General features: G+C 43.9%; 9 protein-coding genes across 9 annotated transcripts; 4 read left to right on the top strand and 5 right to left on the bottom strand.

Moving 5' to 3' along the window:
- Positions 1 to 8,365: 8,365 nt before the first annotated feature.
- On the bottom strand, positions 8,366 to 87,556 carry LOC149276456 (diacylglycerol kinase iota-like). The gene is made up of 35 exons (XM_089503641.1): positions 87,395 to 87,556; positions 84,208 to 84,407; positions 51,085 to 51,193; positions 50,317 to 50,412; positions 47,860 to 47,934; positions 46,805 to 46,861; positions 45,986 to 46,051; positions 45,096 to 45,167; positions 42,790 to 42,906; positions 40,939 to 41,013; positions 40,553 to 40,648; positions 40,357 to 40,439; positions 39,399 to 39,459; positions 39,093 to 39,206; positions 38,514 to 38,651; positions 38,041 to 38,119; positions 35,664 to 35,719; positions 34,706 to 34,768; positions 34,405 to 34,478; positions 33,724 to 33,835; positions 32,883 to 33,082; positions 32,032 to 32,094; positions 29,091 to 29,191; positions 26,207 to 26,286; positions 25,846 to 25,881; positions 25,256 to 25,325; positions 24,500 to 24,540; positions 23,868 to 23,995; positions 22,583 to 22,711; positions 19,326 to 19,351; positions 18,077 to 18,114; positions 12,090 to 12,210; positions 10,278 to 10,314; positions 9,150 to 9,249; positions 8,366 to 8,482 (listed from the first exon to the last, which is right to left on the bottom strand). The coding sequence occupies exons 1-35, from the start codon at positions 87,554 to 87,556 to the stop codon at positions 8,366 to 8,368; spliced, it is 3,192 nt and encodes a 1,063-aa protein (XP_089359767.1).
- Positions 87,557 to 90,713: 3,157 nt separating this feature from the next.
- On the bottom strand, positions 90,714 to 118,039 carry LOC149276455 (cyclic AMP-responsive element-binding protein 3-like protein 2). The gene is made up of 12 exons (XM_089503635.1): positions 117,944 to 118,039; positions 96,025 to 96,244; positions 95,105 to 95,280; positions 94,839 to 94,926; positions 93,727 to 93,914; positions 93,429 to 93,575; positions 93,111 to 93,169; positions 92,857 to 92,925; positions 92,660 to 92,759; positions 91,428 to 91,557; positions 91,107 to 91,320; positions 90,714 to 90,783 (listed from the first exon to the last, which is right to left on the bottom strand). The coding sequence occupies exons 1-12, from the start codon at positions 118,037 to 118,039 to the stop codon at positions 90,714 to 90,716; spliced, it is 1,557 nt and encodes a 518-aa protein (XP_089359761.1).
- Positions 118,040 to 125,318: 7,279 nt separating this feature from the next.
- On the bottom strand, positions 125,319 to 128,130 carry LOC149276454 (single-stranded DNA-binding protein 1-A, mitochondrial). Its single transcript, XM_089503630.1, has 6 exons — positions 128,107 to 128,130; positions 127,691 to 127,751; positions 126,563 to 126,703; positions 125,939 to 126,029; positions 125,517 to 125,605; positions 125,319 to 125,359 (listed from the first exon to the last, which is right to left on the bottom strand). The coding sequence occupies exons 1-6, from the start codon at positions 128,128 to 128,130 to the stop codon at positions 125,319 to 125,321; spliced, it is 447 nt and encodes a 148-aa protein (XP_089359756.1).
- A 2,565-nt stretch (positions 128,131 to 130,695) lies between these two features.
- Positions 130,696 to 135,557, bottom strand: LOC149276453 (wee1-like protein kinase 2). The gene is made up of 11 exons (XM_089503627.1): positions 135,210 to 135,557; positions 134,824 to 135,023; positions 133,794 to 133,845; positions 133,391 to 133,563; positions 133,140 to 133,261; positions 132,714 to 132,860; positions 132,236 to 132,331; positions 131,932 to 132,017; positions 131,558 to 131,728; positions 131,003 to 131,145; positions 130,696 to 130,846 (listed from the first exon to the last, which is right to left on the bottom strand). Exons 1-11 carry the CDS (start codon positions 135,555 to 135,557, stop codon positions 130,696 to 130,698), a joined length of 1,689 nt encoding a protein of 562 aa, XP_089359753.1.
- Positions 135,558 to 139,987: 4,430 nt separating this feature from the next.
- LOC149276452 (DENN domain-containing protein 11) lies at positions 139,988 to 144,752 on the top strand. Its single transcript, XM_089503652.1, has 9 exons — positions 139,988 to 140,195; positions 141,698 to 141,797; positions 142,061 to 142,219; positions 142,368 to 142,521; positions 142,976 to 143,114; positions 143,472 to 143,603; positions 143,734 to 143,884; positions 144,058 to 144,126; positions 144,557 to 144,752. The coding sequence occupies exons 1-9, from the start codon at positions 139,988 to 139,990 to the stop codon at positions 144,750 to 144,752; spliced, it is 1,308 nt and encodes a 435-aa protein (XP_089359778.1).
- A 3,863-nt stretch (positions 144,753 to 148,615) lies between these two features.
- LOC149276451 (acylglycerol kinase, mitochondrial-like) lies at positions 148,616 to 158,863 on the bottom strand. Its single transcript, XM_089503640.1, has 15 exons — positions 158,754 to 158,863; positions 157,098 to 157,137; positions 155,499 to 155,578; positions 154,575 to 154,650; positions 152,692 to 152,784; positions 152,266 to 152,298; positions 151,786 to 151,880; positions 150,905 to 150,974; positions 150,613 to 150,692; positions 150,291 to 150,348; positions 149,857 to 150,004; positions 149,570 to 149,667; positions 149,238 to 149,308; positions 148,852 to 148,936; positions 148,616 to 148,765 (listed from the first exon to the last, which is right to left on the bottom strand). Exons 1-15 carry the CDS (start codon positions 158,861 to 158,863, stop codon positions 148,616 to 148,618), a joined length of 1,287 nt encoding a protein of 428 aa, XP_089359766.1.
- An 11,918-nt stretch (positions 158,864 to 170,781) lies between these two features.
- Positions 170,782 to 238,846, top strand: LOC149276450 (transmembrane protein 178B-like). The gene is made up of 4 exons (XM_089503633.1): positions 170,782 to 171,154; positions 193,203 to 193,316; positions 238,115 to 238,252; positions 238,596 to 238,846. Exons 1-4 carry the CDS (start codon positions 170,782 to 170,784, stop codon positions 238,844 to 238,846), a joined length of 876 nt encoding a protein of 291 aa, XP_089359759.1.
- An 8,852-nt stretch (positions 238,847 to 247,698) lies between these two features.
- Positions 247,699 to 248,482, top strand: LOC149276449 (small ribosomal subunit protein mS33-like). The gene is made up of 2 exons (XM_089503653.1): positions 247,699 to 247,913; positions 248,377 to 248,482. Exons 1-2 carry the CDS (start codon positions 247,699 to 247,701, stop codon positions 248,480 to 248,482), a joined length of 321 nt encoding a protein of 106 aa, XP_089359779.1.
- Positions 248,483 to 251,028: 2,546 nt separating this feature from the next.
- LOC149276448 (serine/threonine-protein kinase B-raf-like) lies at positions 251,029 to 269,705 on the top strand. The gene is made up of 19 exons (XM_089503606.1): positions 251,029 to 251,151; positions 259,862 to 259,963; positions 260,846 to 261,076; positions 261,313 to 261,416; positions 261,725 to 261,827; positions 262,705 to 262,853; positions 263,338 to 263,457; positions 264,009 to 264,168; positions 264,571 to 264,610; positions 265,301 to 265,420; positions 266,196 to 266,335; positions 266,423 to 266,540; positions 267,273 to 267,357; positions 267,809 to 267,985; positions 268,115 to 268,161; positions 268,315 to 268,433; positions 268,663 to 268,794; positions 269,048 to 269,182; positions 269,526 to 269,705. The coding sequence occupies exons 1-19, from the start codon at positions 251,029 to 251,031 to the stop codon at positions 269,703 to 269,705; spliced, it is 2,385 nt and encodes a 794-aa protein (XP_089359732.1).
- The last annotated feature ends 18,653 nt before the right edge of the window (positions 269,706 to 288,358 follow it).

Below are 288,358 nucleotides of genomic sequence, written 5' to 3'. Positions count from 1 at the left end.
CTCTGAGCCGGAATGTTCCAGGGAGATGTTTTTTGGCCTTTCTTTCTGGTCTCCCGGGACACGTGAAGCAGAGCTTTAAAAATGGGAGAAGGCGAACTCTAAACCTATTCCCCGGCCTCCGACAGCGAGGCTCAATGAACCCCATTCATCGCCAAATCCAATGGGGAGAGAAGGGAAAAGCGAGCAGAGGCGCGGAATCCTCCGTGTGGCACGTCCAACGGGACAGAGAATACAACTCCCATCATCCTCATGTTAAATCTTTTGGGATTAGTTCAGCCCATGGCTCAGATGGTTTTTTTCCCCTAAATATTCTTTTCCTTTACATATGCAGCCGGCCAGGAGGAGAAGGCAGAAGCCTGCCACATCCTGCCATATAATAGAACTAGAACCTGCCGGCAGATCGGCCCCATTCAGCCCCCCGTCTAATTGCCCGTTCTTCCTGCTGGTCTCGTCTTAGATTCAGGAGCCGTATGCCGTATCTGTATATGTCGGAGATTCTAAAATGCCACCATAGTGACCATAGTTCACTTTAAGTGACCGTCTCCCGCCAGGGAGGGATAAAGTTTCTTAACCTGGATATCCTGCTAAGTACAGTGCTGGCCCAAGCTGGCTATTAATATCAGCCCAATCCTATTAAAGCAAGCTCGATATGACCAGTGTGACCCCTCGCGTTGCTGTTTGGCGGTGACGGAGTTAAAACAATATTAGCAGATTGAGTGAAGGTATTGACTCTAATATCCCGAGAATACTGGAAATATCCGTCCAATTTCAGGTCCTGCGGGGGCTTCCACTTATAGAGCCGTGCCGGGTAATCACTATGTAATTGATTTCAGGTCTGGCCGGTTGTCTTCTCTGATAACGAGGCTCGGCTGCATTACTCTGAGGCTTATGGAAGCCAACAGGTCTCTCTGCAGCCCTCGTGAAACTGCAATTCCCATGATACTCAGCCAGGCTGAAGCCTACTACATTTTCATTAGTATTAAACGTTTTGGGACCGTGATGATGTAAATGCAAAAGGATTTAAAATGTAAGACCTTCCACCATGTTTTTTTTTGCCCCATAATATAATATTTTCAGGCAGCTGCATATCAGCCATTTGTATGATTCTCACTCTGTTATCTGATCCCCAATCTACTAGACAAACCCTTGACTTCTTATCATACTGACTGCGGGAAACAAAAGAATGGCTCAGTCTTAATCACCCAGTGTGGTGTTTGAGCCGGGAAAGTCACCCAAAATATCACATGACTGACAGCAACGGCTGCTCCAGGTCTGCAGATAAAGGGAGTTTATTGGGGCAAAATGAGATAAAACCAGGTTCAACCCCCTCCCCAGTATACAATGCTGGGGGGTTATATTACCGTATACAGAGCTGGGGGGTTATATTACTGTATACAGCGCTGGGGGTTATATTACTGTATACAGTGCTGGGGGTTATATTACTGTATACAATGCTGGGGGGTTATATTACCGTATACAGAGCTGGGGGGTTATATTACTGTATACAGAGCTGGGGGTTATATTACTGTATACAATGCTGGGGGGGGTTATATTACTGTATACAGCGCTGGGGGTTATATTACTGTATACAGTGCTGGGGGGTTATATTACTGTATACAGAGCTGGGGGTTATTACTGTATACAGCGCTGGGGGGTTATATTACTGGATACAGCGCTGGGGGTTATATTACTGTATACAGCGCTGGGGGTTATATTACTGTATACAGCGCTGGGGGGGTTATATTACTGTATACAGCGCTGGGGGTTATATTACTGTATACAGCGCTGGGGGTTATATTACTGTATACAGCGCTGGGGGTTATATTACTGTATACAGCCCTGGGGGTTATATTACTGTATACAGCGCTGGGGGTTATATTACTGTATACAGCGCTGGGGATTATATTACTGTATACAGCGCTGGGGGGTTATATTACTGTATACAGCGCTGGGGGTTATATTACTGTATACAGCACTGGGGGTTTTTTTCATGGGACTTTTCCATTTTCTATAAGGCCTATTAAGCAGATGCTTAGGATGCTGTCTTTAGGGGCATCAGAGCATCCAGTGGGCGTGGTAAAACAAAAGCACCGCCCAATCCCTTCTATTCCAACCATGCCCCACCCACAATGGCTTTAATGTCCACGTTCTGTTTTGTCGGAGTGTTAAGAGGTATTTGGGGATAATGGGTGGGAATCCAAAAGTAAATGTCCGGTGCTATGGCTGGAGTTCGGTTCAGATGCAAATTTCCCCTCCGGCCATTACTCTGCATATCCACAAATCTGGGGGTCTTTGGGCCCTGAGACACTCACTGAAACCTAATCCAGGAAAAAGATGTCCAAGGAATATTTTGGAAAGGTCTACCTCAGCATGCATGACATTTTTTATGATGATGTAACTACGTAGAATATAAGATGACCCCGGCCACAAAATACTGTCCCGGGCATCACATAAGGAACCGGCCAAACTGCATGTGGGCCCTACTTAAGGAGGCTTTAATGAACTTGCTAAGAGCCACATTTCCAATGTCTGTGCTATACCCCACCCAGACAAAGCCCATCATCCATCAATTTGATGAGAGGTATTGGAGACCTCATCTGCCTGCGGCCGAGTCCTCATTCTTCATCCAAGAGCTACACATCCCGATAATAGAGCCTGGTCCCCCCGCAGAACTGAAAGGGTTACACAGTGAATCGAGCAAATCAGGGAAAACAAGAAAACTGAAATGCACCATTGTGTCCGTGCTGTTAGCTGGATACAAAGTTACAGAGCAAAGGGTTAAAAAGGTGCGCCACGTTTCCCACGAGAGAAGAAACCACTAGGCGCGTTTGTCTTTATTTACCAGACTGGCTTTCTAGATGCGACTTAATGAGCGTTAAAAACACATATTCAGATCTCATTCCAGTCTAAATCCACGCGGGACCCATCTTTCACGCAAACCGTTACTAATGACATCATTTTTATCTCTATGAAGCACCTCCTGTGGTCCCTCAGCCACCAAAACACCAGAAAACGCCAAAGTTTCAGTAAAACGGTTCATGGGAAAGCCAAAGGAAGCGACCTCCGGAACGTAATGTCCACAAACTACAAAAGTAACTAAATCGCATTCGAATACGGTGTATATTTTCAGTGTCATGTGATGTCATGTCCCACACTCTTCTAGGGCTAAAGGCACAAATCCCATAATAAAGAAATAATTACATTTAAAAATAACACAAAAATAATAAATAATAATTAAAAAAAAAACATTCAAACTTAGAGAAACCCAATTAAATCATTTCTAAAGTGAGGGTAATAACACCATAAATCCAGTTCCCTTATAAACTGTGACAATTACTAAAAAAAGTTTCTTCATTTATTCAATTATTATTAAATAAAACGCAAGGAAAATGAGCAGTCACCATGGAAACAAATATAATATCACAGCTGATCTCTCCAAAAGTACTGGAATTGCTCTGGATGATAAATAGAGCCTCGTGTGTATTAAAAATATTTTTGTAAATATTGAAATTTTTTGCTTAATATCATACAATAATTTCCGACATAATATAAAAAAATATTATAGTTGACAGGGAGAATGTTGGGTTGTCTCCAGCGGTCACCGAAGACTAGAATGTAGAATTTGACGTTAAACTTTCTATAGGCGATGGATCTAAACCGGAACCCTGAGGTTAATTCCGGGTGTCAAGTATTGTTGGGATCCACTTACTTTAAGCCGCCTGTCGATCCAGCTCCGTGTCTCTCGATCTCTCTCCGTTCTCCTTTGCGATGATCCCCGTCTGATCTCAGAGAATACAGCTCATGTGAAGCCAACGCTCTCTCCCACTTCTACTTGCGCGAACTTAGCCTTTCTGGTGGTGCGGCTGATAACGTCGGTCCAAAGGGTTGGTTGCAAACTTCCCCCGGGATGCTGGAGTTCCTCTCCGTGCGCACTGATCTGTGTGTGTGTGTGTGTGTGTGTGCGTGTATTGATGTGTGAGCTGATGCGTGTGCGCTCACTAAGCACCACAAAGAAGGCTCAGAGCTTTCTCTGAACAGAATAGCCACTTTGAATGTGTGTCATTTAAAGAGAGAGAGAGAGAGACAGAGACAGAAAGAGAGAGAGGAAAGAGAGGAGAAATCCAAGCCTGGAGAAGGAACCTTCATTTAATAAAAAGATTCTAATCCCTTCATCTCTCTAACACAACATTCTAAAGTGTTTTTACCATTTTCCTAGAAACTCACCTTAACTTTATTAACCCAATTGTAATTAAAACTCATATCCAGCAAAGGAAATTGAAAGCTAAATATTTATTCTGTAATTTAGGGTAAATATTTTTGAGTTTTTTAATTCTAGATAGTTTTAGAATTTGACATAAAGGGGCTGCATTAAAATTTTAAAAAGTTACAATATTTCAAACCAATATATATTTTTAAATAAAACAATATTTTACACTAATTAGGTTGGTTTTAGGTAAAAATGAACTCTTTTTAAATCTTTTTGTCCAGGAGAGACAAAATATTTAGCGCAAACGTAAAACGTTATTCTCCCTTTGAGGACGGCGGATGAAGTTGGCTTCTCCGTTGAGTGAGAACCGAAAAATGCTGCCCATTTACTTAGCGTCCTGACGCCGTCTCCTGAACCCGGTCCATGAAACGCGTCGGGTATCTGCTCTCGCTCCCAGTGCAGTTTGATCTTACAGCGGGAAAGGGCTGAAGGAAGCTTAGGGGCGAATAGTTGGCCTCTGATCGAGCCCCGATACCCCTTCAGTGTCCATGAAATAAATAATTTTTTCGCTTTCCCCACTCTAAAGATATAAAGAATGGATTTAAAACAAAACACATTTAAAAATGTTCTTTACAAGTTTACCCACTAGTTAATGTGCCGCTTATCCGTCTCCTTAAGAGAGCGGAACGCTGATGAGTTTAACAAAGGAAATTAAAAAAATCTAATGAAATAAAAGTTATATATAAGTCATTTTACAATTATTACATTTTAGGCTTTTGGAAAATCAAGACAATTGCCCCAAAAGCCTCATTCATTGGCTTGGATACATTTATTAAATATTCATATAATATATATGTATCTAGAGACCCCTCAGTAGAATATCTATGCTTTTATATATATATATGTGTATCCAAAAAGAATATAATTTAGCTGTGTCCAGCCCACACGACTGAATGTTATTCTGTAACCTGAGAGGACCCGCGGGGCATTTCCATCTTCCCCGATTCCCCGGGCTATCCATTCGCTCTATTATACCAAATGTCCCTTCTGTCCCAAATTGTCACTAATGCATAAAAAAAATGGCCAGACGCAGATCAATTACCACCGCGCTATGTTACTCGGTTTCAACTCCCAGCACCCTCAGCAGGGCCACGAGAGATTCAGCTAAACAACAGCTGGGCTGCTTTTGCGAATGTGGCTTTTCTTGCAGGTGTCTGCGGCAAATAAACGGAATGCATTCTGCTCCATACATTAAACATCAGGGAAAACATTATCGCGATCCCCCCATGGAAGATCCTCTCAACATTAAAAATAAAAGGGGCCGCAGGGACCATTCAGCTGCAGGAATACAGTCCATCTTTCCATGTCGCATGTCAAGCATGGCGCCCTGGGACGTCTCGCAGCAACCGTGCTTTTAACCCTTCCACAGCCGCAAACGGGAAGATGTAAAACCTACACCGATAGCAGGTGCTACAAGTGATCCTAGCATAATGCTTACCAAGTGTCCCCATTTAGCTTGCCCAGTCCCTGTCTTCGGCCCCAAATCCCTGATGCCCCTCTCTCTTCCCCCAATGCCCCTCTCCCCTCCCCTGATGCCCCTCTTTTCTAGGCGCTCGGAATGTTTGCTGGGTATGAGGGTATCTCAGGGTTCTACAGCCCTAAAAACCCAATTATTTGTGCCCAATAAAGTCACATAAAAAGTCTTGGTAAAGCCCCTCCCCAGCCACGCCTCTAACCACACCCTCTAAAATAAAAGTGCCCCTCTTTAGGTATTTCATTTATTAGGGGGGTATGTATATCGATTTGATATGTTTAATAAATCTTGGCTTGTTTCCTACAGCTTGATAAATAGATCCCATTGTCTTTCGCCGGAGTAGCTTCCGCGTCCCGCAGGGACCCTTTTGTCCGTTGGATACTTTCCTCGTCTTAGTACATTACTGTAATGGATTTAGTCACTCGGCGGGCCCTTTGCCTGCCTGTATCTGTGACGCTATCCCCCGTCGGATTCGAGATGACAGACCCATATGTCATTCTAGCGGCGAGGGCTTTTTAGAGGATGGGAGTTGTGCATCTTCCAAATTATTGATTTATTTATTCATGAGATTTTAAAAGGATGCTAACCGCGCAGGATCTCGCAGTAGGATACGGGATATGTTCCAAAAAGCCGATGCATAACGGGTACAGAGAAAACAAATCTGTCATCTGGTGCTGGTCGAGCAACGGACGTTACTTAAAGGGTTCGAGAAGCCATGAAACTACAGACGAAAGAACCTCTCTATTGCTATGCTCAGGTTTACAAACTCCTTACTTGTTTTCCATTTCTTGGACAACACCTTTACCACCCAGGTGCCCCTGTTTACGTTTGCCAGTCCTGTTATGGAACCAAAATGATATCTATATATTAGCAAGGAACGCTTATGGCTTTAATGAATATAAGCTGGCTTTGACCAGTATAAAGGGTCAAACCTCACGCAGATATGCGAGAGACGCAAGTAGCAGTACATCGGTACATTCAATATCAGTTAACAGATAATTACTCAATGTTTTACTAACCGCAAAGATATCCGGCTAGCATCTTGCATCTAGTTAAAGGAAATTTCATAATATTGCCTAATGTTTGCTTGTAACGGGTTTCTGCCTATATCCGCATAGTTTTAAAGATTAACCAATTAATGTGATTTTGGACCTGACCCAGACTGTGTCGTGTGTCTTATTTCTCTCTCCGTGCGCGTACATTTATATTCATATAATTTGGAGCAGTTCAACAATTGAAGAAAGGCTTTCTTGGAAAGCATCCAAAACAGTCCCCCTTTGAGCCGTAAACCCCGGTGCCCCTCTTTCCTCCACTGATGCCTCTCTTTTCTAGTAGGTCGGAATGTTTGCTGGGTATAAGGGTATCACAAGGTTCTACAGCCCTAAAAGTAACACTTACATGTCGAGAAGATCTTCAATTTAAAGCAGCCCAGGGGGCAAGTGTCCCTAGTACCCCTTCCCCGTCCTCTCCTGTGTCTTGCTATTATTGCCGTGCCTCGGGTCGGATGGTAGGTTTCGTAAATTATTCTGTAGGAAATCACTCAATGTAGGTTTTAGACTCCATGTTGCTTTGGTAAGGACCACATTAGAAGCTTAAGTTCTGGTAATTCTTCTGGCTGGCTCTAGACAAGAGGCTCTAGAGCAGGGGTTCTCAAACTGCGGCCCTCCAGCTGCTGCAGGACTACATCTCCCATACTCCTCAGCCAGCCCCTTAGCTGAAGGAGCATTATGGGAGATGTAGTCCTGCAGCAGCTGGAGGGCCGCAGTTTGAGAACCCCTGCTCTAGAGTTATAAAACTCAGTAATTAAAGACCCAAAAAACAAATAAATACTTGAAAACCCTGAGGAACGCTGGGTCTCCTAGATAAATCTGAGCAATTATTGTCAGCAATTAAGTAATAACATCCCAGCTACTTCTCGCCGAGTTCCTTCAAGCTCCTTCCCAAGTCCTACCTAACCGGGCCAAGATGGATTAATTCCTGCACTTATTTATGCCCTGGCCTTCTTGTGCGCCCCTTAAGTTTCTTTAATGTATATTCGAGGAGTAGGTATGACGGGACGGCAGCATTTTGGGCGGAAAGTGCCATTTTTTTTTTATATGGTTAAACTTTTCACTCAGCTCCGTCCCCAAAACCTTTCCCGAGATTTTAACCACACACAGAAAATTACGAGACAAGAATCCAGTCTATTCCATTTTAATAACTCGGCTCTGCGGATACCGAAACAGATGTAAGGTTTATAACACTGCGCAGGCCTTCGAGTTCTTCCTTCCAACCGGGCTGTGTGAGTTGTGACCAAAGTGAGGAGATAGACACTGGACAGGATCATGCTTTTGGTTGGAAAACAGAGAGGGTTCCACATGGGGCAAGGGGTCAGCCCCAACTTTGACCTTCAACACCCCACTTCCTCCTCCGTCAACGCATCAAGAGTGCGGCAGTTCCTTGGCAAGTCTCGTTAGCCCTTAGAAACTGGTCAGCACACTTTCCGCCGGTTGCTTTGCACGAGGGTTTGGTGCCACCAGCGCCCAGCTTGGTCCTCAAGGGGTGACACTCTCCAGGAAACCTTGTGGAAACACTTGTGGGTCTCTCATCCCTTCCTGGAATTGTTCCTTCATCCGCTGCCCACCTCAGACCGCCGTCTCCAGGTCTTCGTTAGAAAGGAGTTGCTTGGCTTGGCAATCCTCCAGGTAGGATGCCAGGTCCGAGTACCCTGCCTCCTGGGCTTTGTCGTAAGGAGTCTTTCCCTGTTTTGGGATGAGATGGAAGAGAAGAAAAAGGTGATTTAAAACAGAGAAGAAGAACAGACAGGCTCAGCAATAAAGAGAAGAAGTGAATTAAACTAAAAGAAGAATAAAACAATGTTACAAGACGTGAGCGGGATCTGAATGTATAACCCAGGATGGGCATTAAAAGGCATCAGGTGGTCCGAAAACCAGGATAAACCTCTGTCAAGACAGCTTAGGTCTGATAGATGTTTATTGAAGATGAAGTCTAAGACTTTAAGGTCCGGACTGTGTTGGGGAATTATGGTGAACGTGGAGGTTAACTACAGACAGATCATTAGAAAAATGTATGTATAGATTTACTAAAATTGGAGAAAAAAAAGGCTGTTCTGGCAGTGAATGGGGTCCTCGGACAGGAATTTTCACTCTCCGACTGAACATGGGGCAGAAGGGGTTAAAAATAATTAAAGCCCGTCGTAGACTTAATGGCACCTGCGGCAAGACGCATCATTCAGTGTCATCACATGACCAGATATGATGTTGAGTACACTAACAGACTGTCGGGCCGGCGGCCCCATAGCAATAAATAATAAATAAGCACAATAGTCATTAAATCATACAGAAAAGAGCTGGAGAACCCGCGTCCCCATCACTGCGAGCCGTCCCCTAACCCGTCAGGTTACGTTACCGTGGCGTCTTTCTTTACGACGCACGATCCTGCCTCCACCAGGAGTTGGCAAATCCGCCTGTGGCCCCGGAGGGCGGCTTTGTGCAGCGCCGTCTCCCCGCTACCGAGCCAGGGAACCCGAAAAAAAAACAATTAATTGTTATAAACAATAACATACAGCAAACATCTCTCAATATCTTCCCATTATCCAATCACGACATGCCGTGGGAATAAATTAGACAACAAATGAATCATTGGTTGGTTCAATAAACTCCGGTTCTAGGCACTATCTTTAAGTTTGGAGGATTTAGCAAATACAATATTATGATTTACAATTCTTTTTGCTACATTTTTGCTTATAGACGGATGTAATGTAAGGAAGTTTTGCTTTACTGAGAGGGTGGTAGATAAGCGGAACAGCCTCCCAGCAGAGGTGGTAGAGGGTAATGCAGTGAGGGGATTTAAACATGTGCGGGATAGACATACGGCTCCTGAATCTAAGACAAGACCAACGACTGATTAAGGTTTGAGTCATTACAGCAGGAGAAACGGGCAACTAGACGGGGGCCGGATGGGGCCGATCTGCCGGCAGGTTCTAAGCTTTGAACATGTCGTGCGCAGGTTAGTAGATGCAGGACGGTGAGCTTTGTTGTCTCGGTTACTGGCTCACGTTCTGAGCGGATTATAATATGATAATGTGATGTTATCCGTCAATAAGCGAGGTAGTAGTAGAGCTAAGTATCAGGATCCCGTTCATAATCCACGCTATGGTATCTGCTGGCGCTATACAAATAAAGGTAATGTGATCTAAGGTTTAAAGACATGTCAGGTACGCTTCCCTTTGATAGAAATGTTTTTAATAATCCTGGTTTAATCTCATTTTTTTATATACTTCACTGCGTTTCACTTCATTGGCCGGGATTATTATTCAGATCTTTCCCGTTCGCCGTCACATGATGTGGATCTGTTAATTCTTTTAATATCCTGTAAAAGCGACCGTTTTTGGATGCGTCTGACAGTGTAACGAAGGGTTTATTACTCTTTTAAAATTAATCTGACAGTTTTAATCCAGTGAAACGCGTCGTCCTGGAATAATTTTTTTTTTTTTGCACTAAACGGACTAAATCAGGGATTTTTAGTATCACTTACGTGGATCGGTCTGTCAGTTCCAGCAAATCTTCAGGCCCTGCCAAGACACAGAACGAGAGGATCAGAACCTGATGTGCAGCGCTACGGAATATGATGGCGCCATATAAACCAATACATTATAATAATGTAGATTAGAGTAAAAATGATGGATTATACCAAGTATTACGATCCTACGGCAAACCCCGGCGAGATAACCAAAACATATTTCTGAAGAGTGTCATGTCATTTTTTAAGGAAAATAGATTTGATGATGTCATGGACAGGGATCGTCAGCTCAGTGCAACCCTGCAAATGCCACGAAAGACATCGGAGCCGGATTTATTGGTTTGGGTGCCCAGTTTTCTGGGGGCATGAAATCCGGTCCCCATCGTAGAACCCAAAGCTGGGACCTGTTCGGTTCTTATGTTGAGTCTCGGAAAGGGCAAACTTTCAAATACCTGACTACCTTGAGAGCAAAAATGGTCGCCTTGGGTCCATTCATAGCCCTTTATTAACCATGTAATTCCCAGAGCGGGGACCCGTTATTCTAAATGAGGTCTCATCTGTGAACTTGCCCCATTTGGAGGCATTTCCACCACAACCTAGAAGCCTCCGGAGGCTGGGGATTCAAAGCTTAACCATGGACTTATGAACAAGATGCCAAGCGCCCCTGCCCAAAAAGCCTGGTGAACAGTTTAACCCGTTGTATGCCAGAAAGATAGCCTTTACCCCAGCCACATGACCTTCCTGTAGATCAGCTTGAGTTTCCATTACAATTTGATACAACTTATCCATCAGATCTCTCAGATAACCGACCAAAGCCTTATTTGTTTGCCAAACATCCCCCTTTTTATTGATATTGAGGGGGAAGAATCAATAACTCAATGCAATTCATTCTTGAATATGGAAAGATGATTAATCGTAAGCTCTGCAGGTTACAAATGTTTGTGTGGCAAGCTACCCAGATCCGTGTCCTTCTGCAAACTTTCCAAGAAGGCAGAGCAGCGCATGCTAATAATTTTGGCTCCCATCTTATGAAGAGCTGTCACCCGCATCCCGAGTATTGTTACCCTGGCATCTCCAATCAACCGTCCCAAATCCCCATCCATGGCATAGACAAAAAGGAGACGCTTTAAAAGAAGATCCCATTGCGAGACTGTCACTCAGTGCCCAGCGGGTGCCGAGCCGAGAGAGGAAAGCCGGGGAGAGCAGAAAAGGAGAACAAAACCAGAATGAGCATGGAGAGGGGGGAGGGAACAGCAGGGAGGGAAGCCATACACGGGGAGGGAGCGGAGGACAGCGGGGACAATTCTGGGTAAAAGAAAAAAGGAGGAACTGTGAAAAGATGGCAGCTCTAGGAACGAGGGAGCTGAGGTCATGCTTTAACCCTGCGCCTTCCAGAAGAGCTGGCGTAGACACTCATGGGACCCCGGTCTATGCTTTTGCTGTGGCCCCTGGCAAGCTGTGCTAAGGGGGTCCCCTTGCTGGTATCTATCCTATTGTGGGTACAAAAGCCGCAGCGGACGTCATTATCGCCGGCGTCAAAGAAGCCACTTGTGCACCAAGAAGCCTTTGGGAGCCCCTCTGGGACTCGAAGACACAGGAGCTACAAGGGTTAATGGGTATTACACCTTCATTTAGTGAAAGATACTCTTAAATAAAGTGCAACTTTTTTTACATTAGGATAAACCCTATTTTTTCACCCCACAGAGACCCTGAAAAAATAAAACGGTGGAGTTGATTATTTTTGACTGGAGCCGCTTCAGGCGGAAACTGGCTGAGTTGCGATGTTACGGCATGGAGGAGATATTATTATTATTCCATGCCCCTCACCTTGCTGTAAGATGTATATTACTATATCTGTGTGTCCAGCCGCGGCTACGACGTGAAGCAGCGAGCGTTTCTCCGGCCCCTGGATCCTGAGGCTCGCCCCCTTGTTACAGCATTCTGTGACCTGGAAACAAAGAAGCAAGAAACGTAGAAAGAGCCGGATATACATTTAGCGCCATGTGCCCAAAAATATGAGGACGCCTCTTTTAATAAAAAGGGTTTCAGCAATGCCCTTGCTGGTCGGCAGATCGACCCCATCCGGCCCCCGTCTAGTCGCCAGTTTCTCCTGCTGTAAAGACTTAAACCTTAATCAGTCGTTGGTCTCATCTTAGATTCAGGAGCCGTGTGTCTATCCCATGCATGTTTAATACCCTCACTGTATTACCCTCTACCACTTCTGCTGGGAGCCTGCACCATTTATCTATGCAGTCACTAACTGGCTCCAGCGGCACAAAAACTGTTTGTGGTGATCTTGATGACCTTGGAAATTATAAGTCAAGAGCAGCTGGAGAGACAGATAGTGAATACCCCTGTGATAGTACTTGGTATGGTCCACAGGACAAAGAAAATACGCAGGTTGGCAGCTCCACGTTGGGAGGTCCCATTCAAATCACTTATCGGTACCCAAAAGCATTCTGGGCACACAAGCCGCTGACATTTTATGCATTCTGTCCATTTCTAGATGGTTTCTACATCAGCGAGGGGCCAACAATGCAATCACCCGGGAAACGCTGCCATATTGCATCCCAGTGGTCACTCATGGAATTGCAAGAAAGGACAAAAAATGTGTGCACCAATCCTGGCATTCCTTCCCTTTTTTTCTCAATTTTTTTCTCTCTTATGACAAACGAATCAGCTCAGTGGCCAAGCAAACGTTGGTCTAAATCCAATATTCGGCGTAGAATGCGTGAAGTCAAGCTATTATTTGATTGGTTGCCGCAATCGTATCCGGCCATCGCTAATCGCTATTCTCTTGGACTCCGGCCGCCCTGAAGGCTCTCCGACCGTCTCCCGTAATCGCGGCTTCATTTCGATTTCCACTTCTTGTTATTATTGTAACGATTGTCCCCGTCATCTTCCCCCTTTATCTTCCTTGGTGAAGATTTGTGCTTCTCTCTTAATATTCTGTGATTTCGTGTTATCCATTTTCTCTTTCCACCCGTCCGCTCGTTCTTTCTTGGATCAGCTGAGCATTTCGACAGGAAAATGTAAAATACATTTCCTTAATTTAATATCTCGCTCCTTACCCCCCGAATCGTAGAGGTGAAACCGAGGACACAAAACGATAGCTTTAAACAGACCGGATTCTTGAACCCAGAGTAATTATGTGACGAAGAGTCGCCTATAGTATCTGCCCCCCCCATAAGAGGGGCTCTAACCAGCCCATGATCCTCAATGACCGCAAATGTGGTGCCTGAGAATTGCACACCATATGCAATGGTGTGCAATATGGTGTGCAATTGCATATGGTGTGCAATCAATGATTGCTGCGACACTAATACTAAACGACAGAGGCAGTTATGCCCCGAAGAGGGACTGGCCAGACTGAACAGGCACACTTGGCAGGTGTACCCCTGTATCTGCAACAACAGCCAGGCAGACACATTCCTACTGGCTCACTGTGGGTCCCATCCGGCCCCCGTCTAGTCGCCCGTTTCTCCCATGCATGTTTAATACCCTCGCTGTATTACCCTCTACCACTTCTGCTGGGAGGTAGTTCCACTTTCCTACCACCCTCTTAGTAAAGTAAAACTCCTTCACGTTCATCTAAACCAATACAGCGCGGCCGTGTGAGATAAGGGGCATTATCTCCGTTTGCATAAACACTCCCCCTGTGCTAAACCCGTGGTCTCCGGGCTGGGCGGAATTTATACTTTCTGTTTCCAAAAAAAATATTTACTAGAGAAGTGAGAGTCGGGGAAACGGCGCGTCGTGTTTTTGGGTTGATTTGACGAAGATTCCCGAGTAACTTTCCTGCAGAGTCTCGCAGTCGCTTGTAAGTGGACATTTTTGTTTTTAGGGAGGATGGACGAAAAATGTGGGTTCCGGGGAGGCTGCCTTTTGGGGGGAAAATGGTAAGAATATAGAGAGGAGGAGGGAACCCTAATGGGAGACGGTAGAAGTGTTGGGGAGAGAAAGGGCACTTGCATGGGGTTTGGGGGTGAAACATATGGAAAGAGGCCGGAGGGGGGAGGTAGAGGAAGGCCATGTGGGGGATGGGTGGTAGAGGCCAATCTTGCAGAAATAAATTGGGAATTTGGTGCTGAGCAGGACATGCTGACATGCATGAATCCCAAGTGTCTCGGTTTTCACAGGACAGTCCTGATTTTCAGCCACTGTCCCTCATATTTGCCCCTTGGTCCAGCTTTTTTGGGAAGCGAGGCTCAGGGGCTGGTTGAGGAGATCCGGCCCAGGCAGCTGTAAAGTTAATGGAAGTCTGCCAAACATTGCGGCTCCGATGTGTGACAGCTCAGGGTGTTTATTTACTAAAGTGGGAGTCTGCAGTGAAGCTGCAGTTTCATCTACCCAACCACACCTTGCTTTGTGAGTGACTGTAGCTCAAGAGCGGATCCAAAGCCTGACCTCGGGATGGGCACTCACACTAACACAGGCACTCACACCAACACAACAGGACACTCAGCACTAACAGACACTTGACACTAACACACATGGTCACACAAACTAACATACACACCCAGACACGCACACAAATATACCCGGATACTAAAGACTAACACAGCCAGACACACACTTTCACTAACATACCCAGACCCACACACTAACACACCTACCCAGACACACACTAACACACAGACACACACTTTCACTAACATACCTACCCAGACACACACTAACACAGAGACACACACACACTAACATACACACTCAGACACGCACACAAATATACCCGGATACTAAAAAGTAACACAGCCAGACACACACTTTCACTAACATACCCACTCACACTTACATACACTAACATTCCTACCCAGACACATACTAACACAAACACACAAACCCAGACACACACAACCAGATGGCTGATTTCGTAAGATCCCATTTTTTACACAAAGGGTTTTTTTGGCAAATATTTATACGCACTGTTTGTGACAACAAAGTTTTTGGCGCATATACCTTGCTTTTTTTTTCTCAGCCACAAGTTGCAACCAAAACTTTGTCACAGACGGTTGCACATTTACAATATCAATTCAATTTTCCCCAGCCTCAACCAATCAGCAACTTAACAACAGGGGAGGGATAACTCAGTGGGGAGGAATAATCATGCAGATCCTGAGAACAGGAAACTTAAGATGGCCGCTCTCACGGTCTACACATAAGGTGGGATTGTAACATATCGCCACAAAGGTCTATTTAGTGTAAGGAAGAGAGAGATATCATATCGGGTGAAAGTTACTTTCATTTTGCTCCTTGTGTCGCCGTAGACTGCTAAAGGAAAAACGGTATAAAAAATTATTTTCTTCCTTTAGCCGGGTAGCGTCTACCTGAAGTATCGTCTCTAAATCGGTACCATATATCACGTGGCGAAGGATTCAGCTTTCGGGTGGTCTGACCGTCTGCGGAAGCCGAACAGGTGAGCAGTGAACAGACAACATTCCGATTGAGAACGTTTTGTATCTCATTATTACTCGACCTGCGGTGGATACAAGATTCTTTCTTCTTCTTTTCAGCCGAATTACCGATATGGAGACCTTACGAGGCTTAGTTTCCCATAAGAATAAAAACAAAACCAAGAAAGAAGACCAATGGGAGGAGGTGCAGACGGCCTGGTATACGTTATGTTTTTCCGAGTTAGAATTTTGGAGGGTTGAAAATTTCTTAGAAAAGAATCCATGGTCCGACTGGTGTGAGGCTTTGGATAAATGGGAGCGTTCTGGAAAGAAGCCACCTAAATCAGGAAAGCAGTTTTCCAGGATCTGGTCAGCACTATCGTATGTGGCAGGCGTGACCTCCACAGCTTTAAAAGAAGCAAAGAAAACCTCAAAAGAATTGGGTACAACCAAAACGGAGTTGATGGAGTATAAGATCCAGGTCTACAAGGAACAAAACAAGGTAAAAACTTTAGAGGAGCAGATACTCAACTTGACCCGTCAGGTTTCCTGTTCAGAAGAAAACCTAAAAGAAATGTCAGAGAACATAGTGGATTTCCAAAGTCAATTGCGGGAGAAAGAACAGGCATTCCGGGTGGCATTCAACGACCGGCGCAGTAAGGTTCTAGATCTGGAAAATCAGCTGCGGAAGAAAGAACAGGCATTCCGGGTGGCATTCAACGACCTGCACGGTAAGGTTCTAGATCTGGAAAATCAGCTGCGGAAGAAAGAACAGGCATTCTGGGTGGCATTCAACGACCTGCACGGTAAGGTTCTAGATCTGGAAAATCAGCTGAAGGAACAAAAGAAACGCGTCAGGCTATACAAAGACGAAAGAGAAGTCCTGGAGAGAAAAGTGGCCGAAATGAAGAGCAACTACGATGAGGACAGCAAAACGGTGGTCATCTTCCGCGATGTTTCATTCAAGCAGGAAGGTCCGAGTAGAAAGTGTTGGCTACCTTTGCCTGAGATTGACCAAGAAATCAGCTTAACTGTGTGCGAGGTCATGGAGGTGGCCGACAGAATGGGCCCCGTTATGGCCGGGAATGTTATCGAGTGGCTGTACAGGTGCTACTTGGAAAAGAAAGTGGAAGGTTGGACCAACAGAGATGTAACGAGAGTGTTGCATAAGTGCTTGGCTGTTAACTTGTTCTCTGTGCTGCCCGAGGAAGTGCAGACGGGAAGGGCTCAGTGGCTGGTCATCTGCCAGCACGTTGTGAATGTCCTCAATCCAACGGAAAGTGTGAATGAGATGCTCAGATACGAGAAAAAAAGAATAACGGAGCCGGTCGGCCAGTATTTTGATCGCATGTGGATGATGTATCTCATCGTAAAGCAAAGTGAGAACGTCTCCAGAGATGACCATGAGTACAGACAATGTATCTGGAGAGGCTTGGACTCTCGTCTGATGATCTTCGCACCAGACTATCGCTTATCCAACTACGCAGAGTTTGAAAAAAGGTTGCGCCCCTTCGATAATTCAATGGAGGAAGAGGAGGCGGATTGGCGTATTAAGGCGAGGAAGGCAGGGGTGGGATGTCCACCCCGCTGGAGTATCTGGAGAAGGTTGGAGGCTTATGAGGACCCCCGTCAGACAGTCAATAACGCCCCTTATTGGAAACTGGTGGTTCGCCTAAGTAAATTTGAAGATCTTGAAACAAAGATGCCCCTTGCAAATAAACCAATCCCATTCCCGGGATCAAAAAATACCCTTATTATAACCCCACCCTAAAACATGACTTTTATTAGTATGTTTATTAAACGGTATAACCAAAAAAAAAGATTTTTAAAAAGATGCCCCTTTAACCAACTACAACCGCTGATGCAGGGGAAAGTTACTGCAATCATTTAAAAGGGGAACCCGTAAAGGATCTCTCTACCACTGGTATGCTGGGGCATATGTAACCCCTCTGGATATGGTCCGGCCACCAATCCCACCGCCCTTTAGCAAACTGGAGAAGTCTTGTAGATTAATGTGTCCTCTAGAAACGTGCCTTTGGTTTTCCCTCCTTTCGCTCTCGGCTTGTGTTCGCTGGAATAGAAGACTCCGATTGAACGTACGTTGCCTGTACATACAGCCCGATCCCTGTTGTGGTTAGAAGACACATCTGAAGGTACCGGCGACCCGACTGGGGCAACTTTAAGAGCCGTGAGATATTCGGGTGGGATGATAGTGGAACAGCATGTGATGTTGTGGGTCTTCTGGTCTTCTAATGTGTCTTTACAATCATTGTTACTTTGTGTTTCGCACATTCCTAATAAAGCTACAGCCTCGTATGGCCGTATGTCTCGTCTCTTCGGCTTCGGCCCCCAGAACGCCGGCTTGTTTTCTCAGCGCGATTTTATGAAACGTTAAATAAAACACGGAGGTGAAACTCTTACCTTCGCCAGATTTCCAGCTATCACCGCTTCCACGAGATCTGAAAGACAGAGAAGACGACCGCCAGAGGTCAATGGAGATACCTGCGGTACACGGAGCTACGCTTCATAACCTAGGACGGTTTTATCACCGGGGTCTATTCACTAAAAAGGTGTAAACATACAAAGGGTATCACCACAAACATCACAAGGGGCTATTCTCTGAATATAAGTTGCCCCGAGTGTCGGGGGTGGGGAAGGCATGGATGAGCCCAAATGGCATCATTATGATTCCCTGCAGGATGGATAGGCATGATGAGCATTGTAGTTCAGTGGCAGTTTTGCCCATTATTTGGTATTTTTTCTCCCCGTCACATACTTTTACAGTCTTTTACAGCGTACAGTAACGTATACATCGCTGCTTTAAGGGTATGACTATTGCTTTATGACCCAGGGCCGGTCCGCGCCAGGTTAGAACTCATCCCTGCAATGCAGAACCGGAATCAGTTACCGGCCCTCCTGGAAGCGGCCAGATCCGGGCCAAGATTTCCACTGCAGTGATTTCTACGAGCTGGATCTCCTTGAGAGGGATTTCTGAGTGTGTGGGGGGGGATACACCAAATCTACGGCAAACGCCTTTCTACAGAAATTCCTTTAACCCTTGGAGCGCCGGACTCTCCAAACTTCTTACTAAAGGGCTGGTTTTACGTAGAGTAATCTGTAAAATAAACATATTTTTTTCTTTATAGGGTAACAACGACTGAAGCGATCACTTTTAAGGCCTCTGGTCATTAAATGGTCTAAAAGGGGCACTTTTGGTTCAGGGGTGCGGTTAGTGGGGCAGTGGGGGGCATAGCAGGTAACGAATATTGGACGTTTCCAGGTAACAGAAGAGGGAATCCCGCTGAATATTTATAATTTCTGGATGTTTTCCTGTCTCCGGCGGCTTTAACCATTTCCTACCCGGAGAGAAGAAAAACGTAGCTTAAGAAATTAGGGTATTTGCCCCCCCCCCCCAGCTATTTGCTGTTCGGGAGATGAGTTCGGCTGATTGCTATGGGAGTGCTTTCTTGCCACTGCTTCAAGTCACGAAGGAGGTGTTCTGCTGCAGCCCTGAAGCTGCAGCTTCTCCTAAATTTAAGTCATTCATTTTAAGGCTGCCTTTAAGCCTTGCTAATGTTGCATGTTACCAATAAGTATGTCACAGTGCACACCGATGGACTATAGACCCAACCACTGTGTCAATGACTGTACCGTCTGAACACCATCTCACCTTGTTCCTCTGCTGAAACCGGAGATCTGAAATAAAAGAACAAAAAAACAACCAAATCAGAAAAAAACTCCACTTGCATACTTGCAAACTATCAGTTTCCAGGTGCATGTGATTGGCTGCTGCCGCTCTCACTGACTAGAATAGAAGTTCTACTGAGCATGTGCAGGAAGTGTACTGACGAATGCTTCCTGGTTTCAGTAGAGGGAGCTGGGGGCGGAGTTAAACGAGACGGACGTCTTAATTTTCAAACTCCAATAATTTAAGAACGCCTGCATCGTTTGGAATGCGGTAAAATGAACTGTACTTCGTGCAAAACGGACCCCAAATTTGACCATACAAATAGGGCTGGAGAGCTCCTTTAATAGAAGCAGTAATAATATTAATACCGTAATTATAATAATTAATAATAACTATTTATTTAACCTTTATACGCAGCGAGTGCTCAGACATTTATATTTTTAAGCGGAAAGGCTTATAAACCTTATCTTGCCCTGACTTCCTCTTCAGGAAGCAGCTGTTGAGTCCGTCTGCAAAATAAACTGCCAAAAAATTGCCACATGTTGCTTAAAGTGTTCCAAATTCCCTCAATGTTAATGATTCGGGTTAACGTGCTTTTTTTTTTTTTATCTTGTTTTTATGTCCTTGGAATTTTTGAAGCTCTTTGTGAAGCCAAAATCTCACAAATTAAAAAAATCTGCTGGCATTTGGCCCAAGTTTCTCTCCGATTTACAGCGAAACAGAAGAAAGAGCAGATTTTTTTGTTTTTGTGTAATTGCAGCTCGATGTATAAACCGCAGCGAGAGAGAAACTCAGACTGAGCTGTTCGCGGATTGTTGATGAGCTGCTGATGTGACCTGGATGAAGACCAAGAGTTTTGTGATTGTTGGCGCATAGGTGGCGGAGACAGAGGCCGCCGTCCTTCTTTCCTCTCAACTTCACATATACTGCAGATCGGCCCCCATCCGGCCCACCTCTAGTCGCCCATTTCTCCTGCTGCAAAGACTCAAACCCTAATCAGTCATTGGTCTCGTCTTAGATTCAGGAGCCGTATGCCTACCCCATGTTTGTTTAATACCCTCACTGTATTACCCTCTACCACTTCTGCCGGGAGGCTGCCCCACTTATCTACCATCTTCTCAGAAAAGAGACGCTTTTTAATCATTTTATGAACGATGCAGGTTTCCCCTATTCATTTTTTGTTATTTTACATGCTTTTTCCACCCGACATTGTAAAACATTTAAAACAATAACTACGCAGAGGATATAGAACCACGAGAAGCCGCTCCGCCGGAGAGAAGAGCATTCTGATAAAAGTATAGCGCCATCTAGTGGTTTAATCATCAGTGTCATTTATTCCTCGATTATCAGAACGCAAATATTCTCATAAATGAATATATTCCGGCCCAAAAACGGATCCTGGGCAAAAATGTAGCTTAATGATTAAATGCAGAGAAAATAAAGAAAAAAAGTGTTTTTTTAAATTCTTTACACAACTCCCGTTGGTTGAAATTATATATATATATATATATACTGTATATATACATTATATCTCCAGCAGGCGCCGTAGGGCTGTTGATGTGCTTCCTAAAAGCAACATTGCAGAATAGCAAGCGGTGTCCCAGAAATTCCATTTCTATTTAAAAATACCCGGTTTTAGGTTTCTGATGCCCCAGATTTGTGGTGTTTACCGGTTCTCGTCTTCATTGCTGGCAACAATTTCAAGGTTTGGAGACTTTGTATCTAAGAGCATCTCCTGTATCCACCGTGTTGCATCACGTCCTCAGGAGGACACATACCCAGCGGCTGGGGGGTGGCGTCAAAGCGGGGGGCCGATGACCCCCGAGCCGACGGACCCGTCACACATTGAGGGATATCTTTCTCGCTCAGCCGTGAGCGGCTTGTAATCCCGGCCCTGTCACCGTTCATCTCGTCTCGGAGCGTGCAGAGAATTCTCAGACCGTCTGAAGAACCTCATTAACTTTTCGACGGTTTATCTGCTTCTGACGTCCGTAACGCAGCCTTTCGCCCAATCGGTGTCAGCGATACTTAGACCACAGCCAGCGGTGGCTCCTCTTGAGCGCGAGCAACAATGTATCTAAACGCCGAGTACGGAGGGCACTTACATACAGGGCTTTTTCAGCAACTGATATAAAATATGCAATAAATTGTAGCATTTCCTGGTTCATCGTCCACTTCCTATATATATATATACGATAAAACATGAACCCAACTTCAGAGCGCGTGGAGAATATCAGCTCTCTAACAGATTATATTATAGGGAAGCCAAATGGTTCTAATACTGATCCTTATTGGAGATATTGTGAATGAAGTCACCTGTATTCAAGCAGGGAGTCCAGCTGTGACATAGCAGGGAGAAAAGCAACCAATCAGGACGCTCAGATATCATTAAATCATTGACTCCAGACTCAAACCTTAATCAGTCGTTGGTCTCGTCTTAGATTCAGGAGCCGTATGTCTATCCCATGCATGTTTAATACCCTCACTGTATTACCCTCTACCACTTCTGCTGGGAGGCTGTTCCACTTACCCACCACCCTCTCAGTAAACGAAACTTCCTTACATTCCGTCCACGTCTCTGGCCCTCTAGTTTTAGATTATGACCTAAAACTCTTATCTGTAAACCAAGAGTTAATAGGGCTGGGGCAGCTAAACATGCAAAATACCATATTCTAAACTACTAATATTTACTAAGCCGTCCTTTGATGTTATTGCTCTCTATCCGGGTGTGGGCTGCGCATGTCCCCCCCCTCCACGTACAGCGGCACTCCCCATCGCCTATCTACATCGCGAACACGAATAATCAGATCCCACCTGAAATAAAAGAGAATTAGCGCGGTCCTCGCTTGATTAAAAAGCAGAACTTATAATTAATTTCCTCCCGCAATTACAATCTCATTCTCTCCGGGCCCTGAGGACGAGCTTGAAAGCAGATCAAAGTCCCCCCAAAATAAAAAAATCATTAACCTCTTCACTGCCACGTTTTTGCCGTTACAACTAGCTGCATGGGGATACAGGAAAATACCTAAGGTGTCTAATAGCTGCCAACAGTCCCGATTTTATTGTGACCAATAACTACATTGTTTTACTATAATTTTTCTGTCATTTATTTGTGCCTTTTTTCTGATTGGCTGATTTGATTTGGGTTTTCGAATGGATTTACAGGGAGACGTATGGCAAATGTTGCCCCCTGGGGGAGCACAGCTGCCCCCCTTAGTGTTAAGACTAAAAAGACTTACGGCAGAGCGCGGTGCGGCGGGGAGTCCGGCACGTCGTCTGAGGTCTTATCGTCCAGAGACGCCTTTCCGAGCACACAGCTGTCGCTCACAATACGTTTCCGGCTCGTCGGGGTCCACCAACCTGAGGGCCTACGGTGAAGGGAGAAGAAATAATGGCTTCAGGCAGGGGCCCCAAACACTGAGACATCCAGATGGGGCCCCAAACACAGAGACATCCAGACGGGGGCCCCAAACACCCCAAGAGTCTATCTTTTTCATGACGCAGGCAGGCTTTATCACCAGTTAACCCCAGTACACAGAACACTAATCCAGTATGCAGGGGAAGTGTGAGGGTGTCCTGCCCCAAAAACGTCTTGTGCTCCACTTGAGGCCACAGCTCCGTCCTCTAGAGGGTCAGAGGCTTAGATGTACTGACTTAGTGGAGCAGCAAACATGTTACTTTACTTGTCTCATTCAATATCAGGCTTTTATTAACAAAAAAAACACAACATTTTGTTACTTTAGAGGATGGTAGATAAGTAGAGCAGTCTCCCAGCAGAGGTGGTAGAGGGTAATAGAGTGAATTAAACATGCATGGGAGAGACATACGGCTCCTGAATCTAAGAAGAGACCAACGACTGATTAAAGTTTGAGTCTTTACAGCTGGAGTCCCCTAGACCCGTATCTTCTCCACCCTGATATTTAATATATTGAGCTGAGGTCACATGATTCACCGTTCGGCTACTGTTCAGGCGGCTACAAAACACCTGACAATCACCTTTAAAGCTCCTCTGGGAGGTAGAAGATACCATTTAATTTACCGGTAAATTAACAACCCCGATGTATATTCATCCAGGATAATTAACGACTATTTAAATGCCACAACCCTGAGACAATGCCGCCTGTAAACATACTGTAGTGGAGGATTAATAGCACCCGAGAGACCCCACGTCTACTTACACAGTCACAGCACACGCCGCGCCACCATGCGAATGCTCTTAATGTATTGCTCCGCAACTTGGAACACGGACCCCACATTTAAAATGGCCAAAGAGGGACACTTTTATTCTAGGACGTGTGTTTAGAGGTGTGACCGGGGGCGGGGCTATAGCCAGACTTTTTATGTGACTTTGTGCCCTATCGCTGGGTATTTGTGTAACTGGGGGGGGCATTTAAAAGAAGAATAATGTTTTTTTTACCCTTGTTTAACTTGTTTAAGAGGGACTGGACAAATGATTCAGGGACACATGGCAGGTGCGTCTAGTGTCTGTGCCTGGCTGCTGAATCTCAAAATATGCCGACTAACCCAGACGGTTGCTCCACCACGAGGTCCGGCATCCCGGTGCTCGCGCCTCCCGGGGGACTCCCGGCTGTCTTGGGATCCAGGATAAAGATCTCGTCTTGTGAAATCTCCGTCACAAAGTGCAGATGTTCCTGGGAGACGAAGGCAGACGGGGGCCGAATGAGTCTAAATAGTGCACTATAGCTGGTTAATCTAGGGTTCGGATGCAAGCGACGGCGACGCGCGGATTATTATTGTACATCCAGCGCTTAGGGATGTTATTTCGAATATTTTTGATTTGATGCACTAATTACAAAGGTCTAAAAGTATAAATTTATTATTATTATTATCAAAGTCTCTCTCATAATGTAGCCAATATTGGTGATTAAACATGAATCACGGTTAGTGTATAAAATGTTAATTAGTGAAATGCTTACAGTTTCGCCAATTTATTTTCCTATAATTAAATCCAATTTGCGATCCCGCAGCCGCCCCCATCCCTGTTTATCTGTCTATTTCTCATATTTAATGTTTATTTGGAAAAAGTAAATAATAAAAATATATGATTAATTAGACGTAGAGATGCGGGGGTGGAACTGCGCAAATTCTGAGCTTCGGAATGAAACATCCGATGAGACGTGGACCGCTCAACCTACCTGAGATCTGTCGATCCGATAGAACCGGTCTGCAGAGGTAGCTGAAAGAAGACAGAAAAAGCTCAGACTGGTTTATGGAGAGTAGGTGTTCCTACTTGGTCTTCCTCTAAAGTCTGAGGACCAAACAGTAGATCTGGGACCAAGTTCTAAAAGTTGGGCTGGACCGGCACTTTAAGGCCAGCGACCACCTGATGGCGTAAGTGCGACCGGCGGCTGGATATGGACAGTCGCACATTACGTTTTCATGCTCACGTTGGAGCGGTGGATCAGGTAAGTGCGCGTCGCTGGCGGCCGGCAGCCCACCGGGCAATTAATTGCCCGCTGTGCTACTTGGCCAGTCTGGGCCTGGTGACTGTTGACTTCTCCATATAGCAGTTTGGTTGATATTATGGAGCTTTTGAGGAACATGGACCTGCGTGTTCTCTGTGTTTTTTTTGATGGTGTTAGAATCAGGGTCAGTCAGGGTCAGGTTTGAAGCTGGCGGTCAAAATTCAGAACAGTCCAAGGTCAGGGAGGGAAGCAAACAAGAACCTCTTATAATTCTATGTTTTCGTCCCCAAATTTTCTGGTTGCCAAAAAACCCAACCCTGTTTTTAATGCACCTGTTGGAACCTCGGGTGAAGCCTGCAAGCCCACCAATATCATTTAAGTATCTGGAGTGGTGCCCGTGGCCAGGATCATGTAAATCCCAGAAAAGGCCACTGAGTTCTCGGTATCAGAGCCCATTGACCGGCAAAGGAACCCAAAAATATTCACCATCTAGGAAGCACCATCGGGGGTTGAGTCGCTGAGCCGTGAGCAACCTCGGGAAGGAGCTATCATTATCCTGCAGGAAAAATTGAATAAAAAGGAGTTCAATCATAAAAATGCATTCTTTCATTATTTATATAATTTCCCGCATGATTGATTGGATCTCTTTTTCCTTCTTTGGCATTTCTCGGCTTCTGTCTATAACCCACAGTATGCTCAGCAACTAGCGAAGTGAGTTCGTATTACTACTAAAAAGCAGGCTATAAGCAAAACCTCTTCCTTCACAACATCTCAAATTAAGTCGTTAGTTGTGTTAATGGTCTAAAGAATTCATTAGTTTGGGGATATTTGTACTAATGTTACCCTTCCTAGATCACTTAGTAGTAACAAGGCTTGGCTGGAACGCTCATCTTATTCAGAGCCTCTTAGAACTTGATTACTTTTTTCCTGGTTTGATGATGGCATCGTTTAGTTAATCTGCCACTTTAACGCCCGTTCTATTAATGAACATGAAATTAAATTCTACGTTGGGTTAGAATGAAAGTTAGAATGAATGAATGAGTGCATGAATGATGGACAGACGGTCTTGTGCTTACCTGACAGTGATCTCTGTGTGTCACGGAATGGAGATCCTGCGGGAAGAAGAGAAGTAAGATGAAAAGTGTTACAGACCCAATGTGTTAAGGATTTAATGGAAAGAAACAAAAAAGTAGATGTGTTGAGTGCTGCGACTCCAAGGCTGAGCTCAGCTGGTGAGTTGGGCTCCGTTGCAAATATTGAAGTCAAGATAAGAGTCCCTACATCACTAAGAGATCGAACTAACAGTCCCTTTAAATGAAATACCCATTGCTGCCATGAGCTTTCTGACTTCCCAAAATCATAAATACTTTAACCCTTTAAGAGCCAAAAAAGTAATGGTGATCATCCGAGCCTTAATCTCTAGCTCTCAGAACTCACCTCTTGGAGACGATCGATGTACATCCGGCACGTCTCCAGGTCACAGTCTCCTCGTACCACGATTATACCTAACGGGATGGCTGTAGGCAGGAACACAAAGATACCGTTAGTTCCAGGAGTCCCCTGCAGGGGATGCGCTACAGACACTCAGTTCCAGCTCTGGCCTGGAGAGTGTCCCAGGGGGAGTCTAACCCTGAAAATGCCCCAGTAGGATTTGGAACAGCCCAAGGTCAGGGAGAGACGTAAATCAGACTGGGACGAAAGTGCGAAAGAATGAAGGGCAAAGAAAAAAAATCTTAGCTCCGAACAATGACAACGCAGGACATCAACTCTGCTGTTACGATTTAATACTTTATCTGCCCATCCGCGATACGGTGCTGCGGCGCGTTTAATTGCCTGTGTCGAACCTGGCGCCGCAGGTGTGCAGCGTGTGCTGTGGTTACGGCGGCATGTTTATTAATAAGCACAGCATATTATAATTATTTCGGTGACCCAGTTCTATTAATGCCCTTCGCTTCTGAATATATTTTAGTTGATTTTTTTTTTTCTCGGGAACTTGGTCCTCACAATCGGTGCCACGTAAATCATTGGGAAAAATGAGGATCTGCATGATTATTCCTCCCTATTGAGTCCTCTCTCTCCTATTGTTAAGTTGCTGATTGGATATAGACTATAGGATACAATTCTGCCATCCTTGAGCTATGGCAGGGAAGACAATGGGTTCCAAAAGAAAGGACAAGCTGAGAAGGCCATTGGTACCATCAGGACCACCAAGAGGTCTACTCGATAGCAGCTCAGCCGACAAGGCACCAACTTCACAGTTTACTTATTTAAACTTGAGATGGATCCATGAGACATCAGATTAATGTTCAAACTTCCAAACTACTTTCCTACTGTTAATGTTCCCAACGTCTGGGACAGACATGAACATCTTGAAGATCCCGTAGAAAGAGCAGCCAGAATGTCCCATCTCCATGGGCTTCTATGGACATTTGTGAAAGATCTCACTTTCTCCTCATTCGCCAGTATGCCAGTACGGACAAAGCTTATGGGCCCTTTAGGACTCCCAACAACCCCAGTGGTTCCCATTCTGGTAAAACTTTTTCTAAACACCTAGAGATAAGCCAGAGAACGAGCCTCTACCGAAACGACCGGAACATCAACCGCCTCGCCTTATCCTGGTTTTGTCCCCTTTTTTAGGCTCTGGGATATAAAGCATTTTTCATAATACTACTTTTCTCAAATATGGGTGAAATTAGAAACAAAATGAGCCTATTATTAAATAGCGTAGCCCTCCATGCTTTACAGGATTAAGGCCGCTCACTGCAGGTTCCATGCTTTTCAGATGATTAGCTATAAAGTCTTGGTGAAGTCTGGACTCGGCAAACTTTCAATTTTAATCATCAGGAAGCCGAGAGCCACTTGCCGGGGGGCGACGGGAAAGAGTTACACGGATTCCCTTGTAATTGGACCATGTTGCGCCCCGCCGCATCTCCTCTGCTTTAAAACAGACTCTCCTGTAACTCTCAACTTGCCGTGAATAATGAGTCCGGGGGACGAGCGCGACTCCATTAAACCGGTATCAGCAGCGTTGATTAATGACTTCGACTGTCACACAGAGAGGGACTTCATTATGCGCGTTGCACCAACAACCAGAGACAGCAATGCCCTAGCTGGGTTTTGTACATGCTACAAAGCAATTAAGTTGTGTATTACGGGGGGGGGGGGGAGTGGTGGGGGTGGAAGCGCAACTTTCCTGCGGGTTTTCATCATGCGATCAGAGCCGCTAGGTACGCTCCCCCGCCGCTGTGTCCGTCTCATTTTGCGCTGACTGTGCAAGGCGCATTATTCACTACTTCCAGGTACCTGCGATCCATGGAGCTGCTAATGTGAGGCCAAACGGCACGGAACGCATCATATGTGCCTCGGAGCAGCAACGCACCCGGCGATATGTTACAGAGGGACCATTACAAGCCCATGAAAGCAACAACATATATTAAAGGGCCATATGCGTCTGCCACATACGTGTAATGGCATATATTGAGGCCACGACGATTTAACTCTTATTGGCACCGGGGGCTTTCTAGGTATTCTGGACTTCCAAAGGCGGTGGGAATTGTAAGTCATGTTCAGGAACTCCTGGTATAACCTAGAATGTCTTCACAAGACGTCTTCAGGAACTTGTAACAAATGTATCAAGAATTCTGCCCCAAAGTTAGCGACATATTAGCCGGTTGGGATTTCTGCAGCATGTTATAGCTGCTGATTAGTTGTGGAACACAGTGGATCTCGGAGATGCCCTAGCGAGAGGTGACTCAGGGTTTATGGCTTTATCGGGGGATAAAGATCTTCTGGGATTTTCTTTGGAATATCTAGACATCTTGTGTCTCCTTGCGAGCGGTGATTACCGGCTAATTTTTTAAAGAAAATATGAGGGGGAAAAAGTAAGAATAATTTAATGTCTCATCGGTCAAAAATTGACGTCTTGTCCGTTTACTCACATGCTAATCATGGCCGAAAGTTCTGTACGTGGGGGTCAGGAGACAAGACAATGAGGAACATCAAAGACCGCCTGGGGCGTCAGGTACCCCATGCACTGTATATTTCTTACTTCGGTGATTAAATAAGTTCTAATATGGAACCGTTAAGCCGACATATGGAATTATCTCTGTGTCTTGGAGATATAGAGTGGTGATTGTGGGGTTATGGTGCGGCGCAAGTCTGAGCCCAGGATGCCCCCACGAAACAAGGAAAGGACCAAACCCCCCGTAATCACGGACTCATGAGGACAGGAGATTGTAGAAGCCAGAGAAGAACCAGACTTTGGGCTCGAGTAAGCCTCAGGGCAACGCCGGACCCCCCTCAGCTATACAGATAGACTCACAGGCTTCTCTGAGCTTGTCCTTGTCGTAATGCAGACCCTCGTACTCGTGAAAGCGGATTCTGTTGACTCGAATGCGCAGCCGGTCTGGCACAGAATGAGGGCTGCAGAAAGAAGGGGAAAAAACAAGAAAACAGTAAATCCTTTCATTAATAACCGTTTGGATGTTACCTACCATGGGGCGATGTCGGGGCCCCTGAGCATGTATCCCACACTGGCAAACAGCATGCAGCAAGATTCAGGAGACAGGACAGTTAAGTGTTCTTTGGTCTGGGTTGGGGATTAATTGGATTCCAATTAATTTCATTAAATCAGAATTGGTCCATATACCTAGGAAATTCCTGAATTCTCTGACTCTGAAACGGTCCTTACTTGTTAGGGGGCAAAGGTATTCTGAATGAAGTCACCTGTATTCAAGCAGGGATTCCAGATGTTATATAGAATTGGGAAGAGTGCAAATCAGAATGCTCAGATATCATTAAATCAGAATATGAAGGAGTCGGCTCCAGACTGTGTGACCCTGAGAATCTGCCCATTCACCCCGAAACTGGGGTAAAAACCCTGATAATCTGTTTATTCACCCAGTGACTCTTAGATTGGGATGAAAAGCCTGATATTTAGAGGCCAATTTAGAGGTCTAGCTGGACCACCTTTAAACAATAATTTCAATCAAACTTTTTTTTTTATTTATAAAAAGAGACACTTACTAGAATTCTTAATAGTACTATTGCCCCCTAGTGGCCACTATGCATATTTCTTTTAAAATTTCCTCTACCGTTTAGAAAAAAAATAACCTTCCGCTAATGATCTGGCTTTTCACATAATACCCCTTTTATTGTTCTGCCCACTGGTAAAATGCTGGGAAAGTAAGAAAGTAAATTCTATTAGTACATTTCCCTATGCGATGTGACTAGGCAGGTAAAGAACATTAGAACACCGGCTGCGCTCAGGCAGAGACCCGGAGAAATGAGCTTGCGTGGGCAGAGATCCCAACATTATCACTTTGTTTCAATGATGAAGTCCTAGATAGCCACACACAGGCCAGGAACAGCCTCCCAGCAGAGGTGGTGGAGGCTAACACAGTGAGAGAGTTTAACCCCTTAAGGACAATGGGCGGACCCAAAACCCATTGAAAACAATGCATTTTGAGCCCGTACATGTACGGGCTTTGTCATTAACGGGTTAAACATTCATGGGATAGGCATACGGCTCCTGAATCTAAAATGAGACCAACGACTGATTAAGGTTTGAGTCTTTACAGCGGGAGAAAAGGACGACTAGACAGGGGCCGAATGGGGCCAGGAAATTATAGGTTTCTGTGTATTGCCTGAAAAGTTGTTTAATGAATATTTAATTAGGATTCATGTGCCTAAGCTAGGATAATGTGGCCCTTGAGGGCCAGGGTTTTGTACCCCCTGATATAAACCAATTTTTGCATTACCTTTTCTTCTACTTGGGCTACAAATGCACTAATAATAATAATAATACAATAAAAAATATCTAATTACATATTTTAATGCAACTCCATATTACGGTGAGATGAAAATGCAGAATAAGCTGGAGAGGCAGATCTCCTCCGGGGAAATGTGTTGTATGTTTTTTTTTTCTTATAGGAAAATAGAGAAGAAGCCGTGGAGAAAACAAACATGCCGACTAATTAAATGTTCTCTGGCTCTCAAACAATCAGGGGGAAGCTGAATGATCTGATCAGGTTCAGAATGAAAATGAGGTTTTAATGAAGCTTCTGTTCTGATTCCATCCTGAATGATACAAACTCTCAGACCATGGAAGAAGTGTGCCGGGATACAGAACGCGTCATATGCGGATATAAAGAATGACGCACATGCCCTGATCTATACAGACGCACGGCCCGAGTTACTTTTGCTAAAAGACGTGCAAGTTGTCCGCCTGTCACGATACACGCTACCGTGTTTGGGGTCACGAAGAAATGTTGTCCATTACAACATGAATTGGATCAGAAACCCAGCGCAGACGGGGTTAATGTTGTAAATGACTATTGTAGCTGGAAACGGATGATTTTTAATGGAATCTCTTCATAGGCGTACAGAGACCCTTTATCACTCCCATCACTCCTGTGTTCCATGGCCCTTTATCACTCCCATCACTCCTGTGTTCCATGGCCCTTTATCACTCCCATCACTCCTGTGTTCCAATGGCCCTTTATCACTCCCATCACTCCTGTGTCCCAATGGCCCTTTATCACTCCCATCACTCCTGTGTCCCAATGGCCCTTTATCACTCCCATTACGGGTTATAAGGACTGGATTAGTTATACGGGGGGAGAGTATATAATATATATAATATGAGGAATATACAGGGATATAACGGGTTATAAGGACGGGATTAGTTATAGTTTATCGATCCTGTGAGAAATTATAGACCATTTTGGAGCCAATAAGGAATCTTCCCGTCTGAGGCACAATTTGAAATCTTTTCCATGTGGGGATTGTTTTGTCTTCTTCTGGATCAACTGCGAGGATGAACTTGATAGAATTGAGTCTTTTTTTCACCCTAAATTACGTTATTATGGAGGAACCTAGCGGCAAAGAGAAATCTGTGTGTGCCCGACGCGTTTCACCAGTACAGACTATTAGTATAAACTAGTTTGTTGGAGTGCAGTGTATCAGCGTACCCCTACGGCTCCAATATCAAAGTGTACTGCGGGACCAATGACTCGGATTATGTAGCGCGCCAGCTACAAAGTATAATCACTGTCATGGTTTCGTGCACAGGGACGTCTTTCACTAGACAGACAATAACAGCGCGGGAAGATGGAGCGGTCCTGGCGGGAGCATCAGAGGGATGAGTCTTGTGTGTGATGATAAACAAGCGATGGAAGTGGGCAGCCGTACACAGAATGAGACGGGCGCTGCGCTGCCGGGGATCCGGAGGGGAACATCGACAAGCCGCGTGGGGTACTTACACGGTGAAGGAGTCCGGGGGAGCGGAGACGCGTCTGTGGTCGGCGGAGGGCACTTTATGGATACTGTGGCAGATAGCACAAAGCCAGTACAACAACACAGGGCAGAAGCCAGAGGAGAAAGCGCATGAGGATAGGGAGAGAAAGAGACAGACACACAAACAGTTTAACAGAAACAAGAGGAGTGAGTTAGACATCTGATGAAGTGAGACGCATGCACAATGAGACCAGAACCCCACAGAAATGGGGGTGCGGTGGGGTTCTGTATACTGGGGGGGGGGTTGTGATACCAGGAGAAGCTTCTTAAATATGTGTTTGGATCAAGGAAGAGCAGTTTGTCTTTTGGTCCACGTGGCTTCTTACTTCACCCAAACATGTCTATCAAAAAACGTAACGTTCTATATCTACAGCGTGACGGATAAAGCGCATTTAGATCTCCAGCTCGGAACCTTTTTCCAGGTTGGCCATAGAAGGTTTGAACCCCTGAATCTTCAGCACATGATATACTGCATTTTGCTTTGTATTAAAGGGAACCGGTCACAAATACATATATAAAACAACTTTTATTATTTATTATTTTTTATTATATTATTATTATTTTTATTATTATTAAATATAATATAATAATAACAATAATAAGGATACATGTTATTCTAGACCTACCACCCCCAAATGTGTAAAAGACAAGGTCCATACGAAGTCATTGGCAAACGTGTATGGAGGAATTACATAACAAATGGTCTGGTCTGGCTTCTGTATGGGCAGTGTGTGCACGCGCGATCACCTACTACCAAGTGGCCCAGAGGTCTGTGGCCAGTTGTACGCGCAAAGAAGCACGTGGCTGCGTGACTTACTCGTTTAATAAGGGCATCGACGTTCTCCTCTTGCTCTTTTGTACCATGTTAGCCTGGTTCCTTAGAGATATCCGGATGAGGGAGGGAGCGAGCCGGCAAGGCTCCCCATCTACCTGCATGGGGATGGCCTTGTACGTTAGCAGAGTCACTTCCCTGCATTGGTGAAGCCTCTCGCCGTGGCCACCTACCTGGAGGGCAGCCTGAAAGGAAAGAGAAAAATTACTGCGGGCATTCTTTAATATCAGTCTAATTTAACTCCTCCCCCCAGCCGCTTCGATTGAAAGCAAGGAGCATACTCCAGTACACTTCTTGCACATGCTCACTGGAACTCCCATTCTGAGCACATTCAGAGGGTCTCCAAATGAAAACGAAGCGGGGAGCTTAAAATTTTCTTTTGAATTTTGTTTTACGCACTCTCTATCACCCCTCACACACTCTCAATGTCTCCCTGACTTCTTCTTCTCCCTGTTCTCCTCTTCTTCATTATTCCTTTTTTTCCGGCAATCTGCTTCTCCCAGTGATCCGCTGCATTACCCTCGCCTCCCGGAGCTCTTCCGTATCAGGGTGGAGCCTCTGCGTGCACCACAGTGACAGCCTCTGCCCTGATTGGAGGAATGAGGGAGGGGCTGTCCCTGTGAAGCGTGCCAAGGATCCGCCCTGAAGCGCTCCCATGTGGCCAGAATAATGGAGTCGGGACTATGGAGAAAGAGAACGGATCACCGGGAGCAGAAAGAAGAATGAAGAAGCGGAAGAAGACGAGTGCGAGAAGCAGAGCGGTGGGGTCACCGAAGTGGTTGGTGGAGAAGATATATATATATATCGAAGTGTATAACGGACTCACCAGCGAGGCCATTGTGAAACCGATGACCTCAATATAACCGTCATCGTGGCGTTGAGGTTCGAAGTCTCTGTGGTCACTTGGATTGCCCCAGGGGATTGTGCCAGCACAGTACCTGCGGTCAAGAACGGATACAAGTCATTACAGACCGAGGGGGCAGCAAATGGGATCAAGCGGTGGCAGCAACCGAAATCCCCAAAAGTATGAGGGGGGTGGGAAATTGCCAAATATTAGAATTTTGGTCACGGCCACTCGCCTCTCACAGAGCCCGCGGAAGAAGCTTCGTTACAAGCCATTCTCCGTAGCCGTGATATAAAAATACTCTTGGTTATGTATTATTTATTGTTTTATATAGCGCCATCCTTTTCCACAGCGCTGTACAATGCAATAAAGCCTCCTTCATCTTACAAAATGCTGCAGCCCTGGACACCGAGCTCCAGAGAACGCGGGGAGCGAGAAAAAGAATCAGGTTACAATTTTCTTGCTTCGTAGCTGGAGACGCGACGCACAAAAATCCCCAATCTGAGCTTTCCTTACAAAAAATATTACGCGCAGTATCAATATATATATATATTTTTGGCAAAACAAAAAGATGCCCGAGGGACGCAATACAGAGGCAGCCAATAAATCCGCCGGCCCGTTTCTCCACATGGAAATCGTTATCTCCGCCGCGCAGCCACCTACCTGGGGATGTTTAAGAAGACAATGCACTGAAATTTGAGTTCCTGGATCTTGGGAGTCAGGTCGGTGCCGTCACACTGCGAGATAAAAAGCCATTTACAAGGAGGGGTAGCGGAGACGTTGAAATAGTATAATTAACCCGACAATATGCAAAAACAACTACTTCCGCTAGCCACAACCCTCAACAAAGGTGCCCTGATTTGCACACCTTTATGTAATGCAATGGGGATGTAAGATAAGACCGCGTGCAGCCCCTGTATACGAATAAAAGGAAAGACCCCCAAGAATGTTGTCCGATACTCACCACGACCTTCACGTGTTTGGATAAATCTCTGGAGCTTCTTTGCAAAAAGTCAGAGAAAGCAGCCTGCAAAATATATCACATATCGGTGAGAAGGGGGCTTCGCGCCGCGCCGATGTATCAAGTATCTCCGAGCGCCGCAAGGGTTAACAGGCGGAATACCCGAAACGCCTTCTATCGGCCTTGTTGTTGGGGAAAGCGGTCTGTTTTAATAACCTTGTTTCGGTTCGACTGGAAGGTTTGTGATGTTCCCGAGGACAGAAAGCACGTCGGGGACTTCTGTGCCGTCCCGGAATGTTTATGGTCATGTTTACCGCACCGGCAATAAAGATCATACAGCAAATCCCCCTCTGCTAATTTACTATAAATCACCTATCCAGTGCCAAGTAACCGGCAATAAATCAGGGAGCCGCTTCCTCCACCGCAGTCTGCCAAAAGGGATTTACTCGGAAAGGATGGACAGTCGGAAGCCCCCCAGGGAATTTACCCCACTCACTACTAGATCAGTAGTTATGGAGGCAATTTAAAGGGACGCTCCACCGCTCCACCAATAGCTGAGAGATCCCTTTAAATGTATTTGGTGTCCCCCTTGCAGATACATGGGGTCATTCTACGTAACCCCCCCAGACCGTCCAAACACAGGCTGGTGGGGATTTTTATTGTGCTTTAATTTTTTTATTTTAGACTTAAGGTGCTTTCACGGGACGATGTGGCGAGAAATATACGAAGGGACAGAAGCTTCAATCTGATCAACCTGTGAAGGAAGGACAGATCCACCTTTATCTTTCCTCCTCAATGCCCCTCTTTCCTCCGCCCATGCCCCTCTTTCCTCCGCCTATGCCCCTCTTAACTCACCCCATGCCCCTCTTTCCTCTCCCTATGTCCCTCTTTCCTCTTTTGTGCCCCTCTTTCCTCCGGGTTGGCCGGGTATGAGGGTCTCGCAGGGTTGCGTAGCACTTACCCCTGCATAGAACATCTTATTACGAAACCGACTGTTGAATTTCTCTGGATTTGCTTCTGCAATCAGAAAGAGAACATTTTACTGAAATTGATCCAAGTCTCTGCCAAAGCGGGAGATATAATGGAATTTATCTTACGGAATAAATATTGGATTAATTACACCGCGGTGCATGACTCACGGAGCTCACACCTGTACCTAGGAACTTTCAAAGTAGTTTAAACTGGAGACTAAAATACCGTATTGTCCCAATTATACCCCCCCCTTTAGTTTGGTGCCTTTTAAAAGAAATTAATTTGTTTACACTTTTTTTTTCACTCACTCTTTCACAATCTCTCTCTCTCACACTCTCTCTCAATGTCTTGCTACCTTCTCCATGTCCGGTCTCCTTTTCCACTTCTTCTCTTGCCTCTTCTTGTTCTTCTGTCTTCTTTCTTTGTCCGCTTCTTCCTGGTATCAGCTCCATTGACCAGGCCTCCCAAAGTGCTTCTTCAAAGGGGCGGGGCCTCCGCAGTGGCTCCACCCTTTTACAGAAGTACTCCAACAAGCCAGAATAACGCAGAAGGATTCACAGAGAAACAGAAGCTTTTCTGGACCTCTCTCCGCGAATCCATCTGCATTATTATGGCTTCTCTGAGACCTTCCGCAAAAGGGCGGAGCTACAGCGCAGACCGCAGGGACAGCCTCTCCCCCCCCCGTCAGTCCAATCAGGGGGAGGAGAGTGTTTGCGCGGAGACTCCGCCCTTTTGCGGAAGTGCTCCGGGAGGCCTGGTCAACGGAGCTGATTCCAGGGGAGAAGCGGATGAACAAAGAAGACAGAAGAACAAGAAGAAGCGGAGACAGCGCAGGAGAGGCAAAAACAAACCACTCGCCATCCTGAATATCTAAACCCTGATTATAGGCATCCTATCATCAGGACAATACGGTATTACCCTTTTAATAGCCCATTACGGTATAAATATATATATATATATATATTATATATATACCTCCACTACAAACCAGACTGGAAAGCAAAGTGTTGATGCGACATAAGAGTGAGCTGAGGACAGTATTATAATGGAACAGACCGGCTCCTCTGCGTTTCAGGGATTTCCAATCTCCCCTCGTTTATTGTCCCGTTGCGTCGGTTATTTTTTCCTTTCACTCATTGTAAGTGCCGCTTAAATCCGTCTTTTTTGCTTGCAAAGTAATTATGAGGCCATCAGCATATAAATAAGCAGATGATAGATTGAATACGGTGTTTTCGAAAAAATAATGTATTTGTAACCCTCGAGAGGGATGCAAGTCTGACGGCTAATATAAGGGAGGGGCTCGAGGTCTGCAAGGAACAATAAATCACGCCGGAAACGCGTTACATTCAAAGAAATACTTCTAAAGAAAACTTCTAAGCAAATTAGGGGTAACCAACCCGTGTTTTATATTGATTTCGATGAAATAAACCTATTTTTTGTTTGCAGGTAAAAGAGCCATCATCTAGGAGGATTCGGCAGAAGCTGGATTTAAAGGGAGCAACGCTAGAGATAACCTAATGGGGAGGAATAACCATGCAGACTTTGTGAACAGGAAGGTAAGGTGACTGCTAGAGGTCTGCTTCTAATATATCTACACACTACCATTCCAAAGTTTGGGGTCACCCAATAGTTTTCATGGAAAACAAGGAGATTTCTAGCTGTAACATAATTACAAAAGGGTTTTCTAACCATCAATTAGCCTTTTAAACTTAAACTTGGATCAATGAACAGGAGTGATGGGAGTGATAAAGGGCCATTGGAACGCAGTAGTGATGGGAGTGATAAAGGGCCACTGGAACACAGGAGTGATGGGAGTGATAAAGGGCCACTGGAACACAGGAGTGATGGGAGTGATAAAGGGCCATTGGAACACAGGAGTGATGGGAGTGATAAAGGGCCATTGGAACACAGGAGTGATGGGAGTGATAAAGGGCCATTGGAACACAGGAGTGATGGGAGTGATAAAGGGCCATTGGAACACAGGAGTGATGGGAGTGATAAAGGGCCATTGGAACACAGGAGTGATGGGAGTGATAAAGGGCCGTTGGAACACAGGAGTGATGGGAGTGATAAAGGGCCGTTGGAACCCAGGAGTTTAATGGGGAAATGTGCTTTTCTTTTACATTTCGCAGTGACCCCAAACCTTTGAGCGGTAGTGTTAATGTGTTCATATAAATGCTATTTGCACAATTTGTTTCCCCTACCAGAGCGTCAGGATTTCTTTACATGAAATATAATTACCCCGGTGCCTCTGCGTGTCACCCTGTGAGGAACCCAACTTGGATCTGCCCCAAGACTATATGCTACTATATACTATAGAGCTATATGTGGACAGGTCTGACACGTATTCGTTGGCCTTTGCTTACCTCTGGATTCATGGAACTCCAGCGTTACGTGTGCATCGAACCCCAAACTGAAGTAGTTATTAAACACATTTAGTGGAAGCTGCAAGAAAGGGTAATTTTCAGTAATTGGTGATTAAAGCCGGGGGGGGGGGGGATAACAATTTAAATTCCAGAAGGCGCAAGAAAAACATTTCACTTCTTAGGTTTCAAATCTCGGTCCTCACAACTTTAAGAATCAGTTTCAAATATTAATATACATATAGTTTCAAATACATACTATATTTTACATAGAAAAAATACATTCCATAAGCAATAAATTCTGGTTTGCAATTATTTTGGTTATTTATAAATAAATATAATAAAAATAAATAAAATAATAAATATATATACTAAAAAATACACAATATATATCTGCATGTCTCAGAACTAGGCACACATCATTATTGGTGCATCTTAAACCCCTAGATTCACGGGCAGAGCATCTGACCTCTGACCTTATGTGTTCCATCATCTATCTCTTCGTGCAGCACGTCCGGATTCCGTTCCACGTGAAGGTTCCACCGGTCTAACTGCACGATGGTGCCGTCTTCGACGTGACACAGGATCTTTGAGACGGGTTCGTCCGTGTATCCCTGCCCGGGAAAAAGTTATAAGCATGTCAGTCAAGGTCCAGCCAACTCCGTGCCCCGTTAATGGTTTAACAATAAGATACTTAATACGTATAGTTTGGGCAACTAGACCCTCCGGAGCCTCGGACTCGATATGAGATCCTACGGCGACATCTAGTGTTCTTTTAGGGTATTACAACTAATTGTAACCAGAGTATACAGTGTTGCCATACCTAAAATAATAGTTTTCTGAATTGATTTACATTAAAAGTTCTATCTATACCTGCAAGCAGGACCAGCAAGCCAACCCATTCCACCAAAAGTTAAAGGTTTGATGGGATGGGGGGTTGAGGTACAATTTTTGACTATATATGGATGTCAAGGTTTCGGGGGCATTATTAGAATTGTTGGGGCTCTGGCAAAGGGATGCTGTTGTAAATATTTTTGGCTAGAAGAGACACCTACCCCTCCCCAGTTAAGGGTGCGAGCAAGGTCGTTCCCGGTCCCAAGCGGTAATACAGCTACTGGTGGCTGAGGGCTGAGTTGTAACTCATCCAAGACAGAGAGGATCCAGCCTACCTGCGAATGGGAAGAAGAGAAGAACTTAAATTGAGACAAAGCAGAAGGTGAGGAGGACAGAGGCGGCTTCTGTAATCAGCGTAGGGCAGATTAACAGAGAGAGAGGGAGCATCAAAGCACAGTGATTGGTTTACTGTTTGCAACATGTTATTGATTGTGTGAAAGGCTTAAAAGTCGAAAGGCTGATCATACCGTCCCATCACCACCACAGGCAAGAATACGTAGATTTGGCACTTTTCTATACAATTCCAATCTGAAATACAAAATAAATATTTTAAAAAAATAATAATCATAATAATAACTGTTTAAGCTATTTTTATTTATTCACTTATAAAGTGCCTACTTATGAATCTGCTCCGTCCAAAACATGTGGGATGGCAAAAGAAGGGCTAAAAACAGATTTTTACTGTTTTCTGCTTTTTTAACAAATTTTACAAGTTTTCCTCCTAGCAGAAGCCAGGAGTTTCTTCTGCCTGAGCAGGTTGCATGGCATTTGGCTTCATTTCCTGTTGCATGTGATGATGTCATAGGGACTTACGCAGCCAACAGATTTTCCCAAGTATACTTGAAAATGCAATTGGCATTTTTTACTCAAAAAGTAAAAAAAAAAACATGCAGCATGCGAATTCTTTAACCTACAAGTTGGTTGTACTTTCTCCCCCCCCACACACCTTGCACATGGGACTGGGGTAAATCAGATAAATCTGGGGAGATTTAGTGCCTAAATATAACCCCTTGCCTCATTCCCGGCTCAGGAGGACAAAAAATATTTTCCAAATACCCTATGGGAGCCCAAATTCCTAGGGTGGGGAAAAGAGGAGGGCAGTCACCTCCTTGGTTGATATGGGGTTCTGGGGACCCCTGTTTGTTTTTTATTATTAATTTTATTGTTATTATTTGCTTATTGAGGGGGTGTCATTTTAATAAACAAAGACATAAAAGGTCTCATTGAACGTGCATGCCCTCGCCTGAAACATGTAAAATGTAAAGTCGCATGCCCTCGCATGCAACCTCAGTTGAGTTTGATCAGTAGAGTTAACCCAATTTCTTTAGTGAATAGAACCTATTGTTTTTGGCAGCAGTTTATGGTCAAATCAGTAGGCTGTGTATTTCGCTAACGTCACCTCTCAGTGGATCCTGGGAAACTTACGCTTCTTTTGGCCCCTCCTGGGAAAGGTCGAAGACCTGTCGTGGATTCAGGAACCACATAAATGTCTGAAGGACCTTTGTACCCTGTGCATGGACAGACGCGCTGTTAGACGCAGAAAGTTCTCACACTTGATACACTGTATTTATTGAGAACACTTTATGAAACAATTTGTTATCTTGTATCGCTCGGCCCTCACCTGATTCCCTCCACTTTTTGGGTTCACAAAGACCAGCAGAGGCTTCATGAGCGGGGAAGAAATAGGTTTTATGATAAAGGCTCTGCCTTTAATGTCCTGAAGAAGATGAAAAGAAACATCAGTCCTTGTGATCTGCCGTGCGCCCTGTTCCAAACACACAGCGCTGTTGCTTCGTGCAGTTATGCTGTTCTGCCACAAGGTGGGGCTGTTATATGAATGCACTTCAATTGTTTCCTAATCCCATGGAATCCTATTATATTAAAATACTAGAGAGCATGCGCAACATGGGATCCTGCACACTCAGAAACGTATAGATTTTACATATAACCACATCCATGTTAAGCAAGCAGACAAACAATTTAAAATCGTGAATGTCAGAGTCCTACCTCAAAGCCTTTTTTGCTGGCTTTTCTTTTAAATGATGTTCTTTTTTTCCTTTTACTGGAATTTTTTGCATTAACCTGTGAAGTAAAAAAAAAGAGAGAAATCTTCTGTTTAAAAGGACATTTTCACCTGTTCGAAACCACGCATGGAGTGTGTTCACAATGCTACAGCAGTAAACTTAACACTTTATAACCCGCATCGCGTGTGTGTCTGCCGGGGCTCACCTCCGGCACCGAGTATACTTACTGCGTTTTCCATAAGAGAAAAAAACTACTTTTTCCAGAATCTACAGGAAAAAAATATATACTTTTTCCATGGGACTTCCCGATCAAGAGACATAAAAACACTGTAGATTGTATATATATATATATATATATACATACATATACATACAATGCAACTTCCCCCAAAGGGTTAAAGCAGAAGAAAAATTACAGAGGTTTCCTGTTTAATACTTTAAAACCATTTTAGCAAAAAAAAACCAAACAAACAATATTCCCCTTCCTCGGCCCTGAAAGGGTTAATGCTGGCCATGTTGTAAAAGTTCACAATGCCCCCTATACGAGTTTATCAATAAAAGGACAGCAAGCAAGAGGGGGTCCGCGAGACACAGGCATGCGGAACGGCGCAAGCACGTTGTTGCATCAATCCATATGAATCCTTGTTGTCATTCTCGTAAAGTGGTCGCCCTCATCTACATAAAAGCATTAAATTATAAAAAAAAAATTTGTTCACCGACCCAGGAGGAGACTTTTGTGTTGCTGCTGACTTTTCCCATAAGTGGCCAGCAGTCATTCGGGAATTCTGACACTGATTCCCTGGAAATTTTAGGATTAAACTGGTTAATTTATTAGTTAAATTGTCACTTCTGTTTCTATGGTGATAGAATGTCCCCTGCCAATTGAGAGAAAGTATAAAGAATTAACCCTTTGGTTTCCAGCACTCGGGTGGGGTGGGCTGTTAATGGATCTATCCCCAGAATCCTTCATTTATTAACATGCTAAATGTCTTTCTGGAGTGTTCCAGAGCGTCAATCAAGGTAATTAAAGGGTTTCCCACCGTGATCACCGCTGAGAGCTGACCTTGGCATTATAACGTCTCTCTGTCTCCGCTGTAACTGTCCGTCACGTTGATGTCCGTGTGTCTCTTCTCTGTTGCGACTCCCTCCTTCTACTCTCCAATTGTCCGCAACTCTTTCTTCCATTCCAATGCCAATGTCTAAACCCAGTCCAACAAACTCTCACTCTCTCTCCTCCACTCCTCAACTCTCCTACTTACCAGCCTTTCCTCCAATCCTCCATTCTAAACCTCCCCTACTTTCTACACCACAATAATCACCTTTCTTTACCTCTCTCTTCCCCTCCTCAAACCTTAATCAGTCGTTGGTCTCGTCTTAGATTCAGGAGCCGTATGTCTATCTCATGTATGTTTGAATCCCCTTACTGTATTAGCCTCTACCATTTCTGCTAGGAGGCTGTTCCACTTATCTACCACTCTCTCAATCAGGTAAAACCTCCTTGCACTACATCTTAGCCTCTGATCCTCTCTTTTAGATGATGACCACTTGTTTTAACTCTCTTCTTCCTAATGATTTGGGGCTAAATTAGGATTGTGTCTACGGAACAGAACAGCCGAGATCAAGGAACGTTTGGGCACCGGGTTACTACAGACAAGCTGTGGGCGTTAGGAAGGGGTTTCCTACAATGCAACATTTATAGGACCACAGCAGCCCGAGGAATCAGTCCCAGTGGGGGGATCATGCGATACGGACACACCAAGGCCATACGTACGCTGCCGTGGCGGGTGGACGCAGGTGATCAGACCCTCGCAGACAGAGAGTAGCATGCAGTTACCTGAGGTTTCTTCACCTTAATGATCCAGCTTGGAGGGACTATGACAGCAGCGTGAGCCCCCAGCGAGCACGGCTCCTCTATGTGATGCAACAGGAAACAGGTCACCTTGTTGTGGAACTGAAAAGAGGAAGCCGGCGGTCAGGACGTACCCACCGAGATGAGACCCACGCGACCTCTCAAAAGTATGGGGTCACTCAGCTGTTTTCATGGAAAACAAGGACATTTCTGGCCGTAACATAATTACAAAAGGGTTTCTAACCATCAATTAGTCTTTTAAACTTAAATCATCGAACACAACGTGCCATTGGAACACAGGAGTGATGGGAGTGATAAAGGGCCATTGGAACACAGGAGTGATGGGAGTGATAAAGGGCCATTGGAAAACAGGAGTGATGGGAGTGATAAAGGGCCATTGGAAAACAGGAGTGATAGGAGTGATAAAGGGCCATTGGAACACAGGAGTGATGGGAGTGATAAAGGGCCATTGGAAAACAGGAGTGATGGGAGTGATAAAGGGCCATTGGAAAACAGGAGTGATGGGAGTGATAAAGGGCCATTGGAAAACAGGAGTGATGGGAGTGATATGAAGAGATTCCATTAAAAATCAGCCGTTTCCAGCTACAATAGTCATTTACGTCATTAACCCCGTCTGCGCTGGATTTCTGATCCATTTCATGTTATTTTAATGGGGAAAAAATCTGTTTTTCTTTCAAAACCAAGTGACCCCACACTTTTGAACCTTAGCGTTTAACAAAACGTGGAATGAAATACGAAACGGAATAAGCAGAATACTTCCCACCCAGTGATCCCTCTAAGGTGGAAAGTCCAGAGCTGCTAAGACAACAGGAAAAGATAATACATTCCCTCACTGTATTAGCCACTACCACTTTGACTGGGAAGCTGTTCCACTTATCTACCACCCTCTCACTACAGTAAAACATAAAAAATAATACGGACGCAGACCATTCCAAATTTTTTCATAACAAAGCAACACAAATCAGAAATGCTCAGTAAGGTTGCATTTGGCAAATGAGTAACTATCCCCGGCGCTGCGTAGAGATTAAAGAATGGCTTTAAGAAGCAGGATTTCTGTAGCGTGCGGGAACCTACAATAAACCCTATAATTATAGCGAACGAGGACTGTGTGGGAATGTATATACGGTGCGTGTTCATGTTTATATGACTAATGGCCCATACGAGTAAGCGCTGACACTATCATTACCCGGCACAGCTCGGAGTAATTCCTGGTTGCAGCGTTGCCCCTCCTGTGCGCTGTCTGTACGGCCCGCCGATCTCCAGAAACCTGATACTAATAATCCTGCTTTAATACCAAATATTTCACAGCTTTGGTATCTCTTGTCTTTAAAAGACACTTTAAGGTACGAAGGGCTTAACGCACCTTAGCGCAAAGGTATTTTGTTAACATTAAAGCCGCTAGATGCAGGTGATACCTGCAGTAAGCGTCACGGAGAGTGCAGAGATCATCTGACTAGATCATTTAATTCTGAACATAGCACAGAGGAGGAGAGACACACAAATCCTGCAGTGGTGTGGGCAGGGGCACAAGCAGGCTGTTTGGGGGCACTGGCAAGCTGTTTGGGGACAAATATGGCACAGGCAGATCGTTTGGGGGCAAAGAAGGCACAGGGAATCTGCGTGGGGGACACAATTGACACAGACAAGCTGTTTGTGGCACTGGCAAGCTGTTGGGATAAAAGGTGGCACAGGCAGGCTGTTTGGGGGCCACTGACAATTTGTTTGCGGTCAAATATGGCACAGGCAGGCTGTTTTGGGAACAAAGATGGCACAGGCAGGTTGTTTGAGGACTAAGATTTCACTGATAAGATGTTCAGGGGCAAATGTGGCACATGTTGCTTGGTGAAGTTGGGGGCCTGGGGCAATTTACATACTGGGGCCCTGTGGTTTCTAGTTATGCCCCTGCATCTATATATATATATATATATATATATATATATATATATATATATTAGTTATATATCCAATGGTGTTCCAATGCCAGACATTGAAAGCGCTCTCTGCCTCTGCATAAACCTCCTATTCTTCAAAACTGAAATGAATAGTAAATGAATTAATGTTACAAGGGTTTTTACCCAGTTTCCCCACTAATTCCACAGGCATTTTGGGGGGGGGGGGGGAATCAGTTCTTGACAACCTCTATTGGAGATAATCTGCCGAGCAGCACCTGAATAATCTTAGGTTTTTTTGTGTGTGTCCCAAGTTACTATGGAAATACGGCGGTGTTACTATGGATAGCTATCTCTGTATTAAAAATCCCTCTTCCTTACCGCCTGCTTGCACCAGGAACAGCTAATGGCCACGATCTCCTTACTGTGGAATGAAAACTTTTGCTGGAAACCCTGAAAAGTAAAGAGAGAGCAGAAACGGGAGGCGGAAAAAAATCAACAGCTAAACGAGGGACGCTAAAGGCAACATTCTGCTGTAATGAAAGACGCTGTTTAATATCTATTACAGGGGCGTCCAACCTGCGGCCCTCCAGCTGCTGCAGGACCACATCTCCCATAATGCTCTTTCAGCTAAGGGGCTGGCTGAGGAGGATGGGAGATGTAGTCCTCCAGAAGCTGGAGGGCCGCAGGTTGGACGTCCCTGATCTATTAGTTTCTATAATTTAAGAAAAAATGCAGGGAAATGTATCAGTGAGCAGTAGCACGTTTTCACCACTAGATGGCAGTAAGAAATCTATGCAGGGCACGGGGCATTTAAACAAAAGACCGAGTCAGGTTAAAGCCCTTACCCAGGCAGACCCGGAGGCCACCATTGTCATCAGTCATGTGATATTTTGGGTGACTTTCCTGACTCAATCACCACACTCAGCTGATGCTTTATGGGAATGCTAATGAAGTCCGTCCTTCCATAGATTTTCATTAACCAATCAGTCTGGGTGGGTGATTAAGGCTGAGCCATTCTATTGTTCCCCACAGGCAGTATGATAAGGGGTCAGGGGGTTTGTCTAGAAGATTGGGGGTCAGATAACAGAGCGAGAACTCATACCAATGGCTAATATGCAGCTGCCTGAAAGCATTATATTATGGGGCCAAAACTACAACTGGAGCAAAAAAGAAAACAAAAAGCAAAACAATATTTTTAATCTGGGGCTAGTAAAAAATGGTAGGAGTTCTGTTTAATATAACAGTAATTGAAATAGAATTCGTCTTACCTTCCCACACTGTTTACACTTCCCCTCCTGCCGTCTGCGGTGCACCCAGTGATGTCTCACCAGATTCTGCTGGTTAGAACAACAAGAAAAATGTCTGACCTGAAGAAAAACCATCAGAGCTGGGGTCAGGGGTGAAATGCGTCGTCAGCAGCTTTGGTTACACACAAAAGTGATCTGAGGGGTAGGCCAGTGATTATCGAGACCAGAAAAGCCCATCGCAACTTAAATATATATATATATCAAATTCTGGCTCCTGATATTGCTACATAAATTCATATTAATCGTCTGTTTGTGGCAGCCGCGTTATAATGCGTCCCTGGTGCGTTTCACAACGGATCATCCGAAAATAAAGAAGTTGTGCAATCATATAGATCGGTAATACCCGATCATGGATTAAATACATACAGCACATGTATATTGTATATATATATATATATTACTTATAATATAAAACATGATATAACTATATATTATATAAATATAATATATATAATAAATGAAGATGAATTACTTTTATACTGAAGAAAACGAAGCTCATGATGCGGAAAAAAAAGATTTTTTTCCATGGGGCGGTAAATATTTCGTTTTTCTGTCATCTCATGGAAATAGACTTCACCCACTTCTAAGTTAATACGTGGGCTCATTTTATGATTTTTTTTGGGGGGGGGGGTATCAAAAGCTAGAAATGTTCATTTGTGTTTTCCGCTCGATTTAGTATATATATATATATATCACTGCATTTTGTAAAATATGTAGGTTCGCCCCAGTCTGGCACCGCATTCCCCACCCCGGCAGACAACGCTGTCGGCGTACACTTACCTCTCTTGGGGCCCTGGAAGTTCCGTCGCGAAATGTGGGCTTGCATCTAAAATTAATCTGGAGTTTAAACAGAGAAATGGAAATTAGGACATCTAATTATAACTGGTTTCTTATTAAACTTTTCTAATTGTAAAAACATAAAGGCGAAGAACCCGTTTTTGTTTTCCATGTTTAGGTTACGTTTTCCTGCACTGCCTATCCTAGTCAGAGCAGCCGTTCTACTGTGTTTCCAAATGCATAAAGGAGTGTTTTACAATGTGTAACAAGTTAACTATAAAATAAAATATGCTATGAAATGGGTGTTTGTGAACATAAACTAGGGTTCAAAAGTTTGGGGTCACTCAGCAGTTTTCATGGAAAACAAGGACATTTCTGGCTGTGACATAATTGCAAAAAGGGTTTTCTAACCATCAATCAGCCTTTTAAACTTAAACTTGGATCAGCGAACACAGGAGTGATGGGAGTGATAAAGGGCCATTGGAACACAGGAGTGATGGGAGTGATAAAGGGCCATTGGAACACAGGAGTGATGGGAGTGATAAAGGGCCATTGGAACACAGGAGTGATGGGAGTGATAAAGGGCCATTGGAACACAGGAGTGATGGGAGTGATAAAGGGCCATTGGGACACAGGAGTGATGGGAGTGATAAAGGGCCATTGGAACACAGGAGTGATGGGAGTGATAAAGGGCCATTGGGACACAGGAGTGATGGGAGTGATAAAGGGCCATTGGAACACAGGAGTGATGGGAGTGATAAAGGGCCATTGGGACACAGGAGCTGTCATTTACAGCATTAACCCTGTCTGCGCTGGATTTCATATCCATTTCATCTTATATGAATGTGCCAAATTTGTGTTTCTGTCAAAAATAAGGACATTTCTAAATGACCCCAAACGGTGGTGTAGATTTTGAAAAAGAACACTGTCTTGATTAACGCTGGTGGGGGATTTATCTCAGGTTACGTGCTGATTAAGAGAAAGTTTATCATGGAAATAGATCAAAAGGGACACCGAGTGAAATTCCCCCCTCTGGCCAGCAGGTGGCAGCCTCCTACCTTTTCTAGTTGCTCCATGCAGGCTACGTGAACCAGTATTTTGCAGGCGGCGCACTTTCTCCGCACGGCAGATTTCTGGAAAAGTTTGAAAATAAATTGTTAAGAGTATGAAATGTACGGCATTTTGTGCTATAACTTACTTATTTGTTGACATTTACTTAAAATGAAACATTGGGCTCTGCAGAGCTGTTAAAACTTCTTGTATTTCCGACGTGTAGCTACCAAGCTAGCATGTTTTTGGCATGATGGGGTGTGCATAGAAAAACATACCAAGTGTTAATAGCCCTGGAGACTCTTAGAACCTGCCGGCAGGTCGGCCTCATTCGGCCCCCGTCTAGTCGCCCGTTTCCCTTGCTGTAAAGACTAAAACCTTAATCAGTCATTGGCCTCGTCTTAGATTCAGGAGCCGTATGTCTATCCCATTAGTATTCAAAATATTGTTAAGTATACTGTCACTTTAAGCTCATTCATGTGATATTTTGGATAACTTTCCCGGCTCAAACACCACACTGAGCTGATGCTTTATGGCGATGCTAATGAAGTCCGTTCCTCCATAGACTTTCATTAGTTAGAGAGTCTGTCTGAGTGGTTAAGACTGAGCCAATCTATGCTCCCCACAGGCAGTATGATAAGGAGTCGAGGTGTTTAGTAGATCGGGGCTCAGATAACAGAGCGAGAATCATACAAATGGCTGATATGCAGCTGCCTGAAAACTTTATATTATGGGGCAAAAACTACAACTGGTTTAAAAAAGAAAACACAATATTTTTTAAAACTTTTATTTAATCTGATATTAGTTCCCCTTTAAGAGTTTGGTGTGAAGAGGCAGACATGAGGCTTATTGGTACTATATTAGAATGATTAAAGAACACGGACCAGAAATACTAATAAATATAAAAAAGTTTTTTCCCCTTGCAGATGACTTTGTTGCTGTCAGGAGACAGCTTGCGTGGCTTAACATGTAGTCGCAGTCTCCCTGTGGTCAGCTGGTGACACAGGACACGTTGACACGGCGCCCCAGCCTTTCTGCTCCTGTCCACTAACATGATACGGAATGGCAGGCCGTATCCCTAGAGGGAGAGGACCGAACTCACGCACACTAATTCTTCTCCATGGCAACTCACGTTACCGTGGCAACAGCCTAAAAAAACCTGTGCCGCTCTGTACCGGGGGGCTAATCATTCCATACACTTAATAAAGGGCATGAGAAGAGAAGGGGGACGCTTAATGGGGACAGTGGACAGGACAGCTGGGTTCAGGATTCATCCAAAAATACATCTGATATGATACTCAGGAGACCGGTGAGCTTAGGGTTAAATTAGCCAGGGGTCTTTTTAGTATTAGCGGGATTCTGTTTGCTAAATAGCGAGTAACCGTGTCTCCGAAATTCTAGAACGTAATAATATCATGTTTGGTTACTTAAAGGGACACTCAATATATATATTCATCTATATCCCCTTTAATGCATTTGATTGCTGCACGGTCCCTTTAAATGTTCGTGCGATCCCTTTTGCAGATTTATCTCACCTCCCAACCTTCTATTAAAACTTATTCAAGGAAGTTTATTTCCTATTAAGAATCTTTATTTAGAGATCAGGGTGGATGTGAGTCTCTATAGCATGGCCTCTGTGTAAAAGCTCTGCGGAAGCAAAGTCATAAAGCGGGATCTACGGTGTTATGTTTAGCAGAATGTACGCATTCATCGCAAGATTAGCTAAAAGCAAAGTATCTCCTCCATGCCAGACAGCATTTACACTACCGTTTAAAAGATTGGGGTCACAAATTTCCTTGTTTTTGAAAGAAAAGCAGATTTTGTCCATTAAAATAACATGAAATGGATCAGAAATCCAGCGCAGACGGGGTTAATGACGTAAATGACTATTGTAGCTGGAAACGGCTGATTTTTAATGGAATCTCTTCAGGCTTACAGAGGCCCTTTATCACTCCCATCACTCCTGTGTTCCAATGGCCCTTTATCACTCCCATCACTCCTGTGTTCCAATGGGCCTTTATCACTCCCATCACTCCTGTGTTCCAATGGGCCTTTATCACTCCCATCACTCCTGTGTTCCAATGGCCCTTTATCACTCCCATCACTCCTGTGTTCCAATGGCCCTTTATCACTCCCATCACTCCTGTCTTCCAACGGCCCTTTATCACTCCCATTACTCCTGTGTTCCAATGGCCCTTTATCACTCCCATCACTCCTGTGTTCCAATAGCCCTTTATCACTCCCATCACTCCTGTGTTCCAATGGCACGTTGTGTTCGCCGATCGAAGTTTAAGTTTAAAAGGCTAATTGACGTTTAGAAACCCTTCTGCGATTATAAATGTTACAGCCACAAATTTCACTGTTTTCGAAGAAAACAGCCGAGTGACCCCAAACTTTTGAACAACAGAGTATATGGAACATTTTTATTTTCTTAATTAAATGACTTTTTTGGCGCGGGTACCCACCGAGAATTTGACTTGGCAGTTTTCCTCTCCAAGGTAACATAGATCTCCAGACACATTTGTTTCTTGCCAAAGGTGTTCTCCGTTGACAGCGTTCTCCTGCACAGAAGACAGAGTCGGGCGGTTATCTGATGTCATTTGTCACAACGTAACACGGAGATTCGCCGTATTCTACACGGAATCAGACAGCGCAATCACACCTGAACAGCAAATTCCTGCATCCTTCAGAACTTTTACTTGGCCCAAAGGGATGCGCTCTAACACATATGATAGCTGAGAACCCACCCCCCCTTTGCAAACCCCCCCTTATTCTTACTGTCAATCAGCTCCAGCACTGGCTCGGCAAATGGTGCAAGGGGGTTTCTAACAAGACCCCCACCCCCAATGCGTTGAAAGTGCTCCCATTGATTTGAAAGGGAGCTCTTTCCCATCACTGATTGGCTGCTTCTAACGTCGGACGGCGGAATGCCGTTAATGAATGAAGGCAAGCAATGAATGAATATGGAGCCACTTATACTTTTATACTCATAAACAATGTTTCAATGTAGTTATTGTGTTTTAAAATTGTTTCCATTTAGTTGGATCCGATACAATATAACCTAAGCCTGTTCCTTAAACACACTTTTGTTCGGATTCTGACATGTGAACGCTGGCGTTAACCGTGTCGTGACGTAAGGCTAGTCGTACAAAGCTGCTTTTAGTCCCGGGATTATTCCCAAGGCTTTTGCTCCCGCTTTAAGCTGCGCATGCAGAGGTAAGGGAGACACGTACACTCCAGTCCAGGGTGGTGCGAGGTTCTTTGAGAGGTCCGTTGGAGATGGTCAGGCTGGGGCAGTGCACAGGAGCCAGATGCTGAAGGCCAGAGCGGGAGATTGCCTTCCTAAAAAGAGAGAGGGAAAGACAGTAAGAACAATGGAGATCAAGATCTAGAGCACGAGTATTGTATCCAGGGCCATTCACAACCCCCGTCCCCCTGCCCCGTCTGATGCCCCCTCCGTGTCACCAATGCCACCCAAGTCAAGTTGTATCTATGACCATTGACCAAGTTGGGCTTTGGTGTCTTCTGATGCGATCGAATTATCCGGAGTTCCCTGTGTAATGTGACTGCTTTATCTTTCGGGGGAATCCCGTGATTACAAACCTGATTAAAATTCACAGAAATATGTAAAGGAGGTGAATCAGATAACGAGCGTTTCTCCTGGCTGTCACCACCGCTGTCACCATACGTGACGCATCTGTATCAGCGATGTGTCCTCCATCTCCAGAATGTCCCATATCTTCTGCTAGCTACTTACCCCCCATGTGTGTTTGGACCTAGCTCCCCTTCTCCCAACTTACCCCTGGACATTAACCCTTGGTGATCCAGTTAGTTACCCCCCAATTGGTATCTCTTATGACCTTTGGAAGTAGCTGCTTCCAGCACTCTTCCACCGAAGTCCCTTCTAGCTCGTTACCTCTGAGTGTTCTTCATGATATCACTCATGCTCATAAACAAGACTTCTCAAGGATTGCCCCAATAATTTGGAATGCCCCACCTTGGGTTATCAGTCTCCCTCCTTGCCCCAAGTCCTTAAAATTTTCCGTAAGGCCCACTTCTTCAGAGAAACTGATCAACCAAACTACCACCTGCCTCTGCTTTATCTTCCCGAGCCTCACTCCTGCTATCAGGTGCCCCCCACCATAGCTTCTTAATCTATAAGTATTTAATGATATGAAAGGTTTTTTACGCCGGGATACAGGTCTGTGGTTGGTTCACCTCTTGTGTTATATACCCCGACCTGCATCTAGATTGTAAGCTCCTTTGAACAGGGCCCTCCTCACCTTTTGCTTCTGTAAGTCAAAATTGTTTTGTGATGCGCTACTTGTTATGTCCTGTTTACATGTTGTACAGAGCCGTGGAATATGACAGCGCTATAGAGATCACTAAATAATAATAACATTATAATACTGCCCTAGATAGTTACCCCTGAGTGTTAGCTCCTATGCCTAAATTACACCATCGTCAATCTACAGGTTAGACATTTTTTATCTATAAAGTTCTAGGTTATTGGTACAATGATATCATTTTTAAAAATATATATATATAGTTTCACTTGGCATTCGAAAACAGAATTATATACTTATTTGATGTTTCCATGGAAACAAAAGGACTTTTTAACTCATGAATATCTATGAGAAGATAAAAGTATTAGCAGAAATATCAACAAATATCAATTTCAATATCTCAAGTGATGCTAATGGACAGTTATGGATTGAAGGGGAAGGAGGTTCTGCCACGTAAGAGATCTCTGGCCAGAGAGGGTGGTAGATAAATGGAACAGCCTCCCAGAAGAAGTGGTAGATGGTAATACAGTGAGGGGATTAAACATGCATGGGATAGACATACGGCTCCTGAATCTAAGATGAGACCAACGACTGAGTAAGGTTTGAGTCTTTACAGCAGGAGAAACAGGCGACTAGACGGGGCCGAATAGGGCCGATCTGCCGGCAGGTTCTAGGTTTCTCTGTCTCCAGGGCTATTAACACTTGGTGTGTTTTTCTATGCAGACCCCATCATGCCAACAACATGCTAAGCTTGGTATATACGTGTCGGTAACATAAGGAGTTTAACTGCTAAGCGGAGAGATCCCAAAAATCAAATTTTTTTATTTTAAGTAAAATGTCAACTAATAAATAAAATAAATAACCTCCGTGAACTTCATTTACTTTTAACAAGCAAATCCTTTGACATAAGATTTCAGTGATGACATCATTACAAGTGAGAATCTGTAAATACACATTTTTCTCATTCCTTCAAACAGCCGGATTAACAGAAATGACTCATCTCAGTTTTCTCATGAGGTTTCCTCTGGTGGGATACGAGGTTTAACGATTGTGAAGAAGCAGACATATGGACGGATGTTTGGGGGGGGTAAACAGAATCCGTGCTTTTAGGTACATTTTGGGAATTTAGTTTTCTAAAGCGTCCGATGGGTTTAATTGGGTCAGAAATCAAAATCTCCTGGGTTAGTAAACACAACCATTTGCACACTCGCTTACATCTACTCACTAGATCGTCCTCTGAGGTCCCACTAGGCATGGACTGGGGATGACGAGGTAGTCCTGGCACTTTAAGGTCAGCGTCCCATGGACCACGCTACTCAAAAGGTAGCACCACCATCAACGGTGTTGTATACACAAACCTTCCGCACATGGTACATAGTATCAGTTCCTGGATACAGTGTAACAGGAACATTAACATTACTGCAGCTTGTACCGAATGTACGTCAGGGGCCGGCCCCATCGAGTAATGCACGGACGCATGCCAACGCGCGCAGGTTACTCAACCAGAGCTCTACGCACCTTGATAATCCGGACGTGTCTATTTCGCTGCCCGAACTGCAGCTGCTGGATGACCCTCGTCGGGAACGAAAGCGGTCGCCTCCACCGCCGTCAGAAGATGACGGTCCAGCCCGGTTTAGAAACTTATAATCCATCCATACCTCCCAGAGCAGATCTTCCAGGATGTGAACCTTTCCGGATCTCAGTGTCTGCCTCTTAATACTCTGGACGGCAAAACGCGGGTTTACTTTAACGGGAGCCGTGCTGGACTTCCTGCGTTTCTCCTCTTTTTTCTTGTTTGGGCATAACTGAGTGGACTCCCTAAGCTGCGTCAGTAACCCCAGCGATGGCGCCCCGACACCTGACTTGCGCCTGACCTTTGAAACCACCAGGCTTGGTCTTCTATCTTCATTAGGGAGCCTCGATTTCCTAAAATGACGTTGGAAAAAGTTCTCCATGGTGGCCAACAATCCCCTGCGCCGGAGCCACGCCGAAATCCTCCAGATTGCCTTTAAATCCTAAAGATTTCTAAAAAAAGCACATTTCATTTCCCCAAATCCCATCTACCGAGAAGAATAAGTAAAGTCCTACAAGCCCTTCTGGCCTCCAGAATCTAAACCTGTTCACTTTGGATTTCCTACCAGAAAGAAACGTCCGATGAAAGAGTCTTTACATTTTGTGTAATGTACGAAATAATTGGTAGTCGGGGTGGCCGCGTTCCAAAAGTACGTAAACTCCGATCAAATAAACAAAATGTCACTGGAGATTAAAACCATGCGGACGCCGAGCGGTTCCTAACAGAGCCGGCTGTGAAGAAGACAGATCCCGGCCTTGTCAATGAGAAATGTTATTACTCCGGCTAACACTTTAAACCTCTGCTACAGTATATGGAAATCCTTGGCTGACCCCGTGTTTACACAGAGAGGGGTAAGACTGCCCTTTCTAGCTTTTCTCTCAGGGGTGTGGGGGGCAAAAGCTAGGGATGAAATACGAAGGTCCCAAAGAAGTGGCAGAAAAGACATGCGCCAGTTGCTCAATAAGCTCTCGTGGTCTCCTGTGCCTTAGGAGTGAAATGTCATTGTATTTATTTATTTTTTTCATGCGAAACGCGTTTACCAAGTAGATAAAATAAGGTGGGGAAAAAACTGCCACTGTTTGCTAAATGGCGCGCAGTATTCTATGCCAATCAAAATATTGGAACGTTAAAAGATTAAGCAGAAGAGAAGAGTGAAACCTGCCTAAACCGCCATCCACCTCTGCTCGTTCCTTTGCGTCTGCTCTCCCCACTCCCTCCTAATTCTCGCGCTTCTTGCTCCTGTCCCGTTTTTAAGCTGAAAACTGAGCTGATTAAAAGGAAATATTCGGTAGCTTTTTCTATACGGGTTACAATGATAATCCGTTGGTGGTTTTTGGCAGCAGCCCAAAATTCATTAACCCTAACTGTACCAGGGCTCCGAATTATCGAAAGTCGCTCTAATAACAGAGAACTGTTTGCCAAAAATGACTATTACTTCCTGTTTTCTCTGAACGATAGAAAACGTTCACTTTTCTCCAAATTCTCGGCTTCCCGTCGGTATGCAAAATGTTTTACGTCTCCCTTAGCTTTTTATTTAAATGCACCTTTTTTTGTCCAGGTTTTTCCCAAAATTTTCCTAATTTCACTTATTCGTCAAAAATGTTAATTCTCAAGGAAAAATGGAAACATTCGAGATAAAAAATATTAATAAATAAGGATTTATATTACATGGCGGCTATACGTTATACTAAGAATAACTCCACTCTCGATTGTACGTTAAAATAAAGAATTAAAGGGGTTAAAGATGGCAAAGATTTAAGATTTTAGGGCCTAATACACAATATGGAGTAGATACACGGAGTGAAATCTGTGAATAAAGATTACTAGTAAATAAGGATTGTTTCGGAATGGAGGCAATAGTATTGAGAAGATAGAGGAGAACTTTGCAAGATCAGAGGACGAGCGAATGTATCCAGCTGGGGGTTTCTGCAGAAATCCAGAAACTGTCGCTAAAAAGTATCCAGGTTCCTGACCAGTGAGGCTTCCAGTACAGCCCAGTTAGAGGTTTCAAAGCAGCAGCTGGTTTCCAGTACACACCAGGAGAGCCCAGGACACTCCGGAACGTTGGCTCACCAAGAGATCCGGAATCCTTCGGTAACAGATGGCTTTGCTGCCTGGATCCAGAAGCCGTTCCTTCCTCTTCAACCCACAAGAAACCACGAAACCCAACCGACAGATTAGTGAAGTCTCATCGCTGAACCTGCCATGTTGAAGAAAAAAAAAAACCCCATAATCCAAGCGCCTTGGTTGGTAGTTTGGGGTTTTTAGGAGAATACAAGCAGAAATCCGAAGTCCTTGGAAGAGTTTGGCGTCACGGTTCTTCATGTGCTGCTTAAAAGGATGTGGGGTTGGGGGGGGGTCCTTATTCGAGTAGCTGGAAGTTCATCAAGAATGCTAAACCCTGGGACAAAGTATTTAAGAAGGAGGCTGCATGGGAAACCGTGTTCCTCCTGTGGATTTTATTCCTCCGAGTGGTTTCAGCTCCCCCCGTGACCCCTCGGAAGTTTTCTCAGGGTTTTAGCCGCAGCACATGTGAGCTCCCGAATGCTTCATTTTGTTTGTTTGTTTTCTCGCTGGAGAAAGAGGATTCTGGTATCCAACGGGGTCTAGAAACGGACCGTATATCGCGAAAAAAACGCTTCGGTTTCTGGAGGGGCGGTAATTTATGGGTTAAATAAGCCGATAAGAAGAAGTTTGTTTTTATCCTACGATCTCGACGTGAGGATGCCGGCAGTTCTGCTTTTATGAAATATCTTTGCCGTTTCCTCAAAATCCGTTGCGACGTTTAGTATGGTTTTTGAATAAAACCCAATTTTTGTTTTGTGGGGTTTTGTCCCCAATATAAAACTTGCGCGGCACAAGCGGATTAGGCAACCAAGATGAACCAGCCGGTCCCAAATTCTTCCAAAAGGCCTGGCCCGGCTTGGATTGGGAAAGCGGAGGGGTAATAGTATGGCTGTATAGTTGTGTGCGAGCGGCTAGAAAGAAGGCTCTGGTAAAGGTGAGGGCGTGATGATTGGATACAAGTTTGTGAGTGTGAGCTAACATGAGTGTGTATGTGTGTGTAAAAGAGAGAGAGAGTGTGTATGTGTGTGTGTGTAAGAGAGGTGGAGTGTGTATATGTGTGTGTAAGAGAGGTGGAATGTGTATGTGTGTGTATAAGCGAGGTGGAGTGTGTGTGTGTAAACGAGGTGGAGTGTGTATGTGTGTGTATAAGAGAGGTGGAGTGAGTGTGTGTGTAAGAAAGAGAGTGAGTATGTATGTGTGTAAGTGGGAGAGTGAGTGTGTATGTGTGTGAGGGAGGGGAGCGAGTGTGTGTGTAAGAGGGAGAGTGTGTAAGTGTGTGTGTGGAAAACAATCATCTATTCACAGGGTTACTGGTTTAAGTCCTGAGGCTCGTGACAGTGGGTAGTTATGGGAATGGGGGATAAGAGATACTGCACACAGTTTTCTGATCTTTCCCGGTCATTGAAAAAACATGGCTGAATTGCGTAAATATATGTGTGTGTGTGAGCTAGTGTTAGTGGGAGAGTGGATGTATATCTTAGTGTGCGTGAAAGCGTGTGTTAAGGTGAGTCATGTGTAAGTGAGTGGAGGGTACGGGGGCCACTTCACTTTAACACCCCCTCCGGGCCAGAAGGTGCCAGCCTTCCCCTGTCCACATCGCCACCAGCTGGTGCGGCCTTCTGTGCCGCGTGCCGGGTAGATAATCATTACCAGACTCCTCGCATCTCATACATCTGCTAAACTTCAGCCATCAGCTTCATTCACCCTTTCAGTGCCGAGGACAGAATGCCTGTAAGCTGAGCAGTCGGGGCGAAATAACTCATTATTAATAGAGCTTCATTTTTAAACCTCCAGACATAGCCCTCCGGGGGTTAAATTCCTGAGCCTATTTATATATATATACATACAGAAAGGAGGGCACAGCCCAAATAGCATTAAAGGCATACACATTCAGATTCCTGGGCTGCTGTTAAAATAATAATGACCGATAATTGCACAAAACAGAGCAAGAATTCATCTCATTCCCAGCAAATATCATTCATTCGTTATAACAAACATTTGGTTGCCGCCATTAGCGAGTCCCTGCGATAGAATCTTTGCGATGGGCTATTCAATTATTAACGCTTGGAAGAGTTTCGGGGTCAGATCATTCAGAGACCCCCCAGGCACGTTCATGATTTACACCCCGGGTGGTTCATCGTGTAAATTGCTACCGTTTGTAGAAATAATAGCTCCTTGAGGCAGTGATACAAAGTATCCGTGTCACCCGTTCACGGCTCACTACCTGCCGCTGACATCATCGAGGTAACAGAAGAAATGACCTAGATACTTGTAATCCATCTCATAGGTCATCGGCGATCGGGCTTTTTTTTTCTGCGAGATTACCAATATTCCTCCAAATTTTTGGCAAATGAAGTCAGTGGCTTTGTGGCGCGTGGAATCCCGGCCATGTTATTTGCCTCTCTGGGCAGCATAATTTAAGTTTTTTTTTTGTGTAGATCATTTAAGAAGAGCTTTTCATCGCTGCTCTCATTGGTCCGCATACTTTAGCCGTAAATTAGGGGCTGAACACTTAAAAGAAGCCCCTAAACTCTCTATTCCCCTCCTCCCGTCCTTTTGCCTGATGGAACTACACCTCTCAATGAAAGTAGGCAGAGAACCCAGTAAAGTGACCTTTAGCCATCCCCAAAAACTTATTCTAAACCCAAAACTTGTATTTTTTTATGTCCCATTTAACTCCTCCCCCCGGCCGTCTCTACTGACACCAGGAAGTGTTCATATGTACACTTCCTGTACATGCTCAGCAGCCCTCCTATTGAAGTAAGTGATTAAGAGGCCAATCACATGTATGCTAGCAAAGCATCAGTGTTCAGATAGAATACATGTGATTGGCAGATGCTTTTCCCATTCATATCAAAAGGAACTCAGCTCCCATTGACTAGAATGGGATTTTTACTGAGCATGTGCAAGAAGTGTACTGACGAATGCTTCCTGCTTCCAGTAGAGGGAGCTGGGGGCGGAGTTAAATAAGACAAGCATCCCATTTACTAATTGCAATGAAAATAGGTCTGGAGAGCAGAACACCCAGAGCATATAAAAATAAATTTAAAAATAATAAAATAAATATTTTCAGTTTTTCCCATTCCTCGGCTGCCAGTTGCACGAAAATAATTTTAAAATAATGTATTTTCACAACCTTTCCAAATCCTTCAAAAAACATGGAAACAGAGAGTGACGCATCAGACACGGTGCGGCCGAGAGTCCGGCGGCTGGGACTGCAGCATGAATAAGGACCGACACAACGGCGCGCTGTGCTCACAGAATCATTACAAGTAACGGAAATGTAAACATGGCCAGCGGAGCGAGAAGCTGCCCCGCCATACCGAGCAAACAACAAAGGCCTCTTTATATGTATAACTGACCCGATACATTCATTAGTGTGATAGAAACAGTTAAATATATAAAGGGATTTAACAAAGTACAGTGTATTTATGTAAAGATGTTTTTTTACTAACGGAGAGGGTTGTGGATTAGTAGAACAGCTTCCCAGTAGAAGTGGTAAAGCATAATACAGTAAGGGATTTAAACATGCATGGGATAGACATACGGCTCTTGAATCTAAGACGAGACCAACGACTGATTAAGGTTTGAGTCGTTACAGCAGGAGAAACGGGCGACTAGACGGGGGCCGAATGGGGCTGATCTGCCGAAAAACTCCATGTTATAAGTAAAGGGACCCTACGCTATAAAAGACACATCGCACGCCAACCCCAATCCCAGCTGCCGACACTCACCTACCTGACCGTCGGCTAGGGAAACACAGGGTGGAAACTACACTGACCCCCACTGATTATACATTGGGACAGTCCATACATATTATTATTATTATTATTATTATTATTGGTAATATTATTATTGTTGTAATTATTATTGTTATTATTGTTAGTATTATTATATTTGTTATTATTGCCACCGAAACACCCAGTCTGGAGGTAGAAGCCAAGAAACCCCCATCCTATGAAACCATGTATTTTGGCTGATGGGTAAAGCGGGTGTCCTTATGTCGCTGCTCGTCCAATCACAGGCTCACAAACCGCAGCTAGACCCAGCACCGAAGCCTTTGTTGGCTCTTCAGGGCGAGACCGCGGAACGCGTCAGCTTTTTTTGATCTAAACAGATGCTTCGAGCTATCTCTGTGATTGTGGCGAGCCGAGCTCCCGGTCATGTCCTGTCCTCTGTGATGATCTCAAAGTCCTAGAGGTTTTTTTTGACAATTCAAGTTTTATATATATATATTAACTCTTTCCCTTCTGGGTAGCCAGTCATAGGTCACTTATGCCGGTTATTAATGGGTGTTAATGCCGTTTGGGTGCCGGCTTTTAAATGGTTATTTTGAAGTCTACTGCGACGTACGAGGATCACAAACCTCAAAAGAAAGTTAACTGATAAAAGGAGGAAGAGGAATGGCAAGTACATACACTTTTATCCCCATTTCGCCCATTTTGCAGCGTTTCCATGGAAACAGGGTCTATCTCCTTTAACGTGCATGACATTAATAATCGGGTGCCGGAATTCGTACAAAAAAAAAAAAAAGGTCTGAATTGAAATTACATGCTAGGCTCCGTGTGCCGGGAATGGACAGGCCCCCTCGTTGAACACACTGGGATGGGGGGGCTGATAACCCTTTAATTGACAGAAAGTTGTTAGGTTATAAGGGCAAGGAATCAAGGCCCAAGGGGACTAATGCAGGGATACTAAGGGGCAATAAGCCTGGGTATTTAAATATGGAATTTTAGTTCCAGTATAAGTAGATTTAATTAGAGAAGAAAAAGCTCTCCTTATGGTCCACAAGCGCCTTTCCTGGGGAGGAAAAATCTGGTTTTAGTCCCTGGCGACTGGAAACCCATAACCCCCCCCCCCCCCGAAAATGACAACGCAAACAGAAGATCCGATAATACTATACATATTATTATTATATATTGTATTTGAGGTTTATTCACCTGTATTGATTGCTTACAAACCTTCTCAGTCTCTTTGTCATTACTGTTACGACACACCCGCAGCTCGCATGGCATAACTACCGAGGGCAACTTTTCCATCTCCCTTGCCAAATACTCCACAATACACAGTGTTCCCTTATTGAGTATCATCTCACTCCATATCTACCATTGGCGAGCATGTCAATTCCGAATGTCCTTACGAGGCAACAATGTACTGTGCCCTGACCAAGCCCCAAGCCCCCCAGCCTCTTCTGCCCCGACCAAGCCCCCCAGCCTCTTCTGCCCCAACCAAGTCCCCCAGCCTTTCCTGCCCCGACTAAGCCCCCCAGCTTCTTCTGTCCCGACTAAGCCCCCCAGCTTCTTCTGTACTTTTCTCACTGCTAAATCACAGCTGGAATCCCTGCTTGAATACGGGTGACTTATTAGAGCCATTAAGTTGCCAGTCGATATTATAAAATGTCTGTGATGGGCTATGAAAGTGTTAATATTCTAAGCGTCTCATGGATGTGTTCTGAAAACACCTGTCGAGAGAGATAAGAGGAGGTGCGAGATCTAAGCTAAAAAGAGCAAAAAAAATTAAAATTGATACATTTTTAGTATCCCCAACAATTGCAGTTCAGGTGTCACAAAAGCATCTAAACAGAAAAACCATTGAGAATGTAGAGTTTAATGCACCGTAGCAGGCTGCTCAGTGGGCTACCACACCCACGCGGAACTAATCCACAGAAACGGCTAATGTGTTACGTATAGTCTCAGCGTTTGTATGAGGCTAAATCAACGCCCCCGAGGAGCCCTTTTTTTCTTGAACAAGCTCTTCCCATAAACATATTTAGAAATTTGCCTAGAAATCACTTTTTGTGGTTAATCCTGGTCTAACATGGCAGAAAAGACTAGTTTCAGGCACTTGTTACTCAAAAATGCCATCTGGATGGTGGCTAACCTTTCGCTCCCCATCTGTATCGTAACAGTCATCAGGGGTCTATTGATTAGCCTCCCAACTGTCCTGATTTTGCCACGCTATCCCGCTGTCCCAATTTCATTCCCAGGCCCAGGGAATGTATACTGGGCACGTGCAAAATTGTGCACGTGTGCGGTAAAGCCGCCAGTTTGAGTGACGCTCTACCTGCCGGGCTCTGATTCCTGGGGGGGGGGGTATAGAAGTTGGGAGGTATGGATTAGACAGATGATAGCTCAATACATAAATAGATCCATAATGATATCATGTTCTTATGTCTGACTTGTTATTGGCACACAAGGCCAAAGCTACGCGAGGGGCGAGCGCCAGAGAGGGCAGACAGTGACTGACGGGTTCTAATCTGGCTTCAAAGCGGTGACATCACACTAACGGGAAGCTCAGCTGTCCTTGCGGTCGGTCCGTTTCCGGCAGCTGTGACATTCTCGTCATTCTCGAGGGTCATGAATAGTGACAGGTGCAGGATGGGGATAGCGGCAGGGAGCTGGGGGGGGGGCATGTTTCTGCGAAGCTGGCTGCATGGGGGGCAGAGACAGTCATGGCCGTACTCTTATACCCCCCAGGCTGTATAGCATGTATCAGCTTCGAGCGACACATTGTAACAAGCCTGTATACATCGGTGGGACAAGCAATGCTCCTGTATCAAATGGGGAGAAATTAGAGGAAAACTGGCATGAAGGTCCTTGGCAAACACAACCACCATCCAGTTATTGCCTCCGAGGGCGACTGTGGGTTTTTAGAGCACTAAACAAAAAACCAATACTTATTCACCAGAAATCTGTTCTAAATATAGTTAGCAGGGGGTCCTTAGACCAATGGGGTCCCTAAGCATCTGCTTAATCTGCAGGTTTCCACTCCCATCACTCTCAGCCAGCCAATGTACTTAGGCCGATGTCTCGTTTCCATTAGAAATCCTTGTTATCTAAGCCTGGTATGGTTAACCCTTACAGTGCTAGAAGTCTTACAATGCCTACACTTCATGGGTTACAGAAAGTTGCCAGCATTCAGTTAGATCCACTGGGTCTTTTTCTTCTGAGACGATGACATCAAATTCTTGATAAACCCTTTTCATTATTTTAATAATTTAAAATAATAATCTGAAGGGACATTCCGTAATTTGTACACACACACTGGGGTCACCTTTTAAAAGAAAAGCGCATTTTTCCCTATAAAAAAAACATGAAATGGATCAGAAATCCAGCACACACGGGGTTAATGTCGTAAATGACTATTGTAGCTGGAAATGGCTATTTTTTAACTGAATCTCTTCATAGGCGTACAGAGGCCCTTTATCACTCCCATCACTCCTGTGTCCCAATGGCCCTTTATCACTCCCATCACTCCTGTGTTCCAATGGCCCTTTATCACTCCCATCACTCCTGTGTTCCAATGGCCCTTTATCACTCCCATCACTCCTGTGTTCCAATGGCCCTTTATCACTCCCATCACTCCTGTGTTCCAATGGCCCTTTATCACTCCCATCACTCCTGTGTTCCAATGGCCAGAAATTTCCTTGTTACCCATGAACACAGCTGAGTGACCCCAAACTTCTGAGCAGTAGTGTATACAGGGTCTCCCTGGGAAATGTTTTATTTAAAGGTCTGAAAGGAAAGGAGGTCGTTTACTTACCAATCAGTCCAGGATTCTCTCCCCGAAAAACTCTTACTCCACTTTAACGGCTTCTCCCTCCAGTCCTTCCTGGAACCGGGTTCCATTCTTTTCTCAACGAAATCAAACTCCCAAAAATCGGCCAGCATCCCCCCGGGTTAGGAGCGGGAGACAAGCCTTATTTAAAGTGCTTTCTTGGCAGACAAGTTTATGAATCAGTTTACTCGCTCCCCCCGACACAAAGGAGCCTGAGCGATGGCAGCAGTGCTGAAACTATTATGGCAGAGCGTCCAGTGACAGCTGATCAGAGGAGAAAGCAGGAGAAAGGCTTGAACACAGAAACACAGAACCTGCGGGCAGATCGGCTCCATTCGGCCCCCGTTTCTCCTGCTGTAAAGACTCAAACCTTAATCAGTCGTTGGTCTCGTCTTAGATTCAGGAGCCGTATGTCTATCCCATGCATGTTTAATACCCTCACTGTATTACCCTCTACCACTTCTGCTGGGCGGCTGTCCCACTTATCTAGCACCTCCTCGGTAAAGTAAAATGTTCTTCCATTCCATAGAAGCTTCTGACCCTCTAGAGATTCTGCTCTCCTCCTTTAAATTAAACGTCCCTCTTGCTCTTCATGCTTATAAATGTAGAAAAGACCTGCTCACTTATGATAAATTTAATTTTAGCTTTAGTTATTTATTAACCCATCATGATATAATATAATGGATGTGGGCGTGGTTTTGGTGGGGGTGGCACCCTTTCCATCCTTGGACCCAGGAAAGCACAGTGTTTTGGGACAGCCCTGGGTGTGGCTTATACAGTGAGGACACGCCCATACCACCATGGACACAGGTGGGCACTTTGCTTTAAAATGTGTGGTTAAACGTGGTGAAGAAGGGGGGCTGACAAAGGGTTAATGGAGCTTCAGAGATGGACCCCACAGTGGGGGTTGTGTATAAAGAAGAACTGGTGCAAAAAAGGCAGTTGCCATAACAACCAACAGACCCTGAAATGTTCTTCGGACTTAACCTCCACATGCCTAGGATAGCAGAGCGGTGATAGGGTTAAGCTCAATATCCCCCCTCCATCTCCTATTTTTCTTGTCCATATTTGTTAGTTTTTTCCCCTTCCTCCCCTGTCGGAGCGTGTCCCCTGGGCCCCCGGTTGACATACTATTCCTTTCAGCAGTATTAGCATCATGGATAATTGATAGAGCGGCCAAGCGATACTAAGAAAAGCATTACAAGCTTCTGTGGCTATAAATAGCCCGTTACACTGCCGGTGTTTGCCAGTGTTTGATGAAGCAAAGAAACAAGGTGATCCCAGTTCTGCCCCTCCACCCCCCTCCGTCACTGTGCCTTCCTGCCCCTCCACCCCCCTCCATCACTGTGCCTTTCCTACCTCTCCACCCCCTCTGTCACTGTGCCTTCCTGCCCCTCCACCCCCCTCCGTCACTGTGCCTTCCTGCCCCTCCACCCCCTCCATCACTGTGCCTTTCCTACCTCTCCACCCCCTCTGTCACTGTGCCTTCCTGCCCCTCCACCCCCCTCCATCACTGTGCCTTCCTGCCCCTCCACCCCCTCTATCACTGTGCCTTCCTGCCTCTCCACCCCCCTCCGTCACTGTGCCTTCCTGCCCCTCCACCCCCCTCCATCACTGTGCCTTCCTGACCCTCCACCCCCTCCGTCACTGTGCCTTCCTGCCCTCTATCGCCTCACCTGTATCTTTATGCCTTCTAGCCCCCTTCCTCTCTCTCCCTATGTGCCTTTCTGCCCCCCTCTGCCTGCATATTCGTGCCTTCCTGCCCCAGCTATCCTCCCCTGAACCTCAGTACCTTTCTCCCGCACGCCTCCTTGTATTTCCATACCTTCGCATCCTGCCTCCCTCCACCAGCATTCTCTTACCTTCCTTACCATTAAATGATATGCCCTTCTGCCCCTGCCTCCTGTCTTCTATCCCCTCTCATCCTTCTCCACTCATCCTTCTCCATGCCTTCCTGCCCCCTCCGTCTCTCTACACCCCCCACCCCACATCCCTCTCCATGCCTCCAGACCTCTATGCATCTATTTGCCTTTCTCTTGCTTCGGGATAGTTGGGTAGTATAACCTCTACAATAAATATAAAATCTCAAGTTAAAAGGTCCTGTTTTACCCAAAACACTTTCCTGAAAGCATTACTGATTAATACCCTGAGGGACCTATCTGCCACCTGGGGTATTATCAGATCCCCAAATACAGCAGCAGGTGAATGGCGTCCATGTTTTGTCATCAGAAGGTTCCTTTGTCGATTGCTGATTTTAACAAACAGCACAGTTTGGATCTAAAACACTCCTGTTCACTAAATACATTAATACCGAGTATCACACAGCTCTACAGATCTGATTACATACAAACATAGAATCTAACGGCAGATCGGCCCCATTCGGCCCCCGTCTAGTCGCCCGTTTCTCCTGCTGTAAAGACTGAAACCTTAATCAGTCGTTGGTCTCGTCTTAGATTCAGGAGCCGTATGTCTATCCCATGCATGTTTAATCCCCTCACTGTATTACCGTCTACCACTTCTGCTGGGAGCCTGTTCTTTAACTACCAAATGATCACATGCGGCCAGCTTTTAATGCCCCGAGCTATCGAGGCGCGTGATGTATATGTGGGCAAAAACCCAACGGCGGAGACAAAGTTTTCCGAGATGAGTACATTGGTTTTTTTTTCTTCATGGGGTTAAATTTTTTGCAATACAGCTAATTACGTCACTTTTAAAGAACGGGAGATTTGGGCAAATCTATTTTTTTTCTGTGTGCTACTTTTACCATTGCGTAGAAATCATTACAGGGAAATCTCTTTAGCTTCGAGGGGTTTTCAGTGGGCAATTATCCCAGCGATACCCAAACGGCACCGGAGAAAAAAAAGAAGAAGAAAAGCTTTATCGGATGGAGAGCGAGGGGGCAGAGCGGTTGGCACGGGATAGGTATGTTTAAGTAGATTTCTCCATCACGATACTTGAAGGTTCTCTGTTCTTTTTTTCTTTTTTTTCCTCCCCTTAAAGCGTCTCAGGAGGAGCGGCAACGATATCACTTCCATAAAACCTTCCAATAATGGCGTTCGTTTTGGGCTGGGCGCGATAAATGGTTTCCCACCTCCGTCCTTCCTGCCAGGTTACGGGGAAGATAACAATCACAATCCTTTATTTCCTTTGGAACTGGAGAAAGGCTCTCGGGAAAAAAAAAAAAAAGGAACAGATTGAGGCGCCCTGCGGTACTCGGAGGCATCTGGCTCCGACCCCAGGGATGTCAGGAAAAAAAAATGGCCATCCCCAGACGCCGCGAGGCTCGCCAATAAGAGACACGGCCAACGCATCAACGATGACAATAACAATCCATTTTATATTCAGAGCGCCTCCACTCGTGCCGAGAGCTAACTCGCTTTATTCTTCCATGTGTTGGAAGACATCAAAGTGTCCAGGGCCGTCCACGGGCAGCAGGCAACATATTAGGGTTGAGGGTGATGACCCTCGTTCCCCACCTGCTGTTGAGGAAGGGACATCCCTGAGATGCGGACTGTATCGTTCAAGCGCCGCTGAAAAAAAAAGAGGTGCGGAACCTGAACCCATCGTCATCCCGCCGATCATTTAGGGGCTTTGTTGACTAAATAAAGTAGGGTGGTGAGAAGATGAAATCTCTCATATAATCATGAAGGTTCTGATGAGAGCCAACCCTGGCCGGTTTCTACTGTAAGAGGGGCTGAGCTGGCCCTAAAAAATGTATTATTCATCTGCAGAAATTCCTAGCAGAATATTCATTATGGAGGGCTTGTTTGGCTTAGGGTCTTCAAATTAAGGGCACTTTGCTTAGGGTGGTAACCCACCGGGCAGTATGTATTTCGGGGGGGGGCAGGGTGACCACTTGGGCCAATGTTCAGCCGAACACGTCTCGTGGCATGTAATGCTAGCTGCCAGTCGGCTCCAGCACTGGCTCGGTGAAAGCTCCGGATGGTGGGGCCTATGGAGACCTCCTTGATTCCATTAGAAGCCCTTTCCTACCACTGATTGGTTGCTTGAACCAACCACTCAGTGGCGAGAATTAATGGAGCAGACGGCTGCAGCTTCTCCCTAAGGTAAGTCATAAAGCCCTTTAATGTGCTTTTTTTTGGTGAGGCTGTTAGGGACATTATTCCGTCCGTTTAACTCGGCGGAAATGTATATTTAACTCATCATAAGCTATCTTAAATGGATGAAAGCATGGAGCGGAGTTACATTTAGTGGTCAAGTTTCATAATAATAAGGCGGCGATATAATGGAAGCTTCAGTCTGTCACGATGTCCCTTGAGATCAGGTCTAAAAGGGAGCCGATGTAAGATGAGGACTTTCTGTGTTCTTTTGTACAGGATCTCAAACGCTGCCACAATTATTAAAATATACAAATGTAGGACATACCCCCCCATAGACTGCCCACGGTTACCCCCCCCAATCTAATTAAATGGGAAGCTGGCACGTTCTTTGCCCCATGGTTAGTTTACAAGCGAAGGATCCAGGAGAAGGAGCGTGAGGGTCGGGGGGGGGGGTTGAAGACAGCGGCGGGATCATTGGGGAAACAGATCCTGCGCCCAGCGGGGCTTTGGGGTGGGCGCTGGGAATATTTACAGCCACTTAAACCCACGGAGTGCAAACACAGAATCATACAAATACAAATGCCATTACCGTCATGGGCGCTGCGGCTTATTTCTTAAGAGCGGAGATTAGATTCGGGGGGGGGGATAACAGACGGATCCGTAATAAACCCAAATGATCTTATTCTGGCAATAAACATAATAAAGCGTAATAACAGAGACGCTAAAAAGCCTGGGACCTTGAGATTGCCGTCTAAATATATGCACGGCTATATATATATAGAACGTAAGTGATATAAAACACGATGCGCGCCTATTTATAGAAGGAAACCTGGAAAACCGGTTATGCCTGCGGTCACGTGACCAAACAGACAAAAATATGCATGAAAAAGTAATCCTATTTAACCGTTTTGAAGAACATCACCCCCCCCACCTTGTCTCAGGTTCCCAAAAAAGGTTAAAATATATTTCTTCCCAGACCAAATTCCCAAATTTTTGGTTTATCTGTAATTGCGAAGTTCCCCATAAAATGTTTTAGACGCTTTAACAATTGAACATACTTTTATATGCCTTTTCCTACTTCTTTCTGACAGTCTTCTCCCCCTTGCTAATTATTAATGCACTGATTACTAAAGGGGCACTCCAGCTATTATATTCTTAATCTTAATGCGTAGGATTGCCGAGCGTCCTTTTGAATTAACATTTTATTCCCCCCTTGAAAATGCTTTGAGGGGAGCTGCAGCTTCTCCTAAAAGTAAGTGGGGGGGTTCCAGTATTTTCATACGCATTTTGCATTGGTGGGGCTGCATGACGGCACTTGAGTGTCTCTTTAAAAGTGTCGTCTTGGCTGAATTTTTGATGAATTTTTTTCTTGTGGTGACATTGAGACAGCATTGTATGACATCATGGTCTTGAGTCATAACCTGTCTGGATGAAGCACTGCTATCCGGGGTCTCTGGATCACTCTGGTCTGTTTCTGGCAGCGTTGTTTAGCCCTGCCCACGCCCCACCCAATTCTCCTCTCGCTCCCATACAATTTGATGATATACGGGGCTAGCCCCGCCTTCATCAGTCACTGGCCCCACCCATTCCACAGCTAACCCCGCCTGTGTGCATTAGTAGCCCAGGCACTCAAGTAGCCCAAATGACATCATCACCAGATTCGATTCCCTACGGAACATAACGTTACCGTTGACCATAAATGGTTTCCATGGCAACCGATGGAATGCCCAAACATAAAAATTTGCAAAAATCTTGTTGTTTTTTTTTACTAAAGTTTGCAGCAAACAACATGCGCAGCCCACTGGCTTATACTCTGTGCAATCATCTCTACATCCAATATGTATGAAAAAAAGACAATGAACCCTATACGATTTTTTTTATATAAACTGCATTTAAAAGTAAACATATTTGAATCGATTCCTTTTAAATAATGCAGGCGCACTCTGTGCGGCGCGAGCCGCGAGAGAAGCACTTAGCCCCGTTTATCTGATACCGCGCATGTTTTTAACAGCTCCGAGCATTTCATCTGGTAATTTCTAATGAGTTTGGGATAGGGAACAGTGTCAAAAACATTCAATAATTCAGAGCACTTCCACTCAAAACCCCTAACTGTCCCCAAAAAAAGAATTAAAAACTCCTCATTCTTGGCTCTTTACATAAAGCGATTCTTTGTGTTTCAAAATATATTCATTTATATATTTTTGTTACAGATTATAAATGAATATTGTGTGAAATTATATATTTTTATCAATGTTACTAAAATAATAACAAGGAAATTCTTGTTTATATATTTTCTGGGTACTTAATGTTCTAACACGGTGGTGATACATTGTAACATTATGTGGTGGGGAGGTTAAGGGTTATTTACTAAACTGTGAGTTGTATTCAAGTTGTAAAAATGTGATTGTTGTCTTGTAAAGTAACACAGAACCCGCTGGCAGATCGGCCCCCATTCGGCCCCCGTCTCATGCTGTAAAGACTCAAACGTTAATCAGTCATTGGTCTTGTCTTAGATTCATAAGCCACGTGGTATCTCACTGGGGCAGATCTCAGGAGGGGCATTTACACTAACACAACCAGTCACTCGCACACACACTCACGCTAACACAACCAGTCACTCGCACACACACTCACGCTAACACAACCAGTCACTCGCACACACACTCACGCTAACACAACCAGTCACTCGCACACACACTCACGCTAACACAACCAGACACTCGCACTAATACACTCATCCACACACACTCACGCTAACACAACCAGACACACTAACACACATGTTCCACTTACCTCCCACCCTCTCAGCAGTAAAACTGTCTTACATTCCATCTCAGCCTCGGACCCTCTAGTGTTTGATTAGATTAACATTTCTGCTTCTTTGAAATAAAATTCCCTCCTGTACTTTATTAAATCCCTTGATGTATTTAAACGTCTCTCTCCCGTCCCCGCGCTCTCTTCTCTCCCCCAAGGCTGGGTGCCCCATTTCGTTCTATATACATATATATATAAGGGGCCCCGCATACACACGGGTAATCCCGGCACACACGCTCGCCTACGTGCCGCAGTTACCTGACACGTACACAGGCAAGCGGCCGCAGACGCTCCCAGAATTCTCATGTTGAATCCCATCGTAACTTAGCTCACGCCACGAAACCGTTGCTATGGAAACGCTAATCTTTATCCTCTGTGCCTGCTAAGTATTCTGGCACGTGGGTCGCGCTGACCCCCACAGCCCCGCAAGTCCATGGCGGTGAGAGGGTTAAAGGGGGGGGTTGTGATCAAATTAGGCAGGGCCTTTTAGGCTCCTGTCTGCCCTAATTAGAGGTGAGATGGTGCTGGGAGCAGTTGGCGCATGAGCTGTGCCGCGAGGAGCCTCCCGTGGCTTCTCGGTGTGGGGGGGGGGTAGATAAGAGTTCTCGGCGGCTGGATTTACCGGCTTTATTCCGGGGCTGTGTTTAATATTTGCATTGTATTGCTCTAAGCCTCTTTGCTGCTGCGATTGGCCGGCTTGGGGATTTTCGTCACCTAAAATCTGCAATCCTATCTCTCTCTATCCTTCTCGTCAGATCTGTTTCAAAACCGATATTCTTTTACCACCATAGAAACATCGGCCCCACTCGGCCCCCGTCTAGTCGCCCGTTTCTCGTGCTCAAACCTTAATCAGTCGTTGGTCTCGTCTTAGATTCAGGAGCCGTATGCCTATCCCATGCATGTTTAATCCCCTCGCATGCATCAACTTTTGGCTTTGGAGGGTGTGGTTAGAGGCGTGGCTAGGGTGTGATTTGACTTTTTATGTGATTTATTGATTGGCCTTTTATGTAACCGAGATATTTAAATACACATATTTTCTTTTTAAATAATATATCCGGAAAAAATACAGGCCGATAAGTCGGGTTTGTTCTTGGAACGGGTTTCACATCAATCAAATAAGTGAAAACACGAGGCACGCCATTTAAAGGAAGGGGTTAATTGCGTGCTGGGGGCAGGCACTGATGGGATACAATATCCAGCATCCCATTAACGAGATCCTATTAGCGGAATCCGTATCCTCTTAACCACGTAGCGATCTGCATCCAGGAGAAAAGATATTCTGCGTAGGGCCGATCTGGGCTTTAGTCTCATATTGATTTCTAATTTGTCAGGAAATAGTTAATTCAAAGAGGACATGCAGACGGTTTCTGTGGTCTGCTGCTTAATCTCCCAAATGTCCCTTGCCAGTCCCTCTTAGAGCCCAAAATCCCTGATGTCCCTCTTTCCTCCCCTGATGTCCCTCTTTCCTCGCTGATGTTGGTGGGCGGTCCCGATGCCAGTTGGCGTTCTTGCTGACATTGTGGGACACACCCCCATTAAAGGGGGAAATGGGCGGTGAGTGGGGCGTGTCAGGGAGTCACTCCCACGCCCCGGAGGATTCGGGTGTCAACCCAGAGAACTGGAGAAGCGGCCCCGGGGAGTTCCCATGGTGACCCACTAATCATTTGCCAGGTGGCCAGTTTGCGCCTTTTGCGCCTTTTGTCTTGAAATGTTTGGGGGTGGGGTATGTAGCATGACTCTTTCCATCACTTTTTAACCCGCAGTCAGGCCTGGACTGGAATACAGGGCAGATGCCCAGTGGGCCACTGGCCAACAGAGCTCCATACTGCCCCTCCAACGGGCAGAAGATTCTCTTAATGCATCTACTTTATGGTCACAAAGCGTTAAGTGCGACTTGCGTTACGGAAGCCACATCTGATGCCAACACATCATCTCCCCCCGCTCATTATCTCCCAGCGGCTAAATTATACTTCCAGGGAGCCAACATTGTATGACCATCAATTTGAAAGTAAAATATACAGTCTGGTCTGAATGCACACACACAGACGAGCACCCTCAGCCACGCGGAGCGACGTGGCGCTGGCAGGCCTGTAATTAGCGCTACGTACAGTAGGTCATTACGGAACAGTAAGCGATCGCTTGTGTACGAGCTGCAGGCGGGAAGCTCTCGTTATCCCTGGAATAGCTTCAAGAAACGAGGTGGTTGAAACCACGCGGATAACCCAAACCTCCGTCACCAAACACAGCACTGCCGTCCCCAAGATGAGACCGGAATGACAACGTGGATGTGATCATGTGATCCTTCCCTCGCTGGGTATTTCATACCTCCCGAGTGTCCTGGTTTTCATGAGGCAGTCCCCATTTTCAGGCACCGCCCCACAGTCCTGCTTTAGCTGGCCGTGAGGATCGTGGACCAAGTGAAGAGGTCCTCCGATCTCCGCCGGCCCGCCCAGAGAGCTTTACAATCAATGGAGACCTCCGCTGCTGCCCCTGCGGGGTCACCTTGCGACACTCCAGAGATGTGCATTGCAAGGACGCTCTTTTTATAAGGTGGGCGGGTGGCCACACCTCCAGCCCAACCCACTCCTGCAACTGCCCCACCCAAAATGTGGAAATTAAGTTCCCACATGCCTGCTGTTTTCCTCCCCTGATGTTCCCCTTTCCTAGGTGCTCAGAGTGTTTTACCTGATTAAAAAATGCAGAAATTATGTTTTTTAATGATGCTCTAAAAAGTGTTAAATTCAGCAGAAAGCACCATTTGTCCAGGAAAGAGATGCCTCGGCCCCGCGATGAGAAAGACGACCGTTAACACCTCCAAAACCAGCAGCCGGATTCCCCCAAATAGCTGGCTCACCCTTAATCCGGATCATCGCCGGCTGAATCTGGACCACATTGTCTTCGATCCACTTCCCTTTCGGCTGCATAAACCGAGCAAAAATAACTAAAACTGGAAATCCAGATTGTGGGAGTTCCCCCTCCAATAATACCAAAGAAGCCCCTGGCAGTGCCCCCCCCTCTCCAAACCAGGATTGAGCCCCTAGGCAACCACCTAGTTTCCTTATATGATGGATCCGGCCCTTCCCTGCGAAAAAAGACAGCCGGAAATGTGACATCTGGGTGTCCGTAGCATTCACAGCATGTCACCGAGACAGACTATTTCCAGGCTGCTAAAGCAGGTATAAGCCAAGCAATTGCTAAAAGAATTGTGTGTTATGATGTCACCGCATAATCTCCCTGAGGTTACTTCAGGCAAACGTGTCATCAGAGGACTGCAGGAGCTGTGGAGTAAGACTCGTGTTCCGGAGGGGGTTTAAATGGACTTTAAATTAAATAAATAATGAGACCCATTCAGAGACGGTTCAGTCCTCTGTGGCCCACGCCAGCAAACGCTTAGCCCTCATTGGCTACCTGTTAACGAAGCCCACCAATAAGGAAGCGAGGCTGATCAACTAAAAACAGCTAATGCTCTAAGGGTTAATAGAATTAGGATTTTCAGAGGTCTGAGGGGACTGGAGAGAGGATAAGGATAGGTGGCCAAGGGTAGCAAAACTGCATAAGGGTATTAGAGGGTGTGTGTTAGGGCATTAGGGTAAGAGGGCTAGGGGCAGGGGCTTCAAACTAAAATCTCCGTCATTCTCAGCAAAATGCCCCCTACGGATAATGAGAATTGTAGTTTATTGCCAAGTTAGATGCCCCATACGGATAATGAGAATTGTAGTTTATTGCCAAGTGGGGAGCTTCCTGTGTTAGAAGATTACGTTATTATCCCTCCCCATTAGGGTATATCTCGACTGTTAAGTTGCTGATTGTTGCTGATTGGTTCAGGCAGCCTTAGTAGCGGGGTAGGAAGGGAGTGAACTTCCGGGCACGGAGTTGATTAGATATTCAAGTCTTGCCGTGTTGGGGCACAGGTGACAATTTAACCCCTAAATAACCCCTAATTACAGACTTAATATTAATTACAACTGACCGAGGAGCAAAGAACACGGGCTACAGGTAGTCGTAGTGAATGACGTTATCGCTGAACGCCGTGAGGTTGGCAGGTGGCCTTTCATTTGTGTTTGGATCAGCTGACTGCGAGCTCGCCCCTCCCCCCCATACTCCGCTCTCTTGGTCCTAGCACTCCTCCCTCATGCTGTCACCTCTCTCCTTGTCAGCGAGATGGGGGGGAGGGAAGCTTAGATCACGTCTTCCAACGATCTTACTCCCTTGTTTGCAACAACAGATATATACGATTTGGCAGCAGCACTAAGTCGATGGAGCCCCAGTTTGCCCATCCTCGGTTTATTAATGGTTTTTAAATCTAGATTAACCACTTGAGTGCCGGAGGTTAATTCTCCTATAAATGTTGAATATATATAAGAAGGGAATTATAAGAGAATTATCCACGGGCAGAATAACAGCGTTCCTCGTTCCATGTTACAGAGGAGGGCAGGTGTTACTGTATTCTTGGTCTCACCAGCAGTGAAGGGGTGGATTTATTTCCCGCTTTTCTGTACATTAGAATGATCTGTGCTCTTTTTTTTTCGATGTCCCTGATGGTACCGAGAGGTTATTTGCTAAAAGGGCCTTATCTCAGGCTATTTACGGCAATGGTTCACTGCTTCATTTACTCAAGAAGGCAGGATCTTACCCTTTCTACTTACCCCAAGGCGCCGATCGCCAGAGCAGAAAGGCCGCAGCGCGTGGACTCGTTTCAGAATAGCATTCCAGAGCCGATACCCAAGCCGCCCAACAGTCCTGGTTTCTGCGGGACAGTCCCTTTCTTAAGTCTCAAGTAGCTGCCCTACCGTCCCACTTTTGCCGGCACTGCGGATGGAGAGATGCTCTGATCAGCCCTGTTTGGCCCGGGCAAAAAAAACAATGGAGGAAAAGGGTCTTCCCCAAAACTGTTCCCATGAAGTTGGAAGCAGAGCATTGTCCAAAATGTCTTCGTATGTCTCCATCAGACATATTAATGTCTATGTATTTAGAATGTGATGTCATCAAAGTCCCTGTTGGTGTAATGGTCACGTGTCCCAATACTTTTGTCCATATAGTGTATGTCTTCTTTAACTGTTTCCGTGCTGGGATGCACAAACCTTGGCCATGTCTTCCAGTTTGGCTGTAGACACACGCTGCTGGCCGTCACATGTAAAGTGCTGTAACATCTATGTAATCATGTGAATCCACATACAATTAAGCCAGGACTTTAGACCGGGACCACCATGATTGATGAAGAGGCTCCCTTCTGTGTGTATTTTTAGCCTGCATACTAGAGCAGGGGTTCTTAACCGGGGGTATCCATACATCTTGGGGTAAGGGAACCAAATGATGGCGGTATGACCTAGATCTCTAGATCATTAATAATTTGAAAACATTTTTGTTAGATTATATTATTAACTATCACTGTTATCAATAAAGGGGCCATGGGGACATACTGGGGGTCTGTAATGTAAATATTTAGTGGGAAAAAGTGACAGATTTGGCAATTAAAGATCCACAAGGTCGTTAAACAGGATCGCGAGGGGAATTTGTCAAACAGTGACCAGAAATAACCACAATGTATCAGAGGTCTTACATCTAAATTGTTCTATGGATTTTTCCAGGATGGTCATTGGATAATAATTATAACTACATTGTGGTCTTCTTCAGGTCTGCCGTGGTTTGGTTGAAGTTTTTTTAAGTGCTCATTAAACGGCTGTCATTCCTAAAAAATAATTTCGCATCTGGATCCGGTTTTTCCATATGAGCACGTCGGTGTCGAGAGAAAAGGTTTTTATGCACCCTGAACACCAGGACGATGCCCATGCCGGTGGCATAGAACCCTCATGGACAGGCCAAGGTGAGGGTATCACCAAGAGAAGAGGGTCCACAGGTGGGAGAAAGCTGAAAAAATGCCCCAGAAGGAGTTAACAATGGTAGCGCCGACAAACACAAGAGCAAGTAGAAGCCAAACGATGGTGAAACCGCTGGAGTCTCCCCAGATCAAATGATGGGGGGACCTCTGGAGTCTCCCCATGGCAAATGATGGGGGGACCTCTGGAGTCTCCCCAGGGCAAATGATGGGTGGAACCTCTGGAGTTTTCCTGGGGCAGAATGCCCTACTTTCCCCCCTCATTTACTCTACCAGGAACTATATTGCGTTAATCTCAAAAACTCCATAAAACACGCTGGTTTTAATGGAAAACACATTAAAATCTAGAATTTATTGATCCTTTTAAGTGTTCTGTAATATCACAGTGACATCAGAAAGACTCATTTTCCAGCCATTTCCATAAAGAAACTGAACAGCTACAAGAAAAAAAACAGTTTAATGGCCAACGGCCATCAGTGTGTACCATCAGACAGATGCTGTATCCCGTTTCGCAGATCCCCAAGCGTAGCCGGGACTGCAGCTGACACAAGGATTTGCATGAACACAACAATAACCGGAATACATAAACAGGGAACAATGGTTCGCTGCGTTACAAGAAAAGAACGGGAGCGAAAAGGGAACGGGGGAAACAAGTAGAAATAAAAAGTCATATGAAATATCGATACCGACCAAAACAAACCGGCATTGTTTTTGGATAAATACACCGTTTTTCAGTAATTCGGTATATTGCGTCTTTATAAATGCCAGGACTGGCCATGGGTGCCATGGACTGGCCATATGTCCGGTGGGCCAGTGCCCAATGGCGCCGTCCATGTATCTTTACCTTTAATTTGAATTGATATGATGCCCATGTTTGCCGGCAGTTTTGGCTGCCTCAATCACCGCTAGAAGGAAAGCATGGCCACTGGAGTCAATGGGAGGGCTTTGGCATTGGCTGAACATTCAACCGAACACATTTCCGGAAAGCCAAGATCTTGTGGTGAGGGGAACAGTTTAATGTCCCGACACCCCTATTATTGAAGCAGACAACCAAAGGCAGCAAACGACTGCCACCTGAGCCGCGCCTGTCCACAGCGTTCTTGTAGCGGCCGCTGGACACGATGACTGCGGGATGATACGTATTTCATGCGAAGAGAGATGTTTTCAGCCAAATGCATTTAGAGGGGATTCTGCAAACCCCCGCTTAGGCATTTGCAAAAGAAACACCATGAAAATGTAAGAAAAACCCTACATTTTCACAGTTTGCTTATGTATAGAGTCCATTCATCTCGGCGATGACAAATAAGACTACTACATATTCAGAGCTGTCGTGGAATTGTCTCGGCTAAGGAAATATCGGGTCAACGACAACATCGTCTCGTAGGCTTGAATGTGATCTCCTGCAAACTGTGATTTAGGAAAGCCCTCCGCTCCTTCTACGGAGACAACGTATCGAGTTGCAGGGGAAGAATGCAGGAGAGAAACAGAGTTGTAGCGATTAATACTTAATGAACGCCGAGAATAATCTTCAATCAACGTCACACTTAATACCCAGTAAAGCACGCAGTTACAATCACCGAGCGGAGCTCGCTAGCAATCATATCTAATTAGTTCCTAACGACAGCAACAGCGGGCTGCTTTGTGACCCTGCGGTGACCGCACTGTTTGTCACGGTGGTCTTTGAGTGGTCTTCTCAAAGGAAATTAACGTTCTTTCACAAAGCAAAAGGCAAAACATATTTAAAGATTAAAAAAACTTTTTTTAAGTGTTTCCACTCACGCTGCCTGCTTTTGTGTCGAATATTGAATATTATTGGTAAATAGACACTCCAACCATCATATGCTCTTCAGATAAATGTATGTGGAGCCTCCTTGCAAAATCCCCCCATATGCATTTGCCCCTTTCCCCACCGCCATCTACTTGCCATGTAGAATACTAGCCACGACTCAGCTCTATCGCTGGCGCAGTGGCTCTAATGAGACACCCCCGGGAGTGCATTCCAGCCACTGATTGGCTGCTTCAAGCTGTCAATCACTGGGGAGAATCGTTGCGTCACAGAAGAGGCGGGGGGCTGTAGCTTCTACCTAAAATAAGTATTTTTAATTTTTTTTTTACATTTTAAAGAACGCATTTTAAAGTACTTGCAAAGTCTTTGACCAGGTTGTTAGGGACATCAATGTGTCGCTTCTTCCTATCTGGCTTCATTTTTATTTTAAATATTTGTGAATCAGGGCAAGAGTCATACCAGAGAGAGGGCTGGTTACCATACACTGAGGGTAATTCTAAAAAACCCCAAAAATATAGGAATTATAATATATTTTATGTTATACGTTAATTAATTTGCAGGTTCATGGGCCCTTCATAGGAAAGCGGCTTGATAATAGCATATTTGACCTTTTGCCATTTAGCATATTTGACCTTTTGCCATTAAGCATATTTAACAACACATAACGGATAATAACGGATATACACTGAGGTTCCATTGTCAGACACGTTTTAAGACATTTGGAATTCTGTAACGTCTTTCACTCCAAAAAAAGCCCGGCAAAGCAATGTATCTGTGAGCGAAAGCGTTAACGTTCTTGGATAATTCCTGTTTACCCCCCCCCCGCATTGAATGAATTAGAAAATAAACGTAAGACCCGTATGAGATTTTTGACTACAAGGTTGTATAAGTGAGAATGTATTCACTTTTATGTCTGGATAAAGTACAGACTCATCACGCGCACAAACAGAAGACAGGCACTTCAAAGCGATGGATTGGCTTAGCTGCCCTACCGTGAAAATGAGTTAGAGATAGCGCAGAGCCGGGAGCCGCGGATACTTCCCGGCGGGGGAGATTATATTTAAAAATCTAGGATAAAAGAACGCAGCTTAAATCAGTTTGGACATAGAGGTCAGCCTCATACCCTTAGTGAGTAGAAGGAAAGAAACAGAGCAGGAAAAGAGATTTGGTAAATAGAGCTAAAGGAGGAAGGAAAGGAGGAAAGGGAGGAGGGAAGAGTCAGGGAAGGTAGGGAGAGGCAGTGAATGGGGAAAAAGGAGGACAGAAGATGGTGGTTGGGAGAAGGAAAGGAGAAAGGGAGGGTAATTTGGATGAAAAGGAGGCAGCAAGGTAGGGATACGAGGAGCAACAGGGCAAAAAAGAAGGAATGGTGACAGAGGCATGGAGAAGAGGGTGCCTAGGAAAAGTAAACAGAATGGAGGAGAGGAGGGGAGATACAACAAAGACACAGAGAGAGAGAGAGAGAGAAGATGTAAGATGTAACAGTTAAATTGTATATAATTGGTAGCCTTCAGTGTTTTAGCGGCTGGTAACAAAGTGAGGACCAAGGTGCAAGCCACACACAGCACAGTCAAGCTCAGAGGGGGAATGAAATGCCCCCCGTGGACAAGTTTACCCTCACAGGTAATCGAGGGCATCTGTTAATGATATATTTGCTTCATTTTAAAGTCGGGGAAAGCACTGTCCAGGGTCCTGAACTAGAACTCCCATCCAACCAAACTCAACGCATTCTCCCTTGAAGAGCTCTCCAAGGTCCTAAAGTATCAGATTTCTTTAGGATGTATTAGCTTATCAGAGACACCCCCCCCCCCCAATAAAAAAGTAACAGCACACTTTTGGGGCTGTTACATCTCAGAAACACTGTTCAATCAGAATTCTCTTCAAAGCGCTCTCATATCAAAGTGCTCTCTGAGGCAGTGTGCTATCAGAGACCACCCCAGGGAGATGTCCTACTAATGCACAGCTAACTTCCCATAAGGCAACATAAATACAACCCTAGGGGGTTTTAGATTTCGCAGGAAGGAGGGAGTCTGGGCTCTCAGAAGCCACAACATGTAAACATGGATATCCAAGACACTCTGCCAACAGAGGAGGAGCTGTCTCATTAGAATGCTACCCAAGTTTTTGTGCCAACAGACTATCTTCCAGGGTACTGTCTGATCGGAACACTATGTATAGTGTCTTATCAGGATGCTTTCATTGCTACATTGTTACTACTTGTGTGTAGTATAGTCCAACGGACTATACTACAGTACTATATAGTACTATAGTACAGGACTATATAGTAGAATAGTCCAACGGACTGTTTCATGGCACCGTGTTCTTTGTAGGTTCTCCAAGGTATTGCGCCAATGTTGTATCTGATAAGACATTTCTCCAAGGTATTCTCTTCCAAGCTAACCATACTATCGTCTTGGCACACACTCCATCCTCAGGACCCCGTCCAGGGTCCTATATTAGCAAAGCACCCAAGCCCAAGTCATCTCTAAGACACCAAGTGTACTCTGCGCTCTATCCCTGTCCCTTGTGTTGTGATCTAGCAGAGTTTCCACCCGTATCGCAAATTATTATGGTCGTCTCGTGTTTACTTAACCAGAATAGTTTGCATTTTATGCAAAGAAATGCATCAGTTTTCTCTGATACGCGGGCATCTCGAAAACCAGATCGCATCAGATAATTATCCAGGGTGCCGGAGGGATTCGTGTTGTTCTCTTGGGTTAAAATTAAAGTATCCCCTTTGGGTCACAAAGACATTCGAGTGCTGTTGAAGCCTAAGAAAATTAGATGTCTCAGGTGTGTCTCGAGAGGACTGCAGGTAAATATACCTCTCTAATGTTCCTTTGTCTGCAAGCAAGAGACGCAAGACATGAGATGGCTCGTGGCTACAACACACGTTAGAAACAAGGGGTTAATAATGATAGCATCCAATGAACCCACCACCCCCCATTGCATAAAGAAAACAACCAATCACAATCCACAATCGGTTACTCCAGGCATAAGGATGGTTTCTGGGGGGTAAGAAGGAGTAATGTGATTTTTTTTTATGATTTTTTTAATGAGATGTTTCTTTAAAATACAGTGTTCTATTTATAGAATGCTGACGTGCTATTTATAGCAACACTTCCATATTTGGTAAAATGACCTCCTATTGGTTCGTTACGTGCTTTCAATTCACTGCACAGTGAGGGGGGGCTGCTGGATTTACTGAAAAAAAATTAAAAAGAGGGGGGTTATCTGACCCGATCTGACCATCCAAGGGCCCCATCAAACGCGAATTACATGTACACTGATCGGATAATAGTAGGGTGTGAGTATCTGGGACGTGGGATGCACACAGAGAACAAGAGGGGGGGTAATAAAAACATGCCACGTCAAGGCAAATTCTCACCCCACTAATAATAACGCTGTGTTCACTATCCCAAAGAGGCGCGCAGCTGCTTGGTACCGAGTATCAGTAAGGTCTGCAAGCAACTAACCCGGCACAGAGAATTAGTCATATAGATTAACCCTTCTGAGATCAAGAAGACCTCTAAAACCTTAGGCTTGTTGCTCTATAGCCCTAGGGGGTTTAGCCATAGAGCTAGGTGGCCTAAGATTAGTGAAAACCCACTACAATTGGGGTAGAGGTCAATTAATGCCCTAATTGCCCCCAAAAACTGGCTGAGAGGAACCTGAACTGACTTGAACAGTTCGCGGGTGGACTCAGTAACATCAAATTCATTTTTAATCCTGGCAACTCTTGAAAACTCTTTAAATCCCCCCAAAAAAATATCTTAAAAAAAGCAACATGGCGGCTTTGGTAAGAGGCACCATCCATGTCTGGGGGGCTCATGACTTGGTGAACGCACTAAGGTTCTCCAGGTGAGTTCAGCCCAAATTCACCCAAGAAAAATAGGTTTGGCTACTGCTTTTGGCAACTTGTTTATCTAAATACGTAGTTTAGATAAACCTGAAGTAATTGCAGCATTTCACTGCGAAATAGAGATTCTGTTAGTAATCAACCCGCGACAACAATTCCCATCATCCTTATCAAGTGGTTAGACGCTGTAAAGATAAGACATTATAAAAGCAACCCCCCTACATATCGAGCGAATATTAAAAAAACTACCTTATCAGCTTTCTGTAAAATTGTACAATTTTTATGAATTTTAAAATGTAATCATGAAAATCTGTTGAATTTGATGTAATACTAAAACACGTCAGGGATGCCTAAAAAATATCCTCTAGATTGTAAGCGCGTTTGAGCAGGACCCTCCTCGCCTGTTGGTTCTATATATCAAATTATTATGTTACATACTACCTGTTATGTCCTGCCTACCCGTTGTACAGCGCGACGGCATATGACAGCGATATATAAAACAATAAATAAGAATGATATCACGGTAATCTTTCATCTCAGCTATTACTTAAAAAGGCTGGGAATTCCGCAGAACCGATTAATAATTCAATTATAAAAAGGCATACTGCCAGCGTCATCGTGGTCCAACTGTCTTAGAATCCAAGGTAACCAAGGTAGTAAGAAGTATCCAGATCTTGGAAAAAACAGTAAACCAAAATAGGACAAAAGTAAATAAAAAATAGTCATAACTACATTAAAGGATAATAATAATAATAAAAAAAATATAAAAATAAATATTAATATATATATATATATGAATACAGTATATATATATAGATATAATATTATAGATAGAATTAACATTTTAAATGTTTATCTGCCACATAGAATTTGATAAAACCTCGTCACAGATGAAAACGGTTCGGAATGTTTAGCGACAATGTAATGGATTCCTTTCGTGCCGTCAGATTTATCCTGCGAGAGGAAGAACGTCCCCGGGAATCGGTGAAGGGGACGTTTGGACACCTTTGCATCATCAGCCAGCAGGAGAGGTCTTAGCCTCATCCATTCCGAGGAATAATTATCCACCGTCAGGTGCCAGCGGGACACAGCGCCGCGCCGACAATTATATTAATACGTCTGAAATCGCAGAGCGCCAGATAAAAATCACCCCAAATCGCCAGCCTGTTACTATTCTCTTAGTAGCCGCTATATAAATATATATATGATGGAACCAAACGCGGTCTATAAGCCGTCTGTACGTCAAACTCAAATGGACCCCAGTCTGTGGCATCACCAGAAGCGCTGATACATGCGCCGCACCAGAGCCTTCCTGCTGACAATAAAACATAGAACCTGCCGGCAGATCGGCCCCATTCGGCCCCCGTCTGGTCGCCCGTTTCTCCTGCTGTAAAGACTCAAACCTTAATCGGTCGTTGGTCTCGTCTTAGATTCAGGAGCCGTATGTCTATCCCATGCATGTTTAATACCCTCGCTGCATCACCCTCTACCACTTCTGCTGGAGCCTTCTTTATATCCGAGACGTCTCCTTCACCTGATGGAACCTTCTTTATATCCGAGACGTCTCCTTCACCTGATGGAACCTTCTTTATATCCGAGACGTCTCCTTCACCTGATGGAACCTTCTTTATATCCGAGACGTCTCCTTCACCTGATGGAACCTTCTTTATATCCGAGACGTCTCCTTCACCTGATGGAACCTTCTTTATATCCGAGACGTCTCCTTTACCTAATGGAACCTTTCATAGACGTTTTCATCTGTAATAAACATCTTGTACAGCCGTCTGTCTCATTCATTAACTATGTATGAACCGCTGCCTCCGACCTCTAATAACCCTGCCTGTCTCTTTCGATGGTACCGAACCATTATGATTCCCAGTCTGTCTGCCGTGATAACCAGTACGATCTGCCCATTATATTAGGCGGGCGGTATTACCCCTGCTTTTATGCCACCACGGCATTCTGTCATTACTTTCTCCCCCAACTACCGTCTCCTGCCTGTCTCCCCCGACCCCCGGGTATTTAAGTGTCTCCTGAATCATCACACAGCGGGCCTCTCGTCACCCTCTACTAAGTGACCGGTCCCACTCGTACATGTCAGATGTGACACCCTGCCCCCTGCCTGTATGATGCCTGTGACATTGTGCCCCCTTACGGAATACCCCCTCTCGTGACTCTACCCCCCTGTATGCCTGTGAACCCCCACCCCCTCATTTATTGCCCCTCTAGATAGCCTGCTCCCCTCATTTGTAGGACACCTGTGACACCTCACCTCTTATCTTGCCACCATGTGACTTACTGCCCCTCATTGCTCCTTAGGTATATCTGCCCCCTTCATGCCCCCCTGTCCTCCTTAATACCCCTGTTACACACCGTCTTCTCTCATGCTCTCCAGTGATACCCTGCTCCGTCTATCCCACCCTGTTACACCCGGTCCTCGCCAATACCCCGGCCCCCCATACACTCCCTGTTACACCCGTACCCATACAGCCCCCCGTTACCCCCCGCCCCCCTCACCTGTAGGACACCTGCTTGCGGAAGGTCAGGCTCCGGAGCGTCTCCTCCACACTCTCCTCCCGGTGCGGGGCTCCCGGCTGGGTCTGGGCGCTCTCCCCGGCCGCCTCTTGTCCTCCCTCGGCCCCCCGGCATGCCGTGTCCCGGCTCTGGGCTCCGGCGGGCGGCGGGTTCATGTCCGGCCCGGGCTCACTCAGCCTCCGCTGCAAATGGAGGAGGCGCAGCATCCACGGGGGAGCGGCACCGGGGCATTGTGGGAAACTCCTCCCCAGCCAATCACAGGAGAGAGGCCCTCCCCCAGAACCCACACCTTCCCCTGCCTTACTGCTACATGCACCCGTGTGAGAGCACCACTCCCAGCACTCCCAGCCTCCCATTACCTTACAACCATATATATATATATATATATATACTGTATATACACCCCATGTAATACCACCACTCCTAGCACTCTCAGACTCCCTTTACCTTACAATCATATATATATACTGTATATATACACCTCCTGTAATACCACAACTCCCATCACTCATCCTAGAATACTCTCAATGCTCTCCCTCATCACTCCGCGCGCCTGCCAGTTACCCCCCATGCCTGGTGCTATGTTTGGTTTGTTGTTTCCTCCCCCACTTTAATTTCACATCAACTCTCAGCTCCCTGATCGCTCTCATTAGTGACTCCCACTCGCCGTCTCTTTGCGAAGCGTCGGCTGTCACGTCGATGCGGCCCCTTGCTCCGCAAACAGTCTTTACTGACAAGCCCCCTGCCGGCGCCCACTCTTTCCACGGACACCCCACTACCTCCCGTTACTGACCTCGTAACCTAATGCCCACTTACCCCACTGCCCAAATACTGGCCAACTTTTTAACCCCATCAGAAGAGACATAGAAACAGAGAACTCGCCGGCAGATCGGCCCCATCCGGCCCCCATCTAGTCGCCCGTTTCTCCTGCTGTAAAGACTCAAACCTTAATCAGTCGTTGGTCTCGTCTTAGATTCAGGAGCCGTATGTCTATCCCATGCATGTTTAATACACTCACTGTATAACCATCTACCACTTCTGCTGGGAGGCTGTTCTGCTTATCTACCACCCTGTCTTTATATACCACATAAGCCTCTGAACCTCTAGTGTTAGATGATGGCCTCTTCCCTCCTGTACTTTGTGGCATATCGCGGATCTATTCCCCTCTAAGCTTCAACATTGATTCCATCGCAAGTAACCGGGGCTTATTACGGCTGAGTATATTCAGAATTGCCCCGGAGAGGGTATTTCACCTTTTTTGTGGAAAAAAACATTAAAATCAATAAAATATACAATTTTAACAAGGGCCGCATTAAATCGGTGGTGAAAAGGGCAATTAAAGGCGTAACGTGATGCCCTGAATGTACTGACCCCGACGGGTCACCACAGATAGCTGCCCTGAGATACCCACCAGGGCAGAACTATTCATAATTGCCCCAGAGGGCAAGTGAGAAGTCAGATATCTCTGTGTAATGGAAAGGAGACCACGGAGACCTATAAATACTTCAGTGCCCCTTCAGTGCCCCTCGTGTCACGTCCGCCCAAATATCTTTCATTACGGCAACAAAAATACCCCGTCCAGGCGGCAGGATGGGGGAATTTATGTACAAAAAAAAATGGATTTTACAAAATTTCCTGGAAGAAAATTTGCACCTGTAAGGAGTATGAAAGGGTTAACCCTATAAAAAACCAAGATCAATCAAAGAACCCAGAATAAAGGAAGACTGGCACGTGGGGTCAGATATTAGACTCCTAGGCACTCAACAAGTTAAAATCATGTATCCATAGGGTTAATTCTACTGTCCGTTCAGAACCTCGGGCAGACATTTTTGATTGTCAGCCTTTAAACTCAAATTAATAAAAATATGCTTAATAATAACAAATGTATTATTATTTTTATTATTATTGTTTGGCTGCTTTTATTTGGTTGGTGCTGCCACCTAGTGTTGCAATTCTGACCTGCACGTGACTTGTTAGAGTTTTCCTTACTGTATACAGTGCTCGGGGGTTATTAGTACTGTATACAGTGCTGGGGGGGTTATATTACTGTATACAGCGCTGGGGGTTATATTAATGTATACAGTGCTCGGGGGTTATTACTGTATACAGTGCTGGGGGTTATATTACTGTATACAGCGCTGGGGGTTATATTAATGTATACAGCGCTGGGGGGTATATTACTGTATATAGCGCTGGGGGTTATATTAATGTATACAGCGCTGGGGGTTATATTACTGTATACAGCGCTGGGGGTTATATTAATGTATACAGTGCTCGGGGGTTATTACTGTATACAGTGCTGGGGGTTATTACTGTATACAGCGCTGGGGGTTATATTACTGTATACAGTGGTGGGGGGTTATATTACTGTATACAGCGCTGGGGGGTTATATTACTGTATACAGCGCTGGGGGTTATATTACTGTATACAGCACTGGGGGTTATATTACTGTATACAGCGCTGGGGGTTATATTACTGTATACAGCCCTGGGGGTTATTATTGTATACAGCGCTGGGGGGTATATTACTGCATACAGTGCTGGGGGGTTATATTACTGTATACAGCGCTGGGGGATATATTACTGTATACAGCGCTGGGGGGTTATATTACTGTATACAGCGCTGGGGGGTTATATTACTGTATACAGCGCTGGGGGGGTTATATTACTATATACAGCACTGGGGGTTATATTACTGTATACAGTGCTGGGGGTTTATATTACTGTATACAGCGCTGGGGGTTATATTACTGTATATAGCGCTGGGGGTTATATTACTGTATACAGCGCTGGGGGTTATATTACTGTATACAGCGCTGGGGGTTATATTACTGTATAAAGCGCTGGGGGTTATATTACTGTATACAGCGCTGGGGGTTATATTACTGTATACAGCGCTGGGGGTTATATTACTGTATACAGCGCTGGGGGATTATATTACTGTATACAGCGCTGGGGGTTATATTACTGTATACAGCGCTGGGGGTTATATTACTGTATATAGCGCTGGGGGTTATATTACTGTATACAGTGATGGGGGTTATATTACTGTATACGGCGCTGGGGGTTATTACTGTATACAGCGCTGGGGGTTATTACTGTATACAGCGCTGGGGGTTATTACTGTATACAGAGAGAAATATTTTCTTCTACGGGTCGTCTCCTTTACGTGTGAAATATCGCTATTAATCCCCAGTTGTAGCCGTAATGAGTGCCGCGGCTCCTGCTTGAGGCGAGGTGTCAGTGATGTATCTGAAACCTTTACCGTTGGATCACAGCGCAGTATCGTACTCTGGCGCTCATCGCCTTCCTGCACCCACGGGAAACGCATTCGTCATTCACAGTAGTAAATCTCTTACCGGGGCGTGAGGTTTACCCATTAATAGAAACTTCTAGCGCTTTGCTAAATAGCTGCAGCTAATTAATTGCGATAATGAGAGCTCTAACGAGCTGCCGGCTCGCTGCTGCGTCGGGCTAAACCTTTTGCTTTTCAATGTGTTACAAAGTAGCAGAAAGGGGGTTAACGCCGTTCTAATTTACAAATCCCTCGTCTTTTTTGATTCCCTCTGGCAAAAAACACCATTATTTTTACATTATTCAGACCAGTATATTTGGGGAAAACGTCGCATTTCACAGGTCTGATTGCGAAACGCGTTCAGCACAAAGGGTGGAATTCTATGTATTATGCATCATATGTAATAAATTTGTGTATATATAAATATATAGATATAGATATATATTCCCTCCTGACCTGATGTTTCTGTAAGTCTAATTGTTACGTTATATGCTACTTGTCCTGTTTACCCACTGGACAGCGCTATGGAATATGATGGCGCTATATAAAACAATGATAATATATATATATATATACATATAATACTCTGCAACTCCATGCCGTTGCAAGGGGATAAATGTTAATTAAAGGGACCGGTGATTATTTGTATTAAGGTGTAAATGTAACATTTTAGGTACAATGTAGCACAATCACTAGAAATAACAATCAGAATTAGGAGTTGCTCTCGTGCGCCGCCTGCTGGCCGGATTAACCAAATCAAGCCTTTCCTTTCCGGGTTTTCTATATTTCTTATAGTACAACCAGACATATACCTTATAATAGCTTATTAAAATAATAACGTCTCTCGTACATTACAAAGAAGTGCGCAGAGCTTTTCTTCCATATCTAGTGCGAGCCTGGCATTAGGTGGTAATTAAGTGGAACAGCCTCCCAGCAGAAGTGGTAGAGGGTAATACAGTGAGGGTATTTAAACATGCATGGGATAGACATACGGCTCCTGAATCTAAGACGAGACCAACGACTGATTAAGGTTTGAGTCTTTACAGCAGGAGAAACGGCCGACTAGACGGGGGCCGAATGGGGCCGATCTGCAGGCAAATTCTATGTATCTGTATTGAACAGCAAAATAAAAATTAAAAAAAAAACAGTCCTAAGAGCTTGCAATCTACTCAAGCACATTGTTCAGTTTTAAAAAGATAATATTTTTGTTTAAATCTTTTAAGAAAATATTTTGTTTTCAATTTTTTTTCAACAAATAATTCCACGTACAGACAGCCCGTTTAAAATGCAGATATTTTTATTGAGTTTTTTACATTTTCATTTTTATAAAAAATATTATACCAAAAATAATATACAGAAGCAAAAACAGGGGAAAAAATGAAAAATTGAATATTTTTCATGACTGGAGAGAGGGGAGGGCGAGAGAGAGGGGAGGGCGAGAGAGAGGGGAGGGCGAGAGAGAGGGGAGGGCGAGAGGCGTGTGTTTTGTCATAAGCAAAGGAATCACTATGGGAGAATAGGGACCGGGAAAGGATAGATAAAGCAGGAATTTCATCTTTAACCCCTTCAGTGCCAGGAAATTAAGGCCGTACATGGAAAAAAAATTGAAACTCGTTTATAAGCCGGATCTCATCATCATCATCATCATCAGTACAAAGTGTTCTAGAATCAAACCTACATGCGTGTTCTGCGCGTGTCGGCAAGAAAAATGTTGGAGGGTTCTCCCCTCACCAGTAATAAATAATTTAATTAATATTTTGCCTTCCTAGTGACTTGGTAGAAAGAAAAAAAAAAAACATGATCAGTGGTCGGCGACTAACCCCCAGAATCTTTAAAAACTCGGATTTGAGCCATTTGTTAAAAATAATAATAATAATAACTGAATATGACAGCGTCTGTGACTCAGAATGAATTAACCCCGTAAATGTTTAAATGTTTTTCACTGGTGATAAAAAAAGCAGGTTAACTAATTATCCTAATCCGGTTCTCCTCGCTTCTATCTGAGGGTGTAGTTTATGTTTAAAGGGTCGGGTGATTTTGTTAAAGAATGTGATCTTGGCAAACCAAGAATGGTGGGAATGTTAAAGGGTTTAGGCGTCACAAGGGTTAACAGCCAGGCGGTTAAGATTAATGATCTCAGAGAGCATAATAACCCCTATGCCAAAAATGTGGGTACTGATGCCCTGCTGGACGTTAATGATCCAGATATATATATATACAGTATATATATATATATAGAGAGAGAGAGAGGGTCTATAAGTGAAGAGTGGGGTGTATAAGGGTCTCGCTATGCCTGTCCCGGCTTCGCTCCCACGGGGGTCTCAGAAACAACTAATAAATACTATTTACAACAGGTAAGAGACGTAGCAAAGAGAAAGCGGCGCATGGGTAGCGGACTGCGTCATTCAAACCAGCCAATAGGATGCAAAGATGGGGAATCGGGTCTAAAGGATGGTTAACCCTCTGTCTTCCAGACAAGACTGGTGCCTCATACACCAGCACCGGGCCGCGTCCGCTTCATGTTAGAAGAAATGTCCTAGGACTTTAAGGCACTCAAAAAAACAGGAATATTGGGCAGTTTTGGGGGTTTAAATCCCTTTTTTTCATCACCCCGAGTCTCAGTCGTTAGTATTTCCATTTACCCCCCCCTAATTTTTTCCCCTATGAGGGTATACCAGAAGCATTAAGAATTGAAAGGGTTAAAACACCATCAGATAACACTTTCCAAATATAAAGCTGTTTTGGGGGGGGTGGACAATTTAAAGATGATTTACATAATATTTTGTAGCAACCCCCCCATTGTTAACTCTTTGAGAGACAGAGGAATAAAGAGTTTATCTCCCGTACCCAAAAGGGGTTCTAATGGAATAACGGTGGAATTGTACATTGTTGTTGCCCCTCCCAGCGGGGCTAATTGAAAACACGCCAGATTCCACCGGTGCTACCGGTCGACCGAAACGGGGTAAGAGTCCAAACTTGCCCACTGGATAGAACCCCAGAAAAAAAGGGGGGCCAATTAACAACATCCATCCGCCCCAAACGTCAGGTCAAAGTCTCTGGCCCTTCACTAGCCGTGATGACACCAAGTCCGAGGGGCCGGCTTACGTCTGGGGCAATTCGATGGGTGACTACGTCAGCTGGGGGTGGTATCAGAGGAGCTGGGGGTTCTGGGGACGCGGGAGCTGACCCTCTATTAGGAAGTGGCGTTAACTCTTCTGTCCAGTTCTATGACTTTCGTCGGTTCATTCAACTCGGAACTGATCCTGGCAAAAAAAAGAGACAAAGAGGGTGATAAGTAAGGGAAGCCCCCTTTACCAGTTTAATCTGCCCCCCCCCAACATGCTACATTGTCTCAATACACTTTAGAACATTCTGCGTCTCGGATTATTCCTTCCCATTAAGTTATCTCTCTGCTGTTCAGTTGCTGGTTTAGGGGAGAAGAAGGGAGAGAACTTTGGGACTGATTAGATAATGCTGGCTCTGCCACAGACTGCCACTGGTCACAGCTTGTCTACCTATCAGATTGGTGGTTGTGCCGTGGGGTAAGATCTAGGGCATCGCAGGAGATTTATACAGGACTGCTCACCTGTACATGACTGCTCCTTCTCGGCTGCTGTCATTGGACGTTGTATGAGACTTCTCCTGCGCGAGGTTATACTCCTCCAGCACCGCCGCTCTGTGCTGAGATATGCTCTCCATGCGCCTCTCCCATGCGTCTTGCGTGTCCAGAGCCACGGACGAGGTGTGAAGCTCCTCCAGACCCCGGTGCTCCTCAAAGATCAGGAGATTGCGGGAGCGCACTGGGAAATAAAAGGACAGAGTAAGAAACCGACACGCTCCGCCGCTGACGGGACCCCCTCTGTGACATGATGGATATCGGACACCGCTTTCACCCGCCGAACCTTACCGATGGAGGCTGCGTACGACTCCTGTGCCGACTGCCGACTGGGCTCTCGCACCGTTTTGGTGGCTGATGGGTATGGGTCAAAGTTCTGGGTGAAGCTTCCAAAAATGATGGCAAAACACAGCACCACCACCTGGACGGGGGAGACAGAGAGACACATCGGGAGTCAGCGAGACCTATTGAGAGTCAGCGAGACATATCAGGAGTCAGAGAGACCTATCGGGAGTCAGCGAGACACATCAGGAGTCAGAGAGACCTATCGGGAGTCAGCGAGACCTATCGGGAGTCAGCGAGACATATCAGGAGTCAGAGAGACCTATCGGGAGTCAGAGAGACCTATCGGGAGTCAGCGAGACATATCAGGAGTCAGAGAGACCTATCGGGAGTCAGCGAGACATATCGGGAGTCAGCAAGACCTATCGGGAGTCAGCGAGACATATCAGGAGTCAGAGAGACCTATCGGGAGTCAGAGAGACCTATCGGGAGTCAGCAAGACCTATCGGGAGTCAGAGAGACCTATCATGAGTCAGCAAGACCTATCGGGAGTCAGCGTCAGCAAGAGCGAAGGTCCATACTTTGTACTTCAATAACCCGGGGGGGGGGGCGGTATCCACATAGCTCGCCATTTTATAACAGGGTGACCTAAATAACTTTACGTGGCTGGCAGGAATAAGATCTTTCTAGTCTCTCAACCTCTGTAGGCAGCCATCAGCTCTCAAGTAACAAGCGGAGAAACACGAGACCCGTATTTAAGGCGTAAACGAGAAGGTAAGCTCAGCGTCTTGTGATAGCCGATCAGTTTCATTATTAGAACCAACAAGAGCGTCGGGCGGACTAAAAAGATTTAAACGTCCAGTAGCTTCGAGAGACCGGGGGGATTAGTCAATGTAGGAGTGACTTAATCTATTAACTCGGCTCATGAAGAACGAGCAAAAAAATAAATAAAAAAAAAATTAAAGAAATTAAAGGAAAAGTTAAAAATCTATTTTTTGGGGTGCAATAACATCGTTCTCATTGTCTAAATAATGAACATTTACAAAAAAATGGAACTCCATTGGTGCATTAGATTGTCAGACCGGTGGAGCGTTACAGACCGGTAAGTCTGACACCGGCCAAGATCAATAAGAAAATGGACTAATAACTCCGGATAAATTGCTTCTTCTGAAGTTTAAAAAGAAAAGGGAGACGCTTTGAGGCTGAAGGATATCGCAGGACGTTTGGGTGATGTAACTCACCATGAGGCAGGTTCCGGTTTGAGTGCTCGCCGCCTTGCAAGAACGGGATACCTTCCCGGCCACCATGGCCTGGAGACGTTGCAGCTGCTGCAAGAGGGTCCTGGGGAGGAACAAAGAGAGAGAGAGAGAGAGAGAGGATGAGCGCGGGATCTGAGCGGCCATCTTTGGTCAGCTAACGTCACCGGGGGATGTCTCACCTGTTCGTGGTCTCCAAGACCTCCACCTTCTTACGCAGCTCGCTGTTTTCTGATGAGCAGTTCTCAACCCTGCGGGAGGAAGAAGAGGGTCAGAGAAAAAAAAGAGGGCGCGAGTGACTTTGTACAGCCAATGAGCAGTACCAAAAAATACCTGAACCAATCAGCAACAAGCAGCAACTTAACAACAGGGGAGAGAGATCACTAGACGGGGAGATCCCCGAGAACAGGAACGTACGATAGGAAGGAGCCATTACCTTTTCTCCAGGCTGTCCATGTATTCTTTTTTCTTCCTACGGCTTTCTTGGGCAGAAATCTGCAAAAATAAACACAAAAGATAAATAATCTGAGGATCGACCCCGAAATGAATACGGCCCTGCAGGCCACGCTTTTATTACCAGATGTCGCACGCTTAAGGAATTAGGTGACTTTTCCGTCCTCCAGCCTTTACCGGATTTTAACTCCCTTAACCAGGTGCTGCTGGCCTTGGATGCTGGGAGTTGTAGTCTGGCCACGACGGGAAGGACGTATGAAAAATGTTGCAAGACTTGACTTTTACGCTTGAGGCTCCTCACCTTATTCTTAATCTTCCGTCTGATTTTCTTCAGTGCCTTCTCCTCGGCTTTGGTTAGGGGCAGTTTTGTGGGGATGGGGTATCCTTCTGCTACCAGAGTCCTTTTCTCCTCCTCGGTTAGCATGAGAGGGCCGGTGCCCTGCAGCTTCTGTAGCCAGAGGAGGTAAAAACATGTAAGAGCCGCGATAATCCAAAGCGATGATATCTGGGTGATTTAAAAGAACACCCCGGTTCCCCACGGGGTTAATTTACATGCGCGGGACGCACAGGGACAAGCCTGCGACATACGCGAGACTTACGTGCGGCGCGGTCAGCAGGGGCGAGTTAGACAGCACCGACGGGCTACGAGCCACCACTTTGCCACAAGACTGAGACTGCACCGGGCTGGACGGAGGAAGAGACCGGCTGGGGCTCTGGCATCCCTCGGAGTCGCTGCCATGGCTGCTCGGTGGGGTCGGAGGCAGTTGCAGAGAATCGGCAGAGGCAGCTAGGGGTATAAAGGGCAAAAAAGCTTACAAAATGGCACCCAACAACAAAAAGACAATGAAACTCCCCTCCGCCATTACTTGTCGCGGGGGAACAACCTTCCTATTGCATTAATGTTTAGGATTTTGATTCCTGATCATTAAACATATATTATCGATATTTAGTTTATTTAGCGCTGATTTATAGAATTGTTGCTTTCAGAAAATGAGCAAAAATATTTCTTATTAACTATAAATTATCCTTTAATGTCTCTAAACAAAAGATCCCATCAAGCAGCACCCAACTGTAGTGACTTTGGAAGACAGAGCAGGGGGCGGTTCTTAAAAAAACAAAATGGCTCCTCGCATGCAGAAATTATTAAAATAAATAAAGACCCGAACGAGGGCAATTTCAATAGATATTTCCCTAAAATACTGGACTACTTTATACAAATGCACTGAAACGGTTAAAGAATGAACGACACAATATATATATATTTTTATGTTTTCTGTATGATGTAATTTCATTTAATTGCCGCATTTAAAAGTTTCTCCTGTAAAAGCTAGCCTGACCTTTAGGAGAATGTGGATAAGTAAAGAGGCTTTGAACCAATTAGTTAATTGCACCCTACTTTATCCACCTTTTCCTTTGTACCTGATCCTTATCCTGTAAGTATTAACCCTTTAAACGTAAAACAAAGGCGCTGTTCCACCTACTCTGCTGAATCCAGCTTTGGAACTAAAAAACCTTCCCAGAAATAAATATTTAATGACGGAAAATTCCGCCTCATTCATCACTCATCTGGGAATGCGTTACTGTCATGTGACGCAAAAGCAGGCGGCGATAGGCTGTTGCTATAGCAATGTGAAAAAAGACACTTAACATTTTCCATGCGGTTTTATGATGTTTTGTCTAAGAGGCTGAGCAGTTCGAAAGAGAAACGCACCTTCTTTTGGGCACAAGTTGAGGAATTGGTCAACCTCGTGTGGTTCCAGTTTGATCTGAGGCAGAACCTTGGGATTCAGTTCCTTGGCCTGAAAATGAACAGGCCGGGGGTTAGAAATGGTTAAATAACGCAGAATACAGAGCTGGAAAAAGTGTATATATATATCAATAAAAGTAATTTTAAATTATTTTGATCCATATTTTGCGATCGAACCGCTAGTGGATACATAGATCGAAAAAGGGGTTTATGGTCTTGCCATGCCTTACCTCCTCGCAAAATGAAATCTCGGTTTGGATGTCCACCTCTGGGGCCACCGCTACAGCGCCGGTCGTCAAAGTCACAGACGGAGTAAGGCCTGAGCTCCCCTCAAGGGTCCCTTCCATCTTGATTTTGGTCGAGGCGAGATCTCCAGTAAGACACCAATCCTCACCAGTCAAATCAGCTAAACAGAGAATTGGGTTCAGTGTGTGATACAAAACTCTGCCACCAGGGGGCAATGATTTACTTAAATAGGTTTAGCTGGCAACAATGTATCTATACTGCATTACTGTAGTTTGGGGTAGCCGTATGAGTCCAGTGTATAAGAATGCAAAAAAACAGAATGTTGCAGAATCTTGTAATACCTTTTTTATTGGACTAACAGTATTTAAAATAATAGACGAGCTTTCGGGAGTCCTCCCTTTATCAACTCAGAAGCATTTCTGACCAAGCAAGTGAAAAACACAGTTTAAAACTGACCAGTACATGTTCTGATACAGGGGTTAAAACAGGGGTTAAAACTACACGGTAGAGAATTTGCAGACAAAAAACTAAGAGGGTCCTAAATAGTAAATAGTGGCATATACTGCACAGATAAGGCTAGGGGGGGAGCAGGGGTAAGCGTGTAGGAGAGAGAGAAGAAACCCCCCCCCCAAAAAAAACCCACAGGTTATAGGAAGTTTTGATAGTGTGCTAAGAAGCTCACTTCTCTCTCTCCTACACGCTTACCCCTGCCCCCCCCCAGCCTTATCTAAATAAAAACTATTTTAAAACAGATCGTAAAATGTAAAAAATATTATATTAAATATTACAAATATTAAAAAATATTATACTCTGATTGTCTTCGGACCACGGAGTGACTCTGGGGATGATCTCGTTACTTTGTTTCTCCACGCATATTATATATCGTTTTGGCTTCTCCTCTTACCATCGCTGAAGTTCTCGTCCGAGGAGCCATGGGTGAAAGGCGACTGAGGGCGAGAGTCCCCACACAACGAGTAGCTGTGCTCCACCTTGATCATGGGCGATGGGGAGCTTGGATTCATCTCGACCTCCATCATCTCATACTTTTCGGTGAGGAATGGATCTCCCATGAGCTGGCCGAGAACATCCAGGAGGGCCGAGTCATCAATGAGCTCCGAGAAAGGCTGGAGAACAGGCAAGGAGAAGACGGGCATTAGGATGACAACGATAAGAGAACGGGTACAGGGTTCATGTAATGGTTTATACTGGTCCTCAAAGTGTTTTAAGGATTCCATTCTGAGACATAAAAATAAAAAACACAACCTTTTATAGGCCAAATATTAGTTTTATTAATATTTTTATTAGTTTTTTAAATAATGAATAACTTAGCAAACGTTAGGCTTCTATTGAGTACTTGAACCTTTAACCACGTCAGATTTTGCCTGTTTGCTTTTTCCCTGTGTCAAAAACAGCCTTAGCCAGCAGCCAAAGGAGACTGTTGCCATAGCAGCATAAAACACGTTTTGAAAAAAGATAGAGATGACAGATCTGTCTTTTTTACTTAATTCTGTACAAACTCTTGAAAAAAATACAAACAATAAAAAACGTCACTAGCACCTCGGTGGGGCAGCCCAGAAGGGGTCAGTGTGTTCTTGACCTAAGACCCCTAGGTATCACAACTACACCAGAGAAAGGGTAAACAGGAATTTGTCTGTCTACTGACATCCAATTGCTCCCCCCCTGATATGTCTGGTTAACCCCTTCAGTACAGTCACCAGATGGTTCTTCCAACCAGGAACTCTGTATACATCATATATAAAAACATTCTCTACATGCATTACATCAGCCATCTGGTCCTTCTAACCAAACATAAAGATACCACTTTCTTTCCATTTTCACAAAAACAGACCCAAAAAAACAAAGTTTCGGCTGATTCGATATTGTTTAAACCGGTGTCACATATAATGCAAATTTTGGGGTGCCGCCTAAGTGATCTGACCTATTTTCCGTTCCATGGCACACCCCAAAAAGACTAAACGCCTGCATACAATGTATCCGTCACTTAATATGCAGCAGAGGATGACATATTCCAAATTGTGTCCAAAATTAAAAATATGGCTGATATTTTAATGAAAATGTAATTGCAGAAGGATTATCATTTAATTAATATTGGGCCGATCGCATATTTCACCAGGAGATTAAGTCTTTGGGTATTACAAAGTAACCCAAACGGATCCATCTGATACACTTTTGCCCAACTTTATAGGTTGAGGACTAGGAACCAATCAGAACCCGTAATGGGGGGGTAGATATTATTATTATTATTATTATTATTATTATTATTATTATTATTCCATAATACAATTAAGTGTATGTGCTTTTCATGAAGGGCTTTAAAAAACTCTTGATGACCACATCATGGACCTCCGGTTGGGTCACGGGACCCAATATATCCCCAAAACTCAATCCCAGCAAAGACCCAAGTTCTGCCCCTGGGCCTCGGGAATCTTACCCCAATCTCAGGGTGAATGGGCAGATTCTCAGAGTTGTCATCCCAGTTTTAGGGTAATTGGGTAGATTCTCAGGGTTTTTTACCCTCAGTCTCTTGGTGAATGGGCAGATTCTCAGGTGTCACACAGTCTCCATGCTGCATCACAGCTGGAATACCTGCTTGAATACAGGTGAATATTAGCAAAGGCAGTATAAGGTGGTCCTGTCTGGAAATTCCTGGGGCTTGGAAAGTGTCCCCGCATGATTGTAGACTTAATTCAGATTATCTGTTGAGATGTCAGAGTTTTAATAAAGAAAACTATAAGAACCATTTGGCTGCTGCCATTAGTGAACCAAACATTAACATATGCCGTAATTGTACGTCACACACCGCTTGCCTATTGTACAGCGCTATGGAATATGATGGCGCTATATAACACAATAAATAATAATAACCTGTTAACCTTCGTGACGACGCTACTGAATAATTTAATTTGAGAAGACGCAGGGACAGTAAATAGACACCTGGGGGGGGACTATAGACCTCTTTCAAGAGAGGACACCCTATGGCTTAGACCTCTCCGACTGGAGGTAGTAACTCTCTGGCATTTAAAGGGTTAACAGGATGTCCCCAAACAGCCCTACCCTCAGCGTAAACAACACTTTTGTCACCCCCCCCCAGGGGACCAACATCTCGCCCTCCCAGATCCAAACACAGCTCTGTGTACAATTGCATTTAGAAGAGTGAACTTCGTGTGAACCGAACACACGTGTCCGTGTGAAATCTGCCTCCGCCGTTCCTGTGTGGCCTGCAAATACCCCCCCCCCCCATATAACAGCCCCAAATAATATACAGTGCTGGACTAACTGAGCTAATATTTACGGGAACCCTTAATCCTTTGTATAAGAAAGAAACAAAGGGAAAAAAAAATAACATCCTTACAAACGGAACTCAAATGAATAGAAAGTTCCGATACATTCTTATAAAGAACTCTGTCCCAAAGAAAAATAATTCAGAGTTTTTATATATTTCAATAAAATAAATATTTAATTTTTTTAGAGGTAGATTGAAAATTAGAAGAAAAAAAAACTATTTTAATTATATATTTTAATAAAATAAATTATTTTAAAAAATACTATATTTTATGTATATACTTAAATCCTTTTTTTTACGTTGCAGATTAAAAAAGTAAAAAATACTATATTTTAAAGCAAACCGCAAGATACAACCTGAAATAAACAGAGTTTTATACCTTATTTTTTTCTTCTTCTTTTGACAGAAATTAAATAAAAAATATTAAACCACACAAATTATTGTATTTATATATTTAAGAAAAACAGCACGAATTTATATTTTTGTTTAAAGGGATTTAATCTCCTGTTTAACACATTTAGGGTGGTCAAGCTTTGCAGCGTAGTAACCCTTTGAGGACCGTAGGGGTATGAAATACATGGCATACCTTCCACGCACTTGAAGGGTCGAGAGGCCGCTTTCAAACACTGAGCAATAAATCCAGACGGTTACCATCCAGACGAACGAACGCATGAAGCCTGAAACCTGATCTTTTTTCCATGACTCATTGATTGAGTCAGAATTTTATTTTTTTTCCCTTAAAAAATCTGGTGTGGACGAACTTCAACGGGAAATATCTGCGCGTTAATGCTGTGCAAATAAATATAAATTCGCTACTGTTCAAAAGTTTGGGGTCACTGAGCTGTTTTCATGGAAAACCAGGAAATTTCTGGCTGTAACATTTATAAGCCTTTTAAACTTAAACTTGGATCAGTGAACAGAATGTGCCATTGGATCACAGGAGTGATGGGAGTGATAAAGGGCCATTGGAACACAGGAGTGATGGGAGTGATAAAGGGCCATTGGGACACAGGAGTGATGGGAGTGATAAAGGGCCATTGGAGCACAGGAGTGATGGGAGTGATAAAGGGCCATTGGAACCCAGGAGTGATGGGAGTGATAAAGGGCCATTGGAACACAGGAGTGATGGGAGTGATAAAGGGCCATTGGGACACAGGAGTGATGGGAGTGATAAAGAGCCATCAGAACACAGGAGTGATGGGAGTGATAAAGGGCCATTGGAACACAGGAGTGATGGGAGTGATAAAGGGCCATTGGGACACAGGAGTGATGGGGGTGATAAAGGGCCATTGGGACACAGGAGTGATGGGAGTGATAAAGGGCCATTGGGACACAGGAGTGATGGGAGTGATAAAGGGCCATTGGAACACAGGAGTGATGGGAGTGATAAAGGGCCATTGGAACACAGGAGTGATGGGAGTGATAAAGGGCCATTGGGACACAGGAGTGATGGGAGTGATAAAGGGCCATTGGGACACAGGAGTGATGGGAGTGATAAAGAGCCATCAGAACACAGGAGTGATGGGAGTGATAAAGGGCCATTGGAACACAGGAGTGATGGGAGTGATAAAGGGCCATTGGGACACAGGAGTGATGGGAGTGATAAAGGGCCATTGGAGCACAGGAGTGATGGGAGTGATAAAGGGCCATTGGAACACAGGAGTGATGGGAGTGATAAAGGGCCTCTGTTCGCCTATGAAGCGATTCCATTAAAAAATCAGCCTTTTCAGCTAGAATAGTCATTTATGACATTAACCCCGTCTGCGCTGGGTTTTTGATCCATCGCGAGAATTTCTAAGTGACCCCAAACTTTTGAACGGTAATGTAACTAAATAGAAGAAAGTAGGACAGGAACACCGTATGGATTAACAAGCAGCGGATTTTAAATTGAACGACTCTTTCCCGCAGACACCGCATGCAAATTAATCACTGTAATGGATACATAATAATTTGCATATTTTTCTGCTTGGTGATGTCATCCAAAAGCATTATTTGCGGATTATTATTAAGCGTCAATATCGGTTTGTCTGGATAAAAAACAAAACAAAACCGGATGGCGTTTTTAGTGGTAATTCAAATAAATGTATAACTGCACTCTGGGGCAGAAAAGGCACTGGGGGGGGGGGTAGCTTTGAGGGCAGTGATGGGGGGGGGGGAGATGTCTTTTCCATCTTGCTGCTGGCGGAGGAGGAGGGAGCAGCTGCACCAGATGTTGGACTGAAACCACTAGACGCACCAAGCTGGTTGCACTTAGTCAGAGAAAGTTGCATCACCCGGACCCCCAGCTCCTAGCGGCGGCTTGTGAAGTAATTGGGTTTAATAAAGGCCGGTTTTACTGCTGCTTCCAACATAACTGGAGACAGAGACCCTCACTGCGAGCCCAGCTGACGAGTCTCATGTGGCCCTCATCAGGCCCTGGACTGCCTGATGTCTGCGCATGGTGTGGACCTTTCTGGCCATGGACCACAGGGAGCCCCGGGGCTCTGAGTGCTGTGCGTCCTTCCCCCTTCTGTACAGCGCACTCTCCCCCCTCAGTGCAGTGTACCCCCTCCTATCTGTGCAGTACACCCCCTCCTCACTATGCAGTGCACCCCTCTCCTCATTGCAGTGAGCCCCCTCCCAGTCTCTGTGCGTTGCACCCCCTTCTCTCTATGCACTGCACCCCGTATTACAGTGCACTCCTTTCTCTACACAGTGCCCCCTACATTTGTGCAGTGCACCCCCTCCCAATTTGCAGTTAACCCTCTCCTTCTGTGCAGTTCGCAATGGTCTCTGTGCATCCCTTCTCTCTATGCATTGCACACCCGTTTAGTGCAGTGCCCCCCAACCTCCCCTCTGTTCAGTGAGCCCCCTCATCTCTCTGTGTGCAGTGCACCCCCTGCCCCCAGAACGGATAGACCCAGGGTCACTGACTGCCCCCCCCTCCCCAGTCGCTGTCTCTGTGTGTCGGAATTCCGCTCGGCTGCTGGCTGCCCGCTGGAATTCTGCCCCGGATAATGGAAGGCTTTGTGTCCTGCCAGCTAACACCTGGATTCGCATTTCCATCTCTCGCCGCGTTTGTCTGGATAACGTCGGGACACGTCCGCAGCCCGCGGCAACCACAAACCAACCAACTTTCCCGACGTTACCGAACAGCGTTTACAATTCCTTTATAACCCGGCCGTAACTCGGCAACAATTTCTGTTTTTCTATAGTTACTTTGTTGCCCTTTTTGTTATTATTTTAAAGTGAAAAGCAATAATAATATCAAATAATAAAGCACAAGCACTTTGGGGGGGGGTCTGTCCTCCCTTCTGTAGCCTGGGGGGCTACCTGATGATCAGAAAACTCACAGGGGCCCCCTGGATTGCCATGGTTTTAACCTTTTAGGTGCCAATGGCATGATCAAAACATACTTATTAATATCATAGTTCCAAACAGTCCCTTCGCTAGATGCACATCCCTGCCGGACGGCTGTTCTATGGATGATATTCTAGCCGATGTGGAGACAGCCGTCCCACCGGGTCATGGTGCCCTCGGCTCCTCGCGTCGTACCGATGCCGGTTTGTAAACTTCCGGCCGGCGCAGAATATTGGAATCCGGGAAAGAAAAAGCCAGCGGTAAAAGAACTTGTCCTGCAAGGCAGCTATTACTTGAGCTTGTTAAGGGGTTATGAGGCTAAGAAGTCACAATGAGTCCTGAAACAGCAACTGCCTCTGCCCTAAGAATCTATGTATATAACGTAACTTTTCTTAGAGTAATGTAGGAATGTTTTACTTTACTGAGAGGGTGGTAGATAAGTGGAACAGCTTCCAAGTAGAGGTGGTAGAGGGTAATACAGAAAGGGGCTTTAAACATGCATGGGATAGACATATGGCTCCTGAATCTAAAGCGAGACCAACGACTGATTAAGGTTCGAGTCTTTACAGCAGGAGAAACGGGCGACTAGACGGGGGCCGGATGGGGCCGATCTGCCGGCAGGTTCTGTGTTTGTCCCGTGATGTACGAAGATTGTTTAATCTCTGACGTCCATCGTTAAAGGGTTAAAGCTCTGATGCCGTTGCACTTCCTGGAGCAGAATCTTATCAGATCAAACTCATGTCAAGCAGGTTAACCAACGCCCAACCGGAGCGGACGTCACGCGCCCTCCCCGCTAACGATTCCATCCCGACCGGAATCCACAGGGTTGGTGGATCCTAAACTAAAAAAGCTTGAAGTCTGGGGGTCTGGGAGGAAGGTCTGCAGAATCGGATGGGGGTGGGGGGGGGGGGCGAGGATTCCTCCTGCGCATGGAAGAGTGAGGCTTTGGGTCTCGGCACGACATCTGGTTCCCATCACGAGAAGAACTCCTCCCCGAGCAGATGAGAAAGCGCTTCGCTGAGAACCTCGGCTGGGGGTGCGACTTTTAAACGGAGCGATGATATCTTTCCTCTTAAACCCTCTTTAAATAAGCCACGTAAAAAAAATAATAATAATAAAAAACGGTAGTTTAGACAAAAATCTTTCCCGACCACAGGAGAGAACTTTAAAGGGACGGCGTGACGTAGCTAAACTATATCACGGCACAAAACCTCCACGGGGGCTGATTTCATTATTTACAATCAGCTGTAAATACAGCGTTCCGTCTCGGAGACCCCATAGAAACCTAGAGGGCAGATTCGGTTCTCCTGCTGTAAAGATTCAAACCTTAATCGGTCGTTGGTCTCGTCTTAGATTCAGGAGTCGTATGTCTATACCATGCATGTTTAATACCCTCACTGTATTACCCTCTACCACCTCTGCTGGGAGGCTGTTCCCACTTATCTACCGCACTCTCTGTAAAGTAAAACTTCCTTCCATTCCATCTGAGCCTCTAAGGTTAGATTCTGGCTTCTGCTTTGAAATAAACTTCCCTCCCCGCACTCCGTACATTAATAGCGATCATCTGTCTAAACCGGCATCAGGACTGAAAATTAGTTTCAAAGAACAATCATTTTAATTCCAAAAACACACTTTTTCACAAAAAAATCTGAAATAGTTTGTTCTACACCCAAAAGTTTACACATTTATTACACATAGACGTTAAATGACTTTGCAAACCTTACCAATGTATCCAGAAATGTTAGATTCCTAATTTTAATGCAAAATTATTCCCCCCCCCCACACATTTCTAAACAATCTGCCCTGTAAAACGGGCGGCAACGGCTTTACGACGGGTTTTAAAAGCTATTGATGGAGGCAATCACCCCGGGATACGAATGAGTTAACTACCCCACGGGGGCAAACATACTTATCCCCTGGACACCGTTTAATGTGCCCTGGACAACCGAAGGATAAGATCTTCAGCCAGCCCCAGCCCTGAGGATAGACGACCTCCGACCTCGGCTCGGTAGACGAGTTACGGCACTTTGTACCGCCGGCTACCTGCTAGGCACAACGGGGGGGGGGGGGGGGGGGGGGGGCGGGGGGATTACCGGACACCCTGATCTGAAGAGTGATTTAATACAATTCTCCGCACATTCCTCTTTCACTCGCTCCATCGTTCTATGAAGTTCGGGGAACTCTGCAATTAGTTTGTCTGCGGTCCCCTAGAACCCAGTGCTGTATACAGTAATATAACCCCCAGTGCTAGTATACAGTAATATAACCCCCAGCGCTGTATACAGTATATAACCCCCAGCGCTGTATACAGTAATATAACCCCAGTGCTGTATACAGTAATATAACCCCCCAGCGCTGTATACAGTAATATAACCCCCCAGCGCTGTATACAGTAATATAACCCCCAGTGCTGTATACAGTAAATATAACCCCCAGTGCTGTATACAGTAATATAACCCCCAGCGCTGTATACAGTAATATAACCCCCAGCGCTGTATACAGTAATATAACCCCCAGCGCTGTATACAGTAATATAACCCCCCAGCGCTGTATACAGTAATATAACCCCCAGCGCTGTATACAGTAATATAACCCCCAGCACTGTATACAGTAATATAACCCCCAGCGCTGTATACAGTAATATAACCCCCAGCGCTGTATACAGTAATATAACCCCCCAGCACTGTATACAGTAATATAACTCCCCAGCGCTGTATACAGTAATAACCCCCAGTGCTGTATACAGTAATATAACCCCCCGCGCTGTATACAGTAATATAACCCCCCAGCGCTGTATACAGTATTATAACCCCCAGCGCTGTATACAGTAATATAACCCCCCCAGCGCTGTATACAGTAATATAACCCCCAGCACTGTATACAGTAATATAACCCCCCAGCGCTGTATACAGTAATAACCCCCAGTGCTGTATACAGTAATATAACCCCCAGCGCTGTATACAGTAATGTCCGGGTCGGTGACAGAAACCTGGTTTTATCTCATTTTGCCCCAATAAACTCCCTTTATCTGCAGCCCTGGAGCCGCCGTTGCTGTCAGTCATGTGATATTTTGGGTGACTTTCCCGACTCAAACACCACACTGAGCTGATGCTTTATGGCAATGCTAATGAAGTCCGTCCCTCCATAGACTTTCATTAGTGAGAGTCCGGCTGGGTGATTAAGACTGAGTCATTCTATCGTTCAAACCAAAAAAATTAGGGGGCGCAGATACATACCAAGGGAAAAAAAACAAACCAATATAGTGTAGAATGTTAAAACCAATTTTTGTGTGGATAAAGTGTTGCACTCACAAGTGAAATAGATGATTCGGACCCATCTAGGTTGAATGCAATACTATCTTTAATAATCTTCGTTGGCTCTAAAAAATAAACGTAAAATTAGTGCAATATCCGAGTAAAGGATTAATGTCACCAGTAAAGAATGCACTCACATTTAGTCCGTGCACCCAAAGTGCTTGAGGGGTATACATTGAAAAGTCCACCAGTTTTGGGATGTAGAGTAATCCAAAAACGATTCCTTCTAAACGCGTTTCTTCAGTAGAAGTGTAATCGATCCAGTAAGTGGTTTGGTTTGTCTGAATTTGAGTGTTCGTTTTTGGGTTGCTGCGGTCCTATTTGGGAAGTATCATTTGTATTTACTTTTCACTGTATTACACAGCACGTGATTTTAGGTTTATCCACGTTTTCTTCATTCTATTGCCCCCCCACAGGCAGTATGAGAAGGAGTCGGGGGGGTTTAGTAAATCGGGGGGGGGGTCAGATAACAGAGCGAGAATCATTACAAACGGCTGATATGCAGCTGCCTGTAAACATTATTTGATGGGGCAAAAACTGCAACTGGGGTAAAAAAGAAAAAGTTCCCCATTAATTCCCTTGGTCGTTTTAAACAAAGAACAGTATTTGTATTCTTGGGTCCTTCAAACCACCTAACGATACAGACGGAAACATTTGTGAATCCCCGGTCCTTCCTAGAACCAACAAGCAGAATAATTCCTATTAACATGTCAAAAAAGACCATCTTCTAGATTGAAAGCTCTTGTGAGCAGGGCCCTCCTTACACTTCTGTTATGTGATGCGCCACTCATAACGTCCCAACAGTCCAGTGTACAGCGCTGCTGAACATGATGGCGCTACGCGACTCATTAGTGATATTTTTCTTAATTAATAAGAAAAAAAAAGCTAGAGATATGTCCTCGTTACAATTCCGACGCGCTACTCCAAGGGTTAATTAGTATTTATCGCCAGTTCTGCAGACTTTCTGCCAAATATGACAGGGTTTAGAGTGACCCCAATCCCCCAAGCCAGAGTCCAACGCAGAGGCGTGCGCTTACACAACGGTCTCTTTTCCAAAAGTGATTGTGTTCTGTGTGACCAGGAGAGAGTCTGAACTGCGGCTGCATATATTAATAATAATACCAATAATAATAGTAATAATGACAATAATTGTAATAATAATGATAATAATAATAAGCAAAACTACACTTTCTGAACCAAAATTGTGGCTTTTTAACTTAATATGGTGCAAGAAATTCCAAATTAGTCTTGCTGAGTAAATTCCATTGCGCACCCCCAGGCACCTAAAGGGTAGCGTTACCTTACCTGTCCAGACCTGTTTAACTGTCCAAGGGGCCAATGATGAAATGCAGGATCTTCTGAAGAATGAAGGATTAATGAGTTTTAATGTCTAAGGGGGGAACGGAGCCGGCTCAGGTACTCCACGCGTGACAGGGACCCTCCAGCTATCATACGCAGCATTTAATAGCCGAGAGGTCTCTTTACATTTAGATGGTTGCCCTCCTTGCAAAATCATGGGGGGGGATTCAGAAGACCCCCCCCCATATGCATTTGCCGCCTTTGCCCACCCGCCATCCATTGTCTGTGTAGCAAATGTGATATACACACCGCCCTGGCAAGTGTTCTAAAGAGACCCCCATGCTGCTTGAACGGATTGTGTACAACCGCCTCATTAACTTCCTCTCCTCTAATTCCCTCCTTGACCCTCTACAGTCTGGTTTCAAACCCCTTCACTCTACTGAAACAGCTCTAACAAAAGTCTCCAATGACTTGCTCTCTGCCAAAGCTAAAGGTCACTTCTCTATTCTAATTCTACTGGATCTCTCTGCTGCTTTCGATACTGTTGATCACCACCTTCTTCTACACTCACTTGCTTCTATAGGCATTCGAGATACAGCTCTCTCCTGGATCTCCTCATATCTGTCTAACCGTTCCTTCTCTGTCAACTTCTCTGGCAAGACATCATCGCCCCTTCCACTTTCGGTTGGTGTCCCCCAAGGTTCAGTCCTTGGCCCTCTGCTGTTCTCTCTTTATACTTCATCTCTTGGCAAACTAATCAACTCATTTGGCCTCCAGTATCACCTATATGCAGATGATACCCAAATCTACCTGTCTTCTCCTGATCTCTCTCCATCTCTCCTGTCCCGTATTACCAATTGCTTGTCTGCTATTTCTTCATGGATGTCACAACACTACCTGAAACTTAATCTTTCTAAAACTGAACTCATTATCTTCCCTCCCTCCATCTCCACTCCACTACCTGAATTCTCTATCACCATTAACAACACGACTATCTCTCCTACTAACCAGGCCTGATGCCTTGGGGTCATCCTTGACTCAAACCTCTCCTTCATCCCTCACATTCAGTCCCTCGCCAGATCCTGCCGCTTGCACCTAAAAAACATCTCTCGTATCCGCCCATTCCTCACCCAAGAATCCACAAAAACCCTGGTTCATTCCCTTATCATTTCCCGTCTTGACTACTGCAACACTCTTCTGGTTGGCACTCCACTGTCTCGACTCTCTCCTCTACAGTCTATCCTTAATGCGGCTGCTAGGCTCATCTTCCTTGCACGTCGCTCCTCTTCTGCTTCCCCCCTCTGTGAAACCCTCCACTGGCTCCCAATTACCTTTAGAATTAAATTTAAGATCCTGGTACTGACATATAAGGCCATCCATAATACTGCTCCCCAATAATACCCCCCATAATACTGCTCCCCAATAATACCCCCATAACACTGCTCCCCAATAATACCCCCCATAACACTGCTCCCCAATAATACCCCCCATAACACTGCTCCCCAATAATACCCCCCATAATACTGCTCCCCAATAATACCCCCCATAACACTGCTCCCCAATAATACCCCCCATAACACTGCTCCCCAATAATACCCCCCATAATACTGCTCCCCAATAATACCCCCCATAACACTGCTCCTCCGTACATTTCTGACCTCATTAGCAAATACTCTCCTACTCGATCCCTACGTTCCTCCCATGGGCTAAGGCTCTCCTCCTCACTCATCACCTCTTCCTTTTCCCGTCTACAAGATTTCACTCGAGCTGCCCCATATCTCTGGAATCTTCTCCCAAGGAACCTTCAGCTTCTCCCTCCCTCCCAACATTCAAGAAACATCTAAAAACCCACTTCTTCAGAGAAGCCGCACCATCTTAGCTGCTAGAACTTCCTTGTCATCGATACAACCCCCACACTACCTCTCACCCTTTCTCTATGCCTTATGTTTGTCACCCCATTTCCCTCTAGATTGTAAGCTTGCGAGCAGGGCTCTCTCCACCAAATGTATCGGTTTGTCTTAGTCTGTCAATTCTTGTCCTGTCATATCCCTTGAATTTATGTATTGTATTAAGCGCTGCGTAAACTGTTGGCGCTATATAAATAAAGGATAATAATAATAATAATAATGCACATGCGCTGAAAGTGCCACTGATTGGCTGCTGGACTCATCAAAACATCACAGCTCTGCAGCTGCAACTTCTCCCTAAGTACTTTCATATTCATTGATCGCTTAAGGACGCTTCAAAAAACACATAGTTTGACCCAATAACTAAATATAAAAAATAATTAAAAAAAATTATATATATATTTAAATAAACAATAAAAGCATATTATAAACATAAATACAATCTAACATATATACAGTATAAATATATAAACACACAAACTTCCGAGAAGCCTGGTAATTGAAGCAAGATTTGATACATTCTGAGCTTTTATTACTAAAGGGTTACAGTTATAATGAAATACCGATCCGCGTTAACCCTATATTTAACCGTAATTTCAGGGTATCACGTTGCGATGAGATTGGTTGAGGCTTCCAGGCGGTCCTGTCTGGGGGGGGGGGGATTCTGGGTCTTGGGTTGGAGAGAAATTCCTTACGGAGGAAAGCGAAGCCGCATTCCTCCGCCAAACACACCTCCTCTGTTCTGCCGCACAAAAGCCCGCCTGATACCACCCTGCCAACCGCCCCACCGAATACTTTCCTGGAACCCCGCACCCGTCATAAAAAAATATTTCAGAAAAAAAAAAAAAAGAGAGGTAAACTTTGTGAACCTGAATATCCCTGGAAAGAGAGGCGGTCGTAGAATTAAAGGTTCCGTTCCCATAAATTGCATTCGTTGAGCTCTCAAATATGTAAAGAAAAAGTTTTCTTTTCTGCTTGTATAGCAACAGCCTATGAGTGCCCGCTTTTGTGTCACATGACGACTAAGCGTTCCCGGAAAAAATTACTCATGTAAGTGTTCTTAATGTTGCATCTAGCTATGAAAGCCCCAGAAGCCCCCTAAACAATCAATGCATATGTAAAGGTACTCTGTAAGTTCTTTCATATGTATGCTTACAGGGGTCTCATTACACCCCCCACCCAGTGCATTTGCCAAGACAGAGCTGATAAAATAGCTGGGGGGTGGAGAAAGGGGCAAATGCATACAGAGGGGGATTCCGAAGCAAGGGTGGTCACCATGAGAATGTAAGGGGCTGTCATTTGCTTGAAGGTGCCTATGATGGCTGGAGCGTCCCTTTACATTCCGCAGCGTAGATGGAACGGCACCTTTAAAGGCAGGTAAGGCGCTGCCGGCCCCCGGGCCGCGGCGCTCAGGAATTTTCTTGGTCTTGTTAAAACTCATAGTCTTTGGAGATATCCCCCGCGGGCTCCTTTTCCTTTTATTTCCGTTGGCTCAGCTGGCGCGGCTTTCATTTTCTTCGCCGCCTCTGCGTGCAGAACTTATTACCGAGCTAAATTTGGGAATAATTATAGATTTAATAACGTGGGCTGGGTGGGGATTCACAAGACAAACACCCAAGGACAGGAACACAGAGCTTACAATCTAAGGCTCGGGGATAATAGGAACATAGAACCTGCCGGCAGATCGGCCCCATCCGGCCCCCGTCTGGTCGCCCGATTCTCCTGCTGTAAAGACTCAAACCTTAATCAGTCGTTGTTCTCCCATGCATGTTTAATACCCTCAATGTATTACCCTCTACCACCTCTGCTGGGAGGCTGTTCCACTTATCTACCATCCTTTGTATGTATAGGGGGAGAACTTCAGGACAGAAAGATGATTAGATAATAATAACAATTCTGCCACCTTCTGCCACAGATCTCAGCTTCTAGTTCTGCTAAAAGCTGTGATGGCGACGCTGCCCCTTTAAGGATTCTTCGTCACAGGTGACACAATGAGCAACGCGGAGATTAAACAACCTCTGTTCAAGTAAACGGAACGTTTGCATATACAGATCTTGTATCGGTTCACTGAATAACCGAATTTCCTTAATTACAGCAAATTTAAAAAAAAAAAATCATCTGGGGAGGAAAAAGCTATTAGTCAGCTAAACTAAAGCAGTCTGTATTGAGAAAGTGCAGGGGGTAAAATAGGTCAAAATTCCAGGAAACAAGGCGTCACTTTGGGGCTATTTAACACCCGGCCTCGAAGAAAAGAACACAGGGGGTAATGTATTGGTTGCCATGCCGACTGCATCAGAAATCCCTATACTTATTCCCCATTGTGTGTAACTCTCAGCGACACCTCACCGGACCAGTTTAGGTTTGCTGACGTTTGGGACACCTAGGTAGGTACACGGCAATGACATCTGATAATGTTTAAGCCCCCCCCCCCGGGGTAGCTTAGTGACATCATAATAAACAAACAGAAGAAAGTCACGGGGCTTCAGTAACCAAATACATGTCAAAACAACACGAGACGCATGAGAAGCCGGTGGTAAATCAGTGTTTTAATAACTGTGCCAGCCTGACCCGCACTCCCCAGGTAAATCTTCCCACATCTGCCCGCCATTAGCAGGAAAATATCCCCCCCCCCGCCCGCCTTTCCTTCAGTAAAACTTTTCAGCATCTGTGTTTGGTTTGGCCGGCTTCTCGCTCCCCCCACCATTATCCAGACGGGACAGACAGATCCAAGGAGGGGCCGGGACAGTTTACAGGGAAAGAAACGGGCCTGTATGGGGCAAACTGAGCCGGGCAATAAATTAGGAGAGGACACTAGAAGAACAGGGGGAATGCAACTCATATCACTCCGGTGCAACCACATTTCTTAGAACTTCTCCAGAACTTTATGACGACAGGCAAGGGGGAGCAGATTAAACGTTGCACGTTTCTGCTATATCTTGCATCTTCTTACTAAATGCTCAGGGGTGCAACATAAAAAGGCTTCCGCCACTTGTGGTTGAGATACCCCCCCCCCCGACATATTTCTGTAGTAGAGACATGGATATATTAGCCAACTTCAAAGCTTATAACTGACATTAGAAATCAATCCCTTTCAAATATGTTTTCTTGTGCCTGAAACATACAGTAATGTTTTTGGTCGCACATCCCTACTATCAGTGGTACATTCTAAATCTAGGGCTATGATACATGGGTTTTCTATATTAAGGAATAGTCCATTGTTTCTGTCTGGGGGGGGGATTGCAAAGCCTGTTAGCAAAGTCTATTTTTTTCAGGTGTTGGTATTTTTTTTTTACTAGGGTGACATCACCGGCTGCCGGTATCTCTAATTAAAGGGCACGTACTGAGCTTTAGACTCTGGCCTCACACGGCACACAACACGAGACACACAAACTGCAGACCAGGGTCCCTTCAGCTGGTGAATACACCTTGTTCGCGCATGTTATCTGTTATACTAGGATAGCTGACGTATCCTTTACATCCTTTTATCAGGAAGGTATTGGTTAACTATATGATGATCCCAAGTTTAAACGGCTCCCCATTAATGTCAGTTTAGTAATATACATATATATATATGTATTATTATTTTTTAAATATATATATATATTTATTGTTTTATTATTTTTTATATATATATATATATTATATATTTACATACACATATATACATAATACTGTTGGGCAAACATATAGATGACTTGCAATTTTCATTAATTTTGAGAGCCCACCATTCCACTCCTGTAAAGTCTAAAAGGAGACTGCGAAGTCCTTGTTGTAATAAACAGGGGTCGTTGTGTATTGTGCTCTAGAACACACAGGTCCCCTGGGTTCTACAGTTGGGGGGGGGAATAAACACATCCTATTCCAGATGTGAGCCAAGCCACCACTAGCTTGGGATACTCCAGAAAGCTCTTTCCAAACAAATGCACAATGACATCTTACATCTGGATGGGGTTTAAACGCCCTCTCCTCCCTCCGCTCTCAAGGCTCCTTTGTTGCTGGACGCGCTCGTATCATGCTGCCCGCTCCGGCCAAGTGCCCACCCGAACCCCCCCTCCACAGACACAGGCCCCGCTGTTTGCTGACAATGTGGCCCTTGATTCTGTTACTGAATGATGTCACACAAGAGGAACATTAAGAAATATCAACTGAGCCTTTTCCAACCACTCCAAGCCTCTTACTGTAACTCGGGGGCTTCCAAAATGAAATCCAACGCAATCATTGAACGTTTGCTGTAATATATCATAATAATATATATGTAAATCAATAAATTACCCATTGTACAACACTGCAGAATATGATGGCGCTATATTAAACAATAAATAATAACTACAATTATTCTACTTTAATATGTATTACGCGTACAATTTACAGTCTAGAATTTCTAGATATTCCGTGTAAATAAGGATTCTGTGATTCATCAATGCGCCAGTTTTTACTCTACCTGCGCCGATACAGAAGTGGGCGGGGGATAATGGATTTGCCCCTCCCCTTTTTTAAAAATAGTAATATTATTTTGGCTGTCACATGGATTTGACAGTTCGACCAGTAATTGGCATGGAATACAAACAAATTCCTCACCCAGCTGGGTATTCACCATAACAAGTTGCGGAGCAATTTTTAACGCATTCCAGTGAATGGTTAGGGGAACGAATGCAGACGCTGAGGCCGAACTTGATGCCTGGGAACAAAATGAGATGTCCCAGCCAGTGAGTCAGATGGAAGGATTCCTGTGCTGTTAGGCCAGATGCGGTCATGGGAGACCGTACGATTAAAAAAAAAAGGAAAAATTAACTCATTCTAAATATATGAGGAGCTGCTCCAAGAGCTGAGACGTGGTCAGCCACCTCCGGACCCAAGAAGTCTCATAAAGGGATCAAGAAATATTAACGGTAATCGCTGGAGAACCAGGGGTCATCTGGCCAAGAACGGGTTAAGCAGGAGTAGATTATTTAAATAAGTGGAGATTCCCCCCTGGCCAGTCTGCTGAAAAGTCAGATAAGGTGAGAGTGGTCGGTGGAATGCTGGGAATGAGTTCTAGAACACTGTACACAATGATGAAAGAATGCCTTCACTAAAGACCCCGAGGCAAGGAGACTTCACGAGACCCCACCCCATACTTAGTATTACAGCCATCTTAACCACTGGGCGAGTTTGGTAAGGCGGGAAATCCCCAATATGAAACAAATGTTGGCCTTCAAAGCTCCCCATTAGGTTCCAAGCAGCAACGTCATAGACACGTCGAGAACGTCAGATGATCCGGATAAAGCAGACTACTTGGAACATCAACAGCTAGATCACTATGGTAAATACTTTGAGTCCAGGTTGACTTCCGGAGTCAGCCATATAGTTGGGTTGTCCACCTGGAGCTTGGTAGACCTGACAAAGTCCACTATGGACCTTGCCTTTTGTTGTATCTTTCCATGTATAGAATAGGTTCCAACCTTCACAAATTTGGACACTTTCTAATACAACTATCCAAACAGTCCTCGTCATAGATTTTAAAGCTATTCCGGAACTTGCCCCTGAGGGTAGAACTATTTTCCGTCACCCTTGCCCCCTGCGAAGCCGCCAGCCATGAGATGTATTTAGCTGGCTGTTATTATAAGTTTCTGAGATTAGAGAGGCACCATGTCTGCAGACACCATTCTATCTGAACCGATTCCTGCAACAGTAAACCTTTTATTAAAGGAAGTGTCTGAGAATAGATACGCCTCAGAACAGATATACCCCGAGCGACTGAAAACACAAAGGACGTGGCAAGTTCCTCTTTAAACACAAGCGTTCTAACTTTTATTTGACAATGACCACGGACCTTCAGAACGCCTGTGTGGGACAAACCAGTTCTATTTCCTTTTACAATGTCCATTATCTATTAAACTGATTAAGGCATTAAAAAGAATATTGGGTTTTATTTCCCCCGTTTCCGGCTGTTTCTATACACATTATCGGGGCTTTTAGGGCGGTAGAACCCTGCGATACCCTCATACCCAGCAAACATTCTGACCTCCTAGAGAAGAGGGGCATTATGGGAGGAAAGATGGACAGCAGGAAGAGGAAAGAGGGGCATCAGGAGAGGAAAGAGGGGCAACAGGAGAGGAAAGAGGGGCAACAGGGGAGGAAAGAGGAGCATCAGAGGAGGGAAAGGGACACAAAAGAGGTTTGGGGGCCAAGCTAAACAGGGACACTCGGCAGGTATGCTTACCAAACATATTAAAACATATATAAACATGTGGTTACTTTTAAATATATAGAAGGCCGGTTATTAAATAGCTGTCTGGGTACAATTGTAACCGCAGCCATAACAAGGAGCCAGCCGTCTGCCATATACATCATATGTTTGCCTTGGCAAAGGTCCAAGTCCTGTAATAATGTATTCAACAATCGGTGGTAACGCTGCAATCTCCTCCGGTATAGATACAATTTCTAGATGCTGCGTAATTCTGATACTGGCAGAAAAGAAACAAAAACGCCCCAAAAAAATGAAAACATTTAATTCTAAACTTTTTTTTTAAAACCATGGATGCCTGTAGGGGCCAAACGTGTTTAGTGCATCTTCCATACTCTGATATATAGCGGCAGATCGGGTGCTGTGGTGTGCGGCCACCGGCTGGATATGCTGCGTGAGCATTAAAAATGTAACACGTGGCCGCGCATATCCAGCCGGCGGTCATTTACACCGCCGGGCTTAAAGTGCCAGGGCCACCTCATCATCCTCAGTCTGGCCCTGATAATAGCCAGAAATGCACTGGAAACAAAAACGTTACTGTGTATAATGTGCAGCATTATATATAGCAAGAACATTGCCTGCTGGCCTTAAAGGGACGGTCTATTGCCCCATACAGACCCCCCAGTGAAGAACGTTGATGCGATGTACTTTAATAAGCATTCTTTACATTCAAAAATAAGAAAATAAAGCGCTAACTCTCCTAAGTTTCTGCAGCAAGGCCCGCTACTCAGTCCGAGGTTCGCTGCAGGTTTGACTGTTTAAAGCCTCCCATTGCAATTAAGGGGGGCACGTTCTGTGCATGCAGGGGGTCTTGCACAGTCTTGCAGGGGCTTATTAATGTAAAATAACAATCAGCCTTGTGTCATACTTACCAAAATCCTTAAGCAAGCAAGTTAAATCGAGACAGTTGGCAGCTATAAGTGGATATTATGATTAACTTGATAAAATGCTGTATACAGGATTGTTTGGAAGAGGGCATCGCTGTCAGATTCTCAGAAGGCAGCCTGCACTTTATTGCGCGATTAGGAAACACGCAAAGCTTTCAAAGAAAGCGCTTTTATATTTAAATACATAGAATTCAAGCGTATTCCAGCTAAATATATTTGTTAAATATAGAACTGAAATTTACCGGTTTGGTTTCAGAGGCAGACAGCACAAAATGATACGTTTTTGACCGCAGGGTAGATCCGGAACCAAATTTAGAATTCTAATCTCGCCAAAACCCTTTTTTTTTTTTCACTGGATGATGAGAAGCGGGGGCCGGGATTCTGTTCATATGGTGAGAATTATGTATGTTTCACTCTCACTCGGTGGCACAAGGATACTCAAAAGTGATTGGCTGCTTGAAAGAGCCAGTCAGTGACTGCAAAACACTCCAAATTAACTCAATGGGAGTGAGTTCCATGCATGCGCATGGGGGGGTTCTCATTAACACCCCCTTAATATTCAATAAGCCAGGGCTGGAGCTAATTGGTGGTAAATATATCCAATGGCGGAACACATTCCCTGCATAGAAAATAGCTGGGGGTCCGGCAATTGCATACAGGGGCAAGTCTGCAGAATCCCCCCATGCAAGAGGGACCCCGCGTAGATTTAAAGGGACCTCTCAGCCTTCACATGCATTAAAGTGTATATGATGGCTGGGGTGTCTCTTTAAAAATGGCGTAAATACCACCAAAGCCCCCCCCACCCCGCCGGGGTAAAAGAGAAAAGACAATCCAGCTCCATAGAGCGCCAACCCCCTGGGCTGGTTTAACCCTTCCAGTACCCTAAGAAGGGAGTTGCTAAACATTGTGATTTTCGTCTGCCGGCGCCTTAAGGGTTAAATCCATATAGATAATTGCTTTATTCGGTAAACTCCGGAACCTGCGAAGCTTACAATCTCTTTTATGGAAGATATTGGACATTTTGGGGTTAAAGGTAAGTTGAGTCTCAGAAAACGAAAGAATTTCAAGAACAGGTAATTTCTGTCAAACGCAGGAAACGAGGAAACGGATTCTTTTAGCCTCAGATATTTTCGGGGCCCAACAAAAGCACGTAGGGCTCGCTGAGTGACATGTTACGGTCAGACGTGCGCGAGCTTGCCGACATCACCGGGCGTGCAGCGGCATGTTAATAATCAACACGCACAGCTGGATCACATCTGGGTGAGTGGCCCCCATTCCTGCCTTCAGTGCCAAAGAGGCCTGCAACACGTCAAAAGGCAGCCAACACACGCGTCTACATACATGTGTCATACGTGATCGCTCCACATACCCAAAAACGCACACCTGTGTCCGGGTTCATGCTCCGCTGAGAATTCTGTAGCTTGGAATGTCTCGCTATGACAGCTAGAGGCTGCCGCTATGTGCGACAGCTACCTGTGGCTGAGCATGCTGGGAGTTGGACAGAGAAGCTGCTATGGACCCGGTGCCACTCTAGAACCCCCTCTCCTTAGAGCCCCCCCTGGACAGAGTAAGGGGATCTTCCAAACTGGAACTGTAAACAGAGGAGGAGTAAATCACTCTTCAAACAATGCAACTTTACCCAAAAGGTCAACGTTTCCACCCAACCGGGACTCGTCGACCTTTTCATTACAGCCTATTTACAGAGCGCCCGTCTCTGTGCAATTATTTGTACATCTGTTTTATTCATCGGTACATGGGGTGCATTTTATTTTTATAGCGGGGGGGACCTTACCCTGTCCCCAGAATACCCCCCCTTCCTTTAACTTCATATGAGAGGCGGCAGGATTGGGTTACACAACAAAGAAGACGTTTCTGCCCAAATCAGGCACCTTCATCGGGTCCGTTGGCTCGTGGGACACCCCAGGGAGGGCTTGGATGAGCTGTGATTGTCTTCATTACATTGTTACATTGTATCGTTTACAAATAACAGGAAATAATATATATATATATATAAATATATATTTACAAACAAATGTTAGAATAAAAGAGTGTCTCTACCCACAGCTGGGGCCCAGTCCAGATGTGCAAAGCCCGTCATATATGCAGCCCCTGCGCAAGAACACGGGAGCTGCACGCAAAGCCGGCCCGCCGACATATATGTATCAATATAAAGATATACCCGGCGATAATTCAAATAATATATACATATAATGTATATTATATGATATAATATATATATATATATATATATATAAAATCATTAAAATCTCAAAAAAAAAATTCTAAAAAAGTTCCCGAATGTTTCGCGCTACATATTAACGTGACTGCTGGTTGAGCGGCTCATATTTTAGTGTAAACTTCCACTTTTTGGATAAAGAACCGTGATCCATTGGGAACCCAGATGTGCGCCGGCGGAGGGTACACTTTTGCGCCGTGCCGTAAAGTAAAACTCGAAAGTTATACGATATCGTTAATATGGTTAATACTTGATTTCCTAATCTTAATGTTATTAATAAGAAGATAATGATGAAAAAGAACGTTGCTCACCGTATTGTATAGCGAGTCACTCTCTTGGACCTCTGACAGCTCGCTAAGTTTACGGTCCCACTGCATCACCGGGTCCCCGCTATCCAATATCTCCATGGCGATGCCGATAGCAAAAAAAGCGAAAAAATAGGTTTATCGATCAAAAAAAATAAAGTTGATTTAGATGATAAAGTTTGCAGATCTTCTACAACAGCTGGTGCCTTCACAGGGAGACAGCGTCAGATGATTGGTTTAAAGGGACTTATTCTGCTCCCAATAAGTGAAGTTTGGGTCAATTTTGAGTATTTTTGGCTGTTTTCTAAATTGAGGTTAATAATGTCTTTTTTAATTGAAAATCCAATTCTGTGAGAGTCTCTTTTTCCTGTATGAAGTCTCACTGGGGTCCTCTGGGAGGTCAGGGTAATAACTGAGAGAGTTCTGCTCCGCTAAGAGACTCCCTCCAAGTCTAGGCTCAGACTGACAGATAATCCTAGGAGCCGCCTCCATCCAAAAGCCAAACAACGTCCCTTTCTCCACTCAGCCAATCAGCTACCGCATACCTCTGTACTTCACAGTCCCCGACCAATCACGTACGCTCTCTTGCCCTGCCCGTGCTAGAACAACACAAGAAGCTTGGAATGCGGGCGTGGCTTCGACAGTCGAAGAAATCCTGTTGACCAATGGAAAGAGGCTTTGCTGTGTGAACAGCGTCGGGTCAGTGATGTGATTGACGTTTTATCTGACCAATTGAAATGGAAATTAAAATGGCGCATCCAATGAAATAAGGACAAGAATATCAGTGCGGCCAACCCAGCCCATAAGGGTTGAGGAGAGCCGGGTTGGTGTTCCGCATATAAGGTTTTTATAGGTGTGCTTTTCTATTTATAGGAATATAGGGGAATTCTATTTTTAGGGTTATAGGGTACTTCAGTATTTATAGAGTTATAGGAGACTTGTTATGGGGTACTGTGGTATTTATAGGAATATAGGGGACTCCTATTATAGGGTTATGGGGTGCTATGGTATTTAAAGGGATATAGGGGACTCTTACAGGGTTATGGGGGTACTATGGTATTTATAGGAATATAGGGCACTCTTATAGGGTTATGGGGGTACTGTGGTATTTATAGGAATATAGGGGACTCTTATAGGGTTATGGGGGTACTGTGGTATTTATAGGAATATAGGGGACTCTTATAGGGTTATGGTGTACTGTGGTATTTATAGGAATAGAGGGGACTCATAGGGTTATGGGGGTACTGTGGTATTTATAGGAATAGAGGGGACTCATAGGGTTATGGGGTACTATGGGATTTATAGGATATAGGGGCTCCAATTTTAGGGACAGGGTGTCCTTTTATTTATATGAATATAGGAGGGACTTTATAGGAGATGGGGTACTATATTATTTATAGGACTATACAGGGTAACTCATTGTAGGGGCATAAAATACTATATTATTTATAGGATTATATGGGGGGCTTTAATTCTAGGGGTACTCTGTTAATTACAGGAATATAGAAGGGTTATGGGGTAATATTATGTAAAGGAGTATGAGGTACTCTGTTATATACCGGAATATATGGGGGACTTTACTTGTAGGGTATGGAGAGGATTTTATAGGGAAATGGGACTGTATGGCGGACGCAGAAGAATGTGGGGGTGCACAGGTCAGTCATGGGAATGTTCTTGGACTTTATTATATTGTTACATGGATTTTGGAGGGGTATGGGGTGATTTTATATTAGGGGTAAAAATAGGGGATATGATGGGGACTCTCGGGGGTATGGGGGATTTTATTATAGGTATTTCTTTATATAGGGGTATGGATACTGTATGTGGGGTGTGGGGCAGTTTTATTATGGGGATACGTGCTGTGAATATTCTAGGGAAATATAACAGATATTGGATACTCGCAGGATTCTATAGGGGATATGGGGTGATTTTATTATAGGGGATATATTATAGGGGTATGGGATGTGACCTCATCACAACATACTAAACATTCAAGACCCCTTCCGAGAAAATATTCATCTCAGGGACAAAGTCACTTATAGCTACTGGTCTGACTAAACCAAAGAAGGGGATATCTTCATATCCATGAACCTGATGGACTTATGTTTTTTTACGGTTACTAAGAAACTACAGAAACCTAGACCCTGCCGGCATATCGGCCCTATTTGGACCCCGTCTTGTTGCCCGTTTTCTCCTCCTTAATCAGTCGTTGGTCTCGTCTTAGATTCAGGAGCCGTATGTCTATCCCATGCATGTTTAATCCCCTCACTGTATTACCCTCTACCACTTCAGCTGGGAGGCTGTTTCACTTATCTACCACCCTCTCTGTAAAGTAAAACTTCCTTTCATTCCATCTAATCCTCTGACTCTCTAGTTTTACATTATGGCCTCTTGCGACGATATTTCTTCGTCACCGTGTATGCTTTAAAGTGCCGGTAAACTTAAAGATAACTTCGGCTTCTTCAGAACTTCAAAGGGAGCCACGGCATTTTTTCTTCTTCTGTTTTTTGTCTCAAACAACCTGAAAAGTTACAACATTTCTACCGAGACCAGCAGAAGAGATCTTATCCGTATCCCTTTAACTGTTTGTGAGACGAAATCTCTGAGATAAGATCGCTTCGTTAGCACCCGGCTGTAGCTGATTGGTTGCGTTGCACGCTGATGTCATCAACCGTTAGTTGGGCAACTACAAAAAATGAGGTGCATTCTAGAACATAGCCAAGTTTATTGGCTCTTTAACTATGCATACACTCCCAGGGGCCAATGATGTGGCCCCCATTTATACTAATAAGTGCCAGTGATGTGGCCCCATCTATACTAATAAGTGCCCATGATGTGGCCCCATCTATACTAATAAGTGCCCGTGATGTGGCCCCATCTATACTAATAAGTGCCCATGATGTGGCCCCATCTATACTAATAAGTGCCCGTGATGTGGCCCCATCTATACTAATAAGTGCCCGTGATGTGGCCCCATCTATACTAATAAGTGCCCGTGATGTGGCCCCATCTATACTAATAAGTGCCCATGATGTGGCCCCATCTATACTAATAAGTGCCCATGATGTGGCCCCATCTATACTAATAAGTGCCCGTGATGTGGCCCCATCTATACTAATAAGTGCCCGTGATGTGGCCCCATCTATACTAATAAGTGCCCGTGATGTGGCCCTATCACTGGTCCCAGGTGCCTGTGATGTGGCCAGAAAGTCAATATTATTGCAACATACATTATATTAAGTTAAAGCTTGAAAGCGGCGCCTGATGTATGAATCAAACCCATTCCACAAGGATTCATTCAGCCCAGGACAGGACAGGGGTGGCTGAAGAATGATGGGAGTTGAAATCTGGTAACCGATGGCTGCCGAAAATCTGCCGAGCCCAGCGATGGGGAGATTTAGGACGGGGTGGGCTGGTAGCGCTACAGACACAGGGGGCATTGTACCCGTGGAATTAGAAGAGGAAACCTCTGTGAGGCTGTTTGTTCTTCTGTGTATGCCGAAGGATCAGGGTCACGGGGGTCTCCCACCTGAGGAAGGTTTGAGGTTGGGGGGGGTTGCCGGGGAGAAAAAAGGCCTTTAGTTTTTTCATGGATTCACAATTATGTAAGTGTTAAGCACACAGTGTCCTATTTATACTCACCTGCCTCGATACACAGGGGCCTGTGATACACGAAATGAGCTGAAATAATGTGACAAGGGATCGCTGTCACAGATACTTAATTGCTATATTTAACTCCGTCCGCCACTGAAGCTGCAGCTCCACAAATAAGCTTCAGGGAAATCTTTTATACATTTTGTATTAATTACACATTTTTTTATTTTATTTTTCTAATTCTTTTTCATATTTTTCAGCACGATTTAGTAGGTTCATTTTGTGTGCATTTATTTTATTTCTAATTATTTATTGTTATTATTAGTTTTATTTGTTTTTTATTTTACCCGCCAAGGAAAATACATCTGACCTCTATATTGGGGATAATGACATTTTTACTGGCATAAAAATATATTTTGAAATGGTCCTTACTGTAGCGATGTGCCCTAAAAATGTGCATCCGACTCCCTTATTCCCTCCTGGACTCCGGTTACTGGAATTATTTTCTCTTATATATGTATATGGTACAGGATATATATTTATAATGTATAGTACAGGAGGGAAGTTTATTTCAAAGGAGGAGAAATGTTAGAACAAGATACCGGAATCTAACACTAGAGGATCAGAGGCTGAGATGGAACGGAAGGAAGGTTTACTTTACTTAGAGGGTGGTAGATAAGTGTAACAGCCTCCCAGCAGAAGTGGTAGAGGGTAATACAGTGCGGGTATTAAACATGCATGGGATAGACATACGGCTCCTGAATCTAATGATGAGCCTAACAACTAATTAAGGATTGTGTCTTGACAGCAGGAAAGACAGACAGACTAGACGGGCCGAGTGGGGCCGTCAGATTCTTGTTAGGTCTAACACTACCCGTTCACTTTTTATTCTATTTTTTTTTATTATGACCATAACTGCCAGCTGGCGATGCAATGGATGAACAGTCCCTTTTATTATAGTATAGTGGCATTTTAGAATAAGTCTTAAGCTGTAATATACCTTTTTTTTTTTTTTTTTAAATAAGCATTTGTGCCAAGTTTCAAACATCCATCACCGTCCCTTAAATATTCCTTTTAACTTTTGTTGATGACGGGCAAGGTTCAGAGAAAAGACCCCTTTTTGGCTTCAGGGCAGCATTAATATTATTATTTGTTACCACTAATAATTATGTTTTAAGTATTTCTAGTGATTTTAAAAAGAAGTTCCTACTTCTCTTAAACAATACGATGTGTGCAGATTCATCAAGTATGGAAAAAGGGGGGGGGATTAAAGTGGCATTAAAGCCCCCAGTCCCCACAGGGTTAATCTGGACCAAACATATATATATATATCAGTTCCACCCCTCTGACATAATGCAGGAATTCTTCCAACGCAATCTCAGCTCTTTCCTGCTCAGATCTGAAACGTCCGCCAGACCCCCCGGCCTTTTACTGGATCCGAGCGGGGCGAAGGCGGCGATTCAGTGCCAGATCTGCTTCAAAGGGACAGACTGTTACCCCGAGCAGCCCCTCCAATGACATCCCTGTCCCGACTAGGACATGAGCTTTAGTGCCAGTGTCCGGATTCCATGGTCCTGCACGTTTGGTGGAGCCGGACCATAAACCCGATGGGACGTCAGCCTTGGAATTAGACTTCATTGACTATGACCTCAAAGTCAAAGTAAACTCTCATCCTCTGCGTCCCGTCTCTCCGGGTTTTGGACAGAGCGTGTTGATTGAGGTGTAGGATGCGCTCCTTTTTAGAGAGTGTCTTGTATACGAGGACCCCCCCCCCCCCATCCTTTGTGTGTTATCACAGCTGGCGGTTTCACATTAAGGTTCCCTCTATGTGCGACTTCCTTCTCGCACGTTGTGGGGCTGCCATGTCTAAAGCTTTGAAGGCGACGCTGCAGTCCCGTTCATTAGCACAGCTGGTATGTGACCCATAACTAGTACTACAAGGACCCGAACCATCATGCGTCATATAACTGATCCATATCCAGAGACATGGAAGCTTTGCCGACACAATTTCCCATCCGGCCCCCGTCTAGTCGCCCGTTTCTCCCGCTGTAGAGACTCAAACCTTAATCAGTCGTTAGATGTCTATACCCTCACTGTATTACCCTGTACCACTTCTGCTGGGAGGCTGTGCGTATTATTCTTGGGGGGGGGGGCGCTGGTCCTGATTTTTTTCAAATTTCGGGTAATAAAGCAGTAACGCAGTATTTTATTTATTTTCCGCAGATTTAAAACGCGTCGGGGCCGCTGCCAGTAAAAATGAATCATCCAGGCGTTAACAACAGCTCGATTCTTTTCAAGGTTCCCCCTCCAAGTCTGATCTCACTGCGGGCATACCCTGCGCATGCACTCCGTCCATACATGGGGGTCTTTTTTCTTCTTCATCAGCTCTTTAATGAATTAAAGTGTTGGGACCACCATACAAAACGGGAAATGGGGCGAGCGATACCGACACCCAGGATACCCTTTTACTGCTTATATAAGGAATAGATGGCACGATTGCTTCCTAAAAGCTCAGATTAATTTGGGCGACCGTGCCAGCTTTCCCCACCTCTGATCCCCTGAGGCAGAATAGTAGACATTACTCAAACTCGCTCGCCAGCTGGAAGACGCCCTACATTCATTAAACACCTTTCATTGTCGTAATGCTCTTACGTCAGATACTCCCTGGGACTTTAAACACCAGTTCCTCCCAGTTCATTGTGTGCTTATTTGCAATCAAGCTGGGACACCCTGGACTATCCAGCCCCAGTGTGCAAACGGTACAATTAGGGAATATCATCTGCTGCTATGGAAACAGATCTTTCCGACCTATTGCTGACCATGTGCCAAGTATCACATATAATAGAACGTAAGCTTTTTTTTTAATTAAATAACTGCATTGGCCGGGCGGTTATGTCTCTAATGCTATGCTTACGTATCAGTTTTATATTTCGTTAAGTGGAACTGAATCTTTAATATAATGGTAACTTGTGATGCAGTCACAAGAAGGGCACTTTTGCTTTAGGGGTGTGGTTAGAGGCGTGCCGTTGGGCAGGGCTTTACCCAAACTTTTTATGTGACTTTGTGCCCTATTGCGGGGTATTTGTGTAACTGAGGGGGGCATTTAGAAGAAGAATAATGGGGTTTATTTACCCCGTTTAATTTATAAAGCCGTTTCCTGCTGTTTCTATACACATTATCGGGGCTTTTAGGGCTGTAGAACCCTGCGATCCCCTCATACCCAGCAAACATTCTGACCTCCTAGAAAAGAGGGGCATCAGGGGAGAAAAAAATGGTGTGACTGGCCAAACTAAACAAGGGCACTTGATATGTTCAAAGCTTATTAACTATTTCATGGATTCCTTACAGCCTGGGTTATAAAGCCACAGAGAAGACCAAACCTATTTCAGTTAACCAGAAACAGATTGTAAGCTCTCCGGAGCAGGGCCCACTCCTCCATCTGTACGAGGACGTCTTCCGTGTGATCATGTTCTTGTTACTTTAGTTCATTGTCAATTTTATTGTTACTGGTAATTTTGTTTTTTTTAACTTATTTAAATCCAACCTAACGTAACATAAAAAAAAAAAAAAAATCTACGTATGATAAAATAAGAGATTAATTGTAGATGGTGGAAAAGGGCGGCTGGGGCATGAAGGAGGGGAAGAAGCAGCACAGGGATACTTTCTAGAAAAGGGTATTGTTTATTATTTCACTAAGGAAAAAAATAACAAATGTTAACTAAATTATAATCGAGAAATACAAGTGCTCGGCGTACAGGGAAGGGGTGCGTGCGCATGGACAAGCCGATCATGATCTGTCTTTTTGGTCGCTCAGAAATATGATGTTATCTGTAAAGAAAAAAGAAAGAAAAAGAATTAAAAGCGGCCATGTCTGTGTAAACTCTGCCCTCTAGTGGCAAAAAGTATACTGCGCTTTACCCCGCACCAGGAGGCAAAAATAGGGATTTCTTCTGAATTTCCAGACGCCGGCTCCTTTATTCCTCACCTGCTATAACGGTGGTTGCCTGTCTCCGCACATTGTTCTTATCTGTGTATTCACCGTAGTCAATTTTTCCTTCTACGTATACGCGGGCGCTGGGAGGAGGAAAACAGAACTATGTTGTATTACATTTGTTTTTTCCCTTTTATCACTCCCATCACTCCTGTGTTCCAATGGCCCTTTATCACTCCCATCACTCCTGTGTTCCAATGGCCCTTTATCACTCCCATCACTCCTGTGTTCCAATGGCCCTTTATCACTCCCATCACCCCTGTGTTCCAATGGCACGCATGGTGTTCGCTGATCCAAGGTCAAGTTTAAAAATCGATGGTTAGAAAACCCATAAACCCCGATTATGTTACAGAAAGAAATATCCTTCTTTTCCATGAAGTGACCCCAAACCCTTAAACAGTAGTATGTGTATTTACCCCTTCTTTACGTTCTGGTAGGCCACATCCCGGAGACCAGGTCGGAATACGGATATTCTGTGCCATGTGGTCTTCTGGTTAATGTCTCCACCTAGAGAAGGAGAGGTTTTAAAACAAAATCTACTCTACAGAGTGGCATATCTGGGGCACAGTGGCATTTTGGGGGCAGAGTGGCATATTGGGGGTATTGGGCATAGCAGAGGGCACTATGGCATTTAATTGTTAGTTGCAGCCCTACAGGGAACTTAAACATTAATATTCAATCTCTCTGAAAAGGGTCAGGGTTGTAAAAGTTGTCATTTTGGTAACTTTTGGAAAGGTCGGGGAGCTGTTGAGGGGATTTCACTGACGAATAAGGAATAAGAATTTGCGACCCTGTGCCTTAAAATGCATTTAAAATGATCGAAAGAATAGATATTTTTATTAAATATCTTTTTATTTACAGAAGGCAGAGTCTGGCTCCTGCATTCTGCTTCGATCTATTGTACAGCGCTGCGGAATATGATGGCGCTATTTAAAACAATAAATAATAATAATGTAAATATAATATATATAATAATAATTAAAGCCAAAGCAAGAGCCTCTGAGGTCTCCTGCACAGGGTTCAACCCCACGGATCCTCACCTGTATGGAAAACTTCGCTCTCTCCCGACCTCCACAGCTCATTGGTGGCCAGCGAGAAGATGGTCACCGGATTCTTGCCTTCCGCTTGCCTCATCACCGGGTCCTGACCCACTCTGCCCAGCAGCTGCACCCTGTTCAGAGCTGAGAGAAAGCAGATTCCGAGGCAACCGATCACTCCATACATTCCCAATACAGACCATATGCAATATATAACATATAATATCGAACGTAACATATATAATATACCGTATTTGCTCGATTATAAGACGACCCTGATTATAAGACAATCCCCCAAATCTCAATATTAATTTAGGAAAAAAGAAAAAGCCTGAATATAAGACGACCCTATAGGAAAAAAGTTTTACCAGTAAATGTTAATTCATCTAAACTATTTTTTTTTTATAAAAGCTATGATTGAGAAATTTTGGTTTTATTTCCTTCTATTTTCCAACCTGCCCCCAAGTTATGCACATCTGCCCCAGAAATGCCTTATACCCCCTATATGCCACTGAGCCCCATGATATGCCTTTTAACCCTATATGCCACTGTGCCCCATGATATGCCTTTTGACCCCCTATGTGCCACTCTGCCTCCAGAAATGCCTTATACCCCTATATGCCACTCTGGCATTTAGAGAGTTAAAAGGCATATTATGGGGCAGAGGGGCATATAGGGAGATTTAAGGCATTCAGGAGGCAGAGTGGCGTATAGACGGTTAAAAAGGCATTTCTGGAGGCAGAGTAGCATTAAGGGGGTTAAAAGGCATTTCACAGAGCACTCTGCCTCCAGAAATGCCTTATGCCCCCCATTTAACACTCCCCCCCCCCCAACTTACCGGTGCTTCTGACTTCCCTGTCATGTAGCCGGGGCAGCGTGTAGATCCCACGCACTTCCGCTGCAGCCGGAAGGAGGCGTGGCTAGCAGCGGGGGTTGTCTGCGTCCATCGCGCAGACCTTCCCCGACTGTCAGAGATCAGAGTTCCCTGCAACCCCCGCTGCTAGCCACGCCTCCTTCTGCCTGCAGCGGAAGTTCTACACGCTGCCCCGGCTACACACCGTGGACTCAGAAGTACCGGTAAGTGGGGTACTTACTTGCTGGAAAGGAGTTTAAAGGGTTAAAAATACTCACAGCGTTCCAACACCATCATGGAAGAATCTATAGATTCGCATCTTACAAACTGCCGGAACAGCTGGGGAGACAAATCACATTCACTGATTGGACGATACAAATGGCTCCAAACATGGAAACATAGAACCTGCCGGCAGATCGGCCCCATTCGGCCCCCGTCTCTCCTGCTGTAAAGACGCAGACCTTAATCAGTCGTTGGCTCCCAGTATGTTATGGTTGATACCCCTGCTTGAATGCAGGTGACTAAGTGTATCTTTAAACAATGAGGGCAGGTATTAGAGCGAGTTGCTACGTAGAATCTTCATGCTGGGGTATTAAAGGGTTAATATTTCAGGTCTCAGAGGCAGCTCTTTTGGAAAGTCCCCGGGTATGATTATAGCCTCCCAGGGCACAATGTACAAGCATCTCCTACGCACCTGCACTGCTGGTCTGCGGAACATCTGACGCGTTTTACTTCAGGCTTTTTCAGTTTGGAATTTCGGTATCTAAAAACAAGCAAAAAAATAATGATTTAAACAAAATACGGATCGTTATCTTTTATATTACTTAACAGCCAACATGACAGAAACTGCAATGTACTGCCGGCGGATCGGCCCCCATCCGGCCCCCGTCTAGTCTGCCTGTTCCTCCTGCTGTAAAGACTCAAACCTTAATCAGTCATTGGTCTCGTCTTAGATTCAGGAGCCGTATGTCTATCCCATGGGTGCTTATTAGCCTCACTGTATTAGTCTTGACCACCTCTGCTGTGAGGCTGTTCCTCTTATCTACCCCCCTCTCAGTAAAGTAAAACTTCCTAACATTGCATTTAAAGTATTCACCCCTACAGTGGATGTTGCATTCAATATTAATATGTATATCTTTTTATACTTATTTTATTGAATACAAAGAAATAAGAAACATACACTGATCAGTGTTAATTTTTATTCTCGGACCAGGACCGGGGCGCTCAAAACTGACTGTTTGACCCATACATTTCCAAACAATTTACTTGTTAGCAGAATTAGTTAAATTGATGCAAGAATAAATAATTCCAACAAAGCATACATGAAATTATAATAAAATTGAAATGTCAAAAATATACATTTAACTAATTACCTACATTTTGAGCCATAAATATTCCGCTCCTAATAACATTAGTATAAATATTTTCAGAACCCTTTTTAGGAATTTTTCTCCCAAAAATGACATTTTGATTACGCAATAATTTCTAAGGCTATGATTAGCTAAGACTTATCATACTTTATATATTTCAAGTAGGTGACATTAAAAGACAAGGCTAAGAAAAATACAGCCCCCTAAGACTCACAGCATATAGAAACTTGCCCCCCCCGACACCCCACGTAACCTGACTGTAGGCATACAGCAAGCTGGCATGGGGCAACCTGTGGGTGTTTTACACGAAGATTTACCCCAATTACAGACCCACTCACCTCACCAGGGTCACTCTGCTCTACCCACGTGAGATTCCGCAAGGGGACACTGACTCTACAGCACAGCTCAACCTCACTTCCGGCAGCCACCAAGACACTTCCGCCCTGCTTCTGCGTGCATCATGCCACACTTCCGGTACTTCAGTCTGAGTCTGCCATAGAGTTAGGGAGTCGGTGGAAAATGGTTCCTTTCACTGTTTATACCAAAGTATATACCAAATGTATATATCAAAGCGGTTGGGTTTTTGTATAACATTCCTAAAAAAAGGGGGCCATTTGTGGGTTATTGTGTAAAAAGCGATTCTATTGCAAACCTAGACATCATTACCATAGTAACCAATTAAACAGACCGTACCTTTGGTTGCTATGGTGATAGAGACTGTAAAAGTAGTTTTATTTTTATTTTTTTAAATGTTTTTGCCAGTTTAACATAGAACTCAGTTAAATTAATCTATAGGGATATGGTGGTCAGGCTCACTGTGTAATAACTGTGCCCCCCACCCACCTCAAAAACAGCAGCCATATTTATTTACAATTGTAGTTAATTATTCATAATTTTAAAACTGTCCATAGAATGCTCAACCGCTAAATTATTCAAACCTGGCTCCTGTGGATGCTGCGAGGTTTTAAATGATTCCAGGCAAATGAGTCATTTTCCGGATATGGTTAAATCACTTTTTTTTGTTTGGTCTTTGGACACCAGATTGGAAAACAGATTCTAGATTGGTCCTTTAAGACAACAGCAGAGTTAGTCTTTCGATATGCAGGCGAGGGAATGTAGTGCCATACAGTGACTGAAGGTTTTGTGCCTCAGTCTTGAAATAAGCCATTAGCAGCTGTCATCTTGTGAAAGACTGACCCCCCCCCCCCCATTATAGGGGGTCTCTTCAAAAGCAGCAATGCCCCAAAGAGCCAAGGGGACCACCGCGTCCATCGCTGGCCATGGATGGTGCCCCGGGCAAGAACGTGACATGATCCGTGCACATGGAATACAAGCGGTTGTAGGGTAGAAAGCTATTGCAGCAGGCTGAGGGACACTAGGAGCCGTATCCACAGATGTCTTAGAATGGATGGAGAAGGCTACCCAATCTATAGGACCAATGAGGCATCATATGGATGGCCAACACATTTCACATCAGAGAACCGGCTACCTTCCTCCTTATTACCATGTTCATATGTTGTGACAAGTAATTGTTACATGCGTGTATTTGAGACAGTAACCCAAGTCACTATGCGTGTTCTTCCCCTGGTTCCCAAGACGTGGCATTGTGTGGCCGCTGGCAGGAACCTGAACACCATATAATTCAGATTAAAGATTAAAAGTTTTATTTAAAACTCACAATAAAATAATTTACAAGGCGCTGCATTCAATCAGCATAAAAAATTATACAATAAAAATAGTTAGTTCTGAGAGCAGCTGTAGTGAACAGACAAGACGCCGGGTTCTTCTTTAATTTGTAGTATTAACCATTGGTGTTCCAGTGCAGTCTTAGAAAAAGGATGTCCACGTTTTTCCGAAGCCGGCGTGCGATTATCAGCCAGAGTCCTGTCTCGGCAGTTTGACAGATGGGCTGCTTAATAGCCTCCACAGGTGAAACTCAAAGAGCGTGTGTTTTTACCACCAACAAGACGCCTCCTGCCCTGGCACAGCATGTCCGCCTTGGAGGGGAGATCGGGACACACATCCTTGCTGGAACTCTGAGCTAATTTAGCAGCTTTCAGTTCCCTGCAGAAGAAAGATGTGAAGAACAGTTAACCAAATTAGTGTTCTAGCTTTTTGGGGGGGGGGGGGGGGGGGGGGGCACCCCATGCATTCCAATTCTAAGAGCCCACCACATGATGCCCCAAGTAGGGCTCGATTCTCACAAGAGCCTCAGATCACCTTTCCAGCATGGCCGTCTTAAACTTTTCCACATTCAGCTGTTTCTGGAGCTGAGCAGCTTTCCCAACGGAACGTCTCAGAACCAGGTTCTTAGCGAGGGCGGCAGCTGCTGGTCTCCTAGCTGGGTCTGGGTGAATCAACACCTTAAGGAACAGAAGTTTAGTATCCAGGTTAATATCACCCCTGGACTTCACCATACGGTAGCAGAACTGGTTGTCTAAGCCATTGGACCAACAGTCACAGACGCTAAGGAGTCACATTTTCTCCCAAGTGTTTCAGCAGCAGATATCTAGGCTCTTCAAGTTCTTACAGGACACGACAGCCACAACTTGAACCATTGACTATTTCCCCCACCGAGGCTGATGGGACAGTTGGTAGAACCAGTTGGACCTCCAGAGAAGCCATTAGTTAGCATGTAGCTTTAACATACTTAATCACAACCCCCATGAGCCATAGCACTTATTTCAAAGCAGGTTAGCTGCATGTATGATTGGAATGATACCATATCCCAAGCACCTCTATTTAGGGCTGGTTAACATGCACCGCGCTCCTCACCTTGAGAAGGTCATGGAAGGCAGGGGTGAGCGGCTGTGGGATTTCCGGTAGGTTGCCCCTCCTGATATGGTGCCAGGCGTCATCGTTACAGGGAAGGGGGTCTGCACCAGCTGCCACTGTTATGGTGAGGCCAAGGGCAAAGATATCTGCCTTCGGCAGCTGGCTATAATCCTGCAACAGAGTTAAAGGATACATCATTGCACCTTCTATACAAAGCTACTCCAGATGGGGCAATTGCTCTCCACAAGCCAGCTTAGCCATATGCCACAAGCAAGTGGAAACTCTAGTTACTTTGTTACTCTCTCCTGGAGCTGGATGTTGCCACCCATCCATTGAATAAACCGTTATAAGATAAGCAAGGCAATAGTCATCACCTCCTGAAGGATCTCATTGGCCAGGAACCGACTGTCCCCTTCCTCAACCTGCGGTTTTGTCGTGGATGTCACATGCCCAAGGTCTCCTGGAAGAGATGTACCATAAATCAAGGACTAATTAGACTCAGCTTAACGAAAAAGATTCTTATCAGTTAAAGTTGCACACCATCATCTGAAGTGCTAAGTATAGTTGGATCAGAGGCAATGATTGGCGATTGGTTATTTAACACGTCGCCTTAAGAAGGTTTACAAACCAGGTTTTATCATCAATGGTCTATGATCTTAAAGAGCAACATTAACATACCGATTTTGTACATGACCCCGGCAGACGTTGGATCGTCTTCACCATCGCTCTCATCCTCCGCGTTCCCCGCTATCTTCCGACAGATGAAAATGTTACCTGAAGATCACAAAAAGCGGACAGTCTGAGTCTTAAGACTTTCAAACCCAAACAGTGACGTCCAGGTAATCGCTACGATCAGGCGAGCAGCGCCCCTGCCGAAAGCAACTCCACTGGGGTGAGGATTGGAACGGTAATCCATAAATATGTTTTGGGTGGCAGATACTGGAAAGTTACAGATGTGCGGGACATGCAAGAGGTTTGGGAAACATACAGGAGGAAAGAAGCCAATAGTGTTTAATTATTCGAGGGATTTAAGAAAACTTGGCATTTCCACCTCAATATGATAACCCCCCCCCATTACTTTGAAGTCAGAACCCTTCTTAATGGGTTTCTGTTCTTATAAAGTAGGTCCAGCAGCTCATCTGTCACAGGAACTGACTTGGCTTCATGTCCATATGGACCAGGCCAGTGCTGTGGATGTACTTCAGTCCCATGGACACTTGGAGGAGGATCTCCTTCAGCTCCTGCTCCATCACGAGGAGTCCACTCTTGCTGTTCTCATTGATCAGGTCCTGCAAGCTGCCACCTGAAGAGAAAATAAACACGAAACCTTCAACCAACTACTTTTTAGAAAGAACACACAGAAATCAGACCTTAAGGACTGCAGGAGGAGAAATGGTAGTACCAGAGTCCATAGAGGCTTAGATCGAATGGAAGGAAGTTTTACATTACAGAGACGGTAGTAGATAAGTGCAACAGCCTGCCAGTGGAAGTGGCAGAGCGTAACAGTGAGGGAAATTAAATATATGGTTTTTTGGCTCCTGAATCTAAGACAAGACCAAGTAATGAATAAGGTTGGCCTTACCATTACAGTACTCATTCTGGATAATCATGTGGTCATCCTCAGCCCAGGCAGAATAGTACCGTACCACATGGGGATGGTGTCCAAGCACAGCATGCGCGTAGACTTCACGCAATGCAAGCTGCCTATAGGAAGAGTAACAACCATGAGCACATGTTCGGATTCCATGCATATGCCAAGAGGCTGAAGATGGAAGTAGCAGAGGAGCCGATATCCCACCAGCACAAAGCAAGCTTCAAGCCAGAGGTACTCACTCATCCGTGGACCCAGCCAACGGCCGCTTGGAGCGTTTGATGGCATAAAGACATCCATCCAGGCGCTTCACGCACTTGTAGACCGAGCCAAACTCGCCGGACCCAATTATTTCTATCTCCAAGAACTCAGTCTTGTAGCGAGACACCATGCTTCTTTCCCGTAACATAAACCTCTGGGAAAGAAAGACTCTTTCAGCAAATCAAGCGTCAGCTTTTTGGCGAGGCACTAATTTATATTTCCATGCAATTAGAGCATAAGGATATAGAGATATATATATATATATATATATATATATATATATATATATATATATATATATATATATATATAGGTAGATATTTTAGAGTTCCATGCATAGTGATAAAGCAGAAGACATTTAGCATTTTCCTTTGATTTCCATACCTTGGACTGGAGACCCAAATGTTCTTTTTCCACAGTTTTCACTGGATCAGATCTGAAAGAAGAAACCACAACAAAAAAAAAAAAAAAACTATAAATTCTTGACAAGCATTCTACTATCCTACCAGCAGATGGCGACAGTTGTCTAGATTGCACTATGGAGCTTTTTATTAATGAAGCTTTAAGGCAGGGGTTCTCAAACTGCGGCCCTCCAGCTGCTGCAGGACTACATCTCCCATAATGCTCCTTCATCTAAGGGGCTGGCTGAGGAGTATGGGAGATGTAGTCCTGCAGCAGCTGGAGGGCCGCAGTTTGAGAACCCCTGCTTTAAGGGGACCTTCTGAGATTTGCTCCGCATGCCTTGTAACAGAAGTGAGCAATCGTAATATTTCCATCAACAAGGTAAAGGATTAGACAAACCATGGACCCTAGAATAGAGAGCAGTCAAAACTCCTGTACCACCCCCTGGAGCAGGGGTTTGGGGCGCATTATGGCCATCCCTATATTATAGCATGGACTAGGATGGGTAGGGGGCTAAACCAATAAAGAGACCTCAGGTATTTGGTTAAAGGAACAGTTTAAACCCCAAAACATATTTTATTTTAACATGTTAATTACTTCTGCATATTCACCAACGCGTTTCACTGCATGCAGATCTAAGCATGCATTCATTAGTTACTGAGGTAGAACTTTAGACAGCTCTTCAGCTTCAGAAACTGGAATTAGAGTTTTGCACATGGCTGCCATTGACTACAAAGGGAGTTCTACTGAGCATGTGCAAGCAGCATACCCAAGTATGCTTCCTGCCCTCTCTGTTCTGAAAGAGAAGGGTTAATTTCCACCCCCAACTAATTATGTAGCAAGATAGACAAGAAAAACAGGCAAACAAGTCGGGCTGGAAGGATTTGGTGGCAGATAAGAACCCACGTTTCTACGCATCTGCCTTTAATAGCACTGAGCAGCCAATCAGAAGTGACCCTCGTGTTCCTTGCAACGGAATATAGTTTTCTGCCGTACGTTCCTATATAGTCACCTGCAAGATTCATCTCTCTCCTTCCTCTTTCCATTAGGCTGGAATTGCATTTGACGATAGGTTTCAGGGGTGAAGGGGTTAACGTTAACCAGCGCAGGGCCATCGAGGCCAGCTCCGGTGCCAGCCGCAAAGCGCAGGAGTCTCTGTCCCCTGCAGGGTACCCTGGAGCCAGGTGAGGGAAGGGTCTTATACAGCAGACTCTGCGAGGAGAATAAGCCAACACGTAACTATTCAGAGTAGAAAAATCTACATTTGCCCCTGGCAGGGGTATCCCCACCCAGGGGCCACAAACCTGCTTCACCAGTTGGACAACACAAAGCTTAGCATAGCATGCCCTGAGCTACAGTACATCATAAGGAGCAACAAGTTAGGCTAGGGCAACATACTTTTGGGGTATAAGGGGTATCACAGAGCTTCAGTTTCTTCCATGTGCTATAATGGAGAGGGGTCCCGGGACATTCTGCATTCGCACCCTTGCGATCAGGTGTTGGGGAGCAGTCACTAGTACTGCATGGACTCCCGTCGAGAGCGTCCTCCAGGGCCGGGGAGACACCTCGCTCATTCCGCTGAGGTGTGGTGGGGAATGGGCTTCTGCTGACCCTCCACGCCGGTGGCTCTCTAGATTTCCGGGGGCTCCTGAAAGCCTCTCCGGCGGCGCCGCCAGTCTCCTCGTCGCTGCTAGAAAAGTCCAACCGCTGAACCAGTCCAGATCCGCAGGCCATGACAGACTTCATCCCTGCCAAAGACAAGACACAGCATATTGAAGGCCTGCTCCTGACTCCACACAGATACCCAGAGCTCAGCCTGCTCCTGACTCCACACAGATACCCAGAGCTCGGCCTGCTCCTGACTCCACACAGATACCCAGAGCTCAGCCTGCTCCTGACTCATAAACCCCGCAGCATACCTGACAATTACCAGCAACTCCCATGCTCAGCGAACAAAAGAACATGCGCTGAAAACCCCACCCAGCAGTTTTATATACCCTGCAGCCCGAGACCCAGAGCAAAAGGACAATTACCTAGTGGTAGCACCTGGCCCCAAAATCTACCCCACCCATCACCATTAACCATTTACTGCTCAGGATCAGCACAAGCTTATCCGGGGGGGCATTAGGATAGGATAACACGCTGTCTATGTACAGACTGCTAGCCAATGGCCAGAGGTCATGAGATGCCCAACACAGCCCACAGACATTATTTCTTTATCATTTCTCACAAATCCATTTGCTCGTTCTAGACAACCAAATACTCATCACCATAGCGATCAACGTACAGTTTCTGCTTAATCCTACATTTGTACAGCTTGCTCTTTATACATAACCCCCCCCCCCATATCTCCTGGCATTTTATTTGACTCCCCGAACCCACCCCACCTAACACTTTGCTTACCCATAATGTTAGCCACAAAATGCGATACTTTCGTTAACCTGCCAAGAGCGAACTTATATAGATTAAGAACTGCTGCCCTCTAGTGGAAGGGTTCATTCTGAAAAATGTTGAGGGTTTTAAAGGGGAAGTCACAAGGCTGTATACAGTAATATAACCCCCGGCGCTGTATACAGTAATATAACCCCCAGCGCTGTATACAGTAATATAACCCCCGGCGCTGTATACAGTAATATAACCCCCCAGCGCTGTATACAGTAATATAACCCCCAGCGCTGTATACAGTAATATAACCCCCCAGCGCTGTATACAGTAATATAACCCCCAGCGCTGTATACAGTAATATAACCCCCCAGCGCTGTATACAGTAATATAACCCCCGGCGCTGTATACAGTAATATAACCCCCGGCGCTGTATACAGTAATATAACCCCCAGCGCTGTATACAGTAATATAACCCCCAGCGCTGTATACAGTAATATAACCCCCGGCGCTGTATACAGTAATATAACCCCCGGCGCTGTATACAGTAATATAACCCCCAGCGCTGTATACAGTAATATAACCCCCGGCGCTGTATACAGTAATATAACCCCCAGCGCTGTATACAGTAATATAACCCCCCAGCGCTGTATACAGTAATATAACCCCCGGCGCTGTATACAGTAATATAACCCCCCAGCGCTGTATACAGTAATATAACCCCCAGCGCTGTATACAGTAATATAACCCCCAGCGCTGTATACAGTAATATAACCCCCAGCGCTGTATACAGTAATATAACCCCCAGCGCTGTATACAGTAACAACCCCCCCAGTTCTGTATACAGTAATATAACCCCCAGCACTGTATACAGTAATATAACCCCCCAGCGCTGTATACAGTAATATAACCCCCCAGCGCTGTATACAGTAATATAACCCCCAGCGCTGTATACAGTAATATAACCCCCCAGCGCTGTATACAGTAATATAACCCCCAGCGCTGTATACAGTAATATAACCCCCATCTCTGTATACAGTAATATAACCCCCCAGCGCTGTATACAGTAATATAACCCCCAGCGCTGTATACAGTAATATAACCCCCAGCGCTGTATACAGTAACAACCCCCCCAGTTCTGTATACAGTAATATAACCCCCAGCACTGTATACAGTAATATAACCCCCAGCACTGTATACAGTAATATAACCCCCCAGCGCTGTATACAGTAATATAACCCCCAGCGCTGTATACAGTAATTTAACCCCCCAGCGCTGTATACAGTAATATAACCCCCAGCACTGTATACAGTAATATAACCCCCCAGCGCTGTATACAGTAATATAACCCCCAGCGCTGTATACAGTAATATAACCCCCAGCGCTGTATACAGTAATATAACCCCCAGCGCTGTATACAGTAATATAACCCCCAGCGCTGTATACAGTAATATAACCCCCCAGCGCTGTATACAGTAATATAACCCCCCCAGCGCTGTATACAGTAATATAACCCCCCAGCACTGTATACAGTAATATAACCCCCAGCACTGTATACAGTAATATAACCCCCCAGTGGTTTTATCTCATTTTGTTCCAATAAACTCCGTTTATCTGCAGATCTGGAGCCGCCGTTGCTGTCAGTCATGTGATATTTTGGGTGACTTTCCCGGCTCAAACACCGCACTAAGCTGATTCTTTATGGCAATGCTAATGAAGTCCGTTCCTCCATAGACTTTCATTAGTCAGAGAGTCCGACTGCATGATTAAAACTGAGCCATTCTATTGTTAACAACAGGCAGTATGATCATGACTTTGAAGGTCTAGTTATAGTCTGGATAACAGAAAGGACACACATGGCTAATTTTGCAATTGTCTAAAAACGTCATGTAAATACAAAATCTACATTTGTAAAAAAAACTAATTTTAATGCGATTTCATATATTTCTTTAGGAATCTCATCACAGGTTAACCAGAGCGATGCCACAACATTGTAACAGAACATATCAAGACAGAATAAGGTACTGTAACTGGGCTGTTACCATAGAAACAACATGATTTGTCCTATTTATCTCTCTTGCATGCCAAACCCTATCATCCTCAGTCAATCTTTCCAGATTTTATTAAAATATCTTACAGTCCAATATCTATATTTTTTAACCTTGTTTCCGAGGCGGGGGCAGAAACCGGGGCTATTCTAAGCCTCGTTGGCAACAAGCCTGCTGCTTAGCATTAAATATTTAACGTGTTCCGTCTCCCAGGGGGAATGCAAACCGCAGCTTCACGACCTCGTTATCCAATTAACTCCTTTCTCGTTACTTTTCTTTAATTAGCGATGCGTGTGAATCACACGGAGGGGAACATATAGAGTATATATGGAGCCTTACAACATGCATGTACATATGTGGCTGTATATAACTCTACGCAACGTCCAGGGTTGGCAAGTCAGACTGTGGCAAAACCAGAGGGCCGATGAGTGCCGCTGCTCAATCGGACAGATCTCTGATCCCCCCAACCTGACCCGTTTATACCATGATGCCTCCCAACTGTCCTGCTTTGCGAGGGACAGTCCCGATTTTATCCAGAGGGATTCGGGACTGCAGTCCCCGTTTCGTTCTCCGGTGTCTAGGACACGACTTGCTGGGGGTAAACGTTGGCAGTCATGCAGCATGGAGGCTGCGCGGCGCTGGCACAGGCTGCTTTAAATGGCGCTGCACGGGGTGCCAGGATATGACATCACACTTTTAGTTCACACGTGATGACATAGGTGCGACCGAAGGCTGGATTTTTGGGGCCGTGCGCTAGGATTTTATGCTCATGTAGCGTGCAGCCGGACACGCTAATAGGGGGGGGGGGGGTGTTTATATATATATATATATATATACACACAGTATGTATATATATTTATGACTTTGCTTGATCTGTAAATCCCATAACGTAGTTTATTTAGTGCATAGAAGCTTAAAATGTGAGGGGGTTTTTTGTGGTTAAAATGCTATTTTTGGTACACATGCTAATTTCTGTTTTAGATTTTACAACAGCGGAGGAAAAGCCATAGTGTCAGGAAACGCGGCCATCGTCTTTCCGCCGTTTCTGTTCCATTTCTGCGCGGCGGCGAGGGCTTTCTCGGTATCCCTGCGGTGATTCGTTCCGGAGGGCACGATGCGGAGCGGATTAGGATCGTGGTTTAGCGTAAAGTCTCAATAATGTGTTAATGATGTGTTTTCCCCAAATAGCCTGCGGGACCGATCCCGGGAGCAGGTACGGCAACTTCCAATCAGGGATAAGGAGAGCAAATACCGTAAGGTAAAAGGTTAAAGGAGGTACTGGTCCTCCTGGACAGGGACACTTGGGAGATACAGGTCAGCAAGTAAATTTTGCCCTCGAGGAGGCAAATGATAGGTCTGGCAGAATATCACGGGACACAGCGCAGGCGTCACGCGGGGTCGGTGCTGTCTGGGGTTTAGCTGGATCTTTGTGAACGCGCCATGTTTATTGAGGGTCTTTCTCCTTTTTAAGCACTTAAGTCTAATTAAATAATTCATGATCCAGGTACTCGGTGCCCCCTGGGGCTGCCCCTTCTTTACCCAGGCCCGGGGAAGGAGTATTAGGGGGCACAGCCCGCGCATTAATGCCCCTTTACTCTATAAGCATCACACAGATATCTACAATCGCCACCTGGCTCCGGCCGGAAGTGACGTAGAATGTGAAAGTGCTGTATCGCTCAGAGCCAGAGCCGCTTGGGCCCCGCCCCTTAATTTCCGGGGCCCCTGTTGGAGCCAGCTGTGAGCGGAATGGCCGGGCGGACGGACCGGGCGCCGCTGCTGGACTATGCCGAGGGGCCGGGGCTGAGTCCAGCTCCGGAGGCTGAGCAGGGAGATCGGCAGCGGGGGTACGGGGCGGGCTGGGGTCGAAGGCCGATCCAGGAGCTCTCCCCGGTACCTCAGCTGGAGGATGACCACATCGTGGCCGTGTTTGTGGTGACTTTCGACCCCCGCAGCGGTGAGTGCACCTGCCACTCGGGATAGGAAGTGGGGGGCAGGTACCGCCTCAGGGGCAACAAAGGAGGTGGGGGCAGGTACAGCCCCCCAGGGGCAACAAGGGGGGAAGGTGACAGCTACGGCCCCCCAGGGGCAACAAGGGGGGGGGGGGGGGGAAGGTTACAGCTACAGCCCCCCAGGAGCATTAAAGGGTGGGTGACCGTTACACCCGGCGCAGACTCAAACCTTAATCAGTCGTTGGTCTCGTCTTGGATTCAGGAGCCGTATGTCTATCCCATGCGTGTTTAAATTCCCTCACTGTATTACCCTCTACCACTTCTGCCGGGAAGCTGTTCCATTCATCTACCACCCTCTTGCTAAAGTAATCCATCCATTCAGTGCCTCTGAGCCTGTAGGGTTAGATTCTGTTCTTTAACCCGTTTCTGGGATTTTTCCACATTAACCCATTTTATTCCGCGGCGCAGCTGTCTCTTTAATAAAGTATCTGGCGACGGGAAGCCGGCGGAAGGAGGTTCATTGATTAGAAGCCGCTCTGTTCCGTAACACGCATGCAACACGTGTCATCCCAGTCCCCCCCCCTCCCCGTGTAAACTTTAATATGTGTTATTTGCTCAAACACGGATCGTTCTGCGTGTGCGGCCACCTCCGCCGTGACTCAGCCCAGCTCCGGTTTGAGGTTTGCTGAAGGAGGAAGCCGCTTTCTCGTAGGAGAAACCTCTCGAGTCCCATGTGTGTTTATATTCCCTCGCTGTACCAGCCTCTACCACCTCTGCTGGGAGGCAGTTCCACTTACCAGTAAGGTAGAACGCTTGATTTTAGTGAATACACGTCTGTGGACGCGTCCTGTGTGTTGCTGACGCGTGCGGCCGTTTTAAAGCTGCGGTTCCACCGACTCCTAAATGTAACGCCCAGAATTCTTTGCTTACGCCAGATTTTGCCTGAACCATCATTTATTTACCCCAGGATCGCTTAATTGTCATGTGACACAAAAGCAGGTGCCGATGAGCTGTTGCCATAGAAACAAAATGTCTCCCAAATGTTCACCATATTGACTAACTTTTCTCATCGGCCCCTGGTGGGTGGGTGGGGGAGGCGGTCTCTCGTCGGCCCCTGGTGGGTGGGGGAGGCGGTCTCTCGTCGGCCCCTGGTGGGTGGGGGAGGCGGTTTCTCGTCGGCCCCTGGTGGGTGGGGGAGGCGGTCTCTCGTCGGCCCCTGGTGGGTGGGGGAGGCGGTCTCTCGTCGGCCCCTGGTGGGTGGGGGAGGCGGTCTCTCGTCGGTCCCTGGTTGGGGGGGTGTTGTCGGCCTCTCGCCGGTCCCTGGTTGGGGGGGTGTTGTCGGCCTCTCGCCGGTCCCTGGTTGGGGGGGTGTTGTCGGCCTCTCGCCAGCCCCTGGTGGTGGGGGGGGAGGCGGTCTCTGCCCCTAGGGGGGCTGCACTCTTTTAGGCCCGGGGGGCGTGGTCTCGTTGAATGGGAGATGCGTTTAAATGTTCTTCTCCTTCTTCAGGGAATATTGTGGAATGGTGCCGGCCTCAAGAGATCGATCTGGAGGGGGTGGAGTTCAAATCAATGGCCAGTGGATCCCATCGCGTCCAATCAGATTTCATGTGAGTATCGGACAGTCAGCCGGGGGCCGATCTGCTGGCAGACACTGTTTCTATCCGTGATCCTCTATTTGTTGAGCTGCGCGTCTGTATATGTGGCGATACTCTGGCGTTACGTGTCTGACGGCGGCTCGGTCCGGTGCCGGCCCTCAGTGTCTGGAGTCCGGCTGGGAAAAGCGACGTAAACTATCGGAGCCCTTGGGTTGGTGTTTCGAGGGGAAAAGTTTGTATTTTAAGAAATTACTTTTTTTTCTTTCCTTTGACAGTTATTTCCGTAAAGGCGGCTTCTTCGGCCTGGCCTGCTTCGCCAACATGCCCGTGGAGAGCGAGCTGGAGCGCGGGGCGCGCATGAAGTCCGTGGGGATCCTGTCCCCGTCTTACACCCTCTTGTACCGGTACATGCACTTTCTGGAGAACCAAGTCCGGTGAGTCCCCCCCGCCCTGCGTGTCATATACTGTAACTGCGCCATGGAATCTGTGGGCGATATATATATATATATAACGGAACCGGTTCCGCAGGTCGGATGTCTGAGGCTGCCCTGGATTCTGGGATTAACTCTTTCTGTTCCGCAGGCATCAGCTGGAGATCCCAGGACACTATACCCCCCTGGAGGCTTTCTATGAGGACAAGAAGGGGGTCCTGCCGGTGGGAGTGAACGCACAGAACTACCAGCCCCCAATCCCCTGGCTGCCATCCATACACAAACACCTCTATCCCGAGATGAGGGTAAAACCACAGCAGTCTCCTCCATAGTAAAATGTGATATGTTAGTGAGATTAATAATGTGCTATTCTATACTGTCATTTAAAAAAAAATTATTTTTGTTTAAATAAAAATGTCCTATTCAGATTTAAACTTTTTTTATCATATATTCTATCCAGCCAGACTTTTTGGCATCTTATTATATTTTTTTTTAATAAAAAAAAAAATAAAAAATAAAAAATACGTCCTATTCCAGGCTTTCATTTTTTTATTTTTTTTTTATTGAATTATAATTTTTTTAATCATAGAAATAATGCTCTGATAAACATCCCCCCCCCATAATGTCGCTGATTAACATAAAGGGTGTCATAGAAATCTTTTGACCTTTGACCCTTTAGATTTAAAGGACACTTTTTTTTTTTTAATGTCTGTATATCCTGGCGTTTAATGTGTTAATCTCGCCCCGCGTCCCGTTTAGATCACCCACCCCGCCGGCTGCATGTCGCAGTTCATTAAGTTCTTCGGGGAACAAATCTTTGTGCTCTGGAAATTTGCCCTTCTGCGGAAGCGAATCCTGATCTTCTCCCCGCCCCCTGTGGGCGTGGTCTGCTACAGAGGTAATACCCCCATCTGGAAGGGGGGGGCTAAATTGGATTGGCATCAGATCGTCACAAAGGGTTAAAATCAGTAGAGTTAAGATGTTTATAGCATTATATTATGGGGTAAAAAAGAAATAATTTAGTAATTATACTTTCCTTGGTCCCTGGCCTTATCCTATATCTAGCTTGGCCGTATGTCTATCCCATGCTTGCTTAAATGTCTTCACTGTATTAGCATCTACCACTTCTGCTGGAAGGCTATTCCCTGCATCCACTACCCTTTTCCGTAAAGTAATACTTCCTGATGTTGCCTTTTAACCCTTTGCCCCTCTGGGTTATGACCGTGTCCTCTAACGCCCCCCTCCTGCCCCGCAGTGTACTGCTGCTGCTGTCTGGCCAACGTTACCCTGCCAGGGATCGGAATGACGGCCCCTGAGTCCAAACCGTTCTTCTACGTGAACGTGGCGGATATAGACGTGCTGGACGGGGAAGTTTCCTACGTGGCGTGTGAGTATCCGGACCGGACCCCATCATGTATTTCACACCCTGTTACCCCCTAAAGATACCCCGGCGTATCACCCCCCCCCTCCATTCTCCCTCTTCTCACGGCTCGCCCCCCGTTGGCTTCTGTTGCCAGGTACCACGGAGAAGATCTTTGAGCACAAGCCGGATCTCTACGACGTCTACGTGGACAACCAAAACGTGAAGACTCACCTGGACCACCTGCAGCCGCTCCTGCGCGTCAACGGCGCCGACAAGGAGAAGTACCGGCGGCTCAACGACCAGAGGTGACTGCCGGGGCTTTAATACAGAGACCCCCGCAGGATGAGGGGTTCTGGGGTCTGTTTGGGGGGGGTGATGGTATGATTTTAGCGCGGTAATAGTCGTTAACCCCCGCCGTGCTGACTGTTCTGCCGTTAACCCCCGCTGTGCTGATCATTCTGCCGCTGGTTGCTTGCAGGCAGCTGCTGATGTACACGCAGGAGGTGGACGGGGACTGCGGCTCCTGCGAGGAGGACCTCTTCATACTGTGAGTGTCCGACGTTCGCGAACTGTGTCTCCCGAGTAATGTGCATGGGGGGGGCGTGAGTGAACGGAAAAATCTACTGTTAATGTTGCTGTTCCACTTATACCACAAACTAAACGCAGCGCCGCTGAACGTTTAAACGCTTCTCTTATGTTTTTCCTGGTTCATAGTTTTAGCTGGGAACGCTTAAATGTCGTATGATACTCGGGCAAGGACTAGACTATTGCCTTAACTGGGGGGTGGGGCCTGAAAGTTTTTAGTTTTTTTTTTTGTTTTTTTTTTTAAGTGGGGAAAGCGATTAATGTTTAAGCGGAACAGCACCTTTAAATTTATAAATAAAAGGTAATTGAGACGCTTTAAATTTCCAGATTAGGATCTTTGTTTCTTGCCCCCTTCCCCCCCCACCCCCCCCTTGTCTCACTCCTGCTTCCAGGTTCTTCATGGAGCAGAACAACAGAATATTCCAGATCCTGCTGGAAGTGGCATCGAGCCAGGACAAGACCCTGACGGCCGATCACGCCCGCAGCATGGGGCTCGACCCCCAGGGCGACCGCAGCTTCCTCATGGACCTGCTGGATGTCTATGGTTTTGACCTCATGCTGGTCATAGACAACCCCTGCTGCCCGTGACTCCGGATCCCTCCCGGCTCTTGGCCCCTGCTGCCCGTGACTCCGGATCCCGTGCGGCCCTCGGCTCGACCCCTGCTGCCCGTGACTCCGGATCCCGCGCGGCCCTCGGCTCGACCCCTGCTGCCCGTGACTCCGGATCCCGCGCGGCCCTCGGCTCGACCCCTGCTGCCCGTGACTCCGGATCCCGCGCAGCCCTCGGCTCGTGTCTTGTAAATAACCCTCGGATGTGATGCCCACTGTGACGGAGCTCCGGCTCGGAGACCTGAACTCTGTTTCTGTCTCACACCATGTGCAATACTACTGTCTAAACCTGCGGGGGGGACAACTGAGATAAATCCTCCCCAAAAACATTAAACCCACCGCCTGTTTATCGGTCGGAGCCCAACTTTTAATACCAAAGCAGTGACTGTTCTGACGGAAGTTCTGTAAGTCATGAAGAATACGGACCGTGTGTTCTGGGTTCTGGGATGATGAGAGCCGAGAGGAACGCTCTTCTGAGTGTCCGGAGCTAGAGGTGGGAAGAGACTTCATTCTTGTTCTTGAGACCGAGTGCCCGGTATTTGCCCAGCTTGTGACGGTTCCTTAAGATGCTTTTGTTCCATAAAAAAATATGGCGTCAGCCGGAGACCCACCGAGCCAAACACCGGCAATCTGAAGACCACCAGTCTCTGCGGTGTAAAGGGGTCCTCTCACGAAGATTTAATACAACGTGGGAAGCAAATACCGGCCGCCGTGATTTCCACCGGGCGAGAGGTCCCCGATAATGCGGAACTTAATGTATAAATAAGCAAATTCCGTGGATTTATCCGTCGGGCCTCCTAGAACCTGTTAAATTTTTTTGGAGCGTGAATGAAAAATCATCGTTTCTGGTCCGGTCGGCCCTTGTGTTTTTTTTGTTTTTTTTACGGATTTCACGAAGACTGCGAGTAACTTCTAACGGTTCTTGTGGCTTCCAGAACGTGGACGGAAGCCGCGAATCGCTGGAATCATTCCTACCTGCGGCTGGTTTTGTGTTTAGACTGTTTATGAAAAGACTTGGGGGGGGGGGGGTTATTTCCAGGTGAAAACGAGAAAATTTTACTTTAACGGAATGCTGGAACCGTGCGATGACATCTTAAAGGGGCTTTAACGGATCAGCATCATTTTTCTGGATTTTCTTGTAGGTTTCACAATCTCTACAGCTGGGGGGGGGGGGTCGGTTGGACAGCCCCGCTTACGGGGTCTGCGTTGAGTGCATCTAAAGGGACGCCGTCATTGGGGACTACATGGATTTTTGTGCGATGTGCCTTTAAGTGCTAGAAAAGGGGACTGTACCAATGACATCTGAAATATGGGGGGGTATGGAGGAGGGTTTTTTTTTCTTTATGTAGCTATAAGATATAGAAAAATTACAGGAATCCATTACGGCCGCGAATAGCCCGACTTGCCTTGTTATAGAAAGATTTATACGATGAATGTGCCTGTCCTGCGACGTGGATCGTCTCCTACCCCCCCGCCTCTCCTCGCGCGTTCGCGTTCCTGATCCGTGCTGTTGTTGCGATTGTCGTCGACGCTCCTGCCGTTTTACCGATTTATATCCATTTATCGGTGATATTTTCAGACAGTAACAGAATCCTTTTAATGCTGTAGCCGGGACGGTCTGCCCGGGGCCTTCACTGTTAATGTTATTGGGAAGACCTCAGCTTTGTGAATGTCGGGTGGGGGGGAATAACGGTTTAGTTTGGGTGTTTATTTGTTATGATTATAATTCTGATACATTGTAGTTTGGATTTGATGTAGAAAGCCGTCGGCTCCAGTGCCTGTCGGCATTTTGTGCCGGTCGGATGGTGAGGTTGCCTTTGTTCAGGGAAAGCCCGTGTTTTCGGGGTTAACGGTAGGGGTCTCCTCCGAGGCTTTTGACGCCAGCCGCCGGCGTGACTTTCGGGTGAAACGCGTGGTGTCCGCAGAGATGCGATCAGTTTATTCATCATGGAATTTGTTTTAAAAACCTGTTTGTATGTAACGTGTGTTAAGGATTCAGGAAATCAAAGGTTAAGCAGGGTCCAGTTTAATGCCCTCGGGTAAAGAATATTGGGTGTTAAGGTAACCCAGACAGGGAGGGACCAACTACAAATTGTGAAAGCGTTGCCCGTCTGGCAGAAAACATATAGATGAGACGTTTGAAAAGTGGTCTTGTTGCCATAGCAACCACTGAAATGGCCCAAGGGGCAGAAATGTTGGTTGTTATGGTGACAGATGCAGAGAGAGAAAATACAAATTTCAGGTATAGATGGCTGCTGGTGGTTTTTCCTTTAGCTTAATGTATGGATCAAACCTGTGCAGCGTCTTTCAAACGGTTTGCATGGCTTTTTAGATGACGTGAGGGGGGGCTCGTGTGACGTTTATGGAGAAAGAGACAAGACTTTGAATGCCTTTATTTACCCCCCCCCCGACCACAATATCCATGTTTTATTTATTTAGGTTTTTATGATGTGTGAATATGTTGTTATATTAGAATCCAGGAAAAGCTCCCAGGGGTCTCCAAAGCACTGGGCTTGTTGGTAGAAAGTCTCATCATCCCCAGCCATGGCGCTCCCCGCTGGTCACTTTTGGCATTATAGGTTTTTTGTTACGTTGTATCTTCCAGCGCTGATTTTCATTCCATTCATGCTTCTGCGCGATTCCCATGATCCCTCAGCGCAGGCTGTATTGGGGTCCTGCTGTCGGCCCGACTTTCGGGACTCTCCTTGCATTGTTTAGCAGACTGTGCCCAACCCTCTTAGGGCAAAGGGGGCAATAAATAGGATTTGGAGTAACCTGGTGGGTGACAAATCCCCCCCCCTTAGCTCTTAATTAAAGCTGAAACTTGGAGGGTTTTTTATTCGTTTTAATTCTCCATAAACGCAGACTCTCCTTCCTGTTTAAATGAAGCGTTAAGCGATGGCCCCAAATTCTCCGCTAATTCCGAATAAAATCACCAAGAATTCTCATACCAGGAAACGGTAACTTGAACCTAAGCTGTGTTTAACCCTTTAAGTGCTGAGCGGGGTATACACTCCATTGCCTGACACCCCCTCTAGCGCTTTTCAAGATTCAAAGGCGGAAGCGTTGGAGGATCTTGCTACCACTCTGTATCGTTTCGTACTGTACCCCATCATAACACCACCCCCCCTTTTAATGTTTACTACTGACATTGGCTGCCTGTATGAGATGTTTGGGTGCGTTTTACTTGTCTGTGACTACTAAGCAATACAGGAGACGCGGCGTTTTAATAATAAAAATATCAGACCTGCCTTTTGTGTGCTGCTTGGCAATTTATTCCTCCCCGCGCCCACTATGCCGTTTTCGTAAGATGCCTTCTTCCAAAAGGTAGGAAAGTGATAAAAGCACTTACCCGCACTACAACCTGCAGCTGCCCTCCTGCCCTCCTGCCCATGGTGCTGATCCGTGGCAGAGTGTAACCCTTTAACTGCCCCTCTTACAGGAGCCACACAAACATACAGCTTCCTGAGGCGGCGTTTGGCGTTCATGTCTTTAATAACCCTCTCAAGGACAAAACAAAATACATTTCACATGGAAAGCGTCTGCGCAGCCAATCAGAGCCCAGCGGCTACAAAACGCAATTAACCCCCGAGCGTGAGTAACATACGTGTCATTGTAACCCCAGTAAATGTCAAACGCGTCGTCTCTCGCATGTTCGTTATAATCAGACTGGGTCAGAAAATCCCAAGACCAGGAAAACTATTCCAGACAACGAACTGCGAACCAATATCACGACCTGGGGGCTCCTCCGCCGAGCAGGACCAACCCCCCCAGGGCTACGGGGAGTCCTCCGAAGGGTCTTCCCGGCCCTCTGTCGGCCAAGCGTTGGGGCGCCTAGAGCTCTAGCTTGGTATGGCCTCTGCGGGCGGTTGATTGAGCTGTTGCTTCTTATTCGGATGGCACAGAAACTGCAGCTTGCGCGGCAGAAGCGTCACTTCCACGGACATGGCCTCGTACTCTTCGGAGTCTATACTGAAGCGACCCTCCGTCCCCTAAACCAGGAACGAGATAAACGGATGCTCCGTTACACCGAGCTGCGATCCCAACAGAGAGCGGGAACGACCGGAAACGCGGTTACCTGCGGGATCCGGACTTTACAGGAACTGGCGCTGAGGACGGGACTGCCTGCCGGGCAACGCAGCGGCTCGCGCATCTTCTCCGACCTGCGGAAAAGGGACTTGTTTTACTGCTTGGCCTGGAAGAAGCTATGTACTCGTATCCCCCGTCTCTAGTGCTTAGAACAAACTTCCCATCATACTCCCAGCGGCCCAATTTGCATTTCCTAACTGACGCAGGAAGTTTGTGGGTGTGGTTTAATGTTGGCCCCACCCACATACATGCTAATCCGCTCATGTTCCCCATTCCATGCATGCGCTCTTCCGATAGGATGCGACATGCTGTGCGTTTGGCGTGGCACTTAAGTCTCTACCTAGCGAAACATTTCTAGTTTTGAAGCAGACTCACCCCAGCTTAATGAAATCTCCTTTGCTGATGGAATCCGGCTCTACGCAGATATTCATAGAGTCCAACATGCGCTAAACAGGCAAAAAGAATAAGCGGATTATTTAAAACGGGGTCGAAACAAACTTGCAGGAAACGGCTAACACGTCATACAGCGCCGTGGAATATGATGGCGACATAAATATAACATCAGCTGCATACTGAAGCTTTCACTGTGGTGCAAAACATTTAAATCTCTGATAAACTGATCCTATACGACTTGAAATAACATTTTCCTGATAGGGTCCCTTTAAATGAGCCGCGGCCTCCGGTAGAATCATCGCATGCAGACTCACCGAGAAGTCCGGCTGGTGGTTCTGGGTCGCGATGGTCAGCTCTACAGCCGAGACGTGGCTTTCCTGCCAAGGCTCGGGTTCTGGTTCCGCCGGGATTTCTGTAACGTTCAATGAGCAAGAATTACATTTATGTCGTGAAATGTGGGCCTGTCCCTTTAAATCGATCAAATATGGAGGAGATGCCAACATGTAGCCACACCCCTCCGGCCTATACTCCTCCCACCTGATGCCTGTTTACAGGTTGGGTCAAAGGTTGGATTAAAAACCAATGGAGCCCCCAAGCTTACCGACTTTAGGTGGTGACCAGTACCGAGCGAGTCTCCTGTATATCCGGACGTACAGCGGGGGCCTGGCGACGCTCGGCTCCGGTTCCTCTGGGGGTCTCTCCGTAGGTCCCAGGAACAAGATTGAGGCTTCGTGCTTCTGAGGCCATTCCTGTGCAAGAATATAAGCAATGTAACATTTTGCCTTGTTGGTATTTTTTTAACCGTGTATATACCGTGTGATATAAAAACCAGAAACTGACAGATCTGCAAAGGTTTACTGGCTAACGCGGGGGGTCAGTGGGACAGAATCTTTAATACAGAAAACCCTTTTGGTTTTTAAGGTGCACTTTCGTGAAGTGATCCTGATTTGGTGATGTGCACTGGCAAACGAAGGGTTAACACCCCCCCCCCCCCCCCCCCCCGTCCATAGGACCCGTCTGCTCTGGGTTCGTTACCTTCAGAGTGCTGAACCAATGCGCTGCCCGGATCTTCAGGGGCCCGAGATACCAATATCTGTAACGGGAAATCAGGCCGACGCACAGCTTAGTGCCAGAGAAAAGACATGCGCAGCCAGGGAACAGCTTTAACCCCTTCACGACCACTGTATTATATCCCACCGGGACAAGCTGCAAAGCCCTTGTACCAATAACAAAAACATAAGAACAGCCCACTGCCGCCCTCTATTGGCAGGTGTGTTGTAGTAACTACGAATATCTCTCATCTTCACCGTTTCCCCAGTAAAAGTCACAGCCCCCCCACGCCGGTCACGGGGCTTACTTGCTGGCTTTAACAGCAGCGTCCCGGTAACTTCCCCATCGTAACGAGTTCAGGGCAAACACCGGCTGCTCTTGTTCTCCCTGCAGTAAAAAAAAAAAAAAAGCAGATGGAGCCGAGGTCGGATACCAGCAGAAAAGGACGCGGAACGTATATATACCCCGTCTCTGCGCTATCCATCAGAATCTTCAACATTCCTCCCTGACGGGAAGCACCGGCAGAAGCCAACTCCCATCAACCCCAGCTTGTCTGTTTATTTCCGGAAGGCTTCATCATCCGCATAAGATGGCCGTACCTTTATCTGAAGAACATCGAGGGGAACAGTTTCTCCTTTCAAGATGGACAGCGTTGCTTCTGAGATGTGCCTAGAAGATAAAAGGGTCACAAGGGCCAAGATTCTTCTAGATAAATCAGTGTGCCGCCCCCCTGTATAATGTATAGATAAATCAGTGAGCCTGCCCCTGTATAATGTATAGATAAATCAGTGAGCCTGCCCCTGTATAATGTATAGATAAATCAGTGAGCCTGCCCCTGTATAGATAAATCAGTGAGCCTGCCCCTGTATAATGTATAGATAAATCAGTGACCCGGCCCCTGTATAATGTATAGATAAATCAGTGACTGGTCCCCTGTATAATGTATAGATAAATCAGTGAGCCAGCCCCTATATAATGTATAGATAAATCAGTGAGCCGGCCCCTGTATAATGTATAGATAAATCAGTGAGCCGGCCCCTGTATAATGTATAGTTAAATCAGTGACCGGCCCCTGTATAATGTATAGATAAATCAGCGAGCTGGCCCCTGTATAATGTATAGATAAATCAGCGAGCCTGCCCCCTGAATAAATGTACGAGGTGTCATAAGAAGTCTCTCGACATTAACTATACATTATACAGGGTCGGCCCTACCTACATTTTAAATTCCTGGCTTAATGAATCAATCCCAGAGGGAGGGAGGGGGCCGGGGTGGAATAAGTCCTCACACCGGTTATCACACGTAAACTCATCTTGGTCGGAAGGGTTACGGTCACCGGATATTCTAAAATGCTTTGAGGAAGGCGCAGAGTCCTGCCTTCCACCGAGGATCCCCCCGGCACAACAATTCCCACAGAATAACCCAAAAACACGAGGGAAGCCCTCAACGCCAACGGGAACTCCGCGCGTCTGCCACTTACTGCACTCTGTTGTCTGTCTCGGGATACAGGGTCCGGCTGAGAGTGTTGGTCGTTCCCAGAGGGATAAATCCGATGGGGATTTTACTGAAGGAAGCCTAGGAGGGGAAAAAAAAAAGTAAAATAAAATAAAAACATTTAATCAGCCCAATCTGTCTCATATATATATATATTAGGGGCGCGTCTATATAATGTAGATGAAGACATACGGATGCAAAAAAAAGTGGGAAAAGCAGAAGACGCGGGGTTCAAAAACAAACACTCCACACCCTCCATTTATTTGAATATTAATACTTTCATTAAATTACAATCTCGATGTTGCTTTTTAAAAGTCTCAAATCGCCCAAATCCTCTCTTATATGCGGTAAAATCCGTCACGAAGCAGGAAAAAAGGAAATGTGGGTAAACCTCGTCAAAAAAAGTGCAGCTGATTAAAAAACTGCTAATTTGGAAGCCGGGATTTTCACGTCACGTTCGCTGTACCTGATCGGCTCTGCGGAGGAGTCCGGTGATCACCTGGAAAAAAACAAAACCAGACCTTTATTTCTTATTGTTCCCGAATTATACAGATTACCAAAACTAATAACGTACACCCCGTCCGCCGAGCCCGGAGGAGACGCCATTCCAGCCGCATCGAGCTATAAAAAAATGAATTACTGTTTAACTTTAAATTAAAAACCGTATTTAAAGTCCATTCCGGTTTTAGCCGCAGCTAACCAAAAAAAAAGACAGGTCCTTACGCCGACCATGTATTATCACCAGAGGAACGCGTCGGTATATGTGGCGATACTCTGGCGTTACGTGTCTGACGGCGGCTCAGTCCGGCCCTCAGTGTCCCGAGTCCAAATGTATCGGTGTTAAGTCTAGCGTTTGTTACCATTACTATGCTTTGAAGTAGGAGCTTCTCACCTCTTGCAGCGTCCCATCCCCTCCGGCCACGATGATCAGATCCGTGTTCTCCATCAGCTCCAGGAGCTTCTTGGCCTGACCTTCATAATCTGTCTGAAAAGGGGAAAGGAAGGGTTAAACCCCCCCAAAAACACAAGACAAACCGTCCTAAAGCAGGATCCTTAAATGTGAGATCTACTAAAGTATCCCAATCTACCCCCGACTCCTTATCAGACTGTGGGGAACAATAGAATGGCTCGGTCTTAATCACCGATGAAAGTCTATGGAGGAGCGCTGAGATTTGTAAATTTTTTTTATAATAAATACTTTGCGATTTACTGCCCTGCTTTCAGAGGGAAATTAACCCCAGAGGAGAGGGCCGTTTGTTCCCCGGCACGCTGTCTTTTCCGCGCTCGCATCCATCTGCTCTCTCAGAACAGGGAATGCTATTTTTATATCATAATCAACAATCTGAGAAAAAAAAAATGAAAATAGCTCTCTGGTGATTAACGGTTGAGGCGCTAATCACCCGTCATCATCCTGATCTGTCAAAGCGATGCGGGAACAGGGGGGGGGTAGTTTTTTTTTTTTATATACTTTTTTAGTGACAACCAGCCCACCTGTCCCGATGTACCCCGGGGGGCTCTTGTTAAAGGGACAGAGCAGCCATCATATGCACGTTAACGCATACAGAAGTCCCTTTAGGTTTTCACGGGATCCCCTTTACAGATCGGGGGGGGGGCATTCTGCGAAATCCCCCCCAAGATGCATTTGCCCCCTTTCCTTGCCCCGTCTTATTAATGCAGTGCAGCAGAGCCAATATTGGCTCAGAATGTGTTTGGGGGCCGAGGCATCTTATGAGAGCCCCATAAACAAGTACTGATTGGCTGCTTCAAGCTCCATTATCTCCTAAAGGTAAAAGTATTAAAGTTATCAGCTAAAAAAAACCCCAAAACACACAAAATTCTAACTTTCCACAGTCCCCACATTTAACATGCGCAGCGGCAGAGCTTCTAATTTTGGAGCAAGGAGGTGGCTAAAAGGCGCTCTAATTAATCCGTAACACTTGATTGCATTTCCAATTCCCCCTCCTCTTCCTTCTACTTCCAATTTTCTTTAGTGACTCACAAGACAAAAGCCGCGACCCACAAAGAGCAACCGCCAGTTATCATCTCAGCCGCTACCTTCCTCCCCGCGCCCTAAAAAAAGCCCCTCTCTGGATAATCATCCAGCAAAAAAGAGGACCCCGGTGTCTCTCAACGGCCCTTCAAGATACCCTGCCATTACCCAACGCGTTTCACCCAGATGTGGAAACAGAATTGAATGAAATGCGTTGGGTGCATCAACACGGCATCCTACCGCCCCGACCGAGGAGACGCTGCCAACCCACCAACGCCTCGAAGTGTCCTTAAATAATAAGCTTAATCGCCAAACACTGTAAATATCTGTTACGCAGAAATATATGTTTTTGTATTTTTCTAAAAACCTGCACCCATGGAAACGAGATGTTTTCTTCTCTTTAATTTAAACACGCATGGGATAGACATACGGCTCCTGAATCGACTGATTAAGGTTTCAGTCTTTACAGCAGGAGAAACGGGCGACTAGACGGGGGCCGAATGGGGCCGATCTGCCGGCAGGTTCTATGTTTATAAACGACACCTTAAACAGGTAAAATTTCAGAAGGCTTCGGCGAGGGGCTATGGAATCTGGAGGATCATAACTTGTTTGTATTTAGTTGCTGCGGCTTCTTCCCTTGAGACGTGGAACCTTCCGGAGCTCGGAATGCCGCATGCCACCTAGCATGTAACGTCAATGCGCCCGGCGGCCCATACAGAAGCCTCCTTTGCGCCGTTTATATAATGACCCCTTTAACGATCGTCTCCCATCGCTCAGTAACTCACCTTCACAACGGTGACGTCCACGCCAGCTAAGTGCAGAATCGGGGCCGCGTTCTTCTCAAACAGGTTCCGGGCTTTCCTGTCAATGAAAGAACGGCTCGGTGTTTACTAGGAACGCGTTCCCATTCAGCTTACCGTCCCACGCAATACTTTCCTCAATTTTCTTTTATCTTTAGTTATAAAGCGAATTACACAAACCGCAGTGTATAATTATTGGTGCATTTTGGGTACAAATGCATCCATTCCACTAATTATGACCCGAAGCATTGCCAAAAATATTTATTATTATTGTTTTGTTTTATATAATATCGTGCAGGACTGTACAATCGGAAATAATAATAATAATAATAGTAATAATAAGAAGAAAGCCCACAATATAATCCATGCTTTTTGCAGAAAGATGTATATATATATAAAAAACATTATTATTATTATTAATTGATTTAAATAGCACCATCCTTTTCCGCAGCGCTGTACAAAGGGGCAAACTTGAATAAATGTACGTTTCTATTGATCGAGTCGTTTACTCAGTTGATTGACTTTCTACCCCATCGTGGTAAATAATACCGCTTATAGCTGGGGCAGATCGGCAGATTAATGACCCCAAACAAAAAATGGGAGTGAATCAATAGGGGCGAGCTTCAAACAGACAAACAACACGCTTGGGCCTTGGGTCGCTATGGATACCAATCAATTGAATGAAGACTACGGGTGATTAAATCTCCTAATCGCACAGATCAATGGCTGCCGCTTTAACCGATTCCCAGGACTGTGGCTTTAATAAAGGAAGCACTTATTCCGGCCCAGCTGTTTTTCTATTGTAAAGCCCCGGACGCCCGATCTCACGCTGCTGGTTCAATGGTTCAACGAGATAATGGGGGGGTGCAGACGAAAACATCGCTGCAGCGCCGGATATAAACCGCTCACCCTTTACAGGCTGCCGGATTCAGGAAAACGGTTGCCTTCTTCACCGCCATGTTAGGTCGGATCATCTGGTCTCCAAAGACCTGCGGGGGGGGGGGGGGGGGGGGGAGGATTTGTAGCATAAAACATTGTATACTATTAGTCAAAAGTAAACCAAACCAGCTGGTGGCATCTTATACCAAATATACCATCACCTTCTCCACCAATAGACACCTCGATACATATAATCACATGACTTTTAAACCATATTACCGGGTGGGGGACAAACACTGTATTCATGCCAATTCAATGGAAACAAAGTAACCATCGCTAAGTGGTGCGTTCGGTTATTGTTGGCAAATTCGCCATAAAACACTACAGGGTCCGGGTACTCCTAATACTGTTTGTAGGACTACAGCTCTCGTAACGCACAGCCAGCCACACTCCGCTCCATCTTATCGGGAATGCCGTCCGTGACGCCGGGAGGGCAGTATAACGCGTACCCCCCCTTCCGTAAGCACTGGAGTCCGGAGCGGGGATACGGGACGCGTAGGGGCTGCTGCCCTCGGCCGCCAAGAAGAAGAGATATTCTGGATCCCGTAGTCACTCTGGCGGCTACAAGGACACAATTTGCATGATTAATCCCCCGTCTATATTACCGCGATCATGCAAATCGTACGAGCGCGGCAGAATAGCTGCCGCTTGATTATCCTGAAGTGCGTCATTAGTCTAGGAGTTCGGCACTTCATGTCACCGCAGACGGCTCCGTAACGTGTGCCGGGATGGTAAGTGTTTTAGTCTATGGCTCACCGGGACAAACAGGGTCCGGCAAGACAGACAGACAGAACGTTCTCCTTGAGCCGACAGCAGCACGTGGGACGAAGCCGGACTGCTGCAGCTACAAAACCTATTAAAATACCCCCCCATAGCAATAGCCGCTTACCTCTCCACAAAAGCTGACACAGCTGGCAGCTAATAACGTAGGAACTCTGCCCTCCTTACAGCTGAAACGGCATCTCACCCGTCATTAAGCAGCACCGCCAGGGGGCTGCCGGGAGCAAAGAAGGGGTAATTGACCTCTTTCCCTGCCGCGCGGCAGCAGAAAAGGCCCCTGGAGTGAGCGGGGTGCGCTGCAATTGCTTTCCCCCGTCAGCTGGCAGGCATTTCTTTCCCTTACTACCAGAATTAAACTGCTTTCTTAGTAGAGGACACTACAGCTTGAAAATCCAAGCTGCCGTGATCAAGAGTGATGTGAGTTTCGGTTCAGAAACAGTATCAGGACTCCATCGTGTCACCTGCCTCTTCTAACGCGTGGCGGGGGGGGGCACCTCGGGAGGGTCTAATGAGCATCACGCGTCTTCAGTACCTCAGCAGCTTTATGAAACCAGAAAGACGCTTTCCAAGTTCAAACCAGCCTGGAGGACCGTAACAAGCACTCTGGCGGGGACAGAGAGGACGTTTGATTGGTTTCTGGGAATCCGCCGTACGCCAGGAAAGGTCGTTTTAAGGCTACGAGCCATGGAGGGTTTCTCGTGTCCGGGGGGGGGGGGGGGGGGGTTGTAGTCGGAGAACGACACTCAAATCAAATTATCGTTTGCACAAAAAAAAGAAATAGAAACGTACCTGCGCTTCCTGGCAAGCAGCCCGTCTCAGCAAGTTATCGCTAGAGAGGGGAGAGAGGAGGGAGAGAAGAGAAAGAGAGCATTAATAGTTTGCATTAATAACCTGAACTCAATTACATTATTTTGGAGGTTTTGAGCATTCTTAGGCAACTTCTGCCCTCATTTGAAGGCCACGGGCTACAACTCCCAGCATCCTTAGTCAGCCCACCTAGTTCGTTATTTCCCGTTGTGCCTTACGCAGCAGAGAACATATATAGACTATTTGCACATATATACCTGCTCCTTTTACGGCCCGGGATTGGTAAATATTTATATTTTGTGCGATGGTTCACATGGCAACAATTGTATCAAAATATTTATACATATATCATTTATATATTATGACATCACATGGAAATGTTTACATACACAAGGCATTTTTTTATGTATCATTCAAAACAAATTGCATTGTACATTTTTATAAGTTAGAAATATTTATATCACGATAGGCTAAATAGTTTTGCCCCATTTTAAATTTAAATAATTTCATTTTTAGCACTGGTTTCTTCTGCAGTTCTACATGAATTTAGGCAAAGGGGTTTTCTGATGACCAATTAGCCTTTTAAACTTAAACTTGGATCAGTGGCACAACATGTCATTGGAACACAGGAGTGATGGGAGTGATAAAGGGCCATTGGAACACAGGAGTGATGGGAGTGATAAAGGGCCATTGGAACACAGGAGTGATGGGAGTGATAAAGGGCCATTGGAACACAGGAGTGATGGGAGTGATAAAGGGCCATTGGAACACAGGAGTGATGGGAGTGATAAAGGGCCATTGGAACACAGGAGTGATGGGAGGGATAAAGGGCCATTGGGACACAGGAGTGATGGGACTGATAAAGGGCCATTGGGACACAGGAGTGATGGGACTGATAAAGGGCCATTGGGACACAGGAGTGATGGGAGTGATAAAGGGCCATTGGAACACAGGAGTGATGGGAGTGATACAGGGCCATTGGGACACAGGAGTGATGGGAGGGATAAAGGGTCATTGGAACACAGGAGTGATGGGAGTGATAAAGGGCCACTGGAACACAGGAGTGATGGGAGGGATAAAGGGTCATTGGAACACAGGAGTGATGGGAGTGATAAAGGGCCATTGGAACACAGGAGTGATGGGAGTGATAAAGGGCCATTGGGACACAGGAGTGATGAGAGGGATAAAGGGTCATTGGAACACAGGAGTGATGGGAGTGATAAAGGGCCATTGGAACCCAGGAGTGATGGGAGTGATAAAGGGCCATTGGAACCCAGGAGTGATGGGAGTGATAAAGTACACCTATGAAGAGATTCCATTTCCAGCTACGTCATTTACAATATTAACCCCGTCAGTGCTGGATTTCCGATGCATTTAATGTTATTGTAATGGACAAAATTAGCTATTCTTTCAAAAACAAGGATATTTCTAAGTGACCCCAAGTTTTGAAAGGTAATGTATGCATCACGTAATTAATTACAAAATCAATGCAACGTCATTTAAAGCCATTACAGCTTTCTGACACATTCCCAAGCATTCTGGAAAGCGTGTTGTATAGATTGGGAATGCTTTTATGGGCCGATTTGTGGTTGGCTGCCATATTTATTAAATTCGTACCCCCGAGAAATCACTACTTACCAATATTTCCCATAAAGCCAATTCCCTCCGTACCCCAGCAGGCAGAATCCCACGGTGCTCTTCTTCCAGTGATTTCGAAGAGTCTTAAAGATGCGGACAACCCTGGCCATGATTGTCCCCTTAAAGAAAGAACAAAAAGGGGTTAATCGAGCGCTTTGGCAGAGAGAGTATCGCGATGCACCTTGTTGAGTTTTCTGGTGCCGGTGCTTTTTATTTATTTATTTTGGAATAACCCCCCCCCCCCCCCCCGTCTCCTCCACTGTCACCTTTCTCTGCTTTTTATGTAGCACCGATTGTCACTAAGCTACCTCTCTCCTCTCTGTGACACTGGCTGTCACTCACCTGTCTCTCTCGTCTCTGTGACACCGGCTGTCACTCATCCGTCTCTCCCGTCTCTGTGACACCGGCTGTCACTCACCTGTCTCTCCCGTCTCTGTGACACTCGCTGTCACTCACCTGTCTCTCTCGTCTCTGTGACACTGACTGTCACTCATCTGTCTCTCTCGTCTCTGTGACACCGGCTGTCACTCACCTGTCTCTCCCGTCTCTGTGACACCGGCTGTCACTCACCTGTCTCTCTCGTCTCTGTGACACCGGCTGTCACTCACCTGTCTCTCTCGTCTCTGTGACACCGGCTGTCACTCACCTGCCTCTCTCGTCTCTGTGACACTGACTGTCACTCACCTGTCTCTTATCTCTCTGTATCACTGGCTGTCACTCAGCTGTCTCTCTCTCGTCTCTGTGACACTGGATGTCACTCAGCTGTCTCTTATATCCCTCCACCACTCAGTTTCTCTGCTTTCTGCCTACCGCTATCTCCCTTGTCCTGGGGCCCCCACCTGTGTCCTCCTCTAGGTCGCACGTTGTTCTCCTCGGTGCTTCCAGCATTCACACCACACTGCGTGTCCCAGATTATGCGTCCCACCGGAAACCGCCTCCCGGCTCACTCTGTTCCGCTGTCAGGAGGTTCCGGATGCGGGGAGGGAATAGTCAGGGCAACTTACCACTTCGTTCCTCCTTAAGAGATCAGGAAAAATAACCATGGCAACTGCACACATCGCTACCATTTAATAACACAACCTGTCACATTGTTATTGTGTGACCTTTACAGGTGAACATGCATGTGTCACCAACATATGTTACATATATAATAATGTGTCTCCAATATATGTAACATATATAATAATGTGTCCCCGACCTATGTAACATATATAATAATGTGTCCCCGATCTATGTAACATATATAATAATGTGTCCCCGACCTATGTAACATATATAATAATGTGTCCCCGATCTATGTAACATATATAATAATGTGTCCCCGACCTATGTAACATATATAATAATGTGTCCCCGACCTATGTAACATATATAATAATGTGTCCCCGACCTATGTAACATATATAATAATGTGTCCCCGGCCTATGTAACATATATAATAATGTGTCCCCGACATATGTAACATATATAATAATGTGTCCCCGACCTATGTAACATATATAATAATGTGTCCCCGACCTATGTAACATATATAATAATGTGTCTCCAATATATGTAACATATGTACCGGTAATACCGCCTCACCGACATATGTAACATATATAATAATGTGTCACCAACATATGTTACATATATGATAAATGTATCCTGACATTTGTAACATATATGATAATGTGTCACATGGCAATAACCCAGAGCAAGCTGAAGCACACAGTCAGAGTGGGGCATTTAGAGGAATGTACGATAGCGGTGTGTTGGAGGGATCTAACTAAATGGTCTTGGTATAAAAACAATCATTTTAATATTCAATATTGTTGTAAATATATTACATAATAAAAAACACATAAAAATAAGAATTATACAATTTTGTTAAAATATATGACAGATTCTGAGATAAATGATGATGTTGAGAAGCTGACGCGTTTCGCCAATACTGGTTTCTCCTTCTCCTCTCCCGCGGTCTGATGATTCTTGTCTCTGATTGGCTGCCACTCGCTTCCATTGAAAGCAATGGGAACACTATCCAGGCACACGTGTGGGGGTCTAAATAGACTAAATATTACTAAATAGACCCCCGCCTGCGATGTTTGGTGAGTAAGAAAAACAGTTGGGGTTCAGGAAAGAGATATAGGAGGATTCGGTGGAATCCCCCCATGAACTTGGAAGGGGGACACCACGAAAATGAAAATCCATTTAATACGCATTCATTGTTCAGCAGGCTGCCTGTGGCCCCGGAACGGCCCTTTAATGCCCCCGCATCAGCCGACCGTATTTCATCCACTAGATGGCTGATCCATGTGCTGGCTGCTGATTCAAATCCAAAACGAAATATATTTTTCTGCGTGTAACCCTTCCGCTGCCAGGCGACCTGCGCTGGGTTTCCCAATTCAATTGTTAAAAAAAAAAACCCTTCCAGTGCCAGCCGAGTGAGCATCGCGTTGCCCCAGTTCTGAAAGGGTTAAAGGATAAACTGCTCCACGCTTCAGCTATTCACTCCTAAGACGATTGCTTTTTTTCGAGATAAAATAAACCATTTTGACGTCCGTTTAACCTAAAGGTGTCATTAGATTTAAATCTAAAAAAAAATATTAGAAGCGATTTAAATTCCGGAAATGTCTAAAGTTCAAAAATATCCAGCGAGCCCGCGGGGTGCAACCTCCGAAAAATCCTATTATCCGATGCTTTGCGTATTTTGTTGTCTGCCTAAATTACACTCAATTAGCCGAACTATAATGGCTACGAGATACTCATCCGAATTTATTAGCAGTTTAGTGAATCACTCCACCGGCCCCCGAAATCATGGTTTTGGAATAAGAAAAAAAAAAAACAATTCTCAGTTCACAATTTATTGAGAATTTTAGTCTAGTTTGGAGTTTCATAAACAGAATTTTATTTTTGTTGTTTTGCCTCAAAATTTCTCTTTGAGATGAGAGGATATTAAATTGCGCACAAGAGTTACGAGGTCAACAGAGATCTCCAGGCAATTTTTTTTTATTGGTATCAGATTAAAAATACGTTTTTAAAATATTCTTGTTTTCTTTTTTACCCCATTTGTAGTTTTTTGCCCCATAATATAATGTTTTCAGGCAGCTGCATATCAGCCATTTTTATGAGTTCCCGATCTTCTAGACACCCCGACTCCTTATCATACTGCCTGTGGGGCTCCTGAATCTAAGGCAAGACCAACGACTGATTAATGTCTTTACAGCAGGAGAAACGGGCGACCAGATGGGGGCCGGATGGGGCCGATCTGCTGGCAGATTCTATGTTTCTGTATGAACATGTATGTCACAAAAAGTGCATACACTTTAATGCATATGTGAGGTCCCATTTCCATAGTGCCCCATGGGGGGGTTCTGCAGAATCTCCCTATATGCATTTGCCCCTTGCCACCCACCCCCCAGCGATTTTCCACAAACTGAGTTTTTTTAAATGCATTTTTCTTTATGTTCTAGAAGTTTTGGATGAGAAGACGCATCATCGCTTGTTATGTCATTATTTTGGAGATTGGTTGATACCCCCCACTAGGTGGCGCGTCCCGCTCACTGCACATCGTAATTAATTATGAACCGTCGTGGCCGGCTCTGCCCCTTTACATTAACAAAATGCAAGCGACTCCACAACACAATCATTTATTCCAGGAAACTGTAAATATTTTCCAGAATACATTTGTCACTTTTACACATACTTTCCAACTGTCTCATTTATTGTATTAAGCGCTGCGTAAACTGTTGGCGCTATATAAATAAAGGATAATAATAATAATAATTTAAAAAGGATAGTCCCTCTCTGGACCCCAAATCCCTGATGCCTCTCTTTTTCTCCCCTGAAGCCCCTCTTTCCTTTCCTGATCTTCTTTTGCCTGCCTTGTTGCCCCTCTCTCCTCCCCTGATGCCCCTCTTTTCTAGGAGGTCAGAATGTTTGCTGGGTATGAGGGGATCGCAGGGTTCTACAGCCCTAAAAGCCCCGATAATGTGTATAGAAACAGCAGGAAACGGCTTTAAAATTAAACGGGGTAAATAAACCCCATTATTCTTCTTCTAAATGCCCCCCTCAGTTACACAAATACCCCGCAATAGGGCACAAAGTCACATAAAAAGTCTTGGTAAAGCCCTGCCCATGGCCACACCCCTGACCACCCCCTAACCACACCCCTTAATCCATTTCAAATGCTGTGAGGCGGGGACTGGTATTCTTTAATTTGTGTTTCTTGCACTTTGCCCCTATTGGTTTTAAAATACTTTTAAAATTCCATTAGAAATTTGTGCTGCCCCTCCCCTTGCAAATGCGTTGGGGGGATTCTGCAGAATTTACCCCCTTTCCCCACCCCCTGCTAACTGGCTGCTACCAGTCCATGGAAGGGCTGTTCTTCTGCAGCTCTGGAGCTGCAGCTTCTCCATAAGGTAAGTACTTTTATATGTTGTTTTACTCATAGCGGACTTTAATGTGCTTTCTTTTTTGGCGGGACTCCCTGTGACATTAAACTGCCCCCTTTAACTTTAATCTTTCCTTCCTATTAGGAAGAGACCCCAAACCTGTATTTTTTTTGGGGGGGGGGAGTAAAATCCCATCCCATCTCTCTCCTCTGCAGCTCTCTCCCCCGGCAGGTAAGCCGCGTATTAGTGATAAAGGCGGGAGACATTATAGCTGAAGGCTGATAAATGTCACCCTTATAAGATTTTTCTCTTTTTTTTTGACTTTCACCGGAAAACCTTTCCCGTTCGAGACTTTACTCTTTCACGGCATTCAGAAATGTCACCGGGAGACTGTGGCGCTGCCGTGGCATTAAAACTTTTGGAAAACAGAGTTTTTATTTTTTTTATTCTTTTTTTTTTTTGTAGGCTGTTTAGACACGTAGCCAGCATTCTTGTTACTTTCTGTCGTCCACCCCTCTCTTTTGAAAAATGGAAAAAAATATTCTTTATTATTATTAGTAGTAATAATAATAGTAATAATAATAGTAATAATTATTTATATATATTTATTTGTTAAGCTTTAGAGATACTTATTATTAATATTATTCATTTTTTTATTTATTTATATATTTTTATTTTATGTTAAGCTGTAGAGATACTTATTATTAATAATATTCATTTTTATTTATTTATACATTTTTATTTTATTTTAAGCCAGCATGTTTGTTACATTGTTGGTGTCCTCTGGAGATTCAGCCGCTGCCTTGGCATTAAAGCACTTCTCTTTTAGAAAGCGGAGTCAAAACAAATCTTCATTTTTATTGTTAAATAGTTTATTTATTTATTAAAAAAACATACTTATGTATTTTTTAGGCTACCAGCATTTTTCTTGCGTTCTCAGTGTCCTGATAGCTTGGTCAGAAAGCCTTCTCTCTGCCTTCTCGAATCCATTTTGCTTAAAAATACATATTAATAAATATAAAAAAAATATAAATATTATTTATATTAATATAAATATATATATCAATTATTTATTTATGTATAATATACATTTATTTATGGTATATATATATATATATATTAATATTTTATTTGATATTTTATTTCTTTTTTTTTTTTATGAAAAAAAAAACAGCACTTCTGTCTCTCTTTTTAATATTTTTCTATTATTATTACAAAACTTTTTATTCTATCTTGAAGCCCCCCCCCCTGGTCCATTGTCCACTGGCAGCCAAAGGCTGGCTTACTGTACTGGGAGCTGCGGAGCCGGATTCCGCCGCGTTGTATATTCACGATGTGCATCTGATACAATTTCTAACGTGTCGGTTTAGCGGGAGACGGGTGATATACGGCCCACGGGAACTCATCCACGCGTGCAGCCGCCTCTCTAAATTACAATCTGGATTCAGAAATTAAATGGAATCTCGGAAATTGCAGTTCGGCAAAAACAAAATATTAGTGAAATGCATATATTTATTTATTTATTTATTTATTTATTTTTGCGCCAGTGATACACAAACCCCACCGAATAACAAGATCCAGGTTTTTCATTTCCTCCGTCCGCACAGGGCCGATGGCATTTTCTGCGTGTATTAATTATCGGATACATTGTGTGCAATTAGAATGTTACATTAACCCTTCGAATCTGGTTGGATCGGAAACCAGATCTACAAACGTTTCTTGTTTTACCGAAATTGTTGTGGAAAATCCTATTAGTCAGAGTTGGATGCATCGCCCGGGGCTGTTTGGGGGAGATTGTCAGATGCCCCATTGCTTTCCCGCGTGATAAACTGTTTATTGCAATCATTCCATTTCAATGAGCTCACTATGCAGCGTGAAGGGGGGGCTGCTGCGAGCGTCCCCTTGGAGAATGGCTGGGCTGGCTTTGCGTAATGTATAGATCAAAAGGGCACCTCCAAGGAAACTCACTGATTTAACTACACATTATGCGGGGCCAGCTCAGCCCTTCTTCAAAGAGAATGTAACTGGGGTTAGCCGTCTATCAGGGCTGGACTGAGGATGACGAGGTTGCCCTGGCTCATGCACCGTGCGGCCGGGCATATCCAGTCTTTGATGCCCTTTTAGCATAGAAAAATATTTACATTTCTGTACGTGTGTAGGACCTCAGAAGTCTCTTTCTCAGATGAAATGATTAAGATTCTCAAAGCCAACCTGTGGTCATTATTCAGCCAACTAGGAGCTCAGCTTCTACTGTTACTCTAAGACAACCGCGTTTCTAAAGTAGCCCCGAACCCAGGAGGTGACCTCAGGCGGTGACCTCAGGCGGTGACCTCAGGCGGTGACCTCAGCGTCAATACTTATCCATATGGGTTTTTTTCCATCCGATGCAGACAAATAATTTTTCTTTCTTTTTTATTTAAATTTTTGAGTTTTTTCTAACTTTTGCCAAAATGAAGACAAAATTTCTGCCCTGAATCAGACGCCGTTCCCCGCGCCGCCGCGTCAGAGCCAGTCCCGGCTCCTGATCTCCTTTATAACAAATCCATACTTTTTGGCAAGCTTTCTCCTGCCTTTGACAGTCCGCGGCTTCTTGCCAGCAGGACCTTCTCTGTCTATCCCTCTATAATCCACGCTGGGTCTCTCCATATCTGCAACTCCCAGCATCCTCAGCTGGCTTATTGATAGAAGCTCAGGAATTGCCGGTAGATCGGCCCCATCCGGCCCCCGTCTAGTCGCCCGCTTCTCCTGCTGTAAAGACTCAAACCTTAATCAGTCGTTGGTCTCGTCTTAGATTCAGGAGCCATAGAAACTGAAAACCAAAGCTTCTATGTCATTTTTATGCGATTAACCCTTCAGAGGAAGAGGAGCAGCACTTTTTAAATGGCTTCAAGAACTTCACAACCCGTGGACATTTAAGCTGCTCTGTCGGATTTCTCCCTAAACCTCGGCGAAGAGCGAAGATTTATTTCTATCGGTTCTGGCGTTTTTTCCGTTTCCTCGACTCCGTCTTCTCTTGTCGCTGAAGATGAAACAAGAATAGATGTACCAATTTACAGCCGAAAAACTTCTGTCCTCCTGACCGGACTATTAGCTCTGTATTTCTCCGCTCCGTTCTATATCTGTCACGCTGATCATAATAAAAGAGTCCCGCAGTAAATTGAAGACTTGTTATTGAACTTCCCTCACCTTAACCTGCCTCCGCCTGGTGCGATTGTTTCATAATTACTACACTTTCATTGACGATTAATTTTCCTACAAATCCTTCAAGGTGATCTCTCACCATTTATTTATTCCTCTATCAGATTAAAAATATGTTTTCTGAAATATTCTGCTGTTTTCTGTTTTACCCCAGTTGTAGTTTTTGCCCCATAATATAATGTTTTCAGGCAGCTGCATATCAGCCATTTGTATGATTCTCGCTCTGTTATCTGATCCCCAATCTACTAAACCCCCCGACTCCTTATCATACTGCCTGTGGGGACCAATAGAATGTCTCAGTCTTAATCACCCAGTCGGACTCTCTGACTAATGAAAGTCTATGGAGGAACGGACTTCATTAGCATCGCCATAAAGCATCAGCTCGGTGTGGTGTTTGAGCCGGGAAAGTCACCCAAAATATCACGGTCTCCAGAATCCCCCCATGCATTTGTAAGGGGGACACCACAAAATTTAATGGGACTTCTCAGCTATCATATGCATTAAAGTACACGTGATGGCCGGGGGGGGTCACTTTAACGGATTTTAAATGCAGTTATCCGATAATAATGAGTCTGGTGACTGCTATACTCACTGCCGCTCTGTTGGTCAGCGTTGGACATTACTATGGTATGGCGAGAGATAACATTAAACTCAATGTGATTATTGGAGGGTCATAACAGTCCGGTCCCTTTTTATCATGGAACGTATAGAGGACGCTATATATGGACGCTATAATTACCCCGGAGAGACCTTTGGTGCATTCATTATTGTTTGTTTTCTGTATAAAAAGGGTTGTAAGCTTTTCAGGTCAGACTTGAAATATTAAAGCAGATGGGAGATACTAGTAAGGGAATATATATAATATATACCGTATAGATACCGTATAGATACCGTATATATATATATATATATATATATATATACATATATAAAATATAGTTCATAAATTGTTAGATATAATCCAATATATATATATACCGGTGTATATAAATATATATATGTATGTGTGTATAATGTCAAATATATTCTAAATTATGTAAATATATATATAAATTAAATATATATACACTGTATATATAAAATATAGTTAATATATAGCAGGATAATTTACTCCGGGACAGTATGTGAATGTGTGATGTAATGTATTTTTGGATGTTATTAAACCATTTTTAATAGTGAAATATGCAATTTTTCTAAATTTCTGTATCACTGATATAATATTTACTAACAAAGTGCAACGCAGTCAGTTACTAGATGAGGGTTTTTATGATGTCATTTTTATGAGGTTTTATTATGTAATGCGCGCCAACGGTGATCCAGACAAAATTTATAAGGGCTTTCTTCACACTCCCTGCCGGCAGATCGGCCCCATCCGGCCCCCGTCTAGTCGCCCGTTTCTCCTGCTGTAACGACTCAAACCTTAATCAGTCGTTGGTCTCATCTTAGATTCAGGAGCCGGATGTCTATCCCATGCCTGCGTACGATCGGCTGATACGTTTACTTTCCCTCGTGTGTCTTTTAGGTTTTTTTCTGAGCACAGCAAACCTCTTCCTAGTTTCCTAATCTCGTTTCAAACCGTAGGCTTTTATAAAAGGACCCATACCTCTAAACACCTTTAAATTGCTCTATTTACTATAATACCTAAAAGCACAGATCCAATCCTTCCATAATTGCAACAGAAGTCGAGCCAAAGGTGAATTCTGCGGGGAATAATAATGCGCTAATTATCTCCGAAGAAATCCAAAGAGGTTTGCAGCCATCAGAAAAATAAACTGCCTATTCTTTTTAACTATTACTTTTCACCCGTACTGAACATTCTGTGACCTTACTCCAGAATCGTAAACTCTTGCTGTCTGTTACAGTTATAGATGACGGATTTGTAATCATCTAAGGAAATATTTCCGGGAGGGTGGTAGATAAGTGGAACAGCCTCCCAGCAGAAGTGGTAGAGGGTAATACAGCGAGGGGATTTAAACATGCATGTGATGGCATATGGCATATGGGCAGAAAAGATGGGGCTGATGCTCTAGGCTTTGTTTGAAACAATCGCAGAGGGTCCGCCGGCTTCCATTGTCTTCCTCCTGCATCGGTTATTGAGGATCTTGTCTCCTCGGTCTGCCGGCTGATGTTGCTGCCGGAGAGCGTGGCGCGGTACAGCTTTAAGGAGCAGCAAAAGACATTAGCCTCACGTTGCACAAGTGACGTCATCGGCTCTTAGCTCCGGCTCTCTCTCCATTCCGTATCTGGTTGCCTCCGAGGCTGCGGGCTGCTTGCGCGAAGAAGGCACCGAAATCCCAGGTGAAAAACATCCCTTTTTTCCCCCCTCTTTTACCTGCTTTTGCATGGATTTGCCTATTTAGGATCTATTTGCTGCAAAGCATGTCAGATCCGGGCTTTTATTTGAAGGGGTCCTTGGCTTCATCTCCCCCTCCCCCCCTCCGGCTGCATGCATGCATTTTTTTTTTCTTTTAGTTGGTGTCGGCTCAAAGGGGCAAGTTGACGGTACAGGAACGTTAGCCGCCGCGGCTCATCGAATGCAGCGGTGCTAAGCCTGAGTGCAGCCGCTAAGCCGTATTTACCTTCCCCTGCTCGGTTGGATCGGATCTTAAGGTTGCCGATGAGGTTTTGTTAAGACGATGATGTCTCTGCATTGCTTGCTGTGTTGCCGAGTCGCTTACGCTGCTCTCCATGGTCTTAGGAGGCATTCAGGAGTTGTATGAGATGATCGTCCCCTAAAGACGATCCGTCCGCGGGGCTGAATCCCCCGTACTGCTGTCCACGGTTCTGAATTGTCTGATGTCCACGGTGCTGAATGTCTTGTGATCCATGGTTCTGAATCCTTTGTTCTGCTCTCCTCGGTCCATGACATTGCTACCAATGGTACTGAATATCTGTGGTGCTGTCCATGGCTGTCTGAGGTCCATGGTCCCAGATTATCTACTATCCATGGTGCTGAATATCTATGGTGATTTCCATGGTTCTGAAGTGTCTGCTGTCCATGGTGCTGAATATCTGTGGTTCTGAATGCTCTGTATTGCTCTCCTTGGTACTGTGATTGTGGGATGTCTATGGTACCGGACTATCTACTATCCATGCCAGTAAATATCTATGGTTCTTTCGATGGAACCTTCTGCTGTCCATGGTTCTGAATCCTCTGAACTGCTGTCCACAGGGCTGAACTTCTACAGTTACTAAATTGGACAGCACTGGAGAGAATTCGGTTCCGCGGATATCAGACACGGTACCCAATTGTCTGTTGTCCATGGTACCGGATATCTATGGTCCTTTCCATGGTACAGAATCGTCCGATGTCCGTGGTTCTGAATTCTCTGTACTGATGTCCTCGGTGCTGAATATCTATGGCGCCATCCATGGTACCGAATCGTCTGTTGTCCATGGTTCTGAGGCCACTGCTCATGGTGCTGAATATCTCATCCGTGGTACCGGATCCTTTGGTGCGTTGGGTTGTGACCGATCTCTGCGGCTGTCAATGTCACTGGAATATGTATGTAGCTGTCCGTGGTACTGATTTGCTGTCCGTGGTGCTGAAGCGTGAATATATAATACATATTACTGCACCCTCCGCATTGTACATTGTCTGTCTTTCTCTCTCTCCACGGTACTGAATTCTCTCCTTTCTCTCCTCTCCTTCCATTTCAGGTGGGGGGGAGACCGGCGGCTCGGAGAATGACACGCAGAAACGTGAATGATTTTTCTCCCCTAAGTGAAGAAATCTTTCAGCTGCCTTTTATATGCTGCTGACGGGAGGAACGCGGTGAATGGGGGAGCGGGAGGGCGGCTGAAGGTGCGACGTACGTGTTTGGAAACAAAGAAGCCGCGTTCTCACCCGCGGGAAGGCAGCCGGCCGCCAGAGACACAACAGGGGAGGTCACGTTCCATAGCCGAGGGTGATGAGCGCTGCCGCAGGGGGTTGAGGGACTCGATCTCATGCAAGTATTCGGAATACAGGGCGCCGAGCGCGGGGCGTGAAGAGACCCTATCGCTGGACGTCTTGTCTTTATTTATTTTTTTTCCGTTATTCTCATCACGATTCCCAAAGTACCTATTTTTTTTTCTTGAGACGCAGACAGTGTTGGTTGCTGATGGCAGCTTATTGCACCCGCCGGGCCAAGACGAACCCCGGTGGGATACCTAGATAGGTTCCTCTAGCAAGTTATCGGAGGTCACTGGTTGGGTTGGAGGGGGGGAGCTATTTCCGCATCTCACGTTATAGATTAAGCCCTCTCTAATCGATAGATCGGTTTCAAGCCAACGACTTACCGGCCCGTGCCGTCAGCCACCTCTACCCGTTATCATGCTCCGATTGGATTTGTGAACCTCGAGATCCGACCGTAGCTCTTGGCTTCTAAACCGGAACCTGCGCGTCGTTCCCGGCCCCCCGCGGTAACCCTTACCCCTTTTCGGAAGATGTTGATGGTACTGTGAGTCTTATCATGGCTGCGGGAAGATTATTGCTTTATGCCGGCCTCGCTTTAGCCCTCTGTGCTCTGGGCATGCTAGCCGTGGCCATCTGCTCTGACCACTGGTACGAGACGGATGCCAGGCGGCACCGGGAGAGGTGCAAGAACGTCGAGCATAAAAGAACTGACCCCGGCTACATCTACAACTCCAACAATAACCTCCCGCTTAGGGCTAGCAGGTCAAAGCTGGACCGCTGGGAGGGCAAACTACTCCTAGCCAGGAACAGACGGCAGGCATCTGCCACCAATCAGTGCGACAAACACTACAATTCCACCAACATGGGACTGTGGAGAAAATGTCATCGGCTCGGATTCCACAAAGACGTTGAAGATCTTATTGCCAAAGGTAATGTGTACATTGTGTTATGTTACTTGGATACCGTATGTATGTATGTTATTCCATACTTTAAACACACATGTGCTCTGATGTGCTGGTGGTATATATATATATATACATATCTATATATATATACACATACATATATAAATAAATATATATTTATATGTATATATGTGTGTGTATATATATATATATATATATATATATATGTGTGTATATATTTATATGTATATATGTGTGTGTGTGTATTTATATATATATATATATATATATATGATGTTTTTTCTTAGCAACAGAGGTAGTTAGCAGTGAATATTGCAATCTAATGCTTTTCACAGCCAGGCAATCAAACAGTTAAATTCACTAAATTGTGAAAATCAGGGTTTTTTGTGTTCACAGAACAAAAGCAAGCATTTTTCTCCATTATACCAGAATAATCCTTTACCGGACGTCTATAGTTAAGCCCCGTATAGAATATATACGTGGACAGATGAAAGTGTTGGGATGGCAGGCAGGTTAACCCTTACACTCCCCGAGATATATCAATGGTCTTCAGTCTAATAAACGGGGGGGGGGGGGGAGTATAAAATAAAGGGAAAATAAATAAATGTATAAACAGTGACGCTTTTGATGGCTTTTTAAATAAACATGCTATTTGACATTATATATAAAGTAACCCTTTCAGCGCCACGCGATGTTTCATTATGAGCTTTCCTTTCTGTCTTCCTCTGCTGTGTATTACCCTTCTTTAATCAAAATTACCTCCTCCCCCTGGCAGGCCCAGGCTTTGCCTAAGAAGATAAGTCTGGCTATTGATACGTAGAAGCCGTTTTATAGGGTTAAATCGTATGGGGATGGGATTAGAAACGGCGGAATCCAATTTTAATCACGCAAGGAAAAACTAAAAAAGAAAATGTAAAAAAAAATTTAATTAAATAAAAAAATACAATTGAAAATAAATGAATTTGTTTATTTAGAACATTTTGTAAGCATTGTGTATAAAGGAATTCAAAAAAATGATTTAATGACATAACTGAAAAGCATGTTCCTTTATTTAATACGGGCATCATTTAAAGGGTAAAGATTGCAGACATATTGGAATGGGAGAAGCACTGAGTGCCGCTTAAAGGGTTAAGTGCGAAGCCAGGGTTCACAATCCGGTGCTTAGCTCATAAAAGGAAAGGTGCAGCTTTTATTCCCTCCCCAACTGTGACATCATTTTTAGGATTTTTTTATTTATTTATTTTTTCCGCTAAGAACGCTCGGAGCGCCGCATCTCGCAAACGCGCCTCGAAGCCGCATGATGCAAATAAAGACCAGGGATACGATCGCCTACTATTCAAAAATATTAATTATTTATTATTATTAGGAATAATTAATGATTGATATAAATGGGACCTGTCAAATATCTCTATGATTATATATATATATATATATATATATATATATATATATATAGCGCCATCATGTTCCACAGCGCTGTACAATGGGCAGACAGGACATAACAAAAAATATACCCCCCCCCCCAGTAATTGGAACATGGAATGACAACCTTCCAGCTGCTGCTTGACTACAATTCCCATCATCCACAGCCATCTGTTCAATGAAAAAGAATCTTGACGTATGTCCAGACCTGCACTATATAAACCATTTCACACGGACACGTTACCCGTGTGGATTCTCAGGGGTTAAAGTTTTTTGTATATTACATGACGTTCATTTTTATAGCGCCAGCAGATTCCGTAGCGCTGTATATATTTTTTTTTCTCTGTTATCCCTTTTGTGGTGTCTGTAACGGGAGCCGATTCCCTGCATTTATGCAAATTATCCCCAGAATGACTATTTTCTCTTTTCATAGGTTTCAGCCCCCAAACTCCCTATTATTAACCATTTCCTTCCCTGAACTGAGCAGGCCTCTCCTTACCTTTTGTTTCCGTAAGACTCAGAGACTCAGGCTCCGGTATTAAAGCACTCGTTCTTCTCATACTTGATTCGCATTTTTTCAGTTGAATAATTAAAATACAAAATAGTTTTAATACTCGTTTTTATCCGACTGCAGCCTGCAAACTCTCATCGCCATCTTAGAGTTTCTACTTAACCCTTCGACTGTTAAATGACCTTATAATGTGCTGTTTCATAGGAATTTAGCAATTTAGTCATTTTTATATGATATTCTTATATGAACTATAATTCGGTTACAGGGGGTTAATCTATTGGTGCCTGGGAGCAAAATTAATATTTTTTTTAGTTTATCATTTTTCCATTATTTATTATATGTAATATTTTTAATATATATCTATATATAAATGGTTATAATATAATATGTATATATGTATTTATATATATATATATATATATATATATATATACACCGGTATATATATATATATTATAAACCCAAATATAAATCATAAAACCTGACTATTCTGCACTTTAAACAAATATCTAGGGGTTGGGGGCCTGGACTCTCTTTATTGAATTTTTGGAGCTTTGTCATGGAAACCATCATTAAGATGCGGAGAGAAGTTATATATTTTGCTGACTTGTGTTTCTACAAACATAACATTAAATAACCATCGGTCGTGTGTTGGATTTACCTTTCCGGATGGGGAAATAATTATCGCGCAGACACTTTTCCGCTTTAATATCTATATTCTTGGAACATACATAATTATGGAACGGGAGGTAGAGGAGCGGAATGGGCTTGTGTTCAGAATGAATCCCCCCAAAAATGTATAGTTATACAGCTTTTAGTTAATAATCATAGTTATGAAAACTACTTCTAACTCGTGGGCGATGACGAGGCAGCAGCGGCTACCTGATGACGTAGGTGCGGGCAGTTCAAGGGGGGCATCAGGACGATCAGATACCCCAAACCCCGCTTCTCAATGAGCTGATTACCGGGGGGATCTCTGATCTCCCCAACCAGCCCATTAACACTATGGAGGACCCCGCCGAGCCAAGCATGGTCTCCATAGGAAGCAGTAGAGGAGGCACTGGCTGCATCTACGTCACAAAGCGCCAGGGCATGATGTCATATGCTGATGTCATATCCCAGTGCTCAGCAGTGACTTGGGCACTTGTGTTTTTATAGCTTTGAATCACTTTCTCTTATAAAATATTCAAAATCAGACTTCCGCCTGTCTGCTCGTAGCTTTAGTTGTTGTTTTGTATTCTCTGCCAATATATTATAATTTTTTTATATTGGTTTGCATGATATCACCTTAAAATAACGCTAAGTGTTAAAAACGTGCGCCCGTGCAATTCGCACGTAATAATCTTCTGTAAGGTGTTAGGATCCGGTCTAAACTTCACATCGAGTTATTAGGTTTAACATATAGTTTAACCACTTGTGGGAAGGCAGTCATAGAATGTCTTATGCAAAGCATACGAACCGGGCATTTGTAAGTCTTTCTGGTTTTTTTTAAGACATTTTACTAACATTTACTGCTTTGTGGATACGAGTAGCCGCGGGCCGGCTCTGTCACTTGCCACAGCCTGGAAGTTGAGTAAATGTATGAATGGAGCAGCTCGTCCGATCAGCGCAGGACCCGCTGAAGCGCAAGGCTAGATGTGAAGCTAAGCGAGGCTGTCACATCTTGTCTGTTACATCGCGGTGCCTCGCAGTGAGCGGCGGGGAAGCCACAAGTTCCTTACATCCCAAAACTACGGAATAGTAAAAAAAGAAAATATATATCTATATAAAAATAATAATAATAATAAAATAGAAATAATTGAGTTTAGAAATCAACTTCCAATAGTCTTAGATTTTCCAGGATAGTCCTGACAACTGTTTACATCCCATTAGATGCCTCGGCCATTAGAACCCTAACCCTCGCTGGGGGTTATTACTGTATACAGCGCTGGGGGTTATATTACTGTATACAGTGCTGGGGGGGGTTATATTACTGTATACAGCGCTGGGGGTTATATTACTGTATACAGCGCTGGGGGGTTATATTACTGTATACAGTGCTGGGGGTTATATTACTGTATACAGTGCTGGGGGTTATATTACTGTATACAGTGCTGGGGGTTATATTACTGTATGCAGCGCTGGGCGGGTTATATTACTGTATACAGCGCCGGGGGTTATATTACTGTATACAGCGCTGGGGGGTTATATTACTGTATACAGCGCCGGGGGTTATATTACTGTATACAGCGCTGGGGGGTTATATTACTGTATACAGCGCTGGGGGGTTATATTACTGTATACAGCGCTGGGGGGTTATATTACTGTATACAGCGCTGGGGGTTATATTACTGTATACAGTGCTGGGGGTTATATTACTGTATACAGCGCTGGGGGTTATATTACTGTATACAGCACTGGGGGTTATATTACTATATACAGCGCTGGGGGGTTATATTACTGTATACAGCGCTGGGGGTTATATTACTGTATATAGCGCTGGGGGTTATATTACTGTATACAGCGCTGGGGGTTATATTACTGTATACAGCGCTGGGGGGTTATATTACTGTATACAGCGCTGGGGGTTATATTACTATATACAGCACTGGGGGGTTATATTACTGTATACAGCGCTGGGGGTTATATTACTGTATATAGCGCTGGGGGTTATATTACTGTATACAGCGCTGGGGGGTTATATTACTGTATACAGCGCTGGGGGGTTATATTACTGTATACAGCACTGGGGGTTATTACTAGACTTGGGCGCCAGAATTTGAAAGGGCCGTACAAGCAACTCTATTGGTTGCCCGCAGGGGCCTTCTCTGCCATTAACCAATGAATTGCAGCCACTCAGTTAATGTCAGCTGAGCCCCCTGCTGGTGACCAATAGAGTCGCTCGTACGGACTTTTAAATTCCTGGCGCCGAAACTCGGCCTGGGGAGACCACAGGTTTCCCCACTCCAGGAGTTAAAGGTCCGTAGTAGCGACACTATTGGTCGCCGGCAAGGGAGCTCCTTTTTCGTGATAAAAAAGTACTGTATTTATGGGAATTCTTTGGTCATTTAAGAGATGTCTCTAATGCTATTTGTTAAATTCAGTAGGTGGAACTGCATCTTAACACATTTCAAATCATATAACTAAGAAAATATTTTATTTAAGTCCAATTTTCTACATGGATTGTGGGTAAAGCGCACGTTACACGGATAGAATAACACCGATTCGGCTAATAGAAAAAAAAAACATCCTTTTGACAACACTTGATTAACAGGCCGGGTATTTAATGGACTTTAACACCGCGGCGCGCTCTCTGTCCGGCGCTTATTTATGGAGTGAGATCTGTATCGCGCACGTAATGCAAAAGTCTGAAAATAATGAGGCCGTGTAAAAGCTCGATTATCTGTCATCACCGCGTTATGAATTTTCATCCGCGTTCCTACGAGATGTTTTGTTAATTAGATGGCGGAATGGCCGTAAATCACGGATTTGCATCTTTTAATGTTTTTTTGCGTGATCCGCGTCTAGGGTTGTGTGACTTATATGCGATGCTCGTTCCGGTGAAACGTCTGTGAATTAGTACAGGGAACGGCCTGAGGTTTATTAAGAGCCCCGTTTAGTGCAAATCGGTTCTTTTGTGCTTTAAAAGGCAGGAAATTGAAGATTTTTTTAATATATGAAAGAAGGCGCTGATTGGGCTTAATTGCCCCTTGGAATGCATATCGGCTCCTTTTCACTTATGTATATAATATAGCCTTTTGAGAACTAAAAGGCTATATATTAAAATGTTCTAGGGGGTGTGGTTAGAGGTGTGTCTAGGGGTGGGGTTTTATTATAATTTTTAATGTGGCTTTGTGACCTATAGATTTATTTAACAAAGACTTTAAGATTGTTGCCAAATCTACTAGATTCCCTGACCACCCCGACTCCTTATCATACTGTGGGAAACAATAGAATGTCTTGGTCTTAATCACACAGACGGACTCTCTGACTAATGAAAGTCTATGGGGGACAGACTTCATTAGCATTGCCATAAAGCATCAGCTCAGTGCGGTGTTTGAGTCGGGAAAGTCACCTAAAATATCACATGACTGACAGCAACGGCGGCTCCAGGTCTGCGGATAAAGGGAGATTATTGGAACAAAATAAGATAAAACCAGGTTTTTGTTAATGCCAACTGATGGGAATTTAAGGGATAATTTAGTATCCCATGCAGCCTCTCCAACAAAGGAGAACCTGTTAAAAAATAATAAAATAATAAATTACTTATAGGAGAAGCTGCAGCTCCAGAGTTCCCGTTTTTATGTAAACCATGTAAATTTAAAGGGACCTGTCACCTATCAAGGTGTATCTGATGGCTGGAGTGTCCCTTTAGACATTTTCCTTGGATTTGCCCCACCAGGGGCAGATTCCCCCCCCCCGCCTCCCTCCGTTGCCCCGTTTCATGGACTTCTTGGACTAAACACAACATCAACAATACAACAAACCAGTAAATAGGAAGACCGACTGGCTGAACAGTCCAAAGGCTTTTCAATTATATTCTTCCGCTTTCACAGAGAATATCAAATGTATTTAATTTCCAAGTCGGAAAAGCAATTTAAGCCGCACAGTACATATATAATTGGTTGTTTTTTAAGGAAAATAATTCAGGGCCAAATTTTCATTTTTTTCATCGGCTCCATTTGTAGTCCAGTTAATTCTTTTTGGCTCGATAAGAAAGAACTTTCCATGATGACAAAAAAAGGCCAATTTATTGGAAAACTCCAAATTACTGGAATTTAATGGAGAGGGGTATTTTTTTTTGGGGGGGGTGGTAAAGAGGCATGAAAAATGGCGGTGTATAGGATCACGGATCTGTTGATATGATTCAAGACACAGATCAATGGGATAGCAACAAACCCAAAAAATAAATATGGGGAAAAGATATCTAAAAATATAATAAAAGATAAAGTGCACTGTCCCTTTAAGAATCAGGTAGCCTAAGGGGTTACTCCTGGGGCATTAGAGGTATCAAAGGGATTGCCCCTGAAGAGGGGGTATTTGTTTTATCACAATATACCATAACAAATAACCATACATACATTAAAGAATGTATATTAATTGTATAAAAATATCAAGTTTTACAAATATTTATAGTTTTGTGCATTTATTATTAAAGCAGTCGCCGGGGCAATAGTCGGTTTTGTTTATTCACACAATCCATGTTAACACTCAAAGCAATTTAACCCTTTCAGATGCTTCCCAACTGTCCTGGTCTTTGCAGGACAGTCCTGATTTCAGCCACTTTACTGCTGTCCTGGTTAGCTGGGATCACGAGATCTACCCTAACTGTTCCAGGCAGCCGCAAAATCAATGGACGTCTGCAGAGACTTTCACCCTGGCTACCTTGTGATGGTTCCTAGATAATGCATACCTCCCAATTGTCCTGTTTTCTGATGGACATTCCCAAGGTAGCTACCCCACTATACCGCTTTTTGTATACAGTGGTGATCACGGGCTGGTTGGGGAGATCTCCTGACCATCCCAGGGAGCGTCCTCGTCGGGTAAGGTCCACCATTTACCCCAAACATCTGAAAATGCCGGGGGGGGGGGTTATGTATACTATATAGTCGTCTCTCCCTTTGGATAATATTTTAATTAAAAGCCCTCTATTTGAGGCAGAATCTCCGTACATCTGCCGTGTCAGCTCACGCTCCGGAGCACAGACTGCGTTAGCAGAAGTGTACATTGTGCTCCATTGATTTTGAAATGAAAGTTATTGAGTGGGCATCGCTGTGAAACACGGTGCCAACAACCAACGCGCTCGATGCCCGCGCTTCCCCGGCTGAACTGGAAAAAATCCAGAGGACGGATCCAACGGAGAATGGAGAGAAACGGATGGTTTGCGTGAGTGGAAGTCTTTAACGTGGCGTATCCAGCTTTCACAATGCTTTATATACCAGTCGGGATGCAGGGGGGCGGAGCTTGGGAGGTAGAGGGAGCGTGTCACTCAAACCGGCAGTGCTACTGGGCATGTGCACAGTTCTGCACATGTGCAGTATGGATTCTCCGGTACCAGGGAATGAGTTGGAGACCCCATGGTTGTGACCCCCAAATCCTGCTGTCCCGCCAACCTCTGTGCCGAAAAGTGTGACAGGTAGCGCTCGGTGGGACAGCGGGATAGAGTGGCATCAAGACTATCACGCCCAAAGGTGAGCATATCCAACCAGCGGCCACAACAAGGACTCCGTTGGGACGATGGAGGCATTGATTGGCTGAGTAATCTAAATTCATGCCAACATGTCTAACACTTCAACGGTTGGGGTGCCTCCGGGTTGGAGCGCTGCTTCTCTGGGTTGACACCAGAATCCTCCGGGTCGTGGGAGCGGTGTCATGATGACATCAGCGTGAGCATCCACTGACGTTGGCAGGACCACCTGTGACGTCAACAGGACCCCCCACCAACATCAGTGGGACCGCCAAACTACGTCAGTGGGTAGTCCTGGCCCCATCCCGCAAGAATAGGCTCCGGTTACTTTCCAGGTACATCCCCCAATCGCAAAACCCGGGGACAAATTGCCCTCTTAGGCAATCAGGCCCTCTACTGTGCCCCTGCGGACTGGGCAGTAACAAAGGAGATTCTACTGCTTTAAAAGGCGCGACATATGATGTCATATCTGCAGACATGAATACATCACTGCCCTTCATAGGTTGTAATCGTTTGTCAGCCTTTTGAGTTTTCCACGGTTTTTAATTTTACGTTTTTTGGGGGGGGTTTTGCCACCGCGCTCAAGCTGTCGTCGGCTGAGCAATTAGGAGCTATTGTGCGCATGCAATTTGATTTTGTCATTAGAACAAGTCAGAGTTTGGTTCTAATCTCTGATCGTTCATTTCCTTTCTTCCATAATAAGAGCTGATTGAGTTCAGTCTGTGATGTTAATTCTCTCCGGCTAAAATTCGCTGCGTAAATCCTTCCGACGCCGGCGATTCTCACCTCCTGGAGATAAAACCTTAAAACAATGCGTGGGACCTCCCGTTATCCTGCGCTTAACACGCGTTAAATAACGATGAACAAATCGGGTGACCGAATAAAGATTCATCACAACCCCCCAGCGCTGTATACAGTAATATAACCCCCCAGTGCTGTATAAAGTAATATAACCCCCAGCGCTGTATACAGTAATATAACCCCCAGCGCTGTATACAGTAATATAACCCCCAGCGCTGTATACAGTAATATAACCCCCAGCGCTGTATACAGTAATATAACCCCCCAGCGCTGTATACAGTAATATAACCCCCCAGTGCTGTATAAAGTAATATAACCCCCAGCGCTGTATACAGTAATATAACCCCCCAGCGCTGTATACAGTAATATAACCCCCCAGTGCTGTATAAAGTAATATAACCCCCAGCGCTGTATACAGTAATATAACCCCCCCAGCGCTGTATACAGTAACAACCCCCAGCGCTGTATACAGTAATATAACCCCCAGCACTGTATACAGTATTAACCCCCTTATTTATTCCAATAAACTTTATCTGCAGACCTGGAGCCGCCGTTGCTGTCAGTCATGTGATATTTTGGGTGACTTTCCCGGCTCAAACACCACACTGAGCTGATGCTTTATGGTGATGCTAATGAAGTCCGACCCTCCATAGACTTTCATTAGTCAGAGAGTCCGACTGGTTGATTAAGACTGAGCCATTCTATTGTTTCCCCACAGGCAGTATGATAAGGAGTCGGGGGGTTTAGTAGAGATAGCATACGATGGAATATTTCTGCTGATTGAATCATTCCATCGGTTGCTATAGCAATAAGACCACTTTTGCACCATAATAATTTTGTATATATATATACTGTATGTCCAAATTTGTAAAGAAAATTCCATGTTGTCAGTAATCCGGGGTTCGGATCCGAGCTGTACCAGTTGGCTTTATTAATCTAAGATTCCAAATTATCAATTGAGAGGCGTTGATTAAAGATGCAATTAACTCCTTTGGCGTCAGTTGCGGTGGCGCATGAAGCCAAGTTGCGCTACGAATTGAAGATATTCGTGGAACGCTGCGGCTAATGTGTGAATTTGGCACGCTTGTCTGAAGAAAGAGATTACATTGGAAAATGTCTAATTTAATTGACTTTACAATTTATTTTTCCAGGAGGCAACGCATTTCTTATCTTAACCTAGTGCTTAACCTTGTTATTTAATGATTTTCCAAACAGCGTGTTAGGGATGCGTGATACCGATACTCAGACGCCGAGAGGAGGAAAAAGGTGTATGTGATGCTATGCATACCTTTCCTGATGCCCCTCTCTCCTCCCCTGATCTACTCTCTCCTTCCCTGATCTACTCTCTCCTCCCCTGATGCCCCTCTCTCCTTCCCTGATCTACTCTCTCCTTCCCTGATCTACTCTCTCCTTCCCTGATCTACTCTTTCCTCCCCTGATGCCCCTCTCTCCTCCCCGATGCCCCCTCTTTTCTAGGAGGTCAGAATGTTTGCTGGGTATGAGGGGATCGCAGGGTTCTACAGCCCTAAAAGCCCCAATAATGTGTATAGAGACAGCAGGAAACGGCTTTATAAATTAAACGGTGTAAATTAAATTAATTATTCATGTAAATGCCCCACCCAGTTACGCAAATAGCTGTCAATAGGGCGCAAAGCTACATACAAAATGTAGTAAAAAAGGCACTTTATATATTTTATTTACATTATACAATGCATATTTTGAAAGAAAATTATTATTATTATTATAATAATTTATAAGTGTATTAATATTATATACAGTATATATAATTAAAGTCAAATAATAACAACAATAATACTAATACTACTTTTAAATAATAATAATTATTTATAATGAATGTTATTATCACTTAAACATTAACATACTATATATAATGCATTATTATTATTTAAACATTAACATACTATATATAATGCATTATTATTCCTATTTAAACTTTAACATAGTATATATTTTATTATTTCCTGTTGTTATTGTTATTAATATTTAAACATTAATATGCTATATTTATATTATTATTATTATTATTATTATTATTATTATTCATGATGTACCAAAGGGTACAAAGGGTAGACGATATTTTTTCTATTTCTAGAGATTAAATAATATAAAAAAAATGGATCATATTAGAGAAATGAAATAAAATAGAATAACAATGTATCCCATTGTGTACCTTTTACCAGACAAACTAGGAAATGTATTTCAGAAGGCCGTTCAGTAATGAAGATGAGATATGGTCTGATTTCAGACGATTTGTAAGCGGATGGATTTCCAGTAACACCGGCAGCCTCCGGCCTCCCGGCCCCCGGCAATTAGCTGATAGCCAGAGAATCCCCGCAAATGGGATCATACATCATCCATTGTACGAACGCGTCTAACGGGAGCAGATTCATTAGCCGAGGGGAAGCTGCCACGTGCGTTTACCGATAAGAAAGGGAACGTGCGCCTCTACCAACCTATTTCTGGCCGTAATTGTATGCGTCTGGTAAATGGATTACTATTTAAATTACTAACGGGGGCATCTATTCTAGTAAATGTGATTTCAAATCAGCTGATCGGAATTTAATATATTCTATATGTATATTATATCTATATCTATATGTAGAACAAGAGACCAGAATCTAACACTAGAGGGTCAGAGGCTGAGATGGAATGGAAGGAAGTTTTACTTTACTGAGAGGGGGGTAGATAGGTGGAACAGCCTCCCAGCAGAAGTGGTAGAGGGTAATACAGTGAGGAGATTTAAACATGCATGGGATAGACATACGGCTCCTGAATCTAAGACGAGTCAATACAGCAGACTGGATGAGACGTATGGGTCAGATCTGCTTCGATGCTTCTTTATGAATATTCCATTGTATGAAGCATGAAGGGTTAAGCACTCTACTACTTTGACCTATATTCTATTAACTCCGAGCACTCCCACAGCTTACCCCCTCTCCACCACCCTTCCTTCTAAGAGACAGCGATGGTTAGGACCACTCATGGCAGGAGCTCATGGAGTTGTATCTGTAGACTCTCCCAGGTTCCTCTCGAGGGTAATAGTTTATCTCTAGCCCCCCCCCCGTGAATAGATGCTGTGTAGATAAAAATATGACCAAAGAGCCTCAACGCCCCCCCCCCCCCCTCTACTCCCCATCTGTGGCATTTCAGAAGCCTGGTATATACCAGCGAGCAGAACATTACATGGACAACCATGACTTCCCCCCCTACGCGTTTCTCTTTTGTGAGGACATCTGGGGGGGGGGAGTCGCATATGAGAATTGATCAAACAGAATGCGGCTCGGAGAATTGGCAGGAAAACAAAAGAAAGGAACGTTTCCATCTCATTCATTGTTGAACAATATTTCAGCAAATTTACCTCCGACACTCAGGACGTATTTCCAAGCAAACAAAATACGGCAGAAACATCGGCGAGGACCACGTGGGTAGAACCCTGAGCTATTCTGAGTACTAGACCGTATTTACCCTTCCGTTATGTGAAAATGCCCCAGGGGTGAGAACGACCTTAGAATAAGCAGTGGTTGCGGCATTACGTTCTGGCCAATGTTTGTAAATGGTGGCAACGTGGCTGATGAATTAGCTCTGAGAACGTTGGGATCGGAGAGCTCCGGAAGACGAATCGGACACAAAATAAGGGGCAGAAGAAAAGATTCCGACTGATACATTGTATATGGGGACGGGAAGAGCCAGATAATTGACTTAATGCATATGACACGGCGCAAGATAACATAGATTAAAGGGTAAGAGCGAAGATTAGAACGTAATTAAGATCTGTCTTTTAAAAGCCGTCGGACTAAACTTCAAAAGCCCACAAATATTACATTTGTGCGATCTCCGCTCACAAATCGCGTTCCCCGGAGACTTTAATTCCGTGAGCTGAATTATTTAATATGAGTTCTCAAAAATCTCGATTTTAGGCATAAACCCCCCCCCAAAAAAAACTAGTCTTATTGGCACAGGAGATGAGTATGGAGATGGTATGGTCCAAGTGGTTGGGTCACCAGAATCAGGTTTTAGATGCAACTTGCAATGAGTTGTGAATGCAAACTCTCCAAGCAGTCGTTGGGTTAATGTACGATTTGGTGAGATTTTTTTTTAATGCAGGGTTAGCAGCAAATACTGCCCCCCCCCCCCATTTTCCGTGGCTGTCTTTGCCATTGTCGGGCGAATTGGAGATTCCAGATCCAATGAGCCGGAACCCTCGTCATCTGGAGATTACTGTATTTTTTCCTTTTTCCACATTTTTTTCAGGGACACGATGCTTCCGCTTGGTTGGCAAGTCTGAATTTTAATGAGAAGCGAAGCTAATTAAACAATAAAATGGATTGTCTGCAATATCCCCGTAAGTCTCTCGCAAACCGGAGGGATCAAATTACTAGTAATAACGACTCCTTCCGATAATAACACTTTATCAGCCTTCAGTCCCGGCAGCGAAGCCAAGTAATCTAGAAAAAGTCTTCGATATTTGGGTGTAATCCGCGATACGGTTTATGTTTTATCCGTCGGTAATCTGTTGGCGGCCATATTTCCCCATCTGACATTTACGGACACTTTTCGACTTTCCCATTTCGAGAACGCTCAACAATTTAGCACAATCCCCATTAAAAGCAAACCACGCACTCAGGTTGTGTATAGAAATGATGCCAACTTGACCTATCGCTTTATCAATAAATTGGAATGTCTACTATGTGAAGGTCCATAGAACATCAGTAAGTTGTCCATCACAGATCCCAATAAACGTCCACCATGAGTGATGTTGGTGCGGACCCCTGATATGACGTCATATTCTGCCACTCAGCATTCAAGACAGCGACCGCGGAGGTTGTGAGCAGCTTGCATTAGTCCTCAAGTCCCAGCGGCAGCCGAGTACCCAGGGTCTTAACGTCTATGGAACGTAGGCTGTTGTTGGTGAAGACCCCGGGCTTCCTCTGAGCTTCCAAGTCCCGGCAGCCGCACAACATCCAGGGGCTCGACAGCTGAGGAAGAGAGACTGTTACAAACGAAGAGGCAGGTCCCGTGTAGGAGATTCTCCCTGCTCCAAGGACCCAACCATTACAAGAACTGAGAAAAGTTTTGAGGGCCACTTAAGACATTTGGGCCACCAAGTTCACCGAAATTCCAGCTCTTGGATCCTTATCAGCAATAACGTTCTTTGTAAGATGATATAGAAGCGCACTTAAATCCTCCATCCTTAAAACATAAGCTTTCCTTGGCGGGAGGGTAGAGGACATTGGTTGGATAATGCTAGTTCTGCCACAGGCTGCCACTGATCTCATCATATATTGAAATTGAAACAATCTCCGAAGCCATTATACATGATTTGCAGAGTCATTTTTTTTTTACCAGCCATAAAAAATTACCTCTTCTTTAATCGAAACCGAAAATTCCTAGAGGCAAAACCAGCGATAACCGGTTTAATAAATTAGCCTACAATTTAAACAAAATAACAAATACGTACATTTTTTTATAGTTATTAATAGTCTTGAAGGGCTAATTCATCATCCTATTTTTTTTTTTATACCGAAAAACATCAACCCACCTGAAAATGCTAATGTTTTGTGTGATTGCAATTAATTTTCTCTATTAACTTGTCAAGAAGGCACTCGAAAACACCATCTACTTTCTTCTGAATGTATTAATATGTAAAATCCCATCTTCTAGACTCCGGCGGCATCCTCCTGGATACATCTAATAGTGTTTTTCTCTCTTGGCTTTGAGGGGGTGTAGTGATGTCATCCGCCTTTACCAATTTATTTAATAGTCACTTTCGGGCTGACGGCCAGATTCATCAGCTGATGCGGGAGATAGAATACGATTTTGGCAGAATGTCACCCTATTGAGTGACGTATAAGAAATCATTATCCAGCCACACGTGGATGCGTTTTAGAGATTTTGTCACTGGTCGCCGGAAATGCCACAGTGGAACCGGGTCCTTGAAGACTCTGCTTTTTGGTGTGGGGAGGGGGTTGTGCTTTATGGCTGCCATCGCTCCATGAAGACTTCATTGGGTCCTCTGTTTGGCCGCGACCATAGAAGACAAGGCGCTTCTTAGGCTTCAGCCTGGGAGAGAAGGAAGGAGCCTTCTATCCACCCCTCCGGGGAGTGCGAAGACCGGGGACCTAACATCCACTGTGGCCCTACCACCTCTGGAGCACCATCAATGGTTTTCACACTTGAGTCTCCTTTTCTGTCTTCTGGCTAAGATCAAGCGAGTACCTATAAGAGGTCCAACCTCGGCCCGCTCCACTATGGTGACATGGTGATGGGGTACACCTTTCCCATCATGGGGTATATTGCTGCTGAGAGCACGGAATTCACCATGGACCATTCAACTGCCCTCAGTTTTAATGGCGGCCAATCATCTAAAGCCTTAATGACTCTTTTTTTTAAATTGTATTATCCTTCACAATTTGCCTTTTATAGGTACCTATGACTTTTAGCACTTTTTTTTACATCATGATTATGTCCCAAAGACTAATTTTTTTGATGGGGAGGTTGGTTGGCCTTCTCGTTTCTGACCTATCCCTGAAGACGTCGGTGGTTCCCCTCTTCAGATGGGGAAGAAAGAAGATCCAGCCCTACCTTTGGAAAGCGTGGAAGATTTGGGATCCGGTGGATTTCACTCCGGTGTTTTCACTCCATGCTTCAGCAGTAGATACCCAACCCATAGTGTCCTAAATGGCAGTCCAACCCTTGACCCGGCTCTTGATGCCGTCTCCTACCCCTCTGAGCTCCTTCTCCACCAGCCATGACATCATCGAGCGTATATTCATGACTCAGTCTGTAATAATAATATTCTTTTTATCTTGAAGTACGGAACGTAGAATCTTTTCTATTTTGTATAAAAGAAAACAGGAAGAAGCGGGGAGGGTCGGATCGCATTCTTTTCTTTGATCTCCTGCTCGTTCTTTCTTAAGGTACGAAGGAGACTTTAGTTTCTCTCCTGCTAAAAATAGAGCGCGCGGTACAAGTTGTACCTGGGGAAGTAGAACAGACGAGTCGCAATCGGGCCGGCATTACACACTAAAGAACACGAAGGGGTCCGGACCACTTTCCTTTACTAAAATCCTTTGTATATAAGCTAAAAAAATGACACCTCCCCCGTCGCAGCTTCACAGAAGAACATACAGGAATATACACAAAAATAGCAGGCAACAACCAATTCTTTCACTTTACTGAGAGCGTGGTAGATAAGTGGAACAGCCTCCCAGCAGAAGTGGTAGAGGGTAATACAGTGAGGGTATTAAACATGCATGGGATAGACAAACCAATCAAATTTCAGTGGAATTTTTTGGCTTTACTTCCTGTGACAAAAACCTGGTTTTATTTCATTTTATCCCAATAGATTTGCAGACCTGGAGCCGCCGTTGCTGGCAGTCATGTGATATTTTGGGTGACTTTCCCGGCTCAAACACCGCACTGAGCTGATGCTTTATGGCAATGCTAATGAAGTCCGTTCCTATTTTTTCTCCTTTGTTTATGTGTCCTGGTTATTGACTTACTTCTGTTTTTTTTACAATACTCATTTATATGCTGTTTGTTAAGACTGTATATAGAAACCTAGAACCTGCCGGCAGATCGGCCCCATTCGGCCGTTTCTCCTGCTGTAAAGACTCAAACCTTAATCAGTCGTTGGTCTCGTCTTAGATTCAGGAGCCGTATGTCTATCCCATGCATGTTTAATACCCTCACTGTATTACCCTCTACCACTTCTGCTGGGAGGTTGTTCCATATATCTACCACCCTCTCAGTAAAATACCGTATAACTTCCTTACATTAACATATATATACTAGTACCGCTTCGTTCTCTTATGTATTAACTATAGATGCACCCGCAAGGTTGAGAGTGAGTATTTTACCTTGAAATTCAGCTTCTGAGACGGTAACAGAGAGATATGCGAGACAGCACGCAAACAGACAGGGGAGGAAAAAAAAGAGAGAAGATGCAGGATAAGTAAAAGCTTTTAGTAGAAACCCCGCGTTACACAGATGAATAAATTGGTTATTGAAAGGCGTAATTTAATCTTCAGGGGCGTTTACACGAAGCAGACGTCCGTATCTTCTTATTGTACACAATCTTTAATGAAACGTCTCCTCTGTAATTAACCTTTCCAGTTTATGCGGGGTCTCGGCGCACCGCGAGAGTCACATGCGCAGCCGGTTAATGTTTTTCGGGGAAAGCAGACTTTTTTTTTTGTTGGAAATACAAACATTCGGTAAATAAATGAAAACGCTCCCTTTGCGATGAAATCCAACCCCCCCCCACGACGCTTCATTGGCGGCCAAAAAGGTAAATTTAAAACGCGTTGGATTGGATTTAAACCAAATTAAATAATGGCGAGCCGTACTTTATTACGGGCCTCGGACCCGCAGACGGGCAGAGAAAATTCCTCGGTAAAACCTTTTTATTTGGCGTCCGTGTGACCCCCGCGCGGTGACCGGGAGATGATAACACTTTGTGACATCGCGCCAGGCTCATTTATCACCTTTTCATCCCAGCAAAACGAGTGTCAAAAAAGTAAATTTCTGGAAATGTATCCGTTTTGTGATTCGCTGAATTCTCTCTTGAAATAAAAAAAATATTTTTTTGTGCAGTATAAAAAAAAAATGATTTGGGTGCAAAATTATTACCGGGGCAACCAAATGGAATTTGACTGCTGATTGGACCATTCCATTGGTTGCTATGGTGATAGGAGAGCTTTTCAGACTCATCTCATTTTTTTAGACTCATCCCGCACAATGGCCAATGGTCCTAATTTCTCTTCCATGGTAAATTTATGATGAAAACGTTAAAAACACATTTTTTATCTAAAAATCCCCAATGCTAGATTTTACAGTTTAGAATAGGAAGTATGAAGTATAATGAAGTTTACAGATTAAAATAAGCAGGCATGGGGTTAATCTGGGCTCCGTCACGGTGGAAAGCGCTAGCGTATAGAGAGAGGGCGCCGTCCGCCACCGCTCGCTGTCACTCATCATAAAGCAGCGGCGCCGTGCCAGGGGCCCCCGGGGCATGATGGCGACCGTCAGCTTCACGGCATCGGTTTCAGCTCCAGATGCTCGTCTGTCCGAAAAATTCCGTCACCTCCGCGCCCGCCGCGGCTCGGACACCCGACTTCTACGCATTTTACCCCTGCGATTGGCAACCTGTGGCAGTCCAGCCGCTGTGGATTACAACTCCCAGGATGACCAGCCAGAGCATTCCTTCCCCTACTAGAGGGTCAGAGTTTTCGATGGAATGTATGGAGGATTTACATTACTGAGAGGGTGGTAGATGAGTGGAGCAGCCTCCCAGTAGAAGTGGTAGCGGGTAATACAGTGAGGGGATTAAACATGCATGGGACAGACATACGGCTCCTGAATCTAAGACGAGACCAACGACTGATTAAGGTTTGACTCTTTACAGCAGGAGAAACGGGGAGATGAGAAGGGGGCCGGATGGGGCCGATCTGCCGGCAGGGTTTCTGTTCTCTGTTCTAATTGTTGATAAATTAGCTCCCGTAATCCTCCCCGGCTATTAAACCCCTGTCTGTGACATCCTTTCTGTGCCGCGGCGGTCTTGGTGTCTCCGCGTTTCGGGTTTACGAGTGTCAGCGCTCAGCCTGCCAGGCAGTAAATGTCAGGACGGCGGCTCTGAAAGCTGGAGAAATGTCTTAGTCGGGGGTTTTGTCACCAAGTAAAAGGGATTTACAGACGGAGACGTTTACTTCCAACCCCAGGGAATATCAGAACATTTATAGCCGGGAGACGCTCATCCTACAGGGGTCCTCGCTAACTCACCCCCATTAAAAACTGCCTGCGACCAGGACCTTTAAATAACAGGACCCGCTTTTATTTGTGGGATCTGTGGATCTTCTTTTAGTTGTGGGATCTGTGGATCTTCTTTTAGTTGTGGGATCTTTAGAACCATTATGTGATGGGCTATTAAAGGGTTAATATTTGGAGTATCCTAAGGGTCCTGATGGTTACTGCGGTTTGGGGGGCGGTTTTGGATCCAGGGTAGGTATAAAGGGTCTCAGGGTGCTGTAGAACCTTCTCTGTCTAGATGTCCGCACCGGGGGCCCATTCTGTCACCGTAATGTCAGTGCTCATGGCCCCAGTGCTTCCGACAGACAGCCGAATGGCCATATGGCAGGGGCCAATGGGCACAGAAGAAAATAAGGGGGAGAATATAAGGCATGAAAACTGGGGCCAAAACCACAGTAGGGCTAATGGGAGGCATGAGTCAGGACCATAGGGGTAAATCACCCCCCACATTTTGTCATTAAAAGAACTGTTTTCTGCCTCAGGGTCTTCCCTGGGAACTCTCGGGGTCGGACCTGGAGTCTCCGGGTGAAATGCTGCTTCTCCAGGTCTCAGGGTCTCTTCTTCACACCAGATCCCAAGTATGGCACTGGGGTGGTAGGGGGCACCGCGACAAGGGCCGTGCCTCTGTTAGCAAGCAAGTGCCTGAGTGTAGGAGCCACACTTTGCCAATCTGAAACATTCTGCCCTGTCTCATACCCCCTTCTCCTCTCTCCATGCATCTGATGAATGCTAAATCACCAGCCATCGAGAAATGCAGAGAAATTTTGGGTTCCACCCAAGGAGATCATTGAAGCCGCCAGAAAAAGCCTTCATACCTCAACGGCGGGATGATATCCGAGGAGGGAAGCCCCGGGCTCCATGCCTTCCCAGCCATGGCTCATAATTACGTCTCTGGCTTCCTTGGAAGGTGTTCGGGGCTCTGCTTTCAAGACCTGGCGATTTCTCGTGTATTAAAGGAAGCGGTTGGTAGTTATCAGCCATTTATAGCAGAAACCACAAAGAGCCGGACCATCGCGCTCGATTCCAGTAAGAACGTCAGGATTCTTTATCATTCAAAACAACCCCACGCTCTCCGGAAACGCAGAATAACCAAAATGTCTACTAAGGAAGCCTCTAAAGCCCTAATTGCACCATCCGGAGGCACATCAGAAGGAGTGATAAAGTGCCATTGGAACACAGGAGTGATGGGAGTGATAAAGGGCCATTGGAACACAGGAGTGATGGGAGTGATAAAGGGCCATTGGAACACAGGAGTGACGGGAGTGATAAAGGGCCATTGGAACACAGGAGTGATGGGAGTGATAAAGGGCCATTGGAACACAGGAGTGATGGGAGTGATAAAGGGCCATTGGAACACAGGAGTGATGGGAGTGATAAAGGGCCATTGGAACACAGGAGTGATGGGAGTGATAAAGGGCCATTGGAACACAGGAGTGATGGGAGTGATAAAGGGCCATTGGAACACAGGAGTGATGGGAGTGATAAAGGGCCATTGGAACACAGGAGTGATGGGAGTGATAAAGGGCCGTTGGAACACAGGAGTGATGGGAGTGATAAAGGGCCATTGGAACACAGCGAAGCTCTGACCTCGGGGCTTATAAATAAAATAAATTCCAATATGTAGAGCGCTTGCGAGACAATTAGCGCTCACTTTATCTCACGGCGACGCGCAGCGGGAACGGCTTTTATTTTACTGTTTTCTCATTTGGAGCTGGTCAGATTGATGAGGTTTTTATTGCGGCTCCTAATAATTTATCGCCCTGTGTGGGTGTTTTTAGTGCAGAATAAGAAACGCAGGGGAATGAGATGAGAGGAAAGGGAAAGCAGCATGCGTTAGCTCCGAAGGCAGAGAAGATCCCTTTTAATGGTTTTTGGTGCCGCGAGACTTCTATAAAACGGTGTTCCAGATCCGTACCTGGATTCATATTTTTTCCTTTGATGATGTTGGCGACGAGGGCCGACTTCCGTTGGAAAATACGATGATCTTTGAGAAGTTAAGCCAATAAATTTGCAAAACCGGGCAACCCAATTATTAATAGCTGATTGTGATGTCACTGCTGCATAACGAGGCGGATCTGCGCAGTAAAGCGTCATCAGCAGCCGTTCAAATCATTGATTTATAAAGTAACTTCGCCTCTGCAGCCTCACGTAAAAGAAATCATCAGAATGGCAAAAAAAAAGTGGGTTTCCTTACACTGATTCCAGACGAGTTTGTACAACATGAATGATAGTTATGGGCTATACGTAAGCTTTCAGAACCTCGGAGGTCTCTTCTTCCATCTGAAAAAGAGACCTCTGAGGTTTCGAAAGCTTAAGTGACGTTATTTCTTCATCTGTGTTGGCCGATCCGGCTATATCCATCTTCATTATTCAGAAACACCTACTCGCCGCGTTGCCGGGATAGCCTGAGGGCTGAGTGTTGGCTTCCCGACCTCGAATGACCTCGCTTTAGATGACCTGATATCCAGGTGATACATCGTCTTCCTCGCTCTGATGAGGATAGATCCAGGGAATGAATCCCCGGCGATCTATCTGTAGTGTGGATCTTTGAGAACGACATTTATATCAGACAGGCTTCTATTGCATGGAGAAAAAAAACCATCGCAACTACTAAGGTTAACCCTTTCAGCGCTATGAGTGTGTGCAACACAATGCACAAGCTGCTCCCCTCTATGGCACACAGAGGGTTAACACCTGTAGGTGAAATATGCTTTTAACCCCTAAAGAAAGGGCATGCAGAGCTAATCTGGACAAATGCATTAGCCAGCTGCCTGGCACATAAGGGTTAAAAAGTCTATTCATTTCCGCAGGTCCCTAAATAAAATATAATGAATGGGAAATTTAAACAAAAAGTTCTTCTGTTTCAGCCCTCATTCCGAAGGAAGAATATTTTTGCGGCATTAACAAAAATGACCCAAATAAATAAAGGGGCCCAAGTCATCTAAACAAGGTTTACAGAGTTAACAAAGAACATAAAATATGTATTTATTTGTAGCAACCGAGGTTGATAATTTAACAAAATCTTCAGAATTTGGCTTTTGCTTGTCTTGTTATGACATCGTATCGCAGAGCTTCACATTAGGTCAAGCGGAAAAGATACAAAAGACCCCTGAACGATGAATGACCCCATGTTAGAAGGGAGATCTTTGGTCTCCTTGATGTCTCGTTGAGAGCTGGAGCCCACTAGGGGTGCCAACTGCCCCCCACAGAATATGCCCCTGGACCCCACTGACTGTGTTATTTCTCTTTTAGTGTAATAATGGATAAATGGCAATTTTTAAGACCCGTCTAAAGTTCATGTTTTGTCTTTTTTCTTTCTCTAGGGGATATTGAGCGTTGCTCGTTCATCAAATACCATTACTCCTCGCCAAAAATCGACAAAAACATCACGTTCAACACAGTCAAGACGATCCGCCAAGAAGAGTGGCACGCGTTGCGTGAGTATCCATGCTTCTTCCTTTCCAAAGCTGGCGCCATTAGTGTTCTTCAATAATCAAAGCTATGGCTGAACCTCGGAGGGGGGGGGGGTTTGCTCCAGTCTACGGCGGGGCAGATCTTTGGGGGTCTCAAGGCTATAAAGAGCCAGATGTGTCATGTTAGCCCAACACTCCTGGGCTTCTAGGTTCTAATGGTGGCCACGATGATGCGCCATGGCTAGAACCAGCAAGAAGGCTGCCGATTGGACAAAAACAATAACCTTGTAGTCATCCTACGGCTTCGATAAAATATATTTTAATATAAAGAAGAAATTCCGAGGGCGGAAACCAAACCACCAAAGCTCACCTGCCGCGTCAAGTCAGCCAGTGATAAGTGAGTCCTAGCCAGGGCTGCCATCAGTAAGCTTAGGGGCCAGTAAAAACCTAAAGACAGAGCCCCCTGCCCTATCCCATCCCATACAACCCCATTCTGCTCTCACTGCCGTGCCCATTACTCACGAGCCCACAAACTCTAGAAAGGGGCCACCCTGAGCCTGAAAGCCCCCGGACCTGGGTAGCAGGCTGTGAACACCCAGTCCTAGGCGGTGGGGTGCGAGGGGCAATGAAAGCCTGTTGGACGAGCCTCGTTCATGGATACTGGTTGTGCCCCCCCCCACTAAAAAAAAATAAGCTAATGTTTGGGCTTCCAAACCAAATACCTGAACTAAGAAATAGGGCAAGATTTATACGCCTCTCTCATTTCACCCTCAATAGGGAGCTCGAAGCAAAATAAAAAGAAGAGAAAGTGGGCTTTTTTTTCCTAAAAAATAAAAACATGTTGTGAGCTTTAAAGGAGGTAAATAGATTTATTGCCGCTAAAAGCCGGGATACGTTGTATCTGCACTCAGACTCGATTTTCTGTGCGGCAACGACGACACATTATTTGGCCACGAAAGCCTCATGTTTATTCAGAGATTGCATTTGCAGGTTTGGGTTTGCGCGCTGGGAATTTGTTCTTCTTCAATAAAATGTAATTGATGTTTTTTTTTTTATATATCATTCATTCCTAATCCATTAAGACTGCAGTTTTCAAACCACTTCTCTAGAACCGTCAAAACGTCTTGGATTTACCCAACTCCGTTCCCATGGCAATAGAGATAAAAGCCGGGGCTTGGGCTCCTTAATGGTTAGTTTAAGGACCACCGCATTGAGGCATGACACCGGCATGCGAGGGTCCCATTAGACACCTGGAACGGATGACATCACCATTACCGTGTTAACGGGACGTATGTCAATGACCAGAGCGGGACTGGCCGTCTGGCAAGCTGTAGACTACTTTTCATTCCTGGACGCTCGCGTGGCGGTTCCGGTCCTTCAATGTGCAAAGAGCGTAGCGAGCGACCGCGTGTATCCAAGAAAGACAATTCTTCTGCAAAGATAAGTCAAAATTGTGGATGTAATCGGCACGGCCAGACTGGAGGGAGAAGAATGGTCCTGTCTGTTTAAGGCCAGCGGCAGCTAAATCCCATATGGGTGGCCGCTGGCCTTAAAGTGACAGGCCAACTTTTCTCCCTTAAGTCTGGCCGTGCCGATTACATCCAGAATTTTGAATGGAGACATCGATCGTCCGTTTCTAGTTGTCCGTTACAATGTTATTGAGTCTTGGATGATAGACAGATCAGCTGTTGTGTACTATAACTCCTATAATGCCCAGACATCAATTGCAGTACCAGGTGACCTTAGCAGATCTCCCATATTATCCCCTGAAGGTTTAATAACCTAAAAACAACACATCATTTATTTAGGTGTCTATGGCAACACCCTATCAGTGCCCACTTTTGTGTCACATAGAAATGACGTGTTCCCGACAAAAAGTTGAACAAAGCTAATTTTTATATGCTTAGGAAATTCATTTTGGGAAGGGTTTGGTTATCGAGCGTTACGAGGAATTATGTCTCTAATGCTGTTTGTAACTTTTACAAGATTCCTTTTATCTACAAAGTGGATTTTTGTCTCAAAAATTGTCTTCCGTGATTTGACTCGTGTCTGGGATTCCTGCTGTTGTAATTATACATGCCCCAGGGCAACTGACATTGACACTACATATACATATATATATATATATATATATATAAAACATCATTTGGATATTTTAACAAACTTTGTTTAATTTGGTTATTTGTATGAATGCCAGAAAATGAGGAGGGAACCCCACGGAAGAAACGAAGGAGGAAGCTCTGATTTCTGTTTTTTTCTCGCTCGCTCCCACTCACTCTCTCTTTCCCTACCTTATCCGACAACAAATTCCGTGTCTCCGCTTGGCAGGCGTTCTTCTCTCCTCTTCAGAGTACTTTCACAACCAGGCGAAGCCTCCATGCATACCGTGCGGACGATGAAAGGGGGAAGGAGTAATGGTGTAACACAGAGAGGTTTCTCCCTCCCCCTCCCATTTTATTCTATCTGGTTTTAAAAGGAAACCACCAGCTATGCTGATTTTAAGCACAACTAATAAATTAATAAATGAAAAGTATCGAATTAGAGAGTATTTTAACCCAGATCTGTGCCAGAAATGAGTAAAGTGTATATACAGTTTAAACTTTCTGCCCCCTGATGAATCAGACTAGGTGCCGGGGAAACGTGCATTGGGGCGTCTGTTATATGGAGGTTATGCAGTGTTACTATTTCCCTCAATAATTAACATTTTGGTCACTGACCGGAGAGTCCCATGCCATCGAATTGGAGGGTTTTTTTCCCATCCTCCTTTTGTTGGCTCTGAGGGATGGGAGTTGCTCTCTCCTGATTCGGTTAGCTCAATTGAACACAGCACTTCTGTGCCCATTATTTCACTGATTGGATCCAAGCGATAATCAGTTATTATATTTTGATATAGAAAATCTAATTTGATTATTGGAAGTGACGTTCTAACTTTGCACACTCCACTCCATTATTTGGCACATGGAACTATCTATCGTAACGGCGGCGGGGTCATCGCGCATTAAGACGTTACAAATTGTGAAGGACAAACGTGGCCGTCAAAGACAACTCTACGTGGTGTCAATTCAGCCGGCTCGGAGCTTACGGTGTGCGGTGCCAATTATGACCACGGCTCCAAACACTCATTTAGTTGAGTCTTTAATGTCGGGAAGTGTTTTGCACCACAGGCTACGCGGCGATTTATATAAAAAAAAAAAGCCTTACTTATTTCTTCTTAAGTCTTTAATCCATTTACAGTGACTTATCTTCCCCACTCTTTCATCCAGACAGAAATTATAATTCAGATGCTTATAAGCATTTTCCCAAAGCGTCCGTCCGACGTTCCTCTTGGCGGTTGGGAGAGGAACGGACTTCGTGACCCAAAGATAAACGTAAGGGCATGCGGGAGAAGAGATATAACGAGCCGGTCTGTAGGGAGCCACTTGCTAAATAAGACGGGGTGGATAATATATTAAGACTTTCGTTAGCGAGGGTTGGACGTCTTCAAGGTTACGGTTACTACGAGGGAGAACTTAATGGGTGGTGTGAGAACTTAATGGGGGGGCCGTCAAGTTTGGAAACATAGAATGCGACGGCGGATAAGACCCAACGCAATGTAGGGATACAATGTTGTCATTGATGACCTAAATGGGTTAAAAGTCATATAGAAGAGAAATAGAATCTGGAGGAGAAAGAAGACTTAGCGCCATAAAGCGAAACCAGGATCCGTATCAATAAAAGTAATGGCGGAGACGGCGTCCTAACATATTGTGTTTAGCGGTTCATAGCGGTGCCGACGGGGAAAGCGCCCCTTACTCCGCGCCCTTGAGTAAAAGAAGACACCGGCAAATTCACGATACCGTATAAAACAAAACGACGTTATAAAACACAATGTTTCCAATAAGGACGACCGGCGGGGAGCAGCATACTCCGCGTTGCAGGAAACGATAACTTTTGATGCTCCGGACAGTTAATATAACTTGCGTTTTTTATTTCGTTTCGATATCAGGCTTTTAGCTAAAAAAGTTGGAAAAATATTGAATGGATTTTATTTATTTTTTTACCGATTTTATGTCTACCTGAAGAAAATCACCCATTTTTTCTAAATTCTACATTTTTTTCTTTCCATACATTTTCCAAAGAAAATATTCCGGCTCTTAGAGATTTTTTTTAATGTATATCATTATTTTGCTCCTTCTATATTGTAGAAGTTGATTGGTCCTTTAGTTGTAGCCTGGGCTGGGCTTTTTAATATATATATATTGTGAAATGGAACTTTATGGTAACCCACGCCAGTAAAAGCATATTCTCTATAGAGACTGGGAGAAGAGCCATGGATGCGGTGGAGTATTTTCCTTGGGCATGACCCAGGGCTGCACCTCCAGCCTGCCCCTCTGGGGGGGGTCGCACATTTTCGTAGAATCTTCACGATGGGCTATTAAAGGGTTAATATTCCAAGAGTCTCAGGGTTGGCTCATTTAGGAAGTTTCCAGGTATGGATAGAAGCCAGAAGTGGGGGGGGGGGGTCCCTGCAACAGTACAGACCTCCACTGAATTTACAGCTCCCTGGGCCAGTCGGGGCAGATTAAAGGATCCCAATTGTCTATAAAAGTGAAAATGTCCAGAGAGTTCTCAGGTATGGCCATTTGCCTCTGGCTACCCAGGCGCCTCCCCGTGCGGGATGCAGTTGGTTCATCCCAATGAAGTTGTATGCAGGGCTAGCGCCACATGCAGGCAGAAACCATTGCGGTAGAGGAGGTGGGCGGTGAGTGAGGCTTTCTGCTACTCCTCTCCCGCGATCCTAAGTTACCCCCCGGAGTGGAGAAGCGAAACCCAGAGAGTTCCCAGCTATGGTCATTTGGTCAACTGGGTTTGAAGTAACACTGACTGATCACTTCCTGAGCAGGAGTCATCAGGAAGTGAAGTGTGCAAAGGGAAATGTCTTCCCCCTGGTGTGAAAAAACAATAGCAATTCTATGTCAAGTTCCACACAAAGTATTGGAATTGGTTAAATATTCACCTGTGGATGTCAGACGATGTTACGCGGGAACTTTGGGTATCTTTAATAAGTACAACTTGCTACACGGGGAATTATATTTGGAAGCGAGTAACAGTTTCTGAAGAGACGCGCTCGCCTTAGCACACGGTATCTCGGCGGTATAATGCATGATGTCTGTCACCGCATTGCCCGTGGCGGATACGAGAATGGCTGGAGGGGTCTGAGAAGGAGAAATCGATTACGTGATATCTCGTACTGACAGGAGCCGTCCTGTTAATCACGCTCCAGAGCAAAGGCCCTGAATAATTCACAACACCCCAGTAATTGTATTCCATCTCTCAAGGTTGGGATCATTAATATTGTATGGGAGGCAGGGAGCTGCCGCCTGAGTATTTTTTCTCTATGACCCAAAATAGTTTTAATTTTCATTTTTTAAATACTAACTCTCTCGCCTATTCGCCTCCAGTTATTCCAAATATTGCCACAAATAAGTTAACGCCATTCCCCCTAAAGCCACGGTAATTGCTAATGAGCTGAACATTTACCCTTTAAATTAAAAAATGTAAGTGTAAGCCAATAGGAATTTATCCGGAAAATTAAAATAAATGGAGAAAAAAACATTTTTTAATGCTTTTTTCAATATGCAAAATTAATTATTTGTCCAATATGAAAAACTCTCTTTATTCTCTGTCCATCTGCCGTACCCTTATGTCAGGAGATGAGCACACGGTACGGTGTGTCAGCCATTCTGGGCTGAATAATTAATCTCGTCAGTTGATTTCCACCAAAAATCTTTATTACGAGCATCAGATTAAAAAATGAGTTATCAAAAATATTGTGTTCTGTTTTTTGCAGAATATAAAGTTTTCAGGCAGCTGCTTATCAGCCATTTGTATGAATCTCACTCTGTTATCTTTTTCCTGTGGGGAACAATAGAATGGCTCGGTCTTAATCACCCAGCCGGACTCTCAGACTAATGAAAGTCTATGGAGGAACGGACTTCATTAGCATTGCTGACCTGCAATTCACATTTAATTTTTTCAGCGTGATGCTGAAGTTCTTTAGAATTTTGACAGCAATTATAGGCAGAGTCGTGGCATCTCCTGCTCCACGCCATTCCCCGTGGACCCCCGATCCGCCAACCCGCCAGTGCTTTATCAAACATGTTCTGGTTTAGAACGCAACCCTCTTTGTTTTTTTATCCGCGTTATTTTTTGAAAGAGACGCGCTTTAGCCTTTTCTGCCCATGTTCTACGTTTGATGCCGAGCAGCGGAATATGGCTCAAGAATGGCTTAGAAGTTCCGTGATGGAAGAGGTGATTGTAAATCATTTTTCTAGCTGCTGATACCCCACGGTCACCATGGCTGTGGCTGGAAATCTACTTGGTGCTTCACCTCGTGCTCCGCCGCGGCCTGATTTCACCTTCAGTGAGGAAGGTTGTGTAAGGGAGATGCTCCCTGCAGATTAGAAACAGAATCTGCCCGTTCCGTAAAGACTCAAAACGTAATCAGTCGTTGGTCTCGTCTTAGATTCAGGAGCCGTATGTCTATCCCATGCATGTTTAATCCCCTCACTGTATTACCCTCTACCGCTTCTGCTGGGAGGCTGTTCCACTTATCTACAACTCTCTCAGTAACAAAACCTCCTTCCATTCCATCTAATCCCCTAATACTGTCGTTTTAGATTCTGACCTCTTGTTGTAACGTTTCTCCTCCTTTTCCCCTCCTGTTTAAGTCCGATACTCCTGAGATACTAATAACCATTAACCCTTTAAAACCCTTGCTTTCTAACTCTGTCCTCGGGTAGCCTCACCTCCTGTGGGAAACATGATTCAAAAATACTGCAGGTGGGAAAATGATTCCAAATTAATGCCAGGGTGCGGATTAAAAAAATGAGCCGCGGAGAAATGTGCAAAAATTCTTGCTTTGCCACAAATTACTAAACCGAAGTGTTACATTTTATACGCTCCCGAAAAAGGAGAGAGGCAGAGGTCTCAACGCCGGAAACAACCTGATTCCGTGTCCGCTCGTTATTCTCTTCCTCCAGGTAGCGTCACACGGAATCGTTTTATTTTTATTATTTTTTATTATTTGTGGATCAGGTGAGAGCTCCGCCGGAACGATTACAGATGATCCCTTTAGGTTCGAAAATAAGCCTCTGATTATAAACGTTGGGTCTTGCCGACTAGCGAAGATTTAACGGGGATATTCGGTAAGCCGCTGCTGGAGATAATACAATTTGTTCTCGGCAGCATGGAATCTGCCGGCAGATCGGCCCCCCCGCGGCCCGCGTCTAGTCGCCCGTTTCTCCTGCTGTAAAGACTCAAACCTTAATCAGTCGTTGGTCCCGTCTTAGATTCAGGAGCCGTATGTCCATCCCATGCATGTTTAATACCCTCACTGTATTACCCTCTACCACTTCTGCTGGGAGGCTGTTCCACTTATCCACCACCCTATCAGCAAAGTGTTATGGGACTTCCTAAGCTTTCCTTTCATATTTCAGGAAGGTGTTCGTAAAATTGGCCTTTTTTCACACTATGTTAACTATTTAACCCTGGTGGTCTCCCCAGGCAAACTCGGAATCCATGAGCAGACCACTATGTGACGGGACATGCTTCCCACGAGTCGGCTTGGATATTTCCATCAGTCGCTCTCGGTGACGACGCGTTTCGGGGGCACATTCGGGGAATAAATGTCGCCGGGGCAGAGGTTAGCTGTCGCATCGAGCCGACATTATTACTTAACATTTTGGCTTCTGGGCTTCGGAGATGTTTGGAGGGATTTGTTGCCAAGGCAACACGATGACATTTGTAATAAAAAGTCAGGGAAATTTCTTATTTGTACGACGCGATGAGCAAATGGTACAGAGAGAAGAAAATATCCGGATTTAGTGAAACGGAGGAAATCTAAGAAATACCAGCCGATTTATGGCATGAATTTCCTTCACGGAGAGTAAAAGATCACGGTGATTAATCTGTGCCGGCATTCGCTGGGATTCTGACATTTTCTACCCTTATATATTCCACCCGCTGCCAGCTTCTACCACCCGACAATCGAAATGGCCAAAAAGGGGGCATGTTTGTTCTATGGGGTGTGGTTAGAGGCAGGGCTGTGGGTGGGGCTTTACCCAGACTTTGTATGTGACTTTGTGCCCTATTGCGGGGTATTTGTGTAACTGAGGGGGGTATTTGTGTAACTGAGGGGGGCATTTAGAAGAAGAATAATGGGGTTTATTTACCTCGTTTAATTTATAAAGCCTTTCCTGCTGTTTCTATACACATTATCGGGGCTTTTAGGGCCATAGAACCCTGCAAACATTCTGACCTCCTAGAAAAGAGGAGCATCAGGGGAGGAAAAAGAGGGGCATCAGGGGAAGGAAAGAAGGACTCATCAAACAAGTTAAATTGACATTCATCTTTTACTAAAATGCCATGAAAAGTCTGTACTAGCATGTGTATATATATATATATATATATACTGTATACCCAGTTAAATTCCATTACATTTACAAACTTTTGTGACTTTACAGCAGGATTGTCCTAATTTCTGGCTACTTTTTTCCTTCCTCATTCAGACAAAATAACCGGTTACAGAATGGGAAAGTGGCAGATCGCTGCCCCCGCTGTGCCCGCCGTCCCGCAGCATTCCAATTATTCACGCTCTGTTTACAACGTAAAGGGTTTTTGGGACAGAACCGCTTTAAAATTCTAAATTAGAACGTTGGCGTAACTTACTCAGTACCCAGTACTCACCATCGACACAGATTCACATAACACCCAACTTCTAGCCCCCCCACCTCGCTAATGGGGACGCCGGGGGCAGAGCCACAAGATTTCTGATAGTGGTTTTATGGTCGATCATGTCTCGGCACACAACAGTGGCATAACTACAGGGGTCATGTTACATTGCAGCACAGCGTGCGAGCAGCCGGAGGAGGTATATATGTTTGTATGCATGTGGGCATGAATGTCTATATATAAATGTATGTGAGCATGAATGTATATGTGTGAGCATAGATGCGTATGTGTGTTTGTGTGTGAGCATGTATGTGGAAGGAGTGTGTGTTAGAATGTGTGTACGTGTGTTGGTGAGTATGACTGTGAGCATGTATTCATTTGTGTAAGTGTGTTTACATATGTGTGCCAGTGTGTAAGTTGGAGGGGGGCAATGATAGCGCAGACAAGCTGTTTGGGGGCAAAGATGGCACGGATAAGCTATTTGGGGGTTAGGATGCCAGTGACAAGCTGTTAGGTGAAAAGGTAGCACTCACTAGCTGTTTGGGTGAAAAGGTAGCACTCACTAGCTGTTTGGGGTTAAAGGTGGCTCTGTGGGACATGTTGCTTTGTGAAGTTGGGGGGCCCCGAAGCTCACAAGATCGGGACAGTCTTCTCCTCCCATACCAATCTGCCTAAACGTGTTAATGTGTCATTTTATATTTTGTTTTATTTACTCAGATTGTAACAGCGCTACGGAATCTGCCGGCGCTCTATAAATAAACTAGAATTCATAGTAATAATAAACAGGCTCCAGGGCAGGTTATTGATCTGTCCAAACTATAGAACTGGGATAATAAAGTTTATTCTGGTTATTGTCTGTCCATAAAGCCGTTATATCTTGGATATGCAGGGCGTGTAATAAGTGAGTTATAGCATCTGCCTCCGACACCCTTAAGGTAGAAACTCTCCTTTGTTTGTTTATTTAAGAATCTATCCATTCTTCTATCCATTGTGCCCAGTAACAATTATTAAAGATAAACCAAGCTCCGCGTTCCCCTAAGAACAGTCCTAGGGGGGCTATGCATGAAATAAATCAGTGTTATCGATAAACTTTAGTCTAATTATTTCATAACAATTCAACAATCATTCATAACAAAAAACAATTGTTCCTGCTGTAAAGACTCAAACCTTAATCAGTCGTTGGTCTCGTCTTAGATTCAGGAGCCGTATGCCTATCCCATGCATGTTTAATCCCCTCACTGTATTACCCTCTACCACTTCTGTTGGGAGGCTGTTCCCTTTTTTTTAGCTTTTTTAGCTCACTAAAAAAAAAACACTTTTAACACTTAAAATCTAGCTGTTTACTTCTATTGCTTAGAATCTGTAATATAATTGAGCCAATTATTATACTCCCAGAATCCTCTCTGGCTCTGTGCGGATGACCTACTTTAGCTCCCATTTACACTGATTTTGGCACCTCCAGCTTTTAAATTCTCTGTGGAATATTTACAGCCTCGTCCCTCGGATATTAATTGAGTGTAATCAACATCTCACTTACAGCTCTAAACAGACCCCTTGCATAGTACTCTATACCCCTAAACAGTAAAGAGGGAGAAGTTGAAATGCTGCTTACTTAACCCCCCTATTTTATTTACATATGTATAATATAAAATAATTGATAAACATGTTAATTCATTATTTTATTTGTATTTTTTTATTATTATTATTTTTTTATTTTATTTTAATTATTATTTATTTTATTTAATTATTATTATATTTTGCCAGCAACAGGATACCTTAATGGTGGAAATGCTGCATGAAGATCCCTAGCTAAATATTTTAGAGTTCTTGTTGCTATATGGAAAATTAAAGATGGCTGGCTGTAGGGGGGGTTGGGTTGGAATTTGCCCCCCCCAGGCCGGTCCAAATTCTCCAGACAGGGCAGGCCATCAAGCCATGTGAGGTGGGAACTCAGTGTAGGTACGTGTGAAGGGTCAGTGTGTGTTTGTGTGTATGTAGTTACGTGTGAAGGGTCAGTGTGTGTTTGTGTGTATGAAGGTACGTGTGAAGGGTCAGTGTGTGTTTGTGTGTATGTAGGTACGTGTGAAGGGTCAGTGTATGTTTGTGTGTATGTAGGTACGTGTGAAGGGTCAGTGTGTGTTTGTGTGTATGTAGGTACGTGTGAAGGGTCAGTGTGTGTTTGTGTGTATGTAGGTACGTGTGAAGGGTCAGTGTGTGTTTGTGTGTATGTAGGTACGTGTGAAGGGTCAGTGTGTGTTTGTGTGTATGTAGGTACGTGTGAAGGGTCAGTGTGTGTTTGTGTGTATGTAGGTACGTGTGAAGGGTCAGTGTGTGTTTGTGTGTATGTAGGTACGTGTGAAGGGTCAGTGTGTGTTTGTGTGTATGTAGGTACGTGTGAAGGGTCAGGAAGCCACTTGGCTTTACTTGCCCCCTAAGCCAAAAGGTGCCAGCCCTTCCCTGGCAGAATTTAATGTAACAATCTAAAAAAAACATTTAGTGACCCAAATTCAGTTAACCATTTGCTGTTTTCTTCCTAGACTTGATATTATTATTATTGACTTATAAATTAACTTAGAAATTAACTACCTGTTTGCCGGAGGGATCTACAATTACAATCCGCGATAGACGCAAAGGTTTAATCAATAATCTTCTATTACGAGACATGCTTGCCTTGGACGTTCTCCGGGATCTGACATCTAATTGCAGAATAACGGCTGTAACAGATGCCTACCCCCGGGGTGATTCTGAGCGGGGGTCACGTCGGGATGGTGACCTGGTTCCCTTTAAGATAAAAGAAAGATATAAAAATAATCTCATAGAGATCATGGATTCCCTCGCTGTCTCCTCCATGGCCTTTTTCATCTCTCCCTCTCACTAAACGACTCTTATTTACCCCCCAAGCTATGCCTCCTTATCTACCCCTAGTCCTTTTCTTAAAATTCTTCTACTTTTGACTACTTTCATGCAGCCCTTTATTCTATCTTTTCCTCTTCTCCTTTGCTCATCCCTTCCTTCTTTCTTTCTTTCTTTCTTTCTTTTTCTTTCTTCTTCTCTTTCTCTCTCAGCCTTTTGCTCTCCTCTGTTCTCCCCCACCACTTTTTTTCCACCCTGACTTTTTACCACTCCTCCCCCCTCCACCAATTTCTTAACACACTCCCGACACATTCGGCCATTAAGTATCAACACTGTTAATGGCAGTGGAATATTGTTAACAATATTAACATTTTATCTTACTAAATCCAAATATTGCATTTTTTGGTTCGGAACACTAAAGAAACCAGTGTTTACTGTATTTATAGATGCGGCATACTGCGGGAGAAGCCTGTTCTCAGGGTCTGCCTGATTATTCCTCCCCATTGAGTTATCTCTCCCTTATTGTTAAGTTGCTGATTGCTGTTGATTGGTTTCGGGAGCCTTTTCATAAGGTGAGAGGAAGGAAAATGCTGGCTCAGCGTTCTAGTTTTTGAGTGCCTTGCGTGGCACATTTGGCCCAATTATTTAATCCAGATTCTGATTTTCTCTCTGTGCTTAGAGAGGTTTCTAGAGCGTATCTATGATATAAATTAACGGAGAGAGGATAAGCATAACCATGGTACCCAGTCGAGAGGACTGCTTCTCGGGAAGGTGACAGATCCACTTGAAACGTGACCCCTTTTCATTATGCCTCCTCGTTCCTTTAATTTCATTGCAAACCCCGAGGCGATCCGCATTCAACAAAGGTATCCAACGCTTCAAAGCTGGACGCCAAGGCCTGACTGTGATATGTCGGAAAGAAGACCTAGCGCTGCTCCCGCATCATCTCCCCCGCATACTGGACGGCCAACGGGTGAACACGGGAACATTTCCGAAGAAGGATGAGAATAATTGAATTCTATGAATATTCATGAACGCAGCCCGTAAAAAAATCCATCAGAAGATCTAAAGGAGCGCTTTATGAGGTCCACCCTTGATTGAGGTTGACGTCCGTTGGACGCCGGCTTCTCATAATAAAGAGCGTTACCTGCTGTCACCTTCCCAAAAAGTATTTCTTTGACTTTCCCCGGCGTGACCTACCTGCCCACCGCTTTTCGCTCATCCATCTGTGTCCGCAGTTCACGCTAACTCATTACTGGAAAGGGACAAACGTTCAGATAGATGAAGCCCTTCGCGGATATGGTTTATGAACCCAAGCCAAGTTTTGCGATGTCCTCTGAGTGTGACTTTCTTTAAAGGGACTTGATATTATAGTGGGCTGGTATTGCAGTAATTATTATTATTTATTTATTATTATTAAATATTATTATTATTTATATTAAAATAATAATATGATATATTATTATTTGTAAACGAAGCAGAATTCAACAAGTTAGAATTTTATGAAATCCCTGATTGCTAATTTCCCAGAAATAATTTTCTTAGACGGAGTATACATTTTAATTGGCTGATACGGCGATATTGGTGATATTGGAGGGATTTTTGTGCACGCTGATTGCGACGGTTGGGAATGAATTACTGCGCATGCCCGAGCTGACCTTCTGCTCCAGTCTGAGGATTCCCATGAACAATAACTTATTGAAAAAGGTATAAATACTCTTAAAGTGGTATTTCAACTTGAACCCAAGGAAGCTGAACTGAAACTGCCTCCCATGCAAGTGACGCATGTGGTTTAACCCTTTGAGTTTTGGATACATTTCTAGGTCCCTTATCTACCCCCGTAGTGAAGCTTTACTCTTTTCTCATGATTTGCGTATAATACACCTGCTTTTGGGGGGGGGGGCTACTTTTCTCTAACATTTTATATCATCAATAAGCCTCTTTCCGTCTTCTCGCCAAGGAGCCTGCAATCCAGCTGATAGGCAGGCAGCTGACTCCTTCGCTCGGTTTCATGGATTCTTCAGGCTTCAGGTATAAAGCGTATTAAACCAGATTAAAGCCACGACGGGTAGTAATTAACCAGGATTAGATCGCTGTCTCCCAAGGAGCTGGCGGGGGGGACAGCCAGAGGGAAAAAATCAGGTTTAAAAACCTTTACTGAAGTCACCTAATTCTCTAAGTTTGAGATAAAGTTATCACGGAGGCGCAGACCACCCATCTTTCCCCCGTTCTCCTCCCAAAATATCAGCCATGGTATTTCTTCATGTCGGCTTCCTTGCTTCTAACTGCCCGTCCGCTCCTGAACCATTAGAGGAGTGAATTCTGAACCTCCGCAGCGAAATGCGCCGACCCGCCGCCTCGCCTTTAATGACCTGCCTCTAAACGCTGCACTTAAGCCCTCAGCCTCCTGACAGCACGCAAGCCGCTGCATTTCTGAAAGCAATCGAGAGACCTGTCAGGAGAGCGGTCGAGACCCCCACAACGTACACTTTTTGCCGCATTTTTATGCCATACTTCCCAAGTGTCCCTGTATAGGAGGGGCAGTCCCGCCTTGGTTCCCAAATCCCCGGGTCCTTCTTTTTCCTCTGATGCCCTTCCTTTTTCTAGGCGCTCAGAGTGTTTGTGGGCATGATTATGAGTCTTTAGTCGAAGCTCATACCTTTTGTTGGATATATAACTTTAAATGTAAAGTTACATAAGCTTTCGGGACCTTGGCGGTCTCTTCTTCAGATGGACCTTCAGATAATTTCCATCTCAGCGTGTGTAGAGGAGGTGGCGGTATAGGGGACATTATCTTCTGATCTAAGAGAGATCAATGAGGCCTTTAATTTTTATTTCGTTCACCGTTCCAGCGTTCCATAGATTATATCACCCCAGCTCAGCCCTGCATGCAGGAGAAGCTCTCCTCGGTGGCCCTTTATCGTAATTTCAATGTTCCTACAAACTCCTGGCTTAGTCAGTATACCCCTTCAGCTATTTGACCAAGACAACGATCCCTTATTGGCATGAGTAGCAGATATAATTTGCCACGGCTAGGTTTATCCCAAAGCGCTGGACCCTTGGTGGACCCAACGGCTTCAAAGGGTCTCATCATAACAGTTAAGCTTGGAGAAGAGGTCCACCTGCCCATCTGGCACACTGGATTAATGCCCGGGTGGCCGTGGGGCATCAGCTCCGCGCTCCAGCCTGGCCGCAAGCTACATAAGCAGATTTCCGTTAGATTTCTTTCAGACTGATGTTTATTGTAACATTCGCGTCTCATAGCTTTTTGTGTGGGCTTCAGACAATAGGGGGCTATTCACGGCTGTTCTGTTTTGTGGGGGGGATCGTTCCATTTCTTATTGTTAATTTGATTTCTCAATGGTGGCCGATATCTTTTATATAACGTACCTGCACCACACGGCGTTCTTTCAAAGCAGAACAATCTCATTTTTCTTCCCACCGGAATTAAATTAGATTTTCTTACACCGCCCTCTTAATGAACTGACGCTTTCTGAAACTTTCCCTTAACGTCCAGCCTCCAAAGGAAAGATTTTTCTTCTGCATACTGGAATTATGTACAAGTAATTTGCTCAGAAAAAAAGAATCGTTCCACTGGCTACGTATATACATTCATTGATAAGGTGGTAAGGAATGTGTTAACTGCTTATGGCAACGAGAAACCCTTCAGTTGTGTTATAGATATAGAGTATATGGACAAAAGTATTGGGACACCTGACCATTACATCAACAGGGACTTTGATGACATCACATTCTAAATACATAGACATTAATATGTCAGGTCAGGGCTCTATATGGTGTGCGGAAGGGGACATTTTGGACAATGCTCTGCTTCCGTCTTTGTGGGAACAGTTTGGGGAAGACCCTTTTCTATTCCAGACTGTGGCCCCAGCGCACAAAGCAAGCTCCATAAAGACATTGTTGGATGAGTTTGGGGTGGAAGAACTTGACCGGCCACACAGAGCCCTGACCTCAACCCCTTTGGGATGAACCAGAACGGAGATTGTGAGCCGGCGTCTCGTCCAACATCAGTGTTGGACCTCACAAACGCTCTACTGGATGAACGGGCAAAAATTCCAACAGAAACTCCCCAAAACCTTGTGGAAATCCTCCCCAGAAGTTTGGAAGCTGTTATAGCTGCAAATGGGGACCAACTACATATTACTGTCTGTGTATTTAGAATGCGATGTAATTAAAGTCCCTGTTAGTGCAATGGTCGGGTGTCCCAATACTTTTGGCCATATAGTGTGCCTGAGCCCACGGCCTTCAATAATCTACTAAATTTACTAAATGCTAAATATTTTTATTAACTTAGTTGTTTTTGTAGCAACTCTCGGGGTCGCTTATTGACATTAGAAGTTATTATGTCTCCCTATTAAGAGAACAGAATCAGTTCAGTTTTTAAGCTTCAGTTCCACTTATATCAGCCTGCTTTGGTGCCTTGTAAAAAAGGTATTTTTTAAGACAAATAACTCCAAGAGCATATTTCCCCCTAAAAGCTTGTATTATTGTATTTCTTTAACATTATTATATTATCCTTACACGCTCACAGAGGCACTGCGTGTTCGTTTGCCTGCTTGCGCATGGGTAGCAGCTTGACGCTATAATATTAGGGCAATTAAAACGTCTTTTTGTAATATCTTGAAGGGCCTGCATGAAGAATTTTGCTACTTTTTAAATTGTGTTAATGTCGCCTGCCCTTGTCTCTCAAGCCTTTGATCTCAAGATCTCTTTCACACCGCTTAGCCGCTCTATTACGCCTCTTTCCGCCATTCGCCTTTCTCCCCTTCTCCACCTCCAGACCCCCTCTCTCTCTCTCTCTCCCCCCTCCCCAGCTGCGTCTGCTAAGTGGAAACCATTAGCTGGAAATGAAGCAGGAACGTTTGTTCGTGGCCCCGAGCAGCTGCCGCCCACCACTCTCCCGACGCGTTGTGACAGTCGGCAAATCTGAGATACAAAGGAGAGGGGGGAGAGAAATAGGGGGGGTCTCTGGGATTTTAGGGGCTCTAAGCCTTTGGGGGCGCCTGATACCTAATTTAAGTAATATAATATTAATAATATTAGTTTTAATATATTAATATATATTATTATATATTTAATATATTAATATATATATATTATATTAATATATATTTTTTTTAAGTAAAATTTTATATAAATATATATATATTTATATAAAATTTTATTTAAAAAAGCAGCAAAAATATTAGATTTATTTTTAAAGCGATATTTTTAAAATAATTAACCTTCGTACGATGAACCAATGACCAATGTTTAAAAGCCGTGATGGCGTTACCGTAACCTCACAGCCAATCAGAGCACTTGGCAAAAATGTATTTATTTTTTTCTTTTTTCCTTTTTGTAAATGTTAATATTTGATGAATTCAGTTTAAGACCTTTATGATTTTTATACACTCATTATTTTGTAGGAGGTAAACAAACCCCTCCACCCGTGCCTAACATCCATGTTAAAGGAATTTAAGCATCAAAGGGACAAAATTCAATCTGCTTTTTGTAGAATTTTCGAATAAATAGGAATTTCCGTTAAAGTTAGAATTTTGTTTAATGTTTAGAACTTTAGTTTAGAAGTAAACTGAAAGCTTGCTAATGACCTTATTTCTGGGACAAGGACATTTCTCCTGAACTGTCCATTATTCATTGCATGGAATCCATGACTTTTCTCGATCTTCTATTTATGGCCAAAATTCTAATTGGCAGAATAATTTATTCCAGTAGCCATGGAGAAATCAGCGAGATTCTTCCTACCCGCATATTAATTCCTCCTCATCCGGCTCTCAGTGACTGACCTGAGGTTTAATGCAGCCAAATAATCCCCGTCCCGCTCCTGCCTTGATGCCCCCCTCTCCTCCCCTGATGCCCCTCTCTCCTCCCCCGATGCCCCTCTCTCCTCCCCTGATGCCCCTCTTTTCTAGGAGGTCAGAATGTTTGCTGGGTATGAGGGGATCGCAGGGTTCTACAGCCCTAAAAGCCCCGATAATGTGTATAGAAACAGCAAGAAACGGCTTTATAAATTAAACGGGGGAAATAAACCCCATTATTCTTCTTCTAAATGCCCCGCCCATGTTACGAAATGTCTGGGTAAATCCCCACCCCAGCCACGCCTCTAACCACACCCCCTAGAACAAACGTGCTCCTCTTTGGCCATTTTAATTAGAAACGTAGACATTGCCAGCAAATCGGCCCCATTCGGCCCCCGTCTAGTCTGACCATTTCTCCTGCTGTAAAGACTCAAACCTTAATCAGTGGTTGGTCTGTATTACCCTCTAGCACTTCTGCTGGGAGGCTGTTCCATTTATCTACCACTCTCTTGGTAAAATAAATTGTTAGAAGGCTCTTTCCTGTAGATGATGTATTCTTTCTACAGAGGCTCCACCGGCATTTTGCCCGAGTGCCATTGTCTTTATGTTCGAGGTGTCCTTATATCATTTTTCTAACCCATTTATTACATTTCAGCTCCGCTGTCCCCGTGGCTGGCCGACTGGCAGCTTTCTGCAGCGTTTGCCCTATATTAATGTTCTGTGGTTGGAGACTCAATTTATTGCCCCAACGTAGATGTCACCAAGGATACACGACAAACAAAGATTACAATGTAACATTTTACAGGACTCTCTGATCCCAAAAAATAAATAAAAGATTTGTTTTTAAATACAAACACCCTAATTAGGCTTTTTTGTATCAAATCAGTGTGGATATGAATAGTGTTGGCAGTGTTATTTGAATTGGCCAATTTTAGAAAAAAAACATTTTTATAAAGATTTCCCTAAATGTTTTGTTTTTTGTCAGGTCTATTCATCTATTGTGAATAATCAATTAAATGTGACGGAGGAACGCGGACTACGTTTTATTTGTAATGCAACCTGTAAAAAAATGTTTTTTACAGGTTGCATTACAAATAAAACGTAGTCCGCGTTCCTCCGTCACATTTAATTGATTATTCACAATAGATGATCAAATATTGGCAAAAAAAGAGCCTGTTTAACCCTTGCATAGCTATCCAGAAGAATAAAGAGTTAAACTCATAATCAGCTTGGTTTTAGGTTGCAAGAAAATTGTGGGCTTTTTTTTTTTTTTTTTACATTCCTTGATTGCAGATTCTTGCGGCTTTATTTATTTTTCTATTTTTCCCACCTTTTTATGCTTTTTTGTGAGGAAGGAAGCAAATTGCAGGATATGAAATGAAAGGGAGCTTTGAGGAAGCCTGACATGGGATCTGTTACCATGGAGACCGGGTCTGCTGGCTGCATTGTAAGCCAGACAGCCAATATGGGGAGGAATGATTATCTGCTGCTGGAGGTGGAGGGAGAGAAAAGCAGAGGAGGAGGAGAGGAGGGGGAGGGAGCGGGAGAAAAGAGGAGGAAGGATGAGGGTAATGAAGATAGAGAGAAAGGAGGGAAGGGAAGTGATGGAGGCAGAGAAAAAAAGATGGGGAGGAAGGAGGGAGCAGGGAAGAAGTAAAGGAGGGGAAAGGGTTAATAGAGAAGGAGAAAAGGGCTGAGGTAGAAGAAAAAAGGGTAGAGGGAAATTAATGAAACAGGGACGAAAAAAGAAGGGAGAAAGAGAAAAAACAGTGGAAAGAGGTGGAAGAAAGTGAGAGAAATGGTTGGAAAAAATGGGGAGAGAGGATTATAGAGACAAAGAAAAGGATGTGGAAAAAAAAGGATGGTGCTGGGGGCCAAAAGAGATGGGAAGAGAGAAGGAGGGAATGGGGGAGAGATGGGGGTAATGGAGACAATACAAAAGACAAGGAAGGGAGGATGATGAAGAAAGCATTTGGGAGAGAGGTGATGAGAAGAAGCGGGGAGAGACAGAAAGAGGGGAGCAGGGGTGGTGAATGAGGAAGTAAAAAGGTGGAGGGAAAATGGGGGAGTGATGGAGACCGAAAGGGTCAGGGACAGCGAAACAGAGAGGGAGAGCTAAATAGCTCAGACAGTTATGACTTAAGACTGCCTTATGTATGTTTAATCGTTGACAGTCTCGCTGCCCGTCTGTCTCTGTCTCCCCGACTCACTCTCGGTCTCCCCTGTTTCCACATTGTCTGCCTTGTAATGTAAGTAACTTGCCTATAGGGGGCGCCAGTCCATTCTAACCATCTATGCAAGAAATAACATTAAGTTCTGTGGAACAATGTAACGGACTGGAAAATATGGATATTCTGTAAACAGCTGTTATCCGAAAATTAGTAATTCTATAAATAATTGGCGCTAAATGTCAATAATTATTTGTTTATTTGAAGTGTGACAAGCGGCCATGTGAGTCAACATACAATATCTGACATTATTCCAGTATATTATACACCATATGAGTAAGAATATCGAATCGGAGGTGACGGGTGTGGGGGCGGAAAGGGGAGCTAATTCCAGATCCAATTATGACGGCCATCGGGTAAAGCCGGTGACATTGACTAAAGGATCGTCCCATTGTTGACGCCAGTGGTTATTACCAATAATGCAGCCCATTGGCCAAGAAGGGTACCAGAAGTGAACCTTTCATCGCTGCACATGGAACTATTCTCAATGGTTTACAGAGCTCTAACTGTGGGGTTGGGGGGTTATAGAGGGATCCAAGATGGCCAAACACCAAGCCTTGAGGGCCATCAACACCACCTCGCATTCGGAGTAATGATTCAAATCCCTCATTATATTAGCCTCTACCACTCCCCCCCCCCCTCTTCTTTTCTCCAAGCTGTAGATGCTGAGCACTCCATTTCATCCCTGTCTCGCTCACCCCTACCTCAGGGTCATTTAGTGGGTACATCTACCCTGCCTCCTGACCCCCGAGTCCTGCACCAGTTACAAAAGTTACAAGTTCCAAAACAACCGTACTCTCTATAAACATTCTAGAATGCGCGTATCTCCCTCAACATCTTAAGACCAATCTCCGTAGATGGGTACATTAACAACCACCTAGTGTTCTGGCCTCCGTCTCACCACGCAGCGTTCCGGCCCCCCGTCTGCACCTGCGAACATGTTCTCTGCATACAATATGAGCTGATAGTACAGAAAATCGGTGATTCAGACACGTGGCAAAGTAATGAAGAAAAATGTGTTTTCTTCGTACTCTCTAATTGGTGCCAATTTCTGCCGACTGCACAGTACGTGCCGAGTGTCCTTGGTAATTATCTTATTTGTATTAAATATACGTTAAAAAAAACAACGAAGATATCGTTATTGCTGGATGAGCATTGAAGACACAGCAATCAGTATGTGGGGCAGATCGGACGATGGCGTCTCGTAAAGGTGCTGTTCCACTTAGACAACATTAATTGGTCTCCCAACTACGTTAAGCAAATAAACCTCAGCTTATCATCATTCTAATCTTATAACAAGAATGGCAACAACCTATCACTGTTTGCTTTTGTGTCACGAGACAATTAAAGTGTTCCCGAACAAAAAAAATGAGTGAAGCTAAATTTTTATATGATGAAAGCGATATTTCTAGAAAGGGTTTGGATATTTATCAGTATTAACAATGGGATTTCTAAAGCCGCATTTAGTTCTAAAAATTTTAAATTTAGCACAGTAAGTGGAACAGACCCTTTAACACCATGATGGGCCAGCAGTGTTACCTCTAAGGTGAAACAATTCAAAACAAAGGTTATAAAAAGGCATTGACGTGCTCAGGTGTATGAGGTATTAAAAATACATTTTTCTGTCATTGTCTGAACCTCAAATTATGGTGCTTTTTCTTTAAATATCTGAAATGTTATTGGTTATTTTTTTTAATATATATAAAAGGAGGGGAGATCACCAAAATCTCTGTTTCTTTAATGTAGCCACAATATATTATATATATTTATTATTTATTATATTTTCTATCAGATTGTACAGCGCTGTGGAATAAGATGGCGCTATAAAAAAAATAAAATAATAATAATAATATTTTTTTCAGTGAAAATATGAAGACAGATTTCTTTCCATTCCCCTTGTGGAACAATGTGCCGGAAGAACTGTCCATGTGTGACAGGGCCAGGCTAGCTGGCTCATAGGTCATATGAAGTTTAGCCGGGTCATGGAGCACTTTTGTGTCCGGTTCCGTATACCGTGACCCGGTAATGTTTTATGTTGTGTTTATTGTGTAACCGGCCCAGAGACTGATGTGGCTTCAGCCCCAGCCTTCAAAGAGACGATCCTATAATCTGGCTGGGGCTCTTAATCAGCCAACACAGCCCTGTCTGCCCAGACGGCACCCGCACTACAGGGGGGATAACACAGGTGGGGGAACCCATTGTATTCTGTAATCCCCTCACCTGATACATCCCCTGTATACTGATGGGATTTGTGATGGGATGTGGCTGATGGGATTGGGGGTTGGGTTCGGTACACATTGCATTGAGATTGTATATAAGTTCTGTGTGTTTGTAATAAAGAGAGTTCTTCTTGGTTTACTACGAATGGTGGTCTGGATGATCCGTGGATAGCTGAGTGCTATCCGTATGAGGGACTGACTGGTGATTCCTCAGCCCTCAAACAGGGGTACCCAGCCTTGGGTACGGTGACCCTGTAACACCATGGTGCTGAAAAGCATTTATAAGACGAATGATTTGTATAAAATGTATATATATCATTCATGTTTTTTTTTTTCTTTAAAAAAAATAAAATATATATATATATATATATATAACTACACAAGGAACATAATATTTGGAAACAGGATTTTTTTTTTTACGGAAGAACTGTCATTCTGAAATGTCTGACAGAATTATTGGGTTTTGGAGAATAAATTGTCAATTAAAATGGAAAATATATCATTTTTTTTTTTTAATTTTTTTAAAAAAAAACCCTTGGGAAAGGTTCCTGAGTCCTCAGACTGAAAGACGGCCGTCCAGGCCGCAAGGTCATGGGTTGTTCGAGATTTTTGTCTGGCTGTATTATAGAATTCCATCTCGCATGGAGGATGCGATGATACCGTAATTCATGAAAATTCATTGTATGGCTGTTCTACTCTGGAGGAGCTGCCAGGTATGGGGGAGCAAGTGGCTTGAATCAGATTCACCTTAGAGAAACTAATTGTTTTTGTATTAAATGAACATTTTATTTTAGTTTTAATGTATGTTGGGGTCCATTTTGCATAGACTCCTGTGCATTTTATTGCACGCAAATCGGTGCAGGCGTTCTTTAGTTATTGGAGTTAGAAAATTACGCTTCTGTTTCATGTAACTCCTCCCCCAGCTGCCTCTACTGAAAGCATGGAGCATTCGTCAGTACACTTCTTGCACATGCTCAGTAGTGCTCTGGCTAAACTCATTGAAGCATCAGCCAATCAAGTGTATGTCAGCAAAATATCAGTATCCAGATAGCATTCATGTTATTGGGCAGTGCTCGCAAGCCCAGCTTCCATTGACTAGAATGGGGGTTCTAGTGAGCATGTGCAAGAAGCATACAGAGGTATGCTTCCTGCTCTTAGTAGAGGCAGCTGGGGGAGGAGTTAAAATGTACATTAATTGACAAAGCATAATATTGTAGCTAATGTTAGGACAGTTTAAGGTATTTTATACCTCAATACCATTAGAGCTTTTATGTTGTCACTGGTTGGATCCCACCACACCCCATAATACTTAGCAGCACGCAACCAACCTTTTCTTCTTCCTGGTTGGTTAGTTATTTAATTTAAGCAGGATTCTTTTGGAACTGATGCAGGACTCCAGTATAATACGGTAGTTTTTGAAGTTTGTATGATGAGCTGAAACATTTTTAACTCAACGATTTACTAAAGGCATTCCATCCAAGTGTCCCTGTTTAGTTTGGCTAGTCCTTCTAATAATGCCCCTCTATTCTAGAAGTACTCACAAAGTACTTTAATAAGCATTCTTTATTTATCTTTAAATATTAGACTGTCTCTTTAATTTATATTAACGTTTACAGAGTGTTTCAAAAAAGTATTCAATGTCGCAGCATCAACGTATATAAGAAGCAAAAGTTTCAAAAAGCATAGAAGTCGGGAAAAAAAATCAAATGCCAGAAAGGCACCCAAAAAAAGCAAATTATATGTATTTGAGAGAAAATAAAGCAAGCTCAGCCTGAGGACAGGGCAGGAGGGGATGAGATAAATGGAGAATTCAATTTCTGTTGAAAAGACTCAAGGCGAAATTTCAAATTAAACTAATTAAACGGCGTTCTGATTCCCCAGGGACGGGAAGTTTGGTCTCCGTTCCTCTGATCATCCTTTCATTTTTTTTTCTTGTTTATGCAGCTCTGCTTTGTTACAAAATTACTTGTATATCACAATTGCTTCCTGAGAACTTATGAAGGTTGTTGGTATTTTGTTACTAGCTCATCCCCCGTTTATGAGTTTTAGGAGGTGAGTTTAGAGGTTTGGTCGGCGGCGGGGCTTTTAAAGACCTTGATCTATAGGTATTTATATAACTAATGTATTTATAAGAAGAATAATGGGGTTTATTATTTACCCCGTTTAATTTATAAAGCCGTTTCCTGCTGTTTCTATACACATTTTCGGGGCTTTTCGGGCTGTAGAACCCTGCGATACCCTCATACCCAGCAAACATTCTGACCTCCTAGAAAAGAGGGGCAACTGGAGAGAAAAGAGGGGCATCAGGGGAAGGAAAGAGGGGCATCAGCATACCTCCCAACTTTCTTCCCTGGCCAATCGGGACGCCAGAGGAGTGCACAGCATACCTTGATAGTGTTCTGGACAGTCCCACTTTTTGGGACCTCCAATGCAGCTTCCAAGTTGCCCCTTCACATGTACTGCGGTGAAGGTCGGATAAGGTCGGTGGGTGGCCATGCCTCTAGCCTTACCCACTTTCCCCCTGAGCCCTGCCTACTCCCTGCCCTAGGCTAAACCCCCAACACTAATGTCCTGATTTGGACACCTGAATTGTTGGGGGATATGCCAAAGTGTCACTTCTGTATGTCCTTATGAGTTAACAGGTCATAAAACCGCTACAAGAAGGTCCCTTTGAACACCTACAAGGGATCAGAGGGATCCTTGTGATGGAACTAGTATTGATTACTACGAGACGATCCTATAATCTGGCTGGGGCTCTTAATCAGCCAACACAGCCCTGTCTGCCCAGACGGCACCCGCACTACAGGGGGGATAACACAGGTGGGGGAACCCATTGTATTCTGTAATCCCCTCACCTGATACATCCCCTGTATACTGATGGGATTTGTGATGGGATGTGGCTGATGGGATTGGGGGTTGGGTTCGGTACACATTGCATTGAGATTGTATATAAGTTCTGTGTGTTTGTAATAAAGAGAGTTCTTCTTGGTTTACTACGAATGGTGGTCTGGATGATCCGTGGATAGCTGAGTGCTATCCGTATGAGGGACTGACTGGTGATTCCTCAGCCCTCAAACAGGGGTACCCAGCCTTGGGTACGGTGACCCTGTAACACCATGGTGCTGAAAAGCATTTATAAGACGAATGATTTGTATAAAATGTATATATATCATTCATGTTTTTTTTTTTCTTTAAAAAAAATAAAATATATATATATATATATATATAACTACACAAGGAACATAATATTTGGAAACAGGATTTTTTTTTTTACGGAAGAACTGTCATTCTGAAATGTCTGACAGAATTATTGGGTTTTGGAGAATAAATTGTCAATTAAAATGGAAAATATATCATTTTTTTTTTTTAATTTTTTTAAAAAAAAACCCTTGGGAAAGGTTCCTGAGTCCTCAGACTGAAAGACGGCCGTCCAGGCCGCAAGGTCATGGGTTGTTCGAGATTTTTGTCTGGCTGTATTATAGAATTCCATCTCGCATGGAGGATGCGATGATACCGTAATTCATGAAAATTCATTGTATGGCTGTTCTACTCTGGAGGAGCTGCCAGGTATGGGGGAGCAAGTGGCTTGAATCAGATTCACCTTAGAGAAACTAATTGTTTTTGTATTAAATGAACATTTTATTTTAGTTTTAATGTATGTTGGGGTCCATTTTGCATAGACTCCTGTGCATTTTATTGCACGCAAATCGGTGCAGGCGTTCTTTAGTTATTGGAGTTAGAAAATTACGCTTCTGTTTCATGTAACTCCTCCCCCAGCTGCCTCTACTGAAAGCATGGAGCATTCGTCAGTACACTTCTTGCACATGCTCAGTAGTGCTCTGGCTAAACTCATTGAAGCATCAGCCAATCAAGTGTATGTCAGCAAAATATCAGTATCCAGATAGCATTCATGTTATTGGGCAGTGCTCGCAAGCCCAGCTTCCATTGACTAGAATGGGGGTTCTAGTGAGCATGTGCAAGAAGCATACAGAGGTATGCTTCCTGCTCTTAGTAGAGGCAGCTGGGGGAGGAGTTAAAATGTACATTAATTGACAAAGCATAATATTGTAGCTAATGTTAGGACAGTTTAAGGTATTTTATACCTCAATACCATTAGAGCTTTTATGTTGTCACTGGTTGGATCCCACCACACCCCATAATACTTAGCAGCACGCAACCAACCTTTTCTTCTTCCTGGTTGGTTAGTTATTTAATTTAAGCAGGATTCTTTTGGAACTGATGCAGGACTCCAGTATAATACGGTAGTTTTTGAAGTTTGTATGATGAGCTGAAACATTTTTAACTCAACGATTTACTAAAGGCATTCCATCCAAGTGTCCCTGTTTAGTTTGGCTAGTCCTTCTAATAATGCCCCTCTATTCTAGAAGTACTCACAAAGTACTTTAATAAGCATTCTTTATTTATCTTTAAATATTAGACTGTCTCTTTAATTTATATTAACGTTTACAGAGTGTTTCAAAAAAGTATTCAATGTCGCAGCATCAACGTATATAAGAAGCAAAAGTTTCAAAAAGCATAGAAGTCGGGAAAAAAAATCAAATGCCAGAAAGGCACCCAAAAAAAGCAAATTATATGTATTTGAGAGAAAATAAAGCAAGCTCAGCCTGAGGACAGGGCAGGAGGGGATGAGATAAATGGAGAATTCAATTTCTGTTGAAAAGACTCAAGGCGAAATTTCAAATTAAACTAATTAAACGGCGTTCTGATTCCCCAGGGACGGGAAGTTTGGTCTCCGTTCCTCTGATCATCCTTTCATTTTTTTTTCTTGTTTATGCAGCTCTGCTTTGTTACAAAATTACTTGTATATCACAATTGCTTCCTGAGAACTTATGAAGGTTGTTGGTATTTTGTTACTAGCTCATCCCCCGTTTATGAGTTTTAGGAGGTGAGTTTAGAGGTTTGGTCGGCGGCGGGGCTTTTAAAGACCTTGATCTATAGGTATTTATATAACTAATGTATTTATAAGAAGAATAATGGGGTTTATTATTTACCCCGTTTAATTTATAAAGCCGTTTCCTGCTGTTTCTATACACATTTTCGGGGCTTTTCGGGCTGTAGAACCCTGCGATACCCTCATACCCAGCAAACATTCTGACCTCCTAGAAAAGAGGGGCAACTGGAGAGAAAAGAGGGGCATCAGGGGAAGGAAAGAGGGGCATCAGCATACCTCCCAACTTTCTTCCCTGGCCAATCGGGACGCCAGAGGAGTGCACAGCATACCTTGATAGTGTTCTGGACAGTCCCACTTTTTGGGACCTCCAATGCAGCTTCCAAGTTGCCCCTTCACATGTACTGCGGTGAAGGTCGGATAAGGTCGGTGGGTGGCCATGCCTCTAGCCTTACCCACTTTCCCCCTGAGCCCTGCCTACTCCCTGCCCTAGGCTAAACCCCCAACACTAATGTCCTGATTTGGACACCTGAATTGTTGGGGGATATGCCAAAGTGTCACTTCTGTATGTCCTTATGAGTTAACAGGTCATAAAACCGCTACAAGAAGGTCCCTTTGAACACCTACAAGGGATCAGAGGGATCCTTGTGATGGAACTAGTATTGATTAGTGACCTTCGGCTTAAAGGAAAAAGCACGACCTTGGACTCGTCATCGCTCAGCAAGATCTGTAAATTCAGTGAATGGGTTAAAGATAGGAAAGTGGGGGGCAGGGAAACAATAAAATGAAAGTTCTTTGTCTGGCAATCTCTGTACCATTGCAGTTAATAGACAGGTGATGATTGATGGCTGCTATAATATGGTGGCTGCGCTCTGTCTGGCTTTTAAATCTTTCTTTATTCGGATAACCATCAGCTCAGAAAAAGACATGAATACGAAGTCCGTCAGCTGCCTGAAAGGAGAGCGGTGCGTTTAATGTATCTTTTAATTGCAATATAAGGGACAGACTATTTAATACAGTCTAATGGAACATTGAGTATCTGTGGAATGGTATAAATCAGCTGTTTGGGGTTCATGGATCTGGTTATTATTTATTTCACACACCCCCCCCCCAAAAAGAAACCCACACTATTAAAGTCTGTTACTCTATAGACTTTTATTAGTCATTGAGTGTCCATATGGGTTATTAAGACTGAGCCATTCTATTAGTCCCCACAGGCAGTATGATAAGGAGTCGGGGTGTTTAGTAGATCGGGGATCAGATAACAGAGCGAGAATCATACAAACGGCTGATATGCAGCTGCCTGAAAAAAACTACAACTGGGGTAAAAAAGAAATGTCATGGCTCCATATAAATCAGTAAATAATATTAAAATGAATTATTTCCTGTCCTTAGATATTCCCCAGCTCCCAATCTGCATTGGCTGCCGTTTGCTTCCTCTGCTCAACCTTATCACTGGCAACAGCTTTCTGCTAATGAACATCTTCAACTGGGTTGCCATAGAAACAATCAAAATATCCCTTCCTTATCCTCATAATCATTTACAGACATTTCTAGTCTCTGATTGTCTGATTCCTTATCAGTAGCTTTGTGTCTCGTCTGCCCCGGGAAAGCGTCAGACGAGGGGGCTTCTTACACACAATGGTTATTTCAAAGCGGAACTCCCATTTTTTTAATTCCTAGTATAAAATAAAAATACGTTTTCAAAAATCTTGCGATGTTTTCTTTTTTAACTCAGTTTTTGCCCCATATTTTAATGTTTTCAGGCATTTGTATGAGTTCTCGTTCTGTTATCGGAGCCCCAATCTACTAGACAAACACCACGACTCCTTATCATACTGCCTGTGGGAAACAATAGAATGGCTCAGTCTTAATCACTCAGATGGACTCTCGGCTAATGAAAGTCTATGGAGCAATGGACTTCATTAGCATTGCCATAAAGCATCAGCTCAGTGTGGTGTTTGAGCCGGGAAAGTCCTCCAAAAATCACATGACTGACAGCAATGGCGGCTTCCAGGCCTGCAGATAAAGGGATTTTATTGGAACAAAATGAGATAAAACCAGGTTCTGTAACCCAAAAAACATATTTGTATTTCTAAACAATAACATATTTAAGGCTCAACACAAATTAATCCTATATTTAAACAATCATTTAAAACCCATCCTAATGAATGTAAAACCTTAGTGGAACCGGGTTGAGATGTTCCAAAATAAAATGCAAAATAAAAAGATTCCTCCCAGTTTTTTCAGGACAGTGCTGACTTACGATATTGTCCCAGGAAGCTGAGGATCACGGTGCAGTTGAGGAGATCCTCCAATATAAGAAACTATCCAAGCAATGGAGGTCTGTGCTCCCTCACGTTCCTCTGAGGCTCTGGGAGGTGGCTCTTCCTGTAAGAAAGCCCGTAGCCACGCCCTGCTCCCACCCACTTCCTATGATGACCACACCCACCTCTGACACCAGTCATGCTCCTCCAGCCTCTTGCTGCACAACACAAGGGTCCTGGTTTGGAGATCTGCCAATAATTTAATTATAAAATGAAGAATTCCCTAATTAGAATTCTAAACGTTACATTGTATTTTTTCCAGAATTGCAATATTTTAGTTCGCCTCGATTTCGCGTTTTCTCATTTCCGAATTTGTAGGTCTTTCGGGGGAAGGAAATGGTAGATTTTCTCATCCATTCTTTTTAAATCAATTTTAACAATTGGAAGGAAGCTGTCTTATTTCGGGTTCAATTCATCTGATGTGTAATCCCCCCTTGAGAGCTTACATTACATTAGCTCCATCTGCTCTGCATTTTAACGCAGCCGCTTCCTAAAACACACTTTTTTCCCCCAAATTGGTATATACACCAGAGGAGCTATAAAAATATAAAATGTCTAATAAAGTTATTAAGTTCTCCTTGCGCCCTCCTAAGCCGTCTGGAGCCGTCTTATTTCAGAACCTGAGACGTTCCGTTTGACAGAACAATTATCCCACGGCGTGCAGCATGCGCAGCGTCCCGTCAGACTGCTTTAAGTTTGTCGCATTTCATTGTGTTGGATGTGCCGACCGACAGGCCAACCTTATCAATTAGCAAATATTCAGAATATTGATACATAGAAGTAGATTGTAAGCTCTTGGGTACTTTGTAAACTATAGAATAAAAAGTTAATTTTCCCATATTCTCCAAATGTTTTATATTTATAGATTTTCAATTGAATATGGGGGGGGTCACATTCTATTCTTTCAGCACCCCACTTTATAAAATAGCCACCGTTATTATAATATATTCTTTTATATAGAGCCATCATATTCTGGAGCGCTGTGTAAACCTGTATAATGGCAAAAGATTAAAATAAAATAACCTATTAAAATAATATACACACGCAGGTGTCTGTTTTCAGTTAAATTATATCTCTAAGGACGGCTGTGTAAAGAGAGTCTCTACAAACAGAAACACTCTAATGACGGAGGCCTCGCGCAGCCTCTCGGGGAGCAATCACAAGCGAAGTACTGAAACAACAATGAATTAATAAAAATAAACATTTTAAAAAAAGCTACTGGTCTTGAAGAAGTCCTTCTAAGGTCACAACATTTAAGCGCTTTATCATCACACGGGCATCTACCCAGGACAGCAGGGCAGTGCCTGAAAATAGGGACTGTCCCACAAAATCCTAGACTGTTGGGAAGTACACAAACGCTGGAACGCTCCTTTTTCAGTTTTTTATTTAACTAGCATGTCCTCACCTGAAACTTGCAAAATTGAAAGTTGCGCTTGCAAGCAATCCATGTATTAGCGAATGTACATGTGTTTTTTGTGAGCGTTAACATGGAGAGGTATACGAGTGACGTCATGCTTGTTCAATCAAATTAACCCTTAACTCGACTGAACACTCGACTTTTTAATGTATCCAATCCAAGATTGGTATCACAAATGCCACTTTGCTTTTTGTACGTGGAGCCCGATTCGGGTGTTGAGTGTGCCTGCTCCCCAGTAAAAAGCTCAGTGGTGAGGAAAGTCACGGCTAATTTGGGATTGTTGGCAGCTATTTCTGGAAAAAAGAATGCACAAAATTAATTGTGTGCCTATGTGTCCTGGAGTTTCTTGAAATCAAACAGCGAGGGGTGAATGAGAAATCACGTGGCTGTTGGCACGTATATCTTCCGTGAGGCCAGCACATCCGACGCTTCTGCTGGCTGCCTTCGCGAAAACATCTTCTAGTCCCAGCAGTGAGACAATCCAATTCTGGCGGGCGTCTGGCTGCCAGTTTCCACGCTGTTACCCATCATGCACTGCGGTGTTATTTTTATCTGCCGGTAACTGTATAATTTATGGCTTTATAATACACACAGCGCAGCGCAGCGCACCGCCGGCCTGGGTTCTGCGATAAAAGCCCAATTTTCTTCCCCTGCTCACGTGTCTCGCAAGAGATATCAGCGTTGCGAGATATCGGGAGCGCTTATCCATTCAACAATTGCAGGAAAGCACTCGGAACCGCTAATTAGATATTTTTAAACGTCTCTGCAAATTTAAGGCTAATTGTGGAGCAGTTAGAGACTTAGTAATGAAAGGGGTTTCGGAAATAACTCAGGATATATTTAGCAAGTAGTCGTGGTGAGGATCTGAGCCATTGCTGTTTTGTACTGTGGCTACCGATGTGGGCTACAACTCCTATCATGCTCGGATAACGGGTGGCAGGCCCGAAGGGCACACCGGGCAAATGCCCAATGAGCTGGTGGCCAATAGCATCACACACTCACCCAATCTGCGGTGTGGGTATGAGCATGAAAACGTAGCGCTCGGCCATGCATTGAAAGCCTAAAATGATTAAATACAGGGATTTGGCTGAATAGCGGTGGATCAAATCGATTGAGAGTATTAGGAGGTCCCCCTGGCAGAGCCAAATTTATCAATGAAGGATAGACACCCCACCTCTTGTTTGAAATGGCTAAAAAAGGACATGTTTTGTTTTGAGGGTGTGGTTAGATGCATGGCTGTGGGCGGGGCTTCATCCAGACTCTTTATGTGGCTTTGTGCCCTGTTGCGGGGTATTTGTGTAACTTAGTGGGGTAATTTAGAAGAAGAATAATGTATAAACCAAGGAAAGAGGGAGACGTCTGTTTACTGGATCTCAGCATTTGAGATCAGGGCCGGACGGGCCATATGGCAAACCCGGTGGGCCGGCGCCAGATGGACAGGGTCAAAAACCATAACTGGCAGTCTCATAGTGTGCGTCCGCCAGCTGGCTACCCGCGGAGCGTATGAGCGTAGGACTCCGCATTTTGGATTATGACTTAAATCCCTTTTCGGGGGGGGGGGGTCATGAAACAGACAAAAGTTTCTTAGTCTTCGTAAACTCTTTAGTGCTAAATTCGACAAATAGTTCCTTCCAAAGAGCTTCAAATCTTCCAAAAACCCCCCAAAAAACAAGCATACCCTGCATGAAACAGGAGGCAGATGTTCAATTCACGGATAGATCACAAAACCCCCCGATTTACGCGCTCTTCTTCGGTGTCCCCAGATAAATGCATTTCTGGAAGACACCGACCCACTGGGGGAATTTAAAATGCAATAACGGAGATAAAATTGGAAGTTAAGCAAATTTGCCTGAAAACAGCTGGGTTTTTAAAGGTTCAGGACCAGCGACCCTGCCAAGAAGTAATGGAATTTGTAATATGCTGACACAATCACGTGGCGAATAGCTCGTCGATAGGTTGGCGGAAAACGACCCGTATTCCATAACATCAGTCAGTACCCTGCAGTCACAACAGCTGCATGCGCGACAGAGTGATACCCCTGCCAAATTATCATGAGTGCGTCGCCAGCCTTGGCAATCAGGAACAAAGATAATCCAAGCGAAGACGAGATCCGCCTGTATCTTCTAGGCTTCAGGCGCCATGAAATTTTGGGGATCAGGCATATGGTATCTGGGAAGTAACCGATAACCGTACCCCTGGTATTGAAAGAGTTACATAATACGGAAAATAAATGATAATTGGGGGGGGGGGCGTTCCATCTTCCAAAGCAAAGAATTTTTATTTTCTATAACCACTGTTTCCTGCTAACCACAGTGTGAAAAAAAAAAAAAGAAAAAGAAATGGCCAAAAAAAGAATTAAAGAAGACAAAGGAGGCTGATGTTTGTAACAAGGGAACGCAGGAAGAGCGGTTTACTGGAAATTATATACTGGAAGCAACTGGTTCTGCTTCACACAGTAAGATATATCTCCATACACTATCTAATTTACAGTTTCCTTTTAATCTCTTTGATCTTTTGAGATCTTTTGGCCAATTCTGGGTCATTTTACCTCCCACAGAGTTGATTTTGTCGAGGTAGAAGACTTTTTTGCCTACTTGGCTTATTAGGGGTCAACTCAAGTCTACTTGTGAATAGTTAGTTGCTCCATTAAACCCGTCTCGGTTGAGGTGGCCTCAACAAATGGTGTTGAGAGCCGAACCCTTAACTTGACCATCACTAGATAGACCTCTGAGACGTTAAGTGGAATTTTCTGATACCAGAAGTATCCAGAAACATCTAAAGTCATGGGAGGGCTGGCAATATTTAATCTTTAATCATTGGAACCCAAGGACCAGTTGAGCCTTCTGCCCCTTTTCCATCCTCCTTGTAGGCTTCAGGGGCCGTTGGGGCAACTCTGAACCTAACCTCACAGTTTATGAGTCTACGTGTGACCCGTAATCTCAGAAGATCATTCAGAATGTTGCTACTATAGGTTTAGCTGTGGAATTAACGTCCGTGTCGTCCACCCGGGACCCAGGCTTCGTCACGTTGGTGACCTCTTTCCCGTTGAAAGAGCCGGAGCGTGGAAACAAAGATTCGCCAACTCTATACTTCTATATCGCGTATCAAAGCGTTTCTTGATTATTTCTTCTTGAAATTGAAACGGTTATTTCCCAATTATGGAAAGTAAGACAAAACGAAGAGAAATTCATCCTCCCATCAAATAACTGTTTACAATATCATTTCTGAATACTCTATGATGGAAAATTGAAATATATCGTTGGATCTCTCCATCTGCAAAATTGGAACATTAGTTATGTCAAGACTCCGGAGGATTTATCACCGCGTTCATCCCATAAATGATTTGCTGAATCGTACGCTGTTTATTGTATTATGGATTTTGAAAGCGTCTGAATTTAATAGACCTCAAACGTACATTTTTTTTTATTATTATTTTGACACTTTTGCCTGTATAACATTTTCCGTTAATTACAATGTAAATTTTTGAAAGAAAAAAATTCAATAGCAAATTTATCCTTAGATTACCTGCCTCTGACCCTCCACTTTCCTGATTCTGTGTCTTCTAGAATCATTGTAATTTGCGGGATAACTGGTTCAGGACTCGAGGGACGTGGTAGCTTTCAGAATTAAATATGATTGCCATAATAGGTAGATTGAAATGTATTATTTTGTATTATTATATTGTAATTTATTTTTACATTTTCCAAGCCACTAAAAATGTATTATTTTAACATTTACACATTTTAATGGTTCAGATTTTATTTTATGCAATTAATAAAAAAAACACTAAAAACAAGCAATTTAGAGTAGTTAATATACCCAATTGTAGCGATGAGCAAAGTCTACCCAAATAACACCTGTTGCTGTTACCTAAATATTCTGACAATAATAAAGAAAATTAAATAACATTTATGGTTATTTTAATTGCGAAAAAACACTCTTCAAATAAAATTTTAGCTCCCAACCAATAAAAAATTCGCATCCTTATCGTATTAATAAATATATATATTTTTTAATTTTACTAACAACGTAATTCAGCTAAAACAGTTGTATTCCAATTGTGGTCCTTATTAAATGTAATAAGTAATGATGTAATAATGTTATATAAAAATATAAATAATATATTTTTTAATATCATCGTAAAATTGTCTATTTTCTAAAGCCTAAAAAATAAAAAAAATAAAAATTATATATATATATATTAATTAAAGTGGATTTTTTTTTAGATTAGATTTCATAGGGGGTTTTCTGTAGACACAAAGATGGATACGTTAGATTAGCCACCTGCGGCAATAATATCAAAGTATGTGAACCAGCTCGTTTACGGAGATAAGACGGGCATCGGCCTCGGAACGCGGATCTGGGAAAGGCGAGGAGAGGCAAAACAGACGTAATGAAGGGAGAGGATATAAGATACGGGGAGAGAGAATCAGACGCGGTAAACACTCTGAATTAATTTTGTCCGGGAGGAATAAAATGATAAGGGAAATTGCTCATTTAAGTTGACAGCCTGTCAGGCAGACGTAACACAGAGATTAATGCCACCTCCACGGAAACTCTCCCCGGGGGGACCTAACAGAACTTCACAGCTTTTCAGACGCACAGATACCGTGTCTCACGCTTATCATAGAGCGGGACTTATTTATTGGGGTACCGTACAGAGAGCTTATGGGGGGCAGCGTATGGAACGCAAGAGCATAGTGTGCGGCTACGTGTCTCCAACAAAACAAAAGTTGGTTTTTGATCTCGCTCTGTTATCTGAGCCCCCAATCTACTAGACAAACACCCCGACTCCTTATCATACTGCCTGTGGGAAACAGTAGAATGGCTCAGTCTTAATCATCCTGCAAGACACTCTGACTAATGAAAGTCTATGGAGGAACGGACTTCATTAGCATCGCCATAAAGCATCAGCTCAGTGTGGTGTTTGAGCTTGGAAAGTCACCCAAAATATCACATGACTGACAGCAACGGCGGCTCCAGATCTGCAGATAAAGGGAGTTTATTGGGACAAAATGAGATAAAAGCAGGTTTTGTCAACACAGACCGACATTACTGTATACAGTGCTGGGGGTTATATTACTGTATACAGCGCTGGGGGGTTATATTACTGTATACAGCGCTGGGGGGTTATATTACTGTATACAGCGCCGGGGGTTATATTACTGTATACAGCGCTGGGGGGTTATATTACTGTATACAGTGCTGGGGGTTATATTACTGTATACAGCGCTGGGGGTTATATTACTGTATACAGCGCTGGGGGGTTATATTACTGTATACAGCGCTGGGGGGTATTACTGTATACAACAAAAGTATTTCCCCATTTAACACAGACCCTCTTCTTTATAAAAGAACAGAGTGCTTATGGAAGCAGAAGATGCGTTAATCTTAGTTGTATGTTTGCTGTGGGTCTCGATGTTTGTTTACCTTCCATGACTTGTGGATTTTAATGTTCCCGATTACAGCAAAGAAGTCTTGTGCATGAAACTCGGCATCATGTTTTATTAACGCCGTCTCGCTGGTGGAAGTTAGTACTCTCAAGAGGGCTCCGGAAGCCAGGCATTTAAGTAGGGCATGCCAGCCTGTCTGTAGTATTATTAACCCCAGGTTTCCAAGAACAATAATAGAATCATAGAACCCATCGGCAGATCGGCCCCCATTCGGCCCCCGTCTAGTCGCCCGTTTCTCCTGCTGTAAAGACTCAAACCTTAATCAGTCGTTGGTCTCGTCATAGATTCAGGAGCCGTATGCCTATCCCATGCGTGTTTAATACACTCAGTGTATTACCCTCTACCGCTTCTGCTGAGTGGCTTCTCCACTTATCTACCACCAGATTAAAGTGGATTCCCCACCAATTTTTTTATAGCTAGAATCAGATTAAAAATAAATTTTCAAAAAATATTGAAAATGTCGTTTTTGCCCCATATTTTCAGGCAGCTGCATATCAGCCATTCGCTCATCTGATCCCAATCTGCTAGACAAACACCCCCGACTCCTTATCCTACCACCTGTGGGAAACAATAGAATGGCTCAGTCTTAATCACCCAGATGGACTCTCTGACTAATGAAAGTCTATGGAGGGCCGGACTTCATTAGCATTGCCATAAAGCATCAGCTCAGTGTGGTGTTTGAGCTGGGAAAGTCACCCAAAAATATCACTTGACCGACAACAATGGCGGCTCTAGTGTTTAAGTCACTTTAATAATTTGGGTTTAAAATTCTACCCCTTTTTTGATGGCATACAGTGTAACAAGGCCAAAAGTCTGTCTGAGTGTTCTGAGAGTTAGAGTCCCCAGCACTGTGGTGCCTTCAGCTGCATACCCCAGGTAATTATTTCTCCGAATAGTGTTTTTTTTCTCACTCTAAGAGAAATGCCGGGCAGGTAAACGTATTATTGATGAGCTCGGTAATTATTGCAGAGGGTGCGTTGAGATTGATTTCCCAGAAGGAAAGGGCTTATCTCTCCTCGGCCGAGCGCTCGGCACAGCGGCTTACCGCGCCAGCGCCTAATGAGATCTGGGAGGGGGCGGAGCTCTATTGGGACTCCTCGGCTCCAATGTTTGCATTTCATCCATTAATCTGGAAAGGTCAAGCTCTCTAAAAATCATTACCATTTAACAAAATTCTAGTGCTGGAAAACATGTCCGTTCTGTTATCCCGTACCTCCCAGGTGTCTCCCTTTAGGAGGACCAGTCCCTCTTTTGCACTGAAATCTCTTTGTCACTCTGTTTGCTCCCCTGATGCCCCTCTTTTTCTAGTTGCCCCGACTGAGTGTATCACCGTGTTCTGCAAATATATATTTTCGGACATCTGATGCAACAAAAGCCATAGTTGGGGCATTTAAACATAGAAACCTAGAACCTGCCGGCAGATTGGCCCTATTCGGCCCCGTCTGTCTTTTCTGCTGTTAAGACTTAAACCTTAATCAGTCGTTGGTCTCGTCTTAGATTCAGAAGCCGTATGTCTATCCCATGCATGTTTAATACCCTCACTGTATTACCCTCTACCACTTCTGCTGTGAGGCTGTCCCACTTATCTACCACCCTCTAAAGTAAAAGTTCCTTACATTATATCTAATTTAATGCAACATTCAATGCAAATGTTTCTAAATTTCCCATGATCTTTTAGTGAAAGTTACATTGGACTCTTTTCAGCTCCTCAACTTGCTTTTCTGGACTCTACCAGCAGATGGCGCATGATCCTTTAGCGCTAGAGATTGTTTACAATATAGAGGTGGGCAGGAAGAGGGCGGTAGTCTTGTCCATGCCCCGCCCCCAGTCCCACCCTTCCCACCTCTGGTCCTGCCCCTCCCCACCACTAATCTAGCCATACCTGAACAAAGGTGGGCACCTGAAATGTTGAGGGGGGTAGGGGATTGGGGGAGGGTCATTAGTCGTTGCACCCGTCTGGGGCATTTTTATAGGTTCGGAGAATAAATACACGTTTGATTGACAGATCGATTACTTGCAAGCAGAGGTTTCCTTTGTTCTTTTAATCAGACATTGGCTCTGATCTCAAAACATATTGGATTTGCAATAAAGGGGGAAAGCACTTAAGCATTTAACACCTCCGCGGCTCAGGACACGCTTAATTGTTTTAATTTGTCTGTAAATTGCATCGAGTATCGGAAAAAGCTGCTGACGCATGTGCAAGGTCAGCATTTCTGGTAGGGAGTCGCCATCTATGAGCAGCGATTAAGGAAGACGCGGCGGTGATTAAACTCTTACCCTTTAGTCTAAAAATGAAGCTCTCCTGCGTCATCTAATTGCCCCAGAAGTAGTACGTGTAGAAGGGGGGCTTTGGCTCCCAGTGAAGGTAAAAACTTAACAATCTCTTATCTACTGATTGTAGGCTTGAGCCAGGACAGGTCCTCCAGACGAGGCGTCTGGCAGCCATTCTCACTGCGGAGTGACGGTTAATGAAGTCATATGCCGGTGTTCCATGTCGTACAGCACCTTGTAATGTATCATATGGAGGCTGTGCTGACTCGGCTCGGCCCTCCCTGGTGTAAACGGGCCGGTTGGGGAGATCACCCTTGTAACCAGTCCATTTTTTTTTTACTTTCTCCCCCCCTCGGTCCTTCCGTCCAAGCTCTAGTTGGCCGAAGCCAGAATACGTCGCTGATCAACTAACTAATGCAAAGTTTTAAACCTCAGTTACGCAGCCCGCAGCAGCCTCTACAACCTCAAACCCAAAAGATATAAAGAATAGATGAGAGAGGGGAGCGATGGTAATTATTAAGGATGGACGGGCGGTTCTCGGACTGACGAAGGGGAGATCTGAGAAATGAGTTATTGACTCAACCTGTTACTCGGATGACGCATCCAAAGCTGGCTGGGTGACGGTAGCCTCCTTGGGTCGCTAATCATCTGCTAATCACCTTGGGTCATCATCATCACACGGGAAACGGGGACTAAGGGTCACCCCTCGAAATTGTATGGGGGTTTCCTGGTCTTCTGCTTCAAGAAACCTGATGAGTGCACAGTGCCGAGTAACTGCTTACTGTATAAATAGTATCAATAAAAATATCCCCACGCGCCGTCCGCTAAAACAACGGAAGCGGCTTCCGACTTCCTGCTTGGGAATAACGATAGGATTCCAATGGTGTCTGCACTGAGGGATCATGAGAAACGGAGAAAAACTTGCATTAAAAGCCCTCTTGCGGGATGCCAGTAGGAGGTCCCGCTGACGCCGGTGGGCGGTCCCGCTGACGTCGGTGGGCGGTCCATTTTTCTAAGGGGAGGTGGGTAGGGAGTTGGGTGTGTCGCAAAGCCGCTCCCGCGACCCAGAGCTTCCCCCCATTGACCCGGAGAAGCGGCTCTTCCCCCAGGAGTCTCCGGGTAAAACCCCGAGAGTTCCCAGGTATGCTCATATGTTACAGATCCAACTTAAAGCGACCCTTACATATTATGAGAAGGCCGGGACTTATGTCCGCCGTCACTAGTTTTCTTATTGTTATCACATTTCTTTTGCCCTTTCATCTCTCCTTGCTCCGCTCATCCTCGTGTTGCCTATCCCCGTCTTTTCACGCTCCGCCATTCGGAGCCTCATCCCTCCCCATTACCGAAAAAGAAAAAAAAATTTAATTTCATGCCTCATGCATTTTAAGATTCCATCAAGAAATTTGGTCTTTGATCAGCGGGACGGACGTCCTGCTGGGTTTTTTGCTGGCAAAACGCAATTCTCTTAATTAACACAGTGTGTCTGTTTATCGGTAAATGGAATCAAGCCGAGTCCTATTCGTTTTACGGCTATACCCCCCCGGTTAGCGCTATCCAAACCATGCCAAAAAAAAAAAAGCCTAAACGTTAGCAGCGTTCCCGTCCTGTATACTGGAGCGATCTTCAAGTGACCTCTATCAGCGGCACAACGGCAGCCGTCAAAAAATACGGCAATAGAGCATCGATATAGACCTTGCGTGGTGCATCTTTACCTAATAACCGTTCTTTTTCTACCGAATTATCCCCAAAGTTCTAAAAGCCCCGATAATGTGTATAGAAACAGCAGGAAACGGCTTTATAAATTAAACGGGGCATATAAAAAAAAATATTCTGCATGACTTTTCAAACTCAAACACCACACCGAGCTGATGCTTTATGGCAACGCTAATAAAGTCTAGTCGTCATGTACTTTCACTAGCGAGAGAGTCCGACTGGGTGACTAAGACTGAGCAATTCTATTGCTTCCCAGTACGATAAGAAGTCAGGGTGGTTCTCTAGTAGATCTGGCTCAGATAACAGAGCGAGAATTTTTTTAAGATGGAAAACTATATAATATTTTGAAAAATGTATTTTAATCTGATACAATTCAATAAAAAAAATAATCCCCAATAAATTTCAACTCAGCGCCATCGTAAATTTACTAACTACTATTCCCATGATCCTTGGGGGAAAAAAATCTGCTTTCGGAGACAATAAAAAGCCTGGTTACCTATTTTCAAGATGCCTGTGAAGGCCAAACTTGCACAGGTCGAATAAACTATGTGTCCTCGCCTGCCTGCTTTAGCTGAAAAGCATTGAAAATCTTAAGGAACAGATACAAAGAATCAGCATTTATAGAAATTCTATCACACTTTCCGTGGTTGCGGCAGAATGAAGGTTGAAGAGAATAGAAAAAAAGAAAAAAAAATGATAATTCTCCGACGTTTTCTCTTCTTTTTTTAAACATCATCTATTTATATGCAGATGGCCTGTCTCTTCCTATCTCTGCCTTTCCTTCTCCCGTGGAAAAAAAGACGTCTTCAATTTAAATGTTAATACGAGACTAAACTTTAAATTCGAGAGAGTGCAGGGGAACGAGGAGGGCTGTCTGACAGCGCTTAATATCTTTTTATACCCTTTGCCTCCTATTAAAAAGCGCTTTCTGTAATAGGAGCGCACCTTGCATGAAATCCGAAAATGGCTTATTTAATACGGCAGAGAGTCGTTGAAAAAATGGCCTCTTTTAGCTTAATTCTGGATTTATATATATATTTTTTTTCTATCTGCAAATTTTGTACAGTAAATGCTAATAAGGCACTTTGATGGAAGAATTTAAAGTAATCCGGTGGCTGAAATTAGTGGCGGGCTCCCCCAGCTAAATGATACAGGGAGCAAAATGTATATGCATAATGTCTGGCCATGGGGGGGGGGGGCGGGAGATCTCTCTTTCCCACTCTGATGGGGGGTAGTTACAAAAAAAGTGCATTTTTTACAGTGGACTTAAAAACCAGTATAATAGTTATCACCAATCACCCTGAGGGTGGCTGTTGGAAAAATGGAGTCCAGGAGCAACCTACTTCCTAACAGTCCTGTTTTTTCGAGCGACAGTCCCGATTGTTGCGAACAGTCCCGGGTAACTGCCCCACTGTCACAGCTTTTATGGGCAATGGGGAGCTGGGGCAAGTTGGGAAGAGGGGAGCCCTACAGCTATTTGAGTAACTGGGTGAAGCATTTAGAAGAAGAAGAAGTAATAACCATTATATATACCCTGTGAGACCCCAGGAAAGAGCTCCTAGAAAAGAGGACAAAGGGGAGGAAAGAAGGGCAAAAGGGGAGGGAAGAGGGGACTAAGGGGAGGAAAGAAGGGCAAAAGGGGAGGAAAGAGGGGACTAAGGGGAAGAAAGAGGGGCAATGGGGACAAAGGGGAGTAAAGAAGGGGAAAGGGGAGTAAAGAGGAGTAAAGAAGGGGAAAGGGGAGGAAAGAGGGGCAATGGGGAGGAAAGAGGAGCAATGGGGAGGAAAGAGGGACAAAGTGGAGGAAAGAAGGGACAAAGGGGAGGAAAGAAGGGACAAAGGGATTTGTGATAGATTTTTACGTTAAAATCCCAGTTTGTGGAACGTGGAGCATCTGTCTCTGAAACACTTTACGAGAATCAATGCTCCATCGCACCCCACATCGAAATTGCAGTGAAATAAAAGCCCCTTTAGCCTATAACATCAGGTGCGACATATATAACGTCACCCTATCGTTCGCCATCTCTTCAGACACCTTATAAATGGGATTCTCTGCAGCTTCTCAGGGGGAAAGATAACAAATTCCGCTGGAGGTAACACCGCCGGCGCTCGTGTGTTTAAAAGAGATAAGGTTAATTTATGAGATATATTGTGCTGCTCTACAGAATATGTTACTGCTTTATATAAACCCGGAAAAAAAAACGAAGCTCTAAAACTAAATATTAGCAGATTCAACATATTTTCTGTGCCTCTTAGTACACAGATATGTGTTTTATATGTAATATAAAAAATTTCTAATGTAAAAAATCTGCAATATAACAAATCCATAATGTAAAAAATATATATTATAAAAAAATATTTCATAAAAAATCTGTAATATAAAAAAAATATTTCATAAAAAATCTGTAATATAAAAAGTTTGTAAAAAATACATAAAACAAAATATTTAATATCATTTTTTTTTTAATATATATAAAAAAGTTGGGGTTTTTTTACCCTTAATGTCGTGGATGTTTTCATTTGGGCTGACATCATCCATAAGGATTTAGTTCTCCTTAGGGCAGAGTGCTGTTTTATAGGTAACAACAGTCTCGAATTTTTAAGGTCAGTCCTGACAACTGGACTTCTTTTTCTTGAGACTGCCAGCAGAAATGGAGCTGGAATGCTCCATGATGACATAAGACCACCCACTAAACATGTGTGGAGTATGAAATGACATCATAAAAATCATGTTTTCAGGTGCGGAGTGACGACACATATGAGTCAGTCTACATGCGTATCCAACATACTTACCCCTTGTATGTTTTTGCCATTGGCTTTCGGGAATAATAGAATAAAACAGAATTTATGTATCTGTATCATGGTTTTTGACGTCAATAATACTGTATCCATAATGTATTATCTACGGGGCCAAGTAACATGGCAGCAACGAGAAAATGAACAAAGTAAAAAAAAAAAATGAATGAAACGGACGGGCGAGAAATGAAGTCCTATCCGAGTGAGCTCTCCTGCGCTCTCTACTAACCAAGAAACCTCCATCCGTCCTATGAGATCCTTGAGGTCTCCTCTGTCAGGCGTCCTCCACTTCCAGCTCTCCACCTGGGAAGCGCTGAGCCCCGAGCGAAGCACCAGGCGCGGGGGGTCGGAGAGACCGAGGTGACGCGCAGGTGGAATAATTAGCTTTGACATCATGTTTACATTCGGGGGCTTTAAACTTACAGAGAAAGACAGGTCGAGGCAGACGGGAGATCACACACCTCCGGCAGCACGCCAGCTGGTACTAGACTGCAACTCCCAGCATCCCCGGCAAAAAGTGGGAGATGCCGTTGGGGCTTATACAATAAAAATGTATATATATCACCTCCATATGCTGTGGTGCTGCGCTGTGGAGAGAAAAATTATAAAACCTATGACGAATGAAGAAAGTAGATGCCTGGAATAGCCTTTCAGCAGAGATAGTAACAGCTAATACAGCAGGAGAAACGGGTGTCTAGACGGGGGCCGAATGGGGCTGATCCGCCAGCAGGTTCTGGGTTTCTATAAGTCTCCATACCACCCATTGTGCAGATGATCCGTGCGCCCAGCTTTACTGTATTCCAGAATCAATCACTCTGGACCATTCTTGTTAAATATTTTGATATTTGCCTCTCACGCCAGCCGGTTGGAGCTGTTAGGAAAGCCCTTGAGAACCGGAACCACCGAAGTCTGCAGTCACCAGCTGTCTGGATCACGCACCGAATGCCATTTCTAAATTGGATTGCCGCCGATATTAACGAGAGAAACAAAAGATTGTTTCAAAACTAACACGAACCTCATAAAAATGCCTGCGCAGGTTACCGCCGACGAAAAGAGTCCGCCGGTCAAACGCGTCGGCCAATCTTTACAATAGGATTCCATTAGCAAAAATACAGACGTGTTCAGCAGATGAAAATTATTATTAGAATATTGCAGAAAAAAAATAAATTGATAGAACAGGTGTGATGGATTAAAAAAACCTCTGTATTTAGTTATTATTATTATTATTAATCTAATTATTTAATTAAAATTATAATTTAAAAATGTTATTTAATTCACTAATAAAAGCATTATGCCCCATTTGGGGCACTTTTAGGAATCTCTTATATTTATTCTCACTCATGGCCCATCAACAAAGCCATGTTTTGTGGAACATGGGAGGGGCATGCTAAATGTTTATATATATTTTGTTTTTTATTAAATTTGATTTTTTTTGCACCTAAAAAAATACAACCCCCCCCCCCACACATTATTGTGGACTTGCTGGGACCAACAAAGCCATCATCTATAATTATTTTATTCTCATAAAAAATATTGGAATATTCTTATAATAGATTAATATTTCTTGGTATTTTAACCAAGAGAAAAAAATTATATTTGTGGTCTTTTGTCTTGATGGTGGCATCACCCGATCATTGGCTTCTGCTCCGGACGTTCCTGCGTGTTTCAGCAGTGGTAGGGTTAATATTTCTGTCCTTAGTAAGCCGCGCATGTGTCAACGGGGCTGCAGCTGCGAATGTTTATGAATAGACCACAGGATGCGGCGTGTTGTACGTGATTGGGTAAAAGGGCAGATCCTGCGTGTTTTTATCCCATTCTCATGATCTCGGGGTGAATGGGCAGATTCTCAGGGTCACACAGTCCAAATTCAACTGATTTAATGATATCCGAGTACTTTTCTTACTGCTATATCACAGTGGGAATCTCTGCTTGAGCACAGGTGACCTCTTTTAGAATATCTCTTCGGAAATCTGGGTATATATCAGGACTTATGAGAACTGTTGGGTTGCCGCCTTTATCGAACTGAGTACGGTTTATTCTGATTGGGTATTGAAGGGCCAGACATAACCGGTTAATTAATTCATTAATTATTATGTTTTTTGCAGACCTACGCAGGATGACGGCAGGATTCATGGGGATGGCGGTGGCCATTATTCTGTTCGGATGGATAATCGGAGTCTTGGGGTGCTGCTGGGATAGGGGCCTCATGCAATATGTTGCTGGTCTTCTCTTCCTCATGGGAGGTAAGAATGTATAGCCAAAAGCACGACGATGCATTTTACAGTAGGGATTCGTAACTGGTAGTGCAAAGCCAGTAAGTCTGACCACTTCAAACATAACGAGCAGGGCGAGCACTAATAACCCACTCCATACATCGTAAAAAGCGGTCACCTATGAGTTATATATTTGAGATTAATTATACCCCCCCAGCATCTGTAGAATTAATAATTTTGGGGGGTTATTGGTTACTATGGCAATTCATTGTAGGACGTGACTTTCATTAGTAATAATCGGTTTTTTTTTTCATAAATTAATATTTATTAGAGTGGCCGTGATGGACATTAAAGGTTTCTTCTCCCTTTGCAGGCACTTTCTGTATCATCTCACTGTGTACCTGCGTGGCAGGGATCAACTTCGAATTGTCCCGGAACCCGCGCGACATGTATGGATTACCCGACGACATGAGCCACGGCTACGGGTGGTCCATGTTCTGTGCCTGGGGGGGACTGGGCCTGACTTTAATCTCAGGTTTCTTCTGCACCTTAGCTCCATCCGTGCAGCCTGTCCTGAGGACCAGCTGCCCCAAAACGAGACCCGAGAACGGAACGGTGTGCTAAAAAAAACCAACAAAACCAAACCCAAGCTCGGAACGTAATGAAATAAGACGGGGCGATGTCCTCCAGCTTCTGACGGAGCTTCACAATGATGTTTCTTCAACAGTCCCTTCCAAGGTGCCCACCTTACCACGTTGGAAAAGGCAGTGGAACTAAAATACCATGTGGTAGCTAAACCATAACGTTGACGCCTTTATACTGGGAGACTGATGACCGTATCTCGGATTGTAGATAACTCATGATCAATGTTTTGGATCTCTTGACTTCAAGACCAGAGCGCCTTCTTCGTTAAGCCAACATTAACTCGGATAAGCGACCCGTTTGCCGTCATCTCCCATCGTCTTCATTTCCATACCCATTTAACCGAGTTCTCCATAACCCCCGAAAAATATCCGCAACCATCTTCAAAAAAAAGACTAGCGTCGAAGGACTATTCCGTTAATCAAACAACGTTGCGTTACCATGGCTTCTACGGCCACCCCACGTCAAGAAATACCGGTTAAAGAAATAAGTGGGCAAACCACGATGTTTATCTACCGTAAAGTTTGTTATACAAATATATATATCTATATGTATCTGTGTTTTCTTGGGGGGGGGGGGGAGTTACCGATGTTTATCCTTCCCCTCCCCCGCCCCTCCGAAAAAAATTGTTCTCTTTGTCAAAATATGTTGAGTTTCAGTAGCGAGTGTTTCAGAGGAGCTCAAGAAGGACGCTTGGAGATTAACGCAGAAACTACGTGTCCGTACGTGGATTATTATTATTTTTATTTCTTTTTCTCAGATGCCTTAGTTCAGGCCTCGAAACGCAGGCTGGACTGCCGATGGAAATCGAAGGAAACAAACAAACAAACAAAAAAATGCTTAAGAAAAAAAAACGTTGAACTGTTATCGGTGTGCGTGCCAGTCAATTTACATTAATAGAACTCTGATTTTTAGGAATTACAAGGTCCAAGCTTATTTTTAATGTCGGATTATCAGTATATAAAATGTATACGTCACTCGGACTGAAGAAGGGAGCATGACAAATATTCGGTAATGAAACAGATCATTACGTTACAGGATTGGGGAATTAAACATTGGAGGTTGTATTGGGAATAAATACTAGTCTGGTGTATTTTTTATTTTTATTTTATATATATATATATTTTACACATACACACTCATGCCAACACACACCGACACATACACACTCATGCCAACACACACCGGCACATACACACTCATGCTAACACACACTTGCACATACACACTCTTGCTAACACACACCTGCACATACACACTCATGCCAACACACACCAGCACACACACTCATGCCAACACACACCGGCACATACACACTCATGCTAACACACACCGGAACATACACACTCATGCTAACACGCACCTGCACATACACACTCATGCTAACACACACCTGCACATACACACTCATGCCAACACACACCTGCACATACACACTCATGCCAACACACACCTGCACATACACACTCATGCTAACGCACACCGGCACATACACACTCATGCTAACACACACCTGCACATACACACTCATGCCAACACACACCTGCACATACACACTCATGCTAACGCACACCGGCACAAACACACTCATGCATTTTCATGAATTTCCTTTCTGATGTAAGACTATAATTCCCACCATGCTCACGTGTTATATTTGTATGATGGGACTTCGAACACCAGAAAGCCCAAGACCATCTACCTCCAGATAAGCGCCCCTAGCCCAGTTGGCTTAGATTTGTAGGAGCAAGAAGCAGCTGTATCGCAAATACTGAATTAACTCATTCTTGGCTGGGACATCACAATGTGCTGTCTGGCACGGGAAGGGTTAATAGAACTTAGAATCTTTCTCGTGTTTAAAACCCACGGATACAACATATGCTAGGGACACAAATAATTGGGTTTCGGGAATTATTTGGCTGCGTCTCTGTGAGTGCGGAGGCTGGACTCCATTATTCCCCAGCTGGAAACACGTCTGATAGATAATTAAACAATTTGTTCACGAGAATACAAATGATTAAACTGACAGTCGTGGAAAGTAAACGGGTAATTAAAACATGGCGGGTCTCCTCTGTTCTTTTTTTATTGGTGTTAAATGTTGATTTAAATCCCTGGCCGCATGTATCTTCCCAAACCCCCAAGAAGTGGGTGTGGTTTAGTTTGAAGGGCTGGGGCATGAGAAAAAAATGAACAAAATGTGGGCGGAGATAATATTTAGTCCAACCCACCAACTGCCTGCTATTATTCGAAAAAGTTGAGCTGTAGTCCTGCTGTGATTAGAAGGTAATCCAGGCGGCTGCGTCCCGAGGGACGTACTGGCAATAAGGGCCAGACTGGGGATGATTAAGTGGCCAGTGACTAGCAAATCACGTAAGTGTGGCCTCCGTCTAGTTTGCCCAGGGCCACATGTTATGTTTTTATACACATGCAGCATGCCATCCTAACCCCCAAACAACTTGTCTGTGCCCTAAAACAGCTTTTCTGTGCCCTTAAACAGCTTGTCTGTGCCATCGTTGCCCCCAAACAGCTTGTTTATGCAACCATTGTCCCTGAACAGCTTGTCTGTGCCATCATTGTCCCCTGCAACACACAATCTGGCAATCATGTACACTTCCTCATTCTAACACACACATCCTCTCACACCACTTATATATACACATTCATGTTCACACACAAACACAACACACACACATCCATGATAACACACACTACATCCCACACCAATTACACATTCACATCTATCCTCACACACATTCATGCTAACACACACATACACACTCATTCTAACACACCCCCTCTCACACCACTTATATATACACATCCACGCTCACATACACTTATACATACACATTCATGCTCACATACCTAAAAACATACTTAGCCCCTTTTCCTTACACAAAGTATATGACATTTAAAGAGCCACAATTTAGATAGTAAAGGCCTGAAAATTTCAAAAAAGTTTACTGGGGCTGCCGTGTTAAATTATATTAATATAATTACAAATGTTTCAGAAAATTTACATTAAAGCCCACGTCTCACTGAAATTAATAGTACGCTCTGTAACCAACACAGTGAGAGGTGGCTGGGGGAGACGGGAAGAACATTCCCAGATCGAAGACGCTGGTGAATTCTTTCTGCGCATTTAATGGTTAAAGCGCCACCTACTGGAATAACAAAAACAGCTCAGTTAATGCTTAACAAAGTGACCTTATCACCATGGCAACCAGTAAAATGGTCCAATCAGTAGGTAAATTCCATTGGTTGCTATGGTGATAAAACCCACTTTTCGAACTTTGCACCAAATCCCTTTTTTTATTAGTAGGAACAGGGGGGAAAAAACTACAAAATATGTTTCATATGCAACAATGACGTTCTTGTAAAATTTTTAGAACGAAAAAAAAATCCACATTGTTAAATAGGACAAATACTTAATTTGTCTAAACATTCTTTTTATATATATTTTTTTAAATTAAATGGAAATGTTTTTCTTTCCAAAAACATTGAAATAAATGAAAATTAAGTTAAATGTAATTTAAAGGTATTGGGAAGACTGTGTCCTAAGTAGCTCTAAGAGAGTCAATGTATACAGTCGATAGAACGGGATACCCCCCAGTTGTCCCGGGCTTTCCCCGGACAGTCCCAATTTTTAGGCACTGTCCCACCTTTGCGGCCAGTGGGGGAAGCCTCGGCTCTGACGTGGTCTCTTTGTAACACCATGGAGCTGAGCTGAGGTCTTGCCCCCCCCCCCGATCTGCCTTTTAGACCTGACCACTCCCCCTTCTAGCTTAAGCCCCACCCCTACCGCTAGCCACGCCTCCAATACAGTTACCGCGATTTGGACACTTGTGATGTTGGTGGGATGGGGAGTCAGAGAACCGTAACATTTCATGGGGCAAAAAAAACCAAAAAGTTTGAAGGTGAATATCTTGAAAATGTCCTTCACAGACAGCAGCGACCCTTCTGGTTCAGGGTAATAAGGCTAAACTTTTTTTTCGGTAGGGTCATGCTAGTTTGGTTAATTGCCCCCTTTTAGAGACAACCTGGAAGGGTCGCAGTTGAAGGACATCGGTGCCTTTCCCGGTACGTCCCTCAGCCTTCATCAGGACTCGCGCATGGCAGGTCCATGAACAGGCTGAAAATCGGGTGACCCGGGACCCTCTTGGGTGGGAACGATGTGATAAAAGCCCTTTGCTGTACAGACACCTCACACACCTCCACTCGCCTCTTCATCCACACCTGAGGACAACTGGCTCTTTAAACAAGGTGACACGAGGCCACCGATGATTGGCTGGTCTGGCAGACAGTCTGGCTGTTACTGCCGCTGCACAGACATTTTATTGGCCCGCAGCTGTTATTGGAGACTATAATTCGCGGCTCATGCGCTGTATATCTCTCGTTGTCCGTGTGTCTCTGTCCTTCTCGGCGAGACGGACTAACAGACTCTGCAGTTTCCAAGCAGAATAGTAACGTTACCGCAGCTGATCGCAACCATTAGGAGGTCGCCCTGCACAGAGCGTCTGATGAAGGGTTATTAACGGCTTGCGGCGGTGGCGAGGAGCCTATTTTTAGCCCGTGGTTATATCTGGGAGACGGCGAGGGGCAGTTATAGGTTATACAGGTTATTTCAGAAGTAGTAAATGCAGCAATAAAAGGGGCATCAGCCCAACTGTGGGGACTGTTTATATATATATAGCGCCTTCATATTCTGCAGCGCTGTACAATGGGTGTTTTGGCTTTATCTTGAATTTAAAATAAATCTTCATTGCTGGGACCATAATAATAATACATAATAAAATAATAATAATACATAATAATAAAATAATAACAATACAATAATAATAATAACATAAAAAAATAATACATAATAATAAAATAATAGTATAATAATAATAATAAAATAAAAAATAATAATACATCAAATTATAATACAATAATAATGATACATAATAAAAAATAATAATAAAACATAATAATAAAATATAATAATAATGATACGTGATTGGTTTTACATGTCAAAGTGATTATATAGAACAATTAAATATCCCTCCATGGCGTGATTCCCGTGATACCCTCAAACCAAGCAAACTGAGCTCCTAGAAAAGAGGGGCATCGGGGGCAATATAGAGGGGCGTCAGGGGAGGAAAAAGGGGATCGGGGAGGAAAGCCTGCAGTACTGTAAGGTAGAGGGATCCATACCTACAAAGTGTCCCAATTTAGGGCAGAGGGACGCTATTATACCCACATGCCTCTGAGACGGTTGAAATATTAACCCGTTAATAGCCCATCGTGAAGATTCTATGTATGGACATACAAAATGTGTGACCCCACTGACCCATATTCCGGACTTCATGGAAACCTCGACATGTCATTCTTTAAAGATACACTTAATTGAGTCACCTGCATTCAAGCAGGGATATCAACCATAACATACTGGAAGCAAAAGCAACAACTGGGAGTCCGGGGCAAACCCTGAGAGTACCGAGGTACACTAATGCCATTGGGGTTGAGGATTGTGGCATAAATATTCCAGCATTACATTTTTATTAATGACTATATATTTTCATAATGGTTTTGGTCAAAATGTGTTTTTTCTTACTTTTCATGCATCCAAGTCATATTTTCATGGCTTCTCTCCTGAGCACATTGGCGCTTTTTTGATTAAATAACCCCGTTCACATAGAATGACTTTAAATTTTATAAAGTCATGAAAATTGAAAAGGGTCTTTCAAACAGTTTAGAACTATATGGCGCCTCATTCATTTGAGTCTCTTTTGTTTAGGACTCCGTGTGCAGCCGTTGCTAGGTTACTGAGTCTAGTTCACCCGACGTCTTTCTTCCTCCGCTAACTCAGGCTGAGATTGACATTGCGCGTGCGCGTTACTTGCCTGGGTAACCCGGAAGTTCGGGGATTTGCTTCCAGAGCAGGCAGGCTGCATGGGGCTATAGAGAGGTCAGACAGGTAAGAGGTTGTTGGGTTGTGTTTAACCTTTTGCATGCCGAGATGGCATTACATTTCCTACTGATTTACCCCTTGCTGCTGAGACTTACCCACCGCAGAGTGATTTAAGAGCTAAAAACTATAGTAATGCTATATGTATTCACAGCTGCCCACTGCATGTATGGGTGTGATATATATATATATATATATATATATATATATATATATATATATATACTAATGGCAAAATAAATAGTACTGTAATCTATTTACTAAGACAATTAAATATATATTTTATAAATGAGGGTTCGTAGATACCTGGAATAGCCTTACAGTATGGGTAGCTCCTTACAGCAGGGCCCTCCTCACCTGTTAAAATTTGTTATGTTATATACTGCTTGTCATGTCCTGTTCACCCATTGTGCAGCGCTGTGGAATATGATGGCGCTGTATAAAACAATACATAATAAAAGACGTGGTAAAGAGCTTCAAGAAAGTTTGGGATATACATAAAGCAAATCATAATAATAATAATTACAATAAAAAGTGCTTAAAAAGGTCGGTGGTAGATAAATGGAACAGCGTCCCAGCAGAAGTGGTAGAGGGTAATACAGTGAGGGGATTAAACATGCATGGGATAGACATACGGCTCCTGAATCTAAGACGAGATCAACGACTGATTAAGGTTTGAGTCTTTACAGCAGGAGAAACGGGCAGACTAGACGGGGGCCGATCTGAGATCAGATCAAATATAAATCTAAAACATTGATCCCTTAAATCTTGTAATGTTACATTAATATGACTTAGAAAATATCCTTATTCCCTAAAAATAACCCATATATATCGTTCGTTTTAAGGCTCTGGGGTATTCCGATTCCATAATATATTTAATAGGCATCCAGCGGCCCCCTAGATTACGTGTGATTGGACCCTTTAGAGGCGATCGCAGGCCTCCTCCTTAATCCATAAACCAGGAGCTGTTAAAGTCACGTATGTTCAAACGGCGTTTAAAAAAAAAAAAAAAATACCGTAAAAGTTGGACAAGTGGTCTTATCACCATAGAAACCAGTGATTAGTACCATCCTATTGGTTGCTATGGTGATAGGACCACTTTTCAAACGTTGCACCGACCCCGCCCCCTTTTTTTTCCCCTTGCACATACCCTCGCTATGATTGACGTGGTAGGGATGATGCAACGAGCAGCTTGCTTTTCTCTGATGTCACGTTTATTAGGGCTTTATTGCATAATGCTGCTCATTCCACCTCCAGTCATCGCGTAATTATTTTTTTTACAGGTGACTCTTATGCGATTCCAGCCGTGCCTCTCGGAATAACGTTAAGGGCAATTATTTAGCTGCCACGTCCTGCTTTAGGTCTTAGTGACAAGAAAGGTATGTGCAGATTAACCCTTTGGGTGCCGGAGGGGTGTGATACCCCACCTGGATTTTACCCCTAGCGTTTAGCATATTTATAGAACTTCTCAGCTGCCGGTAGTTACGATATATTACAGATAAATAAAAATGATTGGCAGAATCTTAGCCGCTATGACTCATTATATAGTTTGCCCTCTTGAAATTCCATTCCATTAAACCAGTAACCAATCGCATTTGGTAATCCAAAATATTTTCTATTTGCCCCATCTAGTCTGCCCGTTTCTCAAACCTTAATCAGTCGTTGGTCTCGTCTTAGATTCAGGAGCCGTATGTCTATCCCATGCATGTTTAATACCCTCACTGTATTACCATCTACCACCTCTGCTGGGAGGCTGTTCCACTTATCCACCGCCCCCTCAGTAAAGTAAAACTTCCTTATGTTGGGATGTGAAATCAATAAAAGCAACAATGTGTTTTGGAATAGCCACTAAACCAGAGGAGTTAGTGACATTTTATCTAAAATATAATTTAATCCTAATCAATAGAACGAGATACGGCAAACAATTTGTCCTGGTTGCTATGGTAGTCGTTATGCGCAGATAAAGCTCTGTCCCCTATTTCTAGTTCAAGTTTCTAGAACCAGCTGCAATGATTAGTAAAAAAAAAGATGGAAAATGAACCAAAGGCGCAGCTATAGGTTTATATATCTATTTAATACACACACACTACCGCTCAAAAGTTTGGGGTCACTTAAAATGTCCTTGTTTTTTGAAAGAAAAAGCTCACACCTGTGTTCCAATGGCCCTTTATCACTCCCATTACTCCTGTGTTCCGATGGCCCTTTATCACTCCCATCACTCCTGTGTTCCAATGGCCCTTTATCACTCCCATCACTCCTGTGTTCCAATGGCCCTTTATCACTCCCATCACTCCTGTGTTCCAATGGCCCTTTATCACTCCCATCACTCCTGTGTTCCAATGGCCCTTTATCGCTCCCATCACTCCTGTGTTCCAATGGCCCTTTATCACTCCCATCACTCCCGTGTTCCAATTACCCTTTATCACTCCCATCACTCCTGTGTTCCAATGGCCCTTTATCACTCCCATCACTCCTGTGTTTCAATTACCCTTTATCACTCCCATCACTCCTGTGTTCCAATGGCCCTTTATCACTCCCATCACTCCTGTGTTCCAATGGCCCTTTATCGCTCCCATCACTCCTGTGTTCCAATGGCCCTTTATCACTCCCATCACTCCCGTGTTCCAGTTACCCTTTATCACTCCCATCACTCCTGTGTTCCAATGGCCCTTTATCACTCCCATCACTCCTGTGTTCCAATTACCCTTTATCACTCCCATCACTCCTGTGTTCCAATGGCCCTTTATCACTCCCATCACTCCTGTGTTCCAATGGCCCTTTATGACCCTAAACTTTTGAAAGGTATTATATTATACTGGAGTTGTACTATTGTTATCACTCTTTGTGGCGTTTTCTGCAGGCGGCATTGACGCTCGTCGGCAGCAGCATGTCCACATTGTCCAGCTACGCCCTCCGGATGGGCCGCCTGAGCGCCAGGATCTTTGGAGAGGTGGTGAGGCCGACAGACGACCGATCGATGAAGGTGGTAAAGCTCTTCAGCGAGCAGCCGCTGGCCAAAAGGAAAGAGGTCTACGACTGGTATCCGCAGCACAACGCTTACGTGTCGCTCATGAGGAACCTCAGGTTTCTTGGCTTGTACAGGTAATTCTACCATGTCTTAGTAACATGATAAACAGATAAAAACAGAAGAAAAACACAGAAAAATACTCGAAATAGAGAAAAAAAAAGTAAATTAAGCCAAGAGTTAAGAATGCCAGCAAGGGCCAAACTTATTCAAGATTCTTTGCATGCAATTGATATTAGATAAAAGAACCCCCGCCACAGCTGAACGTTCTGCCGGGAATTCCATGATTTTAAGAATATTGTAATGTAGAAAATGTTTTTTTTTTTTTCTATTTCCGGTTTTCTGTTTCGTTTTCATCCTCTCCGCTCATCTGTATTTTTAGGATGCTTTACTCCTCTTTTACATGAAACCCCTTAAGGACAACGGGCGGTCCCTAAACCCATTGAAAACAATGCATTTTTAGGCCGTACATGTACAGGCTTTGTCATTAAGGGGTTAACCTGCATGCCCTCGGATTTGTTTTTGTCCTGCCCCGCACAGGGACGAGCATGAAGACTTCAAAGAAGAGATGAGACGTCTTAGGAAGCTGCGTGGGAAAGGCAAACCCAAGAAAGGCGAGGGGAAAAGAGCCCTCAAGAAGAAATAGGAGAGATATTACGGGGTCTTGGACTTATACCTATGTACCGGAGGAGGGGGAGGCTGACCACCTCTCCGGGGTTGGGATTTTTATGGCCCCCCCCTTCATCCCGACGCACAGTTTGTCGGCAGCCGATCCGATGACCTGATAAAGGAGGACCCAGTGGTGTTCAAGCCTTGAAGGTCATAATTCCGCTCATAGGTCCTCTAATGTATAATTAACTTGCGTGGTTATTACCCGGATGGTCTGGTTGGTGAAAGGCATGAGGTCATAACAGTGTGTCCCATAAAACTGTGTCATCGTACATGAAATAAATGTAACATTTTGCAGGTAACAATGTGATCTTCGTAACAAGTATGGAGCATTTTATTTAGTGCGCATGGTAAAGCATTCTGAATTGATGTATATCACACACACACACGGTACCGTTCAAAGTTTTGGGGTCACTGAGAAATTTCCTTGTTTTTGAAGGAAAAGCAAATGTTGTCCATTTAAATAACATGAAATGGATCAAAAATCCAGCACAGACGGGGTTAATGTTGTAAATGACTTTTGCAACTGCAAACGGCTGATTTTTAATGGAATCTCTTAATAGGCATGCAGAGGCCCTTTATCACTCCCATCACTCCTGTGTTCCAATGGCCCTTAATCACTCCCATCACTCCTGTGTTCCAATGGCCCTTTATCACTCCCATCACTCCTGTGTTCCAATGGCCCTTTATCACTCCCATCACTCCTGTGTTCCAGTGGCCCTTTATCACTCCCATCACTCCTGTGTTCCAGTGGCCCTTTATCGCACCCATCACTCCTGTGTTCCAGTGGCCCTTTATCACACCCATCACTCCTGTGTTCCAGTGGCCCTTTATCACACCCATCACTCCTGTGTTCCAGTGGCCCTTTATCACACCCATCACTCCTGTGTGCGCCAATGGCCCTTTATCACTCCCATCACTCCTGTGTTCCAATGGCCCTTTATCACTCCCATCACTCCTGTGTTCCAGTGGCCCTTTATCACACCCATCACTCCTGTGTGCGCCAATGGCCCTTTATCACTCCCATCACTCCTGTGTTCCAATGGCCCTTTATCACTCCCATCACTCCTGTGTTCCAATGGCACGTTGAGTTCGCTGATCCACGTTTAAGTATAAAAGGCTAATTGATGGCTAGAAAACCCTTTTTCATAAAAACAGCTATTGAATGGTAGGGTATGTAATAAATATAATACTAAATTCAAATCTGTAGGGAGCCTTTTTTCTTTTGGAAGTACCGCCCCTTTTTGTCTACCCTAATGAAGTCAACACTTTTGTATGTGGGGCTTTTTCAGGCAGTGGCATTCCGTGCCATCATGTAACCGGTGGTCCTCAATGACCATTGTGATGATCATGGTTCATCCTGTGAAAATCTTACCGCTGCCGCTCTTGGTCCCGGGCTACGGTTGGGGGTCTATCTAGTCGTTTATAAAGCTCTGGTGCAACTCGGCAAAATCGTTTAGCGTTGATATGCTGAGTAACCGATGGCCTCCATGAGGACACAGCCGTGACCCTGACCTGGGAGGACGGCAGCTTCCAGTTACCTTCCCTTATCTGCGGTGGGTGCCTCCGGCCCCACGTGCTGGTGATTGGGACCCCAGCTTACCGAAGACCAGTGACACTGGTGATATTATTTGGTTTGTCACGTTGGGACATTGAGGGATTTACCAAACAACGCTCAGACTTGGGTATGTATTCTGAATCGTCTATGTGACCAAATTTATCCTGATTGGTTGATGTGTGTGAGGGCAAGACCATAAGCCAGACCAACTTCCCTTCTCCAAAGACAGGTTCCACTGCCGGAGGGGAAGGAAGAGCTTAAACCGGTTTAGGTCTGGCTCAGGAACACCGATATCTCTTCTGTGTTCCTGTGAGGGCTGCTGATGCTCTCAGTGCAGTGCTGGCACATGACATCATACCCCAGTCCAGTGCTGGCACATGACATCATACTCCATTGCAGTCCCTCTAGGAGTATGAATAAGATCTAGAGGCTGGGGACATGGTCACAGGCAGGGTAGAGTAGGTGATCCCTGGGGTCCTTTAGTGTATGGGCCAGCTTGCAGTTGAGATAGACAGAGCATCCATCTCATCGTTCTTCATTCCACAATCTGCCCATTCTTCATTCCCTTTACTATCTGATCAGGCTATATCGTACTACAGCTTCCCCTTAGTATCCATCCCCATCCGCCTGTCAAACTCTGACGTCACGGCCGCATCGAACAATGACGTCAGGGCTCGCTCTGTGCACGCGCTCACTGCACCTGTACGAGTGGGCGGTGCTAGTGGACAAGTGTCTGTCCCCCCTCACTCCCTCCGCTCTGACGTCAGGGAAGCCCAGGCAGACCCCGCCTCAACTCGCGCTGATTGGCTGCTCGCTCCGCTGCTAGCGGCGCGCGCTCCCCTTTCCCTGATTTCGGGGCCCCGCCCCCTCCTCCTGGTGACGCCAAGCAGACCTGGCCGGGCTGAGATCGGGGGCGCGCGCGCCCAGGTCCCGTGCTCGCTCCCGCGGCTCCGGATCACTTCAAGATGGCGGCGCTAAGCGGGGGATCGGCTGAGGGGCCCTCACTGCTCAACGGGGACCTGGCGGCCGAGACGGGGAGCCTGAGCGGAGCCGGGGAGATGTCTGCGGCCGGGGGATACCCGGAGGAGGTGAGGGTAGCTGTGAGCGTTAAGGGCCAGGGGGTGTATGTAGTATGTGTCTGTGGTACCATGGAGGGAGCTCATAGGCATCATGCATCCCTATACACAGCCTATGGCTGCATGCCCAGGCACCTATACACAAAGGGCCAGGGCCTGCACCTGGACACATCAGGGGGCCTGCATCTGGGCTTAGGGGTGCCGAGGACGGGTCTTCCCTGTGAGGTAATACTACCCCACCGTGCAAATGAACGAGGAGCCCATGTACACCCAGGGGCTATACCCTTCATTACTATACAGTGTAGAACCTGCAGTCTAGCTCTTGATGAATGACAGTTCGGCATTTAATACAGCTCGGGGGGGATTCTGGACCCAAGAACTCACAATCTAATCCACAAGAAAAGGCTTTCTGGCTTGTGCCATCTGTGATCAGAGTCTGGCACAAGCAGTAAAAGAGGCAGGATGGTAATTTTGACAGCTGGGTAACAAGACTATCAGCCCATGAGCTGCTTAGGGGCAGTTGGGGCAATTCTTCACAGGCTTTGACAGCTGAAGGTGGCTTTTGATGGCATTTTTACCGATCTGCCATCTGGGTGTTTTCATTGACGCGTATACCTTAAGCTAACCCTATAGGACCTAAGTACCGCGGTGGCCTCACACCAACGCACAAAAACGGTGCAGAGAATTTCCGATTTTCCTTTAAGACTCGGAAGCAGAATTTCAGCGGAAGGGAGAGTTCTTTACAGTAAGAGCAGCGAAGATGCGGAATTCACTGCTGGGGTTGCTGTCAAACCCAAAAGGTGTCCAGACGGGGGTTATACGAGTACGATGAGAGGGCATGCGGAGCGGGGGAATAAGTGCATAATAAATTATATGGTTGATCTAAGGTGAAATCGAGCTGCTGTCCCAGATGTGACACCTGTCTTGTTCCTTTTCAATCAACATCTAGTTCATAGACTTGCTTTGTTTAATCCACCTCTCTGACTAGATACGTTGATATGGGTCTGTGAGGTGCATTTTGGGGAGATTTATTTAAATGGGGAGTTATTGGCTGAGGTTACGCACTTGGGTGTGATTATGATTTTTATTGTTTATATCGCGCCAACGCGTTTCACAGCCGGATCTGGGTGTTGCAATGGAGACGCTGGGTGATTGGTGGCAAATGTTATATGAATTTTTTAATTTTTTTTGCAGCTAACGATCGCGTTCTGACTCTAGAATAGCGGCATTTATTTCGTTATTTGGTTGAGTTTTGTAGACCTTCTAGACTCGGGTCCCCGAGCTGGAGGAGGACACAGAGATCGGGGATGGTTCTGTAGAATGTAAAAGTTTAGGGTGTCTGGAGATCCGATGAAACGCCCGGTTGGTGATCGCAGGTTCTACCTCGGAATTCTTTAAGCAATTACCTTGTCTTGCGCTTCTGTGTTGTGACTCACCGATTATTGAGCCACCTGTGTTCATGCAGGAATTCCAGCTATGAGATGCCAATTACGGTGGCTTTTGTTGTGAAACCGGCCTGAAATTTGAACGAGTCAGCGTCTGATATTGTGACCCTCAGTTTGGCGTAAAAAAAAATAAATAAATAAAAAATGTCAGTCGATGACAGAAACCTGGTTTTATCTAATTATTTTCCAATAAACTCCCTTTATCTGCAGACCTGGAGCTGCCGTTGCTGTCAGTCATGTGATATTTTGGGCGACTTTCCCGGCTCAAACACCACACTGAGCTGATGCTTTATGGCAATGCTAATGAAGTCCATCCCTCCATAGACTTTCATTAGTCAGAGAGTCCGGCTGGGTGATTAAGACTGAGCCATTCTATTGTTTCCCACAGGCAGTATGACAAGGAGTCGGGTTGTTCAGTAGACTGGAGATCAGATAACAGAGCGAGAACAATATTTCAGAGACTTTTATGATTCTTTTACCTCCCCTTTTTCATAATTTTTAACCAAAAACAACTCAGCTAATTGTTGTCTCAACCTTACCCGCCTGCTAGGGCAGATGCTTGGCTGACGGGTGGCTGCAAGGTGACCCTAAAGAAATAAATAAATAAATAAATGAAATGCGCCTAAAGGGTATTCATCCGAAATCAGAAGAGAAATGACACCGAGCGGTTAAACTGGTTACGAAACTGGGTTGTGCCATTTGCTTACAAAACACGATGTTACGCACTTTAATATTCAGGACTGCGACATGAGATTAAAGAACTCGGCAGAAGTTTTTTTTTTTTGTTTTTTTTTTTTGTTTTGTTTGTTTTTATTAAATTCCCCCCCCCCCCCCTGAATTTTAATAACTATACTTTTATTCAGTTTAACGGCTGTTTTTTTTTGTTTTATTTATTTATTATGCGATTAAACGTTAACCTCCACTTTTGGGAGACGATCTCGAGTCGTAGTAAAACCGCCGCTATTTGTTGATGCATTCCTGTGACTTGTGACTCTCCGTGTGTTTACTAAAACTTTGTTTTGAAATGTTGGAAAGTTGGGTTTTTAAACACTTTTATTTAAAGGGACAGCAGGCGTACTGTAATATGTTATAAAACAAAAAAAGCAGCCAATCGGGGGCAGGAAAGCACTCCAATCCAATGGGCGTGCATGTTGGGGGTCTGCAGAGTTTTTGAAGCAAATGTACAGAAACCCCCCTATATGTTGGCAAGGGGGACACATGAAAATTTAAAGGGACCATGCAGCTATCGTATCCCTTAAAATGTGTGCGGTAGCAGTGGTCCACATGGGGCCAACCATTATCTCCCCCCCCCCCCCCGAGACAGAAATAAATGAAAGTACACTTTCCTACAGCTAAGAGACTCGATAAATAGCAGAACTGGCCGGGTTTAAAATGGGGCGCGAGAATAAGGTCATCGGGGGTGGGGGGGTTGTGTGCCTTGTAATACCCTCCACTTTGTAAATCCACCTCTTCGCAAGGTCGATGCACGTGAAGTTCTGTTTTGGTGATCACAGCAAAGTCAGGAGTTTCCTTTTTAATTTTCGTTTGTTTCCAAAATAAATACGATGAAACCAAAATGTTTTTTGGGGAAACGTAATAATCCAGCGTGATATACATAAATATTACGGGGAGAAACTCATCTTTTGTGAGTGTGTGTGTATAATATATATCTCTATCTCTATCTCTATCTGTTCATAAGTTTGGTGTCACTTAGAAACGTTATTGCTTTTAAAAGAAAAGGAGATTTTGTCCATTTTTAATGGAATCTCTTCATAGGTGTACAGAGGCCCTTTATCACTCCTGTGCTCCAATGGCCCTTTATCACTCCCATCACTCCTGTGCTCCAATGGTCCTTTATCACTCCCATCACTCCTGTATTCCAATGGCCCTTTATCACTCCCATCACTCCTGTGCTCCAATGGCCCTTTATCACTCCCATCACTCCTGTGCTCCAATGGTCCTTTATCACTCCCATCACTCCTGTGCTCCAATGGCCCTTTATCACTCCCATCACTCCTGTGTCCCAATGACCCGTTGTGTTCGATGGTCCAAAGTTTAAGTTTAAAAGGCTGATTGATGGTTAGAAAACCCTTTTGCAATCATGTTATAGCCCAAAATGTCCTCGTTTTCCATGAAAACCGCTGGGTGACCCCAAACCTTTGAACGGCAGCGTAAACAGAACATTTTACGTTCAGAGGTTAACATAATAAACACACAGGAGCCTTTGACTGCAGGACAAGTTCAGTTAAATTGAATTCAGTGTTTTTTGCCCCCTTGTAACTTTTTCCAGCCAGACTTGAAAATCTTCTGATTTCAGACGGTTTTCGGTATTTTGTAAGGCAATAAAATGCCAAAGATACCAAATAAGGCGTTTAATTTCTGTAAAGGCTGCTGTTCCAGTGAATTAATACTGGGGTGTATTTGGAACCACTTAAAGCATTATTTTTAATTTTTTTTTTTAATTTCTCTTACATGATGTTCCTTACCTTCTTGTGGTTTCAGAGTTAACTTGGGGGGGGGGGGAATACTTTTTGTCCTGTAGCTGTGTCGACCTCTAGATTAAAGAATCGGAGGTTTAAAGCTTTACTTTACTGAGAGGGTGGTAGATAAGTGGAACAGCCTCCCAGCAGAAGCAGTAGAGGGTAATACAGCGAGGGGATTTAAACACGCATGGGATAGGCATACGGCTCCTGAATCTAAGACGAGACCAACAGGAACGTTTCAAGATGCTGCATCAGTATTCATTTCTGTTGAAAATAATGATGGTGGAACCAAACCCCAAATTGTTCTGCTGCCCTTGCTGGATGGATGTGTGGCTTCCGTATTTCGGACCTATTATCTGGGCTCGACGCAGACAAGACTTTAATCAGCCGGAAAGAAATGGGTTTAATATTGATCGTTGCGTCTTCCTGGGAAGTATCGGCGGTGCCCTTTTGTTGAATGAAAACCACACGTTCTCTGCCACAGTCGATGACTTTGTGGTTAGGGCTGAAGTAGAGAAAGCTGGGTAGGACTCTCCGTCTATTAGAAGAAATTTCTCAGCGATAACCAATAGCGCTGCAGTATATTCCTTCAACAAATGGTATAAAAGTACACAAAATGAGTCACATGACATGACTGTAGCCAATCAATACAAGCTCTAAAAGTAACAGTCTAGCCCTCTAATTAATTTTATGGGGACTTCACTTTTTTTTTTTTTTTTTTTAATAGTGCAGGCGGTCTTTCGAATGTTTCATTTAACTCCTCCCCCAGCTGCTGCTACTGAAAGCAGGAAGTAGGCATAGGTACACTTCCTGCACATGCTCAGAAGCACTCCCATAGGAATCTCTAAAGCAGCAGCCAATCACATGTACGCTAGCAAGCCATCGTTGTTCGTATACTATACCTATGATTGGTTGCTTCCACTCCTGTTGTTGTCTATGGGTGCTGAACACCCATTGGCTAGAATTGGAACTCTACTGAGAATGTGCAGAAAAGCATATTATGGAACACTTTGTGCTTTCTGTAGAAACAATTGGGGGAGGATTTTAATAAGACTGGTCTTAGAAACTTATATCATTAAAGAATGCGTGTTCACACACCATGGTCCCCACAAAACGGGGTCAGATAAGCATGTTTTGGGTTTTTGTTTTCTGTCCGAATGAAGGGATACGGTGTGATTATTGCAGCCCTAATGGATTAGGGAGTGAATGGGAGGGAGAGATATTGCATACTGATTCCCAGCTGAAAGCTGCGCGTGTCTCGTTTAGTGGCACCAATGTCACAAAGCGCTCATCTCCTGAAACGCTCTCTTCAGAGTCTCGCCTCTCAGACCCGCTGATAGACGCCCCACGGGCGATGGCAGGACCGGCAGATGTAATGGGACTGGGAATAACCCGTGCCAGCAGCCGCCATCCGGGTAACAGCTGCAGCTCTGCGGTCGCTGACAAACCTGCTGTTATTAAACAGTCGGGTAGAAAGTGTAAAAATATATAATTTTTTTTTTTTTTTAAAAACACCTCCCATTGGGCCAATATGGAGCTCTTCTTTAATTAAAGGGTTAATCGGGGTAAAATCCCTCCGCCATATACTCGTCAAGCTGTAAAAATGTTGCTTGGTGTTCTAAGATTGTATTTTATGTCGCTAAAATCAAAGCTCTCTGTCCTGGCTTTTATCTGTCTTTGCGATATATATATATATATATATATATATATATATATATATATATATATATATATATCTCTATATATCTCTATATATCAAAAATTAAATAAGTAAAACACACATATATATGTATGTATGTATGTATGTGTGTGTGTTTTACTTATTTAATTTTTTTTTATATATATTTTCCGGTTTTCTCCCTCAAAGCGTTTACCTGTAATGCTGAGCTCAGCGTCATGTAACCATTTTGGTTATTTCCATAGGTTGTTGATTTCATTATTCAACATAATAAAACCTAATAATTATAATCCTTATTAGTCTTAATTTTTAGCCTGACCACTTTTTTTTTTTTTTAAGCCTTTTATACAAGATGCTAAAGATCACTACAGCAAAAAAAAAACAAAAAAAAAAAACTGTGATCTAGATATTGAGATATCGTAGTAACAACATGGACACAGTTTTTCTGATTTATTTTGGGTTATTCAAGACAATTTTTTTATTCAAATACTTTTTTTTTTTTAATTTAATTTTCTGCCCTTTTTCAGCAAGTTGTACAGTCCAGCTGTCAAGATGGATTGTTTATCACCTGTCATATATATTTTTCAAACACAAAAATGCCTTTTATATGTTTTATTAAATTTTTATCTAATTCTACCCCCAGATACCTTTCTATACTCGGCCTCCGTTTGTTTTTTTTGTTTTTTTTTCTTCTTGCACTCCAATTCCCTGACACGTTCGACTGGTTATTCTGACCAAACCAGCTCCCTTAATTACCGCTGTGACACGCAAAGCCCTGTCTTTACCGATATGCTCTTTTAAGATCTTTTTTTTTTTTTTTTTTTTTTTTCTCCCCAAAAAACTTCAAAAATAACTTTTTTGCGTGTCTTCTAAGCCCGTCTAATGAATCTCTAGGTGTGTTCTGTTCAGGTTGAACGCCTCTTATTATTTAACCCCCTCCCTTGGTGTCTGCTGCCCAAGTCCCATTGAGTGTAAAAAACAAAGTTCCAAACACTATTGTAGGGTGAATATTAAAGAGACAGTTTAGCGTCCCTGACACCCCCCCCCCCCGATCTTCTTTCCGCCATGATGGGACACTTCTTGCCACTGATTGGCTGCTTAAGTAGCGTTCGGCGGAGCCAGCGCGGGAGCCGACCGGGGATGAGTCCGTCCCGTGCCGGGCGATGTTTGACCGAAGCTCCTACAGGACCTTTACCTGGGTGGTGGGGGGGGGAAAGGGGGTACAAATGCATCTTGAGGGAGTCCACAGAAGCCCACCAATACATTAAAGTGCATAAGATAGCCGGAGTGTCCCTCACTTAGCTTTTGGGGGAAGAACTGGGATTGTAGATGGTGGGGAAATGGTCATAGTCCTATGTTCTTTAACACAAGTCCTTTCTCGTGCAGCAAATCCTTAAGAATTGCGTATTTAAAATCCGTTAATACACCTGTCGGGCCTGACTGATGATTATTTTCACACTCGGTGGAATCTCGTGGTCCTACTTTGCCCATCCCCGGCCGCCTATTCTTGGTATCCCCAAAAAAAAACACTTTTAGGGCTTACGCTGTTCTATTTAAGATGATGAGTTACTGACATAGTACCGAATTTAAAAACATACATAATTGGGGCTTTTTTTATGAGGCTTTAGCAGTTGCTGATCCTGTCGTAGGCGCTCGAGAGCGACTCGTAATCCGGGTGAGTTGGGTCCAACACCCAGTTTTGCTGAATGGTTACGTTTCAGGTGAGGACACCGAGATGCGTAGTAAATGTAATCTGTTTATAATCCTGGATTGTAAGCTCATGGGCAGAGCCCTCACAACTGTCTCGTGTTTGTCAAATTAAGTCTTGATAAACCCTTAAACTCCTAAAATTATAGAGGCGCCGACCAACTGCAGTCAAAGCAAAATTCAGCAAGTAGATGGCTATTGATGTCAATACGCAGTCTGAAAATCCAGAAGATCAACTCTGATGAGAACCTTTTAATTTATTTTTAAGTGGGGACCTCCCTCCAAACATATTCCTCATATCAGATTAAAAATGAGTTTTCAAAAATATTGTGCTGGTTTTTGTTTTTTGTTTTTTTAAAAACAGTTGTTTTTTTTTTTTTTTTTTGTTTTTTTTTCCCGGCAGTGAGTTCTCTCTATCTGATCCCCGATCTTCTAGACAAACCCCCTGTCTCCTTATCACACTGCCTGTGGGAAATAATAAAATGGCTCAGTCTTAATCACCCAGTCGGACTCTCTGACTAATGAAAGTCTATGGAGGAACAGACTTCATTAGCATTGCCATAAAGCATCAGCTCGGTGTGGTGATTGAGCCAGGAAAGTCACCCAAAATATCATATGACTGACAGCAACGGCGGCTCCAGGTCTGCAGATAAAGGGGGTTTATTGGGACAAAAGGAGATAAAACCAGGCTTGTGTCACCGATCGACATATATATATTTTATAACCTCTGGGGCTGGCATGTACCGCCGACTCCTATGCAATAAGACAATATTTTGATTGTAAATATGTTATTAGATACATTTCGTGATCTTTTTTTCTTCATATTCTTACTGGGTTCCAACAATAACGCGGCAAAGTGTCCTTTGGCTTCCCTTTTATTTCCGTTGGCCAAACTCTTATCCGCGAGGAGCAAGCAAAACAAACGCACAGATAGAATTATTCAAAAGAAATCTGTCGCTTTCCAGCTTTTTTTACATCTTAAATTTCTATACAGCGAATCTATGCAATAGTTCTTAATATGAGACCAAAAATACGTCTCCTAAGGAGCCTACGTTACGTCTCTCGGCTCCGCGGCTACCATTCTGCGCCCTCCCCGGACTGTTCTTGCCACCGATTGGCTGCTTGAGCCGCCACTCAATTTTCCCATTAAAATCATCCATGTAAATGTACAGACGTGCACGTTAACTGCTTCCTAAATTAAGACGGACAAAGGCCGGAGACCTCGCAATGTCAACATGTGGACACGTGGCCCTCAACAAGAGAAGACACCTCTTGGTATTGTGGCCCCTAAAGAGCGCACCGTTCCTCCAACCATTTCTGGTTTTCGGAGCGGGATGTAAACAATTTTTTTTTTTATTATTTTTTTTTTTTTCTCCTATATGAATTTTGATTATTTTCTTATTTTCTAGGTATGGAATATCAAGCAGATGATCAAGTTAACACAAGAACACATTGAAGCCCTTCTAGCGAGATTTGGAGGAGACAATAACCCCCCGTCGTTATACTTGGAGGTCAGTGCCGCCATTCGCTCGGCCCTGGATGGCGAAAGCCGCAAATATGCGGTATTACAAAGTTTGTGTGGTGTTTTTTTTTTTTTGTTTTTTTTTTTTTGTTTGTTTATATTTAGTTGCATAATTTGTTTAATTGTATTAAATACTTTAAGCTGGACAGTTTGATAATTAAATTGCATTTGAATGAAAAAACCCGCTTCCATCACACATACCCCCCATGCTACTTTTGAATTTTTTTTTCAACATCTTATCTAATCCCCCCCCCCCCCCCCCCCCCCCCGATTGGTTATAGTATAATCTAGTGCTGTGGTTTTGAGATGTTTCCTAACGGGCAAAGTCTGGTCTGCAGACCTACGACCGGTTGACATGTTTTTTTGTTTACACACACACAGCCGGTCTGTCTCCCCATCTGTTTACCTAACCAAAAAAAAAGAGGATTTGTAATCGCTCCAGTATTTCACTGTCCTTGAGTCTCTCTCTGTGTTGTGTAAACAGGAGCAGACACTCGATATAACAGCGGCTATCGTCTCCCCAAGCGGTTCAGCTCAGCCGTGCGTCACATTTTCCTGTCCCCAACAAACCGAGGGCATTGAGGATCTGACCCGTGTATTTTTTTTTTTTTTTATTTATTTTTTTTAATCATGCCAAATGATTAAAGCCTGGATGGTGATAATTATTTGCTTTCATTAGCCTTTCTTCAGTTGAGCCAGACCAAAATTATTGCATAGATAAGAAGCTAAAGTTGAATAACCGAACAGCTCTGAGCCAGTAGGCGTCCGCAAAATGTAACCAGGATCCACTTTGGGGAAACATGTAGCTTTTTGTTCTCGGCGCTTGGACTCTTCTTTGAGACGTTTACGTCGATGCTGTCTCTTCCGTTAGGCCTATGAAGAATACACGAGCAAACTAGACGCCCTGCAAAAGAGAGAGCAGCAGTTACTGGAGTCCATGGGAAACGGATCGGACTGCTCCTCGCTGTCCTCCGACACCATTCCCCTGGCGCCGCCGTCCCTTTCCATCCTCCAGAACCCGTCGGATTTCTCTCGCATCAATCCCAGGTCGCCACAGAAACCCATCGTTAGAGTCTTCCTGCCTAACAAACAACGCACAGTGGTGAGTACATGGACAGTAATGGCGCCACGTCTACAGCTTGCCCATCTGGCTTCGTAGTGCATGTAAAGGCAGTGGGACTTGGCTGGTTTACTAGGAATAGGTGATTACTAAAAGATGTTGACCTTCTTTACATTTTGTCAGGGTCTTCCTTTTTCGTGTAGTTTCTTTTTTTTCATTGTTTTTTAAATAACACCGAACCCCCCCCCCCCCAATTGAACATGTTTCCCCCCCCCCAGGTACCTGCCAGATGCGGCGTCACCGTGAGGGACAGCCTAAAGAAAGCCTTGATGATGCGGGGTCTGATTCCAGAATGTTGTGCAGTGTACAGAGATCAGGATGGGTAAGATCTCCATTAGTTGCCCCCCCCCCACCCCCACCCCAGGAGAAAAAAAGTCTGTCGTGTCGTCAGAAGCCCTGAAGATCTCATACACAGGTGGATCTTTCGGAAAGCCGGACATTGATCTTATCCATCGCCTACAATGTATTTTCTATTTTTTGTTATATAATTCCTATCTCTGCACTAGTTTGGTGTTCAAACCGGTGGCTTTGGTGTTTTTTTGTTTGTTTTTTTGCGAGGGGTTTTGTTTTTTGTTTAGAACCAAAAAAACAAAAAACTTTTGATTACAGTTCTGCTTTCGGCCCCAACAGAGAGAAGAAACCAATCGGCTGGGATACAGACATCAGCTGGCTCACCGGGGAAGAGCTACACGTGGAAGTTCTGGAGAACGTGCCCCTGACGACCCATAATTTTGTAGGTACAATTGGACCCGGTGTATGTGACATCACCTAACTTACCGCAGTCAGGACTTGGGTGTGTAAGACGGCTCACTTTGTATTACAGGGAAAATGCCGGTCCTGCTGTCAGATTATAAAGCTTTAGCGTACAGTGATAGAGGACCATTTGAGTACAGGAGTGATGGGAGTGATAAAGGGCCATTGGGACACAGGAGTGATGGGAGTGATAAAGGGCCATTGGGACACAGGAGTGATGGGAGTGATAAAGGGCCTCTACAATTAAAAATCACCCGTTTCCAGCTACAATAGTCATTTACGTCATTAACCCCATCTGCGCTGGATTTCTTATTCATTTCATGTTATTTTAATGGACAAAATTTGCTTCCTTTTTCATAAAGGATCATTTCTAAATGACTCCAGACTTTTAAATATTAATCTGGTCTCGTTTTTGTGAAATGGCTATTTTTCTAAATGAACATTCGCGTCTTCTGTAAAATCCAATCGGTGCTAAATCAATGGTAAGTAATTTGAAAAACCGAAAGTTCCGATAAAAGGGTTGTACCGACGTTTCCGCATCTTCTGTGATGGGATCCTGTATACCAATCCTGCATGGGGTTCTTATAGGTAACAGATCATTTTAGTTCCATATCCAGGTTACGTGGACACCGTAAAATATTTTCCTTAATAGAATATTTTGGGAGCTCACAGATACTCAAGTAATATGAAAAATAATAAAAAAAAATCTGCATTTAAATACAGATTTTTGCCTATTTTTGTAGATACATAAAGTTGCTTTTTCTAGTCCTTTCATGGTGTACTTGGTTTTATGTATTTCTGTGTGGAAACGCTTCTCGTCGGCAGCAGACGAGCTTCACGGTCTCTGTGTTTAATAGGTAAGGAAGACGTTCTTCACGCTGGCGTTCTGTGACTTTTGCCGGAAGCTGCTATTCCAGGGATTCCGTTGCCAGACTTGTGGGTACAAGTTCCACCAGCGGTGTAGCACCGAGGTGCCGCTCATGTGTGTTAACTACGACCGACTTGAGTGAGTTAAATATCACATTTGTATACAGTGGGAATCTTTTACTTTATTTGTGTAATGTTGAAAGATATGCCAAAGCTTAACATAGTTTGCCGGCAGATCAGTCCGGTTTCGACCATTCCCTCCCCGTTATTCCTGCTGTAACGACTCAAACCTTAATCAGTCGTTGGTCTTGTCTTAGATTCAGGAGCCGTATGTCTATCCCATGCATGTTTAAATCCCCTCGCTGTATTTGCCTCTACTACTTCTACTGGGAGGCTGTTCCGCTTATCTACCACCCTTTCCGTAAAGGTTCTCTGGGCTAACTGTAGGAGCTTTGGATATCTCCGCTGTCTCCCTTTGGCCTTTCAGCTTAAAAACTTTACATTTTTCTAATTAAACGGTCATTAAAGTACCATCAGGAAGCTCTGGAAATACCCTCTTAAACTTGGCTATAAAAGTGAATTCTCTCCTTAGGATTTGTTTTTCCCATTTTTCCCCCTTACAGTTTGCTGTTTGTATCAAAGTTCTTTGAACACCACCCAATACCTCAGGAGGAAGCTCATTTTGAGGAGGTTACTCCATCCGTTGAATCTAGTTCCCATTCACCCCCTCCAGATGTCGTTGGGTAAGGTTTGACCCCGTTTTATTCCCCAACCTTGATGACGCCATAAAAAAAAAAAATAGCAAATCCTGGCAAAATATCTGCTCTACCTATGAGGATATTTGAGACCACCCTGAATAAGTGTTTCACTCGTCCATTCCTACATCTGTAATTGTTTATCTCTTAACTACGCACCACGGCCCCCGAATCCTCTCCCAACGTGGTCCACCAGCCAAGAGAGGAGCGAGCGGAAAGTGCTTCTGTGGTTTTAATCTGTAGGAGGTCCGCAGATTTCTCTAGTTTCTGCTTATTTCAGAATTATGACCCGGGGTTAGTTTCCGCTAATAGCGCTGTGTTTTTTGGCTAAGAGATTTTACTTTTATCCCCATCAGCAAAAGACAACGTGACTCCGGAATAAGCGCTTGCCATTCTCGAGACCCTTGTCTACCTTTTTTATAAAACAAAAATCAAAAAAGGCTTTTGAAGATTCTTGCACTGTTTGTTAATAGAGAACTAGGGAAGCCATTAATAGCTTATTTTTTTATTTATTTATTTTTTTTTATTATTTCCCGCAGACCCCCCAGCCTACCGAGCAACTCTCCGTCCAAATCCATCCCGATCCCTCAGCCGTTCCGACCAGCTGACGAAGACCACCGGAATCAGTTTGGCCAACGGGACCGTTCGTCCTCCGCACCCAATGTGCACATAAACACCATCGAGCCCGTCAATATTGACGTAAGACCTTTTAAGAGAATTCTGCGCCGAGTTATCATTTGTTAACCCATTGTGTCGTACGTTTACCGTATCGAATAGTAGCGGCTATTTCTGTGCTTGAATGGATTCCTGCGTTTGTTAATGACTTTAGACAGGATAATATCTGAATACGCCCCGGATCCAACTTTCAAATTTATACGTACCTGTGTTTATTTTACAAAGATTTTTGATGGCACTGGCCATGATCAACCCAAATTGAATGTTGCGGTAGAGAGAGTCGGATTGGGTTGTTGGCAATATATGTGAAATACTTTTAACTATTTGAAGTAGGAGGCTGTATGTGTAAAAAAAAAAAAAAAAAAAAAAAAAAAAAAAAAAAACATTATAATTATATATATTAAAATAAAATCTTGCTGTTTTTAGGACTTGATCAGAGACCCCGGACTCCAGCGAAGCGAGGGAGGTAAGTGAAACACAAATTTTCTCAACCAACAATCGACGTGACGCAACCCAAATGTATCTGTTTATTGAAAGAGAATTTTATATTGAAGAAAAAAAAAAATTACTAGGTTTTTGGTTGCTTTTGGAATATAAGGGACTGGCATTTAATTTTTTCTCCTCTCGAGTCTCTTGTTTCAATTCTTTTTCCAATCACCGGCATCCAATAAATTTAAAGCTGTTGTGTTTTTCGTTCTTGTCCGGTCTTTTATCATACGATGTAGCCGTGTATGTCTTCAAACGCTTCTTCTGCCAATGCTTACAATTTAGTCTTTTTATTTATTTGTGATTTAGATATTCTGTTTTACGTGCAAAATCATATTTGTTTGTTTTCCATGCATCCCGCTTCAAATGCACAGAGACCAACCCCAATAATTTATATTAAATTCTTCTCCGGTCTGTATTTCTCACGTGTATTTTCTCACGGTGCTGACATTACAATTTTTATTTTTTTTATAATGGATTTAATCTGGGCAGCCCAATGTTAACGTGTTAATTAGATGTCTGTATATCGCAATAATTTTGCTGACGTTTGTCTTAATTCTTCCCTCCCACTCAAACCCCCCCCCCCAACTATTACATTTTTATCTCCCCTCTTTCTATTCTCCCCCAAATCTTTTTTTTGTTTTCTTTTATGCCTGTGTTTCTCCCGCAGCCCCAATCGTCCAGCCGACCCACAGCCATCGGAAATACCACTCTCGGAACCCCAGCCCACTCCTCCATTCTGTCCCCAGTGAAATAGTCTTTGATTTTGAATCTGACCCAGTTTGCAGAGGTAGTTGGGCTTTTTTTTTTTTTCTCTCTCTCACCTACCCCCCTTTTGAAAGCAAAATACTAAAGCCACTGATACCATATGTCCCTACTTACACCACTTAGAACTGTTCTCAACACGGACTGTGCTAACGCCAATGTTGGAATCCCATGCTTTGTGTGTTGTGTGGTTGGTTTTTTTTGGTTTTTTTTTCTAATTTTTTTATAATAAAGTATTAATCCATAAGTGGTTTGATTAGTACAAATGCATGAAACCTATGATTCTATTAATTCTTTCAAACTATATTTTACCTTTTCTGTGCTTTCTATTGATTCTAACATCTCGGCGTAACGTGCATGCTTAATTTAGACCTAAATATTCTCCCCCTCCCCCCTTTTGAAATAGATAGAGGGAGTCATGCGACTTTGCAGTTATTGGTTCTAGCCTGATATCCCCAAAAAACAGCATTCTATTTAATGCACGCAAATGGGGGGGGGGGAATATATTGTTACATTTTTGGGGATTTTAGACTTATTTTAAGTATTTTTCATTATTCTGTCTTAAACTGGAATATATGTAAAATAGTTTTGTTCCTTACGTTTTATTGTTTATCTCAAGGTTTTCATGCATATAAATGATGAAATTGTAAAATATTTGGAAAACCTTGTGGCAGAAGGCACCACTTTTTGATTCCCCCCACCCCTTATATTATTTTTATTAGAGTAGTGTAGTCTAAGTGGAGGGTTTCTCCTAAACCTTTTTTTTTATTTTTTATTTTATTTTTATTATATATTTACAGTTTCGACTCCAGGGCTCTCTGCTACTCCCCCTGCATCCCTCCCAGGATCCCTCACTAGTGTCAAATCGCTACAGAAATCCCCCGGCCAGCAGCGCGAGCGCAAGTCGTCCTCTTCCTCCACCGAAGACCGGAGTCGTATGGTGAGCTGCGGGAAGACTTTCTGCGTTTTTTAACCTAACGTTCGCTCTCGAGGGCTGCCTTCTTATTTCCCCTTCGTATTGTTCCAGAAGACGCTTGGACGTCGAGACTCCAGCGATGATTGGGAAATCCCAGACGGACAAATCACGGTTGGGCAAAGAATAGGATCAGGATCCTTTGGGACAGTGTATAAGGGAAAATGGCACGGTACGGCACAACTTTCACATACTGAAGAATGACTGGCAACACTAAAAAAAAAAAAAAAACTTGTTTTTTTTTTTTTTTTTTTATTCCTTCTTGGGGAGGTTAGGGCGTCTAATGAAAACGCTGACGCTTTATGGCAATACTAATGAAGTCCGTTCCTCCAAAGACTTTCGTTGGTCAGGGTCTCTGCTTGGGTGACTTAGACTGAGTCATTCTATTGTTCCCCACAGGTTTGTCTAGTAGATTGTGGGTCAGATAAATACAAATAGCTGATATGCAGCAGCCTGAAAACATATTATATTATGCAGCAAAACTAGATTTTTATATATATATATATATATAATATATATATGCTAAATGGTATCTTTGTTCCCGATGACCTCAATAGCGTTCAATTAGAGACTAATGGAACTGGCCTGATATGGGGAAAAAATTAACTGTTTTTAGTAACATGAAGTTAAATTACTTGGTAACTTGAAGTTGGGCCCTTCTAACCCTGCTCTCAGTGATGCCAGATAGTTTTAATGTCAAGTATTACCCCAGGATATTATATACCATTTGTTTATACATTAAGTAGAGATATCTGAGTCATTTTGGGGGTTTTTGACCCACGAGGACACATTCGGACACCCCTGTCCTCTCTTCATAAGTTAAATGTTTATTACTTTCTTTTAAATCAAGAAACCTTGGGGGGGGGAGCCCTGTGTCTGATGTGTTAATTATTCTGTCTTCCAGGGGATGTTGCAGTGAAAATGTTGAATGTAACTGCGCCGACGCCACAGCAACTACAAGCCTTTAAAAATGAAGTTGGCGTGCTTAGGTAACTGATATTTTTCCATTTTTATTTTTTTATTTTTTGTCATTTTGAGAGGTAAACCAACAGTCTCTTGTTCTGCGCGTAACCTCTGACCTGGCTGACTTTTGGTACCCGTTTGAGGAGCTTTTGCGCCCCCTAGTGAATCGCTGTATATTTAGATACAAAAAAAAATCATTCATTGAGTGCGTATCCTCTTATGATGAGCGCCAACAATTTAAATGTATGTTTCCCCCTCCTAAATGTGCTTTTAAAGATTTATAGACCGGCAGAATATTATTGTGGGAAAATATCGTGAAAACTGACACTGCAACCCCCAAAAACATAAATGTATAAATCCACCTTCTTTGTTTTTTCCTTCGTTGTTTGTTTTTTTTTTATTTTTATTTTTGGTTAGAATTTTTTTTTTTTTTTTCTTTTCTTTCATATGCTTTTAAGAGCGGCTGTTTTATTACAGGAAAACACGACACGTAAACATCTTACTTTTCATGGGTTACTCCACCAAACCCCAGCTGGCGATAGTCACCCAGTGGTGTGAAGGTTCCAGCCTCTACCACCACCTGCACATCATAGAGACCAAATTCGAGATGATTAAGCTCATTGACATTGCCCGGCAGACAGCGCAGGGCATGGAGTAAGTAGCCACAACCTCTCCTTTTGTTCATGGTCCATATTGTTTCCTACCTGGCCACAGATTTTATTTATATTGTTTTTGACTCTTACAGTGAATTTGTTTTTTTTTTTATATATTTTAATATTTCAGCTACTTGCACGCAAAGTCGATCATCCACAGAGATCTGAAGAGCAATAGTATCCTTAACCATCCCAGATGGGATACAGATCTCTTTACACCCCCTCCAGTATATCGTATTGGCAAAGTACCCATAGTTCTAGGCAGGTCATCAGGAGTATACAATGTCAAGGTTATGTAGGTGCTGTTTTGACCTTGACTCCCAATCCCAGATATCTTTCTTCATGAAGACCTCACAGTAAAGATAGGCGATTTTGGTCTAGCCACAGTGAAGTCCCGATGGAGCGGTTCTCATCAGTTTGAACAGTTATCGGGGTCCATTCTTTGGATGGTGAGTACCCACAACCTATAGACCAGTCGCCTGCAGTGTTTCTGTTGGAAGCAGATAAACATGGCTTGTGTTGGAGACTATGGTACCTTTTTAGAAGCCCTGGGCTAACTAATTATCTTTAGTGAAGACCGCTGGTTGTACTGATTACATATAAGGTGGGAATCTAATACATACAGGTGTAATTACTATAATATGTCGGATTTGACTTTCTTTTTTGTTAACTCTGTAGGCTCCAGAAGTAATTAGGATGCAGGACAAGAACCCATACAGCTTTCAGTCTGATGTCTATGCATTCGGCATAGTACTGTATGAATTGATGACAGGGCAGCTACCCTACTCAAACATCAACAACCGAGACCAGGTAAATAAGTAACGTTTTACGTCTATAGAGCTAGAACATCTCTGCTGGTATGGAGCAGATTGAAGGCTGTGGACTGTCGTCGGGGGCATGTGTTGTTGGTCGTCTTTATCCTATAGTTCTGGTCTCCTGTCTTTCTAATTTCCCAAATTCTACCCTTAAACTCAGAGTATGTTGGAGAGACTCAACAAGCGAATCTGTTAATTTCATTTTTCTTTCTGTTTTTATATATATTTATATATTTCTTTTTCCGTAGATCATTTTCATGGTTGGAAGGGGCTACCTGTCCCCTGACTTCAGCAAGGTTCGAAGTAATTGTCCTAAAGCAATGAAGAGGTTAATGGCAGACTGTCTGAAGAAGAAGAGAGATGAGCGCCCCCTATTCCCGCAGGTAAGAGCGTTGAGGTCTAAACTCCAAGCGTTTTTATGCCCGCCGCGGAAGTGTTACTGCGGCCATGCCTGGCTTGGAGTGTTAACGTGATCACCCAGGACAGGCTATGGAGGCCACAAAAACTCCAAAGCTCAAAACATTTGGGGAAAAATCCAAAGCTAGAAAGCAGTTATCTGAACAAAATAGGTGAACGTCCACCAGTCCTTTTCTCTGTTTAAATGTCTGCAACAAAAGGGGCGACTAGACAGGGGGCCGATCAGCTGGCAGATTCTGTGAGTCTACAGAGACTGCCCAGCACTATTTTGTTTCATTTTTTTTTTTTCCTTCTCGTTTTGCCCGTTAGATACTCGCGTCCATCGAGCTCCTGGCCCGCTCGTTGCCAAAAATTCACCGCAGTGCGTCCGAGCCGTCCCTGAATCGAGCCGGTTTCCAGACGGAGGACTTCAGCCTGTACACGTGCGCTTCTCCAAAAACTCCCATCCAGGCCGGCGGATATGGTGGGTTTGTGATACACAGACTATGAGGGGCCAGACCGACGGCGAAAACGCCCTTTTTTTTGTTGCAAGCACTTAACTCCCTGCTGGCAGGAGTTTCCAGACGCCTTATGTAGCAGATCGTTTCCCAAAACGCCATTGTGATCGTACATGAAATGATACCGATGAGTGTGCCCTCACGCTGTGTACCTCTCTGTAAAAACCTGCTTGTGTTTGTGTGTATATATTGTGTGATGTTGTGTATACTTCCAGTGAATGTGTTCTGTTTTGTGCATGAAGCCCAATTTTTCTTTTATTTTATTATAAGTTTTGTTTGGGGGAGAGTCTTAGGTCATTAAACTAAGAGAACTGGGATGAACACTAAATTATTGTGGGTTGTAGTAGATTGTTTGGGTTGTTTTAGTCCTTTATTGTAATTATATCCGCTTTATGAAAAAAAACACTTTCCAGTAAGCATTCTTCTATAAAGTGTCTTGTTTTGGTAAGAATTCGCGAACGTTTAGTACATTTTTTCAATGCTGTGATAGAACAAACGCGCCACCCGGTGCGTACCGCGGCGTCACTTAATTTTTATTTTTTTGGCTTGCGGACAGGAATTAGGTTTGGCTGAAGGGGGATTCGTATAAAGCACCTAGGATGTGCGTTTTATTGAGTTATGGAAAATGTAGGCACATAGTTTATTTAAAAATATATATTTTCAAGCAGACCTAGAGCGTTATGGCCGCGGAGGGAATTTTCTGTATTGCTGTATTTTCTGGAATAACCCCGCTATATATATTTTTTTTTTTTCTTATTTATTGAAAATATCCAATTTACAGAAAATGTGCTAAAATATCTGGCAATCCTGCAAACGGGATATAACGGCACCTTTTTCAAATATTTTTTTTTTAATACTAAAATACAATTTATTTTTTTCTGGGGGGGCGGGGGGGGGTCTGGCTGTTCCATGCTTTAAAAAAATAAATAAAAAAAAAGTGCTTTTTATTCCTCTTTCTTGCATCATCGCTCGGCACAGCAATTACAAAGCGGTTGATAATCTCAGACTTTATTGGAGTCTGGGGGCAAAGCCGGGCTTATCAATGTAAAAAGGAAAAAATAACTTCTTGTGAACGGCGCAGCATCTGGGCGATTGGATTTTAAAGGGAATAGGATGTAGGGGTATCTGAAGAAGGAACCGGCTCTGCTTTGAGGCTATATCTACTCGATGGCACAGCTGCTGTTTTCTAGCTTTATGATATTTTCCCGACCTAGTGGATCAAAGGGTTGGGGTGATTCCTGCCGTTATGCGTGATAACGAGCGCTCGTTTACCTGCTGTCTCTTATAGATATAGGTTTTATATCTCTGGGTTATAACAAATATAGGGACAGTTTTTGCCTATTGTTAAGACAGATGGTAATACATCAATCGGCCATGTATTCTTGGGCTTTCAGTTTTTCGGCGGGCAAGTTTAGTTGATAGTTCCCCATGGGCAAACAAGGAAAAAATAATGAATTATGGGAGGGGGGGGTGAATGCCTATAATACCTACCATACAGTCAATGGCCTTAAAGATTAAAAGTAGCCTCGTAGAAAAGTCAACAGCCCATTACATCACTTGTCGCAGCCTTTACATCATGAGGAACCCAAAAATAAATATCCCTATGTTTTTTGAAAGATGACCAAGACGTCACTGCGGCATCTTGTAAGCATTAAATGATTCTCAAACATTTTTAGTTCTCCGCGAGTAACCTTGTTGAAGAAAATAAATTCCATCCAATTTAGTTTTTTTGTGTTTTTGCGCTAATGCTTTTCAAATTTAGCAGAAAATCTACACCACATTGTGTTTGGACGCTAAACTAGGTTCTAAAGAAAAGTTTTCACGATAGGAATGTAATCTATAGCACCCAAGTAAAGGTTTTCAGGGATTGATTTATCTTCTTCACAGAGCAGATCCCGTAGTGAAAATTAAGATGTCGTCAAAAGTTGACATATTGGGACCGCAGGAGGCGAGCTCTCTGCTCCTGGGAGCTTACAATCTATTAGCGGGTTTAGTGGGGACGGACGCTCAAGGAGAAGGGCTGCTTGGGTGGGGGTGATGTGGAGGAGTCTATGTAAGGGATGTCTCAAAAGTAAGTTGTTTTTTTTTTTTTTGTTTGTTTTTTCCTTCTCCTTCTAGAAAGATATTAGATTGTAAGCTTCGCTGAACGGATATGTAAATTTTTTTTTTTTTTTTTTTTTCTTTCTATTCCAAAATATACTATAATTTTTCTTTCTGTGGACTGTTTTTCTGCTTGTGATAAACCTGGTTCTCTTATCCTCCCTCTGCAGGCGAATTTACAGCCTTCAAGTGAACTTCACAGCCCCCCCCCCCCCCCCCGCACCTCCGTTACTCCTAAAGTCTTGTGTTCCTATAGTTTTACTTAGCTCTGGAACTAATCACACACAAAAAAAATAAGCAGATAATACGTCCAATTTCTATAAAGGATCAGCATGAACCATCACAGGAAAAAAATAAAAAATGGGGAGGGAAAAGGGACCAACAAAAACCTCAACATTCCCCCTGAACACAGCAGTGCTGGTCGGTAGCTCCCTGTACCTTGCTCTATACACCCCGAAGGAGTGGGCATGAAATTGTGGCATTACGCAGGCATGAGAACTTTGGATCCTTCTGCATTGTGGAAATTTTATTTTCTTCTGACCGTCTAACCTACTAACAAGCCTCTGGGTTCTGTGCGGAATTCTCACCAATCACAATGGGACAAATGATCGACTTTGATGTCACTTTCTTCACTAATATGTAAAAATAAAATAAAATGCCGGATCTCCCCCTTCTACCTTTCCCAACAAAAAAGTGGAGGAAACGCTTATCTCATAAGTGACTCCATAACTTATATAAAAAAAAATAATTTCATGTCTGTCTAGTGTTTAATTTTTTTCTTTCTACTTTTTAATGTAGCGGTGCTTCCAAGTTGTCTTATATTTGGGGAAAGTCTAGTGATTTAAACTCAGTCGCATAACGATCTATGCCGTTATGTCATGGAATAAAAAAAAAAATAAAAAAAAAATGGGAAAACATTTTTTTTTTAATTATTGGAAATGTTCCCTTACAGCCATTAAGTGGAGATTCTGCATTTTATTTAATTTGAGATTTATTGGGTTTTAATGTTCCTGGTATTTATTTGGTTTTTTTTTTCCCTCAACCTCCTTCTTCCTTTACGGTTCTAACACAATTATCCCTTTTTTTTATTTTTTTTTTCTTCTCTCTCCTATTGTATTTATTTTTTTAACTTATTTCCTACTATTTCTCTCTCGAAATAATCGCATGTGCACAGAATTGCAGTGTTTAATGACATCGTGATTATAAACTCTGTCCGGCAGCCTAATCAAATCATTTCAGCAATGATCCTTTCCTGGAATTTTTTTTTTATTGAAATGAGACATACTGTATCAGTTCAATGGCTACAAATTGACTACAATTCCCATCATCCCGTACAGTTGAATTTCCACCGCAGCTGGTGGGTTTTGAGTAAATGGTCCTTGTAAACCCAAGAATGGCTGGCTGCCATTGGCAGAGGGACGTGTAATTAAATACTGGCAGCCAAAGGGTTACGCACAGAAGCCGTATCGTAGGCCGTCGGCTCAGGGTATTATTTGGATTAGAGGCGGTTCGTTAAATTATCAGCTGTTTTTATCATATAGTCGTTACTGATGTCCCATCCCAAGATCTTACATTTGGGTTTTTTTATTTTTTAATATATATTTTTTTTCCTTTTCATTCTATTATTGGGTAGCTGGACGTATTAAATTTATAATCCATTCTTTCTGAGTAGTGAGAGTTGTATGTTTCTTTTACATGCGTGTTACACGCTGAAATGTTAGCACACGGCAAGGTCATTCTGGGCTTGTGTACAGACTAGGAATATATATAATATTATTTAATTTATTTTGCAGTGTAAATGTCAGGCATATTCGAGCTGAACCAGGCCTTGTATATGGGTGTAATTATCGGACCCCCACTGTGATACGATCCGCTTACCCCCCCCGCCCATCTCTCCCGCTGTCGGCGAGACTTGATATGTAACAAAAAACGCCCTTGATATTCCATTTTGGGTTGTTTCCGATGGTTATTTATGAGAGGGACTGCTTTTCTCTTTGGGCCGAGCGGTTGCCGTCCTAACGAAATATTTATTTTTTCCCATATTTTCTCGAGCCTTGCCTGTCTGTTTTGCAGTAGAGGAAGAGGCTGAAGACCTCAGATAACGAGGCCGGCATCGCTACCTGGGAAACACTTAAAGGGTTAATTGTCTGAAGAAGGCGATCCTAAATATTATCTTATGGATGTCGGTCCATTTTATAGGTTTAAAACATTTTTTGGATTATTTTCTCTAATACAGCAATATTTTATTTCTTAAGTTGAGAAGACCTTTAACGAATCACACGGTAGGTCAGAGGCGTAGAGCAGTGTTGTGTTAACCGCCCAACGGGGGGGGGAAGAAGAGCAAATTTGGTAAAGAATAACTTAATTATCGTGACTACTTTGGTAATTCTTTCAGGCGTTTTTAAATCAAACCGTTAAATATTAGAAGTATATTCATTAAGACGCGTTGTAGGAGTGTTGAAAATTGCCAATTGTTGGAGGGACAGCCCCACAGAAAACCCCCCCAAAACATGTAGTTTTGTTGTTCTGTATTTTGTACTTGGCCTAAAATATAAATACACAAAGGGAATGCAAATCAAGGACTGGCCTTACATCTAAAACACTGGATTGGCTGTTGGTAGCATGTGCCCCCCCTCCCCCACCTTGTAAATATACTGGAAAAGCATTCTTGTATGAAGAGCAATACTTGTTTTTTTTATTATGTTTTTGTGGTGTTTTGGATTTAATCGGCCAGTGGTGGGTTTGTGTGATGGTGGAAGTTGAGCGGCTAACGCTTTGTGTTTGAAATGGTTGCTGGTAGGATAAGTTAGGTCTTTTGAATCTAGTGATATTTTAACATTCACCCCCCCTCAATAAATATTTAGAAGTGCTTTTTATCTGAGAAGGGAAGACTTAAAAAATTAAGCTTTAATGGTCATTTCCAGAATTAGCTCTAGTTTTTGGGGTTTTTTTTATACATATTATTACTGTGTACATAACGCACGCACGCTGGTGATATATTTTGCCGGGGTGCACAGTGATCGGGTTCCACATCGAAAGCCCCTGAGCATTAACCTTCCAGTCTTACATTGTTTGGGCCAAAAATAACATAGGGGGTAGTTTGGGTTGTTATTTAACCCTTGGAATTGCTGGTGGGACAAAGCTGCACCTAACGGGTCGAATCAGAATCCTTTTTTAATATTCAGTTTCAGTTTGTAATATTTTTAAGATTGCGATCAGCACATCTTTTTGTCCTTTAATTTATTTTTTGATTTAATTTTCCTTTATTTTTTTTATTTTTGTTTTTTTATTTAAATCTTTGTTCCAGGGGTATCCTTTCCATAACCTTCCCCATACATCCTATACATGCCTCCCTGGCCTTGTAGATGCAGTGTGTGACAACCCAGGGTAATTTAGTTGTAGGAAGAACGAGAGAATAGCCCAAACCATATTTATTTTCCATCTTTTCTGGCCGATGTCTCCTGTAAAATGTGTATATAGATGTGCAAAAGGTGACTTTTTTTTTCTGTTTTTCTTTTTGGAGTTTACTATCGGAAGTGCAATAACTCTACTGAAAGCTGTGAACAATTCGTGTCCATTTACATCGTGGCGTAGATGTAAGTCATGATACATTTTCCTTCACCGTCTCAAATGCTGCTTTTTTGCTCCTCGCGTTTCTATGGGTGTTTTCATCCATTGGCCTCCTTCTCTTCCCCGTCCTATACTGTTATTCTCTTGGGGTCCGCATGTTCCGCAGCGTTCATTAAGGTCTCTTCCGTTCTTAAGTGATCCCGAACATTCCATCGATGTAACATAGTAACCAAGAATCTGACCGCAGATAAGAGCCAGCTTCCTCGACGTAAGTCTGTGAGTGAAGGCTGATTTTTGGATACAGTTTTGTAGCTGTAGAGATTTAACAAAAACAATTTATTTGTCTTCAAATATTTTATTGGTCCTGGATCTCCGTGGCACATTTTTTATGTCCTTTTGATTCAATCGCATCGTTCGGTCTGTCCACGTGCCGGTCCAAACACATGTCCGAGTTTCCGGGAGTTGGGATTTTCATGCAAAAATGTAGATGGGGACGGAATTCTGTAGATAAAATTCCGAACGTTTCAGGGTTGATGTCGTTCCCCAACGTACTGCGCGACTCTACCCATCCACGGTGACGATTGGCTGAATTAAGCAACATCTGGCCTTTTCCGGGTCAATGAAACCGGTTCCGGTGCTCGTTTTTTTCACAGCGGTTTGATTGTGTCGCATCCGTACCTCGTGCTTTCCGAAGCCGTGATCTGGATGCGGCGTCTTAACGGTAATCTGAATACTTGAATTTTTCCAATCAGTCCTGATGAATTTGAGGATTCCTTAGCCAGCTTTAAGCTTTCCCAGGTGATCTCCCGTAAAGCAGAGACTGCGGGACGTCGTGTTATCGCTCTTCGGGTATACTAGTCATGCGCGGGTCTCTACTGTTCATATACACTCTGCTTTCCTTCATTTCTTTTTATTCTTGGTGCTGTTTGATGCCCCTTCTTAATGTCGAATTTCATCGTCTGCACCCATGTGCCCATTTTACCCGCGAAGACGACAAAATGCTTCTTGTATAGTTTATAAAGACAATTGTGTTTCCACGGTAACCTTCTTGCTTCTTTCCTTAATCCGCTGTTCAAATTTTTTTTATTTAATATTTTTTAAAGCAGATATTTTTGCAGAAACTCACCAAAGCAAAATGCAGAATGTCGCAATAATTTCCAGCATTTCTAACATAGTATCGATAAATTAAAATGTAGCCCAATAGGAACCCAAAAATCTGTTTCCACTAAAACTCTGGAACTGCAGATTTCAAAATCCATAATTTTTTTTTATTATTATTTTTAACGGACAAATTAAAAGGGTTTGTGACATTGGCGGTAATATAATAAAGATGGCTATTGGCTTGTTTGTTTTTATTAGTGAAGATTATATTTTCCATCGTACTGAAATCAGTCATTTTTGTATAATAATCACCGGATCTTTATTAGAATTTACAGCAAGGTGGATATCCCTTCGCTGGTACGCTCACCTTCGCGGATCCCGTGTATGCTTTCGGTAAATAACTCTCCGGCTGGTCCTGCCGATCTCCACATCAGGTTTCTGGAGATATTTTTTTGCGTCCTTAAGGTTTTTAAACAAAAACAAAAAGCTGCTTCTCATAAATAATAAATCAAGTACAAATATGTCTGTCTTGAAACATTTATTTTTAAAAACTCAGATCTTTATTTTTATGTTTTCTGTTACATGAACACCAGTGTGATACATAGTATGTATGTTTTCTTTTTCTGGTACCCTCCTTTCAGTAATTTTTTCACTTGTACCTGGCTTTTAATATTTTTTTTTTTTGTTTTTTTTTAAATCCCAGTTAAAAATCCCAATTATTTTTATTTGGCCTTACATGGCTCTGTCTATCTCCCTTTTTTTTTTTTTTTTTCTTCTCTCATGTAAATTTGTACAATGGGGAAATATTCATTTTGGTTAGAGAGCATGGAAACTTGAGAAAAATAAAAAATGAAAAAAATAAGTTTGATAAAATTTAAAGCGATGAATACTATTTCTGTGTAAAGTTATTTAAAGAGTTGTATTATATAAAAAAGGCAAAAGGGTATGTGTACCTGATGTGAATAATGGGATCACTGATATAATAAAGATTGACTGCATGGAAAACCAGGCTTTGTGTTTTGTTTTTTTTTCTTTTTATATTCATAAATATATTTTCTATGGTTTTCACGGAAAACATCAACACAAGTCAAGACGATGTGAACTAAAGCTGAATTCGTTATGGTGAGCAGAAAGGCTGGTAACTTCAACCAACTCACTCAATTTGGCCGGCCACCTCAATGGACTTCTTCCTTAAGAACACAAGTCATTTAAATACACTTTCTCCCCCCCCCCCCCAAAAAAAATCCCCAGACATAAATTGAAAATACATTTTTACCTTTTCTTCTTATACGACACAGAGTAAGAAAACATTAAGTCAGCTTTCGTTTGCAAATTAAAAAGCATGCCATTAATTGGTTAATATTAAAGTGTCGCCTAACTTTTTTTTGGGTTAGAACAGAATTGTAACAAATTTATTAAAGACCACTTAAGTGTTAACACCGGTCAAAGGAACAGCATAGTTTACTGTGGCAGCCACCAGCCTTGGGGGGGGGTAATAAAGTAACCTAAAATAATTAGAAGATTGCATGGGGGGGGGGAACTACAGTTGAGATTTGGACTCATCGAGATAACTGAATCCAGTACATTCTTGTGGAATTTGGTCTTGGTTCTTTTTGTGGTTCTAATGACCTGGGTAACTTGACTTTACACTCAACATCGATGATAGTCACTACTCCACTTTTCTTTCGGGTTACAGTAGCTTGAAACCTTTCAACGCCATCGTACTGAGCCAATTATTAAAGTAACCCATCGATTCCCAATAAGTAAACCTGGACTTTGTGGGTCTTTTTTGTTGAGTTGGGTCCAATTGCCATTGACTTCATCTCAACAACCCCGGAATAGGCTGATAAAAAAATAGAAACAACTAAACTGTATCGGCAGAGAAAGAAAGGAGAATGGAGCCCCCCCCAACATTAAACTTTCCAAACCTTGAATGATTTCAAACTTTATTTTTAATGTAAATTTGTTAGTCATTGGGGGAAGAAAATGGATTACTAGTATATGAGATATATAGGTACTGTATCATATAATACAAAATAGTAATATACTACATTACCCCTCCCCCCGGACAATGTTTAGTTGATTCACTCGTCCGATAAATTTAATTCAATTAAGATAAAACCCATGAATTATCTTCTTATACAGCACAAAGTAAACATACCTTAAGTCAACTTTCTTTTCCAACTAAAAGGTGTGCCTTAATTAATGAATTGATTAAATTGGTTAATCTTTTATCTGTCGCCTGTGATATTCACAGAACTCTATAAAATCCAGGCTGATACGAAGTATCCCACAATGATTAAGACGTCTTCAGAACTCTACTGACATCCGGACTTCCCGTCCCGTCCCGTCGTCATGAAGGTGGCGTTGGTTTTATTATTGGGCCTGAATGCTGTTTTTGCCGCCCCGGAAGGTAATACTGACATTGATCTTAATTATTAAGTATAATGCATTTTTAAATCTTAAAGAGCAAGTCCCATAGAAAAAATCTTTTGTTGTATACTGGGTACAAAAACGTAGATTTTTGAAGACTTGTTTCTATCTAATTTTGTTCCATTAAACTCCCTTCATCTGCAGATCTGGAGGCGCCGTTGCTGTCAGTCATGTGATATTTTGGGCTCAATCACCACACTGAGCGGATGCTTTATGGCAATGATAATGAAGTCCGTTCCTCCGTAGACTTTCATTAGTCAGAGAGTCGGGGGGTTTTAGTAGATCGGGGATCAGATAACAGAGCGAGAAATGGATCATATGCAGCTGCCTGAAAACATTATATAATTATCTTTTACAAATAAAGACAGCAACATATTTCTAAGTAATTAAACAAAAATGTCACTCAACTTTAAAAACTCTGTATATTATTATTTTTTTTTCTATTTTTTTTTATTAATCTCCAACAAGAAACACGAGAGGATGTCCACTACTATCTTTAATGTTTGTACTCATCACATTTAGTTGTGACAATTAAAAAAAAACTAATGACTTCATAAACAGGTAATTGCTTTAGACTCAGCTATTTATATTGAGCCGTCCTTGTCTGAAAACCTTCATGATGTTGACTTATTTTGACTTTTTATTTTTTTTTTGCAGTTTTAAATAAAACGGAAAGATGGGTAAATCACTATGACCAAAAACCGTTCTTCCAATGTAACAACCAACAAAGCATCAGCTTAATCCTAAAATATCAAAGAATGTTAAAACAGTGTCAAAGCATCAATTCCCATTGTACAGAGCTACGGAATATGATGGCGCTATATAAAATAAATATTAATGACGGTTTCCTGATTCCGTGCAGTTAGATTCAGACTTGTCAGTAAGAATGATCTCATCCACATTATTTATCCTATTCCTGAATTTTCTCAGCGTCCATGATAATTATCGCGAGGATCGCGTCTGGGACTTCAGCTGCCAAAAGCAGTAGCCTCCCACCGGGGCCACATAACATTATGTGGGAAAGGCACATAGTTATATAGATGAGCATTTCCATGCCATCCGATCTGCATTCATGACTATGGTCACCACCTTTTACTGATGAAAAAGATGAAAAGAGGAAGGATAGAGGATGAATAATAGAGGGGGGGGGATAAAAGGAGAACAAAAGAAAAAAAGGAGATAAGAGAAAGGAGGAATGAGGGGTGATGAAAGAGAGACAAGAAAGAAAAGAGGAGGAGGAAAGAAGTGAAGAAAGAAGGAAAGATAGATTGTCTCTGTGTTGGAGTAAGTGTGTACGTGAGGCACACCTGCACACTCACTCTAAACACAGAGACACTCATACTAATCCAAACACTCACATCACACATTCACACACACACAGACACTGACACTTACAATAACATACATACACACACCCAAAAGCTCACACAAATACATACACCTACACACACTCATACCCAGACATATACACTAACACATACAACTAGACACACATACACCTCCATTACCCTGCGAGAAAGCCTCAGCTCATCCTTAATGCAGCTTGTTAAACGTGTGAGTAGTTAGAAGGAAGCCTTCAGGAAAGGTATTTAATGTTAATGTTAGCATTAATTTGTATGTGTGTGCATTAGAGTGTGCTTTAGCATAATTATGTAAGTGTGTGTTAATGTGAGAGTGAGTATGTGTGAGTGTGGGAAGATGAACACCCTGCAGGCTCTGCTCTGTCTTCCAAACCTACAAACACAGTCTGTCCTTCTGTGGCCCATGTGAGTAGATACTGTGTGACTCTCCTTGGGTTCACGGTAACAGTAACAAGAAAATAACAAGGTCCAGGGTTAAAAAACAGATATTTAATGTTTGTAAGAGATTGTGCAGCGAGCTCTGCAATCACCGCCGATCCCATCTGTTGCTTTAAGGATTTTGCCGTTTTTTACATAAGAGAACCCAGATAGGGGTTTATTCACTAAATAAGAAATTAGTAACGTTTTTTGTGGTTTTTAACCCCTTGAATTCACAATATATTAAGAGTCGTCTCTGGCATATTCTCTGCAAGAAGGTCTTGGTTGGCCCGGACAATGCATAGTTCAATCAGGGAGGTGACATTCTATAAACCTTTCCGATTTGAATATGCTTTATACGGGGCCAGCTAGGCTATTGTTGGAGCAGAAGCTCATTGGGTCTCCTGCCAATGCTGCTTTTTCGTAAATAAACCCCAACGTGTAAGACACCCTTTACTCTTCCTGGGTACTACAGAAGTACGAGTCTATATTGCTATAGGTGAGACCTGGTCATTTCCTGACCTGCACTCCCATAGACACCTGAATCTGCCATCTTCTTTGTCTTGACCTTCTTGGGATTGCAGGGTTCAGTACGGTGAGCTACTTGGCCGTCAGCTTAACACTTTGTGAATAGACCCCGTGCTCATAGTTTATGTATCTACAAACAAATCATTTGATTATTGACACAAGTAGGGCTATCCCCGAAGGTTCCAATTTTCCCTGGACAGTGCCCAACGAAACCAACTCAAACATTAACTCATCTGTTTAGGAGCCAAACTAGACCTTTTTGAGTATACTCTTATGTTGGGTTAACATTGAGTTGATCGTCAGGTTGAGTCACTCAAGCAAGTTGTCAATCAAGTCAGTAGTCAAGTCTTTCATTCCCTTTGAGTTTAGTGTAATTGTGATTCAACCCGTCTTCTACTGAAGATTCAAGTTGATTTTGTCATTTCCTGAACTCGGGAGCCATCTTGACCAAAGCCTACTTTCTGCGAAGAGATGATTTTCCCCTAAACTCGCTTGCGGCCAGCAGAGAGGTCAACCTAAGCCAAGTCGACTTTAGCTGTGGTTAAGGGGGACCGTCCAGTCCACCCTAATGAAAAATCAGTCAGTGGTGTCATCCCGAGCTTCTCAATTCGACAATTGGACTCAACTCTTTGTAAAATGAAAAATAAAAACCCCAAAACACTATTGAAATATCACCTTGTAGTTTTGAATAAATAATTGAATTATCCAAATTATCTAAACTCAACTTTGATTTAATATCTAGCACTGCATATAAATGAATTATTTTGGTCTATTTTTGCATAAAATCTATCTCCATATATATTACAAAATACATCTGCACCTTTCTAATTATATAACACAGAGTTACACTCAAAGATTAGCATTTGGTCCGGTTTTCGAGTGTCGACCTTCAGTTGCGATTAAAGGGGGACATTATCTATAAGATGTCTGGTTAATATTTGACGGCGTGGCCGGGCAGCAGCACAGAACTCTATAAAATCCACGCCGATACTTAGTATCCCAGGTTCACTACAACGTCTTCAGAATTCTACTGAAGTTCAGACCTCCGATCCTCTCGAGATGCAGGTGGCGTTGGTTCTATTATTGGGCCTGACCGCTGTTTTTGCTGCTCCGGAAGGTAATACTGACAATTTTTTACTTATAGTCCCGGTCTTTGAAATCTAGTTTAGGGCTAGCCATGTCTACCTAACATAGAGCTTAATCACAGCTATCCTTTCACAACCAGAGAAGGTTTTAATTACGTTTCAACTGATGGTCCTGTACGATGTGGTATACAGACTAATAAAACAACCTTTAGGTTCAGCTAAATATATATATATACGCTGTGTAATAGCGTAATATACGTTTGAGGGTCTTCATATCATAACATAATCTAATTTTTAATGTTTTTTAATGTATTTGCAGGTAGAAAAGATGAAAGATGGGTGAATGGCTACGACCAACCCGTGTTCTTCCAATGTCAAAACCACCAGAGCATCAACTTAATCATAAGGTACAGAAAATCCATTAGTAGATAAGATGAGAAAGAGAGATAAGACGGGGCTAAAAAAAGGGATAAAAGGCTTGGGAGGTGAATTGGATGAAGTCTTGGAAGGCAGATCGGTAGAGATCCCACCAGGAGACCCAACTCTTATGTGGGTAGTTATGAGCCTCTCTCGCCACGGGATGTCTCACCGACAAAAGAAGTCTTACTTGAGTTCTATTACCGTGTTTAGATCAGTTTGTACCATGTCCTGACCATGAAGCATTCCAAGTTTGAAGAGCATCAATGTATCCCCTTCGTGGTTCAGTTAGTTCAGTTATGTTTTTTCGTGCTGTCAGTTCCGTATTATTTTCTGCAACCTCGTCTTATTCATGATTTTTCTCAGTATCCATGACAATGGCAAAGAGGATCGCATGTGGGACTTCGGCTGCCAAAACACATTCAGCCGTCCTGGGACCTGCACTTGGACCAATTATGTCAATAACTTTGATGAACAAATTGCATTCACCTGCCCCTTTGGCTCCGTCCTGAGTGGCATGGACAGTTACCATGACAACGGTAAAGAGGATAGAAGGTACGTATCTTAAGGGTTTCATTAAATGGCATGATTCCCTTTGGCTCGCCGGCCATTAGTTCTCACGTCCCTCCCGTCTGGTTTGTCCCCAGGTGGAAATTCCTTTGCTGTCAGGGAGAAGTGCCCGTAACTCGCAACTGCAAATGGAGCGACTACGTCAATGAATTTGATCAGTACCTGCGATGGGACGCCCCAGTTAATCACCACCTGGTGGGGACCAGAAGTTACCACGACAACGGCAAAGAGTAAGTTGACCCCAAAATTAAAAATGCCTTTACTTGCATCTTTAAATGTTCTCTAAGGAATTGCTGGGCCTTTCGATGCTTTGGTATTAGCCAAATACAACCAATATTTAGCCCAAATCCTGGTTCAGTGGTCCCTGGGAATTATGAGTACAGCTCAGCACAGTCTGGGTCGTCACTCAGCATTATGTCGGCATATGATACCCACTTGTATTATGATCTATTAAGGTACGCGTGATGTCACTGAGGTTCTGTACCCCCCGTTGTTCCGGCAGAGGGCTCATGGAAAGACCACGATGTTCTTCACCCATTACTCCTCCAAACCCGTCCCAAAAAGGAATAGAGTCACCGGTCTGGCACGACCTGTCACTGATCAGCGTTCTCTGACCAATGTCTTTCCTTTATTTCAATACAGGGACAGACGGTGGTCTTACCAGTCCTGTGAGAGAAGCGGGTAACCCAGGAAAACTGCCCCTCGCAGCCCAAAGAACTTGGATCACTCAAGAATATCTTCAATTACACATAAAAAACCTTATAAGATGGTAATTTAGCTTTTATGTCACGCATGAATTTAGGCCCGGATAATTTACTGTTCTGTGCATACTTTTTGTTGTTATCATCTGTGAAGATCTTTAATAAAAGATGGTGAAATAAAATGGCGTCCGTCTCACAATGAATATAATATCTAACAAAGACAAGTGATGAATAACAAAATGTACCAGGAGATGCTACTGTTCTAGACATCACTATGTTACTATTATGTTTTTAAGGGACCCTAATAGTAAGTGGGGGCACTCACTGCCAAGACAAAAGGACTTCTCAAAAATAAACATGAATCAAGACCAGAGAAGCCCTAATCCAGTATATTGATTTATTATATATTTCTAGTTAGGCAGGTTAAGAGTCACTGTAGGAGGAAATGGGCTTAAAGATACCCTCACCCACTCACCTTTATTGAGTGCAAATATAATTTCCACAGCTTTATTAACAATTTACAATATTTAAAAGTCATTGTCAAAATAGACCATCACAATTAAACAGTGATAACATATTTCCCCTTCATAAACACAATTCAATCACACATTAATAATACTCTCCCTCATTCAGACAATTCATCCATACATTAATTTATACTCAATTCATTCATTCTCTCACTCATTTTCACTCTTCATTTATTTCAATATTCTTACTACCCCCTTTCTCACTATCTACCCCCTTTCTCCCCTTTCTCACTATCTACCCCCTCTCCTCCTTTCTCACTATCTACCCCCTCTCCCTCCCTTCTGCCTATCAAACCCCTCTTCCTCCCTTCTCGCTATCTACCCCCTCTCCTCCCCTTCTTATTATCTACCCTCTCCCCCTTTGTAGTTCCCTTACCTTCCAGAAGTCCTGCGGTGGGAGCGTGAGGCCTCTGTCTCCATGCTCTGCTGCGGTGTGCGCTGCTTCTTTGCTGAGTGCCGGAATGTGACGTCATATTCCGGCGCTCAGCATGACATGCCGGCACCACGACCAAGCAGGAAGCCTTGCAGAGGAGACTGAGGGGCCCTGAGCGGTTGCTGAAAACTTTATGAGTGACCGTTCGGTCCCCCTCTCTCTCCTCCGTGTAAAAAAAAAAAAAAAGATGACTTTTCAATTCTAGGACCATGCATTGTCCCGGATTGAGGCTGCCCGGGACCCAGGACTTGTGGTCACCCTAACCGGGCCCCTCGCAGTTCTCCGACCCTCAGTCCATGCCCGAGTGCCCGATGGGTCATTCCGCCCCTGTGGATGTAGATGTGTGTGTATGTGTGAGCATGGATGTGTAAGTGTGGTGGGATGGAGTGTGTGTTAGCAGAGTGGTGTGAGAGGGAATGTATGTTGAGTGAGAATGAGTAAGTGTATGTAATTTGTGTAAGTGTGTTTGCATATGTGTGGCAGAGTGTATGTTGGGGGGGGTGAGGGGCAAAGAAGGGACACAGCGAGATGGCTGGTGCCCGAGTCTAATAAACGGTATGTTTGGAGAGTGGTCAAAAAGGCCTTTAGCGAAAAGAATACCGTCCCCACTGTGAAGCATGGTGGTGTCTCACTGATGTTTTGGGGGGGTGAGCTCTAAAGACACCGGGGATCTTGTGAAAATTGATAGCAAGACGAATGCAGCATATTACCCGAAAATACTTTTTTCATTAAAAAATGGTACATCTATTACCAATTCTCCAAGGGTATGCAAACTTTTGATCACAATTGTATATATATTTCAAAACCAGCCTTGGGGGGGTAATAAAGTAACCTAAAATAATTAGAAGATTTCATGGGGGGGGGCTAATAGGACTATAGTTGAGATTTGGACTCATCTAGATAACTGAATCCAGTACATTCTTGTGGAATTTGGTCTTGGTTCTTTTTGTGGTTCTAATGACCTGGGTAACTTGACTTTACACTCAACATCGATGATAGTCACTACTCCACTTTTCTTTCGGGTTACAGTAGCTTGAAACCATTCAACGACCATCGTACTGAGCCAAATATTAAAGTAACCCATCGATTCCCAATAAGTAAACCTGGACTTTGTGGGTCTTTTTTGTTGAGTTGGGTCCAATTGCCATTGACTTCATCTCAACACCCCCGGAATAGGCTGATAAAAAAAAATTGAAAAAACTAAACTGTATCGGCAGAGAAAGAAAGGAGAATGGAGCCCCCCCAACATTAAACTTTCCAAACCTTAAATGAATGATTTCAAACTTTATTTTTAATGTAAATTAGTTAGTTATTGGGGGAATAAAATGGATTACTAGTATATGAGATATATAGGTACTGTATCATATAATACAAAATAGTAATATACTACATTACCCCTCCCCCCGGACAATGTTTAGTTGATTCACTCGTCCGATAAATTTAATTCAATTAAGATAAAACCCATGAATTATCTTCTTATACAGCACAAAGTAAACATACCTTAAGTCAACTTTCTTTTCCAACTAAAAGGTGTGCCTTAATTAATGAATTGATTAAATTGGTTAATCTTTTATCTGTCGCCTGTGATATTCACAGAACTCTATAAAATCCAGGCTGATACGAAGTATCCCACAATGATTAAGACGTCTTCAGAACTCTACTGACATCCGGACTTCCCGTCCCGTCCCGTCGTCATGAAGGTGGCGTTGGTTTTATTATTGGGCCTGAATGCTGTTTTTGCCGCCCCGGAAGGTAATACTGACATTGATCTTAATTATTAAGTATAATGCATTTTTAAATCTTAAAGAGCAAGTCCCATAGAAAAAATATTTTGTTGTATACTGGGTACAAAAACGTAGATTTTTGAAGACTTGTTTCTATCTAATTTTGTTCCATTAAACTCCCTTCATCTGCAGATTTGGAGGCGCCGTTGCTGTCAGTCATGTGATATTTTGGGCTCAATCACCACACTGAGCGGATGCTTTATGGCAATGATAATGAAGTCCGTTCCTCCGTAGACTTTCATTAGTCAGAGAGTCGGGGGGTTTTAGTAGATCGGGGATCAGATAACAGAGCGAGAAATGGATGATATGCAGCTGCCTGAAAACATTATATAATTATCTTTTACAAATAAAGACAGCAACATATTTCTAAGTAATTAAACAAAAATGTCACTCAGCTTTAAAAACTCTGTATATTATTATTATTTTTTTCTATTTTTTTTTATTAATCTCCAACAAGAAACACGAGAGGATGTCCACTACTATCTTTAATGTTTGTACTCATTACATTTAGTTGTGACAATTAAAAAAAAAACTAATGACTTCATAAACAGGTAATTGCTTTAGACTCAGCTATTTATATTGAGCCATCCTTGTCTGAAAACCTTCATGACGTTGACTTATTTTGACTTTTTATTTTTTTTTTGCAGTTTTAAATAAAACGGAAAGATGGGTAAATCACTATGACCAAAAACCGTTCTTCCAATGTAACAACCAACAAAGCATCAGCTTAATCCTAAAATATCAAAGAATGTTAAAACAGTGTCAAAGCATCAATTCCCATTGTACAGAGCTACGGAATATGATGGCGCTATATAAAATAAATATTAATGACGGTTTCCTGATTCCGTGCAGTTAGATTCAGACTTGTCAGTAAGAATGATCTCATCCACATTATTTATCCTATTCCTGAATTTTCTCAGCGTCCATGATAATTATCGCGAGGATCGCGTCTGGGACTTCAGCTGCCAAAAGCAGTAGCCTCCCACCGGGGCCACATAACATTATGTGGGAAAGGCACATAGTTATATAGATGAGCATTTCCATGCCATCCGATCTGCATTCATGACTATGGTCACCACCTTTTACTGATGAAAAAGATGAAAAGAGGAAGGATAGAGGATGAATAATAGAGGGGGGGGATAAAAGGAGAACAAAAGAAAAAAAGGAGATAAGAGAAAGGAGGAATGAGGGGTGATGAAAGAGAGACAAGAAAGAAAAGAGGAGGAGGAAAGAAGTGAAGAAAGAAGGAAAGATAGATTGTCTCTGTGTTGGAGTAAGTGTGTACGTGAGGCACACCTGCACACTCACTCTAAACACAGAGACACTCATACTAATCCAAACACTCACATCACACATTCACACACACACAGACACTGACACTTACAATAACATACATACACACACCCAAAAGCTCACACAAATACATACACCTACACACACTCATACCCAGACATATACACTAACACATACAACTAGACACACATACACCTCCATTACCCTGCGAGAAAGCCTCAGCTCATCCTTAATGCAGCTTGTTAAACGTGTGAGTAGTTAGAAGGAAGCCTTCAGGAAAGGTATTTAATGTTAATGTTAGCATTAATTTGTATGTGTGTGCATT

This window comes from Sceloporus occidentalis, unplaced genomic scaffold, assembly GCF_023333645.1.
Source record: "Sceloporus occidentalis isolate IW3139 unplaced genomic scaffold, rSceOcc1.0.p SCAF_238, whole genome shotgun sequence".
Lineage (NCBI taxonomy): Eukaryota > Metazoa > Chordata > Lepidosauria > Squamata > Phrynosomatidae > Sceloporus > Sceloporus occidentalis.
This window is presented reverse-complemented; position numbering and strand designations above follow the sequence as displayed.

What these genes read in the sequence shown, in the direction of transcription:
- LOC149276449 (XM_089503653.1), top strand. Translation starts at nt 247,699, where the DNA reads ATGTCCACATTGTCCAGCTACGCCCTCCGGATGGGCCGCCTGAGCGCC. An exon ending in AGGTTTCTTGGCTTGTACAG is followed by an intron (nt 247,914 to 248,376) that starts GTAATTCTACCA and finishes TGCCCCGCACAG; the next exon opens with GGACGAGCATGAAGACTTCA.
- LOC149276450 (XM_089503633.1), top strand. Translation starts at nt 170,782, where the DNA reads ATGGCTGCGGGAAGATTATTGCTTTATGCCGGCCTCGCTTTAGCCCTC. An exon ending in AGAAGAGTGGCACGCGTTGC is followed by an intron (nt 193,317 to 238,114) that starts GTGAGTATCCAT and finishes TGTTTTTTGCAG; the next exon opens with ACCTACGCAGGATGACGGCA. An exon ending in TCTTCTCTTCCTCATGGGAG is followed by an intron (nt 238,253 to 238,595) that starts GTAAGAATGTAT and finishes CTCCCTTTGCAG; the next exon opens with GCACTTTCTGTATCATCTCA.
- LOC149276452 (XM_089503652.1), top strand. Translation starts at nt 139,988, where the DNA reads ATGGCCGGGCGGACGGACCGGGCGCCGCTGCTGGACTATGCCGAGGGG. An exon ending in CGCGTCCAATCAGATTTCAT is followed by an intron (nt 141,798 to 142,060) that starts GTGAGTATCGGA and finishes TTCCTTTGACAG; the next exon opens with TTATTTCCGTAAAGGCGGCT. An exon ending in ACCTCTATCCCGAGATGAGG is followed by an intron (nt 142,522 to 142,975) that starts GTAAAACCACAG and finishes CGTCCCGTTTAG; the next exon opens with ATCACCCACCCCGCCGGCTG.
- LOC149276448 (XM_089503606.1), top strand. Translation starts at nt 251,029, where the DNA reads ATGGCGGCGCTAAGCGGGGGATCGGCTGAGGGGCCCTCACTGCTCAAC. An exon ending in GTATAAGGGAAAATGGCACG is followed by an intron (nt 266,541 to 267,272) that starts GTACGGCACAAC and finishes TCTGTCTTCCAG; the next exon opens with GGGATGTTGCAGTGAAAATG. An exon ending in AATGAAGTTGGCGTGCTTAG is followed by an intron (nt 267,358 to 267,808) that starts GTAACTGATATT and finishes GTTTTATTACAG; the next exon opens with GAAAACACGACACGTAAACA.
- LOC149276453 (XM_089503627.1), bottom strand. Translation starts at nt 135,557, where the DNA reads ATGAAGTCTGTCATGGCCTGCGGATCTGGACTGGTTCAGCGGTTGGAC. An exon ending in GAGAGAGATGAATCTTGCAG is followed by an intron (nt 133,846 to 134,823) that starts GTGACTATATAG and finishes TTCTTCTTTCAG; the next exon opens with ATCTGATCCAGTGAAAACTG. An exon ending in CCAGAATGAGTACTGTAATG is followed by an intron (nt 132,861 to 133,139) that starts GTAAGGCCAACC and finishes TTTTCTCTTCAG; the next exon opens with GTGGCAGCTTGCAGGACCTG.
- LOC149276455 (XM_089503635.1), bottom strand. Translation starts at nt 118,039, where the DNA reads ATGGAGATATTGGATAGCGGGGACCCGGTGATGCAGTGGGACCGTAAA. An exon ending in AGATTTCATTTTGCGAGGAG is followed by an intron (nt 94,927 to 95,104) that starts GTAAGGCATGGC and finishes GTTCATTTTCAG; the next exon opens with GCCAAGGAACTGAATCCCAA. An exon ending in ATGGACAGCCTGGAGAAAAG is followed by an intron (nt 92,926 to 93,110) that starts GTAATGGCTCCT and finishes TTCCTCCCGCAG; the next exon opens with GGTTGAGAACTGCTCATCAG.
- LOC149276456 (XM_089503641.1), bottom strand. Translation starts at nt 87,556, where the DNA reads ATGCGTTTCCCGTGGGTGCAGGAAGGCGATGAGCGCCAGAGTACGATA. An exon ending in CACACAGAGATCACTGTCAG is followed by an intron (nt 25,326 to 25,845) that starts GTAAGCACAAGA and finishes TTTTTCCTGCAG; the next exon opens with GATAATGATAGCTCCTTCCC. An exon ending in GAACTGACAGACCGATCCAC is followed by an intron (nt 9,250 to 10,277) that starts GTAAGTGATACT and finishes CTGGCTCGGTAG; the next exon opens with CGGGGAGACGGCGCTGCACA.
- LOC149276451 (XM_089503640.1), bottom strand. Translation starts at nt 158,863, where the DNA reads ATGGCCAGGGTTGTCCGCATCTTTAAGACTCTTCGAAATCACTGGAAG. An exon ending in CTGCTTGCCAGGAAGCGCAG is followed by an intron (nt 155,579 to 157,097) that starts GTACGTTTCTAT and finishes CCCCCCCCGCAG; the next exon opens with GTCTTTGGAGACCAGATGAT. An exon ending in GCTGCTGTTAAAGCCAGCAA is followed by an intron (nt 150,349 to 150,612) that starts GTAAGCCCCGTG and finishes TTCCCGTTACAG; the next exon opens with ATATTGGTATCTCGGGCCCC.
- LOC149276454 (XM_089503630.1), bottom strand. Translation starts at nt 128,130, where the DNA reads ATGTTCCGCAGACCAGCAGTGCAG. An exon ending in GAGCGAAGTTTTCCATACAG is followed by an intron (nt 126,030 to 126,562) that starts GTGAGGATCCGT and finishes CTCCTTCTCTAG; the next exon opens with GTGGAGACATTAACCAGAAG. An exon ending in GGCAACCACCGTTATAGCAG is followed by an intron (nt 125,360 to 125,516) that starts GTGAGGAATAAA and finishes TTTTCTTTACAG; the next exon opens with ATAACATCATATTTCTGAGC.